At 42.2% G+C, this 288,358-nt stretch overlaps 1 protein-coding gene across 1 annotated transcript; it reads right to left on the minus strand.

Annotated features, from left to right (window-relative positions):
• Positions 1 to 16,752: 16,752 nt before the first annotated feature.
• On the minus strand, positions 16,753 to 185,238 carry LOC136875824 (zinc finger and BTB domain-containing protein 14). The gene is made up of 7 exons (XM_068228178.1): positions 185,016 to 185,238; positions 151,532 to 151,755; positions 125,193 to 125,451; positions 112,946 to 113,056; positions 37,186 to 37,308; positions 24,016 to 24,074; positions 16,753 to 17,183 (listed from the first exon to the last, which is right to left on the minus strand). The coding sequence occupies exons 2-7, from the start codon at positions 151,642 to 151,644 to the stop codon at positions 16,877 to 16,879; spliced, it is 972 nt and encodes a 323-aa protein (XP_068084279.1). The 5' UTR covers positions 151,645 to 151,755; positions 185,016 to 185,238; the 3' UTR covers positions 16,753 to 16,876.
• Positions 185,239 to 288,358: the final 103,120 nt, after the last annotated feature.

A 288,358-nucleotide genomic window follows, 5' to 3' on the forward strand; every position in this document is an offset into this window, starting at 1 on the left:
GCGTAGATTATCCCATTAGAATCATGTAAAGGACTTCTTGGTGTCAAAATTTTCTATAAAATTCGCCGCCTTTAATGAACCTTGAGTCATGAAAATCTGCCTTGTAGTATGCGAGTTATGTTAACTTCTCTCCTGAAAACAATTGAAGACAGGTTTCTGGCAGCGGTGTTTCCGCGGGAAAAGGAGCGAAAAAGTGATATTTGCCAATGGTGGGCACGACCTCCGTGACCTACTTGGTGTGGGAGTGTTTCTTTCTCTGTCGCGCCTGAGTGAGAGCGCTTCTGGCCGGAGGCGAAAATATGTCTCGGTACAGTACTTACGCGCAAAGAGAGTTTGGTGCGTGGGGCTAACAGCTCGCCACTCGCACCCCGTGGAGGGTGAACGTGCGCTGACTTGGGCGCTAATTAACGTATGAGCGGCGGAATGCCACAATATAGTCTTGATGATGTGATGAACGGTCACAATATGATAGTAGGGAGAGGGTAAACCCGGTGCCGGCATATAGCCTACGCCTGTCGAATAGCACCAAGGGGTCTGCTCAAGGCTTAACGTCCCCATCCGACGGACGAATCACCATCAGCAGCGTCATATGCCCTCAGTCCATATGAGCACTCCGGAGAGGTTTTGGCACGCAATCTAGTGATTAGAAATTGTATACCACCACCTCCGCTACCCTGCCGGCCAACATTCTGATGGTGAAAATGTTTTCGACCAACGGGACTCGAACCCGCTAACGTCGGTGTCAGACTGTTTAGACTTCAGCGCCTTAACGATCATGGCCACCAGGCGGGCTAGATATCTTTTCACGCGTAAGGATTAAAATCTGTAACTGAAAAGACACTGTCTTGATTTCATACAGTGTCTAGGCTGCCAGGGAAAACAAGTACATTGACTTGTACTCTTCTCCCATATTAACATGTTCAATAGCCTTTAGTATATCCCCAGAAATCTGATCAATTCCAGCCGCTTTTCTAGTTTTCAACTTTTGTATCTTATTGTAAATGTCATTGTTATCATACGTAAATTTTATTACGTTTTTGGCCTTAGTCTCCTCCTCTATCTCGACATTATCCTTGTAACCAACAATCTTTACATACTGCTGACTGAATACTTCTGCCTTTTGAAGATCCTCACATACACACTCCCCTTGTTCATTAATTATTCCTGGAATGTCCTTCTTGGAACCTGTTTCTGCCTTAAAATACCTATACATACCCTTCCATTTTTCACTAAAATTTTTATGACTGCCAATTATACTTGCCATCATGTTATCCTTAGCTGCCTTCTTTGCTAGATTCAATTTTCTAGTAAGTTCCTTCAATTTCTCCTTACTTCCACAGCCATTTCTAACTCTATTTCTTTCCAGTCTGCACCTCCTTCTTAGTCTCTTTATTTCTCTATTATAATAAGGTGGGTCTTTACCATTCCTTACCACCCTTAAAGGTACAAACCTGTTTTCGCATTCCTCAACAATTTCTTTAAACCCATCCCAGAGTCTGTTTACATTTTTCTTTACCGTTTTCCACCGATCATAGTTACTTTTTAGAAACTGCCTCATACCTGCTTTATCAGCCATATGGTACTGCCTAACAGTCCTACTTTTAAGACCTTCCTTTCTATCACATTTATTTTTAACTACCACAAAAACAGCTTCATGATCACTAATACCATCTATTACTTCAGTTTCCCTATAGAGCTCATCTGGTTTTATCAGCACCACATCCAAAATATTTTTCCCTCTGGTTGGTTCCATCACTTTCTGAATCAGCTCTCCTTCCCATATTAACTTACTTGCCATTTGTTGGTCATGCTTCCTGTCGTTCGCATTTCCTTCCCAATTGACATCTAGCAAATTCAGATCTCCCGTTACAATCACATTTCTTTCCATGTCGTTTCCCACATAGCTGACTATCCTATCAAATAATTCCGAATCCGCATCAGTGCTACCCTTTCCCGATCTGTACACTCCAAATATATCAAGTTGCCTATTATCTTTAGAAATGAGCCTTACACCTAGAATTTCATGTGTCTCATCTTTAACTTTTTCGTAGCTTACAAATTCTTCTTTCACGAGAATGAAAACTCCCCCTCCCACCTTTCCTATCCTATCTCTACGATACACACTCCAGTGCCGTGAGAAAATTTCTGCATCCATTATATCATTTCTCAGCCATGATTCAACTCCTATTACAATATCTGGTAAATATATATCTATTAAATTACTTAATTCTATTCCTTTCTTTACAATACTTCTACAGTTCAACACTAACAATTTTATGTCATCCCTTCTTGATTTCCAGTTCCCTGTTCCCTTATCACCGCTCCCTAGGCCATCCCGTTTCCCTGAATGTACCTCCCTATTACCCTTCCAAACAAATTTCCTAACTTATACGTACCACTGCGGTTTAAATGAAGGCCATCCGAGCGCAGATCCCTATCTCCTACCCACCCATTAGGATCTAGAAATTTCACTCCCAGTTTCCCACATACCCACTCCATAGTCTCATTTAAATCCCCAATCACCCTCCAGTCAGTATCCCTCCTACACAGTATTCCACTAATAACAATCTCCGCTTTCTTAAACTTCACCCGTGCTGCATTTACCAGATCCCACACATCTCCAACTATGTTGGTACTTATATCAGCTTGCCTTACGTTGTTGGTACCAACGTGAAACACTACCACCTTCTCCTTCCCCTCCTCCCTCTCTTCTACTTTCCTCAACATCTGCCTCAACCTAATTCCTGGATAACATTCTACCCTGGTTCCCTTTCCTCCACACACTTTCCCCACATGTCTAACGATGGAATCCCCCATGACCAGAGCCTCAACCCTACCCACCTCATTTGATCCCCTCCCCTCCTGGTCAGCCCTATCTTTCCTGATAGCTGCAGAAGCTACTTCCTCCTCCCTTTTCTCCCTCCCATGACCCTGTTCCACCTGTCTTTTCCTATCCTCTACTCTACATTTCCCTTTCCTACCTTTTCCCTTCCTCCTACTTCCACGCATCTCAGCAACAGTTCCCTGTCCCTCATCTTCCCTCTGTTGTTCTACCTGGAGTGACTCGTACCAATTTCGCACAGACACCTGTCCTGAATTCTGATCCTGAATAGAGCCCTTAGCCTGCAATCTCCTTCCCTTAGAACATTAGACCACCTGTCTTCTACAACTCCTCCCTTTCCTTCCCCTCCCTCTTGTACACCTACTGTAACCTGTACATTGTTTGAGGGAGTCCTATCTTCCTTCCTGTCTTCTGTGAGAATCCTAATTATCTCCCTCAAACTTTCCAACTCCTCCCTCATACCCCTCAATGCCTCACCACATTTGTACAAAATGTATTGGCATTAGTCTTATGTTGTCAATACGAGAATATTGTTTATGAACAAACTTGTTGGTGAATGTGAGGTAGAATTTGAATGGTTCTCATATGTTCCAAATTGGGCTTGTTTGTATATCTGTAATGAAAGATAGAAAATACATGTTTATGGTTTAGATTATAATTCTGTATATCAAAAGAATTGTCACTTACTTTTCTTCCTGCTGTGTAACTGTCTAGTGTTACTGCTAGCCTCTTGAGAACTACTTGTTGTTCTGTTTGCACTCCTTGTATTATATGAGTAGGTGTGGATGAGTTTACGTGAGTGGGAAGGGCTGCAGTAGATCCTTGCATGCCCAAACTATTGACATATGGTGTCTGATGTCGACACAACCATCAACAGTCATTGTTACATTCCCCTGATCATGCAACCTCCCACACAGCTCATGTTACCAGGTGCATCATTTAGAAACTACTGTGGCCAGCTCGATCTCCTGAGCTCTCTCCCCCAAATCCTCCGAACTGGAAGACCTACAGACATACATTCAATGCACAACGGCACATCATGAAAGGGTGCACAAGTATGAAGTAGTACTTGGTGCTCATTTATAACATTATTTGTAGTACCTCCCTGGTTCGCCCAACTTTTTAATCACCCTGTATATATACATTTTTTTTCAAAAAAGGTGATGGTACTCACCTAAACATTTCATAAACTACGATCCTTTCTTCATCTCCAGATGTGTTCGCACTTTGTAAAAGTGGAGTGTTTTCCTTGCAGCTGCCAGAGATCAGCACGTGCCCTGTCCGAGACTTGTGAAAGGGGATCCAATTATTTTTATAAATACAAGTGCAAAGGTTGTTTGTATTTGAATTGTGTCAATATCAGGTTCTTCTGCAAAAACCATCTTTGTATTCACTGGAAGGTAGGAAGCAGTCTAGGTACTTACAAAAACCAAGAATAGCCTCTCGTTAGTTTACTGCAAAGGTGACATGTTTCTGCGTTTTCTGTCCGGTGATGCTAGTCTTAACACAAACAGGAGTCTTCTTTCTAAGGATTACTTAAGGCCCTGATAAAAGTTGCCTGTGTGCCTTGTTTGTTTTATTATGAACATCATGCTGTAATATGGGCCAGAATTAAAAATTCCTTTCTTCCTGCTCCTTATCTTCTTGTCAGCTTTGTATTTAATTCCTACAATTACAAACTTAATCCACTCTGTTCTCATGAAATGAAGATACAGGAATGTGTATATCAGTACAAAGACAGGTTATTATTAGACACTGGATCTTAAAGTTTTTCCCCTTAAGATCCTATGATATTTACGGAAAGTTGCCGGGAAAACTCGAAGAGACCATATTAGAAACACCACAGTAAGAGATGAGCTTCACCAGAAGCCAATAATGGACGTCATTGAGAGGAGAGGATTGGGCTGGATTGGTCACCTAGAAAGAATGGAAGATGAAAGGAAAGCGAAGCAGGTGTGGCGAGCCAGACCAGCAGGAAGAAGAACACGAGAGAGGCCACGGATTGAATGGGAGGAGTACATCTTTGAACTGATCGGGAAGCGAGGAAAGACCCTGGGCGAGGTTCAGAGAATGGCGCACGATAGAAGAAAGTTTAGTAAATGGCTGAAATGTCCCCCAACGCCTAACGGCACAAAGGGGAAGAAGAAGAAGAAGATTGTATGAGGCCTACTGTGACAATTGTCCATATTATGTAGCTACTGTCACATGACACCTGCTTGTGCCTATAAGAAAACATTTTACTTTACATTGTATTTATTTCAGTAAAATAATGATACTTGCTTTACATCCCACTAACTAGTTTTATGGTTTTTGGAGATGCTGAGGTGCCAGAATTTTGTCCCACAGGAGTTAATTTACATGCCAGTAAATCTACCGACACAACAGTGACGTATTTGAGCACCTTTAAATACCACCGGGTTGAGCCAGGATCGAACCTGCCAAGTTGGGGTCAGAAGGCCACCAGCTCAACTGTTTGAGCCATTCAGCCCGGCTAAAAGAACAGTAATATTCAGGGTAGCAAGCAGCTGAGACGGCGGGTGTGCAGTTCCTTCAGTAAAGGAAGTCAGGTACTAGAGTTGTTGTTTTTAGAGAAAAGTGGGCACAGACTGTATTGCATCAGAAGATGACTCGCAGTGCAGAGAAGAAACTACCACTCACTCTCACTGAATCAGTGTCTATGTTTAAAAAAGCAGAGTGTCAGCTTAAAAGTGCTACAGATAAAGTCTTAGAATTTGTTTTAAAGAAACTGCAAATGGTGCTTGACAAAAATCGAGGGTGTTCATCTTTACACAAAAATACTAAGTTGCTGTTATTATTATCATGGCCTATTTCCCCTTCTGATGCACTATTATTGAGCATGCCACACACATTCCTGATCACACAAAAAACTGACTTCAGTTGTCGTTAGAGGATTATGCAAGTTTTTGTTGTATGATCAAATTGCACATTGTCTCACATGTGATCTCCAAGATTAAGTGATGTATAGGATAAACTACATTTGGTCCTCAAATATAGAATCTTGAAATATGTAAAGCTTCCTTTTTCCAGTGTACTGTATACATCAACTGAATGTCACATTACCTTTCTTTGATCTTGTTCTGCATTGCTTCACGTTTGGCACTTACCTTTTTAGTTTGAGTTCATATATTTTCTTTACATCTGTGCTCCTGCCTGGTTATACCACCAATATTCACCAATATTCATCGATCGGTTTCTTCAAGCTTAAATCATTTGAATTATGTTGGATGTCCGTTACATGTGCTGTGATGTTTACTCTGCATCTTGGTAACCACTGTGCCTTTTGCTTGATCTGTGTAATCTCAGTTGTCGTTTACCCCGCCTACGCCGTGCTGTTGTCTCCTCCCACTCCACACTCTTACTTTGCAACACATTGCAGAAGGACTTACATCTAATTTGGCAGCTCGCCATGGCTGAAACTCACAGCTCCACCTTTAACCACACTCTCGCCGAATGGCAAACATCATGTGACCTTCACTCGTCTGCTGTCTTCATAATTCCTGGGCTTGCCACGATATACCAGCAGGTGACTACAATCTTCTACTTTCTCCATTGAGCAGAGATTTTATCATTTATTTTTAACTTATTGCAAGATTTGTGATTAACAAATCATGAAATTTATTTGCCAGATCGCAGCAGTGTTATGCCCTAACTCTGAAGCAGAAAACTGCAATGAACTTTGCTTAGCTAGCAGCGTTCACGTTTCTGTAACTAGCTCTGTGGCTTCTGAAACAGGCCACCCTGAACGCATAAACAAATAAAGAAACAATAAAAATGCAGAGGAAAAGCTGCTATATGCCATGGACTAGAACAGACCGTCAGAATTTTGGCCCGCTTGTCCTTGCCAACATTTACAAAAATCACTGAAATTATTCATCTACTAATGTCATTCCAGTCAAATTCTCCTGAGCAGGTCATCTCCTTACTCCCAAGTCTTCCTAGACAAAGGTTTTCAACACTTATCCAACACAAGTGATAATTCTCATGTTTGGTCCATATTGAGTTTGATGTTTATCAAGAGTATTACAAAAGTGTTTATTCAGTTCCAGTAGTTAACATTTACATAATGTTGTAAAGTCTTATTTAGTACATGTTCTGCCCTCCTTCAGGGCCATCATCAGCCTTTGCTCAAACCTTTTAATCACTGGTCAGGATGCTGAACAAACCTTATATATCAACAAAGATTTAAAATTCTTATTATTTCGTACTTGTATAATTCCTTAGAATTGACACAATAAAAACATCTGAACATGTGGTTGGTTATAACATCATCCGCACCTGTGATCCCAGATCTTTACTCGTATCGGCGTCTGCCTTGCAATGTCTTCAGAAGTAATAGAGGGTTTGTTTCTACAAGTAGAGACACTCAAAACATTTTTTACACATCTAATACACTTAGTTTTTACAAAAACTTTAGTTTATTATCCACCTGATCAATAGGGTACAGTTTAGTTTCAACTGTACATAGTAGTCATCCTCAGGTATTAATCATAAGATTAGCATTACGATATAGTGCCGTCATAAACAAAAGGGGACGACTTAAACCTCCTCAGTTAAGATAACAAATACAAAGACATAAAGTACACATTAAAAGTCCACACATTACACTAGTGTATTTTAACCAGGAGGTTTATGGCCCCGCCATTTTTCGTTTATAACGTCACTACGCCGTAATGCTAATTTTATGATTAATAGTTGAGGATGACTGGTATTGATTATGTCATATCCAACAATATGGGCCTAACCATGAAAAGTATTGCGTGTATATCAAACAAATCTTGATATGCGCACCATCAATGGTTGAAACTGTATTCCACCTTTGTTGCACTGCAAATGTAGCTGCTGTCTCTAAAAGTGAAAAGTGCATTTAACATGTGAATTTTTAATTAAGTAACTGACCCACCATACAGCAAGGCAGTTCCGTGTCTGTTGTACGCGCATGCACAGACACAGACACAGAGAGTGGAAGCGAGTACCGCACTCTGCCCATTTCAAAGTCTTGTAGCGGGCAATGTGTTAAGTGAGGAGGTGCGTACATCGTCTGCTCTGCTCAGGTGGTGATCATGTTTCCCGCATACGTATCAATCAGGAAATGGCACAGAAGCCTTCAGGAATTTGTCTGATAGCTTTCGATTTTGGGCCACAACACCAAGCGCGCTAACGTGGGAGTGCAAGAAAGATTGGGCATCTGTCACACCACTAACGATGCGCATATTCAGAAGTATTTGGTATGTAAAGGAACATTGGAGTTTCTCTACTTGCAGAACCAACCCAGCAATGATTATCTCTCCTATTTCTCAAGATGTTAATTTTTATTTGATCATAAGAAAAAATAAAGATCCAATAATTCTGTACTGTGTGACCCGCTTCTTAATCTTTGCACATCACCTACTCTAATTCCCTCAGTTCTTTCTATAAATGTAGCCACAATTTAACCACAGTCTAACAGCCCACATTTTCATCACTAATCCCCCAAGATTTAGCTTTGGAGAGATCACTAGTCATACAGCTCTTTTTATCTCCTGAAACAAAAATATTACTTGCTGGAATCCTACAAGCTGAGCCTCATTGGTATAACTAACTGTCTTCTATCAAACCTGTTGGTAATGTAATCAGAAAGAACGCCTTCCCAGTGCTTACAAACAGCATATGTCAAGCTTTATGTTAATCGTCCTTCCACTTATACACTGGGGCTGCCATTGAAACTCTCCGTTCATTTCGTATCGCTCCTTCATGTGAACAGTAATGAAATAAGTATTTTAGATACGTCGCTATATTCCAACCTCTAGCCTTTAATATATTCCCAGAAATCAGCAATCCCAGCTGCCATTTTCAAGCTTTCAAATTTTGTATCTCTCTGTAAATGTCTTTATTATCATAGGTACATTTCAGTAATTCACCCCTACCTGGTGTTTACTGAATGTGCCTGCCCTTCCTCGTATGGCTGCCAGTTATGTTTGTCCTCATGTTAGTCTCTCCTTACTTCCACGGCCATTCCAAACATTAATTTCTTTCCAATCTGCACCTACTTCTTAATCTCTTTATTTCCCTGTTATAATATAATGGGTCCCTTCCACTTTTAAAGCTACAGACCTCTTTTCACAATCCTCACTGTTCACGGAGGTAGGTAATCTGAGCGATGTAAGGCAAGTAGTCAGCTGTGTATTGACAAAATGTAGATTATGGGTGCATGGGTGATGAATCATTTTCAAAAAGTGATATGAGTAGACAGTGGTAGTAGTGGACAGTTGAATTACATGGTAAACTTCTCACCGGTTCATTATTTCCTTCGTGCATATTGATTTGAGTTGATAGCAAGAAAACACCAGGCTTCTTACTAACAAGTGACTTTGAACAATGAATGCTCAAGGGATAGGTACTTCTATATTATTGGCATGCTCCTTAATAATATAAACTTTGTTAGTTGCTGCTAAAATTATGTTTAGCAATAGGAAGGTTTCAAATTGCATTTACTTATTATAAACTACACACCTGCTTGATGTTGATTATTAAAGCATAACAATCACTTTTAGAACTCTTCCAAATAACAGGATTACAAATACTGATTTTTGTTCTACACCCTGCAGGCTACTGTTGTGACGTATGGAAGTGCAGCAGAAGTCCTCTCCCTGGGATCAAACCTGTCAACTTGAGCTCAGATGCCTAGGGCTCTGCCCTCCAAGTCTCTCAGCCAACCTTTAAGTTCTTCATATTAGGAGAAATATTAAAAGTTCTAAATAAAAGAAAATATAGAAATTCAAGTAAAGGTGTGGAATAAGCCAACACTCTGTCACAAAAGAAAATGACTTGTAATTTATCAGCAACATCCTGAAGCCACGTATCGAGTGCATTGTCTGAGGCCATGCTGCTGAATGAAGACTGCCGTTCATGAACTTGGCGCAGATCGAGCGGAGCAAAGGAAACTCAGTGTGCTGTGCATGATCAGCTGTTTCTTTCATTGTAAGTTTTCTAGCTCTCATACAGCATGGAACAGAAAAAGTGGTACGTTTGAAGATGAATTCAAGATGGCATTTTTACTGGAGACATGAATGAAGAAACCTGACATGACTGCTTGCTGTGCAGTTCTTCTCTATTATCACTAACTTACCAAGTCGATTAATTTGACTTTATGACCAACAAAAACGCTTCCAACAACACTCTGGATACCATGTCTGATTTAAGTGGACAGGAAAAATTGTCCATCTTTAAGACAGCTAAGAACTGCAAAACCAAACGTCTAACCTGACATACTTGTTTTGTCTATCCAACATCATAATGCATAATGAACAACATATTCAAGTAGAGAATTCAATCGATAATCTTCCCTCCCTCTGTAATTCCCTTGGTAATGTTCTTCAAGACCTGACATTACTATTTCATTGTTCTCCATACGTTTATCTATGGAATTGCAAAGTGGATGTGCAAATTTGTTGTTTGTTCATGTTTCAGTCTTTACAGTTCTACGAATGTTGATTTTCTTAAAATGCTAAAATCAGAGTATAGAATACCGGAAGCATTTTCAACCACTCGATGTGGTCATAACAATCTATTATTAAACACTTTTTACATAGAGTTTGTTGCAAGTTGTTTCAGGGTGCACTCATTTATTGCAAATGCTCTGTCTCACAAGTTATAGTAGAAACATTCACTGGGGAGGAATGTTCAATGACTTCTCTTTCAGTTTCTCACATAATTATGTATTTTGGAAGATACCAGCATCAGATATTCTGCTGTGACAGCCAACATGACTTATAAGACAACACTTTCAAAAAGCTTGCAGTTATAATATTCAGTGTCAGAGTTCATAACATTGTGCATCAATTGCACTTACAGCATGCATGAAGTACAAATTTGTATAGGTTCAGGTGCAATAATTAGCCCTTTCTCCTGAATTTGCAACTAAAAGTATTAGTCTTTCACTATGTCAAAAGGCCAAATGTAATGCTGAGGACACTATAACGTACCTGTTAAGAGGAGCATTTCCACTGCCTCTGGTGAACAAACCTCCGCTCACTCCCGTAAACATACTAGCAAGTAACCAGGACCCTGTCCAAAAGTTCGCAAAACAGGAAGCTGGTTACAGACTGCATTGTCAGAGTTACTTATGTATGGACTTCTACATTCTCATTTTGTAAGTTTGTTAATGTTTGTGACTTTGTGAATTAATAAAACATTAACAAACTTACATAACAAGTCATGAATCTCATTATAAAACCGTATTGGATTTCAGAATAAGAAGTTATTATATTAATAAAAACCACCTTTCCAAAACACAATAGTCCTTTATATTTAGGATAAAACCATTAATAGATATTACAAGTGGGGCATGTTTCGCTCAATCTTAGTGAGCATCATCAGGTAAAGATAACTTAATCCATGGTGGGTCAGGGCCCTGATCCTGGTATGTATAATGAAGAAACCTCTAATATTACATTGATAAATTACGAATTTTAACAATTTAAAAATAACCAATAAGATTATATTATGTCTATTAAAACAAATATTGATCTTTAAAATTGCTTAAAATGTGAGTGGAATGAATGACATGAAAATGTTACTATAATATGTAGTGATTGATTGTTCGTATAAAACAATGACCATAATGGCCATAATGGCATTAGAGTGCTTCTTCACACGAGGGTGAGCTCTTGTTGTTCCATAAAATAAACATGGTGAGGAATGCTAAAGTCACATATATTGGTTAAAAAGCGAATGCACTGATGGATAAAACGTCATCTGGATCGGCGTAAATAACCTTATGGGACTCCGTCGCGTTGTGTTTCAAACATTATTGGGGCTTCAAATGGAGAACTACTGATCTTGTAGGTGAAAAAGCATAAATCGGGTGTATCCTGTAAAAAAGAAGAACAGTATGTGTGTCAGTTGCTGGAATTTAAAGGCTGTACTACTGTAAGGGAATAATATATAGACTCAGATGCACACAGTGCAATTTTTCTTATATAGGACAAACTGGCCGTAGCTTTAGAATAAGGTATTTAGAACATAATAATGCCTTGAAGCACAAAATCCATTCCACCGTGAGTATTCATATGAGGGACACAGGGCATAATTTCAGTACTATCGATCAAGATATAAAAATACTCAAATACGTAAATAAAAGCAGTCTAATGACCGGGTATGAAAATGCTTACTCTTCCTTGGACCACTACTTTCGTAAAAATAGTAATTTAAATGATGTCTGGGACATTAATAGCCCCATAATTGAGTAAATCCCCAATCTAATTGCTAACTTTGGAATCAATGCTAAAAATTTCATGAAGATTTTCCATTATAAACATGCCTTCAATCTTCCTGTAGTAACAACAGCAAGAGTAGCCACCCTACAACGCCTCCTAGCACTGCATCCCCTCCATTGGCCGACAACTCGCGTAATGTCTCGCCTTCCTTCCCCGCCTCTACGATTGCATTCGTACAACACACGTAGCAGAAAGTCAGTGACCATCAAACCTCTGTAAAAAACCAAGGGACTAATCTCCCCTCAATTAACACTCGGGTAAGGGCAAGGAAGTCCCACAAGGTTATTTACGCCGATCCAGTGCAGTTCGTTTTTCAACCAATGTATGTGACTTTAGCATTCCTCACCATCTTTATTTTATGGAACAACAAGAGCTCACCCTTATGTGAATAACTGTTTTCAATCACTATGGTCATTGTTTTATATGAACAATCAATCACTACATATTAAAGTAACATTTTCATGTCATTCATTCCACTCACATTTTAAGCAATTTTAAAGATCAATATTTGTTTTAATAGACATAATATAATCTTATTGGTTATTTTTAAATTGTTAAAATTCGTATTTTATCAATGTAATATTAGAGGTTTCTTCATTATACATACTGGGATCAGGGCCCTGACCCACCATGGATTAAGTTATCTTTACCTGATGATGCTCACTAAGATTGAGCGAAACATGCCCCACTTGTAATTTCTATTAATGGTTTTATCCTAAATATAAAGAACTATTGTGTTTTGAAAAGGTGGTTTTTATTAATATAATAACTTCTTAAACTTACATAATGTAAACCAATTGGTACACAACAGATACACACATTTTAAAAGACATTTGATAGAACATGAGAATGTTCTTCAAAAATGAATCTAGTACTTTTACTTATAATTTTTAATTTATTACATACAGTAGAGTCTCGCTCAACCGACCTTCGCTTATCCGACACTCCGTGTTATTCGACACTGGTAGTCTTAATTTGAACTTTAGGTGGATGCAATTCTGGGACACGGGGTGTGGAGGGTGCGACTGTGGGACTAGCACTGGCAGTCATGCGGTAGGACTGTTCAATGTAGTATTGGTTGGGTGCGGATGTTATAGTTTTCATATCCTCTGTGAGTATGGCGAGTAAACTTAAGAAAGTGATTGTTTTTGTGGAAGACAAGTAGAGTGGGTTAAAGAGACTGGACAAAGGGGAAACTCTCCAAAAAGTGGCTTCAGATTATGCTGTTGGACGTGTTACAGTGGGAGACTGGAAACAACGAGGGAATAAATTGAAAAGTGGTGCTATATCAGAGCAACAAGTGATGCACTGAAAATTAGAAAAAACAATGAAAAATGTGAGTATGAAAAAGTAAGTGAAGCACTATTTCTTTGGTTCACTAGAAACCAGGAAAAGGGCTTGTCAATATCTGGCCTCGTTCTGCAAGAAATGGCAGTGTATATCCAGAAGGAGTTTAATAAAGGGACCCTAATTTTACTGCCAGTGCTGGGTGGCTTGATCGGTGGAAAAAACGGTACGCATTGGGCAGCTTAATATCTGTGGAGAAAAACTGTCAGATAAATCCGATGAGGTTATGAAATTTAAAAGACAATTTCAAGAAATAATTCTTGCTGAAGGATTATCCGGTGATCAGATTTTTAATTGTGATGAGACTGGGCTGAATTTCAAGATGCTGACATCAAAACTCTTGCAGCCCAAGCCAAGACGTCTGCACCTGGCTACAGACATAGTAAGAAAAGAGTACTGCATCTACTGTACAATTGAATTAATAAGTCAATAAATAGAGTCCCGTAAAACATAGTACACAATACAGTACAGCCTTCCTGTTTGTTTTAGTTCATTTTCAAAGTGATTCCGTATTATCCGACATTTTCGGTGATCCGACGTACTCCAGGTCCCGTTTAAGTCGGATAATCGAGACTCTACTGTATATGTTACTCTACTGTTACATTCCATGTTCGGACAGACTAGAAAACAGTTATGTCAAAACTCATGACTTATTCTCACTGTTTTCAGTAAAATGGAACAGAACATAGCACCGAGAATTCAGAGGTCGACAATAATCTGCTGCTGAAGGCACCAGCTAGGTCCCCAGAAGTACACAGCACTGCTGCTGAAGGTATAACACCACCTAGGTCCCCAGAAGTACACAGCATTGCTGTTGAAGATATAACACCACCTAGGTTCTCAGAAGTACACAGCACTGCTGCTGAAGATATAACACCAGCTAGGTCCCCAGAAGTACACAGCACTGCTGCTGAAGATATAACACCACCTAGGTTCTCAGAAGTACACAGCACTGCTGCTGAAGATATAACACCACCTAGGTCCCCAGAAGTACACAGCACTGCTGCTGAAGATATAACACCACCTAGGTTCTCAGAAGTACACAGCACTGCTGCTGAAGATATAACACCACCTAGGTCCCAAGAAGTACACAGCACTGCTGCTGAAGATATAACACCACCTAGGTCCCCAGAAGTACACAGCACTGCTGCTGAAGATATATCACCACCTAGGTTCTCAGAAGTACATAGCACTGCTGCTGAAGATATAACACCACCTAGGTCCCCAGAAGTACACAGCACTGCTGCTGAAGATATAACACCACCTAGGTCCCCAGAAGTACTTAGCACTGCTGCTGAAGGTATAACACCACCTAGGTCCCCAGAAGCAGTCTGTGCAAGTCCATGACAGGCAGAAGGAAATCAAGTATACTAATAGAAATGTTTGGTATCCATCATTCCCTTTCAACCATAATACAGATATAATGGCAAACATACTGCCACCAAGCGGAGCATATATGACCCCAACATGACTGCAACACACATAAGAAACCAATATGCAATTCTATGGATTTCTTACCCAAAGCTATAGGCTCCCTGATATCAATATTAACTCAATTTGCAATTTCTACACAACTGTCAGCACCTACCTGAGTCGAGAAGGATATCAGCAAACTGATGCTTTTGAACCAACAGCATAAGCTGGTAATGACATGGTTCTAAATGTGCTGCGTGTGGCGCACACTGATGGAAAGTCCTCCTACAGGTAGCACAGTTTGTGTCGAGAATGAAGCCAATGTTTGTTCTTCATGTAGTAGTGTCATGTAAAGGTCCTACCATATTCTGAACATAAATGGAGACTGTCGATCAACTGACCAATTGCCTAACAGCGTTTATAGATGACATTTTTAAGAGTTCACATACAAAAAGAAGTCTTTCGCCAGGATGTACAAGAAAATGATTCTTTATGTTTGAGCGGGTAATTGACTCTTTCCCAGCAACTGACGATGTTCTCTGTAAATTCCACCTAAATCAATCTTCATAGGAGAAGCTCAGCGAACAACCTATCGCGGAAAGTTATTGCCTTACTCCCACATGCACGACCATGTGATCTTTCAGATGAGCCGTTAATGTATAGAGTTTATAGCAGAGTTTGCAGAAGTGTTGTTTAATGTTGCAGTGTACAGCAAGATGCCTTGTTGATTGCCAATCTTCAATGATCGTCTGCAAGATGCCTTGTTAATTGCCAATCTTCAATAATCGTCTGCAAGATGCCTTGTTAATTGCCAATCTTCAATAATCGTCTGCAAGATGCCTTGTTAATTGCCAATCTTCAATAATCGTCTGCAAGATGCCTTGTTAATTGCCAATCTTCAATAATCGTCTGCAAGATGCCTTGTTGATTGCCAATCTTCAATGATCGTCTGCAAGATGCCTTGTTAATTGCCAATCTTCAATAATCGTCTGCAAGATGCCTTGTTAATTGCCAATCTTCAATAATCGTCTGCAAGATGCCTTGTTAATTGCCAATCTTCAATAATCGTCTGCAAGATGCCTTGTTAATTGCCAATCTTCAATAATCGTCTGCAAGATGCCTTGTTGATTGCCAATCTTCAATAATCGTCTGCAAGATGCCTTATTGATTGCCAATCTTCAATAATCGCCTGCAAGATGCCTTGTTGATTGCCAATCTTCAATAATCGTCTGCAAGATGCCTTGTTGATAGCCAATCTTCAATAATCGTCTGCAAGATGCCTTGTTAATTGCCAATCTTCAATAATCGTCTGCAAGATGCCTTGTTGATTGCTAATCTTCAATAATCGTCTGCAAGATGCCTTATTGATTGCCAATCTTCAATAATCGCCTGCAAGATGCCTTGTTGATTGCCAATCTTCAATAATCGTCTGCAAGATGCCTTGTTGATAGCCAATCTTCAATAATCGTCTGCAAGATGCCTTGTTAATTGCCAATCTTCAATAATCGTCTGCAAGATGCCTTGTTGATTGCTAATCTTCAATAATCGTCTGCAAGATGCCTTATTGATTGCCAATCTTCAATAATCGCCTGCAAGATGCCTTGTTGATTGCCAATCTTCAATAATCGTCTGCAGGATGCCTTGTTGATTGCCAATCTTCAATAATCGTCTGCAAGATGCCTTGTTAATTGCCAGTCTTCAATAATCGTCTGCAAGATGCCTTGTTAATTGCCAATCTTCAATGATCGTCTGCAAGATGCCTTGTTAATTGCCAATCTTCAATAATCGTCTGCAAGATGCCTTGTTGATTGCCAATCTTCAATAATCGTCTGCAAGATGCCTTGTTAATTGCCAATCTTCAATAATTGTCTGCAAGATGCCTTGTTGATTGCCAATCTTCAATAATCGTGTTTCCAAAACGGGAATATTTGTTGTGCTATTCGCAGTGCTGTTACTTCAAGGGACGATTCAAATTAGTTTTATTATATATCGTGGAAGTTCATTTAGCATGATGTTCTAAATTAAAAGTCTTTCCTAACACTGAGCAACTGTGTTTTTTCGTGTGGCGTTCCAAATACGCTTCTTTTGTGAAGGCCCTCTCACATATTTCACACCTGTATGGTTGATCACGAGAATGCCATAGTGTATGACTTTTGAAATGATTTTTATTGTTAATTGACTTGCCACAAATCTTACATTTCTGAGGTCCCGATCTCGAATGGTTTGATCCGTGTTTCTTTCCACAGATAGAGCAAATGTGTGCATCCCTCATCTTCCTAGCTTCAAGTAGTGTTTCGGAAAGAGATCTGAAATCATTTGTTATAATTTATTTGTCATTGATAAAACACATTATCAACAAAAGAACACACTATATAATTGATCACAATTATTATTTGAATACAAAAGCTAATTGGTGATTATTCTACTAATTTTATATAAAGAATGCATTCAATATCTGTGGAAAACTCACACCTCGAGCATAACATACAGAGCGCCAGCCTACTGAAGAGAGTAGTGGCCAGTAAACTCTCTTCTGCCAAAGTATCCACTCATTGTTTCGTTGCTTTTCTTCGATAATGGGAGAATGTCTAGGCAGTGTAGTTGATACATTGTTGCCTAATTAGACAGTATTATTTGAGACAGTAATGTTGGGAAATCTACTTGAGACAACATTTCGTCGCCATAAGACCTATCTGTGTTGGTGCGACGTAAAGCCCATAGCAAAAAAAAAAAAAGAGACAACATTAATTCATATAAGTCACAAGAAATGGCCACATTGTTGACTGTGGAATTAGATTTAATGTTATGCCCGTAGTTTGAGCGTACCTGTCACACAAAAACATGGATCAAATGAAAACTAATGCAGATAATTTGCTCATTCATGTCATCGAAGGTAGAGACCGATGCATTCTTCATTCCTTGAGCGACTGCTGGCTGTGGTGCAAATCTTTCATTTGAGCTAATTGAAATAACTTCAGAAAGAGCAGATTTGTGCACTCGTGTCTCCACATCCACTAAATTGATATATACAGTATATGGATTATCTTTTTTTTTCTAATTTCCACTCAATGCAGTTCTTTTCTGTCACTGGTCACATGGTGTGGCACTTTCACTCTCACTCTCTTTAATATTCTGCTCACTTTTACTAATAATATAATATAATATAATATAATATAATATAATATAATATAATATAATATAATATAATATAATATAATATAATATAATATAATATAATATAATATAATATATTTATTAACAAATGTTACATATTATATAAAAGTGTTGAATGGTGGAACATCCTTCTATTGATTCCTATTAAATAAGTCAAATGTCAACACGTAAATAAATTACGAAACCACTTGTACGGCATAATGAATACTGAACATCGGTGAAAATAAAGTGTTGTTTAAGAATCGCAGTGTCACGCAGACATCATTGCACATGCCTCTTGTTCCCTACAGTGTGTATTGTTAGAATATATATTGCAAAGGGAATCTAATATACAAAGATAAGAAAGGCACTGCGTCATTACGATCTGAGCTTGTCATTTGAAACACTGTGCACGACCACAGCTCTTCACGATTCGAACAGAAGAACTGCCTTATCAAAACGGGGAAATACTGTCCTATGAACAATACTCAGGCCTGGACTTTCACACAGTTATTTTTACTTTTAGATCTCGTTTTCCAATTTACCTTCACTATTTTGTCTTTTCAGCACATCGTTACATTAATTTGCTGTTTATACATCACATATTGTTCTGCGTTTTCATTAGTAATTTTTATGCATTTACAGCATGAACTCAGCTTATATGAATAATAATCTGGGCTTTCATTAAACAACGATACTCAAACATAAATATGCTCCATACTCGGTTTGAAAATTCTGAAATAAAATTAGCCTTCTACAAGTCTTGTCAGTACATTGCCTGTAATCTATCACGGAAGTAGGCACAAGTTCACATTTCAGGAAGTGCCTGAGTACTAACACACATAAATTAGTTTTATTATTCGTGTATGATTCACTTCACAAGTTAGAAAACCAAGGAAAAAGCCATCTAAAACAGTCCATTGAAAGAAAATTATTTCATAATTCAACAATATTACTTCTATGAATGGTCACATACCTTTCTGAGAAATACGGAAATTCAAAGGGGCAACCGATAAATGATTTGCCCTTCAACAACATTTAGGTCACAACGAACTAGTGGACTGCGCATCATCCTGATGATCATATACCGTGTACTTTACCCCTGCCCACAATTTTCGGCTAGCTCAGTCGAAAAGAATATGGTTTGTTTGAAAGGTTGATTGTGAATACTACTAACTACAAATTATAATTTACCATATGGACACGATCAACACTACATGTTTGTTAATGAGAACTCAAGATAAATAAAGGGATTAAAACAGGTTTACTGACTAGAAACATAAGATTCCAAACTAACAGTGAAATAAATCCCCAGGGAATACACACAAATTTACAACAGATGGTCATGCTGTGACCTCGGGTGATGAATGCAGTAAGCAAGAGCCTAAACATGGAATGTGAATATGAGATTTCTGATTTACAACAGAACATAGCCACATAAGCCAAGCTGAAAATGGCCTTATTAAGCCTTAATATGTATCAACCAATTACACAAAATTGAAAGTAGGTAGATTCGCACACTAGTGGGCAAGTCTACTTATTCCCAATGAATTGGGACACAGGAAGATCACTCTAATATCACTTGTCTGTGGCTCACCTTCGTTTACCACCAAAATGACACTGAAGTTACAGATAGAAACTAATCGCATCTCCAATGGACTTAAGGACCAAAACCTCAGTGGGCTAAATATACCCTTTAATAAACAACACTTCAACATCAAAAAACAACAACAAATCACATATAGACCCGACATGAAATATGTACATCTGACTGGATTAAGATAGTCGCATGGCGGTCAACAAGCCAGCCTTGGAGAGACTCTTGTGTCGACCCTAGTTCCATTCATTACCCCTGGTGTGTACAACTGTCCTCGAGTGGCCTTGCCGTCGCTGCGGATACAAATAATATTGCTCTATGGGTGGCAAGTTTGCACTTTGCAGAAAAAGATTTTGGCCGTTCAGTAATACAATCATTTTGCCAAATGGCCTGGGGTACAAAATCTCACAGTCCATGTGAAACTCATTTGGTCAGCCACACATGACCTTTAAATTATAAGCATTCCCACAATATTCATGGCACATTACAGCCTCATATTTAATAGTCCCTGGTTCGAAATTTGTAGACGGCCTGGGTCTGCCGGTATTATCTTTAGATGACCCCCCTAAATTCAACGTTGAAAGTCCCTACATGAAATTCTCCTTCATCAATACTACTCATGCACATCCTAATCTTTACGTTGGATCTACCTTCTATGTCATAACACCCAGTTTGAAATAGTGGGCCACTCCAACCTCCAACTTACATAAAGAAAGTGACAACATCAAACCCTGTTGATCAGGATGACACAAATGGACCTAGCATTAATTGAAATAAAACAGCACTAAACATGCAGGTGTCCCTTATATCCCATTACAAAAATACACACGTTAAAGCATTCATCGAGTGCCTAACAAGTGAGGCTGGCACCCAGGCTAACTTTGTTATGTTACACTGAGGCTGGCACCCAGGCTAACTTTGTTATGTTACACTGAGGCTGACACGCAGGTTAGATACCTAGAACACGTCAATGCCATTAAGTATAATAGGTTTTCAACAATAGGCCAACACATAATTTCAGTACCATAGAACAAGAACTAGACAAAGGCTCCTTGCTCGATGTCACGGAAAACTATTTTATTCATTTAGACCTATTTTTCAATCCCAATGTAAACCTCAAAGAAATATCAGAAAAACCTAACATTCTTTTCGACTTCCAAATTGAAGTCTTTATAGGCATCAAATCCACGAAGAAGAAATCGATCTTTTACGCTCTGCACAACACTCTCCTATGTCGCACACTACCACCACTCTATCCCCCTGACCCGCCTAAAACTCCGCTTTCCCATCCCTTCCACTCCCCTCCTTTCTCCCTTCCCCTTCGCCACTCTCCTTTTTCTGCCCCGCCCATCTCTCCTCTACCTCACTCATACCCCTTCACGTGCAGTCCACACCTCTTCTCACAACACTCAACAAGTACGCTGAACACATATGGCCGTGAATTTCTTTTACCCTATCTCAAGCAATCCACTTTATTAGCTTTTCTTTCTTTTTAGGCTTCACTACCTACGTTGAGCTGAGACAAATTTAATTTAAAATTCAACCACCCAACTTTAGGCATATCGGCCATGGCCTTGCCAACCAAACACAACACTAGGCCTTGATAAGAGCAGAAGAGCGGACATCCGTTTCATTTTATTATATATACCATGATTTTTACTCTCATTCATCAGACCAATTTTCTTGTATAACGCGTTACATTACTGCACCATATTTTACCCATTGTACATTTGGCTCTAAATGTAAAAGATTGTTAACCATTTGTACTTTGCATTGAATGTACCCTGCCCACTTTGTAACTTCTAGCTGCATCGAAACCGATACCACAAACAATAAATAAGATGTAAACATTTTAAACGACATACTTAGGTTGAACATTTCCTCAATTCTAATTGTGAATCCTTTGTGAACAGCGGACTATAAGAAGGCTCATGGCACTTGTGGCAGTACGGGATTTCCTGGACTAACCACTCTCCATTGTCCCCTGTCTGATCTCCATGGGGTTGACCCCACCCGAATCACTCCTGCACTATCGTTTAATATACGTTAGGCGTGAAATATATATATCACTCGGACTGTGCTGTGATACATTTCAATAGATGCTAAATCATTCTGCTTGCAAGATCTCCATATCAAAACATCTAATTGACAAGGAATAAAAAAGGAATGAGATTTTCTTGCCTTCTATAGTCTCAAAATTAGTCACTCAACGGTTAAAAGCATTGCTGAAAAAATGAGATACTGCATCTGAAGCATACTTATGGATACTAGAGAAGGGTTTTTAAATGCCCTGAGAGCATAAATTATCCTGATACTGCTGATTTAGCAAAAAAGTAGAAGGAATTTTTTGAAGCATTGAATTCAGACTACGTTACACTTCAGGAAGGAATTTAATTTAACTAAAATTTGTTGCGAGTTGGACTTTACTGACTTTGGAAATTCGACTCCTATGGACATGAAGGATCAGCTGCTAAATCATGCTCAAATCTTGATGTTTGTTTATTCAGCCTACATCAAAGTTTGGTAGTGCGAACACTAATAATGAACATTCCAATCCAGAATATGATATAACAAGCTCGTAGAACGCTCTACATCAAACTCAGCAGTTAAGGTTAAAAATAAACCATCAGAATTTTCAGACTCAATGCATAGATTTAAATGCGAAAGGAAAAATGTCCATGGCAACATGCAGGTCTTACGACAATTCCTCTTACTTGTCTGCCTTCCAAAACAATTTAAACTCAGACATGTGAGAGTTTAGCCCTTATTGGGCCATCTTGAGTTTGTATCAACAAACGACAAAGATGACCACTAGAATGGTATAAACACGATACAACAGAGGTGGTGAGTCAAATCAATTTAGCGTGATTATCTAAAAAGTCCTCTAATTATAATATTGATGTTGTTCCAGAATAGCCACCATGCTGGCCCCGCAGTGTAGGCTCCGGGTTCAATTCCCGGCCAGGTCGTGAAGTTTTACCTTGATCTGAGGGCTCGGCCTTTGTGATCACAATTGAGGAGCTATGACCACATGGCACCTCGTAATGAGCAGAAGTCGCCATGAGGATAGTCACCGAGATCCTGAACTGTATGAGCTCCAAAGTGACGGAAGAGTCAGCATGTGCTTCAAAGTCTTCCTACTGACTTCAACTACAAGTACAAGTTTGGAAGTGCATGCTTTCTCGACAATGAATCTTTTGAAGTCAAAACAGAGGAATAAGTTATTCCAGGAAGTCCAAAGTCCTAGTTATGATACAATCAATGAACTGCCTGTAGACAGGATTTCTGCATATACATTGCTTTTTCTTGTCTCACATTTAAATTAATTGACCAAACTTAGCTGCGCCTTGTAACACGTTATCGGGCGAGTTGAGTACGACAATTAAGAACAGTGATAGGACGGTATATTTGCCAGTTAATTTTGGTCACAGATAGCTGCAGCTATAGAAGAGTTGTAGGACATTATCCTTGTCATCCTGACATCACTAGTTCAGGCCGGACAGAAATAGCTGCATTTTAGAAAGCCAAGGAGTGTCCATCCGACTCTTCATCTGCTGCAATATTGGCAGTGGAAGGTTCTCTGGGGATACATTTGGTGTTCACCCTCAAAACTAATTAAAGCTCGGATAAAGAGTTCTCGTGCTGCTATCTGGTAGAGTAGAATGATATCAACTCACAGGAAATGCACACGCCCTAAGTCTCGCCAGCCTGCTTGGAAGACTGCAGTGAAGATAACATCCAGCGAATTCAACCCCACCTCTAAATGGTTAACAGAGTGGTCTTTATCCCCACCTCGGGCAATAGTGGATATTAATAACCCATCCACAAAGCTGGCAGGCTTTGATCTGCCACATTGCACCTGGAGTAGCCTAAACCGCATGAGATGTGGAGTAGGTAGAACAGCGTCTACTTTACACACCTGGGGCTGGTGTTCGACAAACAATGAAACATGTAGTCCACTCCGTGCTTTCACTGGCACCATGGAAGACCTCAACTCAGCAACACCCGAAGCAGTGAACTGGGTGGCGGGTTTGGACATTCCATGGACATCACTCGCCTCAATGTGTATATACGAACTGTCAGAGTTGATAGGTGGATGGTGATGTAAATATATTGTGTTTTCTTCTTGTACTTTCAAACTTTGTAAATTGCTTTCTTTGACTGTATAGATATGTTAATTTGTACTTACTTTGTACTCATCATCCACTTGTTGTGTAAATAGTTTATAGGTTGTCATTATTCATCATACGCCAAATAATAAATAATAAATAATAACAGGAAGACAATACAATATGCCTCAAACAGTAGCTGAGGTTGTATGACTGATAAGCCCAATTCAGCCATCTTACACTCCCTTCAACAGCATTTCAAAACACTTATGTACTTACTCTTGTGGAAATGTTTCCCCAGGTTCATCCTCTTCACTGTGAGGTTCTTCTTTCACATCCTGTAGAAGATGAAGGAAAATGACAATTCATTTCTGATTATGTTCTTGATGTTAAGCAACAGTAAAGAGGAAGGGAAAAGGTAGGAAAGGGAAATGCAGAGTAGAGGATAGGAAAAGACAGGTGGAACAGGGTCATGGGAAGGAGAAAAGAGAGGAGGAAGTAGCTTCTGCAGCTATCAGGAAAGATAGGGCTGACCAGGAGGGGAGAGGATCAAATGAGGTGGGTAGGGTTGAGGCTCTGGTCATAGAGGATTCCATTGTTAGACATGTGGGGAAAGTGTGTGGAGGAAAGGGTACCAGGGCAGAGAGTTATCCAGGAATTAGGTTGAGGCAGATGTTGAGGAAAGTCGAAGAGAGGGAGGAGGGGAAGGAGAAGGTGGTAGTGTTTCACATTGGTACCAACAACGTAAGGCAAGCTGATATAAGTACCAACATAGTTGGAGATGTGTGGGACCTGGTAAATGCAGCACGGGTGAAGTTTAAGAAAGCGGAGATTGTTATTAGTGGAATACTGTGTAGGAGGGATACTGACTGGAGGGTGATTGGGGATTTAAATGAGACTATGGAGTGGGTATATGGGAAACTGGGAGTGAAATTTCTAGATCCTAATGGGTGGGTAAGAGATAGGGATCTGCACTCAGATGGCCTTCATTTAAACCGCAGTGGTACGTGTAAGTTAGGAAATTTGTTTGGAAGGGTAATAGCGAGGTACATTCAAGGAAACGGGACGGCCTAGGGAGTGGTGATAAGGGAACAGGGAACTGGAATTCAAGTAGGGATGACATAAAATTGTTAGTGCTGAACTGTAGAAGTATTGTAAAGAAAGGAATAGAATTAAGTAATTTAATAGATATATATTTACCAGATATTGTAATAGGAGTTGAATCATGGCTGAGAAATGATATAATGGATGCAGAAATTTTCTCACGGCACTGGAGTGTGTTAAAATTATAAAATCCTTTTAATAACAACCACCTACTCAATAGAATATATTACTCATTGAATTATAAAATAATCATGAGGTGTCTTAAATAAAGGAACAGGTTTCGTTCGACATAGCGAACATCATCAGCCTTAATTTACAAAGATTAGGTCAGGGCCCTGAGCTGAATGATAATTGTTAAAAGAGTAACAATGCCATAATAAAAAGTAAAATGATAACATTAGACTTGTAATTGTAACAATATGTACAGATTAACAGCAAGTATTTGTAGAGGAATACTTTGAACGATGGTAGTCTATAAAGTTAAAACAAACATGAGGTTGTTAAAGTAAAAAGATATAGATATAGTGAATCTTAAAATATATGTCAATGCGTGAAGCGTGGCTTAATTATTGACTATGGAGTTCTTAAATTGAGCAAAACAAAAGTTGAAATAGAGTTTATTGAATATTACAAGTCAAACTGAGTCAGTTAAAAGGCGCATGGCGACGAAACTAAGGTTGAAATGACGTGAACTTCAGTAGTTAGGAATTCTGTAGGAGAGCCAACACAATGCCAGAAGGAAATACAAGTTGAACTAGTCCGTATTTACACGCTAGCAGTAAAATTAATCTTATACAACGTAAGACACCAATGTGGACTCGTTAAAAAGTAACTATAAACTTGAAAGTAGGGAGAGTTCCAGCAAACCAGAGGTGGATGGAGCAGATTATGGCACAATTGGAGTTAGAAATCTGAAATGAAAGAAAAGGGAGGAAAAATAAAGTTATGTTATAATGAAAAAAAAGAAGAAGAAGAAGGAGGCTTACCCTTGGGACTAGTGTGAGGTGTTCGCTAACGTTGGCTGTGCGAATCAAACTGGCGAGTAACCTTATTGCTGCTTCTAGTGTTGTATGTATGTATACGTAGAGGTGGGGAGTGAGTCATGTGAGGAGGAGGGGTGACCGATTCCTTAGGCGGGTCGGGTATTCGTGGAGGGGGTGTCGCATGAGAGGGCAGTAGAGTAGTAGTTGTTGTATTATTAACAGTTGTATAATTAAAGATTCTCGTAAAGTTATTATTACAGTATTTATATTGAAAAGAGAGAGTAGTTCTGGAATTTTCTCGATTATTGGACTTTTAATTTCTGAAGTATCATTTAAATTTTGATGTCCGTTAAAATGCTGGTCTAGGAATATGTAAATGTTCTCAAACTCTGTCATAAGTTTACTTTTATTGACGTATTTCAAGATTTGAAGGTCTTTTTCAATTGTAGTAAAACTGTGGCCAGTCTCTTCCATATGGGTGCTCATGGCGGAATACTTTTTATGTTTCGAAGCGTTGTAGTGTTCAAGGTATCTGGTCAAAAAGCTACGTCCAGTCTGTCCGATGTAGGAGAATCCACAATGGGTGCATTTAAGCCTATAGATACCAGAGTTCGAGAATTTATTGTGATTAATGTTAACTATATTTGAATTGAAGAATATATTACGGTTCGTATATCGGGTTCTATAAGCGATATTAATATCGTATTTCTTTAGAGGGTTAGTAACTTGAAATAGGCCTGGATTCGTGTAGGTGAAGGGAGCATATTTCGTTTTTTTAGGCTTGTCCGGAATCAGTTTCGTTGTGGTTTTTAATTTTATCTTGTTAATGATTTTATTAATCATTAAGGGGTTATAGCCGTTAATTCTGGCCAAATCCTTAATATAGTTTAGTTCTTTTTTGCGATTTTCAGTTGTCAGCGGGATTTTTAATGCTCTATAGACAAGACTTAAAAATGTAGCCTGTTTATGAGATTGCGGATGTAAGGAATCGTTTCTTATAGTGATGGGGGCAGAAGAAGGCTTTCTAAATATTTGAAAAATGAACTTATTATTCTCTCTTGAAACGTTTAAATCCAAAAAGTTTAGAGAATCATTGATCTCGTCTTCCTTAGTGAATTTGACATCATTGTCAAGCTCATTAAGGGATGTTAGCATACTATGACTATCGTTTTTCTGTGTATCTATAATGGCAAAAGTGTCATCAACATACCTTAACCATAATTGAAGACCATTAATATTATTGATTATTTTGTTATTTTCCAAATCATCCATAAAGATATTAGCTAGAATGCCCGAGATCGGGTCACCCATTGCTAGGCCCTATGATGATATATTCTATTATTGAAGGTGAAATAGTTTTTATTAAGTACAAATTCTAACAGACTGATGAAATTATCTATTTTGCATTTGCTAAGGTTACTGTGTTTTAAAAGGTTTGATTTAATAATCTTGACAGTTTTGCTTACCGGAATATTGGAATACATATTGGTAATATCATAGGATACCATTATATGATTATGCTCAAGATTGAATTTCGATAATTTTTCACAAAATTTCAACGGAATTTCTTATATAGGCTGTATTATTGAATTTAAAGTGTTTACCGAGAAAATTATGCAAAAATTTTGAAACTTTGTAAGAACTTTGTTTTGCTCAATTTAAGAACTCCATAGTCAATAATTAAGCCACGCTTCATGCATTGACATATATTTTAAGATCCACTATATCTATATCTTTTTACTTTAACAACCTCATGTTTGTTTTAACTTTATAGACTACCATCGTTCAAAGTATTCCTCTACAAATACTTGCTGTTAATCTGTACATATTGTTACAATTTCAAGTCTAATGTTATCATTTTACTTTTTATAATGGCATTGTTACTCTTTTAACAATTGTTATCATTCAGCTCAGGGCCCTGACCTAATCTTTGTAAATTAAGGCTGATGATGTTCGCTATGTCGAACGAAACATGTTCCTTTATTTAAGACACCTCATGATTATTTTATAATTCAATGAGTAATATATTGTATTGAGTAGGTGGTTGTTATTAAAAGGATTTTATAATTTTAATATATTGTCCTCAATACGGTTCTATTATGAGATTAATTACGTGTAACTTAGCTGCCTACCAGGCTACAAAAAGGAATAGATATCTTAATCTCAAAGTCAAGGTCAGCATAATATCTAGAGATATTCAATTTTTAAAAGAATGTATGAAGCATGGACTAATTCCCAAATTTCTAAAACACCTTCAAAGAAAAAACTTTTCGACTTCTGATTTACGTAAAACTCAAAAGAAAGTTAATGAATTTTGGTAAAAAAACGAAATCAAGGTGCATTACAAAAAGAAATCGTTCCTAAACCTACAGCTTTATAAGACGCATCTTGAAATATCCTCTAGTATGTCCCCATTAGAATGGAGTTCATACTCCAGGTTTGTCAATGAAAGGTACATGACATAGGGAAGAAGAAACAAACAACATTAGACAATAAACTGATACAATTGCAAAACACTAAGAATAAACAGAGTAGTGTCAACAGTAAAACTCCCTTCCGCCGACTTAAATCATTTTCCTACAACGGTGAACTATCCCTCCTTGATAAACATTCAAAAACTCCCCGTAGAAGTGCATAAAGACATTAAATATGAAATTAAAAAAAAGCTTCCTTTTCTGGCGAAAGAACTGAAAACTACCTCGAATCCGACCCTTAGCAAACAAATACATGATGTAAGAAATAAAATTAATAATAATAATATCATCGTCACTAAAGCTGATAAAGGTCCCACCATAGTATTACTACATAAAGATGATTACATTAAAAAAACCGAAGATTTCTTCGCTAATAGCAGTTTTACTATTATTAATAAAGATCCCACCCCCAAAATCCAACGAAGTTTGAAGAACCTATTGAAGAATCTGCCGTTCTTATTACAAGAACACGAATATCAGAAACTTGTAATAATGAACCCGAAACTTCCAACTGCAAAAGCTTTGCCAAAAATCCATAAAAAAGACGTACCTATACGCCCTATTATCAACTGCATGAACAGCCCTTCTTACAAAGTTTCTAAATTTTTGCATAATTTTCTCAGTAAACACTTTAAATTCAATAATACAGCCTATATAAGAAATTCCGTTAAATTTTGTGAAAAATTATCGAAATTCAATCTTGAGCATAATCATATAATGGTATCCTATGATATTACCAATATGTATTCCAATATTCCGGTAAGCAAAACTGTCAAGATTATTAAATCAAACCTTTTAAAACACAGTAACCTTAGCAAATGCGAAATAGATAATTTCATCAGTCTGTTAGAATTTGTACTTAATAACAACTATTTCACCTTCAATAATAGAATATATCATCAAAAGGGCCTAGCAATGGGTGACCCGATCTCGGGCATTCTAGCTAATATCTTTATGGATGATTTGGAAAATAACAAAATAATCAGTAATACTAATGGTCTTCAATTATGGTTAAGGTATGTTGATGACACTTTTGCCATTATAGATACACAGAAAAACGATAGTCATAGTGTGCTAACACCCCTTAATGAGCTTGACAATGATGTCAAATTCACTAAGGAAGACGAGATCAATGGTTCTCTAAACTTTTTGGATTTAAACGTTTCAAGAGAGAATAATAAGTTCATTTTTCAAATATTTAGAAAGCCTTCTTGTGCTCCCATCACTATAAGAAACGATTCCTTACATCCGCAATCTCATAAACAGGCTGCATTTTTTAGTCTTGTCTATAGAGCATTAAAAATCCCGCTGACAACTGAAAATCGCAAAAAAGAACTAAACTATATTAAGGATTTGGCCAGAATTAACGGCTATAATGATTAATAAAATCATTAACAAGATAAAATTAAAAACCGCAACGAAACTGATTCCGGACAAGCCTAAAAAAACGAAATATGCTCCCTTCACCTACACGAATCCAGGCCTATTTCAAGTTACTAACCCTCTAAAGAAATACGATATTAATATCGTTTATAGAACCCGATATACGAACCGTAATATATTCTTCAATTCAAATATAGTTAACATTAATCACAATAAATTCTCGAACTCTGGTATCTATAGGCTTAAATGCACCCATTGTGGATTCTCCTACATCGGACAGACTGGACGTAGCTTTTTGACCAGATACCTTGAACACTACAACGCTTCGAAACATAAAAAGTATTCCGCCATGAGCACCCATATGGAAGAGACTGGCCACAGTTTTACTACAATTGAAAAAGACCTTCAAATCTTGAAATACGTCAATAAAAGTAAACTTATGACAGAGTATGAGAACATTTACATATTCCTAGACCAGCATTTTAACGGGCATCAAAATTTAAATGATACTTCAGAAATTAAAAGTCCAATAAGCGAGAAAATTCCAGAACTACTCTCTCTTTTCAATATAAATAATAATAACTTTACGAGAATCTTTAATTATACAACTGTTAATAATACAACAACTACTACTCTACTGCCCTCTCATGCGACACCCCCTCCACGAATACCCGACCCGCCTAAGGAATCGGTCACCCCTCCTCCTCACATGACTCACTCCCCACCTCTACGTATACATACTACATACAACACTAGAAGCAGCAATAAGGTTACTCGCCAGTTTGATTCGCGCAGCCAACGTTAGCGAACACCTCACACTAGTCCCAAGGGTAAGCCTCCTTCTTCTTCTTCTTCTTTTTTTTTCATTATAACATAACTTTATTTTTCCTCCCTTTTCTTTCATTCCAGATTTCTAACTCCAATTGTGCCATAATCTGCTCCATCCACCTCTGGTTTGCTGGAACTCTCCCTACTTTCAAGTTTATAGTTACTTTTTAACGAGTCCACATTGGTGTCCTACGTTGTATAAGATTAGTTTTACTGCTAGCGTGTAAATACGGACTAGTTCAACTTGTATTTCCTTCTGGCATTGTGTTGGCTCTCCTACAGAATTCCTAACTACTGAAGTTCACGTCATTTCAACCTTAGTTTCGTCGCCATGCGCCTTTTAACTGACTCAGTTTGACTTGTAATATTCAATAAACTCTATTTCAACTTTTGTTTTGCTCAATTTAAGAACTCCATAGTCAATAATTAAGCCACGCTTCACGCATTGACATATATTTTAAGATCCACTATATCTATATCTTTTTACTTTAACAACCTCATGTTTGTTTTAACTTTATAGACTACCATCGTTCCAAGTATTCCTCTACAAATACTTGCTGTTAATCTGTACATATTGTTACAATTTCAAGTCTAATGTTATCATTTTACTTTTTATTATGGCATTGTTACTCTTTTAACAATTGTTATCATTCAGCTCAGGGCACTGACATAATCTTTGTAAATTAAGGCTGATGATGTTCGCTATGTCGAACGAAACCTGTTCCTTTATTTAAGACACCTCATGATTATTTTATAATTCAATGAGTAATATATTGTATAGAATAGGTGGTTGTTATTAAAAGGATTTTATAATTTTAATATATTGTCCTCAATACGGTTCTATTATGAGATTAATTACATGTAACTGGAGTGTGTATCGTAGAGATAGGATAGGAAAGGTGGGAGGGGGAGTTTTCATTCTGGTGAAAGAAGAATTTGTAAGCTATGAAAAAGTTAAAGATGAGACACATGAAATTCTAGGTGTAAGGCTCATTTCTAGAGATAATAGGCAACTTGATATATTTGGAGTGTACAGATCGGGAAAGGGTAGCACTGATGCGGATTCGGAATTATTTGATAGGATAGTCAGGTATGTAGGAAACGACATGGAAAGAAATGTGATTGTAGCGGGAGATCTGAATTTGCCAGATGTAAATTGGGAAGGAAATGCGAACGACAGGATGCATGACCAACAAATGGCAAATAAGTTAATATGGGAAGGACAGCTGATTCAGAAAGTGATGGAACCAACCAGAGGGAAAAATATCCTGGATGTGGTGCTGATAAAACCAGATGAGCTCTATAGGGAAACTGAAGTAATAGATGGTATTAGTGATCATGAAGCTGTTTTTGTGGTAGTTAAAAATAAATGCGATAGTAAGGAAGGTCTTAAAAGTAGGACTGTTAGGCAGTACCATATGGCTGATAAAGCAGGTATGAGGCAGTTTCTAAAAAGTAACTATGATCGGTGGAAAACGGCAAATAATAATGTAAACAGACTCTGGGATGGGTTTAAAGAAATTGTTGAGGAATGCGAAAACAGGTTTGTACCTTTAAGGGTGGTAAGGAATGGTAAAGACCCACCTTATTATAATAGAGAAATAAAGAGACTAAGAAGGAGGTGCAGACTGGAAAGAAATAGTGTTAGAAATGGCTGTGGAAGTAAGGAGAAATTGAAGGAACTTACTAGAAAATTGAATCTAGCAAAGAAGGCAGCTAAAGATAACATGATGGCAAGCATAGTTGGTAGTCATACAAATTTTAGTGAAAAATGGAAGGGTATGTATAGGTATTTTATGGCAGAAACAGGTTCCAAGAAGGACATTCCAGGAATAATTAATGAACAAGGGGAGTGTGTATGTGAGGATCTTCAAAAGGCAGAAGTATTCAGTCAGCAGTATGTAAAGATTGTTAGTTACAAGGATAATGTCGAGATAGAGGAAGAGACTAAGGCCAAAGAAGTAATAAAATTTACATATGATAACAATGACATTTACAATAAGATACAAAATTTGAAAACTAGAAAAGCGGCTGGAATTGATCAGATTTCTGGGGATATACTAAAGACAATGGGTTGGAATGTAGTACCATATCTGAAGTACTTATTTGATTATTGTTTGGTCGAAGGAGCTATACCAGATGAATGGAGAGTTGCTATAGTAGCCCCTGTGTATAAAGGAAAGGGTGATAGACATGAAGCTGAAAATTACAGGCCAGTAAGTTTGACATGCATTGTATGTAAGCTTTGGGAAGGCATTCTTTCTGATTATATTAGACATGTTTGTGAAATTAATAACTGGTTTGATAGAAGGCAATTCGGTTTTAGGAAAGGTTATTCCACTGAAGCTCAACTTGTAGGATTCCAGCAAGATATAGCAGATATCTTGGATTCTGGAGGTCAAATGGACTGTATCGCGATTGACATGTCTAAAGCATTTGATAGGGTGGATCATGGGAGACTACTGGCAAAAATGAGTGCAATTGGACTAGACAAAAGAGTGACTGAATGGGTTGCTATATTTCTAGAAAATAGATCTCAGAGAGTTAGAGGAGGTGAAGCTTTGTCTGACCCTGTAATAGTTGAGAGAGGAGTTCCTCAGGGCAGTGTTATCGGACCTTTATGTTTTCTTATATATAAATGATATGAGTAAAGGAGTGGAATCGGAGGTAAGGCTTTTTGCGGATGATGTTATTCTCTATAGAGTGATAAATAAGTTACAAGATTGTGAGCAACTGCAACGTGACCTCAAAAATATTGTGAGATGGACAGCAGGCAATGGTATGTTGATAAACGGGGTTAAAAGTCAGGTTGTGAGTTTCACAAATAGGAAAAGTCCTGTCAGTTTTAATTACTGCGTTGATGGGGTGAAAGTTCCTTTTGGGGATCATTGTAAGTATCTAAGTGTTAATATAAGGAAAGATCTTCACTGGGGTAATCACATAAATGGGATTGTAAATAAAGGGTACCGATCTCTACACATGGTTATGAGGTTGTTTAGGGGTTGTAGTAAGGATGTAAAGGAGAGTGCATATAAGTCTCTGGTAAGAGCCCAACTAGAGTATGGTTCCAGTGTATGGGACCCTCACCAGGATTACCTGATTCAAGAACTGGAAAAAATCCAAAGAAAAGCAGCTCGATTTGTTCTGGGTGATTTCCGACAAAAGAGTAGCGTTACAAAAATGTTGCAATGTTTGGGTTGGGAAGAACTGAGAGAAAGAAGAAGAGCTGCTCGACTAAGTGGTATGTTCCGAGCTGTCAGCGGAGAGATGGCGTGGAATGACATTAGTAAAAGAATAGGTTTGAATGGCGTTTATAAAAGTAGGAAAGATCACGATATGAAGATAAAGTTGGAATTCAAGAGGACAAACTGGGGCAAATATTCATTTATAGGAAGGGGAGTTAGGGATTGGAATAACTTACCAAGGGAGATGTTCAATAAATTTCCAATTTCTTTGAAATCATTTAGGAAAAGGCTAGGAAAGCAACAGATAGGGAATCTGCCACCTGGGCGACTGCCCTAAATGCAGATCAGTATTTATTGACTGATTAATTGATTGCCCTACTTAATTATTGAGAAGATACAATTCCTTGGGATGTGTGTTTTCTTAGATCTCTAGTGAGTCATAATGACTGATCAATTACCTGTACACGTAATGGAACTGGAGCTTGAATAAAGAATTAAGTCAGGATGAAGAACAACAAAAGTCAGAAGTAAGAAGGACAATGTGAAGCTTGAGAAGAGGCAAGCAAATAAACATACCAGCAAAGTAACGACCAAGCCATCCCAGACTCACACATCACAAGGAACTTCCTTTATTTCACATACACTTCCTCACAAATAAACGTTAAGCACCCAGAAGGAGAGGTTCAATGTTATCCCATTTCGATATACTGTACACGCATACCATTGATGTGTGAGGATCTGTAATGTGTAGAATGCCCACCAGAGTGCCTTCAAGATAACGCTGTCCTGTTGCTCTTAAATGTTACCAGTCAACTGCTGTGTGTCAGACAGTTAAGCAAGACGTACACGATGCCTCGCAGACACATTAAGCAGCCCAGCCACCAACTGACAGCAACTGTACGACTACATGAGGCTGGTTGGTCGTATCATGCAATTGCCAGGAAGGTGGGCCATTCAGATGTTTGACTCAATGGGTACATATGGGCACCGAATCATGTTATGCAGGTTCGGGTCGACCAAGAAACACCACCCCGAGAAGGACTGTCCTCTGGTGCGCGAAGCATTGTGAGATCCCGTAACTTCAGCACCCGCCATCTGCAAACATATACTGGACACTCTACAACATCCTGAGTTCCTGCACAGTCACTAGACTTGCATTCGCCAGATTGGGGTCCTACGGCCCCATGCGTCAGTTGCCATTGACACCAGAACACCAACAACTGTGTTTAGAGTGGTGCCTTGCCAGAGGACGACTGGCATCACATTATATTTGTTACAGGTGAACAATGTAGTGGAAGTGGAAATGTTTATTGAAGACTTTATTTGTAAAGTGTGGTAATATGTTTTATTTGTAATGACCTAACCTTTACTGTGTAATATTCTTCTTCTTGCTAGGGGCTTTACGTCGCACCGACACAGATAGGTCTTATGGCGATACCTGTGTAATATTTGTAACATACGGTATGTGTAAATAGTAGATTTCAGTTCTGTACTTAATGGAAGTATCCAGAAAGCTACATGAATTTTTGAACAGGGTGTGTTGCCTTTTGTTGGTTATGTGTTCTAGAAGGCATTCTGGAAATGGAAGATTTGTGAACGTGCGTATTCGAGAAGTTTAGTTAAAGTTCGCGACTCAAAGTAGGAATTGTGATTGGTGAAACTAGGTGGGGATGGGTGGACTCATGCATTCTGATTGGCTACTCCAAAGCCAGCGTTTACCTATATATAGAGAGCGAAGCCTCGTTCGATATAATTCGGTCTGGTTTGTCTGTCTTGGTCTGTCTGAAGTTTTACGCCGTGTGCGACACCTCGCTTCCGGGATGGGCCATCTTCGGGTAAGCAATCTTGAAAAATCCCGTTCCTGCTAAAATTTCCGTAATGTTCGTTTTGCTTTTTCATACACGAGTTTGCCCTAACCTCACCTAGATTCGCCAAATTAATTACTTATGAAGCCTTAGCTTTTCAGCTGGGCTTACCTGTTTGTTTTCGAGGCATTCCCCTTTCCTTGTTTTACTTAAATATTGTAATTGGGGTTTGCCTCTGGTAGTTCAGTGTCACTTGATGTATGCTAGAGTTTAGGAGAGTACGTTCACTTCACTGTAAATTGTACTTGCTTTTAACCTACTAAATTGCATTCTACAACTGGATTTATAACTAGATGTATAGTTGGTTTGAAACTTGTAGTGAAGCCATTATCAAAGATCCTCTAAGATATGTGTATCACGGAGCACATAGTTTGTAAGTTGCAAGTTGGTGGTTTGTTTGGAATGTATTTTTAAATAATATTTTTCAAATTTAAGGATAAAGGCGTTATTTCGGAATCTGCAATCTAAGCCATGTCCATGCCCTCGGTAGGTCCTGCCTGTTTTCATTTTCCTGGTTTATTGTCCACTAGTTGGCCCTACTGATATTTACGTATGTTTTGGTCGGCGGAGATCCGCGTAATTTCAGCTAATGTTTCTCTGAGTGTGTAGTTGCTCTTACTTCCCCCCCTTATTGTGTTTTGTGTAACCACTGTAGTAAAGGTTACAATATTCAGTGATGAGTCCTGCTTCTCTATAAGCTCCGATGATCATCGTGTGAGAGTTTGGCGGCGTCGAGGGCAGACATATTGTGGAAAGACACATAGGTGAAATATCTGGCATCCCTGTGTGGAGGCATAGGATATGCATTCAGGTCACCTCTGATACTGATGGCACAGCGATATGTCACAGACATTCTGTGTCTGCACGTCCTATGCCTTACCGCACAGCACCCTGCGACAGTGTTCCAACAAGATAATGCATATCTACAAACAGCGCGTGTGTCTATGGACTGCCTAGTACATGCTGAGGTCCTCCAGTGGCCAGCAAGATCCCCAGACCTCTCCACCAGTGAACAAGTCCGTCCCAGTACCAACCTGTGGGATCTTGAGGGACAGCTGCAACAAGTATGGATGAGAAGGCTGTTTGACACCATTCCGATAGGCATTGTGATGTGGCGCCAACATTCCATATTGTAATCAGTTCAATCAGTTCCATTCACATTCAAGCACTCCTTCCTTTCTTGTCCGTCAGTGTATATATCAACATATAGACCACTTTTAAGACAGCACATAACACCATATATAAAGAGATAATCTCTATTTGCAGTTAGTTTCACTCAAATCAATTTAAACAATACAATAACAAAATATGATGGATCACTTTCCCTGTAATGTTAATAGATGTTTGAGAAAAGATCATAGAACTGTAAAAACCTCTCCCTCAAATGAAATAACTCACTCAATATACCTGAAGTAATGATTCTTCACCATACACATCTCAATACCAGCTTTTAAAAAAAAAAATTCTATACATCTCCACAAAAGACACATGTAACTAAAATTCATAACAGAAAGCTCCACAAAATTGTGACATGAAGATTAGAAATACTGAAGTAATTACATTTTTATCTTTACTCAGATATGTGTCTACGTTAGCTGTTCTACAAAATAATAAAGTCATTACTTACATTCAGAAAAGTATCTGAAGATAATGGTTCATCCTCTACATTCGGAAGAGGGGTGGCTGTAACTTCTTCCTTAATATTTGTTATTTCCCCATCACCAGCCAAGAACCCTTGTTGAACTGTTTCCTAAGAAAGAAGAACACTTTGATAAACATGACAAATACATACATCATCATTATAGACTGTTATGCCTTTCAGCATTCAGTCTGCAAGCCTCTGTGAATTTACTAACTGCCACCACAATCCTCTGTTCTGTGGCCTCATTTAATTCTACACCTCTTATCTTAAAATTGTTAGAAACTGAGTCAAAACATAGTTTTCTTGTTCTTCCTCTACTTCTCTTACCCTCGCTTTCACATCACACGACCCCACCACCATTATCCCCTCATTCCGAGTGCCATCCTCTTTAAATGCTTTTCAATGCTTCTAATAATCTACCCTCCCCATTATGGCGAACATATTTTCCTCTGGTACTATGTCATATGCCTTCTCTAGACCTACGAAACATAAGCACTACCCTCTTAGCATCTTTCAATCGCCTGGTGCATGCTGAAAATCTGATCCTGACAGGCCGTATGTGGTCCGAAATAACACTGACTTTCATCCAACGTACCCTCAACAATTCCAAAATGCCACCAAACATGTTGCCTGCTATAGGGATCAATGAAGTACCAGGATAGTTGCTGCGGTCTTTCCTGTTCCCTTGCTAGGTGCATTACTGCTTTCATCCAATCAATAGGAAAATTACCAACACTGCATGCTAATCTTATTAAACCATGAAGCCATTTAACCCTGCCTCCCCACTACATTTCATCTATTCCTGCTGTTTATGACAAGGCATAACACTTCTTCAAAACGTAATATCAGCCAAATCATCCTCCTCCTTTCGATGAGCTTGGTTGTTGACGTCACCAAGAAGACACTAGATCCAGCTCCTATCTAAGAAGCATTTATTATTCACACTACGACAAACCATTTACAAATGACCCATCTTAAAGTTGTTCTATGACCGCATAGGATCACTTTCGTCAGTCCATCGTTCAGGTCTCTTTGAAGGGATCGTTCAGGGTTTGCGGTCCTCCCAGTAGTCCTTCACACACTCCGCTCTTCGTGCCCTTTCCTCAGTTTAAAATGTGCATGTTGTGGGTTTGTTTTGCGTAAGAGTAAAGCGGAGGTTTGTATTCTTGAGTTTTGTATTCAATTTTATCTCATTTGTGGTGTATTCTGTAGTAAGGCCCTTTTCCTTCAGATCCTTCTTATTTCTCTGATCCGTTTGCATCCTGTTGCGGTATTTTTTGAGACGAGATTGTGTTGTCCTAGTTGTTTCAGAAGTCTCGAATCCTGCATCCTCATGATATGTCCAAATAATCGCAGTCTCCTCTTAAGCATAGTATCTGTAATGGGTTCTAGCTCTTTGTACACAACTTTGTTAGGTATTTTCTGCCACTGTCCATCTTTCTGGTATTTTTGCTGATGCAGGTTCTTCCAATCCTCCTTTCAATTTTCTGTAGTCTGTTACTCCCTCATTGTTTATTGAGGTGAGAAAGTGTTTCTGCTGCGTATGTAGCGTGTTGTAGCATTTTATTTTTGCATTTATTGATCAACATTTCTTTTTGTAGATGTCCCATGTTCATTTATGTGCTTTAGGTAATATGTTTGTTCTTGTTTGGATTGAGAATTTTTCATTTAGGTTATGTCTTATTACTTCTCCATGATATTTAAATTCAGTTACTATTTTGATTTTATTACCATTTATGGCAACTTCTTTTAGCTGTGTTGTTTTTGGGGCGTAATGTCGGTTTTATAAACTGTTATTTTATTTGCAATGTTATGAAATTCTGGATTTTTGCTTCTTTCAGGTCAACTGCTACTAATGCAACAGCAAATCCCAGGCAGTTTGTTTTTATTTTTTGGGCAGTTTTTATTTTTGGGGGACATTTCCTAAACCATTCCCTCATTACCGTTGTTAGAGCACAATTAAATAACAGTGGTGAGAGCCCATCTCCCTCCCGTAGTCCAGTTTTAAATTCAAATGACTGATATTACACCACTAAACTTCACTTTTGATTTGGTGTTAGTGAGAGTCGTTTTGTCATATTTATTAATTTGGGGTGTAGTCCAAGGTATCTTAAAATTTTAAACAGGTATTTTCTATGGACGCATTCATAAGCTTTCTTTAAATCTACACATGTTATCATCATATCTCTGTTTCCTCTCGTGTTATAGTCCATTATCAACTTAAGACTCATGATCTGATCAGTACAGCTTCTCCAGGGTCTGAAACCTACTTAATATTCTACTAGTTGTAAACTTATCCTATTGAGAATGATTACTAAAAGGATTTTGTATGTTGTGTAGAGGAGCGAGATTCCCCTGTAGTTATTAGGGTCAGTTTTGTCTCATTTTTTGGGCAGTGGGTGAATGAGGGCTGTTGTCCAGTGTTCTGGTAGTTCCTCTTTAATCCAGATGGAGACAAGTTGTTCGTAGAGGGCAACTTTTGCTGATCTCCCTGCATATTTTTAGATTTCTGCAGAGGTGTGATCTTCTCCTCGCACTTATTCAGTGCTTGTAGATTGGTGTTCCATTCTAAAGCAATTTAAAATATAAGAATAACACAAGTGAAGGGAACTACAGACATTCATCACGCAAAATTTAGCATTCATTTCAAAAACAGTACGTCGTCACAGAACAAGTAATGTACATGTTAATGTCAGTGAGGTTCAGGAGATTGAACCCTGTTATCTATTAATGTATTTTTCAGAGATATTAAGTACTGGTTAGGTGGGGGGTCTCAATCTATAATTGTGACAGCGAAAGAGGGGTCGAATTATACTAAGTTTCTGACGTGCTTTATGTGCCTTTTACAGCATAACAAGTTCAAGAGAAGCAGTCGCCACAGCTTCACAATTCTTGCACTCCGTGTTTCAAACCCAATTGTTGTTGTTTTTTTTATCAAAAAGATGTCTCCCCACTGAGATAGCTAAATAACATTCAGGAAACTCAATTGTCAAAAATGACCAATGTTTCTCCCCAGTGCAGCACGGGCTAATCAGTTGGATGGCTAGCGAGACCACTGCAAGCTGTACATGAGATAGTGCCGACGCACTAGGGAAGAGTAGCAAGTGGAAATATCATTCTCCCCAGTCCAGCACGGGCTCATCAGTTGGATGGCTAGCGAGACCACTGCAAGCTGTACATGAGATAGTGCCGACGCACTAGGGAAGAGTAGCAAGTGGAGATACAATTCTCCCCAGTCCAGCACGGGCTCATCAGTTGGATGGCTAGCGACACCACTGCAAGCTGTACAGGAGATAGTGCCGACGCACTAGGGAAGAGTAGAAAGTGGAGATACAATTCTCCCCAGTGCAGCACGGGCTCATCAGTTGGATGGCTAGCGACACCACTGCAAGCTCTACATGAGATAATGCCGACGCACTAGGGAAGAGTAGCAAGTGGAGATACAATTCTCCCCAGTGCACCACGGGCTCATCAGTTGGATGGCTGGCGACACCACTGCAAGCTGTACAGGAGATAGTGCCGACGTACCAGGGAAGAGTAGCAGGTGGAGATACAATTCTCTCCAGTACAACACGGGCTCATCAGTTGGATGGCCAGCGACACCACTGCAAGCTGTACAGGAGATAGTGCCGACGCACCAGGGAAGAGTAGCAAGTGGAGATACAATTCTCCCCAGTCCAGCACGGGCTCATCAGTTGGATGGCTAGCGACACCACTGCAAGCTGTACAGGAGATAGTGCCGACGCACCAGGGAAGAGCAGCAAGTGGAGATACAATTCTCCCCAGTCCAGCACGGGCTCATCAGTTGGATGGCTAGCGACACCACTGCAAGCTGTACATGAGATAGTGCCGACGCACTAGGGAAGAGTAGCAAGTGGAGATACAATTCTCCCCAGTCCAGCACGGGCTCATCAGTTGGATGGCTAGCGACACCACTGCAAGCTGTACAGGAGATAGTGCAGACGCACTAGGGAAGAGTAGCAAGTGGAGATACAATTCTCCCCAGTCCAGCACGGGGTCATCAGTTGGATGGCTAGCGACACCACTGCAAGCTGTACAGGAGATAGTGCCGACGTACCAGGGAAGAGTAGCAAGTGGAGATACAATTCTCCCCAGTCCAGCACGGGCTCATCAGTTGGATGGCTAGCGACACCACTGCAAGCTGTACAGGAGATAGTGCCGACGCACCAGGGAAGAGTAGCAGGTGGAGATACAATTCTCCCCAGTGCAGCACGGGGTCATCAGTTGGATGGCTAGCGACACCACTGCAAGCTGTACAGGAGATACTGCCGACGTACCAGGGAAGAGTAGCAGGTGGAGATACAATTCTCCCCAGTCCAGCACGGGCTCATCAGTTGGATGGCTAGCGACACCACTGCAAGCTGTACATGAGATACTGCCGACGTACCAGGGAAGAGTAGCAAGTGGAGATACAATTCTCCCCAGTGCAGCACGGGCTCATCAGTTGGATGGCTAGCGACACCACTGCAAGCTGTACAGGAGATAGTGCCGACGTACCAGGGAAGAGTAGCAAGTGGAGATACAATTCTCCCCAGTCCAGCACGGGCTCATCAGTTGGATGGCTAGCGACACCACTGCAAGCTGTACAGGAGATAGTGCCGACGTACCAGGGAAGAGTAGCAAGTGGAGATACAATTCTCCCCAGTGCAGCACGGGCTCATCAGTTGGATGGCTAGCGACACCACTGCAAGCTGTACAGGAGATAGTGCTGACGCACTAGGGAAGAGTAGCAAGTGGAGATACAATTCTCCCCAGTGCAGCACGGGGTCATCAGTTGGATGGCTAGCGACACCACTGCAAGCTCTACATGAGATACTGCCGACGCACTAGGGAAGAGTAGCAAGTGGAGATACAATTCTCCCCAGTGCAGCACGGGCTCATCAGTTGGATGGCTAGCGACACCACTGCAAGCTGTACATGAGATAGTGCCGACGCACCAGGGAAGAGTAGCAAGTGGAGATACAATTCTCCCCAGTCCAGCACGGGCTCATCAGTTGGATGGCTAGCGACACCACTGCAAGCTGTACAGGAGATAGTGCCGACGTACCAGGGAAGAGTAGCAAGTGGAGATACAATTCTCCCCAGTCCAGCACGGGCTCATCAGTTGGATGGCTAGCGACACCACTGCAAGCTGTACAGGAGATAGTGCCGACGCACTAGGGAAGAGTAGCAAGTGGAGATACAATTCTCCCCAGTGCAGCACGGGCTAATCAGTTGGATGGCTAGCGACACCACTGCAAGCTGTACAGGAGATAGTGCCGACGTACCAGGGAAGAGTAGCAAGTGGAGATACAATTCTCCCCAGTCCAGCACGGGCTCATCAGTTGGATGGCTAGCGACACCACTGCAAGCTGTACAGGAGATAGTGCCGACGTACCAGGGAAGAGTAGCAAGTGGAGATACAATTCTCCCCAGTCCAGCACGGGCTCATCAGTTGGATGGCTAGCGACACCACTGCAAGCTGTACATGAGATACTGCCGACGCACCAGGGAAGAGTAGCAAGTGGAGATACAATTCTCCCCAGTCCAACACGGGCTCATCAGTTGGATGGCTAGCGACACCACTGCAAGCTGTACATGAGATAGTGCCGACGTACCAGGGAAGAGCAGCAAGTGGAGATACAATTCTCCCCAGTCCAGCACGGGCTCATCAGTTGGATGGCTAGCGACACCACTGCAAGCTGTACAGGAGATAGTGCCGACGCACCAGGGAAGAGTAGCAAGTGGAGATACAATTCTCCCCAGTCCAGCACGGGCTCATCAGTTGGATGGCTAGCGACACCACTGCAAGCTGTACAGGAGATAGTGCCGACGCACCAGGGAAGAGTAGCAAGTGGAGATACAATTCTCCCCAGTCCAGCACGGGCTCATCAGTTGGATGGCTAGCGACACCACTGCAAGCTGTACAGGAGATAGTGCCGACGCACCAGGGAAGAGTAGCAAGTGGAGATACAATTCTCCCCAGTCCAGCACGGGCTCATCAGTTGGATGGCTAGCGACACCACTGCAAGCTGTACAGGAGATAGTGCCGACGTACCAGGGAAGAGTAGCAAGTGGAGATACAATTCTCCCCAGTGCAGCACGGGCTCATCAGTTGGATGGCTAGCGACACCACTGCAAGCTGTACAGGAGATACTGCCGACGCACCAGGGAAGAGTAGCAAGTGGAGATACAATTCTCCCCAGTCCAGCACGGGCCCATCAGTTGGATGGCTAGCGACACCACTGCAAGCTGTACAGGAGATAGTGCCGACGCACCAGGGAAGAGTAGCAAGTGGAGATACAATTCTCCCCAGTCCAGCACGGGCTCATCAGTTGGATGGCTAGCGACACCACTGCAAGCTGTACAGGAGATAGTGCCGACGCACCAGGGAAGAGTAGCAAGTGGAGATACAATTCTCCCCAGTCCAGCACGGGCTCATCAGTTGGATGGCTAGCGACACCACTGCAAGCTGTACAGGAGATAGTGCCGACGTACCAGGGAAGAGTGGCAAGTGGAGATACAATTCTCCCCAGTCCAGCACGGGACATCAGTTGGATGGCTAGCGACACCACTGCATGCTGTACAGGAGATAGTGCCGACGCACCAGGGAAGAGTAGCAAGTGGAGATACAATTCTCCCCAGTCCAGCACGGGCTCATCAGTTGGATGGCTAGCGACACCACTGCAAGCTGTACAGGAGATAGTGCCGACGCACCAGGGAAGAGTAGCAAGTGGAGATACAATTCTCCCCAGTCCAGCACGGGCTCATCAGTTGGATGGCTAGCGACACCACTGCAAGCTGTACAGGAGATAGTGCCGACGCACCAGGGAAGAGTAGCAAGTGGAGATACAATTCTCCCCAGTCCAGCACGGGCTCATCAGTTGGATGGCTAGCGACACCACTGCAAGCTGTACATGAGATAGTGCCGACGTACCAGGGAAGAGTAGCAAGTGGAGATACAATTCTCCCCAGTGCAGCACGGGCTCATCAGTTGGATGGCTAGCGACACCACTGCAAGCTGTACAGGAGATAGTGCCGACGTACCAGGGAAGAGTAGCAGGTGGAGATACAATTCTCCCCAGTCCAGCACGGGCTCATCAGTTGGATGGCTAGCGACACCACTGCAAGCTGTACAGGAGATACTGCCGACGCACCAGGGAAGAGTAGCAAGTGGAGATACAATTCTCCCCAGTGCAGCACGGGCTCATCAGTTGGATGGCTAGCGACACCACTCCAAGCTGCACATGAGATAGTGCCGACGCACCAGGGAAGAGTAGCAAGTGGAGATGCAATTCTCCCCAGTCCAGCACGGGCTCATCAGTTGGATGGCTAACGACACCACTGCAAGCTGTACATGAGATAGTGCCGACGCACTAGGGAAGAGTAGCAAGTGGAGATACAATTCTCCCCAGTCCAGCACGGGCTCATCAGTTGGATGGCTAGCGACACCACTGCAAGCTGTACATGAGATACTGCCGACGTACCAGGGAAGAGTAGCAAGTGGAGATACAATTCTCCCCAGTCCAGCACGGGCTCATCTGTTGGATGGCTAGCGACACCACTGCAAGCTGTACATGAGATACTGCCGACGTACCAGGGAAGAGTAGCAAGTGGAGATACAATTCTCCCCAGTGCAGCACGGGCTCATCAGTTGGATGGCTAGCGACACCACTGCAAGCTGTACAGGAGATAGTGCCGACGTACCAGGGAAGAGTAGCAAGTGGAGATACAATTCTCCCCAGTCCAGCACGGGCTCATCAGTTGGATGGCTAGCGACAACACTGCAAGCTGTACAGGAGATAGTGCCGACGTACCAGGGAAGAGTAGCAAGTGGAGATACAATTCTCCCCAGTGCAGCACGGGCTCATCAGTTGGATGGCTAGCGACACCACTGCAAGCTGTACAGGAGATAGTGCCGACGTACCAGGGAAGAGTAGCAAGTGGAGATACAATTCTCCCCAGTGCAGCACGGGCTCATCAGTTGGATGGCTAGCGACACCACTGCAAGCTGTACAGGAGATAGTGCCGACGCACCAGGGAAGAGTAGCAAGTGGAGATACAATTCTCCCCAGTCCAGCACGGGCTCATCAGTTGGATGGCTAGCGACACCACTGCAAGCTGTACAGGAGATAGTGCCGACGCACCAGGGAAGAGTAGCAGGTGGAGATACAATTCTCCCCAGTCCAGAACGGGCTCATCAGTTGGATGGCTAGCGACACCACTGCAAGCTGTACAGGAGATAGTGCCGACGCACTAGGGAAGAGTAGCAAGTGGAGATACAATTCTCCCCAGTGCAGCACGGGCTCATCAGTTGGATGGCTAGCGACACCACTGCAAGCTGTACATGAGATAGTGCCGACGTACCAGGGAAGAGTAGCAAGTGGAGATACAATTCTCCCCAGTCCAGCACGGGCTCATCAGTTGGATGGCTAGCGACACCACTGCAAGCTGTACAGGAGATAGTGCCGACGCACCAGGGAAGAGTAGCAGGTGGAGATACAATTCTCCCCAGTCCAGCACGGGCTCATCAGTTGGATGGCTAGCGACACCACTGCAAGCTGTACAGGAGATAGTGCCGACGTACCAGGGAAGAGTAGCAAGTGGAGATACAATTCTCCCCAGTCCAGCACGGGCTCATCAGTTGGATGGCTAGCGACACCACTGCAAGCTGTACAGGAGATCGTGCCGACGCACTAGGGAAGAGTAGCAAGTGGAGATACAATTCTCCCCAGTGCAGCACGGGCTAATCAGTTGGATGGCTAGCGACACCACTGCAAGCTGTACAGGAGATAGTGCCGACGTACCAGGGAAGAGTAGCAAGTGGAGATACAATTCTCCCCAGTCCAGCACGGGCTCATCAGTTGGATGGCTAGCGACACCACTGCAAGCTGTACAGGAGATAGTGCCGACGTACCAGGGAAGAGTAGCAAGTGGAGATACAATTCTCCCCAGTCCAGCACGGGCTGATCAGTTGGATGGCTAGCGACACCACTGCAAACTGTACATGAGATACTGCCGACGCACCAGGGAAGAGTAGCAAGTGGAGATACAATTCTCCCCAGTCCAGCACGGGCTCATCAGTTGGATGGCTAGCGACACCACTGCAAGCTGTACATGAGATAGTGCCGACGTACCAGGGAAGAGTAGCAAGTGGAGATACAATTCTCCCCAGTCCAGCACGGGCTCATCAGTTGGATGGCTAGCGACACCACTGCAAGCTGTACAGGAGGTAGTGCCGACGCACCAGGGAAGAGTAGCAAGTGGAGATACAATTCTCCCCAGTCCAGCACGGGCTCATCAGTTGGATGGCTAGCGACACCACTGCAAGCTGTACAGGAGATAGTGCCGACGCACCAGGGAAGAGTAGCAAGTGGAGATACAATTCTCCCCAGTCCAGCACGGGCTCATCAGTTGGATGGCTAGCGACACCACTGCACGCTGTACAGGAGATAGTGCCGACGCACCAGGGAAGAGTAGCAAGTGGAGATACAATTCTCCCCAGTCCAGCACGGGCTCATCAGTTGGATGGCTAGCGACACCACTGCAAGCTGTACAGGAGATAGTGCCGACGTACCAGGGAAGAGTAGCAAGTGGAGATACAATTCTCCCCAGTCCAGCACGGGCCCATCAGTTGGATGGCTAGCGACACCACTGCAAGCTGTACAGGAGATAGTGCCGACGCACCAGGGAAGAGTAGCAAGTGGAGATACAATTCTCCCCAGTCCAGCACGGGCTCATCAGTTGGATGGCTAGCGACACCACTGCAAGCTGTACAGGAGATAGTGCCGACGCACCAGGGAAGAGTAGCAAGTGGAGATACAATTCTCCCCAGTCCAGCACGGGCTCATCAGTTGGATGGCTAGCGACACCACTGCAAGCTGTACAGGAGATAGTGCCGACGTACCAGGGAAGAGTGGCAAGTGGAGATACAATTCTCCCCAGTCCAGCACGGGACATCAGTTGGATGGCTAGCGACACCACTGCAAGCTGTACAGGAGATAGTGCCGACGCACCAGGGAAGAGTAGCAAGTGGAGATACAATTCTCCCCAGTCCAGCACGGGCTCATCAGTTGGATGGCTAGCGACACCACTGCAAGCTGTACAGGAGATAGTGCCGACGCACCAGGGAAGAGTAGCAAGTGGAGATACAATTCTCCCCAGTACAGCACGGGCTCATCAGTTGGATGGCTAGCGACACCACTGCAAGCTGTACAGGAGATAGTGCCGACGCACCAGGGAAGAGTAGCAAGTGGAGATACAATTCTCCCCAGTCCAGCACGGGCTCATCAGTTGGATGGCTAGCGACACCACTGCAAGCTGTACAGGAGATACTGCCGACGCACTAGGGAAGAGTAGCAAGTGGAGATACAATTCTCTCCAGTGCAGCACGGGCTAATCAGTTGGATGGCTAGCGACACCACTGCAAGCTGTACATGAGATAGTGCCGACGTACCAGGGAAGAGTAGCAAGTGGAGATACAATTCTCCCCAGTGCAGCACGGGCTCATCAGTTGGATGGCTAGCGACACCACTGCAAGCTGTACATGAGATACTGCCGACGTACCAGGGAAGAGTAGCAAGTGGAGATACAATTCTCCCCAGTCCAGCACGGGCTCATCAGTTGGATGGCTAGCGACACCACTGCAAGCTGCACATGAGATAGTGCCGACGCACCAGGGAAGAGTAGCAAGTGGAGATGCAATTCTCCCCAGTGCAGCACGGGCTCATCAGTTGGATGGCTAGCGACACCACTGCAAGCTGTACAGGAGATAGTGCCGACGTACCAGGGAAGAGTAGCAAGTGGAGATACAATTCTCCCAAGTCCAGCACGGGCTCATCAGTTGGATGGCTAGCGACACCACTGCAAGCTGCACATGAGATAGTGCCGACGCACCAGGGAAGAGTAGCAAGTGGAGATGCAATTCTCCCCAGTCCAGCACGGGCTCATCAGTTGGATGGCTAGCGACACCACTGCAAGCTGTACATGAGATAGTGCCGACGCACTAGGGAAGAGTAGCAAGTGGAGATACAATTCTCCCCAGTCCAGCACGGGCTCATCAGTTGGATGGCTAGCGAGACCACTGCAAGCTGTACATGAGATAGTGCCGACGTACCAGGGAAGAGTAGCAAGTGGAGATACAATTCTCCCCAGTGCAGCACGGGCTCATCTGTTGGATGGCTAGCGACACCACTGCAAGCTGTACAGGAGATACTGCCGACGCACCAGGGAAGAGTAGCAAGTGGAGATACAATTCTCCCCAGTCCAGCACGGGCTCATCAGTTGGATGGCTAGCGACACCACTGCAAGCTGTACATGAGATACTGCCGACGTACCAGGGAAGAGTAGCAAGTGGAGATACAATTCTCCCCAGTCCAGCACGGGCTCATCTGTTGGAAGGCTAGCGACACCATTGCAAGCTGTACATGAGATACTGCCGACGTACCAGGGAAGAGTAGCAAGTGGAGATACAATTCTCCCCAGTGCAGCACGGGCTCATCAGTTGGATGGCTAGCGACACCACTGCAAGCTGTACAGGAGATAGTGCCGACGTACCAGGGAAGAGTAGCAAGTGGAGATACAATTCTCCCCAGTCCAGCACGGGCTCATCAGTTGGATGGCTAGCGACACCACTGCAAGCTGTACAGGAGATAGTGCCGACGTACCAGGGAAGAGTAGCAAGTGGAGATACAATTCTCCCCAGTGCAGCACGGGCTCATCAGTTGGATGGCTAGCGACACCACTGCAAGCTGTACAGGAGATAGTGCCGACGTACCAGGGAAGAGTAGCAAGTGGAGATACAATTCTCCCCAGTGCAGCACGGGCTCATCAGTTGGATGGCTAGCGACACCACTGCAAGCTGTACAGGAGATAGTGCCGACGCACCAGGGAAGAGTAGCAAGTGGAGATACAATTCTTCCCAGTCCAGCACGGGCTCATCAGTTGGATGGCTAGCGACACCACTGCAAGCTGTACAGGAGATAGTGCCGACGCACCAGGGAAGAGTAGCAGGTGGAGATACAATTCTCCCCAGTCCAGCACGGGCTCATCAGTTGGATGGCTAGCGACACCACTGCAAGCTGTACAGGAGATAGTGCCGACGCACTAGGGAAGAGTAGCAAGTGGAGATACAATTCTCCCCAGTGCAGCACGGGCTCATCAGTTGGATGGCTAGCGACACCACTGCAAGCTGTACAGGAGATAGTGCCGACGTACCAGGGAAGAGTAGCAGGTGGAGATACAATTCTCCCCAGTCCAGCACGGGCTCATCAGTTGGATGGCTAGCGACACCACTGCAAGCTGTACAGGAGATACTGCCGACGCACCAGGGAAGAGTAGCAAGTGGAGATACAATTCTCCCCAGTGCAGCACGGGCTCATCAGTTGGATGGCTAGCGACACCACTGCAAGCTGTACAGGAGATACTGCCGACGCACTAGGGAAGAGTAGCAAGTGGAGATACAATTCTCCCCAGTGCAGCACGGGCTAATCAGTTGGATGGCTAGCGACACCACTGCAAGCTGTACATGAGATAGTGCCGACGTACCAGGGAAGAGTAGCAAGTGGAGATACAATTCTCCCCAGTGCAGCACGGGCTCATCAGTTGGATGGCTAGCGACACCACTGCAAGCTGTACATGAGATACTGCCGACGTACCAGGGAAGAGTAGCAAGTGGAGATACAATTCTCCCCAGTCCAGCACGGGCTCATCAGTTGGATGGCTAGCGACACCACTGCAAGCTGCACATGAGATAGTGCCGACGCACCAGGGAAGAGTAGCAAGTGGAGATGCAATTCTCCCCAGTGCAGCACGGGCTCATCAGTTGGATGGCTAGCGACACCACTGCAAGCTGTACAGGAGATAGTGCCGACGTACCAGGGAAGAGTAGCAAGTGGAGATACAATTCTCCCAAGTCCAGCACGGGCTCATCAGTTGGATGGCTAGCGACACCACTGCAAGCTGCACATGAGATAGTGCCGACGCACCAGGGAAGAGTAGCAAGTGGAGATGCAATTCTCCCCAGTCCAGCACGGGATCATCAGTTGGATGGCTAGCGACACCACTGCAAGCTGTACATGAGATAGTGCCGACGCACTAGGGAAGAGTAGCAAGTGGAGATACAATTCTCCCCAGTCCAGCACGGGCTCATCAGTTGGATGGCTAGCGACACCACTGCAAGCTGTACATGAGATACTGCCGACGTACCAGGGAAGAGTAGCAAGTGGAGATACAATTCTCCCCAGTCCAGCACGGGCTCATCTGTTGGATGGCTAGCGACACCACTGCAAGCTGTACATGAGATACTGCCGACGTACCAGGGAAGAGTAGCAAGTGGAGATACAATTCTCCCCAGTGCAGCACGGGCTCATCAGTTGGATGGCTAGCGACACCACTGCAAGCTGTACAGGAGATAGTGCCGACGTACCAGGGAAGAGTAGCAAGTGGAGATACAATTCTCCCCAGTCCAGCACGGGCTCATCAGTTGGATGGCTAGCGACACCACTGCAAGCTGTACAGGAGATAGTGCCGACGTACCAGGGAAGAGTAGCAAGTGGAGATACAATTCTCCCCAGTGCAGCACGGGCTCATCAGTTGGATGGCTCGCGACACCACTGCAAGCTGTACAGGAGATAGTGCCGACGTACCAGGGAAGAGTAGCAAGTGGAGATACAATTCTCCCCAGTGCAGCACGGGCTCATCAGTTGGATGGCTAGCGACACCACTGCACGCTGTACAGGAGATAGTGCCGACGCACCAGGGAAGAGTAGCAAGTGGAGATACAATTCTCCCCAGTCCAGCACGGGCTCATCAGTTGGATGGCTAGCGACACCACTGCAAGCTGTACAGGAGATAGTGCCGACGCACCAGGGAAGAGTAGCAGGTGGAGATACAATTCTCCCCAGTCTAGCACGGGCTCATCAGTTGGATGGCTAGCGACACCACTGCAAGCTGTACAGGAGATAGTGCCGACGCACTAGGGAAGTGTAGCAAGTGGAGGTACAATTCTCCCCAGTGCAGCACGGGCTCATCAGTTGGATGGCTAGCGACACCACTGCAAGCTGTACATGAGATAGTGCCGACGTACCAGGGAAGAGTAGCAGGTGGAGATACAATTCTCCCCAGTCCAGCACGGGCTCATCAGTTGGATGGCTAGCGACACCACTGCAAGCTGTAAAGGAGATAGTGCCGACGCACCAGGGAAGAGTAGCAGGTGGAGATACAATTCTCCCCAGTCCAGCACGGGCTCATCAGTTGGATGGCTAGCGACACCACTGCAAGCTGTACAGGAGATAGTGCCGACGTACCAGGGAAGAGTAGCAAGTGGAGATACAATTCTCCCCAGTCCAGCACGGGCTCATCAGTTGGATGGCTAGCGACACCACTGCAAGCTGTACAGGAGATAGTGCCGACGCACTAGGGAAGAGTAGCAAGTGGAGATACAATTCTCCCCAGTGCAGCACGGGCTAATCAGTTGGATGGCTAGCGACACCACTGCAAGCTGTACAGAAGATAGTGCCGACGTACCAGGGAAGAGTAGCAAGTGGAGATACAATTCTCCCCAGTCCAGCACGGGCTCATCAGTTGGATGGCTAGCGACACCACTGCAAGCTGTACATGAGATACTGCCGACGCACCAGGGAAGAGTAGCAAGTGGAGATACAATTCTCCCCAGTCCAGCACGGGCTCATCAGTTGGATGGCTAGCGACACCACTGCAAGCTGTACATGAGATAGTGCCGACGTACCAGGGAAGAGTAGCAAGTGGAGATACAATTCTCCCCAGTCCAGCACGGGCTCATCAGTTGGATGGCTAGCGACACCACTGCAAGCTGTACAGGAGATAGTGCCGACGCACCAGGGAAGAGTAGCAAGTGGAGATACAATTCTCCCCAGTCCAGCACGGGCTCATCAGTTGGATGGCTAGCGACACCACTGCAAGCTGTACAGGAGATAGTGCCGACGCACCAGGGAAGAGTAGCAAGTGGAGATACAATTCTCCCCAGTCCAGCACGGGCTCATCAGTTGGATGGCTAGCGACACCACTGCAAGCTGTACAGGAGATAGTGCCGACGCACCAGGGAAGAGTAGCAAGTGGAGATACAATTCTCCCCAGTCCAGCACGGGCTCATCAGTTGGATGGCTAGCGACACCACTGCAAGCTGTACAGGAGATAGTGCCGACGTACCAGGGAAGAGTAGCAAGTGGAGATACAATTCTCCCCAGTCCAGCACGGGCCCATCAGTTGGATGGCTAGCGACACCACTGCAAGCTGTACAGGAGATAGTGCCGACGCACCAGGGAAGAGTAGCAAGTGGAGATACAATTCTCCCCAGTCCAGCACGGGCTCATCAGTTGGATGGCTAGCGACACCACTGCAAGCTGTACAGGAGATAGTGCCGACGCACCAGGGAAGAGTAGCAAGTGGAGATACAATTCTCCCCAGTCCAGCACGGGCTCATCAGTTGGATGGCTAGCGACACCACTGCAAGCTGTACAGGAGATAGTGCCGACGTACCAGGGAAGAGTGGCAAGTGGAGATACAATTCTCCCCAGTCCAGCACGGGACATCAGTTGGATGGCTAGCGACACCACTGCAAGCTGTACAGGAGATAGTGCCGACGCACCAGGGAAGAGTAGCAAGTGGAGATACAATTCTCCCCAGTCCAGCACGGGCTCATCAGTTGGATGGCTAGCGACACCACTGCAAGCTGTACAGGAGATAGTGCCGACGCACCAGGGAAGAGTAGCAAGTGGAGATACAATTCTCCCCAGTCCAGCACGGGCACATCAGTTGGATGGCTAGCGACACCACTGCAAGCTGTACAGGAGATAGTGCCGACGCACCAGGGAAGAGTAGCAAGTGGAGATACAATTCTCCCCAGTCCAGCACGGGCTCATCAGTTGGATGGCTAGCGACACCACGGCAAGCTGTACATGAGATAGTGCCGACGTACCAGGGAAGAGTAGCAAGTGGAGATACAATTCTCCCCAGTGCAGCACGGGCTCATCAGTTGGATGGCTAGCGACACCACTGCAAGCTGTACAGGAGATAGTGCCGACGTACCAGGGAAGAGTAGCAGGTGGAGATACAATTCTCCCCAGTCCAGCACGGGCTCATCAGTTGGATGGCTAGCGACACCACTGCAAGCTGTACAGGAGATACTGCCGACGCACCAGGGAAGAGTAGCAAGTGGAGATACAATTCTCCCCAGTGCAGCACGGGCTCATCAGTTGGATGGCTAGCGACACCACTGCAAGCTGTACAGGAGATACTGCCGACGCACTAGGGAAGAGTAGCAAGTGGAGATACAATTCTCCCCAGTGCAGCACGGGCTAATCAGTTGGATGGCTAGCGACACCACTGCAAGCTGTACATGAGATAGTGCCGACGTACCAGGGAAGAGTAGCAAGTGGAGATACAATTCTCCCCAGTGCAGCACGGGCTCATCAGTTGGATGCTTAGCGACACCACTGCAAGCTGTACATGAGATACTGCCGACGTACCAGGGAAGAGTAGCAAGTGGAGATACAATTCTCCCCAGTCCAGCACGGGCTCATCAGTTGGATGGCTAGCGACACCACTGCAAGCTGCACATGAGATAGTGCCGACGCACCAGGGAAGAGTAGCAAGTGGAGATGCAATTCTCCCCAGTGCAGCACGGGCTCATCAGTTGGATGGCTAGCGACACCACTGCAAGCTGTACAGGAGATAGTGCCGACGCACTAGGGAAGAGTAGCAAGTGGAGATACAATTCTCCCCAGTGCAGCACGGGCTCATCAGTTGGATGGCTAGCGACACCACTGCAAGCTGTACAGGAGATAGTGCCGACGCACTAGGGAAGAGTAGCAAGTGGAGATACAATTCTCCCCAGTGCAGCACGGGCTCATCAGTTGGATGGCTAGCGACACCACTGCAAGCTGTACAGGAGATAGTGCCGACGTACCAGGGAAGAGTAGCAGGTGGAGATACAATTCTCCCCAGTCCAGCACGGGCTCATCAGTTGGATGGCTAGCGACACCACTGCAAGCTGTACAGGAGATACTGCCGACGCACCAGGGAAGAGTAGCAAGTGGAGATACAATTCTCCCCAGTGCAGCACGGGCTCATCAGTTGGATGGCTAGCGACACCACTGCAAGCTGTACAGGAGATACTGCCGACGCACTAGGGAAGAGTAGCAAGTGGAGATACAATTCTCCCCAGTGCAGCACGGGCTAATCAGTTGGATGGCTAGCGACACCACTGCAAGCTGTACATGAGATAGTGCCGACGTACCAGGGAAGAGTAGCAAGTGGAGATACAATTCTCCCCACTGCAGCACGGGCTCATCAGTTGGATGGCTAGCGACACCACTGCAAGCTGTACATGAGATACTGCCGACGTACCAGGGAAGAGTAGCAAGTGGAGATACAATTCTCCCCAGTCCAGCACGGGCTCATCAGTTGGATGGCTAGCGACACCACTGCAAGCTGTACAGGAGATAGTGCCGACGTACCAGGGAAGAGTAGCAAGTGGAGATGCAATTCTCCCCAGTCCAGCACGGGCTCATCAGTTGGATGGCTAGCGACACCACTGCAAGCTGTACAGGAGATAGTGCCGACGCACTAGGGAAGAGTAGCAAGTGGAGATACAATTCTCCCCAGTGCAGCACGGGCTAATCAGTTGGATGGCTAGCGACACCACTGCAAGCTGTACAGGAGATAGTGCCGACGTACCAGGGAAGAGTAGCAAGTGGAGATACAATTCTCCCCAGTCCAGCACGGGCTCATCAGTTGGATGGCTAGCGACACCACTGCAAGCTGTACAGGAGATAGTGCCGACGTACCAGGGAAGAGTAGCAAGTGGAGATACAATTCTCCCCAGTCCAGCACGGGCTCATCAGTTGGATGGCTAGCGACACCACTGCAAGCTGTACATGAGATACTGCCGACGCACCAGGGAAGAGTAGCAAGTGGAGATACAATTCTCCCCAGTCCAGCACGGGCTCATCAGTTGGATGGCTAGCGACACCACTGCAAGCTGTACATGAGATAGTGCCGACGTACCAGGGAAGAGTAGCAAGTGGAGATACAATTCTCCCCAGTCCAGCACGGGCTCATCAGTTGGATGGCTAGCGACACCACTGCAAGCTGTACAGGAGATAGTGCCGACGCACCAGGGAAGAGTAGCAAGTGGAGATACAATTCTCCCCAGTCCAGCACGGGCTCATCAGTTGGATGGCTAGCGACACCACTGCAAGCTGTACAGGAGATAGTGCCGACGCACCAGGGAAGAGTAGCAAGTGGAGATACAATTCTCCCCAGTCCAGCACGGGCTCATCAGTTGGGTGGCTAGCGACACCACTGCAAGCTGTACAGGAGATAGTGCCGACGCACCAGGGAAGAGTAGCAAGTGGAGATACAATTCTCCCCAGTCCAGCACGGGCTCATCAGTTGGATGGCTAGCGACACCACTGCAAGCTGTACAGGAGATAGTGCCGACGTACCAGGGAAGAGTAGCAAGTGGAGATACAATTCTCCCCAGTCCAGCACGGGCCCATCAGTTGGATGGCTAGCGACAGCACTGCAAGCTGTACAGGAGATAGTGCCGACGCACCAGGGAAGAGTAGCAAGTGGAGATACAATTCTCTTCAGTCCAGCACGGGCTCATCAGCTGGATGGCTAGCGACACCACTGCAAGCTGTACAGGAGATAGTGCCGACGCACCAGGGAAGAGTAGCAAGTGGAGATACAATTCTCCCCAGTCCAGCACGGGCTCATCAGTTGGATGGCTAGCGACACCACTGCAAGCTGTACAGGAGATAGTGCCGACGTACCAGGGAAGAGTGGCAAGTGGAGATACAATTCTCCCCAGTCCAGCACGGGACATCAGTTGGATGGCTAGCGACACCACTGCAAGCTGTTCAGGAGATAGTGCCGACGCACCAGGGAAGAGTAGCAAGTGGAGATACAATTCTCCCCAGTCCAGCACGGGCTCATCAGTTGGATGGCTAGCGACACCACTGCAAGCTGTACAGGAGATAGTGCCGACGCACCAGGGAAGAGTAGCAAGTGGAGATACAATTCTCCCCAGTCCAGCACGGGCTCATCAGTTGGATGGCTAGCGACACCACTGCAAGCTGTACAGGAGATAGTGCCGACGCACCAGGGAAGAGTAGCAAGTGGAGATACAATTCTCCCCAGTCCAGCACGGGCTCATCAGTTGGATGGCTAGCGACACCACTGCAAGCTGTACATGAGATAGTGCCGACGTACCAGGGAAGAGTAGCAAGTGGAGATACAATTCTCCCCAGTGCAGCACGGGCTCATCAGTTGGATGGCTAGCGACACCACTGCAAGCTGTACAGGAGATAGTGCCGACGTACCAGGGAAGAGTAGCAGGTGGAGATACAATTCTCCCCAGTCCAGCACGGGCTCATCAGTTGGATGGCTAGCGACACCACTGCAAGCTGTACAGGAGATACTGCCGACGCACCAGGGAAGAGTAGCAAGTGGAGATACAATTCTCCCCAGTGCAGCACGGGCTCATCAGTTGGATGGCTAGCGACACCACTGCAAGCTGTACAGGAGATACTGCCGACGCACTAGGGAAGAGTAGCAAGTGGAGATACAATTCTCCCCAGTGCAGCACGGGCTAATCAGTTGGATGGCTAGCGACACCACTGCAAGCTGTACATGAGATAGTGCCGACGTACCAGGGAAGAGTAGCAAGTGGAGATACAATTCTCCCCAGTGCAGCACGGGCTCATCAGTTGGATGGCTAGCGACACCACTGCAAGCTGTACATGAGATACTGCCGACGTACCAGGGAAGAGTAGCAAGTGGAGATACAATTCTCCCCAGTCCAGCACGGGCTCATCAGTTGGATGGCTAGCGACACCACTGCAAGCTGCACATGAGATAGTGCCGACGTACCAGGGAAGAGTAGCAAGTGGAGATACAATTCTCCCCAGTGCAGCACGGGCTCATCAGTTGGATGGCTAGCGACACCACTGCAAGCTGTACAGGAGATAGTGCCGACGTACCAGGGAAGAGTAGCAAGTGGAGATACAATTCTCCCCAGTCCAGCACGGGCTCATCAGTTGGATGGCTAGCGACACCACTGCAAGCTGTACAGGAGATAGTGCCGACGTACCAGGGAAGAGTAGCAAGTGGAGATACAATTCTCCCCAGTGCAGCACGGGCTCATCAGTTGGATGGCTAGCGACACCACTGCAAGCTGTACAGGAGATAGTGCTGACGCACTAGGGAAGAGTAGCAAGTGGAGATACAATTCTCCCCAGTGCAGCACGGGGTCATCAGTTGGATGGCTAGCGACACCACTGCAAGCTCTACATGAGATACTGCCGACGCACTAGGGAAGAGTAGCAAGTGGAGATACAATTCTCCCCAGTGCAGCACGGGCTCAAAAGTTGGATGGCTAGCGACACCACTGCAAGCTGTACATGAGATAGTGCCGACGCACCAGGGAAGAGTAGCAAGTGGAGATACAATTCTCCCCAGTCCAGCACGGGCTCATCAGTTGGATGGCTAGCGACACCACTGCAAGCTGTACAGGAGATAGTGCCGACGTACCAGGGAAGAGTAGCAAGTGGAGATACAATTCTCCCCAGTCCAGCACGGGACATCAGTTGGATGGCTAACGACACCACTGCAAGCTGTACAGGAGATAGTGCCGACGCACCAGGGAAGATTAGCAAGTGGAGATACAATTCTCCCCAGTCCAGCACGGGCTCATCAGTTGGATGGCTAGCGACACCACTGCAAGCTGTACAGGAGATAGTGCCGACGCACTAGGGAAGAGTAGCAAGTGGAGATACAATTCTCCCCAGTCCAGCACGGAGTCATCAGTTGGATGGCTAGCGACACCACTGCAAGCTGTACAGGAGATAGTGCCGACGTACCAGGGAAGAGTAGCAAGTGGAGATACAATTCTCCCCAGTCCAGCACGGGCTCATCAGTTGGATGGCTAGCGACACCACTGCAAGCTGTACAGGAGATAGTGCCGACGCACTAGGGAAGAGTAGCAAGTGGAGATACAATTCTCCCCAGTGCAGCACGGGCTAATCAGTTGGATGGCTAGCGACACCACTGCAAGCTGTACAGGAGATAGTGCCGACGTACCAGGGAAGAGTAGCAAGTGGAGATACAATTCTCCCCAGTCCAGCACGGGCTCATCAGTTGGATGGCTAGCGACACCACTGCAAGCTGTACAGGAGATAGTGCCGACGTACCAGGGAAGAGTAGCAAGTGGAGATACAATTCTCCCCAGTCCAGCACGGGCTCATCAGTTGGATGGCTAGCGACACCACTGCAAGCTGTACATGAGATACTGCCGACGCACCAGGGAAGAGTAGCAAGTGGAGATACAATTCTCCCCAGTCCAACACGGGCTCATCAGTTGGATGGCTAGCGACACCACTGCAAGCTGTACATGAGATAGTGCCGACGCACTAGGGAAGAGTAGCAAGTGGAGATGCAATTCTCCCCAGTGCAGCACGGGCTCATCAGTTGGATGGCTAGCGACACCACTGCAAGCTGTACAGGAGATAGTGCCGACGTACCAGGGAAGAGTAGCAAGTGGAGATACAATTCTCCCCAGTGCAGCACGGGCTCAACTGTTGGAAGGCTAGCGACACCACTGCAAGCTGTACATGAGATACTGCCGACGTACCAGGGAAGAGCAGCAAGTGGAGATACAATTCTCCCCAGTCCAGCACGGGCTCATCAGTTGGATGGCTAGCGACACCACTGCAAGCTGTACAGGAGATAGTGCCGACGCACCAGGGAAGAGTAGCAAGTGGAGATACAATTCTCCCCAGTCCAGCACGGGCTCATCAGTTGGATGGCTAGCGACACCACTGCAAGCTGTACAGGAGATAGTGCCGACGCACTAGGGAAGAGTAGCAAGTGGAGATACAATTCTCCCCAGTGCAGCACGGGCTCATCAGTTGGATGGCTAGCGACACCACTGCAAGCTGTACAGGAGATAGTGCCGACGTACCAGGGAAGAGTAGCAAGTGGAGATACAATTCTCCCCAGTCCAGCACGGGCTCATCAGTTGGATGGCTAGCGACACCACTGCAAGCTGTACAGGAGATAGTGCCGACGCACCAGGGAAGAGTAGCAAGTGGAGATACAATTCTCCCCAGTCCAGCACGGGCTCATCAGTTGGATGGCTAGCGACACCACTGCAAGCTGTACAGGAGATAGTGCCGACGTACCAGGGAAGAGTAGCAAGTGGAGATACAATTCTCCCCAGTGCAGCACGGGCTCATCAGTTGGATGGCTAGCGACACCACTGCAAGCTGTACAGGAGATACTGCCGACGCACCAGGGAAGAGTAGCAAGTGGAGATACAATTCTCCCCAGTCCAGCACGGGCCCATCAGTTGGATGGCTAGCGACACCACTGCAAGCTGTACAGGAGATAGTGCCGACGCACCAGGGAAGAGTAGCAAGTGGAGATACAATTCTCCCCAGTCCAGCACGGGCTCATCAGTTGGATGGCTAGCGACACCACTGCAAGCTGTACAGGAGATAGTGCCGACGCACCAGGGAAGAGTAGCAAGTGGAGATACAATTCTCCCCAGTCCAGCACGGGCTCATCAGTTGGATGGCTAGCGACACCACTGCAAGCTGTACAGGAGATAGTGCCGACGTACCAGGGAAGAGTGGCAAGTGGAGATACAATTCTCCCCAGTCCAGCACGGGACATCAGTTGGATGGCTAGCGACACCACTGCATGCTGTACAGGAGATAGTGCCGACGCACCAGGGAAGAGTAGCAAGTGGAGATACAATTCTCCCCAGTCCAGCACGGGCTCATCAGTTGGATGGCTAGCGACACCACTGCAAGCTGTACAGGAGATAGTGCCGACGCACCAGGGAAGAGTAGCAAGTGGAGATACAATTCTCCCCAGTCCAGCACGGGCTCATCAGTTGGATGGCTAGCGACACCACTGCAAGCTGTACAGGAGATAGTGCCGACGCACCAGGGAAGAGTAGCAAGTGGAGATACAATTCTCCCCAGTCCAGCACGGGCTCATCAGTTGGATGGCTAGCGACACCACTGCAAGCTGTACATGAGATAGTGCCGACGTACCAGGGAAGAGTAGCAAGTGGAGATACAATTCTCCCCAGTGCAGCACGGGCTCATCAGTTGGATGGCTAGCGACACCACTGCAAGCTGTACAGGAGATAGTGCCGACGTACCAGGGAAGAGTAGCAGGTGGAGATACAATTCTCCCCAGTCCAGCACGGGCTCATCAGTTGGATGGCTAGCGACACCACTGCAAGCTGTACAGGAGATACTGCCGACGCACCAGGGAAGAGTAGCAAGTGGAGATACAATTCTCCCCAGTGCAGCACCCGCTCATCAGTTGGATGGCTAGCGACACCACTCCAAGCTGCACATGAGATAGTGCCGACGCACCAGGGAAGAGTAGCAAGTGGAGATGCAATTCTCCCCAGTCCAGCACGGGCTCATCAGTTGGATGGCTAACGACACCACTGCAAGCTGTACATGAGATAGTGCCGACGCACTAGGGAAGAGTAGCAAGTGGAGATACAATTCTCCCCAGTCCAGCACGGGCTCATCAGTTGGATGGCTAGCGACACCACTGCAAGCTGTACATGAGATACTGCCGACGTACCAGGGAAGAGTAGCAAGTGGAGATACAATTCTCCCCAGTCCAGCACGGGCTCATCTGTTGGATGGCTAGCGACACCACTGCAAGCTGTACATGAGATACTGCCGACGTACCAGGGAAGAGTAGCAAGTGGAGATACAATTCTCCCCAGTGCAGCACGGGCTCATCAGTTGGATGGCTAGCGACACCACTGCAAGCTGTACAGGAGATAGTGCCGACGTACCAGGGAAGAGTAGCAAGTGGAGATACAATTCTCCCCAGTCCAGCACGGGCTCATCAGTTGGATGGCTAGCGACACCACTGCAAGCTGTACAGGAGATAGTGCCGACGTACCAGGGAAGAGTAGCAAGTGGAGATACAATTCTCCCCAGTGCAGCACGGGCTCATCAGTTGGATGGCTAGCGACACCACTGCAAGCTGTACAGGAGATAGTGCCGACGTACCAGGGAAGAGTAGCAAGTGGAGATACAATTCTCCCCAGTGCAGCACGGGCTCATCAGTTGGATGGCTAGCGACACCACTGCAAGCTGTACAGGAGATAGTGCCGACGCACCAGGGAAGAGTAGCAAGTGGAGATACAATTCTCCCCAGTCCAGCACGGGCTCATCAGTTGGATGGCTAGCGACACCACTGCAAGCTGTACAGGAGATAGTGCCGACGCACCAGGGAAGAGTAGCAGGTGGAGATACAATTCTCCCCAGTCCAGAACGGGCTCATCAGTTGGATGGCTAGCGACACCACTGCAAGCTGTACAGGAGATAGTGCCGACGCACTAGGGAAGAGTAGCAAGTGGAGATACAATTCTCCCCAGTGCAGCACGGGCTCATCAGTTGGATGGCTAGCGACACCACTGCAAGCTGTACATGAGATAGTGCCGACGTACCAGGGAAGAGTAGCAAGTGGAGATACAATTCTCCCCAGTCCAGCACGGGCTCATCAGTTGGATGGCTAGCGACACCACTGCAAGCTGTACAGGAGATAGTGCCGACGCACCAGGGAAGAGTAGCAGGTGGAGATACAATTCTCCCCAGTCCAGCACGGGCTCATCAGTTGGATGGCTAGCGACACCACTGCAAGCTGTACAGGAGATAGTGCCGACGTACCAGGGAAGAGTAGCAAGTGGAGATACAATTCTCCCCAGTCCAGCACGGGCTCATCAGTTGGATGGCTAGCGACACCACTGCAAGCTGTACAGGAGATCGTGCCGACGCACTAGGGAAGAGTAGCAAGTGGAGATACAATTCTCCCCAGTGCAGCACGGGCTAATCAGTTGGATGGCTAGCGACACCACTGCAAGCTGTACAGGAGATAGTGCCGACGTACCAGGGAAGAGTAGCAAGTGGAGATACAATTCTCCCCAGTCCAGCACGGGCTCATCAGTTGGATGGCTAGCGACACCACTGCAAGCTGTACAGGAGATAGTGCCGACGTACCAGGGAAGAGTAGCAAGTGGAGATACAATTCTCCCCAGTCCAGCACGGGCTGATCAGTTGGATGGCTAGCGACACCACTGCAAACTGTACATGAGATACTGCCGACGCACCAGGGAAGAGTAGCAAGTGGAGATACAATTCTCCCCAGTCCAGCACGGGCTCATCAGTTGGATGGCTAGCGACACCACTGCAAGCTGTACATGAGATAGTGCCGACGTACCAGGGAAGAGTAGCAAGTGGAGATACAATTCTCCCCAGTCCAGCACGGGCTCATCAGTTGGATGGCTAGCGACACCACTGCAAGCTGTACAGGAGGTAGTGCCGACGCACCAGGGAAGAGTAGCAAGTGGAGATACAATTCTCCCCAGTCCAGCACGGGCTCATCAGTTGGATGGCTAGCGACACCACTGCAAGCTGTACAGGAGATAGTGCCGACGCACCAGGGAAGAGTAGCAAGTGGAGATACAATTCTCCCCAGTCCAGCACGGGCTCATCAGTTGGATGGCTAGCGACACCACTGCACGCTGTACAGGAGATAGTGCCGACGCACCAGGGAAGAGTAGCAAGTGGAGATACAATTCTCCCCAGTCCAGCACGGGCTCATCAGTTGGATGGCTAGCGACACCACTGCAAGCTGTACAGGAGATAGTGCCGACGTACCAGGGAAGAGTAGCAAGTGGAGATACAATTCTCCCCAGTCCAGCACGGGCCCATCAGTTGGATGGCTAGCGACACCACTGCAAGCTGTACAGGAGATAGTGCCGACGCACCAGGGAAGAGTAGCAAGTGGAGATACAATTCTCCCCAGTCCAGCACGGGCTCATCAGTTGGATGGCTAGCGACACCACTGCAAGCTGTACAGGAGATAGTGCCGACGCACCAGGGAAGAGTAGCAAGTGGAGATACAATTCTCCCCAGTCCAGCACGGGCTCATCAGTTGGATGGCTAGCGACACCACTGCAAGCTGTACAGGAGATAGTGCCGACGTACCAGGGAAGAGTGGCAAGTGGAGATACAATTCTCCCCAGTCCAGCACGGGACATCAGTTGGATGGCTAGCGACACCACTGCAAGCTGTACAGGAGATAGTGCCGACGCACCAGGGAAGAGTAGCAAGTGGAGATACAATTCTCCCCAGTCCAGCACGGGCTCATCAGTTGGATGGCTAGCGACACCACTGCAAGCTGTACAGGAGATAGTGCCGACGCACCAGGGAAGAGTAGCAAGTGGAGATACAATTCTCCCCAGTACAGCACGGGCTCATCAGTTGGATGGCTAGCGACACCACTGCAAGCTGTACAGGAGATAGTGCCGACGCACCAGGGAAGAGTAGCAAGTGGAGATACAATTCTCCCCAGTCCAGCACGGGCTCATCAGTTGGATGGCTAGCGACACCACTGCAAGCTGTACAGGAGATACTGCCGACGCACTAGGGAAGAGTAGCAAGTGGAGATACAATTCTCTCCAGTGCAGCACGGGCTAATCAGTTGGATGGCTAGCGACACCACTGCAAGCTGCACATGAGATAGTGCCGACGCACCAGGGAAGAGTAGCAAGTGGAGATGCAATTCTCCCCAGTCCAGCACGGGCTCATCAGTTGGATGGCTAGCGACACCACTGCAAGCTGTACATGAGATAGTGCCGACGCACTAGGGAAGAGTAGCAAGTGGAGATACAATTCTCCCCAGTCCAGCACGGGCTCATCAGTTGGATGGCTAGCGAGACCACTGCAAGCTGTACATGAGATAGTGCCGACGTACCAGGGAAGAGTAGCAAGTGGAGATACAATTCTCCCCAGTGCAGCACGGGCTCATCTGTTGGATGGCTAGCGACACCACTGCAAGCTGTACAGGAGATACTGCCGACGCACCAGGGAAGAGTAGCAAGTGGAGATACAATTCTCCCCAGTCCAGCACGGGCTCATCAGTTGGATGGCTAGCGACACCACTGCAAGCTGTATATGAGATACTGCCGACGTACCAGGGAAGAGTAGCAAGTGGAGATACAATTCTCCCCAGTCCAGCACGGGCTCATCTGTTGGAAGGCTAGCGACACCACTGCAAGCTGTACATGAGATACTGCCGACGTACCAGGGAAGAGTAGCAAGTGGAGATACAATTCTCCCCAGTGCAGCACGGGCTCATCAGTTGGATGGCTAGCGACACCACTGCAAGCTGTACAGGAGATAGTGCCGACGTACCAGGGAAGAGTAGCAAGTGGAGATACAATTCTCCCCAGTCCAGCACGGGCTCATCAGTTGGATGGCTAGCGACACCACTGCAAGCTGTACAGGAGATAGTGCCGACGTACCAGGGAAGAGTAGCAAGTGGAGATACAATTCTCCCCAGTGCAGCACGGGCTCATCAGTTGGATGGCTAGCGACACCACTGCAAGCTGTACAGGAGATAGTGCCGACGTACCAGGGAAGAGTAGCAAGTGGAGATACAATTCTCCCCAGTGCAGCACGGGCTCATCAGTTGGATGGCTAGCGACACCACTGCAAGCTGTACAGGAGATAGTGCCGACGCACCAGGGAAGAGTAGCAAGTGGAGATACAATTCTCCCCAGTCCAGCACGGGCTCATCAGTTGGATGGCTAGCGACACCACTGCAAGCTGTACAGGAGATAGTGCCGACGCACCAGGGAAGAGTAGCAGGTGGAGATACAATTCTCCCCAGTCCAGCACGGGCTCATCAGTTGGATGGCTAGCGACACCACTGCAAGCTGTACAGGAGATAGTGCCGACGTACCAGGGAAGAGTAGCAGGTGGAGATACAATTCTCCCCAGTCCAGCACGGGCTCATCAGTTGGATGGCTAGCGACACCACTGCAAGCTGTACAGGAGATACTGCCGACGCACCAGGGAAGAGTAGCAAGTGGAGATACAATTCTCCCCAGTGCAGCACGGGCTCATCAGTTGGATGGCTAGCGACACCACTGCAAGCTGTACAGGAGATACTGCCGACGCACTAGGGAAGAGTAGCAAGTGGAGATACAATTCTCCCCAGTGCAGCACGGGCTAATCAGTTGGATGGCTAGCGACACCACTGCAAGCTGTACATGAGATAGTGCCGACGTACCAGGGAAGAGTAGCAAGTGGAGATACAATTCTCCCCAGTGCAGCACGGGCTCATCAGTTGGATGGCTAGCGACACCACTGCAAGCTGTACATGAGATACTGCCGACGTACCAGGGAAGAGTAGCAAGTGGAGATACAATTCTCCCCAGTCCAGCACGGGCTCATCAGTTGGATGGCTAGCGACACCACTGCAAGCTGCACATGAGATAGTGCCGACGCACCAGGGAAGAGTAGCAAGTGGAGATGCAATTCTCCCCAGTGCAGCACGGGCTCATCAGTTGGATGGCTAGCGACACCACTGCAAGCTGTACAGGAGATAGTGCCGACGTACCAGGGAAGAGTAGCAAGTGGAGATACAATTCTCCCAAGTCCAGCACGGGCTCATCAGTTGGATGGCTAGCGACACCACTGCAAGCTGCACATGAGATAGTGCCGACGCACCAGGGAAGAGTAGCAAGTGGAGATGCAATTCTCCCCAGTCCAGCACGGGATCATCAGTTGGATGGCTAGCGACACCACTGCAAGCTGTACATGAGATAGTGCCGACGCACTAGGGAAGAGTAGCAAGTGGAGATACAATTCTCCCCAGTCCAGCACGGGCTCATCAGTTGGATGGCTAGCGACACCACTGCAAGCTGTACATGAGATACTGCCGACGTACCAGGGAAGAGTAGCAAGTGGAGATACAATTCTCCCCAGTCCAGCACGGGCTCATCTGTTGGATGGCTAGCGACACCACTGCAAGCTGTACATGAGATACTGCCGACGTACCAGGGAAGAGTAGCAAGTGGAGATACAATTCTCCCCAGTGCAGCACGGGCTCATCAGTTGGATGGCTAGCGACACCACTGCAAGCTGTACAGGAGATAGTGCCGACGTACCAGGGAAGAGTAGCAAGTGGAGATACAATTCTCCCCAGTCCAGCACGGGCTCATCAGTTGGATGGCTAGCGACACCACTGCAAGCTGTACAGGAGATAGTGCCGACGTACCAGGGAAGAGTAGCAAGTGGAGATACAATTCTCCCCAGTGCAGCACGGGCTCATCAGTTGGATGGCTCGCGACACCACTGCAAGCTGTACAGGAGATAGTGCCGACGTACCAGGGAAGAGTAGCAAGTGGAGATACAATTCTCCCCAGTGCAGCACGGGCTCATCAGTTGGATGGCTAGCGACACCACTGCAAGCTGTACAGGAGATAGTGCCGACGCACCAGGGAAGAGTAGCAAGTGGAGATACAATTCTCCCCAGTCCAGCACGGGCTCATCAGTTGGATGGCTAGCGACACCACTGCAAGCTGTACAGGAGATAGTGCCGACGCACCAGGGAAGAGTAGCAGGTGGAGATACAATTCTCCCCAGTCTAGCACGGGCTCATCAGTTGGATGGCTAGCGACACCACTGCAAGCTGTACAGGAGATAGTGCCGACGCACTAGGGAAGTGTAGCAAGTGGAGGTACAATTCTCCCCAGTGCAGCACGGGCTCATCAGTTGGATGGCTAGCGACACCACTGCAAGCTGTACATGAGATAGTGCCGACGTACCAGGGAAGAGTAGCAAGTGGAGATACAATTCTCCCCAGTCCAGCACGGGCTCATCAGTTGGATGGCTAGCGACACCACTGCAAGCTGTAAAGGAGATAGTGCCGACGCACCAGGGAAGAGTAGCAGGTGGAGATACAATTCTCCCCAGTCCAGCACGGGCTCATCAGTTGGATGGCTAGCGACACCACTGCAAGCTGTACAGGAGATAGTGCCGACGTACCAGGGAAGAGTAGCAAGTGGAGATACAATTCTCCCCAGTCCAGCACGGGCTCATCAGTTGGATGGCTAGCGACACCACTGCAAGCTGTACAGGAGATAGTGCCGACGCACTAGGGAAGAGTAGCAAGTGGAGATACAATTCTCCCCAGTGCAGCACGGGCTAATCAGTTGGATGGCTAGCGACACCACTGCAAGCTGTACAGGAGATAGTGCCGACGTACCAGGGAAGAGTAGCAAGTGGAGATACAATTCTCCCCAGTCCAGCACGGGCTCATCAGTTGGATGGCTAGCGACACCACTGCAAGCTGTACAGGAGATAGTGCCGACGTACCAGGGAAGAGTAGCAAGTGGAGATACAATTCTCCCCAGTCCAGCACGGGCTCATCAGTTGGATGGCTAGCGACACCACTGCAAGCTGTACATGAGATACTGCCGACGCACCAGGGAAGAGTAGCAAGTGGAGATACAATTCTCCCCAGTCCAGCACGGGCTCATCAGTTGGATGGCTAGCGACACCACTGCAAGCTGTACATGAGATAGTGCCGACGTACCAGGGAAGAGTAGCAAGTGGAGATACAATTCTCCCCAGTCCAGCACGGGCTCATCAGTTGGATGGCTAGCGACACCACTGCAAGCTGTACAGGAGATAGTGCCGACGCACCAGGGAAGAGTAGCAAGTGGAGATACAATTCTCCCCAGTCCAGCACGGGCTCATCAGTTGGATGGCTAGCGACACCACTGCAAGCTGTACAGGAGATAGTGCCGACGCACCAGGGAAGAGTAGCAAGTGGAGATACAATTCTCCCCAGTCCAGCACGGGCTCATCAGTTGGATGGCTAGCGACACCACTGCAAGCTGTACAGGAGATAGTGCCGACGCACCAGGGAAGAGTAGCAAGTGGAGATACAATTCTCCCCAGTCCAGCACGGGCTCATCAGTTGGATGGCTAGCGACACCACTGCAAGCTGTACAGGAGATAGTGCCGACGTACCAGGGAAGAGTAGCAAGTGGAGATACAATTCTCCCCAGTCCAGCACGGGCCCATCAGTTGGATGGCTAGCGACACCACTGCAAGCTGTACAGGAGATAGTGCCGACGCACCAGGGAAGAGTAGCAAGTGGAGATACAATTCTCCCCAGTCCAGCACGGGCTCATCAGTTGGATGGCTAGCGACACCACTGCAAGCTGTACAGGAGATAGTGCCGACGCACCAGGGAAGAGTAGCAAGTGGAGATACAATTCTCCCCAGTCCAGCACGGGCTCATCAGTTGGATGGCTAGCGACACCACTGCAAGCTGTACAGGAGATAGTGCCGACGTACCAGGGAAGAGTGGCAAGTGGAGATACAATTCTCCCCAGTCCAGCACGGTACATCAGTTGGATGGCTAGCGACACCACTGCAAGCTGTACAGGAGATAGTGCCGACGCACCAGGGAAGAGTAGCAAGTGGAGATACAATTCTCCCCAGTCCAGCACGGGCTCATCAGTTGGATGGCTAGCGACACCACTGCAAGCTGTACAGGAGATAGTGCCGACGCACCAGGGAAGAGTAGCAAGTGGAGATACAATTCTCCCCAGTCCAGCACGGGCTCATCAGTTGGATGGCTAGCGACACCACTGCAAGCTGTACAGGAGATAGTGCCGACGCACCAGGGAAGAGTAGCAAGTGGAGATACAATTCTCCCCAGTCCAGCACGGGCTCATCAGTTGGATGGCTAGCGACACCACGGCAAGCTGTACATGAGATAGTGCCGACGTACCAGGGAAGAGTAGCAAGTGGAGATACAATTCTCCCCAGTGCAGCACGGGCTCATCAGTTGGATGGCTAGCGACACCACTGCAAGCTGTACAGGAGATAGTGCCGACGTACCAGGGAAGAGTAGCAGGTGGAGATACAATTCTCCCCAGTCCAGCACGGGCTCATCAGTTGGATGGCTAGCGACACCACTGCAAGCTGTACAGGAGATACTGCCGACGCACCAGGGAAGAGTAGCAAGTGGAGATACAATTCTCCCCAGTGCAGCACGGGCTCATCAGTTGGATGGCTAGCGACACCACTGCAAGCTGTACAGGAGATACTGCCGACGCACTAGGGAAGAGTAGCAAGTGGAGATACAATTCTCCCCAGTGCAGCACGGGCTAATCAGTTGGATGGCTAGCGACACCACTGCAAGCTGTACATGAGATAGTGCCGACGTACCAGGGAAGAGTAGCAAGTGGAGATACAATTCTCCCCAGTGCAGCACGGGCTCATCAGTTGGATGCTTAGCGACACCACTGCAAGCTGTACATGAGATACTGCCGACGTACCAGGGAAGAGTAGCAAGTGGAGATACAATTCTCCCCAGTCCAGCACGGGCTCATCAGTTGGATGGCTAGCGACACCACTGCAAGCTGCACATGAGATAGTGCCGACGCACCAGGGAAGAGTAGCAAGTGGAGATGCAATTCTCCCCAGTGCAGCACGGGCTCATCAGTTGGATGGCTAGCGACACCACTGCAAGCTGTACAGGAGATAGTGCCGACGCACTAGGGAAGAGTAGCAAGTGGAGATACAATTCTCCCCAGTGCAGCACGGGCTCATCAGTTGGATGGCTAGCGACACCACTGCAAGCTGTACAGGAGATAGTGCCGACGTACCAGGGAAGAGTAGCAGGTGGAGATACAATTCTCCCCAGTCCAGCACGGGCTCATCAGTTGGATGGCTAGCGACACCACTGCAAGCTGTACAGGAGATAGTGCCGACGCACTAGGGAAGAGTAGCAAGTGGAGATACAATTCTCCCCAGTGCAGCACGGGCTCATCAGTTGGATGGCTAGCGACACCACTGCAAGCTGTACAGGAGATAGTGCCGACGTACCAGGGAAGAGTAGCAGGTGGAGATACAATTCTCCCCAGTCCAGCACGGGCTCATCAGTTGGATGGCTAGCGACACCACTGCAAGCTGTACAGGAGATACTGCCGACGCACCAGGGAAGAGTAGCAAGTGGAGATACAATTCTCCCCAGTGCAGCACGGGCTCATCAGTTGGATGGCTAGCGACACCACTGCAAGCTGTACAGGAGATACTGCCGACGCACTAGGGAAGAGTAGCAAGTGGAGATACAATTCTCCCCAGTGAAGCACGGGCTAATCAGTTGGATGGCTAGCGACACCACTGCAAGCTGTACATGAGATAGTGCCGACGTACCAGGGAAGAGTAGCAAGTGGAGATACAATTCTCCCCACTGCAGCACGGGCTCATCAGTTGGATGGCTAGCGACACCACTGCAAGCTGTACATGAGATACTGCCGACGTACCAGGGAAGAGTAGCAAGTGGAGATACAATTCTCCCCAGTCCAGCACGGGCTCATCAGTTGGATGGCTAGCGACACCACTGCAAGCTGTACAGGAGATAGTGCCGACGTACCAGGGAAGAGTAGCAAGTGGAGATGCAATTCTCCCCAGTCCAGCACGGGCTCATCAGTTGGATGGCTAGCGACACCACTGCAAGCTGTACAGGAGATAGTGCCGACGCACTAGGGAAGAGTAGCAAGTGGAGATACAATTCTCCCCAGTGCAGCACGGGCTAATCAGTTGGATGGCTAGCGACACCACTGCAAGCTGTACAGGAGATAGTGCCGACGTACCAGGGAAGAGTAGCAAGTGGAGATACAATTCTCCCCAGTCCAGCACGGGCTCATCAGTTGGATGGCTAGCGACACCACTGCAAGCTGTACAGGAGATAGTGCCGACGTACCAGGGAAGAGTAGCAAGTGGAGATACAATTCTCCCCAGTCCAGCACGGGCTCATCAGTTGGATGGCTAGCGACACCACTGCAAGCTGTACATGAGATACTGCCGACGCACCAGGGAAGAGTAGCAAGTGGAGATACAATTCTCCCCAGTCCAGCACGAGCTCATCAGTTGGATGGCTAGCGACACCACTGCAAGCTGTACATGAGATAGTGCCGACGTACCAGGGAAGAGTAGCAAGTGGAGATACAATTCTCCCCAGTCCAGCACGGGCTCATCAGTTGGATGGCTAGCGACACCACTGCAAGCTGTACAGGAGATAGTGCCGACGCACCAGGGAAGAGTAGCAAGTGGAGATACAATTCTCCCCAGTCCAGCACGGGCTCATCAGTTGGATGGCTAGCGACACCACTGCAAGCTGTACAGGAGATAGTGCCGACGCACCAGGGAAGAGTAGCAAGTGGAGATACAATTCTCCCCAGTGCAGCACGGGCTCATCAGTTGGATGCTTAGCGACACCACTGCAAGCTGTACATGAGATACTGCCGACGTACCAGGGAAGAGTAGCAAGTGGAGATACAATTCTCCCCAGTCCAGCACGGGCTCATCAGTTGGATGGCTAGCGACACCACTGCAAGCTGCACATGAGATAGTGCCGACGCACCAGGGAAGAGTAGCAAGTGGAGATGCAATTCTCCCCAGTGCAGCACGGGCTCATCAGTTGGATGGCTAGCGACACCACTGCAAGCTGTACAGGAGATAGTGCCGACGCACTAGGGAAGAGTAGCAAGTGGAGATACAATTCTCCCCAGTGCAGCACGGGCTCATCAGTTGGATGGCTAGCGACACCACTGCAAGCTGTACAGGAGATAGTGCCGACGTACCAGGGAAGAGTAGCAGGTGGAGATACAATTCTCCCCAGTCCAGCACGGGCTCATCAGTTGGATGGCTAGCGACACCACTGCAAGCTGTACAGGAGATAGTGCCGACGCACTAGGGAAGAGTAGCAAGTGGAGATACAATTCTCCCCAGTGCAGCACGGGCTCATCAGTTGGATGGCTAGCGACACCACTGCAAGCTGTACAGGAGATAGTGCCGACGTACCAGGGAAGAGTAGCAGGTGGAGATACAATTCTCCCCAGTCCAGCACGGGCTCATCAGTTGGATGGCTAGCGACACCACTGCAAGCTGTACAGGAGATACTGCCGACGCACCAGGGAAGAGTAGCAAGTGGAGATACAATTCTCCCCAGTGCAGCACGGGCTCATCAGTTGGATGGCTAGCGACACCACTGCAAGCTGTACAGGAGATACTGCCGACGCACTAGGGAAGAGTAGCAAGTGGAGATACAATTCTCCCCAGTCCAGCACGGGCTCATCAGTTGGATGGCTAGCGACACCACTGCAAGCTGTACAGGAGATAGTGCCGACGTACCAGGGAAGAGTAGCAAGTGGAGATACAATTCTCCCCAGTCCAGCACGGGCTCATCAGTTGGATGGCTAGCGACACCACTGCAAGCTGTACAGGAGATAGTGCCGACGTACCAGGGAAGAGTAGCAAGTGGAGATACAATTCTCCCCAGTGCAGCACGGGCTCATCAGTTGGATGGCTAGCGACACCACTGCAAGCTGTACAGGAGATAGTGCTGACGCACTAGGGAAGAGTAGCAAGTGGAGATACAATTCTCCCCAGTGCAGCACGGGGTCATCAGTTGGATGGCTAGCGACACCACTGCAAGCTCTACATGAGATACTGCCGACGCACTAGGGAAGAGTAGCAAGTGGAGATACAATTCTCCCCAGTGCAGCACGGGCTCATCAGTTGGATGGCTAGCGACACCACTGCAAGCTGTACATGAGATAGTGCCGACGCACCAGGGAAGAGTAGCAAGTGGAGATACAATTCTCCCCAGTCCAGCACGGGCTCATCAGTTGGATGGCTAGCGACACCACTGCAAGCTGTACAGGAGATAGTGCCGACGTACCAGGGAAGAGTAGCAAGTGGAGATACAATTCTCCCCAGTCCAGCACGGGACATCAGTTGGATGGCTAGCGACACCACTGCAAGCTGTACAGGAGATAGTGCCGACGCACCAGGGAAGATTAGCAAGTGGAGATACAATTCTCCCCAGTCCAGCACGGGCTCATCAGTTGGATGGCTAGCGACACCACTGCAAGCTGTACAGGAGATAGTGCCGACGCACTAGGGAAGAGTAGCAAGTGGAGATACAATTCTCCCCAGTCCAGCACGGAGTCATCAGTTGGATGGCTAGCGACACCACTGCAAGCTGTACAGGAGATAGTGCCGACGTACCAGGGAAGAGTAGCAAGTGGAGATACAATTCTCCCCAGTCCAGCACGGGCTCATCAGTTGGATGGCTAGCGACACCACTGCAAGCTGTACAGGAGATAGTGCCGACGCACTAGGGAAGAGTAGCAAGTGGAGATACAATTCTCCCCAGTGCAGCACGGGCTAATCAGTTGGATGGCTAGCGACACCACTGCAAGCTGTACAGGAGATAGTGCCGACGTACCAGGGAAGAGTAGCAAGTGGAGATACAATTCTCCCCAGTCCAGCACGGGCTCATCAGTTGGATGGCTAGCGACACCACTGCAAGCTGTACAGGAGATAGTGCCGACGCACCAGGGAAGAGTAGCAAGTGGAGATACAATTCTCCCCAGTCCAGCACGGGCTCATCAGTTGGATGGCTAGCGACACCACTGCAAGCTGTACAGGAGATAGTGCCGACGCACCAGGGAAGAGTAGCAAGTGGAGATACAATTCTCCCCAGTCCAGCACGGGCTCATCAGTTGGATGGCTAGCGACACCACTGCAAGCTGTACAGGAGATAGTGCCGACGCACCAGGGAAGAGTAGCAAGTGGAGATACAATTCTCCCCAGTCCAGCACGGGCTCATCAGTTGGATGGCTAGCGACACCACTGCAAGCTGTACAGGAGATAGTGCCGACGTACCAGGGAAGAGTAGCAAGTGGAGATACAATTCTCCCCAGTGCAGCACGGGCTCATCAGTTGGATGGCTAGCGACACCACTGCAAGCTGTACAGGAGATACTGCCGACGCACCAGGGAAGAGTAGCAAGTGGAGATACAATTCTCCCCAGTCCAGCACGGGCCCATCAGTTGGATGGCTAGCGACACCACTGCAAGCTGTACAGGAGATAGTGCCGACGCACCAGGGAAGAGTAGCAAGTGGAGATACAATTCTCCCCAGTCCAGCACGGGCTCATCAGTTGGATGGCTAGCGACACCACTGCAAGCTGTACAGGAGATAGTGCCGACGCACCAGGGAAGAGTAGCAAGTGGAGATACAATTCTCCCCAGTCCAGCACGGGCTCATCAGTTGGATGGCTAGCGACACCACTGCAAGCTGTACAGGAGATAGTGCCGACGTACCAGGGAAGAGTGGCAAGTGGAGATACAATTCTCCCCAGTCCAGCACGGGACATCAGTTGGATGGCTAGCGACACCACTGCATGCTGTACAGGAGATAGTGCCGACGCACCAGGGAAGAGTAGCAAGTGGAGATACAATTCTCCCCAGTCCAGCACGGGCTCATCAGTTGGATGGCTAGCGACACCACTGCAAGCTGTACAGGAGATAGTGCCGACGCACCAGGGAAGAGTAGCTAGTGGAGATACAATTCTCCCCAGTCCAGCACGGGCTCATCAGTTGGATGGCTAGCGACACCACTGCAAGCTGTACAGGAGATAGTGCCGACGCACCAGGGAAGAGTAGCAAGTGGAGATACAATTCTCCCCAGTCCAGCACGGGCTCATCAGTTGGATGGCTAGCGACACCACTGCAAGCTGTACATGAGATAGTGCCGACGTACCAGGGAAGAGTAGCAAGTGGAGATACAATTCTCCCCAGTGCAGCACGGGCTCATCAGTTGGATGGCTAGCGACACCACTGCAAGCTGTACAGGAGATAGTGCCGACGTACCAGGGAAGAGTAGCAGGTGGAGATACAATTCTCCCCAGTCCAGCACGGGCTCATCAGTTGGATGGCTAGCGACACCACTGCAAGCTGTACAGGAGATACTGCCGACGCACCAGGGAAGAGTAGCAAGTGGAGATACAATTCTCCCCAGTGCAGCACGGGCTCATCAGTTGGATGGCTAGCGACACCACTCCAAGCTGCACATGAGATAGTGCCGACGCACCAGGGAAGAGTAGCAAGTGGAGATGCAATTCTCCCCAGTCCAGCACGGGCTCATCAGTTGGATGGCTAACGACACCACTGCAAGCTGTACATGAGATAGTGCCGACGCACTAGGGAAGAGTAGCAAGTGGAGATACAATTCTCCCCAGTCCAGCACGGGCTCATCAGTTGGATGGCTAGCGACACCACTGCAAGCTGTACATGAGATACTGCCGACGTACCAGGGAAGAGTAGCAAGTGGAGATACAATTCTCCCCAGTCCAGCACGGGCTCATCTGTTGGATGGCTAGCGACACCACTGCAAGCTGTACATGAGATACTGCCGACGTACCAGGGAAGAGTAGCAAGTGGAGATACAATTCTCCCCAGTGCAGCACGGGCTCATCAGTTGGATGGCTAGCGACACCACTGCAAGCTGTACAGGAGATAGTGCCGACGTACCAGGGAAGAGTAGCAAGTGGAGATACAATTCTCCCCAGTCCAGCACGGGCTCATCAGTTGGATGGCTAGCGACACCACTGCAAGCTGTACAGGAGATAGTGCCGACGTACCAGGGAAGAGTAGCAAGTGGAGATACAATTCTCCCCAGTGCAGCACGGGCTCATCAGTTGGATGGCTAGCGACACCACTGCAAGCTGTACAGGAGATAGTGCCGACGTACCAGGGAAGAGTAGCAAGTGGAGATACAATTCTCCCCAGTGCAGCACGGGCTCATCAGTTGGATGGCTAGCGACACCACTGCAAGCTGTACAGGAGATAGTGCCGACGCACCAGGGAAGAGTAGCAAGTGGAGATACAATTCTCCCCAGTCCAGCACGGGCTCATCAGTTGGATGGCTAGCGACACCACTGCAAGCTGTACAGGAGATAGTGCCGACGCACCAGGGAAGAGTAGCAGGTGGAGATACAATTCTCCCCAGTCCAGAACGGGCTCATCAGTTGGATGGCTAGCGACACCACTGCAAGCTGTACAGGAGATAGTGCCGACGCACTAGGGAAGAGTAGCAAGTGGAGATACAATTCTCCCCAGTGCAGCACGGGCTCATCAGTTGGATGGCTAGCGACACCACTGCAAGCTGTACATGAGATAGTGCCGACGTACCAGGGAAGAGTAGCAAGTGGAGATACAATTCTCCCCAGTCCAGCACGGGCTCATCAGTTGGATGGCTAGCGACACCACTGCAAGCTGTACAGGAGATAGTGCCGACGCACCAGGGAAGAGTAGCAGGTGGAGATACAATTCTCCCCAGTCCAGCACGGGCTCATCAGTTGGATGGCTAGCGACACCACTGCAAGCTGTACAGGAGATAGTGCCGACGTACCAGGGAAGAGTAGCAAGTGGAGATACAATTCTCCCCAGTCCAGCACGGGCTCATCAGTTGGATGGCTAGCGACACCACTGCAAGCTGTACAGGAGATCGTGCCGACGCACTAGGGAAGAGTAGCAAGTGGAGATACAATTCTCCCCAGTGCAGCACGGGCTAATCAGTTGGATGGCTAGCGACACCACTGCAAGCTGTACAGGAGATAGTGCCGACGTACCAGGGAAGAGTAGCAAGTGGAGATACAATTCTCCCCAGTCCAGCACGGGCTCATCAGTTGGATGGCTAGCGACACCACTGCAAGCTGTACAGGAGATAGTGCCGACGTACCAGGGAAGAGTAGCAAGTGGAGATACAATTCTCCCCAGTCCAGCACGGGCTGATCAGTTGGATGGCTAGCGACACCACTGCAAACTGTACATGAGATACTGCCGACGCACCAGGGAAGAGTAGCAAGTGGAGATACAATTCTCCCCAGTCCAGCACGGGCTCATCAGTTGGATGGCTAGCGACACCACTGCAAGCTGTACATGAGATAGTGCCGACGTACCAGGGAAGAGTAGCAAGTGGAGATACAATTCTCCCCAGTCCAGCACGGGCTCATCAGTTGGATGGCTAGCGACACCACTGCAAGCTGTACAGGAGGTAGTGCCGACGCACCAGGGAAGAGTAGCAAGTGGAGATACAATTCTCCCCAGTCCAGCACGGGCTCATCAGTTGGATGGCTAGCGACACCACTGCAAGCTGTACAGGAGATAGTGCCGACGCACCAGGGAAGAGTAGCAAGTGGAGATACAATTCTCCCCAGTCCAGCACGGGCTCATCAGTTGGATGGCTAGCGACACCACTGCACGCTGTACAGGAGATAGTGCCGACGCACCAGGGAAGAGTAGCAAGTGGAGATACAATTCTCCCCAGTCCAGCACGGGCTCATCAGTTGGATGGCTAGCGACACCACTGCAAGCTGTACAGGAGATAGTGCCGACGTACCAGGGCAGAGTAGCAAGTGGAGATACAATTCTCCCCAGTCCAGCACGGGCCCATCAGTTGGATGGCTAGCGACAGCACTGCAAGCTGTACAGGAGATAGTGCCGACGCACCAGGGAAGAGTAGCAAGTGGAGATACAATTCTCTTCAGTCCAGCACGGGCTCATCAGCTGGATGGCTAGCGACACCACTGCAAGCTGTACAGGAGATAGTGCCGACGCACCAGGGAAGAGTAGCAAGTGGAGATACAATTCTCCCCAGTCCAGCACGGGCTCATCAGTTGGATGGCTAGCGACACCACTGCAAGCTGTACAGGAGATAGTGCCGACGTACCAGGGAAGAGTGGCAAGTGGAGATACAATTCTCCCCAGTCCAGCACGGGACATCAGTTGGATGGCTAGCGACACCACTGCAAGCTGTACAGGAGATAGTGCCGACGCACCAGGGAAGAGTAGCAAGTGGAGATACAATTCTCCCCAGTCCAGCACGGGCTCATCAGTTGGATGGCTAGCGACACCACTGCAAGCTGTACAGGAGATAGTGCCGACGCACCAGGGAAGAGTAGCAAGTGGAGATACAATTCTCCCCAGTCCAGCACGGGCTCATCAGTTGGATGGCTAGCGACACCACTGCAAGCTGCACATGAGATAGTGCCGACGCACCAGGGAAGAGTAGCAAGTGGAGATGCAATTCTCCCCAGTGCAGCACGGGCTCATCAGTTGGATGGCTAGCGACACCACTGCAAGCTGTACAGGAGATAGTGCCGACGTACCAGGGAAGAGTAGCAAGTGGAGATACAATTCTCCCAAGTCCAGCACGGGCTCATCAGTTGGATGGCTAGCGACACCACTGCAAGCTGCACATGAGATAGTGCCGACGCACCAGGGAAGAGTAGCAAGTGGAGATGCAATTCTCCCCAGTCCAGCACGGGATCATCAGTTGGATGGCTAGCGACACCACTGCAAGCTGTACATGAGATAGTGCCGACGCACTAGGGAAGAGTAGCAAGTGGAGATACAATTCTCCCCAGTCCAGCACGGGATCATCAGTTGGATGGCTAGCGACACCACTGCAAGCTGTACATGAGATACTGCCGACGTACCAGGGAAGAGTAGCAAGTGGAGATACAATTCTCCCCAGTCCAGCACGGGCTCATCTGTTGGATGGCTAGCGACACCACTGCAAGCTGTACATGAGATACTGCCGACGTACCAGGGAAGAGTAGCAAGTGGAGATACAATTCTCCCCAGTGCAGCACGGGCTCATCAGTTGGATGGCTAGCGACACCACTGCAAGCTGTACAGGAGATAGTGCCGACGTACCAGGGAAGAGTAGCAAGTGGAGATACAATTCTCCCCAGTCCAGCACGGGCTCATCAGTTGGATGGCTAGCGACACCACTGCAAGCTGTACAGGAGATAGTGCCGACGTACCAGGGAAGAGTAGCAAGTGGAGATACAATTCTCCCCAGTGCAGCACGGGCTCATCAGTTGGATGGCTCGCGACACCACTGCAAGCTGTACAGGAGATAGTGCCGACGTACCAGGGAAGAGTAGCAAGTGGAGATACAATTCTCCCCAGTGCAGCACGGGCTCATCAGTTGGATGGCTAGCGACACCACTGCAAGCTGTACAGGAGATAGTGCCGACGCACCAGGGAAGAGTAGCAAGTGGAGATACAATTCTCCCCAGTCCAGCACGGGCTCATCAGTTGGATGGCTAGCGACACCACTGCAAGCTGTACAGGAGATAGTGCCGACGCACCAGGGAAGAGTAGCAGGTGGAGATACAATTCTCCCCAGTCTAGCACGGGCTCATCAGTTGGATGGCTAGCGACACCACTGCAAGCTGTACAGGAGATAGTGCCGACGCACTAGGGAAGTGTAGCAAGTGGAGGTACAATTCTCCCCAGTGCAGCACGGGCTCATCAGTTGGATGGCTAGCGACACCACTGCAAGCTGTACATGAGATAGTGCCGACGTACCAGGGAAGAGTAGCAAGTGGAGATACAATTCTCCCCAGTCCAGCACGGGCTCATCAGTTGGATGGCTAGCGACCCCACTGCAAGCTGTAAAGGAGATAGTGCCGACGCACCAGGGAAGAGTAGCAGGTGGAGATACAATTCTCCCCAGTCCAGCACGGGCTCATCAGTTGGATGGCTAGCGACACCACTGCAAGCTGTACAGGAGATAGTGCCGCCGTACCAGGGAAGAGTAGCAAGTGGAGATACAATTCTCCCCAGTCCAGCACGGGCTCATCAGTTGGATGGCTAGCGACACCACTGCAAGCTGTACAGGAGATAGTGCCGACGCACTAGGGAAGAGTAGCAAGTGGAGATACAATTCTCCCCAGTGCAGCACGGGCTAATCAGTTGGATGGCTAGCGACACCACTGCAAGCTGTACAGGAGATAGTGCCGACGTACCAGGGAAGAGTAGCAAGTGGAGATACAATTCTCCCCAGTCCAGCACGGGCTCATCAGTTGGATGGCTAGCGACACCACTGCAAGCTGTACAGGAGATAGTGCCGACGTACCAGGGAAGAGTAGCAAGTGGAGATACAATTCTCCCCAGTCCAGCACGGGCTCATCAGTTGGATGGCTAGCGACACCACTGCAAGCTGTACATGAGATACTGCCGACGCACCAGGGAAGAGTAGCAAGTGGAGATACAATTCTCCCCAGTCCAGCACGGGCTCATCAGTTGGATGGCTAGCGACACCACTGCAAGCTGTACATGAGATAGTGCCGACGTACCAGGGAAGAGTAGCAAGTGGAGATACAATTCTCCCCAGTCCAGCACGGGCTCATCAGTTGGATGGCTAGCGACACCACTGCAAGCTGTACAGGAGATAGTGCCGACGCACCACGGAAGAGTAGCAAGTGGAGATACAATTCTCCCCAGTCCAGCACGGGCTCATCAGTTGGATGGCTAGCGACACCACTGCAAGCTGTACAGGAGATAGTGCCGACGCACCAGGGAAGAGTAGCAAGTGGAGATACAATTCTCCCCAGTCCAGCACGGGCTCATCAGTTGGATGGCTAGCGACACCACTGCAAGCTGTACAGGAGATAGTGCCGACGCACCAGGGAAGAGTAGCAAGTGGAGATACAATTCTCCCCAGTCCAGCACGGGCTCATCAGTTGGATGGCTAGCGACACCACTGCAAGCTGTACAGGAGATAGTGCCGACGTACCAGGGAAGAGTAGCAAGTGGAGATACAATTCTCCCCAGTCCAGCACGGGCCCATCAGTTGGATGGCTAGCGACACCACTGCAAGCTGTACAGGAGATAGTGCCGACGCACCAGGGAAGAGTAGCAAGTGGAGATACAATTCTCCCCAGTCCAGCACGGGCTCATCAGTTGGATGGCTAGCGACACCACTGCAAGCTGTACACGAGATAGTGCCGACGCACCAGGGAAGAGTAGCAAGTGGAGATACAATTCTCCCCAGTCCAGCACGGGCTCATCAGTTGGATGGCTAGCGACACCACTGCAAGCTGTACAGGAGATAGTGCCGACGTACCAGGGAAGAGTGGCAAGTGGAGATACAATTCTCCCCAGTCCAGCACGGGACATCAGTTGGATGGCTAGCGACACCACTGCAAGCTGTACAGGAGATAGTGCCGACGCACCAGGGAAGAGTAGCAAGTGGAGATACAATTCTCCCCAGTCCAGCACGGGCTCATCAGTTGGATGGCTAGCGACACCACTGCAAGCTGTACAGGAGATAGTGCCGACGCACCAGGGAAGAGTAGCAAGTGGAGATACAATTCTCCCCAGTCCAGCACGGGCTCATCAGTTGGATGGCTAGCGACACCACTGCAAGCTGTACAGGAGATAGTGCCGACGCACCAGGGAAGAGTAGCAAGTGGAGATACAATTCTCCCCAGTCCAGCACGGGCTCATCAGTTGGATGGCTAGCGACACCACGGCAAGCTGTACATGAGATAGTGCCGACGTACCAGGGAAGAGTAGCAAGTGGAGATACAATTCTCCCCAGTGCAGCACGGGCTCATCAGTTGGATGGCTAGCGACACCACTGCAAGCTGTACAGGAGATAGTGCCGACGTACCAGGGAAGAGTAGCAGGTGGAGATACAATTCTCCCCAGTCCAGCACGGGCTCATCAGTTGGATGGCTAGCGACACCACTGCAAGCTGTACAGGAGATACTGCCGACGCACCAGGGAAGAGTAGCAAGTGGAGATACAATTCTCCCCAGTGCAGCACGGGCTCATCAGTTGGATGGCTAGCGACACCACTGCAAGCTGTACAGGAGATACTGCCGACGCACTAGGGAAGAGTAGCAAGTGGAGATACAATTCTCCCCAGTGCAGCACGGGCTAATCAGTTGGATGGCTAGCGACACCACTGCAAGCTGTACATGAGATAGTGCCGACGTACCAGGGAAGAGTAGCAAGTGGAGATACAATTCTCCCCAGTGCAGCACGGGCTCATCAGTTGGATGCTTAGCGACACCACTGCAAGCTGTACATGAGATACTGCCGACGTACCAGGGAAGAGTAGCAAGTGGAGATACAATTCTCCCCAGTCCAGCACGGGCTCATCAGTTGGATGGCTAGCGACACCACTGCAAGCTGCACGTGAGATAGTGCCGACGCACCAGGGAAGAGTAGCAAGTGGAGATGCAATTCTCCCCAGTGCAGCACGGGCTCATCAGTTGGATGGCTAGCGACACCACTGCAAGCTGTACAGGAGATAGTGCCGACGCACTAGGGAAGAGTAGCAAGTGGAGATACAATTCTCCCCAGTGCAGCACGGGCTCATCAGTTGGATGGCTAGCGACACCACTGCAAGCTGTACAGGAGATAGTGCCGACGTACCAGGGAAGAGTAGCAGGTGGAGATACAATTCTCCCCAGTCCAGCACGGGCTCATCAGTTGGATGGCTAGCGACACCACTGCAAGCTGTACAGGAGATAGTGCCGACGCACTAGGGAAGAGTAGCAAGTGGAGATACAATTCTCCCCAGTGCAGCACGGGCTCATCAGTTGGATGGCTAGCGACACCACTGCAAGCTGTACAGGAGATAGTGCCGACGTACCAGGGAAGAGTAGCAGGTGGAGATACAATTCTCCCCAGTCCAGCACGGGCTCATCAGTTGGATGGCTAGCGACACCACTGCAAGCTGTACAGGAGATACTGCCGACGCACCAGGGAAGAGTAGCAAGTGGAGATACAATTCTCCCCAGTGCAGCACGGGCTCATCAGTTGGATGGCTAGCGACACCACTGCAAGCTGTACAGGAGATACTGCCGACGCACTAGGGAAGAGTAGCAAGTGGAGATACAATTCTCCCCAGTGCAGCACGGGCTAATCAGTTGGATGGCTAGCGACACCACTGCAAGCTGTACATGAGAGAGTGCCGACGTACCAGGGAAGAGTAGCAAGTGGAGATACAATTCTCCCCACTGCAGCACGGGCTCATCAGTTGGATGGCTAGCGACACCACTGCAAGCTGTACAGGAGATACTGCCGACGCACCAGGGAAGAGTAGCAAGTGGAGATACAATTCTCCCCAGTGCAGCACGGGCTCATCAGTTGGATGGCTAGCGACACCACTGCAAGCTGTACATGAGATAGTGCCGACGCACCAGGGAAGAGTAGCAAGTGGAGATGCAATTCTCCCCAGTCCAGCACGGGCTCATCAGTTGGATGGCTAGCGACACCACTGCAAGCTGTACAGGAGATAGTGCCGACGCACTAGGGAAGAGTAGCAAGTGGAGATACAATTCTCCCCAGTGCAGCACGGGCTAATCAGTTGGATGGCTAGCGACACCACTGCAAGCTGTACAGGAGATAGTGCCGACGTACCAGGGAAGAGTAGCAAGTGGAGATACAATTCTCCCCAGTCCAGCACGGGCTCATCAGTTGGATGGCTAGCGACACCACTGCAAGCTGTACAGGAGATAGTGCCGACGTACCAGGGAAGAGTAGCAAGTGGAGATACAATTCTCCCCAGTCCAGCACGGGCTCATCAGTTGGATGGCTAGCGACACCACTGCAAGCTGTACATGAGATACTGCCGACGCACCAGGGAAGAGTAGCAAGTGGAGATACAATTCTCCCCAGTCCAGCACGGGCTCATCAGTTGGATGGCTAGCGACACCACTGCAAGCTGTACATGAGATAGTGCCGACGTACCAGGGAAGAGTAGCAAGTGGAGATACAATTCTCCCCAGTCCAGCACGGGCTCATCAGTTGGATGGCTAGCGACACCACTGCAAGCTGTACAGGAGATAGTGCCGACGCACCAGGGAAGAGTAGCAAGTGGAGATACAATTCTCCCCAGTCCAGCACGGGCTCATCAGTTGGATGGCTAGCGACACCACTGCAAGCTGTACAGGAGATAGTGCCGACGCACCAGGGAAGAGTAGCAAGTGGAGATACAATTCTCCCCAGTCCAGCACGGGCTCATCAGTTGGATGGCTAGCGACACCACTGCAAGCTGTACAGGAGATAGTGCCGACGCACCAGGGAAGAGTAGCAAGTGGAGATACAATTCTCCCCAGTCCAGCACGGGCTCATCAGTTGGATGGCTAGCGACACCACTGCAAGCTGTACAGGAGATAGTGCCGACGTACCAGGGAAGAGTAGCAAGTGGAGATACAATTCTCCCCAGTCCAGCACGAGCCCATCAGTTGGATGGCTAGCGACAGCACTGCAAGCTGTACAGGAGATAGTGCCGACGCACCAGGGAAGAGTAGCAAGTGGAGATACAATTCTCTTCAGTCCAGCACGGGCTCATCAGCTGGATGGCTAGCGACACCACTGCAAGCTGTACAGGAGATAGTGCCGACGCACCAGGGAAGAGTAGCAAGTGGAGATACAATTCTCCCCAGTCCAGCACGGGCTCATCAGTTGGATGGCTAGCGACACCACTGCAAGCTGTACAGGAGATAGTGCCGACGTACCAGGGAAGAGTGGCAAGTGGAGATACAATTCTCCCCAGTCCAGCACGGGACATCAGTTGGATGGCTAGCGACACCACTGCAAGCTGTACAGGAGATAGTGCCGACGCACCAGGGAAGAGTAGCAAGTGGAGATACAATTCTCCCCAGTCCAGCACGGGCTCATCAGTTGGATGGCTAGCGACACCACTGCAAGCTGTACAGGAGATAGTGCCGACGCACCAGGGAGGAGTAGCAAGTGGAGATACAATTCTCCCCAGTCCAGCACGGGCTCATCAGTTGGATGGCTAGCGACACCACTGCAAGCTGTACAGGAGATAGTGCCGACGCACCAGGGAAGAGTAGCAAGTGGAGATACAATTCTCCCCAGTCCAGCACGGGCTCATCAGTTGGATGGCTAGCGACACCACTGCAAGCTGTACATGAGATAGTGCCGACGTACCAGGGAAGAGTAGCAAGTGGAGATACAATTCTCCCCAGTGCAGCACGGGCTCATCAGTTGGATGGCTAGCGACACCACTGCAAGCTGTACAGGAGATAGTGCCGACGTACCAGGGAAGAGTAGCAGGTGGAGATACAATTCTCCCCAGTCCAGCACGGGCTCATCAGTTGGATGGCTAGCGACACCACTGCAAGCTGTACAGGAGATACTGCCGACGCACCAGGGAAGAGTAGCAAGTGGAGATACAATTCTCCCCAGTGCAGCACGGGCTCATCAGTTGGATGGCTAGCGACACCACTGCAAGCTGTACAGGAGATACTGCCGACGCACTAGGGAAGAGTAGCAAGTGGAGATACAATTCTCCCCAGTGCAGCACGGGCTAATCAGTTGGATGGCTAGCGACACCACTGCAAGCTGTACATGAGATAGTGCCGACGTACCAGGGAAGAGTAGCAAGTGGAGATACAATTCTCCCCAGTGCAGCACGGGCTCATCAGTTGGATGGCTAGCGACACCACTGCAAGCTGTACATGAGATACTGCCGACGTACCAGGGAAGAGTAGCAAGTGGAGATACAATTCTCCCCAGTCCAGCACGGGCTCATCAGTTGGATGGCTAGCGACACCACTGCAAGCTGCACATGAGATAGTGCCGACGCACCAGGGAAGAGTAGCAAGTGGAGATGCAATTCTCCCCAGTGCAGCACGGGCTCATCAGTTGGATGGCTAGCGACACCACTGCAAGCTGTACAGGAGATAGTGCCGACGTACCAGGGAAGAGTAGCAAGTGGAGGTACAATTCTCCCAAGTCCAGCACGGGCTCATCAGTTGGATGGCTAGCGACACCACTGCAAGCTGCACATGAGATAGTGCCGACGCACCAGGGAAGAGTAGCAAGTGGAGATACAATTCTCCCCAGTGCAGCACGGGCTCATCAGTTGGATGGCTAGCGACACCACTGCAAGCTGTACAGGAGATAGTGCCGACGTACCAGGGAAGAGTAGCAAGTGGAGATACAATTCTCCCCAGTGCAGCACGGGCTCATCAGTTGGATGGCTAGCGACACCACTGCAAGCTGTACAGGAGATAGTGCCGACGCACCAGGGAAGAGTAGCAAGTGGAGATACAATTCTCCCCAGTCCAGCACGGGCTCATCAGTTGGATGGCTAGCGACACCACTGCAAGCTGTACAGGAGATAGTGCCGACGCACCAGGGAAGAGTAGCAGGTGGAGATACAATTCTCCCCAGTCCAGCACGGGCTCATCAGTTGGATGGCTAGCGACACCACTGCAAGCTGTACATGAGATAGTGCCGACGTACCAGGGAAGAGTAGCAAGTGGAGATACAATTCTCCCCAGTCCAGCACGGGCTCATCAGTTGGATGGCTAGCGACACCACTGCAAGCTGTACATGAGATAGTGCCGACGTACCAGGGAAGAGTAGCAAGTGGAGATACAATTCTCCCCAGTGCAGCACGGGCTCATCAGTTGGATGGCTAGCGACACCACTGCAAGCTGTACAGGAGATAGTGCCGACGTACCAGGGAAGAGTAGCAGGTGGAGATACAATTCTCCCCAGTCCAGCACGGGCTCATCAGTTGGATGGCTAGCGACACCACTGCAAGCTGTACAGGAGATAGTGCCGACGCACTAGGGAAGAGTAGCAAGTGGAGATACAATTCTTCCCAGTCCAGCACAGGCTCATCAGTTGGATGGCTAGCGACACCACTGCAAGCTGTACATGAGATAGTGCCGACGTACCAGGGAAGAGTAGCAAGTGGAGATACAATTCTCCCCAGTGCAGCACGGGCTCATCAGTTGGATGGCTAGCGACACCACTGCAAGCTGTACAGGAGATAGTGCCGACGTACCAGGGAAGAGTAGCAGGTGGAGATACAATTCTCCCCAGTCCAGCACGGGCTCATCAGTTGGATGGCTAGCGACACCACTGCAAACTGTACAGGAGATAGTGCCGACGCACTAGGGAAGAGTAGCAAGTGGAGATACAATTCTCCCCAGTCCAGCACGGGCTCATCATTTGGATGGCTAGCGACACCACTGCAAGCTGTACAGGAGATAGTGCCGACGCACCTGGGAAGAGTAGCACGTGGAGATACAATTCTCCCCAGTCCAGCACGGGCTCATCAGTTGGATGGCTAGCGACACCACTGCAAGCTGTACAGGAGATAGTGCCGACGTACCAGGGAAGAGTAGCAAGTGGAGATACAATTCTCCCCAGTCCAGCACGGGCTCATCAGTTGGATGGCTAGCGACACCACTGCAAGCTGTACATGAGATAGTGCCGACGTACCAGGGAAGAGTAGCAGGTGGAGATACAATTCTCCCCAGTCCAGCACGGGCTCATCAGTTGGATGGCTAGCGACACCACTGCAAGCTGTACATGAGATAGTGCCGACGTACCAGGGAAGAGTAGCAAGTGGAGATACAATTCTCCCCAGTCCAGCACGGGCTCATGAGTTGGATGGCTAGCGACACCACTGCAAGCTGTACATGAGATAGTGCCGACGTACCAGGGAAGAGTAGCAAGTGGAGATACAATTCTCCCCAGTGCAGCACGGGCTCATCAGTTGGATGGCTAGCGACACCACTGCAAGCTGTACAGGAGATAGTGCCGACGTACCAGGGAAGAGTAGCAGGTGGAGATACAATTCTCCCCAGTGCAGCACGGGCTCATCAGTTGGATGGCTAGCGACACCACTGCAAGCTGTACAGGAGATAGTGCCGACGTACCAGGGAAGAGTAGCAAGTGGAGATACAATTCTCCCCAGTCCAGCACGGGCTCATCAGTTGGATGGCTAGCGACACCACTGCAAGCTGTACAGGAGATAGTGCCGACGCACCAGGGAAGAGTAGCAGGTGGAGATACAATTCTCCCCAGTCCAGCACGGGCTCATCAGTTGGATGGCTAGCGACACCACTGCAAGCTGTGCATGAGATAGTGCCGACGTACCAGGGAAGAGTAGCAAGTGGAGATACAATTCTCCCCAGTCCAGCACGGGCTCATCAGTTGGATGGCTAGCGACACCACTGCAAGCTGTACATGAGATAGTGCCGACGTACCAGGGAAGAGTAGCAAGTGGAGATACAATTCTCCCCAGTGCAGCACGGGCTCATCAGTTGGATGGCTAGCGACACTACTGCAAGCTGTACAGGAGATAGTGCCGACGTACCAGGGAAGAGTAGCAGGTGGAGATACAATTCTCCCCAGTCCAGCACGGGCTCATCAGTTGGATGGCTAGCGACACCACTGCAAGCTGTACAGGAGATAGTGCCGACGCACTAGGGAAGAGTAGCAAGTGGAGATACAATTCTCCCCAGTCCAGCACGGGCTCATCAGTTGGATGGCTAGCGACACCACTGCAAGCTGTACATGAGATAGTGCCGACGTACCAGGGAAGAGTAGCAAGTGGAGATACAATTCTCCCCAGTGCAGCACGGGCTCATCAGTTGGATGGCTAGCGACACCACTGCAAGCTGTACAGGAGATAGTGCCGACGTACCAGGGAAGAGTAGCAGGTGGAGATACAATTCTCCCCAGTCCAGCACGGGCTCATCAGTTGGATGGCTAGCGACACCACTGCAAGCTGTACAGGAGATAGTGCCGACGCACTAGGGAAGAGTAGCAAGTGGAGATACAATTCTCCCCAGTCCAGCACGGGCTCATCAGTTGGATGGCTAGCGACACCACTGCAAGCTGTACAGGAGATAGTGCCGACGCACCAGGGAAGAGTAGCAAGTGGAGATACAATTCTCCCCAGTCCAGCACGGGCTCATCAGTTGGATGGCTAGCGACACCACTGCAAGCTGTACAGGAGATAGTGCCGACGTACCAGGGAAGAGTAGCAAGTGGAGATACAATTCTCCCCAGTCCAGCACGGGCTCATCAGTTGGATGGCTAGCGACACCACTGCAAGCTGTACATGAGATAGTGCCGACGTACCAGGGAAGAGTAGCAGGTGGAGATACAATTCTCCCCAGTCCAGCACGGGCTCATCAGTTGGATGGCTAGCGACACCACTGCAAGCTGTACATGAGATAGTGCCGACGTACCAGGGAAGAGTAGCAAGTGGAGATACAATTCTCCCCAGTCCAGCACGGGCTCATCAGTTGGATGGCTAGCGACACCACTGCAAGCTGTACATGAGATAGTGCCGACGTACCAGGGAAGAGTAGCAAGTGGAGATACAATTCTCCCCAGTCCAGCACGGGCTCATCAGTTGGATGGCTAGCGACACCACTGCAAGCTGTACATGAGATAGTGCCGACGTACCAGGGAAGAGTAGCAAGTGGAGATACAATTCTCCCCTGTCCAGCACGGGCTCATCAGTTGGATGGCTAGCGACACCACTGCAAGCTGTACAGGAGATAGTGCCGACGTACCAGGGAAGAGTAGCAAGTGGAGATACAATTCTCCCCAGTGCAGCACGGGCTCATCAGTTGGATGGCTAGTGACACCACTGCAAGCTGTACATGAGATAGTGCCGATGTACTGGAGCAAATCATTGGTAATTGTTGATGACCGACTTTTCTGAATATTATTTAATTAGTTTTTTTTGGTTTCTTTTATCTACTTATATTCATTGCCGATTACTACACGAAGGTTTGTCAACAAGTTAGTGAATACAAGGGTGTTATGATGACATTTACAACTAGGTTTCCCAATAAGTGTTAATATACAGTATTTTTCAGGGATTACAATGTCTTGATACAGTGCATTCCCTAGGATGATACCAATCATAGAAATATCTGAAACAGAAAAATTGGACGTTATGAGCATAACGCGAAGACAGATTTGCCACTATTGTATTTCGGATACGCAATTTCACTCCAGAAGGAAACGTAGTTAATATGACTAAATGATTTTACGTGTGCTGGGCTGAGTGGCTCGGGCGGTTGAGGTGCTGGCCTACTCTCCCCAGCTTGGCAGGTTCGATCCTGGCTCAGTCCGGTGGTATTGGAAGGAGATCAAATATGTCAGCCTCATATCGCTACATTTACTAGCACGTAGAAGAACTCCTGCTGGACAAAATTCCAGCACATTGGCATCTCCGAAAAACTGTCAAGTAGTTAGTGGGATGAATATAAAATAACATTATCAATATTGTCATTATTAAGGCTTTACGTGTTGGCAATAAGTATGCAACAAAGCATGGATAAAGGTTCATTTTTCCAAAAACTGGCACATGTAACTGATTATGAATCAAGGCGTAGATTGTTACTGCATCACATTTAAGTCATGATAAAAGTTCATTTACAAGCCAGAACAGTAACAGAGAAACATAGTTCAAAATGCATAGTAATCATCAATGGGAAAAACAAAATCGTTCGGGTTTGAAAAAGGGTCACAAAAGTATGAAGTCACGGCAAAAGCCACTGGCTCCGTTAAACTTGCTACACGTAAAGTAAGTGGAACGGTCTTACCATTGTTTTCCTGGATATGGTCGAGTGACTATGGATAAGCCGAAAGATGTAATCACGTACTGCAACGCCTCTTTCGCTGAGCGATTTTTTCAGAAAATCAGGCTGACACAAATGACAGGGTCCTCTCGCGATATGCAGACGTTGTGACATTACGACTGAAGTGGAATGTAAGCGGGCTGTTACACACGGCAGGTTCCTCTCGCGAGATGCAGACATTGTGACATTACGACTGAAGTGGAATGTAAGCGGGCTGTTACACACGGCAGGTTCCTCTCGCGAGATGCAGACGTGTGACATTACGACTGAAGTGGAATGTAAGCGGGCTGTTACACACGGCAGGTTCCCCTCACGAGATGCAGACGTTGTGACATTACGACTGAAGTGGAATGTAAGCGGGCTGTTACACACGGCAGGTTCCCTCGCGAGATGCAGACGTTGTGACTACATGCCTTACGACTGAAGTGGAATGTAAGCGGGCTGTTACACACGGCAGGTTCCCTCGCGAGATGCAGACGCTGTGACTACATGCCTTACGACTGAAGTGGAATGTAAGCGGGCTGTTACACCCGGCAGGTTCCTCTCGCGAGATGCAGACGTGTGACATTACGACTGAAGTGGAATGTAAGCGGGCTGTTACACACGGCAGGTTCCCCTCGCGAGATGCAGACGTTGTGACTACATGCCTTACGACTGAAGTGGAATGTAAGCGGGCTGTTACACACGGCAGGTTCCTCTCGCGAGATGCAGACGCTGTGACTACATGCCTTACGACTGAAGTGGAATGTAAGCGGGCTGTTACACACGGCAGGTTCCCTCGCGAGATGCAGACGCTGTGACTACATGCCTTACGACTGAAGTGGAATGTAAGCGGGCTGTTACACACGGCAGGTTCCCTCGCGAGATGCAGACGCTGTGACTACATGCCTTACGACTGAAGTGGAATGTAAGCGGGCTGTTACACACGGCAGGTTCCTCTCGCGAGATGCAGACGTTGTGACATTACGACTGAAGTGGAATGTAAGCGGGCTGTTACACACGGCAGGTTCCTCTCGCGAGATGCAGACGCTGTGACATTACGACCGAAGTGGAATGTAAGCGGGCTGTTACACACGGCAGGTTCCCCTCACGAGATGCAGAAGCTGTGACTACATGCTTTACGACTGAAGTGGAATGTAAGCGGGCTGTTACACACGGCAGGTTCCCCTCACGAGATGCAGAAGCTGTGACTACATGCTTTACGACTGAAGTGGAATGTAAGCGGGCTGTTACACACGGCAGGTTCCCTCGCGAGATGCAGACGCTGTGACTACATGCCTTACGACTGAAGTGGAATGTAAGCGGGCTGTTACACACGGCAGGTTCCTCTCGCGATATGCAGACGTTGTGACATTACTAGTGAAGTGGAATGTAAGCGGGCTGTTACACACGGCAGGTTCCCTCGCGAGATGCAGACGCTGTGACTACATGCCTTACGACTGAAGTGGAATGTAAGCGGGCTGTTACACACGGCAGGTTCCTCTCGCGATATGCAGACGTTGTGACATTACTAGTGAAGTGGAATGTAAGCGGGCTGTTACACACGGCAGGTTCCTCTCGCGAGATGCAGACGCTGTGACATTACGACCGAAGTGGAATGTAAGCGGGCTGTTACACACGGCAGGTTCCTCTCGCGAGATGCAGACGCTGTGACATTACGACCGAAGTGGAATGTAAGCGGGCTGTTACACACGGCAGGTTCCTCTCGCGAGATGCAGACGTTGTGACATTACGACCGAAGTGGAATGTAAGCGGGCTGTTACACACGGCAGGTTCCCCTCACGAGATGCAGACGTGTGACATTACGACTGAAGTGGAATGTAAGCGGGCTGTTACACACGGCAGGTTCCCCTCACGAGATGCAGAAGCTGTGACTACATGCCTTACGACTGAAGTGGAATGTAAGCGGGCTGTTACACACGGCAGGTTCCCCTCGCGAGATGCAGACGTTGTGACATTACGACCGAAGTGGAATGTAAGCGGGCTGTTACACACGGCAGGTTCCTCTCGCGAGATGCAGACGTTGTGTCATTACGACTGAAGTGGAATGTAAGCGGGCTGTTACACACGGCAGGTTCCTCTCGCGAGATGCAGACGTTGTGACATTACGACCGAAGTGGAATGTAAGCGGGCTGTTACACACGGCAGGTTCCTCTCGCGAGATGCAGACGTTGTGACATTACGACTGAAGTGGAATGTGAGCGGGCTTCAGTGGTGGAAGCGCATGGAGGAAGTGGTAACCTAGCTGACTAATGGTAAGAGATGTAGAGGCATTGATGAAGGTTAGTACAGTTTATTCATTAACACTATATTAGAAGAGAAATCTGTTCTTCTTCTTAGCTTCCATCAAGTCAATTAACTAATTTAAAAACCCAATGTAATATATGATGTGAAACTGATTGCTTTTCCTGTCATGTTAACAGCATTAATGTTCCCCTCAATTCAGGGAAGTCACTTGAAGTAATGGTTCTTCACATACATGTGATCCTCTCAGTCCAGTGGATTATGATGCTCGGTGGTTTCTGGGCTGCAGGAGGTGTTCTGAGTGCGGTGTTTAAACTTTCTCAGATTCCTGCAAAGCTTTGTTCAAAGCAACAAAACTCCGGTACCATTTTATGGATTTCGGTAATGATTCCACATGTACCTGTCCAAGGCTTCAGTACATAAACAAGTTACCGTGGTTCATGAATATGGTATTAGAATGGAGCACCTGCGATGAGCTTCCACTACTAGAATGATTCACTAGCTGAGTTCGGGTCTGATGGGGAGGTCTCTATAGTGGGGGAATATTACTTATGAGAGGAACACTAGTTCATTACTAATGAGAAGAGAAACAAAATGTTGTATAACAATTTTACTATGCTCGTGAAACACATGGATATGCCATACAACGCACTTTACAAATATTATTTAGATTGATTTTGACATCCTGAATATTCGTTAGTCTCATTCAACCTCAAATTATTTCAAATTCAATAAAGCCTTTCCTCTCGAATTATTTACACTTATCACTTTGCGCGTACATTTAATTAGTATGGGCATACCCTGATATAATTCTGTTTATCTGTTGAGAATTAATATATTCAAATTATATCGAGTTACGATATCGTATATTCTATATTCAATACAATACATATAGTATTGAATAGGTGGAAACCTTTACTGTGTTATTATTCATATCTTATTCTCAGTTCAATACTGCACCCGCTCACTTCCTGAGTCCCAGACTAGCATTTATCTCAGGGGTGATCAGTTCGGAAACGATAAAAAAAATGAAACGATAAAAAAAATTTTAACATAAAGAAAATCAAATTATATATCAGCGCATCAATGAACGGGATGAACGGGGCATGCAAATTAAGGTTACGGGGGACGACTCATTCATGGATACAAATTTTTGACTCCACAATAGGACTGGGAAGTGACAACTTAAATTCCATGGGCATACTGAACTAACTACAATAAAAAGATATGGAAACTCTTTCCTATTGAAATTGCAATGAGGAGCAATTTATTCACATTTTTTTGCAAACTACACATGATGACAATTATTACATTGGGACACTTCCATCCTGAAAAATAAATGACATACTACTTGGATTTACCTCACTACTCTGGTAGTGTAAAACATCTGGTGAATTCGCCCCAATTAGTTACTGGAGATCGAATTCACATCCGTATGATTGGACGTTTCACCGCTGGAGATCTTCTTTCGGAGACGAAGGCACGACAGTAACTTTTTACTGTCGTCTCCTCGTTCCGTTTGGACATGAGACACTTCCGGTATGTACATTCTGGTGACCCGGACACCCACCGTGGAAATGTTATCGTCTCGAAAAAAACGGGAATTTATAGTACGGACAAACTCTAGCCTATTCTTTCCAGATTCACAAACACGCCAGGTAGAGCTCATTAACTCAAAGCCTATTTCAATATTTACACTTGTCAATACGACAAGACGTACGGAAAGGTTCATTACTCTGCTCTGACAATGAAGACATGTGCCGTCCGTGGGTTATTTACGTATCTACCGCTAACAATCTCCCCGTGAAAACCCAACATCTGGTTCTGAGCAGTTCGACACAGGATGACTGTCCCTATCATATCCTCCTATGATTATTAGATAATATCATTACCATTCTTTATCTGATCATTATCATATTCTGTGACTACCATCAATTAATTTATTATTATCATTAATTTCAATTATAATCCTATATTTGATTATTATCATTTGTCATCCGGGATGATTATATGCCAACCCTTGCCGACGTTTCAAACGAAGGGTCGTTCTTCCTCGTAATTTATCCGCACAATTTAATGATCAGCTTCCTAATAATAATAATAATAATAATAATAATAATAATAATAATAATAATAATAATAATAATAATAATAATAATAATAATAATAATAATAATAATAATAATAATAATAATAGTGCCAAAGTAGACTGAAATTGTAAAGGTTTATGCATTTAACCATAAATATCGCTAACGGTAGTGTAAACGTGAAATAATAATAATAATAATAATAATAATAATAATAATAATAATAATTAAATGCATAAACCTTTACAATTTCAGTCTACTTTGCACTAAGCAATTGATTTAAGACAAGATTCACTTGGAGTATGATTATTATTATTATTAAAATGGAAAGATGATATTTTAATTTCCACTCTTTAGAATTTTGTCACATATGTTAAATCCCATTATGGACCACTAAGATCTGCTTTATATCGGTCGGGACAACACGGTATTCGGAACCGTACCTTCAGTTTCGTACTGCCGTTAATTTAATATGGGGACACACGTCCTCCCAAGACACATCTCACAACCTATGGCACATCGCGGCTGGGCAAATACCTCCAATGCCGGCGATTGCTAAACTATTCCTTCCAATTTGAAGTCCATTTCCTTTTATCGGAACTCTTCAAACATTTAATTCATAAATTAATCCTCGGTGCGTGGATTCTGCCACTAATAACACCGGAATATGCATTTTATATCATCTTAGGCCTTGAGATTCATCTATTTCATCATTACAAACAATACGGCTCAATTTATTTCACGCCGGATATTCGTCCCTCATGACTCCCAACTCTAAATATGGGCTCAAACCACTCTGGGCTTTTAACATATCGTGACCCTTCTAATTCACGTGCCTCTATCGCTTTTAAACAAATTTTAATGGTTAAAACAAAGTCCAAACATGAAATCAACAATTTACGTAAAATCAAACTGACTACGCGAATTCATGTCTTTAACGCTACATGTCATCTCCACATTGATTATTATATTTGCACTGGCTAACTCACGAAGCACTGTCATTATTATTATTATAGTTTAACTTGCAAACGCACAAAATATTATTTTTATTATTAATTTACTTTCCTTTGCCAACTCACAAACATTATTATTATTTCTTTCTCGCAAACACACCGAGCATTATTATTATTATTATTATATAGAACTTACGAACGCCCATAGCAGATGGAACATTATTATTATTATTATTATTATTAGTAGAAATCGTGATTATCGTAACCCGTAATCATCCTTGCTATAATACTTCAACTTCTCGCTCTTATCATTTTCATCAAAAAAATAAAAATAAAAAAGTAGCTTCCTTTTCATTCTTCTCCTTCTTCAAATATTCTCATTATTATTATTATTAGTTAAAAATCTTAAATTTTTCATTTCAACTCCTAACATCATTATTATGTCCAAAATATATAAAAAAGTAAATTCTTCTTCTTCTTCTTCTTCTTCTTCTTCTTCTTCTTCAAATATTTTTTTAAAATTTTTATTATTATTTTAATGACCTTCCGTACGTAACACAAATTTTACATCTTCTGGCACTTTCATAATCTGGCTGTTTGGTAGAAAATATTCCTAACTAACATACAAATAATCACCGCAGTGATTGAAATCAAATAAATGGGTTAGCACAAAAAGGAATTTAACACTTGAAATGAACTTAAGTCAAAGTTTTACAAACAGCATGCATTAATTGAAAGAAATATATCCCATATTTACATTATATACAACAAACAAATACTCAAATTAATTAATCTAACCCATTATTACGTTAATATAAATTAGTTCGTCCGTCTAACGAAAAATAAAATCATGGACTCGGGAGACGGACCATGTTAAGTAACCATAATTTATCTACATTGAACCCCGTTTAGTCGCGATAACATCCCCAAATATTAAAATTGTGTACTCATTCCTATGTAGAATTCCATTGTCTCGTAGCGGATGAGATATAGGCCTCATGGCCCCATGGTGATTTACTTGTCCATCATGTCGCACAATATAAATTTAACACAGCAAAACACTTCTGTGCGATTACCCATGATTAACACCTTATTACACTATTTTATACAAGAATACTAATAAAAGAACACTTATAGGTGCGCCTAGACCCCTGACACTCGCACAATATATTCTTCATATAAGCCCGAAACACACGTCGTGACACATTACGACGAAGTGTTGTTCATTTGAACCGGCGCGTATCGCGTCTTCAACCGGCACTTCCTGGTTTATTTCTAAGCTGTCTTGATAATCGCCTAGCTCCTATAGTTCCCTGCTCGGATAGTTATTCACCGTCTATCTTGAGCTATTTACTTCAGGCTCCGCACACTGCCTTCCAAAGGTACTATCGGCATTCAGTTAGTTATTTATTATTTAATCACATGACATTTATTAAATTCAACATACAGTTGTACTGATTATTTACACTCGGTACTATGGATAATCTCACTGTTCGTCTTCATTCTCCTAATAACTCACGCACTTTCAGCTCTAACTGACTTCGAATGTGTCCCGAGGTACTGACTTACAGAGTCTCAACTACTTCATACGACTGACACGACTGGTGACTGATAACAACTGGTGACTGGTAAGAACTGGTTGATGTGAGGTCCCACTACTGGTTATTTATGGACGACATGGTTTCCCGCCGGGGTCATCCGCGGTCATCTCCTAGGGAGGGGGGTTGGTTATCCTAAATTGGCATATGCAGGTGGATTTTGATCCCTTGCTTTATCCTACTTAATAAACTGGCGATACACATTCATGTGTCGTATTCTGAACTCATATCGTTCGGTGATCATGGAAATATCACTTAATTCCTGTCCTCCACCTTTCGCGCGCTAACTCGGTGTCCCTGATGGCGTGCTCATCTTGACCAATGGCGAGATAGCGTGGGTCATTTCCACGAATTTATTACGATTACAATTAACATGGGAATGATATCCCAAAATTCCCCTCTATTCAATTATGTGGTTGGAATAATTTAATTATTGTTATCGGAGAAGCTAACTGGAGTTCACTCAGAGTTTTTCTTATGTTGGTTTATCTGCGGGCCTATGATAAATTTTTCCATTGCTCAACACCGCATCGGTTAGTTTAAAATCTCTTCCTTGCAACCTGACAACACAAAATGCCTTGAGGCAGTGGAAAATAATGGTATGTCATATTCTCGGTATTGGTGCTGCACCTGCTCGCCATTATTCCGAAATACCTACTCTTTCACTTGCTTGTAGTCATTACTTCTGTTGTTGTGAGATCTAGATTTAATCCTCTTAGCTTCTGACCAAGAAACATTCTCCCCATAATGACAAGCTTAACTGTGGCGATGGACAGTCGCGATATGTCTAGCTATGTTGAAATCCTTCCGTCCACACAAAACTGACACTATATTCAATTTAATATTCCTATATATCTGTATTTATCGTATAAAAATCAAATCATGAAACTAGGGCCTATCTCATCCGGGTACAATACGGACCAAAAACATGAAATTCAAACCCCTTGATTATGATATCCTATGAACTGAAGTGAACGTATGTTTCTATGAATACATTTTTGAACCTTTGAAAGTCGTATCACAACACTTCCCTAAATTGATCATAGCTGAATATGCAATGTAATACACACGCTCGTTTCATTAGGATTTTTATCAATACACATAACACGACATTATTTACACAATGTTGCTACCTGTGGACAAAAATAAAGCAACTCAAATACCCTAACATCATAGACAGAGTATCATACCACTTCCTGTAAGAGATGGGCAAGAACAAATACATTTCAAACACACACGATGAGTCATAGATGGCACAAATCATCTGTTGCTGGTAGCAGTGAGTAGAAGCTTTCACTGTCTCCTGGAATGAACTCATATCTTCTGAGATGGGGTATATTTAACCTGGAATTCTCTACACGCTGTAAATAATTAAGGAAGGAACTTGGAGGGACCCTTCCTTTAATGCACATTGGAGTCTATGCGACGTTGGTAATATTTAAATTGATGCACGTAATCGCTGTGCCGAGAGGAATGAACCAGCTACTTGTATTTTGTTCCCTTTCAATGGAGCAAACACTTTACTTCGTCCCTTTTGATGGGTTCGTAAATCACCCAGCTGTGAGTCGCCCACGACCCACTTCCGAATGGAAGATAGGAAACTTCCGAATAGCGGGCCACTGGGTCCTCTCATACAATTGCTTCACGGCAAATAATCTCACTTCTTTCTTTTCTGGCCACAATGGCAGCACTTTAAACATTGGCTCTAAATCCGGCCGTAATCGTCATCTTCGTAGCACGGTATCCACAGATTCATGGGGAAACTTTACATTTCTACTGCACAATATACATTAGGGCTACAGCCTGCCTAGTTACCTCGTCCCTCTTGTTGGTACCTAAATACAATGCTATTTTATGATGAACACCTGCCACACTGGTCCAAATTACATCACACACTCACGGGCTAAATAATTCGATGATATATACCCCAATCAAGGGTTATGAATTTCATGTTGTTGGTCCGTATTGAACTGAGAATAACATATGAATAATAACACAGTAAAGGTTTTCACCTATTCAATACTAATATGTATTTACAATATTTTAAATTACATGGAACTAGTTTCGACCCACCTACGGGTCATCATCAGCCATAAACAACTCTTGTCGAATCCTAAAACATGTTATTTTAACGGTAAGAATCTTATGGATTTATAATTTATAAAGTGAAGTGTGGTAATGAAATGTTAGTATGGTACAGGTGAGTAATTATTCCAATTACACGAGGAACATACATACTAAGAAGTTTGGAACAAAGTATAAATGGGGTGCTTAGTGTTGTAAAAATTATACACTCATGGATATCAGTAGTCCTCGTACTAAAGAATACAATGTAAAATCACACATATAAGAATATAAAAATATAGTATTGAATAGGTGGAAACCTTTACTGCGTTATTATTCATATGATATACCCCGATGTCATGTCTCCATCCGTTGTTTCAGCAGCCTTACTTACTAGTTAGGAGGACTCGCTGTAAAGTGCAAACAAAAAAAATCAATTACTGAGAGATCTTTGCTATAGAGAAGATGATAACTGAAGTAATGTTTACAGAATATTTAAGCCCTCTTTACTCGGCAGCGCTTCACAATTAATCTAAGGTCCTTAGAATTACATCACGCATTACCAAAAACCCTTATAAAAACGGAAGTAAAATCTGGTTATTCCAAACCATGATGAAGGTATTCCATTAAAAAACAAAATAAAATGAACTTATTTTTATCCCTCTGAAATAGCATATAGGCGATCTACTTTACAACTACATGCAAATTTACTCTATATTTACAATAGGGAATGACATTCAAAGCTACAAATACTTGGAAATGTACTCATCCCTCGGGAAAACCACGAACACAGCATTACAGGAGGCACACCCACGTATTTACTCTGCCCTCATGATGCCATCAACAATGTGAAATCCTTTGATGACCAACTGGCAAGTCACGAACATGACAGCTTGATCTTGTGCAAAGTTCCAGACGATCTCTGTTACACGAGGCAAAATTCCGGCAGGCAGCTAGATGTCTCGTTCTCTCTGCTACACGAGGCAAAATTCTGGCAGGCAGTTAGATGTCTCGTTCTCTCTGCTACACGAGGCAAAATTCCGGCAGGCAGCTAGACGTTTCGTTCTCTCTGCTACACGAGGCAAAATTCTGGCAGGCAGCTAGACGTTTCGTTCTCTCTGCTACACGAGGCAAAATTCCGGCAGGCAGTTAGATGTCTCGTTCTCTCTGCTACACGAGGCAAAATTCCGGCAGGCAGGTAGATGTCTCGTTCTCTCTGCTACACGAGGCAAAATTCCGGCAGGCAGCTAGATGTCTCGTTCTCTCTGCTACACGAGGCAAAATTCCGGCAGGCAGCTAGATGTCTCGTTCTCTCTGCTACATGAGGCAAAATTCCAGCAGACAGTTAGATGTCTCGTTCACTCCGATGTTCTTATAGAATCCTTATGTAAATGAGGAAAGTTATCTCATGTGAATGCGTTAGTTTATATTACACGTCAGAGATTAAACATATGGTTGGGTCTGCCCAATGACACAAGCACCCCAAACTAATATACGTTGTGTCCCTGAAGCCCAACATTATTCCCTTCTCATCTACCTATCCTTTTTATTGACAGCTACTCTAAGTCCTGAACCTCCACTGGTTCACTTAGAACGTCACTGGTCAGGCCACTAATGTGTTAGCACTCTTGTATTACACAACAATAATTCAGGCATACTATATTGCACTTGTCATACGTAAGTCAAGCTCTCTACTGCGCTAGGGATCGATCTAACGTGACACTGCCCTTAATCATGCCGACAATGAGCCATTTATTCCCTTTCCTTATATTTCACATTCATATTGTACCGGTAACGGCGGTACAAAACTAAGTCCCCGTAATAGAAATTTTAAAAACTTACGCGTTACGCTCCGGGCCAGCTGCGAAAGACTGACTGGACGGCGAGCAACAGCTGTGTGCGTGTGACGCAGAGAGCGGGTGACGTCACAGCATGCCTCACCACAACACAGAGCCTAGACTGATGTGGAATGTTCTTCGAACTTCTATGGGTAATAACTTTCCCCACAATAATAATTAAACAAATTTAACAATATCATCGTGTAACCCGATCCCTTATCTACGTTCTTGCCGAGATTCACGTAAATCTGACATGAGGCGATGAAGTTATGGAACAAGATGTGAAGACCCAGATAAGATATAAATATAGTACTGCTTCGCTCAGCAGGGCAGCGTGTGGCCAGAGTGTGTATGTGCATGCTAGGAAGTGGAGTTCATACAGTCGGTTCGCGAGGACCGTGATCTAGCGTGAAGCGGCTATCAATCTTCGAGTCCGTGGACTTTAACCTAATCGCGTCGAATATGGACTTGTACAGATTTCTTTATATTGTGAGTGATAAACTTTTACTCCGACGGGACGTGATATAAATTGTGCTTCGTCTGAACAGTATCAACTGACTGTTTATCCTACATGAGTGTCTAAGACTTGCAAATTTTTTCGAGTGCTCGTAATTTGAAGTTTAATGTTATGAACAGGACTTACGACAGTTTGCTCCTTACAGAGTACTAAATACTTCAAGCTTATGAGACTGTGTTTTAATCCAGATTTACTCGATTGCAAGCATGACTACGTCACTAATTTACCATTTCATGAACTTTAGGTCATGAACTGTAAACTGTGCATTTCAATTATACTAAACAGCACGTTTCAATTCTACGAACATTCAGTTGTGCGTTTCGATTTTACGAACAGTCGAACCGAGGACTGTCAATACATGATTAATTTCATCTTGTAATTTCATGTTATTATCAATACGTGAATGAGTTTGAATTCACGAGTGAAACATCTTTATTTTCTAATCCAATTAAATTACGTTGAACAGTGCTTCAAACAAAGAAATAAGTCTTGCGGCATTACTTTACATTGTACCAAGTACCACAAACTTTAAGTGACTCTTAAAATTCGACGATAAGTTTCGAGTGGACTTTTATTTTTATGAGTATTAAACTTACATGCTCATTCGAGTCTAGTGGCCTTCTTTCATTTAACATGGGACAAAATTTAGTGACATTTCACCGTGTGATAAACTCTCAAGGATACATTTTTTTCGTGCTTGAACCTTGTTAAAACCATTGATAAACTTTCCTCTCATCTGTGCAGAAGCAGTCTTTGCATTAACTCGCCCCTAAGCTTAACGATGTTCATTCACGTTCATCATTTACGAGGACTACCTCAACGCCCTTCATCAGCACCGTATGGATCTTCAAGACGTCGGATGGATCTTCTAGAACTTCCATCGGGGGAGGAATGGTGGTTCACTGGTATGGGAAAAGGAGGAGCTGCCGGAATCCAAGGACATTGCCAGCCCTAGGACGAGGAACATTTTCTACTGTATCTGCTGTACAGAGGTGACATGACTTTGAATTTATTAATAAACTCAGAGGAAAATTTTACTGTTACAATATCGAGTACACTCGCTCCACGCACTTAGATAAATACGTGCCTATTTATGTTAATTGAGCCTTATTAGTTTAGGCATATATGAGGCTCGATGCACGACCTCTTCGCCACACGGACAGCGATCATCACGGCTTCGTACCGTTCCTACTGTATTTGTTAGCGGCACACCGTACGCACAAACAGCTTACTCAGATTGTGGTCATTTCCACATATATTCTCAGACTTTAATAAATCACTGCATTACACTGCTCACATTACAGAATGATTTCTTCATAAAAGACTCACACACAAATCACGACGAACTGGTAACGAACTGGTGGTGTTCGTTCCTCAGCCCCTTACTATATGGGCGAGATGCCCTGGTGCTAGCAGTGCGGGTAAAACACAACCCCTTCTCAAAATGTGCTCCGGTAATACGCAACGTAGAGTGACGAACAGGATATGAAATTGTAGCTCCTGTATTCCCATTTTCACTGAGTGAATATTATTAAAATAGCTTCGTAGATTCTCAAGCAATCTTAAAAGCGTCCTTTTGTCTCTGTTGGTGAATGATGACGAGCGCTGGCTGCCGCGGTTGGGACCCAACATCTGGTAACCATTTAGACGGGCCCTTGTTACGGCGTAGCTACCGTTCTTTCAATTGTGTAGAGCACTTCTCGGTCTCGTAATTATGTGTAAAATTCCCTGATTCAAATGAATGTTTGCACGTGACTATCCGTTGAGTATTTCGAGATTTATAATAATAATCATGGAAAAAACACTTGAACTCGATGAGTTGGCAGTGGTGAATGAATGAGGGGAATGGGGTATAATGTTAGTTCTCACGTTGGATATACTCCCTGAGCTCTGCTAGTGACCTAGATTCTCTGTCACGTGATAACGCGTCTCTTTCTGTCTTGCTCGTGGTTGGAGTGAGAAAACTTCGAGTACCAGTGCTCCTGTCATGCCTCGCTGCTAATTACCGACAACAAGAGTTGGGTCGCGCGAGGCGGCATACTGCAAATCGCATCCCGGAGCGGGTGGATAAATCCTAACTTGGACAGTTTTTACCGCAGAATGGCATATTTCATCTCCTGGGTATCATGACGTGAACGGTCACAACGTCCATGTTCAGAAAACTCCATTCTTGTGGAATAGCTGACCCGCTTCACAATCCAGACACGAAAACACTGTCTCCCTCAGTAGGTGAGATGGGGAATATCCGGGCACCTTTCTTTCAAATCACAAGCAGTGTCTGGATGTACCACTTGGCCACGCCCTAGCTGACTGACTCCAAACGATGACGCATTCTTCTCTTTACGATGGAATCATTGTGGCGTTTTTCTTATTACGCAACTTTAAGACGGAAACCTGGTTGGAATGCCGAGCTCCTTCTTTAGTTTCGCGTTCATCACATCTTTCGGGGCATTTTTTCAGTTGAGTCAGTTTTCAATGATTTAAACTTACGATCCAAAGGAGATGAATTATAAAAATTATCCATCCACAACATGTTCTTTGTTCAGAAGTGGCTCCACAAATAATATAATAACAGCACAATCCTGATGATGTATGTGCTGTTTGCCAACTGACCATAAGGTAGCCACACATAATTTGTACTACTTTAGAGGTATATGATGCCTAAAACTTTTCACACGCATCCTCTTGATTTGGGAAACTCGAGAAGTACCTGACGACTTGAAGAATGCTACCATCATGTTCAAGAAAGGCAATCGTAGTGTATGTGGGAACTACCATGGTATATCACTTTTGTCAACTGCAGGTAAATTTCTCGCAAGAATTCCATTGAACCAGCTCCAAGTTACCTCAGAGAGGATTTTGCTTGAGTTACAATGTGGTTTCCGAACCTTCAGAGGCACAACAGACACGATCTTCTGTGATAGACAACAGCAGAGCAGCAGCCTCTGTGTTTAGTTTTCTATGATCTGGAAAAAGCCTTTGATTCTGCACCAAGATCTGCTATGTGGAAAGTATTGAGACATTTTGGATGTCCTGAACGTTGTGTGGAACTGGTTCAAGCTCTTCATGTCCGGACAGGTTCTTCATGCTAACTCGGTATCAGATTCGTTCCCAATCACTCAGGCTGTGTGCTTGCTCCTACACTCCTTGCACTGTACATGGCTGCCATGCTGCATGAATCATCTGCAAACAACTTAGGCATCGAGATTAAATTTAATTTTGATGGAGGCCTTTTCAATCTGGCTAGACTTCACAAAAAAAAGACGTACTCTGGTGGGAGAACGGCAGAACTACAACAGTCAGTCAACTGCACGTGATCGCTTTGGTCTTGCCATTAATGTAAAAAAACCAAGGTACTTGCACAACCTGATCCCAGAAATAACACTTCCTGAGTTCAGTATCTCCATCTTAGACACAACACTGGAGAAGGTTGATCACTTTTCATATCTTGCAACCGTGTACCTGTGAACAAGATGTTGATAAAAGAACTGGAGCTGTTCATGCAGCATTTGGATGGTTCATTCACAGAGCATTCGACCTTGAACTGCATACCAAACTCATGGTGTACAAAGCTGCTGTACGGACGTTCTATCGCTGCGATTCAAAAAACTTGAACGCTTCCACCAACAAAAAATTAAATACATTTCGAACATGAAGTGGGAGGACTACATGACTAACACGGCAGTTCTCGACAAAGCGCGGATAAATAGCATCGAGGCAACAATCATCGCTCATCAACTGATGCCATGTTCACCACATGAGTGATACCAGGCTTCCCTGCCAAATTCTTTATGGTGAACTTTGCTCTGGCAGTACACCTCATGGAGCCCCTCTTAACCGTTGTAAGGACCAGTGAAACACCTCACGAAGACAACTGGTATAGATATAGAGACATGGGAAGAATGTGCTGTGGACCGTTCACTGTAGCGGAACACTACATCAATGGCTGTCAACTTGTTGGAAAGCGAACGCCGCAGATGTGAAGAGGACAAGCGACAAGCAAGAAAACTCAATCAATTAGAAACCTGTCCTACATCCATTCAGTGTGATATGTGTCTTATGCCAGGATTGGTCTGTTTTGTCATCGCAAACACATTATGCAGGAAGTCGCTCAGATCGAGTTACAGCCGACAACGATATTGCCCAAAAGACAAATTACCCTGCCACAGCATTAGTGCAATGCTCTGTTCTGTTAAGTACAAAGCAAGATACCCATACTCTGCTACGGTATTATACTGAAATTTATAATTGAATGCTTAACATTTCATATATAATCCGCCAAAATTTCGCGATCTGATGGAAAGTTCCTCACATTCTTCATTCTTTCTTTCCAGTAATCGACTTCGTACTTCATGGGCTAGCTCGAGTAATTCCGCCCGGTCAGTTGCGTCCCTAAATATTTGCCACCTTCTCCTATAAGAATTTTTAATATGGACAAATCCTTGAGAAGATCCGGCGTGGTGTCATCTAGGGAGCCATGGCAGTACTAAAGCCGCGGCTGGACTGCATTCGTAGTCATTACCCGGTCAGGACCCATTCCCAGCGCGGTCCACACATTTTGACGACGGCCCTGAAAATTATTATTATTATTATTATTATTATTATTATTATTATTATTATTATTATTATTATAATTAGGGTGGGAGATATTTGTTGTATTTATTATTATTATTATTATTGTAATGGGAGCTACACTTCAACCCGGCACATTTCAAAGAAGCACCTTGAGGAACGCTATCTATCAGATGAATCTTGAAACAGCTAATGCATAAAGTTGGGACATTGTTCAGAAGGTGTCACTACTGAATAACTGAGTAATATGTTATTTTAAAGTTTCCTAAACTGACTGGATTTATTTATTTCGTTTTGGTGTACATCAAGAAGTTTGAACTTTTCTCCATAGATGTCTCTACAAAAAACTGAGGTCGTGCACTCTGGTGCAAGGTGGAAGAATGAGAGATTTAAAGAAGTTTTGTGTTTACAGGTTTTCTCAACTAAATTGACTTTCATTTATTTTGGTACTTCAAGGTTTGCAACTCTTCCTTATCATCCTGCCAGCTTTTCAATCAGGTCAGTAACAAATTTTCTGTATCTTTTTCAGCCAATCATAGGCTTCTTGTAGGTTTTTGGTTTTACCAATAAAATGACAGGGTGTGTCTAGATTTAGTTCAGAGTCTTCTTGAACCCTCCTCTCGGGTATATAAGCTGTGGCTTTTTCAACCTACCTTGTCTTATTGATCGTCAAATTTCTGAGTGAGTGTGTGTGTGTGTTAAGACAGAGGCAGGGTGCCTCATTTTTCGGCAGGCAAAAATCTGCCCAGGTATTGGTCACCAGTTTCCTATCTCTGTAGCTATCTCTCCAAACTTACACAATGGAAAAGTTCTAACTATGTAACCATCCATTTCCTAAAAACATAAACTACCTCTTGCTAATGTAAACTTTCATAAAGTCTTAAACTGTACATTCGGGGATAGAGAGTGTGTTACCCTCTCGAGTTCCCCTACAATTTATCTGGAGGTGACTGTAACTCTTTTTCTCATGTAAATTGTCACCTCAGCAGTTTGGGATTAGCCTCTGCATCATCGGGTCACAAGCCTAAGTAGAGTTTTAAAACTTAGTTTTCAAGGAACTCAAGTGCACGCCTCTATACTTTTTGAGTTTGGGCCAGCAATTTAACCTGTTCTTGAAGGCCCTGTAGGATGGGTACTATTGTAACTTGCACGTTGTGTAGGGTTTAGGCTGTAAGACACTGGAGCTCAGCCTCCTTGGTAAAATTTGGACAACATGTAAGCTCTTTTCTGGGATTTGTGTAATACTGATTGGGACCTTTGGGAGGATGTATTTGGAGCAAAGTGCTCTTGTTTTGGGAGATTTCTCTCCTGATCTAACCAAAAGCAACATTTGCCAACTTGTAAACTTGTACATTGGAGCTGGAAGCTCAAAACTTGTAATTTCCAACCCTTGTGTTTCTGTTCTAGTTTGCTATTTTTTACCTGACATTTTGTTCCTTGACATAGTGAAGAATTTTGTTATGTTTGAGATCTGAAAAGAAATATAACTTTTAATTGAAAGTTTTAAATTAATCTTTGATATCGTAGATAGACCCATTCAAGCCCACGCCTTCACCTCTCTGCATTCCACGCACATACCCGGAATAAGTGGCAGCAGAGTGTGGTTTAGATTAAGCCCTTTTTGACGGCTGATCATATGATCCATTTCAAACTCAAAGAATTTTCTCGGTTGCTGGTAATTTTCCAAATTATTAAATTTTTCTCTCAACATGTCTGGTCCTCGCGAAGTCCTCGCTCCCGGGTACTTGCGCAAGGAGGAACTGATTTATGAGCTCCTCATTAGAAAGGTCCAATCTGGAGGCACGGTTGTGTCAGATATTGCCAAACTTAAGGAGTCCTTGGAACTGCCTATATGTATACCAGTTTTGGGGGAAAAAGAAATTGATGATACTCTATCCACTATCACAGACAACACCACCGAGCTAGCATCCATAGTTAGCTTTTTTTAAGTGAGCGATCCATCTGCAAACCAACTTAAGAGAGTACAGGCTAGACTGTTTCATTTCTATAACAGGGCTAGGGACCTATTGTGTCTAAAGTTGAAAGAGGATCATGCTAAGGAGGCTAGCAATTTGGTTGAACATCTCTCCGAGATGTCTAATAAAGTTAGTCACTTGTTGTCTGGGGCCGCTGCTCCCAAAACCGACCAGGTCCCATTGATAAACTTACTTATTGAGGAAGATCCTAGTTAATCTATTGAAAGTAGGAAATCTGTGGCAACTTAACAAACATCTGCTCCATTGGAAACTGAATCTGCTCATCCTAGACAAATTCCACCTTTCTTTTGAATAATGCTGTGTTTGAAACTTCTCAACCTCCCATGCCATCACTTATCATGTCACCTGGTTGCAGTAGTTTGCCTCATCCATTAGCTGGCCATACACAGAAAGATTTTTTCGCAGGCCTCGTCTTTGGGGCCAGATCCGACAGACCGCCTGCCAGGCGTGAACTTCAGAGACCCGGCCTGCTGCTCGCCATCAACTGCGACACCAAGCCTGTCGTGTTGTGCAACATAATCCGTCAATATTCCAGACCCTCCCCTTAATTGGAATGATCCCTTTGTTCTGAGCAGGCCAAGCCTCATCCGCTGGCCTTTCAAACTAGTTTGAAATCCTTGCCGGCCGTACTTACAACTGTGCGATGGACATCGAAGCAAACGGTGTCCAGAGGGAAGAAAATGCTGTTGGAATGTGCAATTCGCTATATGTTAAATCATGCAAACAGAAGAATCGATCAAAGTGGATGAAATCATGGATAGGAGAGCGAGACAGCTTTAGTCACATGAGTCTGATACAACACCTGAGAGAAAATGAACCGGACGGTTACAAGAATTATTTGCGAATGGACCACAGCGATTATGATATGCTGTTAGGTAAGAATTCACCAGGTGAGTTGGCCGTGCGGTCAGCGGCACGTGACTGTGAGCTTGCATCCGGGATATAGTGGGTTCGAATCCCGCTGTCGGCAGCCCTGAAGATGGTTTTCCGTTGTTTCCCATTTTCTCACCAGGAAAATGCTGGGGGTGGAGCTGTACCCTAATTAGGGCCACGGCCGCTTCCTTCTAACTCCTAACCCTTCCCTATCCCATCATCGCTATAAGACCTATCTGTGTCGGTGCGACACAGAGCCACTAGTAAAAAATGACTTGTTTTGCGTAGCTATTACTGGAGAACAGTCTAGTTGAAAGTGTATTTACTGTGGATATTGTAGCTTCTAAGCTGAAGGAGGAGGAAAGGAGGGTACTGAAGAACGATTGATTGCGACACCTCATGTTTTAATTGTCAGAGACACGGCTGCTCTTTGTACATTTCAATAAATTTCCCTAGCAGTGCCTTTGTCCACTCCATGCTCTCCTTACAAGAGGCTCGATCTGTGAGGCGAGGTCTTTCCATTGAGGCGCTGACAACAGGTCTCGCCTGTAGCATCACAAAAGGCCTCATCTGTCACAATTCCTTTCCGTGTATGGCCAGCTATTGGCTATGATGCTTAAGGGCATTTCTAAATTTTCAGTAAACTCAACTAATGAAGTCATTTCCTTCCTAAGGTTCTTAGTAGAATTCCAAGATCATGCGCTATTTCTCGAATACTTCAAATTATGTATCCTTATTCTGTAGGGATCCTATCGGACAAAATAGTCAAAGCCATAGTTGATTGATCATCTATAGAAGACATCCACGCCCACCTCCTGGCAAATTTCATTCCGGCCAGAGCAATGTCATCATTAATACAGAAGTTCTACTTTAGAGTACAGCAATTGGATGAAAATCTGGCAGATGTTATCCAAGATTTTAAGTTTTACACCCGGGATTTCACGCTTCGTTTCTCTGAAGACCAAATAGTGCAAACATTTGTTGAAGGCATCTCTCCGCCCTATAGGTCGTATCTATGTTTTGCATCTCGTCCCCAAACATTTTCTGAATTAGAGGCTATGGCTGTGTCAGCCGAAGGAGTACGGTATGCCGACAACACCTTACGAGTTGCGAAGGAGTCCCCTCCGTCTTCTAACAGTTCTCGGCCTCCACCTTGCCGAACTTTCACCACCCGCAAATGTTATGCTTGTGGGTCAACTGAACATCTTCGCAATAAATGCCCATTGATAAAATCAAGTGGGATGAAGAAAGGAGCAGGTCCATCTCAAGGGTATTGAGATATTTTGAGATATTTGAGATATTTTATTTTCCACCATCAAGTACAGAAAATGTACACTAGGTATTGTCAGTATAAATAAAAATAATCTATATACAATATCTTAGTAATTATGCCTGAGTCATTAGAAAAATTATTTTAGCTACCTATATTAGGTCAGTTTTTGAAATACAACATTCTAGATACTCTTCTACACTATAAAATGCCTTTTTCCTTAAGAATTGTGACAGTACCTTGTTAAATGCACTATTGTCTAATGTTCGAATAGGTAGTGGAAGCTTATTGTACATCCTGAGCTGTTGATAACAGTGGCTGTTTGTGCTTTTACTAAGCCTAGAGTAAGGAGTATCCAGATCATTCTTGTATCTTGTGTCGTGCATGTGAACTGTAGATCTTTCTTTAAATTTGTAAAGATTCTCTTTCACATGCATAATATTTGTAAGAATATATAAACAGGGAACTGTCATAATTTTTAGGCTCACAAAGGAAGTTTTACAGGAGTCTCTAAATTCTAATCCAGCAATTAGACGGACTGCCTTTTTCTGCCATATAAATACATTATTTGATGTGGGACAATTTCCCCATAACATACATTGCTAGGAACTGCACACCATCTTGTTCAACTTCTGGTGCTACATGGAAGACTACTGGCAAAAATGAGTGACTGAATGGGTGGCTATATTTCTAGAAAATAGAACTCACAGCATTAGAGTAGACGAAACTTTATCTGACCCTGTAATAATTAAGAGGGGAATTCCTCAAGGCAATGATATTTGTAAAGAAGTGGAATCAGAGATAAGGCTGCTTGCAGATGATGTTATTTTGTACAGAGTAATAAATAAGTTACAAGATTGTGAGCAACTGTAACGTAACATCGATAATGTTGTGAGATGGTCAGCAGGCAATGGTATGTTGATAGACGGGGTTAAAAGTCAGGTTGTGAGTTTCATAAATAGGAAAAGTCCTCTCAGTTTTAATTACTGCATTGATGGGGTGAAAGTTCCTTTTGGGGATCATTGTAAGTATCTAGGTGTTAATATAAGGAAAGATCTTCATTGGGGTAATCAAATAAATATGATTGTTAATAAAGGGTACAGATCTCTGCACATGGTTATGAGCGTATTTAGGGTTTGTAGTAAGGATGAAAAGGAGAGGGCATATAAGTCTCTGGTAAGACCCCAACTAGAGTATGGTTCCAGTGTATGGGACCCTCGCCAGGTTTACTTGATTCAAGAACTGGAAAGAAACCAAAGAAAAGCAGCTCAATTTGTTCTGGGTGATTTCCAAGAAAAGAGAAGCGTTACAAAAATGTTGCAAAATTTGCATTGGGAAAACTTGGGAGAAAGGAGACAAGCTGCTCGACTAAGTGGTATGTAAATACAAAGTATGTCACTCCTGTTTAACTCCCATTAATTGGATTTTCCAAAAACAAAAAAATATGTGTTTCTTTGTTTTTAAAGGAGATTCTAAAAACCATTTTATACGTCTGTAAAGTTTTTAAGTATAGATATAGTCATTTTAAAAATTCACCCCCCTTTTCACCCCCTTAGCAATGGAATATTAAAAAATTATCCCTTATTGAGCACTTAGATTGTAACATAAATGTGTCCTCAAGATTTAATTTCGTTATGTCCAGCAGTTTTGGCTCAGCGATGTAGATAGTGCAATGTTCCGTACAAAGTCTGCAACTTATTTCTCAGGAGGACATAATTGAATAAATTTTGAAAAGTTTGGAAGGTCCCCGATACTGGCTCATTTTTGTTGAAATGCATAAAATTACTAAGTGATTTAAAACTATCCATTGAAATAACAGAGCCAAACATCAGCGTAGACAGAACAGAGCTTCATACCGTAGGCTTTTGTGTTATATCTCTCAGCATACAAAGAGCAATCACAATGTATATCTCGTCCTGGGGGTGACTAGTTTCCGAACCCGCATTCTGGAATCAAGTGATAATAACTCCCTAAATCGGATTCCATGTTCAGCATGTAAATTTGTTTCGCTAACTTGTCCCCAAGGAACATCTTAAAAACCATCACACCATCACATTTGCTGGTTCATCCTGAGGTCGTGGGTTTCCTATAAACTGTTCTATTTGACCCACATAATTAGATATTTTCCGATCATGCACATTGCCATTCTGAGCACAGTCACTCAACATAACCACCCAACTGTTGTACAACATCCTCTATTTCAACGCTCGATAACCCGCACTTGCCATCTCCACTCGTGACTGACAAAACGCAAGACAGCGAATGATAAGGAAACAGGACGGGAAAAACAGCTTCAAGCGAGCCCCGAGATTCTGTTGACAGTCAGGTTCTTCCCCAAGAGGACAGGAAGGCATAATGGAAGAAGTGTGGATAGCAGACAAAAACAGTGCTTACTCCTGGTGGCGGAGATAAACATTCCTTGAAATATCACACAATTCATTGACAAAACAGTATTGAACTAGGGGTAAAAACTCAAACCATCCGCTTCAAAGAGAAAGGTGTCAAAACACAAAGAGCTTCGATCATCAGTAAAGTACAGACGTATACCAGACGAGCAGGGCTCGTCATCCCACTGCTTGGCACTCCACTTTCTATACATCCCCACAAAAGACATATAGATAAAATATGAGATGAGGTTCTAAACTAAAGTAATTACAAATGCAGATCATTAATCACATTAGAAATCTTTCTGTAATGCCACACATTTCTAGGTATTACCAGATATCAAGTAATTACTTACTCTTGAAGATAGTCGTTCGTCCTGTACGTTTGGAAGAGGGATGGCTGTAACTTCTTCCTTAATATTTGTTTGCTCTTCATCACCAACCAAGAATGCTTGCTGAACTGTTTCCTAAGAAGGAAGGTAATTCATTTAGAAGCACCCTTTTATAAAACTGAAAAATTTACAAAATAAAAATTTAGAAATCCAGCACAAGACTAACAAAACTCATTACTTCCCTTTGATTTAATCAAAAGAAGTTGTTGTATTTCTTGGTAATGCACCCTTGAAAATTGGTTATTGGTTTGTGTGGAAAGAATATTTTATTACTGATGTGGAACAATGCATAAAATTATCATCCAGGGAGGTGATTTCAACTCTGCACTGTCTGCTAGCCAGCAGGGAAACAGGTTTTTCCCGTGCTGTGTGTGCGAGTCTGGGTTTTTTTTGTGCCTTGTTGAAGACATCAGAGGGGTGGCACGTGGACAGGAACCCGACCAGATTAAAAGCGATCAATACTTTGAGATTTTGACGTCATGATATTTAACCAATTGGACCGCAAGGTTAGCCCGATCGCAAAATCTCAGCCAATAAAAATTAAATAACAAACACACCTACGTCTTGAAGAAATAAATACCCATGTACTTGGAGAAATCTTTCTCATTCTCATTCTGCTTATTCTGTTAATTCGCTCAGTTGCTCAGTTGTCTACGGGAATAATTGTTCGAGCACATGTGTTATTGGAAACGGCGTATCCGACTTGGAACATTACCAGCATTCATTTGAGGAAAGACGATAAATTTTCTGCTTCTGAGGAAATTTTGGGACACAGAAATATCGGAAACGCCGCAGTTCAGATTTCCTTAACTGTATAAATCTGAAGAAAATTTTCTAAAGTAGGTAAAAACTGTGCCATCTTGAAGAATCGAGTGTGTGTTATGAACTATTTCTAAGACAGATCTTTTAGTTTCAGCTTTCACCAGAAGACGCAAGATCCTCAGCAATCCTGAAATAGTTCGGAAGAATGGAACTTCAGCATTACGACGGAGCTTGTAATTGTCCTAAGTCCTCGCCTGCTGCCGCCATGTATCATTAAAATGTGAGGCATAATTCAGCCCGGGAGAGAATAACATCGGAGATGGAGTTTGGTTAAATATTCACTAATCATCAACCGAGTCCAGAAGCCAAGTCTACTACAGTTAAGATTTTAAATTATATTTTTCTCTATTTTCTGTTGTAATAATTATGTAGACGTAGTCCTTGCTTGAATATTTGAAATCATTTCTAATAATCTTTGTAGTTAGGATTTTCACTCTTCTTTCACTGGTGTTGGTAGATTTGATGTGTGTGAGAGTGTATTTGGGACCTATATTTGTTCTATTTGTGTGAGTGCTTCGTGACATGTTCTCACTGTCCCATGATAAGTCTAGGAAAGTGTTAAAAATATTTGACCCACGCGATAATAGTTATTAATTTATAAATTAATGATGGAGTAATTTTGAATTATTTGGGACAGAATATCGACGTGTTCTGTGAATTTAGGATTTTTCCTTGATGTTTTGTGGTTTACCATAGATTCGAGATAGAATAGAGTCATCTATGATTTCATTAAACCATAGCCTGCGATGACGCAACCGCGCGCGTATAATAATAATAATAATAATAATAATAATAATAATAATAATAATTGACATTATTACGGTCTAATGGAATGTTTAAAGGTCATGAGTGTAATTATTACTGTGCTTATAAGTGATTAATGTGTGCTATATTGAAGTAGATGTTGGCCTGGAATATTGGTCGTGGCTTGAATGTCCACAAATTTTGCATTTACTGTTATTGGTATTTTTGAGACTTGTAAATGGATCTTAAGATAGGATTTTATTTGTGTGTCCATTACATGAGTCAGTTAAGGAAGAGAGTGTGTCTTTGAACATAATTTCTTCTTATGCAGCACATGTTGATCAATAATTTGAGATAATAAGAGATTAAAAATAACGTAGTCGTGACTCATAGACCGTATGCGCGAATGTTTATTTATCTATGACTGTAGGCAGTTCTATGGAATTTTTAGTGATGATTTCTACTGTAAAATTATCCTGGAACATCGTTGTGGAATCTATTTCATTGGAAAAGTGATAATCCTGTCACAATCACACGTCAGACGATCGTAATGGTAGTCCTTGTCTGATATTGTCATCGGGAGAAACTCTCATATTTCAAATAAAATTTAAAAATAAAAATCAAGAGATAGGATTCGTTAAATCTATTGATAATATTACCGTGGACCAAAGCTTGAATGTGAGATGGATGAATGACTGATTTTGTTTATAATTGTGATTTCCATGGCTATATTTCGTCATGATATGTGTACGCTGAGCGCGTAAAGTTTCGATTTTTTTGTTGTTTTGTGGCGAGCATATTTGGCTCAATTATGAATCTTTAAGTAATTTTATGATGGAATAAGATAGATTAGGATCTTTGCTTCGAGGGAAAATACTTAAGCAAGGATCGCGTCAATGAACTAAGCTCACAAAATGTAAAATGTTTAACGCTACAATGCGAGAATTTTGAGTCTTTATTGTGAGTTGTGCACAACACTAGGTCAATTGACATAAAATAAGAATCAAATGAGTTGGATATTGGATTTCGAAATAATTTTATTATATGATTTGAAGCTTAAATAATTAATTATAATAATATTTAATTAATAGAAATGATTTATTTGATTTTTCGTCTGATGTAAAAAAAAATTTGACTCACGGGTAAATGAAGCGCAGAGTATTGTTAATTTAAATAATAATTTAAAAAAGGGAAAATAATTCAGAATTTTGAGATTTTGAGACAGGATTTTCTCAAATAATAATTCATTTAATTTCCTAAGACGATTTATTAAGACTTAGTTCTGTATCTTTGCAGAATGAAATTTAATGGAGAACTGCGGGTGCATTCCAGCAGGGAAGAGATAAATAATTTATTTCAAGATTTTGAAAATATTTATAGAATCTGGAAAGTGCTGATATTTTATTTAATAAATGTTAAAACCCATTTCTTTTTAGCGTTTTCATTTGTCGTCAGTCCTTAGATTGTCCCTGACCCCTATAATTTAGCGTTGCCTGTAAGCGAACGTTCCGCCTCTGGGAACTTTTGCTTACCGGCTGAGCTGCCCGGCAAAACGGGGGCAGTAAATCGATAGTAAAGTGGAAACATTACGGCAGGATCACGTAACGAGCAAGATGCAGTTGAAACAATGATTTTTGAACTAAGTATGTTTCTATTGCATGGAAACAAAATATTTATTTCTTGACTTGTATGGGTGCAACCAGTGGAGTTTGAGACGCACTATTCATAATATTTCAACATACTGTATGCACCACAGGGGACAGCCACACGATAATACACGACCAACATTGGGGTTTGTAGCACACAAGGATCCTAGAGGACCTGGATAAATGGCTGATGTGAATATTGTCTTCGACCGCAGAAATAAACCAATGAACGGAGAGGATTGTCCCCAGGTGCACACCATTCACTTTACCATTGAAAATGAACACAAACTTGCTTCAGTGATGGAGTAATGTGAAGCAAATGGAGATAATGGTCTCAGGCATGGAGGGTAAGACAGGTAAAGGCTATCACACTTGATTCCTAAACACATCATTCAGTGGTTTCACTGTCAGTCATATTCTGTATTAAATGTTTTATTTTCCAAGCATCATCTGTTATTAATTAAATGTATTCACAAATCTTATGAGGTGTGGTGGTAAATGAGGCCACAGACGTAAATGTGCAGATATATAGTTAACTCACAGAGGTTTACAGACTACAAAAGATACAACTGTCTATAAAGATGATATTTCTATATACAAAATTGTATTTCATTACCAAAGATTTGGCGTTCTGCAAAACCATCCTGCACTGCATTCCAATGCCACTCTTCTGATCCTATTGGGCCATGAAGCAATCAGCTTAACTCAAAGCTGTTTATGCTTCTCTGCTTCCTTTAGCCAATAACTTTCGGGGACCTTATAATAGTTCTTCATGCACTTGCACGTAACTGGCTGGGGAGACGTTATTGACTGCGCTGCCTCTCAACTGGGTACAACACTTCTGCTGCAGTAGAACAACATGTTATACCTCCTGCTTGCGACCCACCAACTTGTGACCTTTGGCTCAGTAACAAGCATAAAAGAGCTGTAAACAACACAGCATGAACTCGGTCATTTGCTCTTCCTCATGCAGCGATGCCAACTTTCAAGAAAGGCAATTCGTAATGCAGCCGTTAGGGCATGTGGGGGGAGAGTGGCAGCTGCAGTAGAATTTCTTTTTCCGAGATCTTACTAACTTACATATCATTGAAAAATCAATGAATAACAGACAATTCAAGCAGATGTAACATATTCAAAGATTGGCATATAAAGTGTATGATTCTTACCTGCTAAAGTAACAGGTGATCTGCAGTACATATCTGAGTGGAAGTTGAAGGATCATATCTTTTATTGAGTACTACTGGTGGGGAGCAGGTGGATAGTCTACTGGTGGGGAGGAGAGAGATGTCAGTAGAGGGGAGACACAGTGCCTACATGGCAGGAATAAGCAGAATAGCTGTAAAAAGATGCATTTTTAATAAAGAAAAGACAAATTTAAATAACGCCCCGATTTGACCGAGCCTTGCACTTGTGAAACTCTACTCTATGTGCAGCTCGGGCTAAAGCTTAGTATCAAGCTGCTGTTGGCTTTATTGCAGCATGGGCTCGACGGGCTTCAATGGGCAGTGCTGTACAATGCTGGAGCAATATGGCGGGAAGGTTGTTTATTCCTCCATGTCTTCAGTAACTTCCAGCTCAAGTGAACAATATCTATGAAATATTAGAAGTTTACTTGTTAACATTTTGTGAATCCTGATCTTCAATTTAAAAGTTGTTTAAATTTGACGAACTCTAACAAGACTCAAAGTTTGAAAATCTCTTGAGTTTTGTGGAGTGTTGTTTTAGAATAAAATAATGTAGTTTCCTTTTACCTTTTGCCAAATACCTTCCAAACATCGCTACATCTAAATATGCCTCAAATATTCAACATGACTCTCTACCTCTGGATTCCTTGTCTTTGCTGACTGGGTGCAAGGAATTTTAGGGTCAAAATGTATAAATTGAAGAAAGTTTAAGCCCATATCATGCACAAAATATGAAATTTTTTAATTTATTAATTAAGTCACATGCTATCCACTTCAATTCTGCCGTAAAGCAATCCGAGTTTGAAAAGTAGTTAGGATCATAGCACAGAAGCTGTATGTTTAAACTATACGGTATCTGTGTTATGTAAACCTATTTCATCTTTCAATCGTAAACATCTCCCCTGCACTTATGAAGCAGTATTTCACATAATTTCAAGTTAAACTAAAAAGTATTAATTCATTTGGTCCACGAGAGTACACCCCTTTTTTTTCTGTTATAAGTTGTAAGAACTTAGTATTGGGAAATTTTAGTACATTTTACATAACCATAAGTATTAGGACTGCTGGGCTGAGTGGCTCAGACGGTTGAGGTGCTTGCCTTCTGACCCCAACATGGCAGGTTCGATCCTGGCTCAGTCCGGTGGTATTTGAAGGTGCTCAAATACGTCAGCCTCGTGTCGGTAGATTTACTGGCACGTGAAAGAACTCCTGCGGGACTAAATTCCAGCACCTCAGCGTCTCCGAAAACCGTCAAAGAGTAGTTAGTGGTGCGTAAAACAAATAACATTATTAGGACTTGAAACGACTGTATCCCAGCCAGGATCCTGAATAGTTTTAGATACTGCATGCCGTTTTGCTACGGTCTCTTTAATGAACTTTAAAACTCTTGTGGCCTGAGAATCATGTTGACTGAACTAAACGGAACTCAAACGCAGAATTTCAATGTGAATATTACGCTACATCATGGAATGTGACTTGATAGAAACTTTTCTTTTTGGAAGTTGCTTTACGTCGCACCAACACAGATAGTTCTTATGGCGACCATGGAACAGGAAAGGGCTAGGAGTGGAAAGCAAGCGGTCATGGCCGTAACTAAGTACAGCCCAGGCATCTGCCTGGTGTGGAAAATGGGAAACCACAGTAAACCATCATCAGGGCTGCCGACAGTGGGGTCTGAACCCACTATCTCCCGAATACTGCCCGCACTGCAGCTATCGAGCTCGGTATGATGTCATTCATTAGTTAATAGTGTTCCACGTTTAATAATGTATCGTGTTTGATGGACTGCAAAGCATAGGTAGGGATACTTTACACTTTAAATGCACATTTTTCCTCAAAGCTATTTTAATTTTTTCCCCTACAACTATGAGATGAACAACGCACTTTGGGATGGTGGTGGTTGTTGTATGTCCGGCGCTCCCTTCTCGCTCCGCCAGCCAGCTGCACGCGCGCCTGTGTATCATTCTGCTAGCTTCGACGCGCAGCCCTCAGTGCGCGTGCCTGACCATCGAGTGTACTATAAATAGGAGCTCCCTGCCTGCTCACTTGCCCACTTGCCCCGGTGTCCAGCTCCAGAATACACCCTACGTCGAGCACGGAGGCTACTCCTCTTGAAAATGTGCTTCGACCAGGTGGACTGAATTTCTGGCAGTACGAGGTCTCACCTCTGGTCACCGCTCCCTTACCTGTTTCCACTGCCTATGTTCCGTAATTCTTTTACAAGCCATTTTCATTCCCTAAGTTATGCAAGCTCCCTTAGTTTCGCTAGGTGGAATTTCTTCAATCAATTGAACTTGCTTTTTAGGAATTCAGGCACTTCAACAAACAAGGACTCTCAAAGACATTCATGTTAGTGTGCCAGATAGTTCTCGACTATCAACGTGTCAATTCACAAAGACTATCTTTTCAAGATAGAAGTGTATATAAAGACTGTAAACCTGTACATATTGTATAAAGACAGACTTTTCTCAAGATTCAATATTCCTTTTGCTTCAAAATAAATTTCAGTTATTTGTGTAAATATCATAAAGTGAAGCAATAAAAGTTGTGTTTTGTAAATTTCAACCTTGGTTACAACACAACTCTATGGCGACGAGGTAAAAAAGCAACTCTACAATTCTTCGGCCCCAATCGCCAACTCTATAGCGACGAGGTACAAAAGTAACACCCTACACGTCATAGGCCCCAATCGCCCACTCTATAGCAACGAGGTAAACACGACACTACAATTCAATAGGCCCAGTTGTCAACTCTACGGCGACGTGCTAAACAACAACGACACTCCAACCAGTTCTGACACACAGCTTACCTTACTCTTTCTTGCACGCATCTCGCAATGGCTACTGCGGAACAACTCGCTACGGTCTTCCAAGCCTTACAGCAGCAACAACAACAGTTTATGCAACAACAACAGGCAGCATTAATTCAGGCTATTCAAGCTATTTCTGTCTCTACACAGCCATCAGCTATTCCTCCGTTCTCTGCTTTTGATCCGGCTAAGGAAGAATGGTCAGTTTATTTAGCCCGTTTACAACAGCATTTCATCTGCCATTCTGTCACAGATGATCAACGCCGCCGCGCACTATTTCTTAGTTCGGTTGGCAATGCTACGTGTGAATTACTACGTAAATTAAGTCCGGAAGAACACTTATCTGAGGTACCCTTCACGCGGCTCTTGGCCCGTCTCACGGAACACTATGCCAAAGCTCCTCACATAGTGGCTGCTCGCTATAAATTTTTTCAGTGCAGAAAGCAACCCCATCAGACACATACTGAATGGATAACTGAATTGCGTGGTCTAGCTAAACCCTGCCAGTTCATCTGCTCCAAGGACGGTTGTGGTTCATCCTACACTGATTCTCTCATTCGGGACATGATAATTTTACATACTCCTGAAGACAAAATACGTTTTGACGCTGTCAAGCAGAGTAACCCTTCTTTAGAAGACGTCCAGCGTATTGCTACGGTTTATGAGCTTACTACCAAGACTGCCGCCGCCATAGCTTCTCCACACGAAGTTGCACAAGTCTCGCCTCAGGCCCGCAAGTCCTCTGCTACAGTGAACCGTACGGATAAGGCGCTCTCCACCAAGCATTCTCGCCAGGTTCCCTCTCGTAATGCTACACGGAAGCCCAATTCTAAAAGCACCTCGAAACTCCTGCCTTCCTGCCGAGGTTGTTTCAAGCATCATGAACGTCGTGACTGTCGTTTTTTCAAAGCTACTTGTGAACGATGTAATAAACTTGGACACATTAAGACTGTCTGTCAAAGTTCGCTCCGCCCTGCTACGACTACTGCAGCACGCCGGAAGCATATACAGCCCCGCCAAGACATGGAAGTTGATCAGATCAATCTTATTCTTCCCACAAAGGATTCTCACAAAATCATCATTCCTCTCTCATTCTCTGATCGATCTGTCGATTTTCAATTAGACACTGGATCACCTGTCTCTATTATTAACCTGACTACCTACCACGACTTAGGTTCACCTTCATGCTCTCCAGCTGACATCCAGCTCGTGACATTTAACAAGAAGAAAATTGACATTAAAGGTCAAATCAAGCTTCAGGCTAGTTATAAAGGAATTCAGAAGGCCATTCCTCTTCTCGTAGTTAACAACTACACTGCATCAAACATTATGGGCATGGATCTATTTAACTTATTTGGTTTCCAGATACATGACAACATTAACGTCGTATCTACATTGCATCCTACTTCTGACGTTACCGCTCTCCTAGCGCAGTTTCCTGAAGTCTTCGACTCTCAGCTCGGAACAGCCAAAGACTATACAGCTCACATACAGCTGAAATCCGGAGCTAAGCCTCGCTTCCTCAAGGCACGTCCAGTACCCCTAGCACTTCAAGACCAGGTCACGAAAGAATTAGAAAGATGGATACAAACTGGCATTGTTGTACCAGTTCCTTCTAGTCAATGGGCTACTCCACTCGTGGTAATCAAGAAACCTGATGGTAATGTTCGACTTTGTGGCGATTTTCGATCTACAGTCAACGCACAACTCGACACAGATATCTTTCCTATTCCACGTCCAGAAGACTTATTCCGTCATCTCGCTGGTGGACAATTCTTCTCTCGAGTTGATCTTAAAGAAGCATATCTCCAGCTACTTTTAGACGAAGAATCTAAGAAATTTCTCACACTCAACACTCCTCTCGGACTGCTCCAGCTCCAGCGGCTCCCATTCGGTGTTTCATCCTCAGCGGCTATTTTTCAGCGCTATTTGGCACAACTCACCGCCTCCATTCCCGGTTGTGCTAACTACCTGGATGATATTATTGTTACTGGAAAAGATCATCAGGAACATCTAACCAATCTACGCCTCCTTCTCCAGAAATTGAAAGACAATGGCTTACGAGCGAATCTCGCTAAATGTACCTTCTTTCAGCCTCAAGTTCACTACCTAGGACATATACTTGATAAGAATGGAATTCGTCCTAGTACACAGAATGTCTCAGCGATAGTCAACATGCCAGCACCTCAGAACCTCAAGCAGCTTCAGTCCTTCATAGGCAAAGCGAACTATTATAATAAGTTCATTCCACGCTTCGCTACAGTGGCAGCTCCATTAAACGCTCTACGTAAAAAAGGTGTTAAGTTTCAGTGGACTCCGCAATGCCAACAGGCATGGAAAACAATCAACAACGCCTTAATTCAAGCTATACAACTCACTCATTTTCAGCCCGACAAGATCATCACGCTAGCTACTGACGCTTCAGACTACGGTGTCGGTGCCGTTCTCTCCCAGAAGGATCGTCATGGACAAGAACGCCCCATCGCCTTCGCTTCGAAAACACTTAATGACCATCAACGTCGATACTCACAGATAGAGAAAGAAGCTTTAGCCATCATCTTTGGTATTCGCCGTTTCAATGAATATCTCTATGGCAACCATTTCCTGATCATTACCGATCATAAGCCTCTCGTACACTTATTCCATCCTGGTAATAAGATCCCAGAGAATTCCCTCAGAAAGCTTCAAAGATGGTCCATGTTCCTTTCTGATTATTCCTATCAGATTGTATATCGAACCACATCCCAGCATTGTAATGCTGATGCCCTCTCCCGCTTACCCGTTGGTCCTGATACTGCCTTCGATTCTCAAGAATCTGAATGTCTTCAGTTGGACATAGAACTTGAAGATACTGTATCCAGTTTTCCTATTGATGCTACCTGCATAGCTAAAGCTACGGATAAAGACAGTACACTTGCTACTGTACGTACTTACATCCGCAACGGTTGGCCTCTTCAGAGCACACTTCCTGCCCACCTGGCACCTTATCATCGTATGCAGCATCGTCTCACGACTCGTGCCGGAGTTGTATTACTAGAAGCAGGCACCATCTTCCGAGTGGTTATCCCACTTAGCCTACAGAAACAAGTTCTCGAATTATTACACCAAAGCCATTGGGGTATCTCCAGAACAAAGCAACTCGCCTGTCAACACTGCTACTGGCCCGGTATTGATGCCGCCATCGAAAAGCTAATACGTCATTGTGAGCAATGTCAAACGAATCAGAACGCCCCGTCTTCTGATCTTGCTTCATGGCCTCCTGCTACTACTCCATGGGAACGAGTTCACATCGATTTCGCAGGTCCTTTCCTCAATTCCATGTGGTTAATAGTCATCGATTCACTGTCAAACTTTCCATATGTCGTGGATATGCATTCGACTACTACAACCGAAGCTACCATTCGTGCTCTACAGAAAATCTTTACTACAGAAGGTTTACCGCAAGTACTCATTTCGGACAACGGACCTCAATTTACGGCTACTGCTTTTCAGAACTTTTGTACACATAATGGCATTCGTCATATCCTAGCACCACCTTTTCACCCTCAATCTAATGGTGAAGCTGAACGCTTCGTACAAACATTTAAAAGAAGTATGAAGAAAGCTGTCTCTTCAGGCTTAACTAAAGACCAAGCCTTGCTCCAACTCTTAAACAACTACAGAACTCTACCCGGCGCTGATAATATCACTCCTGCACAGAAGCTCCATGGACGACCTCACAGAACTTTACTTTCTCTGTTACAGCCTCTTCCGGCCCAGCATAAGACTTCACCAACGAAGTTCTCCCTCAACGACAAGGTCTACACCAGGACATTCAAATCCAACCCACTCTGGATACCTGGAGTCATCTGCAGATCTTTGGGTCATCGTCTATACGAGATCCAGACTACGGAGAAATGTATCTGCCGCCATCAAGATCAGATACGTCTGCGCTACCGCCCCTGTCCAGCTATTGATGCTATTGCTAAACCTGATAAATCTATTGCTGAACGCGCTTTAGATCATTTAATAACAATGGGTTCCTTTCAGGACGAGACAGCGCCACTCCGCCCAGTTCCAGCTCCGGACAATACAACAGAGATATCAGCAGCTCCGCCCCAGCATCGCAGTCGCCGCCAGCGCCGCCGCCGTTTCACGCCGTACCGGCGTATTTAGGAGGGGAGGGTGTTGTATGTCCGGCGCTCCCTTCTCGCTCCGCCAGCCAGCTGCACGCGCGCCTGTGTATCATTCTGCTAGCTTCGACGCGCAGCCCTCAGTGCGCGTGCCTGACCATCGAGTGTACTATAAATAGGAGCTCCCTGCCTGCTCACTTGCCCACTTGCCCCGGTGTCCAGCTCCAGAATACACCCTACGTCGAGCACGGAGGCTACTCCTCTTGAAAATGTGCTTCGACCAGGTGGACTGAATTTCTGGCAGTACGAGGTCTCACCTCTGGTCACCGCTCCCTTACCTGTTTCCACTGCCTATGTTCCGTAATTCTTTTACAAGCCATTTTCATTCCCTAAGTTATGCAAGCTCCCTTAGTTTCGCTAGGTGGAATTTCTTCAATCAATTGAACTTGCTTTTTAGGAATTCAGGCACTTCAACAAACAAGGACTCTCAAAGACATTCATGTTAGTGTGCCAGATAGTTCTCGACTATCAACGTGTCAATTCACAAAGACTATCTTTTCAAGATAGAAGTGTATATAAAGACTGTAAACCTGTACATATTGTATAAAGACAGACTTTTCTCAAGATTCAATATTCCTTTTGCTTCAAAATAAATTTCAGTTATTTGTGTAAATATCATAAAGTGAAGCAATAAAAGTTGTGTTTTGTAAATTTCAACCTTGGTTACAACAGTGGTACTTCCATTTCTATTCATACTTTCACCTTCAAAACCTAAGACGTGCTCCTTTCATATCCTTTATTTCTCAACATGTGTCTACAGAATTTATATTCAAGTTAGGTTGACTCATAATGAACTGCTATAAAATATGTTTAAATAACAATAAAGATATTTACCTGAACATCACTATCAGATATTTGATACGTTTCGTTTTGCCTCTCTGTAGAAACTCTTCTCTCTTGTAATCCTTGTACAAGTGGATTTGGTATGTTGAATAATGTTGGAACAGCATCTGGTTTCAACCGGTTTCTCAAGAAATTTAAAAACATCATCTTCTCGAAATGAACGCTGCATATTGTGCAGTTCTTGTTTAAGTACGTGGCATTCTTTTTCAATAAGTCCTCTCGTCTAGAGTGTAGAGCCCATTCCCTTGCACTGAAAAAACAAGGAATAATCAGACAGAAAGGATTTTTATTGTGAATATCCAATTGTTTATTTATTTATTTAATTATTAGATACAGCCTATGGAGGGCCATTTAATAATAATAATAATAATAATAATAATAATAATAATAATAATAATAATAATAATAATAATAATAATAATAATAATAATAATAATAATAATAGTACCGGGCAGCACACCTCTACGACGCAAGTTCAAATCTTGCACCAATTGATACTTCTCTACTGGAGAAATCCGGAACTTTACCACCGAAATAACTCTACTGGTTATCAGAAGATGTCACTGTGTGTTTTTGATTTGCTTTTGTTTCTCATTGATCAAGAAGTGTGGACTTTCTCTAACAGATGTCTCTAGCAAAACCTATGGTAATACACTCTGGTGCAATGGAATGAACTCTCTTGAAGAAGTTTTGTCTCTACTAAATTTTGTTCTGTGGTTTGTGGGTTGGTAATATTAACCCTTTCTTTCCACCTGTTTTGAATTTAACCAATCAGTAATTTCTGTAATTAATTTTCCTCCAATCATAGCTTTCTTCTTCAAATTTCCATGTGTAATTCATAGTCTACCAATAAAAATTGAGGGGGTGTGTCTACTCATTCTTGAAAGGTCTCGAATTTTCCACGAGGGTATAAAAACTGCTGATTTTCTTGTTTCCAGGCCACTTCAGTAACATCTAGCTTAGTGTGTGAATATGTAGCAGGGGGCGGGAAGCACCTCGTTCTTCAGACAGCAGTTCTTCAACAAGGTAATGGCCTTTTAACATCTGTATTTCTTGCTAGCTCAGCAGTTTAACTCTCGGGGAGGGTTCGAAACCTTTGATATGTAAACTATTAAACATGTAAACCCTTTTCCTGGTAAACTTCAGTTTTCTTTAACTTTAATTCGGGGATAGAGAGTGCTTTACGCTCTCGAGCTCCCCTTCATTTGAAATTGAGTGACTACGTTTTCGTAACCGTTTCTTCTCTTCCTTCTTCTCATACGAGTCACCATAGCCCCCGTGTATCGGCCTAGAGCCTTATCTTTCAGCCAAAACAAAACGGATGGAGGTACGGTTATCTGGCCCTGTAGGTTGGTATTAAATACCCCTGTTTCTTTGTATGCCTTGAGGGCAGATAGAAGAGAAGTTTGTTGTGGCCTTTGATAGGCTTGTCAAATTGAGAGCAGGTTGCGTGGGGAGTAGTGCATTGTTGAAATTGCATTGTTGTCTTTTTGGTATTATTAAGCGGGAGCAAGAGCTCCAGGTAATTAAGAGTTTTCTGCCCTTTGATATTTTGTCATTGTGAGCTGAGAGCTGAAGAATTGATGAATTTGGGCCCGTAGCCCAGAATTTGTAAAGACCACTTAACTGGTGCTTTTCTTGTGAAGCGGCGTTGTACCTGATTTTCTTTGTTATTTCCCCTAGTGGAAACTGGTTAAATTTTCTCTAATTGAGTACCTGAATTAACTTGTTGTTATCTGTTGTATGCTCAAAATTCTATGTTACCATTGTTAAGTTTTGAAAATATAACCTTTATTGAAATTTTAATTCATCTTTCGGACTTGTAGTTAGACCCATTCCAGTCCGCATCTTCTTTCACCTCTGACTTTCACGGATAACTCCATAATAATAATAATCATAATAATAATAATAATAATAATAATAATAATAATAATAATAATAATAATAATAATAATAATAATAATAATAATAATAATAACAATAATAATTTTAAATAAGTATAAAAGATAAGGAAGATATAAACAACAATACTAAGTAACAACAATAAATTAACAATTATTAACAATAACAATTTAACAACAATGACAACGATAACTGGCAAGTGTCGGTTACAGAAATCAGGAAGAAGATAAGTAAAGGGTTGGAGGGACAGAAGAAAATAGAAAGCTGGAGACTACTTCAAAGGAATCTTTTAACTTTTTGTATGAAGGACGCAAAAGGTATTAATATCAACAAATATGTAGGTGGATGATCCGCCTAGTCAATACTAAATATTAATTATTTATATTTATTTACATAAGTCTAGTACATGTTTCGAAAATCTATATACATTCCCTTCATCAGCTGGTCAAATTAAAATTAAAATTCCTGTACACAAAAAGACCTAATAAAATTCATTTATTTATTTTTTTTTTGCTAGGGTTTTACGTCGCACTGACACAGATAGGTCTTATGGCGACGATGGGATAGGAAAGGCCTGGGAGTTGGAAGGAAGCGGCCGTGGCCTTAATTAAGGTACAGCCCCAGCATTTGCCTGGTGTAAAAATGGGAAACCACGGAAAACCATCTTCAGGGCTGCCGATACTGGGATTCGAACCTACTATCTCCCGGATGCAAGCTCACAGCCGCGCGCCTCTACGCGCACGGCCAACTCGCCCGGTGACCTAATAAAAAGGGGGGCCCCCATTAAGAAATCCAAAACTATTGCCAATACAATTTAACATTTTTAAAATCAAAGTGTGGATGCATGGAATTAAATTCCATCTGGTCGAATAGAATAGAGTCTGTATGCCTTAAGATATTGAGCACTATGTTCTTGTTGTGGCGTTAGATCGCTGTGTACTTGATGATCCCGATGATTTCTTGTAAAATTCAATTGGAGTTAAGAAGAAAAGAACCATCCGATATGCAGCCAGGTGATGTGATCTGTACGAGGGAGAAGTAAAATAGAAACTGTAATCGGAAGACTATAACAAACAAAACAAGAATACAACGCATGACCTTATTAAAACTTACCAACATGATGATACAAGAAGTACGTGAGGCTGTCATGTAACTATTAAGGATATATAAAAGCGGCTGAGGTTGTTCAGACTCTATTCTATTCGACTAGATGGAATTTAATTCCATGCATCCATACTTTGATTTTAAAAATGTTAAATTGTATTGGCAATAGTTTTGGATTTCTTAATGCCCCCCCCCCCCTTTTATTAAGTCTTTTTGTGTACAGGCATTTTAATTTTAATTTGACTAGCTGAAGAAGGGAATGTATATAGATTCCCAAAACATGTACTAAACTTATGTAAAGAAATATAAATAATTAATATTTAGTATTGACTAACATATTTGTTGTGATCAAGTCAATACGGATCAAAACCTGCCACTATGGTCAAGATTATTAATAGATATGAATATGTCGACATCAGGTAGTGAGTTACCAAGAGTAAGGTGACGGTGGAAGGCAGAGCGTTGTTGTAAGGTTAGGCACGGACAGGACACATGATGAGTGCGCCAGTTGCGTGTAGGGCGGGGAAGAATGTGTACAAGGTAGACATTTGGTGTAGCCAATGATTATTTTATGCAGAAAACATAGATCGGAGAACTGTAAAAGGCTACTCAGGTCAAGTATTCCCAGATAGTTCAAAATGTCAGATTTAGTTTTGTTCTTAAAAAGAGGATTGTGAGTCTTAACAATGACAGTGGAAAGTTAAAAATACTATTTAGTTGAGATATGTTAGTGATAGCAGATGAGGAACAAATGAGACAAAGTATAATTTTAAGGCTTTAGTATGAGTGAAGCTGTAAAGAATGCCCAGGGTACACATAGCACGGGACTGAACATGAGCAGAGACGAGGTCTCTTACCTGAGATGTTATAGGCAGTGTTCATTCCTTGCTTTAGCAACGAAGAGGAGATTGCATTGCATTTATTAACATTGAGAGAAAGACTTCATTTCTTAAAGCAGTCACCACACAAATTGAGAGCAGATCGGCGGCGTACAAGAGGACGGAACACTGACGGAGAATATAGAGAACAAAGAGTACTGCACACCTGATGAGGGAGCACAACTCTTTGTTTCCTGTCAGAGAGTATCATAGGACATGATAAAACCTTCAATAATCATATTTTGAAGTTTTATGATGTGTCGAAAGTATTATGACAGTATATTAATGTTTCGTAACCCTGGACGTATAACGTCCCTATGCCTATCCTACTTAACTTAGCAACAGACGTACGGATACACGGACTTCCAATATGGGGTCAAGATTCATCACTTCTCTGGTGATGACCCATTCCTTGTAGATTGTTTAAGAAGAGTGATTGTTTTTTGATGGAGAGGAATAAAAAATTAGGACAGTGGTGTATTAAAAAAGAGAGATTGACGAGACTAGTGACGATCAAGTTGTTTAAAAATAAATAAACAATCACATACAGAGAACAATAAATCGGTGAGCGTGACAAGACTTTCGAAAAGATCGATCAAATGACCGTGCTGATTTTATGGAAAGTGCTGGCATTCCAAAGTTTACCACGGCTGGAAACAAGGTAGAGTTACAAGAGAGGCTGCACTAGGATTTGATAGAAAACGAGGAGGATCCAGGCAGTTTCGACTTCGAAGTCATCTCGGAGAAGGAAACCAATGACCGGGTAGGCAGTATGCTTGCACAACTAACTATTTGATCGAGACCTAATTTGAAAAACTTGAATGGAAAAGTGAAGCCCGGTCTCAAGAAATAAAAGGCCGAATCAATTCCTGGGTCAAAGATCTAAAAGAAGATATTTCAAAAATTAATGACAAAAGGAACAGCATAGAATTAGACGTAAATAAAGTAGTAAGTGATATGCACCCCTTGGAAAACAAAGTCAAGGAGAAGAAAGGTGAAGAGGCTAACAATGCAAAAGATCAAGATTCTAATGCAGAAGGTCAACGAAAGAAACCTGTCCTGGCCTAACACAGTGTGACGTACAAAATGCACCTCTATTCATCTAAACACATAAGTGCCATGACACCATTACATAAGCAGACTTTGTTTCGAATGCTTGTGAGTCAACATCAAAAGCAACACATTCTAGAGGAAACTGAAGTGTTCCTGCATACACTGTCTGACAGAATGAAGTAAGCTCAATTACAAGAAGCAACAGGCATAACTTCTGATTATTGTTGTATCCATCTTGCCAGGTGTGTACACAAAGACTCAATACACAACATCATCTGTGTTCCTTGGATCACATAAAATTGAAAGCTCTGTGACGATGAAGAGAGCAGTGGAAAGGCGCTCAACTTTGTCAACTTGATTTAGTTGATGGTGAGGAAGGAGAAAGCCGGGGGAGAAGAAAACCAAATCCAAATCTAAAACATAGGTGTTGTGTCATGGTACGATGAAGAAGAGAGATCACACTTACAGCATTACTGTGAGGCTGAGAGACTTCATCAGAAAAAGTTGCTAAGAGAAAGGCTGAAAAAGAAACACGGGCCAAAAAGGCGTCTGAAAAGAAGGATCAATCAGACAGTAAAAAAAGAAAAAAATGAGAAGGATGGTGAGGAAAGGTCAGAAGATAAAGCAGGTGAATCTCCCACGAAAAAGGGAAAACAAGACTGAAATGGCAGTGACTTTTCTCAAGGAGAAGGTATTATCCCGACCATTACAGGAGGGCAGGGGGACCGGAGAGTGGGCACCCTCTGGGGCGCCCGGAGAAGTGTGGACTCCGGAGAAGATCAACATGCACCGATGCCTGCCTTGGAGGACATAGAACAGAAGGGAAGGTCTAAGATGGTTTTAGGGGGGATAATTGTTGTAGGGCAGATGTTCAATTATGATAAATCCTTTAATAATCATATTTTGAAGTTGTAACGGTTCAAATCCCATTACAAGATGATATCTGTACTTTTATTATTTTAAATTACTTTATCTATGTTATTATTATTATTATTATTATTATTATTATTATTATTATTATTATTATTATTTCTGTATTATTATTATCTGTGAGATTACTATTATTGTAATATAATTATTATTCAATTCGATCCTGCAATGCTTGTCGCTTGCATGATTGTAGTTAAATGTATGCATATATACGTGTGTGTAGAATAACACTCAAGACATGTACAGTAAAGAGTTGCTGGATATCAGATGTGGATATGACATTGCTACATTGTGCAATACTGCTGGAGTAAATGCAGAGTCATGGCTGTGTCATCGTGAGCATTTAGGGATGAGCTCAGTTTCTTTGAGTATCCCTGGCCGCTCCGGCCTATTAACACTTGAGGCAAGGTGGGAGTAGATCATAGCTATTTCTGGAGATTACGTAGGTGTGTCAACCCAACATCTATAAAAGGTGGCTGCATCATTATTCTACTGGAAGGAGAAGGCCATTAAGTGAACGAGATGGAGTGGCCTCGGTCAGTCAATGGGAGTCATCAGTTAAACGGAAGGTGAAGAGAGAAGAAGTGGATGGTGAACAGTGATGGAGTCATAGAAGGATACACTTGCAATGATGTCAGACCATACAGACTTACAAAGAAGTCATATGATATGGAGAAGAAGCAGTCACTAGGCGTGACACATCTACAGTAAAGACCAGATCTAAGGAATACGTCGTAATTACACTCAAAGTGTTGAAGGTACAGTCAAGTGAACCTGTGAGGGATACATTTCGTATAAATTGTTAAATGTCTGGTCAAGAAGAATTCAAATTCATGCCTAGTTTCTTTCAGATGCAATGTTGCAATAATCCCTCCATTCATTTATTATCCCTCTGTTCATTTATTTTTTGCAAATAAGTTATTTTATTTTTAATTTCATTTTTTTCCCCGTAAAGAATGGCTAAGGAGCGTGAGTGTACTTACTGTGGGTGTGGTGAGGCATTGAGGGGTATGAGGGAGGAGTTGGAAAGTTTGAGGGAGATAATTAGGATTCTCACAGAAGACAGAGGCGAAGGTAGGACTCCCTCAAACAATGTACAGGTTACAGTAGGTGTACAAGAGGGAGGAGGAGGAAAGGGGGAGTTGTAGAAGACAGGTGGTCTAATGTTCTAAGGGGAAGGAGATTGCAGGCTAAGGGCTCTAATCAGGATCAGAATTCAGGACAGGTGTCTGTGCGAAATCGGTACGAGTCACTCCAGTTAGAACAACAGAGGGAAGATGAGGGACAGGGAACTGTTGCTGAGATGTGTGGAAGTAGGAGGAAGGGAAAAGGTAGGAAAGGGAAATGTAGAGTAGAGGATAGGAAAAGACAGGTGGAACGGGGTCATGGGAAGGAGAAAAGGGAGGAGGAAGTAGCTTCTGCAGCAGTGAGAGAAGATAGGGCTGACCAGGAGGGGAGGGGATCAGATGAGGTGGGGAGGGTTGAGGCTCTGGTCATGGGGGATTCCATCGTTAGACATGTGGGGAAAGTGTGTGGAGGAAAGGGAACCAGGGCAGAGTGTTATCCAGGAATTAGGTTGAGGCAGATGTTGAGGAAAGTAGAAGAGAAGGAGAAGGTGGTAGTGTTTCACGTTGGTACCAACAACGTAAGGCAAGCTGATATAAGTACCAACATAGTTGGAGATGTGTGGGATCTGGTAAATGCAGCACGGGTGAAGTTTAAGAAAGCGGAGATTGTTATTAGTGGAATACTGTGTAGGAGGGATACTGACTGGAGGGTGATTGGGGATTTAAATGAGACTATGGAGTGGGTATGTCGGAAACTGGGAGTGAAATTTCTAGATCCTAATGGGTGGGTAGGAGATAGGAATCTGCGCTCAGATGGCCTTCATTTAAACCGCAGTGGTAAGTATAAGTCAGGAAATTTGTTTGGAAGGGTAATAGGGAGGTACATTCAGGGAAACGGGATGGCCTACGCAGCAGTAATAAGGGAACAGGGAACTGGAAATCAAGTAGGGATGACATAAAATTGTTAGTGTTGAACTGTAGATGTATTGTAAGGAAAGGAATAGAATTAATTTAATAGATACATATCTACCAGATATTGTAATAGGAGTTGAATCATGGCTAAGAAATGATATAATGGATGAAGAAATTTTCTCACGGCACTGGAGTGTGTATCGTAGAGATAGGATAGGAAGGGTGAGAGGGGCAGTGTTCATTCTGGTGAAAGAAGAATTTGTAAGCTACGAAAAAGTTAAAGATGAGACACATGAAATTATAGGTGTAAGGCTCATTTCTAAAGATAATAGGCAACTTGATATATTTGGAGTGTACAGATCGGGAAAGGGTAGCACTGACGTGGATTCGGAATTATTTGATAGGATAGTCAGCTATGTGGGAAACGACATGGAAAGAAATGTGATTGTAGCGGGAGATCTGAATTTGCCAGATGTCAATAGGGAAGGAAATGCGAACGACAGGAAGCATGACCAACAAATGGCAAATAAGTTAATATGGGAAGGACAGCTGATTCAGAAAGTAATGGAACCAACCAGAGGGAAAAATATCCTGGATATCATGCTGATAAAACCAGATGATCTCTATAGGGAAACTGAAGTAATAGATGGTATTAGTGATCATGAAGCTGTTTTTGTGGCAGTTAAAAATAAATGTGATAGAAAGGAAGGTCTTAAATGTAGGACTGTTAGGCAGTATCATATGGCTGATAAAGCAGACATGAGGAAGTTTCTAAAAAGTAAATATGATCGGTGGAAAACAGTAAATAAAAATGTAAACAGGCTCTGGGATGGGTTTAAAGAAATTGTTGAGGAATGCGAAAACAGGTTTGTACCTTTAAGAGTGGTAAGGAATGGTAAAGACCCACCTTATTATAATAGAGAAATAGAGAGACTAAAAAGGAGGTGCAGACTGGAAAGAAATAGAGTTAGAAATGGCTGCGGAAGTAAGGAGAAATTGAAGGAACTTACTAGAAAATTGAATCTAGCAAAGAAGGCAGCTAAGGATAACATGATGGCAAGCATAATTGGCAGTCATACGAATTTTAGTGAAAAATAGAAGGGTATGTATAGGTATTTTAAGGCAGAAACAGGTTCCAAGAAGGACATTCCAGGAATAATTAATGAACAAGGGGAGTGTGTATGTGAGGATCTTCAAAAGGCAGAAGTATTCAGTCAGCAGTATGTAAAGATTGTTGGTTACAAGGATAATATCAAGATAGAGGAGGAGACTAAGGCCAAAGAAGTAATAAAATTTACATATGATAACAATGACATTTAAAATAAGATACAAAAGTTGAAAACTAGAAAAGCGACTGGAATTGATCAGATTTCTGGGGATATACTAAAGACAATGGGTTGCGATATAGTACCATATTCGAAATACTTATTTGATTATTGTTTGGTCGGAGGAGCTATACTAGATGAATGGAGAGTTGCTATTGTAGCCCCTGTGTACAAAAGGAAAGGGTGATAGACATAAAGCTGAAAATTACAGGCCAGTAAGTTTGACATGCATTGTATGTAAGCTTTGGGAAGCCATTCTTTCTGATTATATTAGACATGTTTGTGAAATTAATAACTGGTTCGATAGAAGGCAATTCGGTTTTAGGAAAGATTATTCCACTGAAGCTCAACTTGTACGATTCCAGCAAGATATAGCAGATATCTTGGATTCTGGAGGTCAAATGGACTGTATCGCGATTGACCTGACTAAAGCATTTGATAGGGTGGATCATGGGAGACTACTGGCAAAAATGAGTGCAATTAGACTAGACAAAAGAGTGACTGAATGGGTTGCTATATTTCTAGAAAATAGATCTCAGAGAATTAGAGTAGGTGAAGCTTTATCTGACCCTGTAATAATTAAGAGGGGAATTCCTCAAGGCAGTATTATCGGACCTTTATGTTTTGTTATATATATAAATGATATGAGTAAAGGAGTGGAATCAGAGATAAGGCTTTTTGTGGATGATGTTATTCTCTATAGAGTGATAAATAAGTTACAAGATTGTGAGCAACTGCAACGTGACCTCGATAATGTTGTGAGATGGACAGCAGGCAATGGTATGTTGATAAATGGGGTTAAAAGTCAGGTTGTGAGTTTCACAAATGGGAAAAGTCCTCTCAGTTTTAATTACTGCACTGATGGGGTGAAAGTTCCTTTTGGGGATCATTGTAAGTATCTAGGTGTTAATATAAGGAAAGATCTTCACTGGGATAATCACATAAATGGGATTGTAAATAAAGGGTACAGATCTCTACAGATGGTTATGAGGGTTTTTAGGGGTTGTACTAAGGATGTAAAGGAGAGGGCATATAAGTCTCTTGTCGTGACAGACAGGATTTGAGCTTATAGGTGAGCTCTTAGGAAAAGTCAGGTTGGCTGGAAGGTTGTTTGGATCGTTCCCGAGCGGTTGGAACGTATAGGTTGGGAAGTTTCAACTAAGGTGCAGATCAGGAGGAAGTCGACGAAATGGATTCCCACGAAGTTAATATATTCTGATACTGAAAGTTGACTACAATATGTACACTATGTACAATTAAAATAAAGACTTAATGTTGGCAAGTCTTGAGCAAGAAGTCTGTCTACTAGCCGTCCGTTGAAGTATATAATACTTATTATTATTGTACCGGGCGGTACACCTCCACACCGCTAATTTAAAAAGTTGCGCCTGTTGAAACTCCTCTGCTGGAGGAAGTCTGAACTTTATTGACGGTATTAATTTTCTACTTTCTCAGAAGATGTCTCTACCTGGAAATTTTGGAGTTTTTGAACTGTGTCATTTTCGACGTATTTTTGTTTTGCTTGTAGTAAGAAGTGTGAACTTTCTCTTCTAGAGGACACTACTGAAGATCAACAATAGTGCACCCTAGTGCGGAGTGAGAGAACTGTTTTTTTTGGAGAAATTTTTATTTCAAAAGTTTGTTTTTTGTTAAATTTCTTTCTGTTATTGTTTAAGTTGGCTGTATACCCCTCTCTTTCCCCTTGTTTTGTATGTATCCAATCCCGAATTTCTTCAATTTATTTCTGACCAATCCGAGGTATCTTCCCCCAACTTGAATATGTTGCTGTATCCTACCCAATAAAGTGATTGTGGGCGGGTGTTCTCATTCCCCTAACGCCTAGAACCTTCCGCGAGAGTATATAAACTGCTGATTTTTGGGTCTCTGGGCCACTTCTGTTCCATCTTTCAGTGTGTAAAGTACATAGCAGGGGGCGGGAAGCGCCTCTTTCTTCTCCAGCTGTTCAACACCAGGTAATGGCCTCTTAATAACTTCTTTTCTTGCTAGGTTGGCAGTTTAACTCTCGGAGCGGGTTCGAAGCGTTTCCACCATGTAACCTTTTCCTAAAATGTAACCAATCTTTTCATCTATTCTCTTTTAAAGCTGCATATTGGGATAGAGAGTGCTAACCCTCTCGAGCTCCCACTCACATTGTTTTGAGGTGAACTTATTTTCTCAACCTATTCTTCGTTAACGTAAAACAAATTGCTCTTTTCTAAAGTCACCTCTGTAGTATGGGATTAGCCCTTGCATTAGTGGCCTAGAGCCAGATTAGGTTTTAAAAACAAGTGTATTAGGAGTGCAGATTGCCTCCTCTCAAATTGTTATTTTAGAGGTCATGTAATTGCCCCTTTTCATTTAATAGACCTCAGTAGGTTGGGTATTTTACCCCTGTGTCTATGTCCAGTGAGGACAACTCGAAGATGGAGTTTGGTGTGGCCTTTGAGAGGCTTAAAGTTGAGAGCGTGTGGCTCTTTTGAAAATTGAGTGTTGTATGCCTCGTGGAGGCTTTTCAGTGTAATTTGGAGCAAGGACTCCTAGGCATGAATGGGGTTTTCTGCCCCTCTGTTGAAACTTGTGTTTGGGGTAAAATTGAGCTGATTGCCCAAGCATTGTGAAGTCAGGGCGCGAAGCCCAAATCCTGTAAGTATTGTAACTACCCTTTGGACTTGCTACTTTGTACCTGCCATGCTTGTTATTTCTTTGTGTTTGAAAAGAAAATATAACCTTGTTAAATTTTACATTAACTTTGATTCCATAGTTTGAGACCCGTTCACGCCCGCACCTTCTTTCACCTCTACCTACCACTAAAATACGGTAACAATTATTATTACTGATTGCGTAACCGTCCTACCGACCGGCAGGGATTCTACTGGCAACTGGTCCGCGAAGTGAATGGTAGAAGCCCTGAATAATGACTTCCTTGCCCTTATATAGCCTCCGGGGCCACACCCCATGTTCTCGAAGCTTGTGGTAACCGGCGTACGTGACCGCCTAACTTTCCGTAATTTTGGCCAATCAGAGGCCTGTATCCAAGAGACCTTCTAGTACTTTCTTACTGCGTCTATAGAGTTGAACCATGCCCTGGTCAACATGACTCACGTCCTATGACAAACTTCTCTGTTACTCAAGATTTCCTCACATGCAAGAAACATGATTTCCACTCTTAACTGACTATTCAATTCCATGAATATAATTATTTTACATCTTTTAATTATTATCAGGTACGCCTATTAGGTATGCCTATACCTGACTCCTAGCCTCTATTACAGGCTGATCCCAATACGTCAGGTACAGCTATTCCTCCTACATTCCCTGGGTTCGATCCTCGGAGGGAATAGCAGTCCTGGGTTCAAGTCCCTGGGAGGACACGACACCTCCCTCCCCTAGGGAGAAATCAATGCAAACATCTCTTGCATTCATTTCGCTACTCTCAAACTGTAATCTTTACAGATTATGATACTTATGAATTACAATCTTTTGGAGCTTACACTCCTACTAGTGGGACTACACTTTGCCAATGTCTCTTCTGGTAACACCCTTGACTCCGGTGTTTCTATTAATTCTAACTCTGATTGCAAAACAGGCTCACTGGGGGCCCTTCCAGTAGCCCTGTGTTGCTTAAATTGGACGGTAATGTCTTCATTCGATACCCTTGCCTTACTGTTGGCAGTAATCACATTTTGATAGATACAGAGATTGGGGCAACGTTCCTTGTAGTCCTCAATGCACTTGGGTTTATACTTACAGCTTTTACAACAGCCACAACAACAACACAATATTATTATCATTAGGGTTAAAATACTCCAAGTTACAATTTGGTACACACTTACATATCTTAATGCTATATTATGCTTGAGTTCAGTTTCTTGCTGTTGCACTAAGCGTTCGACTTCACTAACTTCCTGGCTTGTCCATTTCAGGTCGTTTACATGATTCAACAAGTTACCTACAGTCGGTTTGTTTAATTCAGGAATTTCACTGAGTTTTATATTACTATAACTTGATTCACAACAATCGTATTCAAGTGCAATTTCAGGTATAATGTCCTTTTTAATGGTGGAGTTTATACTCCCTGAACTTTGTATCTTACTATCTACAGAATATACAGTACACAATTCTATGAAACTTATTATACCTAGGCCATGTAATTTTACATCACTAGTTGATTCCTTACAAATGCATGTCACTTGGGTTTCATTAGGGGATATGTAAATGTATTTATTATCATTCACAGGGATCCAAGTGAGCTCGAAAATTGGCAATACCCTCTTTTCACAGTCTTCTGGGAGGTGATTCACACCTGTTAACAAACTGATTATACAAGGTCTCTTGGTAATTACATTTCTTAGAGGAAAATTATATTTACACAACCTTTGATTGTCCTCTATTAATTTGCACTCTTGCACTTGTTCCTTACCTAGTTGTGCGTATGTTTGCTTCTCTTTGTCTAAGATTACATACTCTTTTTCTTCCTGTAAGTATACAAAATGGTTGGGGTTGTTCTTTATATTTGCAGGGAAGGGAACACATTTATACAGGGAATATTTAATTCCGTTTGTCAATGGAAGCTTTAAAATATATACCAAGGAGTCTTTTGTTAGGTACACGCTCACTGTTGAAATTTGATATGTGAGATACCCATAACTTTCTCTTATCTCTATTGGCAGGTCATAACCTTTGGGAAATTCCCCTTGTACCTTCTTGTAAGCCTTTAAGATATCATCAGGACTAAGAATGCGTACTTGTACTAGTCCTAACCAAGCATTTATAATACTATCTAAAATTATCTGATAGTGTTCATGCAGCTGAAGTAACACATCTTGCAATTCAATCAGGTGTTTATTTAACATTATCTGTAATTCTGAATGTCGGAAGGCTTCTGAAATTTGTAACGTTTCATTCTGCACATATGTCCTTAGCTGTTCAAAAGTTTTGCTTAATTTTAATTCGTTAGCTGTGACATCATATAGCGTGCTGTTAACCGACTGAAGAGTAGATCTCACTACGACTAATTGTTCCTTGGTTGATTTTATAAGGGATAATTGTTCCTGTTCTAGCTCATTAATTTTACCTTGGTAAAACCTCGCGTCCTCGTCATCAAGGGTTCCAATGTTTTAGCTATGGTTCCTACTACGTTAATTAATCCCCTTTTACTTTGTTTACTGTCTAACGTCCTTCCCCTTGAAATTTTCCTTATTATATCCTTTAATCCCTGTATGCGTGCTAACTGGAGTTCTACTAGCCTTATGTCGTGCTGACATGATAAGTGCATTTCTCTTCCAATATCAATACAAAGAGTCTGGGTCCTTTGTAAATTCTTATGGGCTAAATTGTACATCTCGGACAACTTATTTAACTAAACGTACGTAACTAGTGTCCATTCGGTGTTGTACAGCCTTACTTCTCCCTTATCTTCAAAGTACACTCCGGGTGTGTTGTCGTAGGGAGTTATCTGTAGATCTAACGGCTCGCTGGCGGCTACCAGCGTTACCAGCACCAGCAAGGTCGCTGTCCTGGGCATTGTGCCTGCAAATGAATATGGTCTTTCTTATCCTCTGACAAAGTAACTTCGCGTTGTTTTACGCCTAATCTCGTCTTACATTTAAGTTAGATAATCAAAACACTAAAGTGTTGACACAACAGGTTATTAATATTCATTCCCGAATGACATTCGAGTAACTCTACGGGGATTATTGTTTATACTGACCGCACGCTGGCTAGCGGAGCCATGGGTCTCGGGTTTGGTTCTATCCTATGAGTATGGTATTCAACTCATTTTTCCTTATTAATCTCACGGCAATCTTCGGTATCATGAGTCCTGAGTCGTAAGAACCTTTTCCAATGTGCTATTGGATGCAGATTATAGTTCTTCTTACCTGGCTTATCCATAAGCACTCAGGTAACTACCCGCCTTACGGGGTCTTCTCAAGGGGTGACTCCTGGCCAAAGGGTGGCTCACCTTCTGCCTTCAACATCCGCTGATAGGAGACATAGCGTTGCCGGCCTAAGGTAACGGCTATGTAATTTGAAGGTCAGAATTTTACCTTGAGGGTAACGTCTTATGGGACATACATTCCCCAGTTATTCGCTGTGCGCAGAGTGGCACAGAGTAACCATGCATGGAGCTTGATCTAAGGGTGTAGATTTCGTACCCAGAAATGATTAGATACTTCCAATGTTATGCTGAGTGGCACATGATGCCTTGGTCTGGATTCATTACAATTCATGTCCATAGTATGACTTTCCTTCCTAACAACAACAAAACCTGGTTGTGGTTCACAACCTCTCTCTTTAGGTGGATTCTGTGTAGTGCAGACATCGCACCTCCTTGGGTAGTCACCGGCTCAGTGGTGACATACCCCAGGTGGAATTCGTCCCAAGGGATTCACACCTCCCATAGGGCGCCCGCACTTGTGCTAAAGACTGCATGCAAGGCCGCTCCCTATGAGGATCCATTTGTCGCCTCCTACGACAAGCTGGATCGGCTGTGGTGCTATTCTGGTATACAGAACTACTTATGTTGATCCCCGACACCACACAGGGTTTTTCCGTGTGCCTTACTACAGGACTCATTCTATTCTTTCCTTCGTGAGAGAATCACTGTGTATGTGACCATATTGTTTAATTCTTAACACCGATTTGTGACTCTGTGACTGTACCTATTCACAATTTCCTACCTTACATATTAGTGATTTTTGTGCAGCCTTTTCTCTATCATGCCCGTTCAATAAAATACTATGTTGCATATTAGCAATGTTCCTATTAACTCTGAACTAATTTGTAAGCCTTCTGCTTTCACTACATGAGTGAGTCTTGTGCTCAGCTCGAGACCTCATGGGTCAAGTTTGGCGAGGGTTGACATCTAGACTCACAGCCTCGCCACTGTGGTCCTTCTGACGGGTACTGACGATCATGCACTGTTTGACGTCCCGTACCAATAATCCTTGGCTCTGAAATTTCTAGGTTAAATTTCTAACATCGGTATCCCTAATTTGGCACGTGACTTGACAGGGTATTTCATACTAACCTTATCAGCAGTCATCAAAAGTTCACAATGCCGTTGAGGTAAAGGGAGTGTGTTTACCGCGGCCGAAATCAGAACCAAATACAACTATTTATGCCCGTTTCTAATCAATATACAGCTTCAATCTGTTTTTGTGGACAGTGGTCCGTTTTCCTCGCTTATTCAGTTCAAGTGTGCAGTTCACACCATTTACCCTTATGACCTTATAGGGGCCTTGATATGGTGGCGATAATTTTGACTTGCTACGCCCTCGTCTTAGAGCATCATTACGGAGCAATACTAGGTCTCCTTCCCTAAAGGAAACTTCGTTCTGTGATTCATCGTACCTACACTTCTCTTGCTCTTTACTCTTAATTAGAGTTTTCCTGGCTATTTCGTGACTCTCCTGGAGTCGTTGTGTTAATTCTTCTACCACATTCTGATATTCATTGTAAGTTGGCTCAGGTTTTCTCTGTAGTACGCCTGGAATATTGGCCTTTCTTCCGAATATCAATTCAAATGGTGTATAACCAGTGCTAGTATGTTTGGTAGTATTATACACAAACATAGCCATTGGGAGATACTTATCCCAGTCATTCTGAGAGCTACACACATAATGTCTCAGAAATTCCCCTAGCACTCTATGTGACCTTTCTAGGCTTCCGTTTGATTGTGGGTGAAAAGCGGCTGTGTGAACCTTCTTAATTCGTAAGGTTCGACACAGTTTCTTAAACATGTCCGCCATGTCTTAACATGATCTGTTAAGATCGTTCCTGATTACACTATTTATTAGTGTTCTGGCTACTGTTTCTGTGGTCTGATCTGGCATTGCACTCACGACCCGGTACTTCGATAACTGGTCCTGACAGGTGAGTATAAATCGATTTCCAGCCTCTGTTAGGTCTAGAGGGCCTACGATATCTAATGAGACCTTATCAAACACTGTCGCTGGAGTGTCCGTTATTACCATTGGGGCTTTCACTTCTGGCCCGGTAATCTTATTCTTTTGGCAAGAAGGACATGAACGAATATAGTTTTCTATGTCCTTGTGCATCCCATCCCACTGGATGTGGTCTTTCACCCTAGCATACGTTCTGGCAATGCCTTGGTGACCTCCGACCAGCGAAGCATGCGCTTCTTCAATTATGTTCCGTTTTTCCTGCTCTGTTAGCTCAGCCTTCGATTTGCTTGTAGCAGGCGTTCCTACCTCATTCTCAGGCTCTGTCACCTCTACCGAAGCGTCCTCGGATTCAGAGCTGAGTCTGTCTGTCTGCTCACCTTCCCCGTTCGACCTAGTGTTAGGAGTCGACGTCCTTTCATTACTTCATTCCCCATTGCCTGCCATGTCTGGCTCTTGGCCTTCAGAGCTAACTATTCTCACTTCCTGTTCAGAGGTAGCAGGAATTCTACTCAGAGCATCCGCGTTGCAATTACGCTTGCCCTCTTTGTACACGATATCAAAATCGTATTCGGCTAACTTAAGCCTAAATTTCAGTAGCCTAGAAGATGGGTCTCGTACACTGAAAACCCACTTTAATGGTTTATGGTCGGTCACAACGGTGAAATGACGTCCAAACAAATAAGGACGAAAATATTTCACACCGAATACAATGGCCAACGCTTCTCTTTCTGTGGTACTGTAGTTTCTTTCTGCTTTATTCATTGTCCTACTGGCATAAGCCACCGGTAAATCCTTGCCTAGCGGACCCTGAGACAGTATAGCACTTAGTGCTTCCCCACTTGCGTCTGTGGTTAAAATGAATGGCTTTTCAAAGTCAGGGTACTGTAAAACTGGTTTTTCAATGAGTTTCTGCTTCAGTACCTGGAACGCATGTTCCTGCTGTTCTGTCCACACATACGGTACGTCCTTTTTTAGGAGTTCGTACAGTGGCTTCGCTATCTTATAATTAGGTATGAACCTACGGTAATAACCTGACAACCCTAAGAACCCCTTCAATTGTTTCGTGGTAGTGGGTTGTGGAAAATCCCTCATTGCTTGGGTTTTCCTCTCATCGGGTTGGACTCCGTCCTTCGTAATGACGTGACCTAGGAAGGTGACTTCGGTTTGTAAGAACTCGCACTTGTCCGGTTATAATTTTAAGTTGGCTTCTCTTAGCAATACATCTCGTAGCTTCTGGTTATGGTCATCTATTGAGCGCCCATAGACGATGACGTCATCTAAATAACACAGGCATTTTATGCCTTTTAGGCCTGTTAATACGGTTTTCATTAACCGCGTGAACGTCGCGGGACTGTCCTTGAGCCCCATGGGCATTCTTACGTACTCGTAATGCCTCCCTAGTGCAGAGAATGCGGTCTTTTCTCTGCCTTCTAGCTTCAACATGACCTGGTGATAGCCATGCGCTAGATCCATGGTGGAAAAGTATCGGGCTTTTCCTAGGGCATCTAATATTTCCGTAATTAACGGAAGCGGGTACGCTGTACCGATTGTAATCTGGTTGAGCTCACGAAAATCAACTACAAGACAATATTTTTGCTTCCCAGAGGCGTCCATTTTCTTTGGGATCAAAAGAATGGGCGAGGACCATGGAGAAGTAGAAGGAGCTATAATTTGATCATTTAGCATTTTGTCGTTTTGTCTACCTATCTCCTCTTTCTGGGCTTCGGGCAATCTATATTGCCGTAAATATATGGGAGGTTGATCCGCGGGTGTCGGAATGGCATGTTGCAGCACATCTGTGTGCGTCAACTTATCACCTTCCAAGTAAAACACATCTTGGTAGGCGGTACAGATCGCACATATTTCTTCGCAATCTTTAGGCGCTAAGTGGTCTAAACGCAACTGCTCTCGCAATCTTTGAGCCCTGGACTTGGTGACGGGAGACCTGATCTCCACTTGTTCACCACTGACATTATTATTATTATTACTACTGCCATTCCTTGAGTGCTCTTGCGTTCCGCTGCTTGTTCTAGATAAGGCGGCTCGCTCGACCTTATTTACTACAGTGGGTGATTCAGCTGTCTCTTTCCCTACAGCATGAAGTTCTACCACTGGACTTAATAATCTCCAAGTCTTATCAGTAGTGTTCAACATACTGACAATAGCCGTGTAATCTTCCGACTTGGTCAAGCACTCTGCTAAGTAAACGCCCGGAGGCCTTCAGCATTATTCTTATCTACTTCGATAGCCACTATCTTTTCGGTTCGGGGTTCCAAAGTGACCCATACGGCTTCTCGTGCACCAAAGGGATATTTCTTTCCTGCTATTAGCGCATACCCATCCTGGTAATTTAATATGCTATTATGCAGGATATCCTTCCCAATCATCCCATCTTGCTTCAGATTGAATCATTGCCTATCAGGTGGAATTCTAGGATTTTTTCTCCTATCGGGATTTGAACTTCCCCATTCGTGAATACTACGTCTCCACTGATGCCTTTCAGTTGGAGGATCTCCTTTCGATTCACGAAAACGTCCTTAGGTGCGCACTTTTCCTTAATGAGAGATACATCACTACCTGTATCTATTAAAAATCTAGTAGGAATCTTCTGACCGGCTAAATCTATTAAGATTGAGCCTTCTGTCTTAGATAATTCTGTTGCGGCGGGACTTGATACTTTCGGGGTTTTCACAGCAGTCCCTTGCTCGTGACCCCTTGTTAGTTTAACATGTCCCGGGTATTGAACCAACAGTCTTTGATATCGTGAGACCATCGCTTACATATTTTACACCGTGTTTTATTAGGACTGTTCAGCTTGTCTTGGCTGTTTTGTGTCACACCAGCCTGGACTAACTTCCGACCCTTTCCTTGAGGACTGACTTGTGCCTCTTGGCTTTGCTTGCCCCTTCCTTGAGGGCTGACTTGAGCCTTTCGGCTTTGCTTGGTGGTACATTGCCACCGTATATGGCCTTGCCTCCCACAGGCATAACACCGCTTACGTGTGCGTCTACGGTCCTTATTTTGTCGTGGGCACTTGGGCCTCTTATGGCCCACTTCATTGCATTCGTAGCATCATATGACGGGCTCAGATGGCCCCTTACGATTTTCTGCTCCCTGCGCATGCTGGGATTGTACCTTGATTGGTACTTTCGTGGACCTGACTATCCTTACTACCCCGGTAGTAGGTTTCTCTTAGTCTCTTAATTTCCTTCTACATTCTCGCTCCTTATGGCCTAACTTTTTGCAGTATGTGCACTGAGGAGCCGGTGTGTCAGACTTGGTTCTTGGCCGTTCGCACTCTTTTGCGATATGGCCTTCTTGCTTACAGTTTAAGCAAGTCACCAGTACATTTCGGAATTTGCCTTGCCTATTTCCCGTTGTCTGACGTCGCCCTAAATTGCCCTTAGAGCTGCCCTTTGTAGGCACTACCTGCCAACTTTCCTTACGAGGGGTTCTAACCAGTTGTGGCTTGTACAGGGCTTCACGCTCTTCCTGAGAGAGCAGTAATGCCTCTTCCTGCCTGGCTGTACTTACAGCCTCTTCGAATGTTCTAGGATCTCGGTCCTGCACCTTGTGCTGAATCCTCCTATTTCGGAGCCCTTGAGTGAACCCGGCAATGGCTATTTTAACTATAATTCGGCGCTGATATTCGCGGCCTTCTACCGGTTCTTCCTCTAAAATCGCATTCCTGAACATAACTACTATTTCTTCAACCTCGTGAGCCCATTCCGCCACGGAATCCCTAGTCCCTTGCTTGGACTGCAATAGTTTGCATAAACAAATAGACAAAAGCTGCAACAATAGTGAAGACATACTAACTTACTTAAACAGCCTTGATAATTGCATCAAGTTTACTAAAGAAGATGAGGACAATAATTTCATCAATTTTTTAGACATTACAATCACCAGGACCTTAAACAATTTTGATTTCCAGATTCACAGAAAATCTTCATTCACTCCCACAACCATAAAACAAAATTCTCTTCACCCACAATTGCACAAACAAGCCTCATTTTACAGTTTAGTGTACAGAGCGTTAAAAATTCCCATGTCAACCGTCAATTTAAAAAAAGAAATAAGTACCATAAAAGAAATAGCTGTTTTCAATGGATACAATCCCTCAATCATACAGAAAATAATCAATAAAGTGAAATTGAAATTGGCCACAAACCTCTCCCCAATAAAAATTAATAAGCCTAAATATGCATCATTCACCTACATTAACCCCATTATACATCAAATCGCTACCTCTTTAAAAAAACATGATATTAGGGTAGCCTATAAGACCCATAATTCTAATCAAAAGCTTTTTTTCAACCACAATAAGATAAACTCGGACAACAATAAATTTTCGGGCTCTGCCATTTATAGACTGAAATGTGCTGAATGTAACAGTTCATATATCGGTCAAACTGGTAGAAGCTTTGCAATTAGATATGCAGAACATTTCAATGCCCAAAAGCACAATAAACACTCAGCCATGAGCATCCATATGAAAGACACTGGACATAGCTTTACCACAATCGAACAGGATCTCCAAATTTTAAAAAGACTAGATAAAGGCAGGCTCATGACCGAGTTCGAAAATTTATACATTTTTTTGGACCAAAAATATAATAAGAATAAAAATTTAAATGATCCAATAGACAACCGAAGCCCTCTTTACGAACAATTAATATTTTCGCTCAATAGTTTAAATCTGAAAGACAAAAGACTTGTTAACGTCCTCAAAATAAGCTCTCCAAGCACCCCCACTAAGTCGCTCAACTCATCACGCCCCTATTCTCCCTCCAATACACACAACTCCTCCCCAAGCGCCAATCACATACCCACAGCCCCGCCTTCTCAAATCCACTCCCCTCCTCTAAGACGTCACACGTACAACACGAGGAGTAGGACATTAGCGACAGCCAGTGCTCCACAAACCTCCTAACAATTAGGTAACAGCTCAACAGCTTTCAAGGTAAATTTTTAACTTTCACATTTTTCATTTCTCAATGATTCCCCCTTTTCTTCTCTTTTTCCGTCATTTCACTTAACTAATTAAGACAAATCCTCCATTTTCAGATTTCCCTCACATGTAGGACAGCTCAAACACCGATTGCACTGCACAACATTTTCGACCATTGCCCATTCAACCAACAACTGACTTTCCCACACTTCAACAACAAAATATATGCAAACCTTTAGTCAACTAGGAAGAACCTAATCATGGAAATTCTAAGTTCCCATGGAGGGAATTAGATTCTTTTCCACCAATAGAGCATATCAAAAATCAGATCAAAAATTAGATGGATGGCTTTTCCGGCGTTTGCTCTATTAACCAGCGTTTCGTCTTAAGTCTGACACTAGACTCTTCAGAGTGGGATGTGTCAGACCCTACCCACTGACGCTGGGGTGTATGCAGGTGAACTTATCAGAAGCTTATTTATGAAGCACAGTCTGATAACTGCATACGGGAGATAAAACTCCACAATGGAATTAATGCCCGCCTAGCAATTCCAAATGGAAATTCTAAGTTCCCATGGAGGGAATTAGATTCTTTTCCACCAATAGAGCATATCAAAAATCAGATCAAAAATTAGATGGATGGCTTTTCCGGCGTTTGCTCTATTAACCAGCGTTTCGTCTTAAGTCTGACACTAGACTCTTCAGAGTGGGATGTGTCAGACCCTACCCACTGACGCTGGGGTGTATGCAGGTGAACTTATCAGAAGCTTATTTATGAAGCACAGTCTGATAACTGCATACGGGAGATAAAACTCCACAATGGAATTAATGCCCGCCTAGCAATTCCAAATGGAAATTCTAAGTTCCCATGGAGGGAATTAGATTCTTTTCCACCAATAGAGCATATCAAAAATCAGATCAAAAATTAGATGGATGGCTTTTCCGGCGTTTGCTCTATTAACCAGCGTTTCGTCTTAAGTCTGACACTAGACTCTTCAGAGTGGGATGTGTCAGACCCTACCCACTGACGCTGGGGTGTATGCAGGTGAACTTATCAGAAGCTTATTTATGAAGCACAGTCTGATAACTGCATACGGGAGATAAAACTCCACAATGGAATTAATGCCCGCCTAGCAATTCCAAATGGGAATTCTAAGTTCCCATGGAGGGAATTAGATTCTTTTCCACCAATAGAGCATATCAAAAATCAGATCAAAAATTAGATGGATGGCTTTTCCGGCGTTTGCTCTATTAACCAGCGTTTCGTCTTAAGTCTGACACTAGACTCTTCAGAGTGGGATGTGTCAGACCCTACCCACTGACGCTGGGGTGTATGCAGGTGAACTTATCAGAAGCTTATTTATGAAGCACAGTCTGATAACTGCATACGGGAGATAAAACTCCACAATGGAATTAATGCCCGCCTAGCAATTCCAAATGGAAATTCTAAGTTCCCATGGAGGGAATTAGATTCTTTTCCACCAATAGAGCATATCAAAAATCAGATCAAAAATTAGATGGATGGCTTTTCCGGCGTTTGCTCTATTAACCAGCGTTTCGTCTTAAGTCTGACACTAGACTCTTCAGAGTGGGATGTGTCAGACCCTACCCACTGACGCTGGGGTGTATGCAGGTGAACTTATCAGAAGCTTATTTATGAAGCACAGTCTGATAACTGCATACGGGAGATAAAACTCCACAATGGAATTAATGCCCGCCTAGCAATTCCAAATGGAAATTCTAAGTTCCCATGGAGGGAATTAGATTCTTTTCCACCAATAGAGCATATCAAAAATCAGATCAAAAATTAGATGGATGGCTTTTCCGGCGTTTGCTCTATTAACCAGCGTTTCGTCTTAAGTCTGACACTAGACTCTTCAGAGTGGGATGTGTCAGACCCTACCCACTGTCACTGCGTCTACAAAAATGCACCGACCAAAACTGTGATTATGTTCAAGCGGTAAACCACGGTAGAAATAAACAGGTCTATATGCTCGTATTTGTGACGGTCAGCACTGTGGTAGTTCTGTGATCGGTGCGGGAGGGGTAAAAGTGGAGTGAAAGTACTCATTGAATTCTTAAGACCTTAATTCAGTTTGGACATCATCACTATCTAGTTTAAAATTCTGTGGTATCCGAGGTGACTTTCTATGTGATGAAATGAGGGTCCAAAATTTTTTGGCTGTTCTTAAGGTTTCCAGTTATAGAAGTGATGAGCCAGTTGTAGTAATCCTTTAAGTGCTGAGTTACCAGTTGAGTGCTTGGTACCTCAGCGCTGAGATTTTTCATTCGTATGTAAAAATATTGTAGAAGCCTCAATTTTTAACTTATCAGTGGGGTGATTAGCTTACAGTGTTTATAAATGTTGGTTGTTCATAAACTAAATGCAAATGGAAAATCCCACACTTATGTTCAATATTATTTTGAGAGAAAACAAAATTACACTACGTGCCCACACGTGCATTATCTTTATACAAAGTAAAGAGCCCAAATAATACATGTAACTTTTTAGAAGTATATAAGTTGATATTTTAAAATACTTCCCCAACCTGGAATGTGGTGATAGTTAAATGTTTTCTAGTGGTGGTTTGTGATGCCGATTTGTTCAACTCTCTGCACCAACTCCACTGCCACAAAAGTTCCTAAAAAATCAATGATTTTTGGGTTGTGATCAAACACTACTTGGCCCTCAGGGCCTGCCACAGTTACCTGAAACTCTGGTGAAGAAAAGTAATCCATCTTCCGCAAAATTAGCGATAAAATAGCTTTTGTACTCACCGTGTTTTACTTCTTTCATTTAGAAGGAGGCTCTGTTTCTCTCTCACATACAATATTTTCGGCACTCTCCCTATCTCTCTCACTTTCAAAATCGCTTAACAATTCCTTAAAATGATTATCTCCATCATCACTTTCCGCTGTGGTTAATAACTGAAAGATTCTGTGATCCGAAATAAAATCACTGCAAGAGCAACTAAACTGTTGTTCCGCCATATTTGTTTACATCACAGATGAACTCCATAGACGTGAACAAAAAGCTCTGTAAGTTATTACCCGAAGCTAAAATCTCTGATCAGTTAGTTCTACATAATGCCCAACAGATGGCAGAACATGTCAGAGATCAAATTCGCACTCAAAAGTGAACCGGGAAACTAAAAAAAATTAAAATTCTCATGCATCGTCTATAGACGGGCGTAGCACTGGTGGACCGGCCGCGTCAGCCCGTCTATAGGCGGGCATAGCACTCATCGGGTTAAGATGTGATTTTCAAATTTTACTGAGGTGTTCAAAAGTGTGAAGTGGGGATACAATTCCAGAGTGACCACAGACGGGTTTTGTTCTTTATTAGCAATTTAGTTTCGGCACTCAGCCAGGGGGGATATTAGTGTGTTCTGGGTTTGGAGAGAGGTACATGCTGTTTAATAGTGGTAAATATTAAATCCTCCAACAGGGAAACTGCACTGTTGACGTCACGCTCAGCTGATAACCAGCACGAAGGGAGGGACGACAAGTCCTGATTCACAACTAACCAATGCTTGCCTCACAGTGGGTAAGGAGCAGTCATGGTCAGCACTAAGAATGTTTCTGCCCACAGGTACACTAACCCTAGGTGCTGCTACATTTCTGGTGGGTTTTAAGCAGAACTGATGTAGATGAAGACCGTTTATGAAATTTGACAAAATAAATTGGTCCACAGGGTCAGTTACTATTCCAGTGGTTCTAGATTGTCAGCATATGTGTGAACTGAAATCACCTATTAGCACAATATTGTTGGATTTGTTCAGATCCAAAACTGTTGAATTAAAGCAATCTTCTAACACTGTGATATCACAGGATGGTTTTCACTTCTGAAGATAGTAATTTCGACCTAGGTTTTCTCACATCCATTTTCTAGGTCGGGTCTGTGACGGGCTTTAAGTTTATTACCTCTGTTTGTACGGAACACTGAAAAGTTAGACGAATATGGAAGTTCACTGTCTGTGACAAAATCAGGTAACCAAGTTTCAGTGTAGCATAAGATATCAAACTCGCTAAATTCACATTCACTGAGTACACAGTCAGTTAATTTGTTTTTCAGACTCTGGGTATTCTGATAATAAAAGTTAAGCGGTCCTGGATTTAAATGAGCGTTGCCAGAAAGAAGAAGTAAGAAAAAGGACACAGCACATGAGGAAGCATGGCAACCTTTCATCCTTTCACTGAAAGAGACTGGCGCAGACGACACTTCACTTGCTTCACGGATGGCTGTAGGTACGACACACTAAGAAGAGAAAGGTACAAAAACACAACTGTTGTTTTACTTACCGTTGCTCGTCTTTTGGAAAGCTGAAGAAACTTATGTCTTTATTTGTGTTGGAATTATTTCTGCAATTAGGTGCTGAACACCATCGACCACCCTTTCTCTTACAAATGCTCATCGTGAAGCGCTTGATGGTGTAACGTGCAGTGGACCAGGAGCGAGTCCTTCGACAAGCAACGAACTCAGGCCACCTAGCAGTGCAGATGGTTAGCTGATCTGATCTGGAACCCTACAAAATAAACTAGGAATTAACATTTCATAGTCTTTTATAAAAGGCTGTAAAAAGGCAGAGAAAGCTGTACAATGGCATTTCCCAAACTTGAAGTGGCCCAATCAGAATATAAAAGCAAGATATTAAAAATACATCCTAAAGATCTTGGAAATTGGAGAGAGATATCTTTTAGCCATTGAATAACTTTTCTTGAATCTTACAAAACTAGTTGTTAAACTACCCACCACAGACACAGTGTTGAAGCACAACAAAAACCAAGAGAGGCTATGAAGATTATCTAGTGAAAAAGCCTCAATTTTGAGCTATGAGTCAACTATATGAGATACACTATTCCCGGATTTCATGATAAAATATGTTTATCTATGGGTCACCATATCGGCATGTGACATCTGTGGAGAGACTTGTTCCTACTACCACTGATGCAAAAACAGATCACAGCATTCACGGGGCCTGTCCGATGCAACGCCCATGGTTTACTTTATTTAGCACCCTCCAAACACAAACTTTAACTGTATCTCAAAGCGTTTCACCATAGAAGTAATGATTACATTTACCACAACTGTAATTCACTTCTTAATTTTAGCTGCACTCCTTCCTCTGTTATTTCACTGCGTGCTTTTGAAGTACATTGTGCACTGTGATAGCTCAGTCGAGTGCCAGGCAAGGTGGATGAGGTGAATACGTTGACATTTCAAACGACTGCATTGTGGAACATTCTCACATCTATACAAAGCATCTGCCATTCTCGGCCGTGCAACAGGTGGAGCTACACTATGTTCAGTCGATTTGAAACATTGTATCATAAGTTAATTGTGCATTTGAGAAGCTTCACGACAATAATTGATAAAGATTTTTGATCGTGACTGTATCGGGAGTTATACCCCAACGCCGCGCATTTAAATCTAGCGCCTAAAAGAACTCCTCTACTGGAAAAACCGTGACGTTGAAACTAGACTAACTTATAAATTTACTCAGAAGATGTCACCACTAAAATATGATGTAATTTTGTTATTGTGAAGTTTCCTGAACTGACTGTATTTCTACTTGTTTTGTTTTCCATTCATCAAGAAGTTTGGACATTCTTCCACAGATGTCACTACAAAAAAACTATGATCATGCACCCTGGTGCGAAGTGAAAGAACTTTTGATGTAAAGAAGTTTTGTATTCATAAGTTATTTTCACTAATTGATGTTCATTTATTTTTGGGTTGGCAATATTTATCTTTTCTCTCTACCAGTTTTGAATCTAGCCAATCCCTAATTTCTGTAATTAATTTTCTGCCGATCACAGTCTTCTTCTTCAATCCTGAGTGTTACTTTAGAAATCTACCAATAAATTTCTGTGGATGTGTTTTGATTATTCATGAATGATCTCAAACTTTCCCCGATGGTTTATAAACTGCGGATTTTCATGTTTCTTGGCCAACTGATCGTCATCTTACTGAGTGTGTATGTCAAGCAGGAGGCCTCTTCATCAGCAGCTAGAACTTCTGCAAGGTAATGTCCACATAACATCTTTATTTCTTGCTAACTCCGCAGTTTAACCCGAGGGAAAGGTCTGAATGATTAATTATGTAACCTTCTTTTCTAAAAAAGTAACTTTCTGCCGGCTTATGTAATTAATTCATAAAATCTTTAACTGTAAATCAGGGATAGAGTGTGATAGATCCTCTCGAGCTCCCCTTCATCTTGGTCTGAGGTGCCACGGTTTTGTTTCTGCAATGTGTTAAAGTTATTTTCATGCGTGCGACCTCAGCAGTTTGGGAATAGCCCCTGTTTCAAATTTGTAAGTTGTGCCTTGAATAGGCTAAAAGAAACTGAGAGCCTGTTAGCTCTTTTTGAAAGTAAGATTTCTGAATGCCTCTGGGAGGCTTGATACGGTAATTGACAGAGCAAGGGCTCCATGTATTACGGGAGTTCTGCCCTTGCATACAATTTGTGCTCTATTGTAAATTTGAGCTAGGAGCTCAGGAAAAGTTAAGTGAGGGCTTGAAGTCCACGATCTGTTTATACCACCAATTTTGTCATTCCTAGAATTGTTTAATTTTGGCTAATTATGCCTGTTATATTGTTATTTGTTAAATTTTGAAATTCTAAAGAGATATAACCTTTTGTTAAAGTTTTAAATTAACTTTGATATTGTAGTTAGACCCATTCACTCCAGCACCTTCTTTCCCCTCTTTCTGCTCCCGGGTACCCCCGTAACAGTGACAATCACAACAATCCACCAACATGAATATTCTGCACAGTTTCAAATTCAGTCCATTTGTCCAAATGTATTCAACACATGGTCAATCAATCAATCAATCAATCAATCAATCAATCAATCAATCAATCAATCAATCAATCAATCAATCAATCAATCAATCAATCAGTCAGTCAGTCAGTCAGTCAGTCAGTCAGTCAGTCAATCAATCAATCAATCAATCACTACTGATCTGCATTTAGGGCAGTCGCCCAGGTGGCAGATTCCTTATCTGTTGTTTCCCTAGCCTTTTATTAAATGTTCACAAAGAAATTGAAAAAATTTATTGAACATCTCCCTCGGTAAGTTATTCCAATCCCTAACTCCCCTTCCTATAAACACATATTTGCCCTAATTTGTCCTCTTGAATTCCAGCTTTATCTTCATATTGTGATCTTTCCTACTTTCAAAGGCACCACTCAAACATATTCGACTACGGTTCTGATTACATAAAATCAGCTTCATGGTCCGTATCACACTTCAATAGATTCACAATTAATTTATTTATTTTCCACCTAGTCGATACAATGATTGCTTAAGGCAATTTTTAATGGTCAAAAGTGGTACACGTTTCATATATTATCAACATCTTCAGCCACATAACACTGTTTAGATGAAAAATATATAAATTGACAAGGTAATGCTTTAGAGGAAGTGTCCTTAAAATTAATATAAGATTGACAACATTAAAACAAACAAGTAACTCAATAGAAAATATATAAATTATTTCTACAATTGAAAGCAGTCGTGAAGGAAACACTTGTACAATATTCCATAGAGAATATGTCCTAATGAATATTCTTTTCTTAATAATTCATGAAAAAAGGTCAATTTATAAATTAAAAAATATACAATTTATAAGTAATTATCAAAATGAAGAAATCCAGATATCACAGTGTGGCTCTTTGCAGATGAAAATGTAACTAATTCCTAGCTTTCCTTTGGAACAGTAACTCCTGTCATTCTTTCACAGTTTTACGTCGGATGTAATATTAATGATGCGTTCTTCCTTGCTCTTGCACCTGAGGAGGCGGAGGAGCGGGGGATATAGGTGTGTCAAGAACTTCCTTGCTGTCACCTATAGCTTCAACTGAGGAGGAATAAGTTGTAGGAGAAATTCCAATTCTTTTTTCGTGATCTTTCTCAAGCATTTTCAAATATACTAGAATTTGATAATATAATGGATTCTTATATTCTACAGCCTCATTAAGGTTATCATTTTTCTTTACAAGTTGGTCTAGATGAATGTATAGATCTTCATGTGTTCATTAAGCTGCCCTTTTTTAACTTTTTTATGATTGATAAAGACCCGACATCATGTATTCAGAGGGATCTTAAAAAACTATTAAAAAGCACGTCTTTCTTGTTTAATGTACATGATGTGCAAACATTAATAAATATGAACCCTAGAGTCCTGACTGCGAGAGCACTACTAAGGTTAAGTTATGAGTTGGTTCCCACCTTCCAATACTTATCAATTTCTCTATAATAGGTTTATTAATTACATAACATAAACCATATAATCTCTAGTACATGTTTCGTTCCGATTATGGAACATCTTCAGCTAAAATTTGACAAAATGGCAAGACAATTAAAATACATTGATGTTATGATGATACAAAAGCTAAAAGATATGATAAAATGGCATGAAGATTAAAACATATAATTATGATGATGAAATAAAGTTCATTCCTGTTGGTTAAAAAAATTCAAGTCAGTGTTCAAATGACGAATTAAAAACGGCGATAAAGTTCTTCCTCATTATATGTTTTAATCTTCGTGCCATTTCAACATATCTTTTAGCTTTTGTATCATCATAACATCAATGTATTTTAATTGTCTTGCCATTTTGTCAAATTTTAGCAGAAGATGTTCCATAATCGGAACGAAACATGTACTAGAGATTATATGGTTTATGTTATGTAATTAATAAACTTATTATGTAGAAATTGATAAGTATTGGAAGGTGGGAACCTACTCATAACTTAACCTTAGTTGTGCTGAGCCAATACGGAATAAATATGAGATTTATAAGCTGCGAGAGCACTGCCAAAATTACATAAACAGGGAGAACCGATTAGACCTATCATAAATTTCAAAAGTAGCCCCATTTATAAAACTTCTAGATTTATACATAATTTCTTATCAAGTAAATACGTGTTTCATTGTAAAACACCTACCAAAACTCAGTGGATTTTTGCAATCTAGTTAAAGATTTTAAACTTGGATCATCTCACACGACATGTTCGTTTGACATAACCAACATGTATACAAGCATTCCAATAGAAGACACTATCAGAATCGTTAAGAAGAATTTAATGAAGAACAAATTAGTAAGCATACCAGAAATTGAAGACTTTAAAAATGTTTTAAAATTCGTGTTAAATCAAAATGATTTTACGTTTAATAATAAAATTTACCGACAAAAAGGACTCTCAATGGGATGCCCAGCATCAGGAATATTGGCTAATATATACTTAGACTATTTGGAACACACGAAAATTATTAATCAAATAGAGGGTTTGGATTTTTGGACACGATACGTGGACGATGTTTACGCTTTAACAGATAACAGACTCGCTGATAGCAATAAAGTTTTAAATATATTGAATAATTCGGATTCCAATATAAAATTCACTTTAGAAGAAGAAGTCGAAAGATCACTGAATTTTCTGGACATAGTCACAACAAGAGAAGAAAAAAGGATTTTCTTTCAAAATACACAGAAAATTCACTTTCACACTGACCACTATCAAGAACAACTTGTTACACCCTGAGGCACAGAAAAGATCAGCATGTTATAGTTACGTTAACAGAGCATTTAGTATTCCTTTATCTAAATCTGAAAGGAATAAAGAACTGTTGTTTATCTGACAACAAGCCCTCTTGAATGGTTTCAACAATAACATGATTGATAAAATTATTAATAAATTTTCGGAGAAGCAACAATCTAAATTAACAGTCGAACCTAGTAAAACTGAAAAATACATCAAGTTCACAATCCAAACATACACGTAATAACAAATTTATTTAAGAGAAAAAATTTCAAAATTGCATATTCCACCAATAACAACATGAAACATAGTATTTTCAACCATGATACAATAAATCTCTCGGAAAAAGATAAATTTTTTGATTCGGGAATATATAAACTCTCATGCTTTGAATGCAAGAATACATACATAGGACAATCTGGCCGCAATTTTAAAGTTAGATATTTGGAACATGTGAATGCTGAAAAACATAGAAGATTCTCAGCAATGGGATCACACATGACTGCCACAGGTCATAAATTTACCAACATAGAACAAGACCTGACCATCATAAAAAAGTTAAAAAAGGGCAGCTTAATGAACACATATGAAGATCTATACATTCATCTAGACCAACTTGTAAAGAAAAATGATAACCTTAATGAGGCTGTAGAATATAAAAATCCATTATATTATCAAATTCTAGTATATTTGAAAATGCTTGAGAAAGATCACGAAAAAAGATTTGGAATTTCTCCTACAACTTATTCCTCCTCAGTTGAAGCTATAGGTGACAGCAAGGAAGTTCTTGACACACCTATATCCCCCGTTCCTCCGCCTCCTCAGGTGCAAGAGCAAGGAAGAACGCATCATCAATATTACATCCGACGTAAAACTGTGAAAGAATGACAGGAGTTACTGTTCCAAAGGAAAGCTAGGAATTAGTTACATTTTCATCTGCAAAGAGCCGCACTGTGATATCTGGATTTCTTCATTTTGATAATTACTTATAAATTGTATATTTTTTAATTTATAAATTGACCTTTCTTCATGAATTATTAAGAAAAGAATATTCATTAGGACATATTCTCTATGGAATATTGTACAAGTGTTTCCTTCACGACTGCTTTCAATTGTAGAAATAATGTATATATTTTCTACTGAGTTATTTGTTTGTTTTAATGTTGTCAATCTTATGTTAATTTTAAGGACACTTCCTCTAAAGCATTACTTTGTCAATTTATATATTTTTCATCTAAACAGTGTTATGTGGCTGAAGATGTTGATAATATACGAAACATGTACCACTTTTGACCATTAAAAATTGCCTTAAGCAATCATTGTATCGACTAGGTGGAAAATAAATAAATAACTTAATTGTGAATCTACGGTTCTGATATCATTCCACGCCATCTCTCCGCTGACAGCTCAGAAGATACCACTTATTACACATGATAAAATCAAATTTTGGGTCCACATCAAAAGTAATATAACACTAGTATGTTTTTACTGTTCACCCACCTGTTCAATACAATACAATCTTAAAAATTAGGACTTTGTCCTTATCAAAATTGTTAACATAAAATTAATACAACGGATGGTACATGTTTCGCCTATCTATAGTAGGCATCATCAGCCGTATTTTTACCTTAGGAATAGATCTATACCTGATTGGAAATGAGTTTAAAATCTAATTATGTATTGTAAAATAGATTAGAGATCGTACTGTTACTTAATAATATTTACGTTAATATTTGAGTCTATGACACAGGTGGTTGCTGTAGTGGTTTAGTCCTTAAGAAATGTTATGTCTTTTGAGATTTTACCAAACTAAGGTTCAAATATAGTAAGCAAACCTTTCCTTGAGCCTTGAGCTTCATAGTGCTGAATGGGAATTAGGGCTCAAGAAAAGGCTCGCGTACTATACTTATTCATTTTAACGTTCGCCTGATTGGATTTGTTATTACACGTGATAAAATCAGTTGTTTAACGATCTCTAATCCATTTTATAAGATGCGGACCGCATCAGGGATTCAGTTAGGTACCTCAGTGCTAGATCAATGTTGCCGCTGTCTATTGTGTTCAGTATTTCTTCCACGTTTATGTTCTGTACTAGAAGATTGGGAACTATTTTTCTTGGCATCCATTGCCGCTCATTTTGTGTGGTTCTCTCCATCGATGTTATCTTAAATTCTGCTCTTACTGGGAGATGTTTCCTAATAGGTGTGCCTGCTTACTCTGTGGTGGTATTTATGGTTTTGAGCTTTAGGTCGTTTCCACGGTAGAATACAAGGTCTATAGTGCTCGAGACGTTGTGGGAGATGTGCTTTGTTGCTGAGGATGCAGCTTTCCTCTTCCACTAGTTCGAATACTGCCTCTGATCTCTTGTTCGGTCTGTCTATTCGGCAGTGTAGATCTCGTGCCAGCAGGTCAGTTTGGTTACAAATCCGCTGAGCACTGGGGTCTTATATAGATTACGGTGTCTCTATGTGATTTGCTTGCCCTAATGCTGGATTGTAGTAGCACAAGTCTCCACCTTATTGTCTTCCTTTTGGCCCGGCTTTGGCCACGGCATGTGCGACGTGGAAACCGTGTATGTTCCAAGGTTCTTGTAAAAGAAAATGTCACTGCTGGATATTATATCATCTGGTAAAATATTTAGAAGAGATTTTAGTTCCATAATGTGATTTTGACATCACTCTTCTTCTTTGATTGTAGTCAATTGCGAAATTGATACGACTGGAAGATTACTACCTCAGGCCATAATTCCTCGCTCTCAACTTCGTGTTTGATGCATTCATCAACTGCAGGTTTGAAGCATTTGTTTCTTCCTCTGGTATTTAATTCCAGACATTCTTTTACTTCCAGGATACCTTTTCATTTTAGGTGTTCCATGATGTCTTTGGGTGTGGTCTTGTCATCCAGGCGACCCAGAAAAAGCCAGTACTGATTCACTGCAGGCTTTGGTCCACTTGTCTTTTCTCCTCTTCCTATTTTACAGAGGGGGGTGGGTGTTCTGTTGGCAACTTGTAAGTTTTTGGGTTGTCGGTCTCTTTGTCTTCTCATATCTTGTCGGTTTTCTGCTTTCGTGTGGTTTCTAGTTATGGGGTTGTTGCCAGTTCTATTTGTCTCCGCGTTTCCTTCTAGAGACTGTCGTTCTCTGCGCCTTCTCCCCTGTTTTATGATAAAGCCCTCGTTGTCCTGGTCTCCACCAATGCTGCTCACTTCGGGTTGCATGGTAACTTCTAACTCTATTGTCGTGGGCCGTTGGAGTGGTTCTGTATCCTGCTGCACTGCATTTTTAATTTCACCTTTGATCAGCTTTCTGATTTTGTTTGAGAGGTTTTTCTATCATAATTTGTAGCTGGTGATTTACTTTTTCCGTGATTTTTTTTTCCAATTTTGTGTTTGGTCTGTCTTAGATATTCAGATGTCATGTGCCTCTAGGCTCTGTCTGTCAATAGGGTCTTTTGACTGTTATGGTTCATCCAGTTGGCCGGCAGATGTCACTGGTCGCTGGTTATTGCCAATATTTACACATATTTCAGGTAGTCGGTCTGTAGGTGTCGTCCTGCTCTGGTTTCTGTCCGCATCTTTGTGTTTTGAATCAACAGACAGCGCTACCAGTCCAATGTGCTGGCCGTCTTCTTGGTATGTATATTCTATTTGTCTTATTCCTGCTGCTTGGACAACAGATGTCAATAATCGCATGTGCTTCAGCTGGTAGATGTCACTAGGCACAGTCTACTGCCCGCCTCCTCATGCATCAGGTGGCGCTAGTGGATGGTTGCTGTCGTCATCTTCATGTGCTTCGACCAGTTGGTCAACAGATGTCACTCTGCGCACGCTGCTTCCCGTCTCATTATCCCTTGTGCCAGCAGATGGCGCCACTTGTACCATGAGGCAGCTGTCTCTTCCTTGGAGCGCATGATCTGTTTTCCTTTCCCTAACCTCATTTTGTGCTCATCACCATTTCTGATCTTATCATGTGAAGACCTTTTCATTTCTTTAAAACAGTTTCTGATACCCTTCTCAGGTAACCTCCTGTTTCTGCCAGTGTTCTTAGAGCACATTCTAACGTGTCCGCCATATTGAGACAACCTGACTTTTAACCGCGTTTATCATCATACCACTGCCTACTGTCCATCTCACACATTATTAGGGTCATTTTGCAGTTGCTCACAATCTTGTAACTTATTTATTACTGTGTAGAGAATAACATCATCTGCAAACAGGCTTATATCTGATTCCACTTCTTTACACATATCACTGATATATATAAAAAAAACATAAAGGTCCAATGATACTGCCTTGAGGAATTCTTCTCTTAATTATTACAGGTTCAGATAAAGCTTCACCTTCTCTAATTCTCTGAGTTCTATTTGCTGAGCCACCCATTCAGTCACTCTTTTCTCTAGAACAGTTGCACTCCCATGATCTACTCTGTCAAATGCCTTAGATAAGTCAATTGCAATGCAGTCCATTTGACCTCCTGAATCCAGGATATCTGCTATATCTTGCTGGAATCCTACAAGTTGGGCTTCAGTGGAATAACCTTCCCTAAACCCAAACTGCCTTCTGTCAAACCAGTTATTAATTTTGCAAACATGTCTAATATAATCAGAAAGAATGCCTTCCCAAAGCTTACATACAATGCTTGTCAAACTTACTGGCCTGTAATTTTCAGCTTTATGCCTATCACCCTTTCCTTTATACACAGGGGCTACTATAGCAACTCTCTAGCTCCTCCGACCAAACAATAATCAAATAAGTACTTCAGATATGGTACTATATCACAACTAAGGGTCATTAACTAAATGTCATTATTATCATAGGTAAATTTTAATACTTCTTTAGTATTAATCACCTCCTCTCTCTGGACATTATCCTTGTAAACTACAATCTTTATATACTGTTCACTTCCCTGAATACTTCTGCCTTTTAAGATCCTTGCATACACACTCTCCTTGTTCATTAATGATTCCTGGAATGTCCTTCTTGGAACCTGTTTCTGCCTTAACATACTGTACCGGGAACACCGCTACGAGAGAAGTTCGAAGTATGTTTGTTGAACTTCGCGCGAGATGGAAGGTAGGCAGCCCGCCGAACGCAGTGACGTACCCAGCGAGTGACGTGGCCGCCGTAAGCCAGCTATCCGCTACCATATATGGTAATGATCCAGCTCGTCCTCAAAAGTACATTTTGAGCTAATTTATCGCTATTTTGACATTGCCAACTTAAAAGCCTTTACAATGGACATCATCTCTTCAGATTTCAAGAAAATCCACCGAGTATTATAGAAGATATAAGGGTAGATAGTACCCGAGTTCTAGACACTTCCATGCGAACGTGTATAAAAGGAGGCCCACCCGACCTACGAAGGCAGTGTCTGTCACTCCGCCGTCTCTGTGACACGGGTGACAAGAGAAGTGTTGTGCGTGTCGAACTTCTAGTCGACAGTCTGCGAAATCCAAGTTCGGTATTTTCTCTAAGTGTTGTATCAAGACTTTGTCACATTCTTGAAGTGCCTGAATGGGACTTTACTTCTGAGAGCATCGTATTGGAACTTTGTCATATTGCCACATTGGGACTTTGTTTTTTTTTCATGTGTCGTGATTAGACTTTGATATTTTCTTAAAGTGCCATATAAGAACTTTGTTTTTTTTCCTGAAGCGTCTCATTGGAACTTAGTTATTTTCGCCAAGTGTCGCGATAAGACTTTATTATTTTCTTAAGGTGACGTACTGGAACATTGTCATCGGAACTTTATTTTCTTCGAGTGTCGTATTGGGACTTTAACATTTCGACACGTTGGAACTTTATTTTCTTCGAGTGTCGTGTTGGGACTTTAACATTTTGGCACATTGGAACTTTGTTATTTCTATACATTGGAACTTTGTTTTTTTTTGAAGTGCCACATAAGGACTTACTTATTCGACGACGATTGAATTTTCACGTGTGTTGTGTATCGCATTGAACTTACGTTTCAAACTTATTCGAACTTATATTTTTGAATCAATTTCTGGAACATTGAACTTGGGGGACATTCAACATTACGTTTAATTGCGAAATATGCAATGCTTTCCAAGTGCTGCACAGGGACTTATGTTTTGATTCTTAAAGACTGTGACAATTCGGAATACGCATATCGCATTTCCCGAAAGCCTAGAACTTTCCAGTATTTTGAGTGATCCATAATTTATGAAGTCAGACTTTTTCTTTCGAATATCATTTTCTTTAATGGCTATTCACTTCGCTTATTAATGCGACAGGACAGTTTCTGAGTGCTACTTATTCAGTTCGTTGCCAACATGTTTTAATCTTCAGAACTATGCATTTAGGACTGCAGTGACAGTAATCCTCTAGAACATTCTGACTTACAGTGGGCTTGCATTATAAACTTGCATTTCTACCAGTACTTGTTCTCCGAGTGATTATTCCAGAACGTTTTGATTTAATATCTAGAGTGCAGTAACCATAATTAAAGGGTCATATCTGTTCAGACAGTGCCCTGAATGTGTGGAGTGCCGTGCAGGAAATTCAGGTGTGAATTACGTCTCGAATCGAACCCAGGAACGTGTGCCAATCTTCGAGACATTCCAGAACGTCGAAACTTCCAGAACGTCGAGACATTTCCAGAACCTCCAGACATTCCAGAACTCCTCATCCGAGCAGGTGTGGTCCCTGCCCAGTCGATGTCCAGCACCATCCCAGGACTTGGAGGTACCAACCAGCCACGACACTTCCACGCTGCTGTACGAAGGTGATATGAACTTGCTTTTGATGATCAATAAACTCAATTTATCAAAATAATCTCTCAAATTGATAACTATACCTCTCTCTGTACCAGCTCCAATGATAAAGCCACTCCCTTGATTAAGAATCATGCTCGTTCATTTAATATCAAGCGCCTTAAAGATATGAACACATTTTTACGGGTACAATACCTATACATACCCTTCCATTTTTCACTAAAATTTGTATGACCACCAATTATGCTTGCCTTCATGTTATCGTTAGCTGACCTCTTTGCTAGATTCAATTTCCTAGTAAATTCCTTCAATTTCTCCTTATTTCCAGAGCCCTTTCCAACTCTATTTCTACATTTCCATTACTTCAGTGTATTACCACTTTCAATCGCAGTTACAGCTGTGATTCGATGAAGCATGCTTAGGATCCAGTCTCGAATGTTCTCTTGTGGTATGAGCTCCCATTCTGCCTGGAGCGCAGACCAAACCTGAGGCAGTATGTCAGGCAAGCAACTCCTAGCATGTCTCCTAGGGTTTAGGTCGGGACTACGACTTCATGCAGGCACTCACATACACAAACGGCAATGTGTGGGCGAGCATTCTCGTGCAGCAGGAAAAAGTTCTCGCCGGTGACAGGTGTAAAGGTCATCCTCGATGTTTTCGTGGACTGTCAGACTTCCATTCTCTACAAACACACGCTCGATGCACGTAATGTCAGCCAAGACCATCACAGATCCTCCATACTCTCTCCCTGACCTCCTCTGCTCCACTGTCAATGGGGAAACCGGGAGGCGCAGTTCTGTGGCGGGTCACTTGCGCTTTAAATCCTCTTCACACAACATCCTTTAGCTGACGTTCGTGCCCCGCACTTCCTGCAAACTATTTTGTCCTCCACAGCTGTCGTGTGTCAATTGCGAAGAATTTGCATTGCGAGAAGAGGATCACAGCACTCAGCAGTGTTTTTCCTACGACCAGAATCAGGCCTCCTGGTGTAGATATTGTCATCTCTGTACCCTTTGACAGTGTGTACACGTAAGAACAAGATGTGCCTACACCATCTGTTGTACAACATATATTATGCCCACCCTTCACTAACGCTGCATTATCAGGTGAAAGAGCCATTATGACCTGACTTAGAAGCAAGACTAATGCCCGGATCCACCAACCTTCGTCAAGTGAGATGACGATCGTCAAATATTTTATGATCCATCAAATCCACTTTTTACGTTTCTTCAACATCCATTTTCACTGATAATCATCAAATCATTCCTCAACTTTGAAGATTGGTTTTTCATTTGTCAACTCCCTTGATGATCCTCATGGCTACCATGCTGAAAAACATACTGCTTTCCCACTCTTAAGGGAAAATATAGTGGAGATCAGTTAACGCTTGTAGTACAAAACAGGAGACAATTGGACCTGAACAAGTAATTATGGAATGAACTGACCATTTCCACACGATGGATGATTCAAAATTGATTATGAGGTACAGACTTCCTAAACAAGGAAGAAAAGTGACACCAAAATTGCAGAAATTAATAAAACAAAAGGCTGAAAAGACTGGAAAAGGTCGCCCTTTGAAGCCAGCTATAAAACTTTTTCAGACCTTCGCAAACAGTTTCTAAAACGGGATTACCTGGACTACAAGTGATTCTCGTCTCTGATAAACAGCAGGAAAAATACAAAGCATGTGCCAGACACAGTGACTTGGGGTGATAATTTAGCCAGTGGTAGTAATAGACCGGAAAATTTCAACGATTACTTTGCGTCTAATTTTGTTGCACCTGTTCAGTTCCCAGATTTTCCGTCTATTGATTCTGTTCCTTCTCATAGTCTCTGTAATCTTTCCACCTCTGAGTCAGAAGTCTATTCTTTACTTTCCTCCCTGCCAGAAAATAAACCTACTCGTCCCGAAGGTCTCAGTCCTGTCTTTCTTAAGAATACTGCTACGAATCTTGTCCATCCTATTGCTGTTATATTAAACCGTTGCTTCTTAGCCGGCTACATTCCTCATGATTGAACAATTGTTAACATCACTTTGTTTTTAAAAGTGACAAGAGGTCTGATCTCAGAAATTATCACCTGATTTCTATATTACCAACCCTATCTTCTTTCTTTCACCTTTCCTTATATATCTCCCAGCAGCATGGCTTTCTTCCTGGTAGCTTCTTTCTCCCTAACAAATCTGGCTGTTCTTCTCCATCGTGTAACATCTGCTCTTAATGCCGGTCCTCAGCTGGACGTGTGCTTCATTGATATCGTAAACCACGCACTTCTTTCCTATAAACTCTCAGAATGTTTTAATGTCCATGGTCACTTCCTAACTCTCCTGTAGAGCATCCTCAAAACCAGAACTCAGTATGTGGTTCTTGATGGGTTCAGTTCGACTCTTGTTAACGTACATTCTGCATCCCACAGGGCAGTGTACTAGGTCCCCTTCTCTTTGTCCTATTTATTGAGGATCTCATTTATACCATATCCTCCGTTTCTTGTGAAATTCGATTTGCAGATGACTGTAAAATATTCAAATTGATTCATTATCAGACGTAAACTCCTTCCAGAGCGGGCTTAACTCTCTCTCTCTCTGAACGGTGCTCCACATGGCATCTTAAGCCTAATCCTACCAAGTGTTCCTCTATTTCGATCACACTTCATAAATCCCCTATTCTCAGTAAATACTCCCTCCTCGGTAACCCATTCCCAACTCTAACAGAACAAAATGACTTAGGAGTGTTTGTTTGACAGTAAATTGTTATTTGTCCCCCATGTACAAAAGATAACCTCATGAGCAATGTCACTTCTTGGTTTGTTGTATAGTTTTCCTGATATCGCCGACATCCACGCCCTCGGAGCGTACTATGTATCTCGCATCCTACAGATTATTGAATTCGCGTCTCCTATTTGGTTTACCTTTTCACCGACTAATCTGAATCAATCAATCAACCAATCAGTACTGATCAGCATTTAGAGCAGTCACCCAGGTGGCAGATTCCGTGTTTGTTGTTTTCCTAGCCTTTTCCTAAATGACTTCAAAGAAATTGGAAATTTATTGAACATCTCCCTTGGCAAGTTATTCCAATCCCTAACTCCCCTTCCTATAAACAAATATTTGCCCCAATATGTCCTCTTGAATTGCAACTTTATCTTCATATTGAGATCTTTCCTACTTTTAAAGAAACCACTCAAACTTATTCGTCTACTGATGTCCTCCCATCCCTGACATACCACTTAGTCGAGCAGCTCATCTCCTTTCTCCCAAGTCTTCTCAGCCCAAACTTTGCAACATTTTTGTAACGCTACTCTTTGTCAGAAATCGCCCAGAACAAATCGAGTAGCTTTTCTTTGGATTTTTTTTTACTCCCTGAATCAAGTATTCCTGGTAAGGGTCCCATACACTGGAACCATACTCTAGTTGGGGTCTCACCAGACAAATATGCTCTCTCCTTTACATCCTTACTACAACCTAGTTAGTGGGACGTAAAGCAAATAACATTATTATTATTATTATCATTATTATTATTATTATTATTATTATTATTATTATTAACTTACTACAACCCCTAAATACCCCCATAACCATGTGCAGAGATCTGTACCCTTTATTTACAATCAAATTTATGTGATTACCCCAATGAAGATCTTCCCTGATATTAATACCTAGATACTTACAATGATCTCCAAACGGGACTTTCACCTCATCAACGCAGTAATTATAACTGAGAGGACTTTTCCTATTTGTGAAACTCACAACCTGACTTTCATCACTGTTTATCATCATACCATTGCCCACCGTCCATCTCACAACACTGTTGAGGTCACCCTGCAGCCGCTCACAATCTTGTAACTTATTCATTACTCTGTAAAGAATAACATCATCCGCAAAAAGCCTTATCTCTGATTCCACTTCTTTACACATAACATAAAGGTCCGTTAATACTGCCTTGAGGAATTCTCCTCTTAATTATTACAGGGTCAGATAAAGCTTCACCTACTCTAATTCTCTGAGTTCTATTTTCTAGAAACAGAGCCACCCATTCAGTCACTCTTTTTTTCTAGTCTAATAGCACTCGTTTTTGCCAGTAGTCTCCCATGATCCACCCTATCAAATGCCTTAGACAGGTCAATCACGATACAGTTCAATTGTTCTCCTGAATCCAGGATATCTGCTATATCTTGCTGGAATCCTACAAGTTGAGCTTCTGTGGAATAACCTATCCTAAACACAAACTGCCTTCTATCAGACCAGTTATTCATTTTGCAAACATGTCTAATATAACCAGAAAGAATGCTTTCCCAAAGCTTACATACAATGCATGTCTAACTGACTGGCCTGTAATTTTCAGCTTTATGTCTATCACCCTTTCCTTTATACACAGGGGCTACTATAGTAACTCTCCATTCATTTGGTAAAGTTCCTTCATGTAAACTATAATCAAATAAGTACTTCTGAAGTACTAAAGTTTGTAAGACCACCAATTATGGTTGCCATCATGTAACCCTTAGCTGACTTCTTTGCTAGATTCAATTTCCTTTTAAGTTCCTTCAATTTCTCCTTACTTCCACAGCCATTTCTAACTCTATTTTTTTTTGCAACCTGCACCTTCTCCTTAGTCTCTTTACTTCTCTGTTGTAACTTAAGACATCACTATGTTTGTTTTCCTAGCAGAGATCAAGCACCAGCTGTTACCCACGGCTTTGCTCGCATGGATTTCCTAATTTGATAAAAATTACTTGTTCCTCGGTTCTGCACTCAGACATTATCTGTAAATCCATAAAGTATAAAACCTCACCAGAAAATTTAATTTCATTTACCCCAGAACCTCTTTGTAAAGCACGTTTTTTGGGGCTAAGATAACCAGGATACTGGCAACACGGAACATGGAACTCTATGTGTGAGAAACAGTCCTCTTTCATGTCAAAGGAGATTTTCACGTCTGTAACATGTTACGTTTATGAGATGTACTGTAGATATACTCATTATAAAACCTGCCCCACTCCTTGGCTGAGTGGTCAGCGATGAGGTTTTCGGTTCACAGGGTTCCAACTTTGAATACGGGCTAGGTCGAGCTTTTTAATCTTCTGGCTCAGGGACAGGTTGTTTGTGTTTATCCCAACATTCTCCTCCTCATATTCACTCAACACACCACACTACCAACCACAACAGGAACACGCAATTGTAATTACATTCCTACACATATGGTTGCCATCAGCAAGGGCATCCAGCCGTAAAACAGGATCAAATCCACATGTGCGACACAGTTCATACCCGCAACCCCACAGGTGTGGGTAAAGCGGTAGAAGATTCTCATTTTAAAAATTCATCTGCTTTTTTCTTTTTTTTATCCCCTTAAGTGGATTTTCGAAAAAAAGTGTGTTCATTTTTAAAGGAGATTCCAAGTACCAGTTATAACGTCTGTATCTGAGATATGGATATCCTCATATAAATAATTCAACTCCTTCCTCACATCTCCCCCCCCCCCCCCACCAACCAAAGTCAATTTTCTGAAAAACGAACATTTGTATTCTTATTTTTAAAGGGGATTCCAAATAGCAGCTTTCATGTCTGTAACATGTAAGGTTTGTGTGATATATTGTAGATAATTTCGCTGCTGTAGAATCCTGGAGCTGACGTTGCCATGGTTACGGCAGTTCATTACTGTATCCGATTCTTAGAGCAGGGGTGGTGTGGTGCCATTATCTCCATAATGGTTGGTTTTAGGGCCTTAAAACACGGTTTTCAGGGCCATAGCGCTTACCGAGTTTTGTTCTTTGTGTCAAGGGGATTAAATTGAGCTTTGTCTCATTTTTATACGACAAATTCATGCGCCCCCCCCACCTCAAATTGTTTTGAAAATAAAATACAACCCATGTTACTCACTGTCAATGTAGCTTTCTATAGGTGAAGTAATTTTTAAAATCGGTTCAGTAGTTTTTCAGTCTAATCGTTACAAACAAATATACAAATATTTCATCTTTATAATATATATTTTACAGGTTGTCCAACTGTAGCAATACAGACTCCTGGTGTTTCCATTAATGTTCAGATGCGAGTCAAATGTAGTAGCATGATAGCTTCATCTTTGATAGGTCAGAAATCAGAATGATGTTTGAAACAGGGCACTTATTGGGTAATAATGGTTACCAACTGTTGAGAAAGTTGCCATAACGGAAGCAGTCGAAAATACGAAATTTGTGGTGTATAGGAGGATCATTTTGCAGTGTAATAGTTTTATGAGGCTCTACATGCAGATTTTCTGCTCCAATGAGCGAATATATGTGAAGCCTGAATCATGTATTATTTCATTTCACTTACAGCTGATTTGATCTGCTGTCAATGGTGGCGGACTCCATATCAGCCGTTTACCTGGGCTTTGATCATCATCATCTTCATTCCAAGTACTGGGCCATGTGTCCCCTTACAGTCTTGCATTTTTCTTTTTGCAAGACTTGAAAGCAATCAAATGTCCTTACGACGGATTGCTAGCCTGAAGGAGGTAAGACCATTGGTTGGGCTGCCACCTCTCAGCTAATGGGCTAGCTGAAATGACAGCATTTCCTCCGTAATTGATGTAACGGTTATACTGCCGTGACTTAATCGACAGAGTCTCGTCTATGGGAACAGATTTGTTCGTCCCAGTAAGGTGAGGTTGGCATTTGGACAGGAGAGGTTATGCCATCATCATCATCATCATCATCATCATCATCAACATCATCGTCACCAACCTTCCAAGTAATGGGCCATGTGGCCCATTACAGTCTTGCATTTTAATTCCATCGCTTCATTGGACGTCCTCTTGGTTGATAACGTAGGATCTCCTTTGATAGTCTTCCACATTCCATCCTTAGAACGTGACGTTTGCAGTTTTCTTGGTAGTCATAGATGTAATTGATTACTGGTTTTACATTCAGTCCCTTAACCCGCGAGTGGTCGCTAGCCGAAATGTAACGTGAGTGGTCGCGCGAAATATGACTTAATTCACAATTTTGTGGGGCGTAAGGCTGAAATTTACAACTGAAATGAAACGCAAGTTCTACCTTATATATTTTAGATAAACATGAAATGATTAGCTGTGTGTGTGAGAGAGAGAGGGCATATGGCTTTTAGCACCGGGAGTGTTCGAGGACAAGTTTGACATGCCAGATACAGATCTTTTGATTTGAAGCCCGTAGGTGACCTGTGTGTCACGGTGAGGATGAAATGATGATGAAGACGACACATACACCCAGCCTCCGTGTCAGCGAAATTAACCAATTAAGGTTAAAATTCCCGACCCCACCGGGAATCTAATCCGGGACTTCTGTGACCAAAGTCCAGTACGCTAACCATTTAGCCATGGAGCCGGACATGATTAACAGTTTATTAAAGACACAAATTACTACTTAAAATAACATATGCAATGTACATCAAAATAACTTCCGTCCTGAAGATGTAAAATATAAAATCTCACACGTCCATTATATCTCGTAACATTTACGTACAAAGCAAGGTTTCTGAACACAATAACATTTTCAGAAACAAGAAGTGCTCATAATTAACGCGTACAACAGGAGTAAGTTTCCCGCTCCACTTCAACATAACACCAACGTCATTGGTCGCGCGATGAGAGAAACTCTCACGCAGCGCGCACGGACACACAGGAACCTTTGTTCTGACTAGGGGAGGGGGTGCTTACCCTTAAAATTTGAATCGCTCTACTCACAAAAGTTATAAACTCAGCTAGACGAGGGAACAGCCACCTCCCTTTCATCACTGTGAAGTAATATCACAATAAAAAATAATGTGAGAGAAAATCTCATATAGCGACCACTCGCGGGTTAAGCACATCTTCACTTCTTGTATAGCCTGCTGTTCTGTGCATGACCATAAATTATTCTAATTCCTATTCACATAAATAAATATTAGCGATGACTTGTCCTCCCCAATTCCAAATTTAACTTCACATTATGATCCTTCCTACTTTTGAAAACTGCATTCAAGCTTATTTGTCTACCATCGTTCCATGTCACTCTACAATGACAGCTCAGAAATTATGAAGTCACTGGTAAAACGCAAGAAATTGCATGACCTTAAGCTTGAGCTTTGACGTGCTATTACGATAGCATCTTCCTGAGACAGGAAAATATATTTCAGGAAAACTATGGTACTATCCAACTTCAAGACGCTGATGAAAGTTCTCCTGTACTGGGACAGGTCCTCCGAACTTTATCTTGACAGTGCGACAATCTTGAAGGTGCATGCATGCAAACCAAGAATAAATCTGCATGCAGTAATAAAAACCATACGTGCACTTAATAAACTTAAGGACAAGAGTCAAGAAGTGATCGCATGAAGAGGGAAGGTGAAGCAGGCAAGCAAGCTTGTCATTTGTTGGTATTGTGATCACAGAACACGATGGCAAATACTTCTGAACACACAAGCTCTGATCTGCATTCTGCTCGTTGCAGCCATGCTGTTGAGATGGCATTATTAACCATTTATAGAAGTCCTAGAATCTATAATGAATATTGATTCTAATAGGGATGGTTATAGCCGTACTGACAAAGATAAATTATTGGAAAAAGCTTTTTCGATGCCGTGGCAGGAGTTAACTCATAAAACTAATATTGATGACATGGTCACCTCTTTCAATAACATGATACTACATATTTTGACAAACATGCACGTGTCTGTAAAAGACTCTCCCCATGGCTAAATGATGATATTAGAGCAATGATGGCTAAACGGGATGCAGCTCATAGGAAACATGACTATGTAATAAAACGACTCAAACAATAAGAAATGCTCGACTACTGTACGCCCATGACCTTATAAAACCTAACCTAAGATCTGCTACTTTATGGAAGTCGATCCGCCAATTTGGACTAAATAAACCGGACAAGGTAGACAATTTGGAGATTTCTCTTGATGAATTGAATGATCACTTTAGATCCCCCCATGTACAGTTAAACAAAGAAGCAAAAGAAAAGCAAAAGCAAATCTTTTGAGTGCAAATTACAACACAACACCCGTAGGCAGAGACAGATCCACAGGGGTATTATAATGCTAAAGTACTGACATTCATATACAACTTCTCCCTTCAATACAGTGTATTTCCAACTGTATGGAAAATGGCCCTGGTACATTCCTTAGCAAAGACTAAATCTCCTGGACTATACAGTGACTAGCAATAGTAGCCAACGGACTCGAACACATTCACTTACTTCTGTTTCAACTAAATTGATCCACTAATCAAAATGACTTAACACTGGTCCTCGCTTGCTGTCAGTGACGTTACGGGGCGAGCTGCGGGTTATGTAATGACCTCGTATATGGACAAGAAAGAAATTTCACCTATCAATACTATTTATTGTAAAGTAGACTTACATCAGTACTGGTTTCGACTGTATACAGTCATCATCAGCTGACAGATCACAATATTACATCCATTAGGCATTGGTACATGTTACAAAGATATCGTCATCCATTAGCGCATCCAGATGTCTAATGGGGTTGTGAGTTAGATGTTATGGTCATTTCATTTGTGATTACGTCACGTTAAAATTGTTTCCGAGATTAAAATATGGTAGTAAAAAACTTAACTAAACTTAAATTGTACGTGCACATTAAACACATTAAGAGCACAGAAAACATGTATATAAAAAACACTTGGTGGATTTAAAAGTTCATGTCTTCCATGCTCTTTCATCAGGCTTCCTCAATGGGGCCTTGTTGTGTCGATTGATTTTGAGCTCGTAAACAGTTCCTGAAGATGTTCTATTTGACTAAGAAATGTATTCAAATATGCTTGTAACAAAAACACAAGTCACTGAGTGGTCAAATATTGTGGGTAGAGATTATATGTAGCTCAGCTGTGATCGTGTTTTAAAAAATTTGAAGCGGATGATAAAGTCTTGATTTGTAGATTTGGTTGAATATAGGTTTTTGGTGGTGACCTCTTCCTTGTCTATACCTGTTTACCAGAGCTATAGTTATCTGTGAAAGATAAACTGGTATGAGTAAAGTGTAAGTTTGAAGGAATGCCTGAAGTTGTGTGCGAAAGTAAATTGGTACTTACTGCTATTGTTGTTGTGGTTGTGTGACGTTCTGTTTGGGAGCTCGTTGCGCACTGCTGTGTGTACGCCTAGGACTTATGTTCACTGTAGTGCGGGTTATAGATGGAGGGGTAGGGGTGGAGGCGGGCTTGTAATTCGTCGGTCTTCTGGGGCGTGCTCTATTCTGTTTATTTACTATTTTGAGGTAATCAATTCTTAGGGCGGGAATAGCTTTACTGAAGATGATATTGGTTTTCCCCTTGATGTCATTAATATTGTAATTAGGATTAGCGTATTGGTCTAGGGAAATGTAGAAATCTTCAGTTATGGGTTTTTAATGTGTTTAATGTGCATGTACAATTTATTTTAAGTTTAGTTAAATTTTTTACTACTGTATTTTAAACTCAGAAACAATTTTAATATGACATAATCACAAATGAAATGACGATAACATCTAACTCACAACCCCATTAGATACCTGGCTGCGCTAATGGATGACGACATCTTTGTAACATGTACCAGTGCCTAATGGATGTAATATTGTGATCTGTCAGCTGATGATGACTGTATACAGTCGAAACCAGTACTGATGTAGGTCTAGTTTACAATAAATAGTATTGATAGGTGGAATTTCTTTCCTGTGCATAAACGCATAATGAATCAATATGGAAATAAAACATATAAATAACGATATGTAATAACCTTGGAAGCCATTTTAACTAAGTAAAATAAAATTCTTCAGTCATCTGAGTTGTCATCTTTTTTGTAAAATTGTCTCTAAAGTTGGTTCCTTGGTTGTTTATTTTAAAGGAATTGGACAGTTAAAATGGCTAGCATTGTGACGGGATTAAGAGGAGGAAATTCCGATTTATGTGAGAGGTCTCAGAAATACAGCAGACTTAAGGAAAGGAGATATTTTCAATAAGAGTGCAGAAAATATTTCAAGTTTAACATAGTGACTAACTTAATAAGAGTTATTTATTTATTTTACAAATTGAAAATTATTCTATCTTAAGTGTTTTACTAAATAACAAAGAAAAGGTAAATTTAGACACAAAGAAACATTTTATTTCTTTTTTAGACATCCTGCAAGTTCCATGAGCAGAGCAGATTGAAAATTTTAGCATATAGTGACTAATTTAATAGATTTTATTCTTTTATGATTTTAAAATTTCTATTTTAAAGTCTGTAATAAATGACATACTAAGTAAGTAAAGTTGAAACACAAAGAAATATTTTAACAATTTCAAGATTTATATATATTTGTTGTGTTGATATTTGTACCAAGTCTAAAGATGTTTTCTCACCGCTGAAGAAGACAGCTCTTGAAACAGGAACAGTAAAGTATTGACAAGGTGGGATAAGTCAATATGCACCAGATTAACCAACATGGTGAAAATAATCAATCCATCAACAATGTGCCATCAAACAAGGTACATTTCCTTCGTGGCAATATGTGAAAACATGTGTGCCACAAGGATCACCCCAACCTCCCTTGCTATTTTCTGTCTATATCAATGACCTAGTTAAACAGCAGACACACTGTAAACGTCACATTTATGCTGATGACATACAACTGTACGTTCAAGCAAAACCAATAGACGTTTCGACAGCAATCGAGCAAATTAACATGGATCTATTTTTTTTTTTTTTTTTTTTTTGTTAGTTGCTTTACGTCGCGCCGACACAGATAGGTCTTATGGCGACGATGGGACAGGGAAGGGCTATGAGTGGGAAGGAAGCGGCCGTGGCCTTAATTAAGGTACAGCCCCAGCATTTGCCTGGTGTGAAAATGGGAAACCACGGAAAACCATTTTCAGGGCTGCCGACAGTGGGATTCGAACCTACTATCTCCCGAATACTGGATACTGGCCGCACTTAAGCGACTGCAGCTATCGAGCTCGGTAAACATGGATCTAGAGGCCATAAGCAAATAAATGATCTTCCCAGCATGAACTTATTTTGAACCCTAAAAAATCCCAAACCATAACAATTTTCAAATAATATTAGGGTCGTGATCATGAAGAATACATGGTTGATTTGTGAAGGTTAATATAAATCTTAATGAGCATTTAAACTGTGATATTTTTTCAACATTACTTAATTTTATTTCTGCTAATGTGTTCTTATTTATCTCACATGTGGGTCATCTTATTATGTGTTTTGTTAACCTGTTATGGTCGATTCATATTTCATTTCTGCATTGTCTTTTATTTTATTCCTGGGCTTGTTTCTTCATTAGTACTCTCATACCCTATTTTCTCTTTTCTCTGGATTGGTCTACCATTATTATATGTATATTTCTGGACATCCTTTTGGTTCACTGCTGTATAACCTTCCATATCACAAATCTTCTAGGACATGACTCAGACATTTCAAGTGTCAAAAATAGGCATTACCTTGAAAATTGAAATCTATAAATTAATTTCTTTGGTTTGTCTTTGACTTTTCTTATATTTAGTTAATTGTTTGCTTAATTTTTGTTTTTTCTTCTGCCCTGAATTTGAGAGTGGCTTGTTTTTAGAGTGCCTTGCTATTTGACTGATTGCTGCTCTGCAATTAATTATATTTTCCTGACTGAAAGAGGTGTTAATGTGGAATTATTCGTGAGTTAAGTTCATATTAATGATGAATGTGTTAAGGATTGGTTTTTAATCTGATAATTATTTTATCATGATACTTTACGTGAAAGTTATGTTTCAACTTAGTCATTCAATGTCACATTGTAAAAGTATTTCATCTTATTCAATTTAACTGTTTATCACTTATTTGGGTCACCTAGTAATTTAATAATTTCAGTAATTAATAATTTAAATTTTGTCACTGTAAGACCTATCTGTGTCAGTGCAACGTAAAGCAATGTAAAAAACAAAAATATATATTTCTCCATCATTAAATTGACATTTTGAATGTTAATAAGTCCATTTCTATTTCATGAATGGTTTTATTTATTTGATAGTGTGTTTCAACTTTCAGTAACGTGACTATAGTATACCCACCCCTCTTCGTTTATTTACTAATGAGCACTAGCACTTCCATATTTGTTTCTTGTGGATTGCTCATCAAAGTAAGTTTCTTCCCTTTAAGTGGCATTAATTAAATTCTGAGGAGTACTTTCTTCCTGTTTTCTTTTTAACTGTTATTGTACTGGTTACCCCTTTTAATTTTGAGTACTCTTAACTTTACTGATCCAATGAGACAGCCAAGGACCCACCTGCCATCCCCCAGAACTATTTTCTTCTATAATCTAATTTAATTTGGCACATACCTGCCAAATCCACACCGATGGTTTTGTCAGTAGCCAGACCTAAGCAATTGACACCAAAGGTTTTGTGATTAACCAGACCTAACCAATCGAGTCTAATGGTTTTTTCATTAGCCAGACATAACCAATCCAGACCAATGGTTTTGTCACTAGCCAGACCTAAACAAAGCGAAGTAGGCGAAGCTTTATCAGAACCTGTAGTAATTCAGATGGAAATTCCTCAAGGCAGTATTATTGGGCCTTAAATAATATGAGTAAAGAACTGAAATCAGAGATAAGGCTCTTTGCGGATGATGTTATTCTGTACAGAGTAACAAATAAGTTACAAGATTGTGAGTAACTGCAAAATGACTTCGATAATGTTATGAGATGGACAGTACACAACAGTATCATGACAAACTGGGTTAAAAGTTAGGTTTTGAGTTTCACAAACAGGAAAAGTCTTCACAGTTTTTATTACTGAATTGATGGAGTGAAAGTTCCTTATGGGAATCATTGTAAGTACCTAGGGGTTAACATAAGGAAAGGTCTTCATTGGGGTAACCACATAAATGGGATTGTAAAAAAGCGTACAGATCTCTGACTATGAAGGTGATTAGGGGTTGTAGTAAGGATGTAAAGGAGAGGGCATATAAGTCTCTGGTAAGACCCCAACTAGAGTGTGATTCCAGTGTTTGGGACCCTCACCATGATTACTTGTTTCAAGAACTGGAACAAAATCCAATGTAGAGCAGCTCAACTTGTTCGGAGTAATTTCCAACAAGAGTAGCATTACAAAAATGTTACAAAGTTTGGCCTAAGAAGACTTGGGAGAAAGGAGACGAGCTACTCGACTAAATCTATTACAGAACTATTTAAAATAATTTTACCTGAGTCTGCCTTGTCAATACACCTTGTAATGAAAGAAAACTATTTATTTTACCATACACGTTTCGGGAAGTCATGCATTCTCTTCATCAGTGACATCAGTTCAAAGAATAAAATATTATAATATTTGTTTTGTTTTTACAATTTAAAGAAGACTTGTGTCCTAATTCACCGTATCAGTGAATAAAGAAAACGAATGAAATGTTATGAAAATGATCAATACATAAAATTTTGTTGAAGTGAGTGAGAATACTTATAAAAATTTAAGATCTTCAAGTTTTTCTTCTTTCTGTTCCTTAAATGATCATACGCTAGTCTATACAGTGGGTTATCTTCTGTAATTCTCTCATTTAAACTTGATTCAAAATTATTCTTTTGTGCAAGATAAATTTCTAAACTTTCCAAAACAGTTATTAATTTTCCCTTTTTGACCGAATGTATTAATTCCTTGTCATTAGAAATGTCTAAATTTATGATTCATTACAACCATAATATGTTCTCCCATTGCCAAATATCTTTTATGTTTGACTGCATTAACAAGTTCTTCGTTCCATGTAGCCCAACTTCTTCCAGACTGTCCACATGTCTGGCATGTCAATTTGTAAATTCCTGATTTATTACATATATATTTATTCTTTATCTTATCTGAATTGAAAATTATCTTATTAGTAATATTATCCGTTTTGTATGCGACATTGATGTCCTTTTAGCCAGTTGATAAGAGTGCATATTTCAAAACGTTAAAACTGCAGATTCCTCTCGCTCTTTAATTAAAGTTGCTTTTGGTTCATTTTTCATTTTATTTATCAATTTTCTGGAATATCCACTGCTACGAGAAATTTGGCGAATTATATTCATCTCTCTATTATAATTCTTCTTAGACATAGGCATTTTCAGAGCTCTATTAATTAAACTGTAAAATGTTGGCTTTTTATGTAGACTTGGATGATTGGAGTGGTTTCTGATAACAGTATCTGTTCGAGTAGCCATTCTGAAAATTGTAATATCCGAATTCTTTGCAATTATTTAAGAAAAGTCTAGGTAAGCAACATCTGCGACTGCCCTAAATGTGGAATGATTGATTGGCCATCATTTTAATGGATTTAAATCATTATTATGATTTTTCTTATTTTCAATGAGCTTCTATTATTTGATTAGCTTATGACGTTTACAGCAGAATCAGCCAACCTTCGACAAAATACAGTGAGAGGTGTGTGTCAACAGAAACACATTACAATGTGTTCAATATTACCTAAGTTCTGCAGCTCTTATAGTGGTGTGTGGCAACTGAAGCGCGTTACACTGTGTTCAATATTACCTAAGTTCTGCATCTCTTATAGCGGTGTGTGGCAACTGAAGCACGTTACACTGTGTTCAATATTACCTAAGTTCTGCAGCTCTTATAGTGGTGTGTGGCAACTGAAGCACGTTACACTGTATTCAATATTACCTATGTTCTGCAGCTCTTATAGTGGTGTGTGGCAACTTCGGCATGTCATACTGTGTTCATTATTACCTAAGTTCTGCAGCTCTCATAGCGATGTGTGGCAAATGAAGCACGTTACACTGTGTTCAATATTACCTAAGTTCTGCAGCTCTTATAGTGGTGTGTGGCAACTTAGGCATGTTATACTGTGTTCAATATTACCTAAGTTCGGCAGCTCTTATAGTGGTGTGTGGCAACTGAAGCACGCTACACTGTGTTTAATAGTAGCTAAGTTCTGCAGCTCTTATAGTGGTGTGTGGCAACTTAGGCACGTTATACTGTGTTCAATATTAGCAAAGCTCTGCAGCTCTTAAAGTGGTGTGTGGCAACTGAAGCACGTTACACTGTGTTCAATATTACCTAAGTTCTGCAGCTCTTATAGTGGTGTGTGGCAACTGAAGCATGTTACACTGTGTTCAATATTAGCAAAGCTCTGCAGCTCTTAAAGTGGTGTGTGGCAACTTACGCACGTTACACTGCGTTCAATATTCCCTATGTTCTGCAGCTCTTATAGTGATGTGTGGCAACTGAAGCACGTTACACTGTGTTGAATATTACCTAAGTTCTGCAGCTCTTATAGTGGTGTGTGGCAACTGAAGCATGTTACACTGTGTTCAATATTACCTAAGTTCAGCAGCTCTTATAGTGGTGTGTGGCAACTTAGGCATGTTACACTGTGTTCAATATTACCTAAGTTCTGCAGCTCTTATAGTGGTGTGTGGCAACTGAAGCACGTTACACTGTGTTCAATAGTAGCTAAGTTCTGCATCTCTTATAGTGGTGTGTGGCAACTCAGGCATGTTACATTGTGTTCATTATTACCTAAGTTCTGCAGCTCTTAAAGTGGTGTGTGGCAACTGAAGCACGTTACACGTGTTCAATATTACCTAAGTTCTGCAGCTCATATAGTGGTGTGTGGCAACTGAAGCACGCTACACTGTGTTTAATAGTAGCTAAGTTCTGCAGCTCTTATAGTGGTGTGTGGCAACTGAAGCACATTACACTGTATTCAATATTACCTAAGTTCTGCAGCTCTTATAGTGGTGTGTGGCAACTGAAGCATGTTACACTGTGTTCAATATTACCTAAGTTCTGCAGCTCTTATAGTGGTGTGTGGCAACTTAGGCATGTTACACTGTGTTCAATATTACCTATGTTCTGCAGCTCTTATAGTGGTGTGTGGCAACTGAAGCACGTTACACTGTGTTCAATATTACCTATGTTCTGCAGCTCTTAAAGTGGTGTGTGGCAACTGAAGCACGTTACACGTGTTCAATATTACCTAAGTTCTGCAGCTCTTATAGTGGTGTGTGGCAACTGAAGCACGTTACACTGTATTCAATATTACCTAAGTTCAGCAGCTCTTATAGTGGTGTGTGGCTACTGAAGCACGTTACACTGTGTTCAATATTAGCTAAGTTCTGCAGCTCTTAAAGTGGTGTGTGGCAACTTAGGCATGTTACACTGTGTTCAATAGTAGCTAAGTTCTGCAACTCTTATAGTGGTGTGTGGCAACTCAGGCATGTTATACTGTGTTCAATATTAGCTAAGCTCTGCAGCTCTTATAGTGGTGTGTGGCAACTTAGGCATGTTATACTGTGTTCAATATTAGCTAAGAACTGCAGCTCTTATAGTGGTGTGTGGCAACTCAGGCATGTTACACTGTGTTCAATATTACCTAAGTTCGGCAGCTCTTATAGTGGTGTGTGGCAACTGAAGCACATTACACTGTATTCAATATTACCTATGTTCTGCAGCTCTTATAGTGGTGTGTGGCAACTTAGGCATGTCATACTGTGTTCATTATTACCTAAGTTCTGCAGCTCTCAGAGTGATGTGTGGCAACTGAAGCACGTTACACTTTGTTCAATATTACCTAACTTCTGCAGCTCTTATAGTGGTGTGTGGCAACTTAAGGCATGTTACACTGTGTTCAATATTACCTAAGTTCTGCAGCTCTTATAGTGGTGTGTGGCAACTGAAGCACGTTACACTGTATTCAATATTACCTATGTTCTGCAGCTCTTATAGTGGTGTGTGGCAACTTAGGCATGTCATACTGTGTTCATTATTACCTAAGTTCTGCAGCTCTCATAGTGTAGTGTGGCAACTGAAGCACGTTACACTTTGTTCAATATTACCTAAGTTCTGCAGCTCTTATAGTGGTGTGTGGCAACTGAAGCACGTTACACTGTGTTCAATATTACCTAAGTTCTGCAGCTCTTATAGTGGTGTGTGGCAACTTAGGCATGTTATACAGTGTTCAATATTAGCTAAGTTCTGCAGCTCTTATAGGGGTGTGTGGCAACTGAAGCATGTTACACTGTGTTCAATATTACCTAAGTTCTGCAGCTCTTATAGTGGTGTGTGTGGCAACTTAGGCATGTTACACTGTGTTCAATATTACCTAAGTTCTGCAGCTCTTATAGTGGTGTGTGGCAACTTAGGCATGTTATACAGTGTTCAATATTCGCTAAGTTCTGCAGCTCTTATAGTGGTGTGAGGCAACTGAAGCATGTTACACTGTGTTCAATATTAGCTAAGTTCTGCAGCTCTTATAGTGGTGTGTGGCAACTTAGGCATGTTATACTGTGTTCAATATTAGCTAAGTTCTGCAGCTCTTATAGTGGTGTGTGGCAACTGAAGCACGTTACACTGTGTTCAATATTAGCTAAGTTCTGCAGCTCTTATAGTGGTGTGTGGCAACTGAAGCACGTTATACCGTGTTCAATATTAGCTAAGTTCTGCAGCTCTTATAGTGGTGTGTGTGGCAACTGAAGCATGTTACAGTGTGTTCAATATTACGTAAGTTCTGCAGCTCTTATAGTGGTGTGTGGCAACTGAAGCACGTTACAGTGTGTTCAATATTAGCTAAGTTCTGCAGCTCTTATAGTGGTGTGTGGCAACTTAGGCATGTTACATTGTGTTCAATATTACCTAATTTCTGCAGCTCTTATAGTGGTGTGTGGCAAGTGAAGCACATTACACTGTATTCAATATTACCTATGTTCTGCAGCTCATATAGTGGTGTGTGGCAACTTAGGCATGTTACACTGTGTTCAATAGTAGCTAAGTTCTGCAGCTCTTATAGGGGTGTGTGGCAACTCAGGCATGTTATACTGTGTTCAATATTAGCTAAGCTCTGCAGCTCTTAAAGTGGTGTGTGGCAACTTAGGCATGTTACACTGTGTTCAATATTAGCTAAGTTCTGCATCTCTTATAGTGGTGTGTGGCAACTTAGGCATGTTACATTGTGTTCATTATTACCTAAGTTCTGCAGCTCTTAAAGTGGTGTGTGGCAACTGAAGCACGTTACACGTGTTCAATATTACCTAAGTTCTGCAGCTCATATAGTGGTGTGTGGCAACTGAAGCACGCTACACTGTGTTCAATAGTAGCTAAGTTCTGCAGCTCTTATAGTGGTGTGTGGCAACTGAAGCACGTTACACTGCGTTCAACATTCCCTATGTTCTGCAGCTCTTATAGTGATGTGTGGCAACTGAAGCACGTTACACTGTGTTCAATATTACCTAAGTTCTGCAGCTCTTATAGTGGTGTGTGGCAACTTAGGCATGTTATACTGTGTTCAATATTACCTAAGTTCTGCAGCTCTTATAGTGGTGTGTGGCAACTTAGGCATGTTACACTGTGTTCAATAGTAGCTAAGTTCTGCAGCTCTTATAGTGGTGTGTGGCAACTCAGGCATGTTACACTGTGTTCAATAGTAGCTAACCTCTGCAGCTCTTATAGTGGTGTGTGGCAAGTGAAGCACGTTACACTGTATTCAATATTACATAAGTTCTGCAGCTCATATAGTGGTGTGTGGCAACTTAGGCATGTTATACTGTGGTCAATATTACCTAAGTTTTGCAGCTCTTATAGTGGTGTGTGGCAACTTAGGCATGTTACACTGTGTTCATTATTACCTAAGTTCTGCAGCTCTTATAGTGGTGTGTGGCAACTGAAGCACGTTACACTGTGTTCAATATTACGTAAGTTCTGCAGCTCTTATAGTGGTGTGTGGCAACTTAGGCATGTTATACTGTGTTCATTATTACCTAAGTTCTGCAGCTCTTATCGTGGTGTGTGGCAACTGAAGCACGTTACACTGTGTTCAATATTAGCTAAGTTCTGCAGCTCTTATAGTGGTGTGTGGCAAGTGAAGCACATTACACTGTATTCAATATTACCGATGTTCTGCAGCTCATATAGTGGTGTGTGGCAACTCAGGCATGTTACACTGTGTTCAATAGTAGCTAAGTTCTGCAGCTCTTATAGTGGTGTGTGGCAACTCAGGCATGTTATACTGTGTTCAATATTAGGTAAGTTCTGCAGCTCTTATAGTGGTGTGTGGCAACTTAGGCATGTTATACTGTGTTCAATAGTAGCTAAGTTCTGCAGCTCTTATAGTGGTGTGTGGCAAGTGAAGCTCATTACACTGTATTCAATATTACCTATGTTCTGCAGCTCATATAGTGGTGTGTGGCAACTCAGGCATGTTACACTGTGTTCAATAGTAGCTAAGTTCGGCAGCTCTTATAGTGGTGTGTGGCAACTCAGGCATGTTATACTGTGTTCAATATTAGGTAAGTTCTGCAGCTCTTATAGTGGTGTGTGGCAACTTAGGCATGTTATACTGTGTTCAATATTACCTATGTTCTGCAGCTCTTATAGTGGTGTGTGGCAACTCAGGCATGTTATACTGTGTTCAATATTAGGTAAGTTCTGCAGCTCTTATAGTGGTGTGTGGCAACTCAGGCATGTTATACTGTGTTCAATATTAGGTAAGTTCTGCAGCTCTTATAGTGGTGTGTGGCAACTCAGGCATGTTATACTGTGTTCAATATTAGGTAAGTTCTGCAGCTGTTATAGTGGTGTGGGGGAACTTAGGCATTTTATACTGTGTTCAATATAACGTAAGTTCTGCAGCTCTTATAGTGGTGTGTGGCAACTGAAGCACGTTACACTGTGTTCAATATTACCTACGTTCTGCAGCTCTTATTGTGTCGTGTGGCAACTGTAGCATGTTACACTGTGTTCAATATTCGCTAAGTTCTGCAGCTCTTATAGTGGTGTGTGGCAACTTAGGCATGTTATACTGTATTCAATATTACCTAAGTTCTGCAGCTCTTATAGTGGTGTGTGGCAACTGAAGCACGTTACACTGTGTTCAATATTAGCTAAGTTCTGCAGCTCTTATAGTGGTGTGTGGCAACTTAGGCATGTTACACTGTGTTCATTATTACCTAAGTTCTGCAGCTCTTATAGTGGTGTGTGGCGACTGAAGCACGTTACAGTGTGTTCAATATTACCTAAGTTCTGCAGCTCTTATAGTGGTGTGTGGCAACTTAGGCATGTTATACTGTATTCAATATTACCTAAGTTCTGCAGCTCTTATAGCGGTGTGAGGCAACTGAAGCACGTTACAGTGTGTTCAATATTACCTTCTGCAGCTCTTATAGTGGTGTGTGGCAACTTAGGCATGTTACACTGTGTTCAATATTAGCTAAGTTCTGCAGCTCTTATAGTGGTGTGTGGCAACTGAAGCACGTTACACTGTGTTCAATATTAGCTAAGTTCTGCAGCTCTTATTGTGGTGTGTGGCAACTTAGGCATGTTACACTGTGTTCAATATTACCTAAGTTCTGCAGCTCTTATAGTGGTGTGTGGCGATTGAAGCACGTTACACTGTGTTCAATATTACCTACGTTCTGCAGCTCTTCAGTACGAAAGTAGAACACTGAATTTACTAACATTTCGATAGTGCACCGTTTCTGTAGACCAAAGAAACTAATTAATTCCATGACGGCTAGTTCGAAACAGAAATAGTTTTTATATGTCGTGTAGTAGCGTTGCTTACCTCATATCCTCTTTGGTTGCTTACATTATTATACAAGGCTGAGCAATGAGAAGTGGGGTCACCAAATATAGTTTCCCGTTCTCCGGCTAGGATGGCATTTCTAACACACAAGTTTTTGTTGTTGTTGTTGTTGTTGTTGTTGTCGGAGAGGTTATGGGCTCTATTATTTCACCGAGCCACTACACTTATTATCGTGATATTACACTTATAATGCGAAATCACACGCAATTATTCACACTACGAAGGTCTCAAGAACAGTTGAGCATCGGGTCTATGTACACACCTTAAGTAACGCGAAACATAACAAAGGAAGTGCGTAGAAGCAAAAAACAGTGGAAGCAGGAGTATGTAACGGTGCGAACAATAAACAGACAGTAATTTACACATGAAGATGAGAGTCATCCAAATATTGATTGATAGCATGTATTAGAGCAGGTGACATTGGTGGGGAGAGCTTTCTGAAGACTGAGAAGACGAGAAATAAAAGCCGGACGAAAAGAATCATACACAGGGCATTGGAATAATAAATGATTTACATCAGCACTCAGAGTACCACATATACAGGAGGAGTGGGGGGAGAGGTTAAAACGATGTTTATACAGAGGAGTACGAGCATGGTTAAAGCGAAGACGAAAAATGTTGGTAATGTGACGGCGAGAATAGTTACCCTTCAAATACCAAGGATAGGGAGGAATACAAGGCTGAATATTGTAATAATAGCGACCTTTATAAGAAGCTGATCTAGTCCAATCTTCTTGCCACTGACCATAAGCATAATGTTTAAGAACTGGATAAAAATCGGGTAGAGGAACTGCAAGGTTAAGTAGGGATTTGCCATCACGAACAGCTCGCTTCGCGAATAAATCCGCCTGTTCATTCCCATAGATACCTATATGACTAGGGACCCAGACAAAAGTGAGAACCACCCCAGATTGATGCAAAGTATAAATGAGACTTTTAACATGATACAAATACCAGTTAAAAGAAAGATGAGATGACTTGAGCGACTGAACGGCACTGAGGGAATCCGTATAAATAGCTGCGTTAGGTATAGAATGATGCTTAATGTACATAAGAGCTTGACGAATAGCAAAAATTTCTGCAGTGTAGATAGAAAAGTCACTGGGTAAACGATAGAGTTCAGCAACATTGGTATTGACAATATAGAACGCTGCTCCAACGCCAGAAGAGTTTTTTGAGCCGTCTGTACGGTATATATCTGGACGCCAGAATCACTTAGAGCAAAACGTAGCTTCTTAAAAGGTGGGCCAGTCAACGAAGAACCAGGAATAGAAGAAGAAAAAGAAGATGTAGGGGAGATAATGATAGAAGGGACAAAAAATAAACAATCAAAATTTACTGAATAAACGGGGGAAGAAGCAGTGCGTAAGATAGTGTTTTTATAGGAAAGAAGAAATTGATATGCATACAACAAAGCAGGCATCTTACGACGGCGGGCCTGTGAAAGAAGAGAATATTCATCTAATAACTGCAATTTAGGAAGCAATGGGTTTTGAGCCAGAGCAAATCTTTTAAGTAAATATTTAGATGTTATCATTTTACGGCGAATGGGAAGAGGGAACTCACCGGTCTTGACAAGGAGAGCATTAGTAAGGGTAGACAACAATGCTCCAACACAAGTTCTCAGAGCTTTAAATTGTAAAGTATTTAAGTGGTTAAGAACAGAATCCGACGCAGTATCTATAACATGCGCACAGTAGTCGAGTCTAGAGCGAATAGTAGCGGAATATAACAACTGAGCTGTGCCAGGGTCAGCACCCCATGATCGTCTAGTTACCACTTGGAGAATTTTAATATACATATCAGAAGAATTACGTAACTGAGTAATATGATGTTTCCAAGATAACGAGCGATCTAGCATAACACCAAGGTATTTATGGGAGGAACAAAAAGGAATGACATGAGAATCGAAAACAAGTGGCTCAGAGTTAAACCTACGCTTAGAGGTAAAAAACATTGCACAGCATTTGGAGGTAGAAAGATGAAGGCCATGGAAAGTAAGCCATGTAATGACTTGTTCCATTAGCTGATATATATGGTGACGACACACATCGACATTACTATGAGAGTAATAAAGAACTATATCATCAGCATAAAAAAGAATGCGAGCTTTTTGGGTAACCAATTCTTCAAGATTACTCATATACAGGGCGAAAAGCAGACCACTTAAAATGTCTCCCTGAGGAACACCGACAGATGACAGACGACAAGGAAGAGAAGAATAAGCGGATTTAAATGAAAGTTTCCGATACGTAAACAAATTACGCAAGATGTGGAGAAAATGAGCAGGAAAACCTTTCTGTGCAAGATTAGTCTAGAGAAGATGCAGTGGTATGGAGTCAAAAGCTCCTCGTATGTCCAAAAAAATAGCAATAAGACAATCCTTACGAATTTGCGCTAATAAAATATCGATAAGTAAAATGTTAATAGCATCTTGAGCACAACGACCTTTAAAGTAGGCGAATTGATATTTGGGAACCAAATTATAATATTCAAGAGACCACAGGAGTCGTTGAAGGAGAATTTTTAAAAAAGTCTTGCGGATACACGAACCAAGGACAATCCCTCGAAAGCCATTAGCGTCAGTTTGAAGTTGACCAGGTTTGGGGATAGGTACTAAAAAAAAATCATTCCAAGAGGTAGGAACAGAAGTAGTGAGAAGTATATTATTATAGAGAGCTAATAAAGCTTGTTTAGCACGGAGAGGGAGAATCCGGAGCATATCGTATGATATATAATCAGGGCCCGGAGACGAACTCTTTGCATTACACAAGGTGGCCTCAAGTTCAGAAAGGTGTATAGGTTGGAGTAATACAGAAAAGCGGGAAGAGCATGGAGACAGGCACGACATAATCAGGAGTGAGGGAGTTGAGAAAGATAGATAAAATCTGTGGAGGCGTGACAGAGGGTGGAATGTATTGAGAAGCTCGGGTAAGGGAACGAATTGCACTCCATAAGTGAGAAGACGAAGTATGAGCGTTTAGGGAGGAAATAAAGGATCGCCATGCAGCACGGCGTTTAGAAAGAAAAAATCGTCTAGTATAAGCAATATGTTGTTTAAGACGGAAATAATGGTGAGGGGCTAATGTTTTCCGATATATCCGGAATAAACGGCGTCGTTTAAGAACCAGATTATGGCACTCTGAGTCCCACCATCGTAAAAAGGAAGAGGGGCGAGCAGAGTGGGAAGAAATAGGTTTATAGGGATGATAAATATCGAGATAATCTTGTATAAATTGAAAGAGAGTAGAAAAGGGCAAAATATTATCCGAAATAAGCTCAATACGATGGGTAACATAAGTAATAAAAGATACTCTATCAAAGTGACGGAGGGAGCGAACATTACTGGTATATGTAGGGGCGGAAGAAGAACTAGAAAACCTACCAAGACCATACGTAAGAATAATAGGGAAATGGTCGCTAGAATGTGTATCAGTAAGACGGTGCCAAGTTACAATCGAAGCCATTGCAGGACGACATAATGATAAATCCACAGCACTGGGAGGAGAGCCGGGGGAGTGAGGCGCGTGGGAGAACCATCGTTTAAAATGACAAAGTCATGCGATTGGGAAGCAGTGAGGAAATAAGAACCCAGGGAAGTATCACTACTGCTTCCCCACATAGAATGATGAAGATTAAAGTCCCCTAAGAGGAGAAGCTCGTTATGAGAAGAAAATTGCTGCAAGAATCGACACCATTGAATGTGAGAAATAGAAAGATCTGGAGGGCAATAAAGGTTAATAATGGAAAGGCGATTATATGAGATACCAAGAACAAATGTATGGGGTAGACAATACGAGATATCAAGACGTTGATAGGATAAACTATGGTGAATAAATAAAGCAACACCACCGTAACCAACACCATCACAGCGTTCAACATTAAAGCCATTTAAATAAAACTCAGAGGATGGGGAAAACCAAGTCTCCTGTAATGCTATAATGAATGGGGAAATTTCATTTATCAAAAATTGTAACTCATACCGTTTAGAAGTAATACTCCTAGCATTCCACTGCAGGATACGTAGCATCTAAAGAGAACATAGTGTGCACACAGTCACGAAGCTTATAAAGTGTATGTGCAACATGTGGCTGGTCCCCTAATAATTGAATAAGTTGCAGAAATAGTTGATGAATACCACTTTGGAGATACGCCTTTTGGCGTAGCACAGGGGAACTAGATGATTGAGAAGAAGCTGAAGGTAAACACTGAGAATTACGGGACGTAGACGGAATTGGGGACGGGGAGGATGACGATGAAGTGGATGGAAAGACCGAGGTATGTAAAGACACTGGAGGGGGTCGGATGAGATTAAGATACCCAGACTTATCGAAACCAGGTTTTGGAATGGGACGGGGCTCGTTCATAACCACCTGAATAAATTTACGTTTCCTCGGGGTTTCCACAGGTGAAGTGGAACTAGTAGAAGGAAGAGGTGGAAAAAGATGGGTATTATTGGACGTGTCAAATTGGGTCGAGGGTATTCTAGCAGACCCCTCGGAAAAGGATAGATTTTCTGTACACATAAGCTTTTTAAGGGCAGTTTGCTGTTGATGAGTAGGGCAGTTTGATGAGCCAGTATAATGTGCCTGATGACAGTGAACACAGCGGCGAATATTTTCCTGACACTCTGATGTAAGGTGATGTAACGCACAATGCCCACATCGGGGTGACTTAGCTTGACAGTTTTTAATCGTGTGTCCATATCGCTGACATTTTGAACAGATAATCGGGGAAAATATGAAAGGGGAAACCTCTAAATGCACTTGAAACAAAGAGACATATTGAGGAAGAGTTTGAGAGCGAAAAACAATCTTAACTGTTCCAGTTGGAACGTAGGTCACTCCACTGGGCTCCACAACCTTACGGTTAAGCCGCTTGACCGATTTGACCCGAACATCAGATTTAAGGTATTTAAGAATGTCAGAATCAGACACATTCTTTTCCACACCGCGTATAAGTCCAACACGAAAGATATTGGAACTGGGAATATATGCTTTCAATGAGTGAGTTGCAAGTATTGAATGACGTACTTGTCACCGCAGGCAAACACCAGACTGCAACCAAAGAACGATCCGCACCGTACGAGACACACGAACGGACTGCGAAACATCTCACTGACTAAAGCAAGGTCTAAGTTTTCAATATGTTCATAATGGACCTTGTGTCAATGCCCAAATGATACTACGGTGAAGCCATTGCTCATGTTGTCCGTCAATATGATGTAAGTGTCTTGTTGGAAACTTGTTTATATCAGTATTTTGAGGTTATGAACCGTCACTCCTGTGTACGCTGAGCCAACATAAGGACCACGATAGCACCTCGTAATGACCGTTGTTATCTTGTTAAAATTGTAATACGAGATAATGATTGCATTTCGGTAGGAAAGTTGTATCACGAGCGTTTGTCGTGTATATTACTTGAAAAGTACTTGGCAATTACCATATTTGTATGTTGGCAATCCTTTTATTACGCTAGCCTTTATCGTCGTTTCACCGTTCGCATTTTAATGCAAATTTGCATCTATTAAACAATAAATGCAACATTGATTATTTAAAATGTTAGTGGAATTCATATAAAACCCCAAAACCACCACACTTACCTAAATCACGACATAACATAACCTCATTCTTTAGCTCGTTCGTTGAACCCTTCTCACTACGTTTATGTATGGGAATGGAAAACAAGAGAAGGAAAGGAAGTAAAACACAGCATAATGCACACAGTTTATATTTTGAGTTTATTTATTCCAAACAACAGGTAAGAAGCACAAACACACACACAAGTTTACTCACAACAGCTAGGTAGTTCAACGTGAGGTTAGTTCATGATCATAATACTATTTCTTCACACTAAAAACGCGTACCCGGTATAATTCTAATTCACTCCATACTGTCAAAAAACAAGTAAAACTTGAAAAAACTAAACCTGGAATGAAATAAATTCATCTTGCACAAGCAGGATACTCACATCGCATAAAATCACAAAAATAAGTCAAAATATATATAACAGCACCAACTGCAAATGTTTGCACTCTACGAACAAACTACAAGGCGCAACAAACGGGATCAATGAAATGATACTTCAAAACTGAAAATATACACTACCTAACCTGTATCAATAAGCACACTCCAGGTGACACAAGACACAAGGTGATTAGAAGACTAATCGACATATTCATACATCAATCATACGATTACAATAGTAATCCTCGAGGTATTATTTTTCTTCTCTTCAAGGTTTTAAAAGCTTTATAACATAGTGCTAATTATAATTTTACATTCTGCAGCCCAGCACTCATTATGTTCAGCAGCGCACGGAACAACTGTCGTTTGTGTACATGCCCTAGGCCCCTAGTTCTGTGTGGAAACATAGTTTGCTAGGAGTTCACAATTTCCCTTATTACTTGTTTCCAAAGACCTGTCTGTACTTTTGAAACAGAGACTAGGTGCCTGGTAATTGGACAATTCTTGTCTGAATGTTCTGTATAAGTTCCGTGTATTGTTTTTCTTGAAATCTTCTTCGATATCTGCCAGTCTGTTTTGATCATATTTCCGTTTTTCAGATCTGATGATTTTTGAGGTTTGTTTCTGTGTTTTGAATAATTCATCACGATTTTGATCAGTTTTATAGGAACTCCAGTTTAGCCAGGACCTAATTCTGACTTCTATGGCCTTGTCACAGGTGTCATTCCACCATCTGTGTTTGCGTTTCCTTGGGGGGTTGCTGATGTTTTGTGAAGCTTTCAAGAGTGTGTCCTTGAATTCTAGCCAGTTTGAAGGAGCATCGTTGGAGATATCGCAAGGAAATTGTCTGAGTTCTGTCTCAGAAATTCAGGGTCGATTCTTGGGTTTTTGATTGTTTTGATTTTCTTCCTGTTGGGTTGAAACTTTACTTTAACAAGAGATAGGTGGTGGTCGGAGTCAATAATTTCCTTTTTGACTTTAATGTTCATAATTTCTTTTTGTTTTTTCTTGAAAACAGCCACATGGTCTAGTTGAAATTGTCCTAAATGCATGTTCGGGGATCTCCATGTCATTTTCTTTTGAGGAAGTGCCAGGAAATGGGTTGACATCAATTTTAGATCGAAATTCTCGCAGAAGCCAATAGGGATGTATCACGCAAAACTTGTCCGCTAGGTAGCGCAATGGTAGTACCCGGTATGCGCTTTCCGCTGCTCGATTGTTTTACATGAGACTTATATGGAGTATTCCTACATTTGCGATCATCGAAACGAAACTTTTGCTTTAAATGCATTAAAATGGAGTTACCATATTCTGCTAATGTTTTCAACGAGACGGGAAATGGTATAGGTGCAATGACGATTGCGGATTTGGAAGCAGAATTGAAGAAAAGGGGCATAAAAATATCCGAAAAAATGTAAGAGTTGATTGAAAGGCACCAGTAAGGAATAAATGCAGCAACTCCTTCTTTTAGCGTTTTTGTTAAGATTGAATTCTTAAAGTACAAATAGCATTTTGAAAACATTCCTAATGCGGTATTTTTCCTTTTCTTTGCAGGTTATAGGCGTACATAAGGCACGACATTGGTGTGACAGCAGTGCCTGGGGCTACATCCAGTACGACTGAACTTCATTTCCGTGTAGCGCACGAGTTTCAGGATCTTGTTTCGGACCATAAGACAAATACCGGTATACAAATTTCAAATTTGGAAGTGATGTTCAGGAAGTCTGAAATTGATGGCTCTAGTGTCAAATTATAGGTCACTGTGTGATTCAGGGTACCGTACCGCACACGGTGTTATGGCTATTTTTATACTTCTATATCTTCTTGCTCTCTGAGTTATTTCCAAGGTACCGGTACCATACCATGACAATATCGAAGGTACAGCGTTCTCGTTAAGTCTTCATCTTTCGCCTAAAATTATTGAAATAGGTCATATTAACTTTTCAGAATGTGCTACCTTATTATAAAATTATTTCTTAATTAGTACTAATTTGCTTACTTACCAGTTTCAGTAACTGTAAAATGTCTCGAGCAGACTTTGATATTAGGAGTCATATTTTTATTTCATAGGTCCTGCCTACGAATCGCATGCAACCACTTTTTACGGAAAGCATATTGCTTAGGAAATTGATGGTATGAACATGGTCGACCTTGATTTTGGGACATTGGGACACAGCAATAGTCAGGCATCACAATTTTCTTGTCATCTTTGTTGTCGTAACGATATATTAAATCTTTTACTTCAGCATTTAACTAGGCAACTTCTATTAAAAACACATACAAACAAATGACGATCGACAAGCGCATACCGCGTACTACACGTGAGACATCTATCGGTAGTGTTTCAGTACATCCCTATTAAACGTTCCCCATCAGTTCCCTCTTAGCAGTGCTCGTGTGCAGTTGAGTTGACAGTTGCTGTGAGGAGGTAGCGTGGACGGTATAGAGTAGTGCTTTTGCGAGTGTAATACGTAAGTTATGGGGGAGCAAAGTGGTGGTGAGGAGTCTCCTGATCCTTCAACCCTCAAAGTTGCTCGGGAAGAGACAGTTCAAATGGAACAGGATGAGGATGATAGTCTAAGTGAGAATAGTAGTACAGTGAGTACACCTAATACACCCAATGAGGTAGTGAATAAAGAGACTGCTACTTCGAATTCGAAGACTGAGTCGCAGGAACTTTATCCTAGTACTCATTATGGACCTTTCATTATTTTTGTGGAGTCCACAGCATCAGGCAATGTCGGTAACATGCATCCTATGACCCTAGGTAGGACTTTCTATGAGAACAATATTCCAGGCATAAAATCAGTGGCCCGCAAGGGACGCAATAGGGTACAAATAGAATTTGTCTATGCTGTACAGGCAAATTCATTTTTGAAACACCCTATATTAGTTGAGCTGCAGTTACGGGCATACATACCTAGCTCTAATGTATTGCGGGTAGGAGTCATCAGGGGAGTAGAGAAGACCTTGACTGAGGATGCCATATTAAAGCACTTGAAGTCTCCTGCTACAATAAAATCTGTAAAACGTTTGAACCGTCGAGTTGTTAACGAAGAAGGCACACAGTATGTACCTACTGGATCTATCAAAGTGGTTTTTCGTGCACAGAAACTTCCACAGTACGTGTCTTTATATCAAGTGCATTTAGAGGTGGAGCCATATGTTTTTGCTCCCATCATCTGCAAAAAATGCCAGCGGTACGGGCACGTTGATAAGCGTTGCAGAGCAACAAGTCCCAGGTGTGGGAAATGTGCATTGCACCATACTACGGCGAACTGTACTGAAACTTTCTTTCAATGTGTGCATTGTCGCGGTTCCCATTCAACTGGCAATGTGGATTGTCCAACGCACCAACAGCAGGTCCACATTAAAAAGATAATGAGCCACCAGAATTTATCTTTCAAGGACGCTGTTCAAAAAGTCCAACCTAGGGAATATAATCTAGTGGACACTTCTCAAAATTTTCCCCCTTTAAATGGGGAGGGGCAGACTCCTACACAGTCGAATCCCCGTAAGAGGAAATTCACTCAAGTAATTTTAAAATCCCCGAGACCAGCACCAGCCCCAGGATATGATAAGGAAGGTTACCAAAATTTGGTTCGCGAGCTTCCCCGCATGGAGATGGCGGCTTCAAGACTTACACCTGTTTACGGTGGCGCAAACCGTCGGATGGAGGCACCTTTTGACGAACCTGTTGCCACGAGTAGCGCATCCATGGCGCAGCCACTTTCGTCATTTCATAGGCAAAGAGAACATCTTCAAAGTGGTCTTTATCAATCTATTCAGCAATTAGTACAATTATTGGGTGATCACCCCGCGTTAGCGCATAATGTATTCCAGTTAAGGGACAGGATTTGTAATTTTATTCAATTCTATGATCAGAATCACTCAATGGAATGCTAGAAGTCTCATGAACAAGCGTCATGAGCTATATAAATTAATACAGGAAACAGTACCTCACTTCGTAGCTATACAAGAAACTTGGTTTCATCTAGAGACTCGCATCAAGTATCCAAATTACACAGTTTTACGTAATGATGGACCCGGTTACGGGGGGGTTGCCTTTTTGGTCCACTCATCCGTGACATATAGCATCCATTTGAACATTCAGGCCATACCCCATACATATGTTATAGGATTATATTATATGCATTTTTTACTTGTGAATATCTACTGTCCTCCTGAATTTTCCATTACTGAGAGACAATGGAACCAATTCTTTCAACAATTTACTACCGAACCATATGTTTTTATCTTTGGGGACTTTAATCTTCATCACACCCTGTGGGGAGGACATTTGGATACCCTTCAAGGTACACAGTTCCTTAATGAAGTAAATAACCATGCTTTCGCTATTTTGAATGATGGCTCTCCTACGCGTTTGACTGCGCCTTCTGCCCCTCCTAGCGCAGTAGATTTAACATTGTGTAAGCGAAATATGGTGTCTATCGCTACATGGCATACTTTGAGTGATACTTATTCCAGTGATCATTTCCCTATTGTTATTACTTATGGAGTAGGCAGACCTTTTTCTCCACCCCCCCACACTGTTTCACATAACATGATTCGATCTTTAAGGAGTTTTAAACCACAAATATATACCGCCTACATTGAGGACGCGTTACAAAAAATACCGGTAAATACTTTTTCATATCAAACTTTAATGCAGATTTTAACAGCTTATATTAACCTTCATCACCCCATCAGCGCTTCACCTCCTTTATCTTCTAGAAAACCTGTGCATGTTAAGTGGTGGGATGAAGAATGCCATTTGATGATTCAAACTCGTAAAGTACTGTTTCGACAATATAGGCAGCACGCAACACCTGAGCATTACTTCCGGCTCAAACGACACATGGCACAAACCCGCCGACTTTTCCATCAAAAACGGCGTGACGCTTGGAGGGAGTTTATATCGTCCTTCACGCGACAGGTTCCGATTGCAGACTTGTGGAATGCCATCAGGGCAATCACAAGAGTGACGCAGCACTCCCCTGCCAAGACCATCCCAGGTCAAGTATTATCAGATTTTCTTGTTAGAGAAGCGCCAGATTTTGTAGTGCCACAGTATGTTCCTTACCAAGATCCACTAGACACACGTTTTTCCGTATTGCTACAACCCTGCGACTATCAGGAATTAGAAGCAGTACTCCGCTCCTGCTCAAATTCTTCCCCAGGTCCAGATAATGTTTCCTATCAAATGCTCCAATTACTACCTATTCGCGCAAAGAAGGTATTACTAAATAGGTATAATGATATTTTTCGCAATCACAGTACACCTGTTAGTTGGAATGAATTTTTCCTAATCCCCATTCTTAAAAACAAGCAGTTACCCACAGAGGTCAGTAATTATCGCGGTATAGTCCTCGGTTCGTGCATCCGTAAAGTGTTTCTAAAGATCTTACTTCGAAGAATCCTATGGGTATTAGAATACTATAACTTGACGCCTCGATATCAATATGCCTTTTTTAAGGGACGCAGTACATCTGATGCATTTAATAGTTTTGTTATCGATTTACTTTTAGCTCGTCATAGAAAACATAGTACCATAGCGGTTTTTCTTGATATTCAACGGGCTTATGATTCCGTACCTTTGCACATCTTATGGGAAAAACTTGCAACTCTTAAGATTCCTGAGGGATTTATTAGCATTCTCCGACAACTTCTGACTTATCGAACACTACGATTTAAATCGACGCCTTGTACACTCCAGCCCCGGCAGGTAAGTAATGGGTTGCCTCAGGGCGATATTCTGAGTGGTATTCTTTTCGCTCTTTTTATGAAAGATTTTGAAACGGTCATTTTACGTCATGCTCGCATACAGGCGTATGCTGATGATTTTTTGATTTATTGTACACACGAAGATTTACAGCTCTGTAGACAACATATTAGTCTCGCGCTTTATGAAGCTAGAACATGGTTAGAGGCCCATGGGTTAAATCTTTCCATAGCGAAATGTCGAGCAATGATATTTACACATCGCAGAACCTATGACCGATCGCCACTTGCCTTTGATCAGTATGAAATACCAGTGGTTAGCCACCATAAATATCTTGGGTTATTTATCGATCAAAAACTTACATGGAAACATCATTTTTTATATTTGCGTTCGAAGAGTGAACGGTATATTCAGGTTATACAGGCCGTAACCCGTAGGCAATGGGGGGCAGATCCCGTTGTGGTGCTATCTCTGTACAAAACCACTATTCGGACGATATTGGATTACGGATCACATATTTTCGACGTAGCATCTTCTACTAACTTACATATTCTTAACACTTGTCAATATCAAGCAATACGATCCTGTATTGGAGCTTTAAAATCCACACCTACCAATGCCCTCCTCGTTGAAGCCTGCGAAGCTCCCTTACAAGTACGTAGGAAAATACTTGCAACGAAATATTTACTTAAAAAGTTTTCATTCACAAGTCATCCTCTAATTCCGAAGTTACAGTTACTCTCGGAGTATTATTCAGTTAGGCGCCAGGGTTTAAGCAGATTGCCTGCATTGTTTCATGCATTTAATACATTAAAGTCGAAGCAGTGTACCTTAATACACAGTGCTACTTTACTACCCTATACTTTACCCTATCCGGTTTCTCATTTTAAGCCTCAAATCATTTGGCCTATGCGTAATGGCTCTACTACATTTCCTTGTCTGCAGGGGATCGAGATATGTCCAGTTAAACGAGTGAAATTTTCTCATATTCCACGAAGCATAAACATTTTTACAGATGGGGCAAAGAACATTAATGGAGTCGGTTCCGCTTATTATATACCTTCTCTAAATTTTAGTGAACAATATGGTTTGCCTAGTGACTGTTCGATTTTTACGGCGGAGCTATTTGCCATACAGCAAGCCTTACTTTTTGTTCAGAGAAGGGGATATACGCGAGCTACAATCTATACGGATTCGCTGAGTGCATTACAATCTTTGGTTTCTGATGAGTTATCCTATAATTGGTATATTTACAATGTCAAGAGTATCCTTTATATGCTTGACAATGTCGGTATTTCCATAACTTTAGTATGGGTACCAGGTCACGTGGGTATCGCCGGTAATGAAAAAGCAGACTGTTTTGCAAAACAAGCTTCTCGTCTTCCTGTTCTGAATACTAACAATATGGTTCCAGCTTCTGATTATGTAGTTATTTTTCGACAGGAGGGACGTTCAGACTGGCAGAATTTCTTCCGACAAACTGCACAAGTCAAAGGTAAATTTTATTATCATTTACAACCAAGCCTTTTAGTTAAACCTTGGTTTATACGAGGATCTTATACTAGACGACATATTATTAACATCATTCGGTTACGGTTTAATCATGCCCTCACACCACAATATCGATCACGGTTCCATTTAACGCAAGATACCAACTGTTTGTGTGGTACAGATATCCGTAATGGCGATTCTAATCACATCCTCTTTGAATGTTCTTTGTATGCTAACCAACGTAAAAAACTTATGGCTAACCTCCAGCGACTTAAGCAGGTTTTTCCTACCAGTGTTTCTTGTTTGCTCTGTAATCCTACAGAAGAGATTATTAGAGTGCTAAATTTGTTTCTAGATGAAGCCAAGATCGTGTTATAATTTTGTCTATAATATCCAGTGAGAATTACTAATGCTTTCTCAGGTTCCATTTGAGTGATTCCTCATATCATTAGTGTATTACTTGTGAGTGCTATTTTGGATTCTTCGTGTGGGTGACGTTTTAAACGCAGTGTGATTGCAAGATTGGAAGTTTCCCGTATGACAACAGTCTATACTAGCAAAATGGGGTAGTTATGTGATATAGTGAAGTTTCGTGTTTTGTGTTTTTCTACTTGCAAGTTCAGGCATCAATTATTGAATTGAAGTGTTTTCATTTAGACTAGTGTGTTTACATGCGTAAGCGAGTATTGACTGGGTGAAATGTCGTAGACACAGCCCAATAAGCATCAGCAAGCAAGCAAGCAAGCAAGCAACGTTCCCCATTTTTAATGGTTGTTTAGGGTAAAGTCCCACAGTGGTCCAAAATTTCTTCTCTTTGCCAATTTGTGCATTGAAGTCCCCCAGCGGAATTTTGACATGTTGTTTTGGAATTTTGCCTGTAGTTTCTTCTAGTAATTCCCAGAAATCATCTACCTTTTGTGGGTCTTTTTGATTGTAATTGTTTGTAGGTGCATGTGCATTGATTAGTGTATAAGCTTTGTTTCCTGATTTGATTGTCATTAGCGAACTTCTTTCAGAAGATATAAAGTACCTATAGTACCGAATTTGTGATATTTTTTCCAATGCAAAACCACTGTCAAATTGTAATATTTTGTTAGACAGGAGGGTAGCTAGCTTACCTTTTTAAATTCTATAGTTTCCTGATTCAAAATTATTTTCGTCACTGTTCCTAGTTTCTTGGAGTGCCAGAATTTGGATGTTGAGTTGGTCTAATGTGTCTGTTAAGTGCTTCAACTTTCCAATTTAGCGAAGCGTGTTGATGTTTAAAGTGCCAATAAAATGTTTTTCCCTTGTGCGAAGAATCCGATGATCGAGAAAACCTAGTATGAATACTAGGGCCTGGGGTAGTAGTATCATTAACTAGCGTTGCCATCATGCTATTAAGTTGAAGATAATTGGGAGATTGATCTTTGTCAATCTCATAGTTACAACTAAGGTATTGAGTCTCAGAGGTTGCCTCAAGATGTTTTCTGGCCGTGCCTGTTTATGGTCCGCGAGAGGTATTTTTATTACTGTTATTATTATTATTATTATTGATGTGTATTTTCCTTCCTAATTTTCTTCGTTGTTTGAATTTGCCTTCTAACTGTGTTGCTATTGCGTTTGCTGGCTGACGATTTGTATGCGATCGTTATTTGCATTGTTCGGGACTTTAATTAAATGACACCTCATGAATGCATCTTAGCGTTATCCAAAGCTCCCTCCATTCTGAATTATTTAAGCTGTTGGCGAACTGTTTATCAAAAGCAAATGGGTCAGATGACCTTCGATGTTAGGCCCCTTAAAACAACAAGCATCATCATCAACTAAAGCAAATGTAATTTCGTACTATTACCCATGGGAGTAATTATAATTATTATGATTTTTAATAACCTTAACAATCGCCAAAGAGGGTCAGTTTCATTATGTTGGTTCAATATTCGTGGATAAAAGTAGCTGCGAAAAAGAAATCAAACGTCGCATCATACTTGGACGCAGAGCTATGGCAAAATTAAAGATCTGGCAAAATAAAGCAATATCTATGAATACGAGGAAAATATTAATCCATTCGCTTGTGTTCTTGATCTTCCTGTATGGATGCAAAACTTGGAACATATAAGCTAAAGACAAGAACCGAATAAACGGCCTTGAAATGTGGTGTTGGAGAAGGATGTTGCGCACACCGTGGACAGCCAGGCGAACAAATGATTCTGTCATCCGGGAAATTGGAATACAAGAAAGTTTATACCAAGCAGTGGACCAGAGAATCCTGCAATTCTTTGGTCACATTATGAGAAGAGAGGATGAAAACCTGGAAAAAATAATGGTCCAAGGAAAAGTTTCTGGAACAAGCACGGGCTGATCAAGTAAGAGAGACCATGGAGAGTTACTGTCCGGAAAACGCAAGTACGTACAGAATGGTATCAGCTTATAAAAAAAAACAACTCCTCAGTCATGAGTGGAATGACTCGACAGAGAGAGAATAACGTCGAGTCTGGGGAAAATTGAAATTTGCTGCTCGACATTTAACTTAATATTTGCCATTCTCTTAACTCTTTGTTGTCACATATTACCCATTGTTTGGAGTCCTTGCATTTTTTTATTATTACGCAATGTGTCACCTCGTCTTATCTAATCTGATGGACAAGTTTTAATTTTGGTGGCTTTAGATGATTTTGATTGGTTGAAGGCTTGGCGTCGGTAACGACTTGCTCCTGTTGTGCGCTTCCGTGTTCTTTTGTTAAGTGTGGAACGTTTATATTATTTTACCCTGAATATACTTGATTTAATTGGAATAACTTTCTGCCATATTTTTATTGTAATTTAATCTTGTTTCCTTTATTTGTGTAATATTAATATTAATTCGGGGTTGGAGCCACAATCTTCCTAGTGTGTGTGACTTGTAATTATTTGTGTAGGTAGTGTAGCAGTGTTAGTAGTTGCGGGCCCGTATACGAATTATCTAGTGTGTATCTTTCAAGTACTTATATTGGTTGTAACATATTTCTGTTTAATATTTTAATCTTTCTATAACTTAAGTAAAATTTATTTACAAGATTATCTAATGATATGAGTTTTAACCTTCCATGTTGATATCGGCTTCATTTATGCCACCTTAAAATTCATTATGAAATGTTGTTCCACTATTTAATTTTCTTTGCATTTTAGTTTTTTAAAAGGAAAAAAATATATTTAAGCGTACATATATGATAAGAATTTTAATATTTAATTAATTAAGTAAAATTCTTTAGTTTTATTTCACCCTTTCTTCTTATTTAGTAAGTAGTAATATTGACCTGGCAACCATTCAAGCGCTAATTTTAAGATCCAGTCCTTTATCCTTGATGCTTCAGCCCTTCACGCATAGTATTTTGTGCTACTGTCCTCATGGTAAGTAATTGTTTTGTTTTCATTGTAAATTTATGTATTTGCATTGTTATGTCTGTGTTCATCTTAATGAGGTTGCAATAATATTCAGTGCCAGAGTTCACAAGTGCCTAAAACATAATATTTTGCATCCATAGGTTTTATAGGATCATGTGCAATAATTAACACTTTGTCCTGAATTTTGCACATGGTAACAATATTATCACAAGACTTGTTAGTCTTTCAGTATGTCTAAACGCCATATGTAACACTTAGGACATTCAAACGCATCTGTTAAGGGGAGTACTCCCATTGTCTCTGCTAAACAGAGTTTACCTTCCATCGACCCCTCAGTCTCATGTACACATAAGCAAACGACACTCCAAAAGGTGGGGCTATAGTACAGAATACATTCCCAGAGTTACTTATGTACGGAAAAGGAACTTCTACAATTATAATTTGTCTAATTTCCTTTATGTCAGCAATGCACAATCACTGGCAAGTTTTACTAATGCAAACATTTCTATATTCATGATTTGTCTCACTTGATTAATAATTGCACAGTCACAAAAATTAACAATCTTACATAATATAAACCGGTTAGTACAGAACAGATACACATGATGTTGTTCCTGTGTATTGTATCATGTCAATTTACTTATAATTCTTCCTTTGTTACATGTGTTATAGTCTACGAAGTGTTACATGCCATGTTTGAGCAGACCAGAAAACAGTTATGAAGACACTGAAAAAAAATATCTTATTCTTTACAAAAATCAGGAATATGGAAGAGCACGTATCATCGAGAGCTGAGAGATGGAAAACTCTACTGAAGATACTCCTCAGTGTAAAGGAGCTCACACACATCCATGACAGGCTGCTTTGGAGCTACAACAATGTTTGGTATTGTCAATGGCACTTCAACTACACTGATAGAACGTTATTTGGCGTATGGCAAACATTATGCCACCAAGCCGATAATACAGCACACTGATTATGTCCTTTAAGAAGCCTGTTGGAATGACGAATTGAATGCTGTAGCACACATGTTGTATTACTAAACAGCGATGATTACTCTGGTAGTGGACTGTAGTTTGGTTAAGCAGTGATAAGACCATAGGGCCAAGTCATTCACCAATATTACACATAATGAAACTTTTATTACAATTGTACATGATTAACAAAATGCATAGAAACTATTTACACGTTAAACAATAAACTGAAATGCCTGGATGGCTATTGATTAAGTTGCAGGCCATGTGACCGTGAATGCATGTCTCGCCGACATGTTGTCGTTTTTTAAAATGTCTTCTCTCGTTGCCGGAAACCAGGTGCATTCTGGTCACTCAATAGAGACACGGCCAAGAGCGCGCTCTGTATAAATTTTCTAAGAGGATGAAACATTCTCCCCTCTGTTGATTGTATTCAATCAAGACAAAATACATTTCAATGAAAATAACATAAAACAAAAATGTCATCAGAATACAAATACATAGTAATAAATGTTGCAATTAAATGAACTTCAATCACTAATTAACATATATAAAATGAAACAGAGCTGTACACTGGTGTGCAGGTTGATGGATTGTTTTGTTCACAGCTGCACAATGAAAGTTTTTGAATTGTTCATCTTCTTAAATGACTGTACAACATAAATACAAATACAATTTTATACAATCAATTCACTGACACTAAGGAATCATATTGTTATTTTAAAAAAATTACTCGATGGGGAGGGGGGACAACTTCACTATTGGTCTCTTGAATTTTCCATAAACAGTTTTTATGGTGACTGCTCGCACAAGTCCATCGAGACCTGGGTGAAGTTCCTCAACCACACCTAGTCTCCACTGAAGTGGGGGTAAATTGTCCTCTTTGATAACCACCACTGCTCCAAGTTGTATACTGGGTTGCTGGGAGGCCCACTTTGGCCTGTTTTGAAGTTGAGTTAAGTATTCCTTATGCCATCTGGTCCAAAAGTGTTGCACCATTTGCTGCAACCGTTTCCATGCTGAAAGTTTATTACTGGGTACAAGTGTCAGATTGGATTCAGGAATAGAATTCAAACTGTTTCCGGTAAGAAAATGACCTGGAGTTAAGGGTTGAGGGTCAGTCGGATCTGAGGATAGGACTGTAAGTGGACGAGAATTTAAACATGCTTCAATTTGTGTAAGCACAGTACTAAGCTCTTCAAATGTTAACGATGAGTTTCCAACAACTCGATGCAAATGATATTTAACTGACTTGATGCCAGCTTCCCATAATCCTCCAAAATGAGGTGAACGAGGTGGAATGTAATGCCAGTTGATACCTTTGTTTGCCAGATTGCTTACTACTTCCTCTTGATGCTGCTGTGATGCCATGAATTGGTGAAGATCTTTTAATTCTCTATCGGCTCCAATAAATGTAGTAGCGTTGTCACTGTAGATATCTCCGGGCTTTCCTCTTCTGGCTATGAAACGGCGAAGTGCGGCTTAGAAGGCATCTGCGGTAAGACTGCTGACTACTTCCAAATGTACAGCCTTTTTCGTGAAGTAAACAAATAGTGCGATATATGCCTTAATACGTACATTGCTCCTCTTGTTAATTGGGCGAAGTAGAATAGGACCTCCATAATCAATGCCACAAACACTGAATGGACGTGCTGGTTGAACTCTATGCGCAGGATAGTCAGCCATGAGTTGATGACTAGTTACGCCTTTCAATTTGTAACATGTTACGCATTTGTGCACTTGCTATCTGGCTACATTTCTGCCATTCATAATCCAATAACGTTGACGGAGGGTTGCTAACAACAATTCTGGTCCTGCATGAGCTTGTTGTAAGTGTTCATGTTTGACAATTAGAGTCGTCAGGTGATGTTTTGGTGGTAATAAAATTTGGTGTTTTGTTGAGAATGGGAGTGACGCGTTCTTCAATCTACCACCAACTCTAAGTATATTATCATGTAGAAATGGACAGAGATTTTTCAGCTGACCTTTCTTTGATACATTGCCTTCCTTTTGCAATTCCTTGATTTCTTCACTGAATGACTCCGCCTGCGCTATGTGAATGCATGACATTAATGATGACTGAAGTTCTTGAACTGATAACGGTCCCAATCGTTTCTTGTTTGGCTGTTTGGAGTTGTGAATGAATCTGCTGCAATATGCCAGAACTCTTTGTAGTTTTGTCAGCGAAGAAAATCTTTCGATGATGTCATTGCCATTAGTGACAAGTAATGTTGCCACTGTTCGCTGTTCCAATGTGGTGTGACAACTTTCATCGATGACGAGGGGCTGCGGCAGGTTGAGCTGAGGTGCTGACAACCACGATGGACCTGACCACCACAATGTGGACTGTTTTAACTCTTGAGGTTCATCTCCTCGAGAAATTAAATCTGCAGGGTTTTGATGAGATGAAACATGATGCCAATCTTTGACATTAGTTAACTGCTGAATTTCTGCCACCCTGTTGGCTAAAAATGTTTTCCAACGCGATGAAGGAGAAGCCAACAATGATAAAACAATGGTAGAATCTGTCCACAAATGAGTTTCGTTAACTTCAAGATTTAAAATTGGAATGGATTTTTGAAGTAATTGAGCCAGCAATGCGGCTGCAAGCAATTCAAGACGAGGGAGTGTAACTCGTCTGACTGGAGCCACTCTGGATTTTGAGCACAACAACTTGACACTTATTTCCCCCTGCTGATTTACAGATCGAAGGTAGATGCAAGCTCTGTATGCTGTTTGAGAGGCGTCTGAAAAACCATGCACTTGAATGTTACAGCACACACCTGCTCCTAAGACATGTCTATCTACCTGAATTTTTTCAATGTGCATCAAATGGTTCTGAAGCACCTTCCATTCTGCGGCTAAGCCTTCAGGTAATGGTTGATCCCAATCAAGTTTGTGTAACCACAATTTCTGGAGAAACATTTTGTAGGTTATTACTAATGGGCTGATGAGTCCTAATGGACCAAAAATTGAAGCTACTGTTGACGTAGTGGTGCGTTTAGTAATGTTACTGTTCCCTGGAATGTGTTTGATTCTGTTTGCTACTAAGAATTTGTCTGATGTAGGATGCCATGATAATCCTAAAGCTTGTATGGTGTCATCATTAGCAAACTGGAAAGGTAAGTTAATTTCTCAGTCTTCAGGTGGAACAGCGGCAAGTATAGCTTCATGATTTGAGCACCATTTCCTGATGGGAAAACCACCTTTATTGAGTAAGGCAATGAGTTCACTTTGCAACTGTAATGCTTCAGCGATGTTGGACGCACCACACAGGGCATCGTCAACATAACAATCCCTTTGTAAAACCGTTGATGCCAGTGGAAATGAAGTTGCTTCATCTTCTGCCAATTGTTTGAGGCACTGTGTTGCCAAATATGGAGCTGAAGCTATGCCATACGTGACAGTCCATAATTCGTAAGCCTTGATAGCTGTTCGTGGCGATTCCCTCCAAATAATTCTTTGCAACCGCGTGTCATTTTCATGAACCCGAACTTGTCTGTACATTTTCGTGATGTCTCCCGTAAATGCAATGTTGTGTGTCCTGAATTCAATACAATGGAATAAAGGTCTTGTTGTATAGTAGGCCCTACTAACAATGTATCATTAAGCGACACTCCAGTAGTGGTTTTGGCTGATGCGTCAAAAACTACTCTGACTGATGTAGTTGTGCTTTGTTTAAATACTTCATGGTGTGGCAAGTAATAATGTTCAGAATCATTTGTTACATGTAGGCCTACCTCCCTCATGTGAGATAACTGCTCATACTCGGACATGAAGTTCGCATACTGTCATGCAATACTGGATTTTTCTTGAATTTTGCTTCCAGTTGTTGAAATCGTTGTGTTGCCATATCACGAGAATTGCCGAAGGGTGATAGAGTTTCTTTACGAGGTAACGTGACAATGAATCTTCCTTCAGGAGTGCGTGTACTGTTCTCCTTGAAGTGCTGTAAACACTGTTGTTCATCCTGAGTTTTAGGTTTGGTGTGCAATTCTTCTACTTCCCAAAATTTACGAAGTTGCGTGTCGAGTTGATCTTCCTTTTTGACAAAGAGAGAAGTGACAGTGTTGAATGCAGGATGGCTGTTTGACTGAGGACATTTACCAGAAATTATCCAACCCAGATGAGTGTCCTGCAATACCGGGTAATCACCTGGACGTTTTTTCCCATCTGTCTTTAAAATGTTAAAAAACATCTCTGCACCAATGATTAAATCTACCTTGCCTGGACTGTAGAATTTAGGATCTGCTAGTGTGATGTCATTAGGTAGGTTCCACGATTTGTAATCTAACTCCATGGAAGGCATTTCTCCTGTGATGGCAGGAAGCACTAAACAATTTATGTTAGTGTTAAAATCTGATGCTGTGGACTGGAGGTGAATATCCACACTGTGTTTCAGAGTTGATGAAGAATTGTTAATGCCTACAATAGAAGTGGTGTCTTCTTTACATTTTAAATTTAGTCTGCTGACAGTGTCTTTAGTGATGAGATGAGTTTGACTGCCGCTGTCCAAGAGTCCTCGAACCTTATGAAATTTACCACTATGATCCTTGATTTTGACAATAACTGTGGATAACAACACATATGGTTTGTTTCGAGTACATGAATGTTCATTCTTGGTGGTTGTGTGAACGCTGGCAAATACCGCCTTGTTGTTAGAAGTAGTTTCGTTAGTTGTACTAGACTTGTGATTTTCAAGATGTAGTAATGTGTTGTGGGCCTTGTTGCATTTGCGACAGTAACTGGATGTACACTCTGACGTTTTATGTGAACCTTTAAGACAATTTAAACAGAGTTTGTTGTCACAAGCATATTGAATGCGATTTGACACTGTTAACTTGAGAATTGCTTCACATGCAAAAAGTCCAGGTGCATGACCTTGTTTACAATAAGAGCATTGATTGTTAATGCATGCGACATGTGTATAGGACGATGGTTTTTTCTTGTGTGAGCTTTCTTTATTACCGCGCACCTTGACTTGGCTGACAGATGTTTGCATGTTTTCAAGGACTTGGCAGCGATGTTCAATGTAAGATGTTAATTGTTTGAGGGAGGAATTTTTGTTGGTGTTTGCTTCTAGTTCCCAGCCCCTCCTGGTTTCAAAATCAAGATAATCAACAATATGTTGTGACAGTATTACTTCTTCGAGAGGAGTATCTAATTTCAATGCCTTAAGTGCTTGTAAGTTGCTTGAGAATGTGCCGATGAACTGCCTGAGGTCTTCAGCGGCTTCATTCTCCACTGTTGCAATGTTTAAGATTTCTCTAACATGCTTTGCTGCTAATAGTCTCTTGTTTTGAAACCGATCACATAATAGGTTCCAAGCTACCGCATAGTTCGTTTCAGTAGTTGAAGGTTCTGAATTAATGCTTTAGCTGAACCCTGAACTGCTCCTAAAAAGTAGTGAAATTTCTGAATGGTTGCTAGACTGGAATTTTCATGCACCAATAGTTTGAAATTATCTTCAAACGACATCCAATCTTCACAGTTACCACTAAACATGGGTAGTTTAATCGCGGGTAATTTGATGTTGATATTTTCGTGCGACGAATTAGAAGTGTTACTTGTGATACTACCGGCATTTTCGTGTTGGTCTGGCGACAATAATACCTGCATTTTTGCCTTCAAACTGTACACAATGTCATCTACTTCATCTCTATCTACACCATGATCTCGTTTACAATCCTCCACCTCAAGCTGCGATTGAACTAGATCGTATTTGCTTTCTAAATCAATAATGGCATCATATCTAACCCTAATGTCTGCTAGGTTTTGAGTAGTGTCGTACTTTTCGACGAAAGTTTTGATTTTTGTGATTCTACCTTTCAGATAACCCCGTTGCTTGATCAGCTTTGCGATTTCGTTCTCATCCATCGTAAAGCACTGGCTCACACAAATGTAAATAATCCAAGGAAAAGGTAATTAAAAGGAATCTGACCTTGTAAACTGAAGAGTCCCACGTTGCATTGTATGATGTTTCCAATCCTGCGGATATTTCACATGCGTTTCACTTTTACCGTGTAATATCGGGCCCGGAAATTGACCAAAAAATGTTGGAATGACGAACTGAATGCTGTAGCACACATGTTGTATTACTGAACAGCGATGATTACTCTGGTAGTGGACTGTAGTTTGGTTAAGCACGTGATAAGACCATAGGGCCAAGTCATTCACCAATATTACACGTAATGAAACTTTTATTACAATTGTACATGATTAACAAAATGCATAGAAACTATTTACACGTTAAACAATAAACTGAAATGCCTGGATGGCTATTGATTAAGTTGGAGGCCATGTGGCCGTGAATGCATGTCTCGCCGACATGTTGTCGTTTTTTTTTTTGTCTTCTCTCGTTGCCGGAAACCAGATGCATTCTGGTCACTCAATAGAGACACGGCCAAGAGCGCGCTCTGTATAAATTTTCTAAGAGGATGAAACAACGCCAATGTATTCTTATGGGTTTATCACACGAGGGTGTTGGCTCTCTAATCTCAACGTTGACTCGATCTGCAATTTTAACACAATTGTCATCATCTAGCGCCCAATGAAGTGGACAAAGAAACAGCAAAAATATGCTCTTGAACCATTAGGAAATATAAAAAAGTCGTTTCGAAGAGAAACATGGACACTGTAAAATACGACTGAAGAACAAGGGACATGAGCCTAAACGTGTGTTAATAAATGTTGTTCAAGCTGCGCACGCCGATAGAAAGCCGTCCCACAGGTAGCACAGGTGAAAGATTTCACTCCAGAATGAAGCAACTGGTGCTCCTTTAAATAGTAGGGTCGTGTAAACGTCTTCCCGCATTCTACACAGGAATACGGACGCTCCTTAGAGTGCGTAAGTAGATGAAACATCAGGGAGCCTTTCTGCTTGAATTTCCTTGGACACTCCGAACAGGAATATGGACTTTGTCCTGAATGAACAAGCAAATGGTTCCGTAAATTTGATCGGTGAATAAACGCCTTCCCACACTCGGTACAGGAGTGACGACGTTCTCTGTAATGTCCACGTAAATGTACCTTCAATGGATAAGGTTTAGCGAATGACCTGTCGCAAAGTGTACATCGATAATCCCTTCCACCCAAATGTAATGCCATATGATCTTTCAAATGAGCCGCCAATTTATAGGACTTATCACAGAGTTTACACGAGTATGGTCTTATGTTGGAGTGCACAGCATGATGCCTTGTCAACTGCCATTCTTCAATAAAGGTCTTTCCACAATATGAGCATTCATGGCGTTGTTTACAGTCGTGTTTCTTCAGGTGGCGATTCAAGTTCCGCTTATATTTGAAGGTCTTACTACAAGTAGTGCAGGTGTGTGCATGTTCATTAGAATGACATTTCATATGATGATCTAAACTAGATATATACCTAAAAGTCTTATCACACAATGAGCAATTCACTTCAGGAACATTGCTATGACTATTTTCGTGACGTTTCCAATTAGCTATATTTGTGAAGGCCCTCTCACATATATTACACTTATGGCATTGAAAAGGAGAATGCCATAGTGTATGACTTTTGAGATGATTTTTATTGTTATATGTCTTAGCACAAAAGTTACATTTCTCAGGTCCTGATCCTGAATGTTGTGATCGATGATTCTGCAATTTAATAAGAGTACTAAATTCCTTCCCACTTATAGAACAAATGTGTGCATCATACTTCTGGCTGTCGGGTAAACCGTCATCCAGGTTGGTAAAACTACAGAAGGGCTGGAATCTGCAAACAATTTTTGTATCTTATGATTGATAATACACATTATGAACAAAAGACCACACTATATACAAGAACACAATTATTTGAATTCAAATGCTACTTGTCGGTGATGTTACTACCAACGGTATGTAAATAATGCTTTTGTGGGCAATTAACACCTCAAGCAGAAGATATACCATAACAAATGCAAACTATTCTGTTTCTAGCCTTCAGCCTACTGAAGAACGTTATGGCCCTGCCAAATATTGACCAGTCTCCTAAGACAGTGGCTTAGTGTTATTGCCATCAGCAAGCAGTTACTATTCTCCAAAGTTTTAATAATTATCACTTCTTATATAGTTGCTATTCTTCAATAATGTGAAAATTCTTATGCAGTGTATTTGTTAACTTGTTGCCAAATTACACAATATCTAGTGTATGATATATAGTGTTAAAACAGCAGATACTGTAACATGCCCATATTTTTATATATTTGATATTACTGATATACTTCAGACAACATTATGAAAGACGTGCATTTTCAAAATGGGGAAATACTGTCCTATAAATGCTAGAAAATTTATTTTATGCACCGTATTCAGGCTCTGGATTTTCATGGCATGTGTTCTTAACCTGGTGAGTTTTAGAAATTGATACCATTAATCCTGATCATCTTTACTATTAGATCTTGTATTCATATTTTCCCTCACTATTTTGTCATTTTCAGCAAATCACTATATTACTTCTTGTTTATAAATCTTACGTTGTTCTGTGTTTTATTCAGTAATTTTGATGCATTTACATCGGGAAGTCAGCATATCTGAGCTTTCTTCAAACGAGAATACTAAAACAAAAATATTCCATATTCAGTTTAAAAAATGTAAAATAAAATTAGTCTTCTGCAACTCTTGTCAGTACATTGCCTGTATTCTATCACTGAAGTAGGCACAAGTTCACATTTCAAGAAATGCCTGAGTACTAACACATAAATGTGCTTATTAGTTTTATTTTTCGTGTATAATTCAATTCTCATGTTCTGAAGCCAATGAGAAATACATCTAAACCAGTCCGTTGAAGCACTGATCTACGGAAGGTCAGATACCTTTCTGAGAAATATGCAACTTCAAAGGGGCAGCAAATTAACGATGTACCATTCAACAACATTTAGGTCACGACAAACTAGCGGTATCCTGAACATGAGTGGAGTGCATATTATCCTATTGACCATACATAGAAGTTTGTAAGAAGTGCATTTCAAAAGACTACTTAAATATCCTCTCAGCTATTTCTATACTTATTATTATTATTCGATGACACACATATTTTCTCCATTTCAAGTTAAAAGTATTGTGAACTATGCAATTGTTTATTAGTTTTGGTAAATATATTTTCGGATCATTTGTTAATCATCTGAAGTAATTTTTGAGGATATTTTTGCATACATAATTCTATGTTCGCTGGTGTACATGTTGGGAGTAAGACTGTATTAAATTGCATAGCTCTTAACATTACCACAGGAAAATGATGGGAAGTCACCATAATTATGCCTTTTCTGATGTGAAGCTGTTAGGGAACTTTCAGAGTAATTGCAGTCCCATGTGCCCACTGCCAGTCACAAATGACTTGGGCAGTTTTCATAATAATGGCAGACACTCACTCTCCACTTGCCTTTGTCTTTATGGATCCCAGAATGAAGTCGACATAGGTCATTACAATGATTTCAGTAGGACATTGGAGATTAAAAGCAATGCTATCCTCTGCTCATTTTCTCACATTTGATGAACAGTACTCTACTGCCCCTCTAACAGTGGAATGACCACGCAGCAGACAGCCGTCAACACTCCTCTGCCATTATTCCGAGTGCACACACTTTAATTAGTCCCTCATACGAACAGCTGAAGTACTATGATGAACCAGTGTTATGTACCAGTTGTATCAGAAAATGTATGAACCACAGGAATGGCATAGTGAAGAAGAGAGTTGTTTCACTTCCCAGCTACTTCCCGCCAATATTCAGGGAGGCTGTTATACTCAGTACGCAGCAGTAATCTCATTTATCGGAGATGAGTGGCAGCAGAAGACACAAAGCAAATCGCAACAAACAATGGTCAATGCAATGTTACTGTTCATAATTTTATGAGCATTGTATATTTTAGGCCTCCACATTTACTTTTCTTCTGACTCTGTGATGTTAGGGCATCTCCTCTCGTCTTATTATTCAAGCATCTTCACCATTTTCCTTGTTGACATGGACCGATGACTATGTGTTTCCACATGACAAAATCCATCGCCTGTTAACACGATTGAAAAATATTTCCATGTCAGCAATGCTTGGCAATACAAGCCTAAATTCCCTTATGATAGTCAACCTTCTGTGAGTGGGGGCAGTAGAATAACACTCACGGTATACCCTGCCTGATGTAAGAGGGGCTCTGAACTTGGCAGGGTGGGTTGGTTACTATGGGACCATTAGCTGAGTCTTGGCATTGCTTCCACTTATTTGGGTCAGGCTCCTCTCCTCTTCAAACAAAAATCACCATAACCAATATTATTACATATATAATCAGATATTGTATTCTCTATAACTTTTATGTAGTACTATTTAATAGGAAAAATAACTTATGTATTTAAAAATTACCTTTTAGGCATCTTCCCCTAAACTACCACTTCAACAGGCATGATTGTAGCACCTTACTCCCAGACTTAACATACCGCGATTCTGTTCACCCAATCTCTCGTGGTTTGGCGTAGATATGGACTTAGCAACAAAACTGAAGTTCACAAATTTAATTCTATATATCTTTAACACTCCAAGTGCCAACCTCTCGCCACAAGATGATTCGCATGCGAGCTCAAGTGTTCCAGTCTCGCAGAGAGACGATTTGTCAAATCGATATAACAACTCATACAATCAGTATAAAAATCGATTTGACGGATATTCTCGCTGCGAAATTGTTACAAGTGAAATATGTAATGTGAGTGGAATGTATTTTTTTTTGAAGTCTTTGTTTGTAAAATACGATAGGATGTTTTATTTTTATTGACCGAACCTGTACTGTATAATGTTGTAACATAGACATTTGTAAATAGTAGAATTCTGTCTATAGTTCCTGGAAAGATCTAGAAAGTTACATAACATTTGTACAGGGTGTGTTACTTTGTTGATATGTGTTCTAGAAAGTGTGTTCTGTCTATTCTGGAAAAATATGACCTTCGCGATCATGCGTATTCTAGAATGTTAGTCAAAGTTCTCGATCGAAAGTAAGGTTGTGATTGGTGAGTCTAGGTGGCGATAGGGAACAAGTGCACGCTGATTGGTTGCCTCCAAGGCCAGTAATTCCTATATATAGTGAGCGAGGCAGTGTTCGAATCAATTCTGTATCCTGAATTCTATCGGCTTTGTTCCATCTGTCTGCGAGCAGCCTATCTGGATGACGTCCCTCCGGTTTTCGGGATGGCACACTGCTCGGGTAAGCACTCTTGAATTCCGTTCCTGCTAAAAATTCCGTAATGTTCCGATTTGGTTTTCATACAGGAGTCTGCCCTAACCTCGCCTAGATTCACCAAATTAGTTACTTATGACGCCTTAGTGTTTCTGCTGGACACACCTGTTCGTTTCCGAGGCATTCCGGTTTGTTTCACTAAAATATGTTTATTGTAGTTTAATAGTATTTCCCTTGGGGTTTGCCTCTGATAGTTTTGTATCATTTTAGGTACGGTACGCTAGATTTTGGATAACCTGTAAATTGCGTTGTACTACTGCACTGGTAACTAGATGTACAGCTGATTTGTAATTTGAATTTACACTGCTACGAACAACCTATGTATATCACTGAACTTATAGCTCATAACTTGGAATGTATTTGTAGAATTACCTTGTAAATAATATTTTTTTAAACTAGGATCACGGTGATTCATTTCGGAATCCGCTATCTAAGCCATGTCCATGCCTTTGGTAGGTTCCCAGCCCTTCCATCTTCCCGTTTTGTCGTTCACTAGTTGGCCCTACTGATAGTTACGTACTTGTTTTGTTGGAGATCCGCCTAATGCTAGCTACTGTTTTTCCGAGTATGTAGTGTTTTCTTGTATTGTGTATTGTACTCTTACCTTCCCCTTTTAACTGTGTTTGTGCCTTGTTTGGTGTTACCACTGTTGTAGAGGTAACAGAAATGAAATTCTCTATCTGGTAGGCAGTGCAAGTTGGTCTTTGGTTGGGACAGGACAGCAGTAAATGGCGATCTTGTCAGCTGTGAACTGGTCTTTGTTTACATCTATTCAAACTGTGCGTCGAGCGTTTGAAGATTATAGTTTGTGATAATTGTGTGCCTGACTACTCTATTGTATTTGGTTCATTTTAGTTTAGTGGTTATTATAATATAAACATGAGTGGTTCAACTGCAATTACAGAAGCACAGGAGGGGTTTGGGAGTGATGAAAGTGAAGATGACATTGGTAAAGTAGAAGATTTTCCTGGTGATTTATCATTAGACTACTTATCTTCTGGAAGTGGGGATGAATATGACCCTAATTTAGATACCCATCACTATAGTGGTGCGTCAAGTTGTGATGTAGACCCTTCCCGGCACATCTATAACTAGTGACGCACTACAACAAACTCTCTCCGAGTCTTTTTACCTGTGACTTTCTAATTATTCATTGAAGTTTCTATTATTATATAGCATTGCGCTCGAAATTAAATTTAGCTCATTTTGTATATCTTGGAATATAATTTCAGATAATGTAGTGTTTGTTATCAACCTCAAAAATTGGAATATCTTTTGATTAGTTTTTTGAATATGAGTAATTATCCATTACACTTTTACTGGATACTTGTAAATAAAATATCCCACAATTATCTTATTCTCTAATTCTTCCTGAATAAATTGATATATAATATGCCATACGTAGTTACAAATTTGTATTTATTATAATTTTTTAAATGTATCTGCATGCTGCCTTGAGAATGCTCAGCACTTAAGAGTGAGCCGATCAGCACTCAGAAGGTTAATTACGTAATATTTATCGATAGGAATATTAACAACACGAATGCTTCCACTAAACTACCATCTCACTCGGCATGAATAAAATGACTTATAGCCTAGTGGTAATGCATCATTCCCTGACATTTGTCCCAGTTGGAATGTGTTTTTAGCCTCTTTCCACTACATTTTAGGTCCAGCTATCTTGCCTTTGAAATCTGTGTCCATCAGGAATTTAATTCCAACTTGCTTCTAATATTATTTCCTGTGCGGCATATGTCGCTAAGTTTAATTGCATCCTGTCCATCTGCGGAGTTATATTCCATCGTTTATATACAATTTATTTCACTACTGTCTCCTGTTATTTTCCGGTCTAGGCCCACCCGCTCTCCAACTAACTTCTGCTTCACATTGCTTTGCTGGCGTGCTCGTAGTCTATTGGCAGCTGCCATGGAGTCCGTAGGGGTCGAGGATAGCTTGTAATGCCCTCAAGCTTTTTATTTCTTCTCTATTATTTACCTGGAGTGGACGTCCACAGATTATTTTATAGTTTGTAAGTAAATGAGATCACTCCTGACGCCATCTGGAGCTGGAAACCTTCAACTGTCGTCTAGATATCAATTTTGACTGATCTTCGTTTTTTAAATTTAAAATTCTACAACATGAAAATGTTATCGCCTTACTGACTGAACTGTACAGGAGGAATAAATCTATCAAAAACTGTCTATGTTTTTATCTTTTCTGCGAGAGATTCTTCGTACTAAATGTTATTTCTGTTTGGGATCAAGAAAAAGTTAAGTACCGGTATTGTGAAAATTATTTTAATGACGTGTTTTTGATCAGTGATGACATAAATGTGAAGTCATCCATTAAAAAGACCGACACGGCGAGATTTCTTTCTCCCGTAGCGCTTATTCTTGTTGTCGTCTCCATGGGAATGTTTGTTGGCATTAATGATACTTTAATTAAATTGTGCCAGGCTGAGTGGCTCAGACGGTTGAGGCGCTGGCCTGCTGACTCCAACTTGGCAGGTTCGACCCTGGCTCAATCCAGTGATATTTGAAGGTGCTCAAATACGTCAGCCTCGTGTCGGTAGATTTACTGGCACGTAAAAGAACTCCTGCGGGACTAAATTCTGGCACCTCGGCATCTCAGAAAACCGTAAAAGAGTAGTTAGTGGGACGTAAAACAAATAACATTATTATTATTATCAATTAAATTGTGGTGCGCGTGCCCTTAAGTTTGGAGCCGTTTAAATCTTACTTCTTCATGTTTATTAATTGATTTGAACTGAGAGTGGTCCTTGTGATTTGACCTGTTTGCTCTTCTTCTTGATGTTTAATAATTAATTTCTGTGGGCTTGCCCCCCAATCCTTTGAGCTGCCTTGTTCTTTCTTCGTTGAAGCGTGTGGAATTTTTGGGGTCGTTTGGCGACCTATTTTATGTCTACCTATCATTGTGAGCTATTTCTGCCTTTGCACATGCGTTCTGTTTGTGTTAATTTATTTTCTTGATGTGCCTATTGAAATCCGGTTCTTGGAAGGATCTCGTAGTTTCACTTTACTAAGTTCTACGATACATGAAAGCAAAATAATTCCTGTGGTAAGTGGATTTAACTATTAGTTCACAAGTATCTGAAAGAATAAGGTACTTGTCTTTTCTTGAGGAACCAGTAATTTGGTTTTGTTTCTAATCTATCAACTGATTAATTTCTATCTGTTATTGTTTTAATTTAGAGGATTTTCCTCACTTCTAGGTAAACTATTTCTGATCTCAATTCAGTCTTAATCTAATTAATTCATTTATTATTTTTCGTAGTTAACTTGATTTTACCTTAAAAGGGTGCACCATAGATTTTAAGGGGTATTGTCTCAATCAAATGTAACTTTCCTTCAAGATAGTCATTAAATTATTTTGATTTTACTAGGAAATTACATGGGTTTTTTCAAGATTTCTGTTTATTTCCTACCGTGCAAAAAACTTTTCGTTCAGTCCGAGTTGCCTCTGGTTTATGTCTAGTCGCTTCACAAGTTTAGTGAGTATTTGCTATTAATTTTTAAATGATTTTCTAAGGGTATTTGCTATCTTTGTTTATGTGTTACTTATACCAGAAATCGTCGGTACGGTTGGTAAACTTTACACACTGATTTTTATTAAATTCTCTTCAGCCGTTTCCTCGCGATGCCCGTTTATACCGGTACATAGACAGAAATTATGGAAAATTAAAAAGTGCATTTCTTTGTTACTGTGGACATGACCAATACAGAAATACCATTTTTTTTAAATTCTGTGCAATGTACAGGCCTCCACGGTATGCACTAGCCAAGAATCTTGGGAGGTGTGCAGCGGTTTTGCCTCTTACATTAGTTACCACTGTGCAATATATATGTACAATGGTTAACCGTACCCCGTTTTCGTACTCCTGTGTACCGCTGTCTACTTCACGGGGGCGGGAGGGAGGTACAGACTCTTCCTTCATAAAACTACATGTTTGATATCAAAGGCATGCATTTAATGAGAGAAAGGAACTACCTCCCCTAGAGCTTCCTTTTATGCAGTGGTGCCTCAGCACGTAGGAAAGGTGTGGCAATCCAACTGACGAGCCCACGGCCACAACGAGGTGAAATTATTGAGAAAGTCAAAAGAGAATTAATAATTTAAAGGACGTCAGGGAAGGGGAAGGCCGGTGTCATGGCTAGCACATACGAGAACGCTACAGGAAGGAGAAGCGTTACCCAAGCTACAGGCTGCAAGGTCGGACATCGGTGGACATCGGTCTAGCGGAGTCACGTGCAGGATCCACCTATCGCTGATTTGTCTGGCTGGTTGCATTCATGTTCCTTGATACGGCTACTGATGTTCACCTTACCGCAAGTACAGGGGATTTTGTATACCCCAGCATGTAAAAGTGGGGACAATTTGACTTTGGTTTTACCCAGACCATAAGCAATTTTAGTGGCGGTGCCAAACACGGTTTTTATACTGTGCTTGCGGAGGACCTGTGGTGTTGTGAAAGTAAGGCAAGTAGGCAGTTCCCTTCACTTCTTCCTTTCTCACAGAAGGAGCACACTCTATCGTCGGGTCGTGATGTCATGTTCCAAGATGCTCGAGCTCTTACCCACACTAGACACTACAGGTCCAGGATTATACGGGAAGCTGTGGAAATATGTAGAAATACTAACAATTTCAACCATTATGTATTTAAGTAGGCAGTTCCCTTCACTTCTTCCTTTCTCACAGAAGGAGCACACTCTATCGTCGGGTCGTGATGTCATGTTCCAAGATGCTCGAGCTCTTACCCACACTAGACACTACAGGTCCAGGATTATACGGGAAGCTGTGGAAATATGTAGAAATACTAACAATTTCAACCATTATGTATTTAAGTAGGCAGTTCCCTTCACTTCTTCCTTTCTCACAGAAGGAGCACACTCTATCGTCGGGTCGTGATGTCATGTTCCAAGATGCTCGAGCTCTTACCCACACTAGACACTACAGGTCCAGGATTATACGGGAAGCTGTGGAAATATGTAGAAATACTAACAATTTCAACCATTATGTATTTAAGTAGGTAGTTCCCTTCCCTGTCCCTTCACTACTGTTATTTCATCTTGGTGTTTTCAAAATTCGTACATTCCTCATCGGCAGATGTTTCATTCCAGGCTTGTGTCAATGTCATATGTTATGTACACATGTTATGTGACCCTCTTAGACTGATTGTGATGGTTCCGTCAGCTTTCGCTTTGAACGCTAGCACTGTACCATATCCGGCGAGTCATCTGGTGACAAATGAACATACCGTTTCCACTTCTATTATAACACCTAAATTCAAAAGCTCATTGTTTAAGAAGCGTTTCTTGTGGACAGTCGACATTTTCTTCGGATGACGCAGAGCACAGTTCTCTGCGAAATGTAAATAATTTCACCTTATTTCCTTGACGCAGCGTAAGCCCAAAAGCCTATATCATGTCTATATTTAACAAGATATTGGAAAGAGCGGGAGGGGGGAGTTATTTGCCGTATATATAAGAAACAGATGAAAGATCAAATCCAGGTAACTATAGAGGGATAACGCTACTTAAAATTTGTACAGGGACATAGGCAAGAAGACTAATGAATTCGGCAGAGTCATCCTCAGTCCTGCCGGATTTGGGAAGGGTACGAGTACTGAGTCGCTAGTTGACTGTTGAAGGGAGCAGGCGATGAGTATTTCCGTATCAGCCTGGCAGAGTGCGTGCTTGACACTCATTACAACATTACTTGTTATAGGAGGCTTGGAGTTAAACCCGGGCCCTGTTCAATCAGCTTCAAAATAGGTGTATGGGGTGTGAAGTGCGATGGGTGTGGAATGTGGTTTGCTACAGGCACTGGATAGCGATAAGGAAACGGGAATGTGACAAAGTGAGAATTGATAAACTACAACAGGAATTAAATGAAGCACATCTCATGAGTGCAGAGCTACAAAAGAAGTTACAGGAGAAATGTAGGCACCCATTCATCTGTGGAGAATATGAAACCTGTAAATTGTGTGGTGATAGGCGATTCTATCGTGCGACATGTAGGACACGAAAGTGATGTGCATGCCGGGAATACAAGCAGAACAGGAAAACAGAGGAGAAATGCGGCGAGAATGAGGAAGTAGTAATTCTCCACATAGGAACTAATGGCTTAAAAAGGCAACAAACTGAATTATAATGGGGGACATTTATGATCTAGTGAACTCGACTAAGAAAACGTTCCCAAAGGCAAATGTTGTAATTAGTGGTATACTAACGAGACCAGATGCATCATGGAAGAAGATCGGCTGATTGAAGGAAAGAGCTTCAGTAGGTTGCCAAAAGTTCCCGATCACTACCTGTAGATGGCAACAGTTGGATCGACGACAGGGACATCAGCAGAGATGGACTTCATCTGAACCAGCGGTGAGTGGCGAGACTTGGTAAACTGTTTTTGAAGGTTACCTGAGTCCTTTTCCACACAAATAGATAACAGCGCAGAACGGCCAGCCGAATGACGATCCACGACGGGAGCTGCGACGACATCAGGGTCACCAACAGGACATTGTAAGAGGCAGTGATACCAGATTGTTGCAGGTAAACGGTGGAAGCATTGGTAATAAAAATCACAAAATTAAAAAAGTTGATCCGAGTGACCCTGATATAATTGCAGGAACGGAAAGTTGGTTATTGGATAATATATATAACTCAGAAATATTCCGGTCAAAATTCCTAATGTAGAGACGGGATAGAGGGTGTAAAGAAGGGGGAATTTTCATTTGTGTTGTGATAGTACATATATCACACCCTCGCACTGTATGTAGAAGTTAGAGATATTATTGTCAGTATTTGATTTTTTATTATTATTATTATTAGTAGTAGTAGTAGTAGTAGTGGTGGTAGTATTAGAATCTCATTTGTATATTTTGTCATTTATATTTGTAAGCTGGGAGATATAAGTATGAGTAATTTGTTTCGCACGAGTGGGAAAACATTGCTATATTGGACTCTGGTAATTTGGATGACTCATGTGGGCATCCCAGTGTCTGATGAGATGTGTTTGTTGATGTTATTGTACTAGGAAAGTTCTATGAGTCATGTGATATACCCCAGCGTTTGTTTATTTCTTGGCACCAAGTATGGGTTCAGGGCATGGTCTTGACGAGAGCATGACTCACGATTGGCTGGCAAGGACCAATCCAGACGTATTATCTGAGAGGAAGGGGAAGGCTGATGTCTATAAAGGTTGATCAAACGGCGGGAACCAGACAATCGGTACGGACAAGAAGGAGTACTGACACACTGTACGAGCAGGAAGTAGTGCTGATATACGGTAGTGACACGGTTACAATGTACTGGACTGGACTTCAAATGTTCGTGGAACGTAGTCTTGTTATGTTCGTGGAAAGTGGTTGATCAACAAATTGTGGAAGGCGTACGCATTAAGTGTTGTAGTACTTGTGGCGGCCTGGCATTATATGTTGGTGAAAGCTATCTCAGACTTTCCATAATTTATGTTCGGGATCAATAAGCGTGTGTTGCACAAATGTATATATCTTTACAACAAGTGTTAAAGTCTGTGAACACAGTATTACGAGGTACAGTATCTGTGTGATGTTAGAAGTGCTGATTATGAGAATTGGCAAGTAGTATTGATACAGAGACAGTGAAGGGTATTTATCTACATATATGTACTTTGTTCATCGGACTATCTACAAATGGTAGCTTAGTTCTCGCTTTCGTTTTCCCATGGTATTCATTATTGTTGTTGTTGTAAATATGGAGTCTTCCAGCAATGTTTTGTGTGTGTATTATATGTATAATTTTGTGTGTTGATGAGATGCTCATGCATGGATTTTGTTAAGAATATAGTTAGCTATTTTAAAATCAGTGGAGTTATTGATGAACCTAGGTGCAGTTCCTACCTATTTAGTCGTTTTCAGGAGGTTAGGTAAGGCCTGCAGCAGATGTACCAGTACGCAGCATTATGTACACGCCCTGGGATTAAAGTTTATCATGCTCTGTCAAAATTCGAGGGATCCATTCTGGTGAACTCTGGCGCCCATATACTGACACTTCAATTAACTATTTTATTAATTTAATTATTTCAAGTATTTTATGAAGTTTTTGAGCAATGTTATTTATTTGCAAAAAATTATTACAAATTATTTATTTACATATTTTTATTTATATATTATTCATGATTTTATTTATCAGTATTCATCAAAAAGTTACAATTGGTTTCCCAACGTGTGGCTGAATGATTGGTACATCTGTTAGGCTTATAAGCGTAGGTGCACTTGTCAGGTGTGGATGGAATTCTACAAACTATGTCAGTGAAGTGTTTTATACGTTTCATGTGTATTTTGGAGTATGAAGAAATGTTGTAGTGAGTCCAGTATTATAAAATAGAGGAGTAGAGAAGTTTTTAAAGTTGTTGGTACTATGAATCAGGATAAGAGAAGTCAAAAGAATTCCACCACATTGAGTTTATCTAATTTAAGTGAGAATAGCGAAATGGCTGATAATAGAAAAGATCAACTGGCAATGATAGGTGAGGAACCGAGTAACCCGTCTCAAACTCAGAATGTAGGGGATCAAGGGGCGACCTTAGCTCTTAGTATGCTTCAATCACTATTTAATCAGTTCAGTAAGGAGTTGAAGGGTGAATTTAACAGTAAGAGTGATGTATTGTCTAGTAAAATCGATAATATGTTTGATGGATTGTCCAGTAAGATTGATGAGAGGGGTAAAGTGTTAAGGGAGGCATTTGATAAAGTAGGGAGTGAAATAATTTATCAGAGAGATTTTGAGAATAGGGGGCGTGATGAAAGTAAGAAAGATGTGTTGGATGTCTTACTTTGTGCTAGTGGTGATGGTAATAGCGGTGTTGCGATCGATAATCCTGTGGAAGTTTCTGAAGTTGACGAAGGTTGTTTTGTGAGTGAAGAGTGTTTACGGAGTATACATCATGATGATGTTTTTGTTAATTTAAGTGTACGTGAGGAGAGTAAAGTTAGGTCCATTATGTGTGAAAATGGTGACTTTGAGATTAATGAAACTTCTGGTAAGAGAGTCGAGAGTAGCAGTGTTGTTGGCATGAAAGTGGTGCAAGTAGGAGCTGATATGGAAGGTGGTGAAGATGGATTAATTGTTGGGTCATTAAATAGTAATGACAGCAATTTCAAAGTGTATTATGGTAAGAATTTCAGTAATAGAGTGAGCGTGTGTGAGAATGGAAGTGTGCCTGAGATGAAAGAAAGTATATCCAAGCGACTGTGTAATGTTTTATTGAATTCTGAGAGATGTGTGAATGATGTGAACAACGTGCTGAGTGATATCGATGTGGAAAGTGTGAAAAAGTATGTGATCTGTTCTCTTGCATTAATTATGGTTTTGTGGAAGAGACAACGTTGTGAGATTCCCGCGAATTTCAGAAATAGGGATTTCTTTGTTCTGAATGAAAGCTTGTATGATTCTTGTGTGACTGGATGGTATGAATGTTTGTGCATGAGATAGATTGTATTCTAGACGTAGTTCGTTTGTATTACGGTACGCATTCCTCGTCTATCGATGCTGATATTAAGTTTATGTATAGTTTTTTATTGTATCAGGGTCCGTATATTGTGGACAGTAGAATAGGCAAGTGTGCTTACAGGCTCCTAACCGCTGACGACAAGGTCCTTGGGACATTTAATATTTATAGCCTTCGCAGATATAAGAGATAGGATCTGCACCTTGGATGTATATATTATCAATTTTATTTTGTGTGCTCATTAGTAAGAAGGTATTGTATTCATGGGTATATGAAACAATTGGAGTTGTGTGTATATAGCCATATTATTATTAGTATTATTATTGTTTGGACAAATTGTATTTCGCGTGTGCAAATACAATGCAGTAGATGCAATGTATATCTCTTTATCACTGTTAGTCTATGTGTTCAGTTATGTCATTCTAAGGTTATTTATGAAGTTCTGTTTTGTGGTGAATCATAATATGTGATATCATCGAATCACCAAGGGGGCGTTATGTGATAGTACATATATCATACCCTCGCACTGTATGTACAAGTTAGAGATATTATTGTCAGTATTTGATTTTTTATTATTATTATTAGTAGTAGTAGTGGTAGTAGTATTAGTATTTCATTTGTATATTTTGTCATTTATATCTGTAAGCTGGGAGATATAAGTATGAGTAATTTGTTTTGCACAAGTGGGAAAACATTGCTATATTGGACTCTGGTAATTTGGATGACTCATGTGGGCATCCCAGTGCCTGATGAGATGTGTTTGTTGATGTTATTGTACTAGGAAAGTTCTATGAGTCATGTGATATACCCCAGCGTTTGTTTATTTATTTTTTTTTTTTGCTATTTGCTTTACGTCGCACCGACACAGGTATGTCTTATGGCGACGATCGTTTGTTTATTTCTTGGCACCAAGTATGGGTTCAGGGCATGGTCTTGACGAGAGCATCACTCACGATTGGCTGGCAAGGACCAATCCAGACGTATTATCTGAGGGGAAGGGGAAGGCTGATATCTATAAAGGTTGATCAAACGGCGGGAACCAGACAATCGGTACGGACAAGAAGGAGTACTGACACACTGTACGAGCAGGAAGTAGTGCTGATATACAGTAGTGACACGGTTACAATGTACTGGACTGGACTTCAAACGTTCGTGGAACGTAGTCTTGTTATGTTCGTGGAAAGTGGTTGATCAACAAATTGTGGAAGGCGTACGCATTAAGTGTTGTAGTACTTGTGGCGGCCTGGCATTATATGTTGGTGAAAGCTATCTCAGACTTTCCATAATTTATGTTCAGGATCGATAAGCTTGTGTTACTTAAATGTATATATCTTTACAACAAGTGTTAAAGTCTGTGAACACAGTATTACGAGGTACAGTATCTGTGTGATGTTAGAAGTGCTGATTATGAGAATTGGCAAGTAGTATTGATACAGAGACAGTGAAGGGTATTTATCTACATATATGTACTTTGTTCATCGGACTATCTACAAATGGTAGCTTAGTTCTCGCTTTCGTTTTCCCACGGTAATCATTTTGTTGTTGTTGTAAATATGGAGTCTTCCAGCAATGTTTTGTGTGTGTATTATATGTATAATTTTGTGCGTTGATGAGGTGCTCATGCACGGATTTTGTTAAGAATATAGTTAGCTATTTTAGAATCAGTGGAGTTATTGATGAACCTAGGTGCAGTTCCTACCTATTTAGTCATTTTCAGGAGGTTAGGTAAGGCCTGCAGCAGATGTACCAGTACGCAGCATTATGTACACGCCGTGGGACATAAAGTTTATCATGCTCTATCAAAATTCGAGGGATCCATTCTGGTGAACTCTGGCGCCCATACTACGGACACTTCGATTAACTATTTTATTAATTTAATTATGTCAAGTATTTTATGAAGTTCTTGAGTAATGTTATTTATTTACATATTTTGATTTATATATTATTCATGATTCTATTTATCAGTATTCCTCAAAAATGTTAGGTCAGAGCTAAGCAGTACGTTAAAATGTGTTCTCGGTGACTGGAGGTAAATAATGCAACCAATACACAAAATATAGTCATTATTGGAGCTTATCGCCCGCCGAAATCAGGCATGAATACTATCACTCATCTTTCAGAATTAACATGTGCAAATATAAGCTACGGAAAAAGAGCTATAATTGCAGGGGATCTAAACTGGGCTGGGTCAACTACTGGGGGCAGTCGTCACAAAGAACTCTCAGATGTCAGAGCGCACGACACAGTGACCACAGGTAAGTGCTGTGGCATGTGGCGCTATCTGAGGTTGTGCTATACTAATTGGTTAAAGGAAGGCAAGGGAATGGACGACATTTGGGAGAACTTCAAAACTGTTTTAAATACAGATCCGCTGTATTACACCGCAACTAGTAGGAAGCTTTTGCTGACAGAAAAGAAAATGGCTGAAGAGAAATATCTTGACAATATCCTACATGAAAATCGGAATTCCTGGATCCCTTTAAAAAAATACATAGAAGGGAGAGAACAAGTCAGTTCATTCTCTTCCTATAGGAGGGGACAACAGATATGGATAAAGCGGAAGTATTAAATAAGCACTACGGAAAGGATTTTAATCTGGCTGCACAGTTATTCAGGGACAATTTTCCAAAAACTAATAAAGATTTCCAAATTAAAGCTTCATTATTGCGTAAAGGTGTTTCTAAACTCAGAAGAAGTAAATCTTGTGGGCCAGATTCCATTTCTGGAGAGGCACTTGAACTCGGGGGTGAAGCGATCCTACAATATTTAATAAAAATCTTGAATATATCACTGTTTCTACACACACGGTCATAAACTTTCTCAAAGTCCACGAAGTCCATCACAAGATCCTTAACCCATTCATAATGATGCTCCTGTAGCTGTCTTACTGCGAATGTACGGTCTACCGTGGACCTTCCTGATCGGAAACCATACTGCTCTTCTCTTAAATTTTCTTCCACTCTCTTTCTGATTCTATTCTCCAGAAACTTCTCAAACACCTCCGCACAGTGGCATATCAATGTGACTCCTCTATAGTTCTTAAACTCTTTTCTATTACCCTTCTTGAAAATGGGTGTGATTACCCCCTTCTTCCAATCTTCAGGGGTCTTCCTTTCCTTCCATACTACTTTCAAGATACGATAAAGCCACTGTTTCCCTTCCTCTCCTGCTGCTCAAAACTGACTTCATCTAACCCCGGGGCTTTCCCTCCTTTCATCTCGTCACTTCTGCCCATGTTAAGTCTTTTTTCTTCTTCCATATTTCTTACTTCCTCTCTGCTTCCACTTTCTTCCTCAGTGCATTCTTCTGGGTTTAGTAAATCTTCAAAATACTCCTTCCACATTCCTTTGAGTTTCTCCATTTCCTGCACTTCATTTACATTTTTGTCTATCGTTATAACATCTTCTCTCTTGCCTTTCCTCTTACTCTTGACCATTCCACACAGTACTTTTTTATTTCTGTTACAGAGTTATCCGTGGTAGTTACAGGTGAAAGAAGGTGCTGGGATGAATAGGTCTCAATCTACGAAATTAAAGTTAATTTAAAATTTAACAAGATTATATTTTCTTTTCAAGATCAAGAAATAACAAATATAACAGGTACTTAGTAGCCTAGCAACAAATCGAGAATGTACAATTACAATGTTACAGGATTTGGACTCCGAGAGCCAGACACACAATTCTTGAGCTATAAGCCCAACTTGACCCATATACAAGATTCAACAAAGGGGCAGAAGACCCCAATCATGCCCAGGAGCTCTTGCTCCCAATTACACAGTAAAGCCTCCTCGAGGTACGCAGAAACAAATTTTTTGGGAAGAGCAACCCGCTCTCAAAGTTCCAGCCTATCAAAGGCCACACCAAACTCCACATTCAAGCTGTCCTCCAAGTACAATAACACAGGGGTAAAAATACCCAACCTACTGAGGCCTATTCAGTGAAGAAACCGGACAATGACATGGCCCCAAAATACCAATTTGAGTGGAGGCGTACTTGCACTCCTAATACACTTTATTAAAAACTATTTGGCTCTAGGCCGCTTATGCAAGGGCTAATCCCATTCTACGGTGGTGACACGATAGAAAACTTTATGACAGTACGAGTAGAAGGGAAACTGTTATGAAAACGTAGTCACCTCAAAACAAAATGAATGGGATCTCGAGAGGGTTAGGCACTCTCTATCCCAATTTGTAGTTTAAAGAGACAGAATTTATACCAAGAGTCTTTTACATTTTAGAGGAAAGTTACATGGTAAAAGGTATCGAACCTGCCCCGAGAGTTAAACTGCTGAGCTAGCAAGAAAATAAGTTATTAAAAGGCCACTACCTTATTGAAGAACTGCTGCCCAACGAAAGAGGCGCTTCCCGCCCCCTGCTACATAATTTGCACTATGATAGATGTTACTGAAGTGGCGAGGAGACCAGAAAATCAGCAGTTTATATACCCTCGCAGAAGATTCGAGACGTTTCAGGAATGATTAAAACCCGCCCACAAATTTTTTTTCGGCTAACAACGAAAACCACTACACCAGATGAGGAAGAAACACATTATTGGTGGAAAATTAATTACAGAAATTCGGGATTGGTTAAATTCAAAGCAAGCAGAAAGAGAAGGGTTATACTGCCAACCCAAACAAATGACTGAAAGAAATTTAACAAAGAACAAACTTATGAACACAAAATTTCTCCAAAAAAACAGTTCTTTCACTTCGCACTAGGGTGCACAATTGTAGTCCTTCAGTAGTGCCATCTAGAAGAGAATGTTCATACTTCTTACTACAGGGAAAACAAAAATAAATCGAAAAAGACACAGTTCAGAACTCTTCAAAATTTATAGTAATGACATCTTCTGAGAAATCTTAGCATTAATGTGGAAGTTAAAGTTCAAGCTTCCTCCAGTAGAGGAGTTTCAACTGGCGCAATGTTTGAATTAGCGGCGTGGAGGTGTACCGCCCGGTACAATTTCCTTTGCTATACTCTTCCATCATGTTTGTCCACTTTTCCATCCATTGTTTCTTCTCTGTTACAACTTTTTTAGCTTCTTCTTTTTCGTCTTATATTCTTGTCTTGTGTCCATTGTCCTCTGTTGAAACCACACTCTGAAAGCTTTATTCTTCTCCCAAAGTGCCACTTTGACTCTGTCGTTGCAGCATGGGGTCTCCTTGCATCTTTTCCTGGCACTAGTTCTCCCACAAACTTCCTCTGCAGTTTTACTAGTGTCCTCTTGAACCTCTTCCATTCCACCTCTCCTGTTTTTGTATCATCTGTTGGTACATTCAATCTTATTTTTTCCTCGTATTCTTCCTTGGTTTCCTTTTCCTTCAGTTTCCATATTTTGATGCATCTTTCTTGCTTCTCTGTTCTCTTCTTTTCCATTATTGTTCTCAGTTTCATTACCAGTAGTCTATGGTCACTATCTAGGGCCTCTGATGGTATTACCCTTACATCTATAACATTCCCCTTCATTTCCCAGTTGTAGATCATGTAATCTACAATGGATTTCCTAGACCAGTCACTGTTATACCACGTTATCGTATGGCTTTCTCTCTTTTTGAAACATGAGTTCCCGACCATCATCCGGTTTCTTATGCACAAATCCAATAGTCTTTCTCCTTTCTTATTCCTATTTCCCCATCCTTCCGCTCCAAGCACGTTCTTATAACCCTTCCTTTCCATGCCTAAATGGGCATTCAAGTCCCCCATTACCACGTTATTTTGTCCATTCAATTATCTCTCCAATTCTTTCTCAAATCCATCTTTATCTTTTTGAGTGCTTGTGGAGCATGCACATGTAAAATTTCCCAAGTTTTCCTTTGACTGTTATTTTGACTTTTATCACCTTTCACTTATCCCTTTTACTTCCTCTTTCAATCCATTCCGCTTTCTCTCATCATTTGCTATCCAGTACAACCACAAACCATTCCGCACCTCTCTCCTACCCTCACCCCTCAACTTAGTCTCTGCCAGCCCTAGTATTTCCAATTTTCTTCTTTCCATCATGTTTACAAGCTTTTCTACTTTTCCGATGAATGTTTGTATATTTGTAATCCTGTTCCTCGCCAGGGTCATGGTGTGTTACATCTGTTTGGCTTATCATTCCTTGTTTCCTTGAAGGAGGGTTAATATCCACCACCGGCTTGCTAAGCCTGTCGTGACTTCACCAGAGCCCCGTTTGCCTCCATCTTTTTCAAGATTCCTGTAGGGCCTTCACAGCTACCATAGCGGTCTCGGGGCCCACACAGTCCCCAGCACATTGCCCATCTCCCACGACGTGGACTAGTGGGAGATTAAAACAACGAAGTGCTCTGTCACCTTTGCTCTTTATAGTAACAATGGACGATACAATGACAAAAGTGGCAAGGAAAATTGGAGAAGGAAAAAATGAAAGTGATTATGTTGGCAGATGACCTGTTAGTCGAGGGAGAAAAGGAAGAGGATATCCAGGAACAGTTAGATACTTGGGTAGATGAGGTGGAACAATATGGAATGAAAGAGCGAGATAGTGATCACAACTAGAAAGATAATAATAATAATAATGCTATTTGTTTTACGTCCCACTAACTACTCTTTTACGGTTTTCGGAGACGCCGAGGTGCCGGAATTTAGTCCCGCAGGAGTTCTTTTACGTGCCAGTAAATCTACCGACACGAGGCTGACGTATTTGAGCACCTTCAAATACCACCGGTCTGAGCCAGGATCGAACCTGCCAAGTTGGGATCAGAAGGCCAGCGCCTTAACCGTCTGAGCCACTCAGCCCGGCGCCACACAACTAGAAAGAAGGAGAGACCGATGAGAGGGATAATGCTTGGAGGGGAACAGCTTAGGAAGGTAGAGAGTTTCAAGTACTTAGGAAGTATCACAGAGGAAAGTGGAATAAATGATAAGGAAATAATTGAGCGTGGATGACAAGCAGGAGCAGAAGCCTGGTTTGGAGCAAGGGTGATATACAGGATGTACTATACACGTATTCTGACGTATGCAACTGGGACTTGGGAAATGAGGATAAAGGCAAGTGAAATGAAATTTCTGAGGAGCAGAGTAGGAGTGACAAGATAAGATGAGGAAAATCTCCGCATTTCATGCAATAAGCACATGCTCGCATACTAAAAGACTTTAAAGAAACAAGAAAGGTGAGAGGGATATACATATAGATGTAAAGGACATGAGTAAAATTGATATGGACATTACTTTTACACCATTTGTAAAGTAATAGACATAGAATGGAAGATGCAGGTAAAACAGAAAAACTTAATAACATCATAAGAGGAATGTGGGAAGAGAAATTAAACGAGGACGAAATAAGAGGAAATGAGGAAGGAGGAGATACATAATTGTGCGCATATGTAAAGATATTAAATGTAGCAATAGATACATTGCTGTATCGTAGGGTTGCTATTCATTTTTTCTCACGTTAACTATAGGCACTCAGGCATTTGGCAGGTCTTAGACTATGTAACAAGCTTTACGTTTAAGACAAAATAAATAAATAATCTGAAAAGATAAAAAACAAAATACAATCTAAAAATAGATGAAACAGCAAATAACTGTAAAAGTTTAATGTTGTATCTCCATACACCAAAATAAGTGATTACTCATTCCCCAGACTCCGAGACTGGGCGAGAGGTGTATTCTATTCATATTGAGCCTGGTTTACTTTGAAATAGGTGGATCTACAGAGCAGTGCTAGGACGTTGCCCACACAATCCCAATATCGCCAGTTAATAACCGACAGAGCTGCGTTTTAGATGGCCAGGGGAGAATCCAGTAATTAAAGCTTGGATAAAGAGATTGGGTGCTGCTATTAGGTGGGGTAAAATGATATCAACTCACAGGAAGCCAAAACAAAATGCCTCAAACAGTAGGTGAGGTTTCTACCGACTATCAGCAGTGGAAGTTAAACATAGACAAGAAATATAAGGAGCAACACCTACCAAAACACATTAAACCACAAAACACTTATCGTTACTTTAATTAAGACCATTAGTTACCCAGAGACCATGGACCAAGATAACCCCTGGTATGGCAATAAGTATTTTTAACACTAAAAAAAACATTCATTGAGAAAAAAGAGACATAATTAGTAGAAAAGTAAAAGAAATAAATGCCCTTGAGATTAAACTGAAAACCAATAAGATAGTTGTATTAAAGTGTTCGCCCGAACAAAAAGGGAGAAAAAAGAGTTATTCTCTTCCATAGTTTCACCCAATTTAATTTTCCTTCATTATTATTATATTTGAACAGTATCAACAACTATCACAGAGATTCCACCAGAACTCAGTTCACTTGCGCAGTAATAAATCATACAACCTATCAGAGGGGAACCACAACAAAATACAAGTTAATACGTCATCTAGATGCAGGGACCACCCAACACATATTATTAAAATCCAACGCAAAGACCGTGAACCACCCCATAAGAATAATAATCATCACCAACACAACCGGTCGCTATGGTAACGTAAACACACCAAGTATCCACAGCAACCACCAGTACCAAAACAAGAACAACAATGGTACATACGCGGCAAGAAAAGAACCCCAAAAAAGTATATATAGAAATACGAACACTACAAGATTAAATAAATTGAGGGGAAGAGAAAATTAGTACCTAATGCGACAGAAAAACATTTACACTGTAACTCAGGTGAAAGCTCTTGTGGTCTACAATTTAGTTACCTTTCAATTACGCATACGACAATCATTAGATAAATACAAACCAATTTGCCTTTTCGAAATAAGGAGAAAAGTAAAATAACAATAACTCATTATACTTAATGTACTACCCTCACTTTTCAAGAAAGAGTTAGACAATATTATCAAGGTACAAGGAAGAAACCTGATTTAATGAATACCCTAGCCAATATTAAAAGAATGTGAAGATGGATGTTTTTAGAAGTTCACACACACAAAATTTTCAGATCCAAAGTTTTGTACATGATCTTTGGTGAAATCAGGAGGCCAAAAGAAACAGAATTGTGAAGAGACTTAAGATGTTGGTTCAAGCTGTAGAAACACGTTACTATAGTCTGCTCATGTAGAAGCACTAGTACTTACATACCCAGGAAAAATAAATAAGAGGACGTTCGTGTTCAATAAAGAAATAAGATTTCCGAGGGCTAAGCCCTCACACCAATTTCAACTATCCAGGCTCCATATCGTGGATGGGAACCTTATCCCAGTGCGGAGCAAACACACGTCCTTTCTTCATCTTACTCAAGCAGCAACTTATAGTGTCGTTTGATTACAACCCACATGGCCCTCCAACAAGGAAGGAGAGAGTGAGAGACTCGCTCTCAAGGTAACGCCACAACTTACGGCAGAAAATCGTACCAGACCAAGTTCAAGAATAATAGAAGAAAACATTCAAGCAATATAAGCACATAGGCTCCATGACGAAGATGGTATCAAATAAACAAGATGAGCAACGTCATGCAGAAGATAATAGGAGAATACAAGGCGGAAATAATTTACGAATGATACCAATTTCTATAGCACGATTGCCATTTCGAAATATGGTTGGGGAGAGCTAAAAACACGTCACCAACATGACAGGTTGTACGACTGATACACCTGATTCAGCCATCTTTCACCCCCTTCAAGAGCACTTCAAAACACTTATGTAACTTACTCTTTTGAAACTGTTCCCCCAGGCTCATTCTCTTCACCGTGAGGTTCCTCTTTCACATCCTGTAAAAGATGAAGAAAAATAACAGTTAATTTCTGATTATGTTCTTGTTATTAAGCAACAGTAAAGACTTTTATCTCCCTTCTTTGAGAAGTTACAATTCCTTTGGAAGAGTGCTTTCTTATCTCTCTTATGGCAAAGGACCTGTGTTTTTCATCTTATTTTTTGGTGGAAATTAGGTTATTATTGAAGAATTTGCACTTTTTATATAATTTTATCATATTTTGGAATTTTAATGGTAACATATATTTTTCATTCAATTGTCACTGAAGAAGACATAATATGAAAGAAATATGCATAGTATTGTTTTTTCTAACTGTCAGAGGAGAACATTGGCACGTTCCTGCTGCAACGCTAGCACATGGACTGGAGTGCTCAGCACACTTTACTGCTGCAACGCTAGCACATGGACTGGAGTGCTCTGCCACTAAACTCAGCACACTTTACTGCTGCAACGCTAGCACATGGACTGGAGTGCTCTGCCACCAAACTCAGCACACTTTCCTGCTGCAACGCTAGCACATGGACGAGTGCTCTGCCACTAAACTGGGCACACATTACTGCTAGCACATGGACTGGAGTGCTCTGCACACGTTACTGCTGCAACGCCAGAACATGGACTGGAGTGCTCTGCCACTAAACTGGGCACACATTACTGCTAGCACATGGACTGGAGTGCTCTGCCACTAAACTCAGCACACTTTACTGCTGCAACGCTAGCACATGGACTGGAGTGCTCTGCACAACTTACTGCTGCAACGCTAGCACATGGACTGGAGTGCTCAGCACACTTTACTGCTGCAACGCTAGCACATGGACTGGAGTGCTCTGCCACTAAACTCAGCACACTTTACTGCTGCAACGCTAGCACATGGACTGGAGTGCTCTGCACAACTTACTTCTCCATCACACAACATAACTTTATTGGTTTGCTCTTGAAGATTCTCTGTATCCTTTTGTGATCACTGAATCTCATTTTGAAAGAATAGAACAGGCTTCACTCTTCTCACTAGTGCTGAACTGACGTTCCTGATATCTTCAGACATCAGTAAATGCCACTGCTGCAGTGTTTTCTACAGCTGATCTAAACATCTGCACTTCTTCAACTTCTCTTCTATTTTAATATAAAAATTCCCTTCTATTGCTACTTTGAAATTTTACAATATTTTTCTGAGTTTTCCGTAAAGTGTACGACTTGTTGCAAAGGAGGATCCTTCTGTTTCAGTGATGTATTCCACTAAATCATTGGCATGTTCCTTTGATGAATGTTGCCTCTGCTGAAATTATACTTACTTCATCATTCGTCTGCGATTTCATGAAGTTGACACCAGCATTACTTACAGCGGAGAAGAAAGGCTTTGGTACGGTGTTGGTGGCGAAAGAGACAGCCCAGTGCTTGGGTTAATTGAGTAAAAGGTAACTGTTTCCAAGCTGGAAGAAGATATCAGCCATAGCATCTGTACTTGGAGAGGCAGGTACCGCAGCGTCTATTCCCTATGTTAAGGGCAGCTGATGAATGGCCTAAAATGACAATGAGGAAGGCAATGGGAAACCACCAGGTTCACCGCAATGAAGATGTGCAATTGGAATGTAAGAAGTATGGATGAAGGAGGTAAGATCCATAATGCCATCTGAGGAATGGAAAGGCTCCAAATAAACAGGATCAAGTAGTTGCAGGATCAAAGATCATTTTGTCTATTACTCAGTAAACAATGAACCATATAGTTTAAATTTAGGTGGCATCATTCTGGATAAGCAAGAAAATAATGTAGTCAAAACCCTTATCGGACACAGTTTTATTGATCAAGTTTAACTCAAAACCTTTTGATATAAATATCATACAAGAATATGCTACCACGTATGATGGGGCAGATGCTGATACTGTATAGGCTTTTGGGCTTATGCCGTATCAAGAAAATAAGGTGAAATTCTTTATGTTTCACAGATAACTGGGCTCTGTGTCATCAGAAGAAATCTCGACTGTCCACGAGAAAGGCTTCTTAAACAATGACTCTTTAAATTTAGACGTTATAATAGAAGTGGAAACGGTGCGTTCGTTCACCGCCAGATGGTTCCCACGAACGCTAGCGTTCAAAGCGGAAGCTGACCGAACCATCGGAATCAGTCTAAGAGGTTCACATAACATGTGTACTATCTGCGCACTTTTTAGTGATAGATTTACACCCTAGTGCTGAAGTGGTCGACTTCGGTTATCTTCGAGATTCGTATTGGCAACCTTTGAAACACAAACTAAGAATCGCTTATCATCGCTGTGCGACATCTGGCATACACTTTAAGTACTCGTACTGTTGTTGTTTACACAGCAAAGCCAAACTATAGAATTCATGCTAGGAACACGTTTCGCAACGGGAAATGTTATATAGTATTATATATTGTGTGTGTGACACAGTTGTTTGCTTAAAATAATAAAGGTTTATAAAATTCGTATCGATCGATCATATTATCGATTCAGTTCAGATTTCATTTCCATTCAGTTGGCGGTATTAATGGAACCCTTCTTACTTCTCCAACGAGTACAAAAACCTATCACTAAAAAGTGCGCATACTATACATAACACATGACATTGACACAAGTTCGGAATGAAACATCTGGTGATGAGGAATGTATGAATTTGGAAAACACCGAAATGAAATAACAATAGTGAAGGGACAGGAAAGGGAACTACCTTTGTAAATCCTTAGTGGCTGACAACCAGGTATTACTTAATTGATAGCCGGTATCCCTGTTGAAATAGTTACGATTTCTATGTATTTCCACAGCTTCCCATATAATCCTGGACCTATAGTGGCTAGTGTGGGTAAGAGCTCAAGCATCTTGGAAAATGACAACATAACCCGACGATAGAGCGTGCTCAGATTGCCGATTTGTCTTGACCTGGCATAAGCCCAAAAGCCTATCAGTATCATGTCTATAAGTTAAGGCCATGAAAGCATCAATGGCAACATTAAAAACCTTTTATGGAGACCTTGATAAAGCCCTACAAATAACTAAAAATTCTGAAATAACCATACTAATGGGAGATTTAATGCAAAAAATGGGTAAAGGTTTGTGTGAGGACATAATTGGCAATTATGGCTTGAGTGAGAGAAATTATGGCAGGGACAGGTTGTTCAATTTTGTCAACAGGAGAGCTTTGTTGTGGCAGTTACCAGCTGAAACTGAGCCAAGGATTGTGAGGAATCAGACTGATTATATTTTGATTAAGAAGATATTCAGAAACTGCATTAAGTCAGTGAGGACGAATCCTGGTCCTAATGTTTAATCAGATCATAATCCATTTTAAAAAACTTGATACTGCTAAACTCCAAGTTGCAAACATTAAGAGAACAGCTATACAACCAGACTTTTAAATTATCTGGAGTTGATTCAAAACAATTGTACTGGATACAGGAAATCATCATCTAATGCAAGACAAATGCGTTAGAAATAGCAAATGGATGACTGATGAAATCTTTGATTTGCTGGACCAATGCAGGATGGTAAAGAACAAGACCTGAGATGATCAGAAAAGCAAACCTGAATGGCTGGGTATTCAGTGTACGGACATAGATGATGACACTTTTAAGATGCACAAAAAGGTTAAAAAACGCTGCAAGGAGGACATGGGAAGGTCATCATCAAACATGAAGAAAAACTGATCTGACCCATCTTTCCAATGATAACAGGGGACCATGTCCTTCTGTTTCTCATATGGATGAAGGATCATTAATAACTCGCCACAAAGTAGAATATGAACTCAAGAACTGCAAAAACAGAAACGTTTCCGTGGTTTCCCATTTTCACACCAGGCAAATGCTGGGGCTGTAACCTTAATTAAGGCCACGGCCGCTTCCTTCCAACTCCTAGGCCTTTCCTATCCCATCGTCATCATACGACCTATCTGTGTCGGTGCAACGTAAAGCCCCTAGCAAAAAACAAAGCAAAACAGAAAAGACCTGGACTGGATGGTATAAGTGTAGAAGTATTAAAAATTCTTCAAGAAGGCCAATAACTAGATCTCCTGATAGAGCTATTCAGTCTGGTATACACCTATGGATCAATCTCTTCTCACTGGTTGACATGAACTTTCACCTCTATTTCAAAGAAAAAATGGCTAAATCTCATGGAGATTACAGAATCATAAGCCTAATGAGCCATGATCTCAAAATCTTCCTAAAAGTAATACATGAAAGAATATACAACAAATGTGAATCCTACATAGGTAGCACCCAGTTCAGTTTCCATAATGGATTTGGCACCAGAGAGGATCTGCTGGGGATGCACAGATATGTCTGTGAATGTATGTGCTAGTTTTATTGATTACGAAAATGCTTTCGACCACGTGCTGCATATCCTGCGTAATATTGGTATGGATAGTAGAGATATCCGCATTATTGCCAACCTGTATTGGAATCAGGCTGCATCAGTCAATGTTGACAGCACAAACACCTGTGCTGTTGAAATAAAGTAAGGAGTGAGGCAAGGCTGTGTTCTATCTCCTCTCCTGTGCAATATTTACTCCCAAAGGTTATTTTCTGAAGCATTAGAAGGCAAATACAAAAGGTATCGTTGTTAATGGGAGCACAATAATTAATCTGCGATATGCAGATGATACTTCTGCTTGTAACAAGTGCTCAAGATCTGCAGACACATGTGGTTGAACACAGTGCTGCAGCAGATCTAAGTTTAAACACGAAATAGACCAAAGTAATGGTCATAAGCAAACATGTCATTCAAACTGTTAACTTGACAGTAGCCACATAACTGGAGCAAGTATCTCGGGAGCGTACTTGATCACAGCTGGAACAATGCTGTTGAGCAAACTTCTCTGTAACAGGGACTTAAACATGAATCTATGCCTCCGTTCACTTCGGTGCTATGTATTTTGGACCCAAACGGAGAACAGCAGATGTATGCTACGGGTTGATAGAATACGAACTCCAACGCGTGAACAAAGAGCTAGAGATCATATCTTACAGCCGACATCCAATGAGGATATGGCACAATGATGCTCCTTAATGTACAAAACAGCCCAATATTCCATCTTCCTAGCACTGCTACTGGAAACAGTTTAGGATTCTCAGACAGATATTTTTCTTTGAGAAATCAAACAATTAGGTGTTGAGAAACAGACCTCTGCTACCACTGCTTTAAGTTTCGTCACTTCTTTTGAGAATATGGATTATTCCACTGAAGCTCAACTTGTAGGATTCCAGCAAGATATAACAGATATCTTGGATTCTGGAGGTCAAATGGACTATATTGCGATTGACCTGCCTAAAGCATTTGATGGGGTGGATCATGGGAGACTACTGGCTAAAATGAGTGCAATTGGACTAGACAAAAGAATGACTGAAAGGGTGGCTATATTTCTAGAAAATAGATCTCAGAGGATTAGAGTAGGTGGAGCCTTATCTGACCCTGTAATAATTAAGAGGGGAATTCCTCAAGGCGGTATTATTGGACCTTTATGTTTTCTTATATATATAAATGATATGAGTAAAGGAGTGGAAACAGAGGTAAGGCTTTTTGTGGATGATGTCATTCTGTACAGAGTAATAAATAAGTTACAAGGTTGTGAGCAACTGCAACATGACCTCGAAAATGTTGTGAGATGGACGGTGGGCAATGGTATGATGATAAACGGGGTTAAAAGTCAGGTTGTGAGTTTCACAAATAGGAAAAGTCCTCTCAGTTTTAATTACTGCGTTGATGGGGTGAAAGTTCCTTTCAGGGATCATTGTAAGTACTTAGGTGTTAATATAAGGAAAGATCTTCATTGGGGTAATTACATAAATGGAATTGTAAATAAAGCCTACAGATCTCTGCAGATGGTTATGAGGGCGTTTAGGGGTTCTAGTAAAGACGTAAAGGAGAGGGCATATAAGTCTCTGCTAAGATACCAACTATAGTATAGTTCCAGTGTATAGGACCCTCACCAGGATTACTTGATTCAGGAACTGAAAAAATCCAAAGAAAAGCAGCTCAATTTGTTCTGGGTGATTTCCGACAAAAGAGTAGTGTTAAAAAAAGGTTGCAAAATTTGGGCTGGGAAGAACTGAGAGAAAGAAGACGAGCTGCTCGATTAAGTGGTGTGTTACAAGTGATGATATTCTTTTCGTCCGTATTGAAAGTGTCATAAAATGTACACTGACTGACAGAGCAAATGCAACATCAAGAAGGAGTGGTTCGAAAGGGATGAAAGTTGGGGAAAAAACAGAGACGGCACGGACGAATAATTGATGTTTATTTCAAACCGATATGCAGGTTACACAATGCGCACGGCATCGACTCAGTAGGATGTAGGACCACCGCGAGCGGCGATGCACGCAGAAACACGTCGAGGTACAGAGTCAATAAGAGTGCGGATGGTGTCCTGAGGGATGGTTCTCCATTCTCTGTCAACCATTTGCCACAGTTGGTCGTCCGTACGAGGCTGGGGCAGAGTTTGCAAACGGCGTCCAATGAGATCCCACACGTGTTCGATTGGTGAGAGATCCGGAGAGTACGCTGGCCACGGAAGCATCTGTACACCTCGTAGAGCCTGTTGGGAGATGCGAGCAGTGTGTTGGCGGGCATTATCCTGCTGAAACAGAGCATCGGGCAGCCCCTGAAGGTACGAGAGTGCCACCGGCCGCAGCACATGCTGCACGTAGCGGTGGGCATTTAACGTGCCTTGAATACGCACTAGAAGTGACGTGGAATCATACGCAATAGCGCCCCAAACCATGATGCCGCGTTGTCTAGCGGTAGGGCGCTCCACAGTTACTGCCGGATTTGACCTTTCTCCACGCCGACGCCACACTCGTCTGCGGTGACTATCACTGACAGAACAGAAGCGTGACTCATCGGAGAACACGACGTTCCGCCATTCCCTCATCCAAGTCGCTCTAGCCCGGCACCATGCCAGGCGTGCACGTCTATGCTGTGGAGTCAATGGTAGTCTTCTGAGCGGGCGCCGGGAGTGCAGGCCTCCTTCAACCAATCGACGGGAAATTGTTCTGGTCGATATTGGAACAGCCAGGGTGTCTTGCACATGCTGAAGAATGGCGGTTGACGTGGCGTGCGGGGCTGCCACCGCTTGGCGGCGGATGCGCCGATCCTCGCGTGCTGACGTCACTCGGGCTGCGCCTGGACCCCTCGCACGTGCCACATGTCCCTGCGCCAACCATCTTCGCCACAGGCGCTGCACCGTGGACACATCCCTATGGGTATCGGCTGCGATTTGACGAAGCGACCAACCTGCCCTTCTCAGCCCGATCACCATACCCCTCGTAAAGTCGTCTGTCTGCTGGAAATGCCTCCGTTGACGGCGGCCTGGCATTCTTAGCTATACACGTGTCCTGTGGCACACGACAACACGTTCTACAATGACTGTCGGCTGAGAAATCACGGTACGAAGTGGGCCATTCGCCAACGCCGTGTCCCATTTATCGTTCGCTACGTGCGCAGCACAGCGGCGCATTTCACATCATGAGCATACCTCAGTGACGTCAGTCTACCCTGCAATTGGCATAAAGTTCTGACCACTCCTTCTTGGTGTTGCATTTGCTCTGTCAGTCAGTGTATATAGGAAAATATTTAATATTTATTTCTACCTATTCAATACGATACAAGATGTTGGCATTTAAGTTAAAACATTAAAAAAAAAGAGACATGTTTCACCTCTTACTGTGAGGCATCTTCAGTCACTATCAAAACCTTTTTATTTTTGTCAGGCAACAAGTTGAAATTATCCTAAAATGAGCGCAATTGGACTAGACAAAAGAATGACTGAAAGGGTGGCTATATTTCAGATCACAGAGGATTAGAGTAGGCAGAGGGGAATTCCTGAGGGCAGTATTATTGGATTATCAAACACATTTTAGGATAATATCAACTTGTTGCCTGACAAAAATAATAAGGTTTTGATAGTGACTGAAGATGCCTCACAGTAAGAGGTGAAACATGTCTCACATTTATTAAAAAAAAAAAGGTTTTATATTAAATGCCAACATCTTGTATTGTATTAAATAAGTGGAAATAAATATTAAATATTTTCTTATATACATATTAAGTGGTATGTTCCGAGCTGTCGGCAGAGAGATGACATGGAATGACATTAGTACACGAGTAAGTTTGAATGGCGTCTTTAAAAGTAGGAAATATCACGGAGTGACAAACTGGGGCAAATATTCATTTATAGGAAGGGGAGTTAGGTATTGGAATAACTTACCAAGGGAGATGTTCAATAAATTTCCAATTTCTTTGAAATCATTTAGGAAAAGGCTAGGAAAACAACAAACACGGAATCTGTCACCTGGGCGACTGCCCTAAATGCTGATCAGTACTGATTGATTGATTGATTGATTGATTGATTGATTGATTGATTGATTGATTGATTGATTGATTGATTGATTGATTGATTGACTGCACCAAATTCAGCCGGTGTGTGAACTGCATCCTCTCCGACAGCACTTTGGTATGTATCTAGCACTTATGAGTCCCAAGGTATTGTCACAGTTAACAGAATTAGGTATTGCCCTGCTCTGCTTCCAGAATATGTACTGTTCATAAAAAAAACATACAACTCCTGCTCTATTTTGGGTTCAAGAGGATAAATTAACAAGACAAACACAAATCAACAAAACCGATCTGTTGTTTCGTCACATAAAAACATAACCCTCTGGTCACAGACTGCTTCTTTCACTTGTTGATCTCTCAGCAGTGGAACATACTTCTCTCTAAGTTACAGCACCTGTTTTATAAAGTTCAGTTTCTGAAGTGACAAATAATAATAATATAATTTTGGCAATAATCTACTGAACATAACTTCAGTGAATTCTTTAAAGCAGGGTGCTCCAATTTCTCTAACAGTATATTTGCTTGGCAGAACTATCCCTTGCAATGATTCTTTTGTTTGCACTCTGTTGCCTCTTACGACAAGAGGACGTACGGGTGTTCTTTATTTAAAGATAGAAATTTCAAATGTAACAATTGCAGCTCCTCGTACATTGGAGAGACTGGACGCAACTTATCAACACCATTAAATATAACAGATTCTCTGCAATAGGACAACATATACATGACTCTAAACATAATTTCACCAATATTGAAAAAGACATTAAAATACTTAAAATTATTAACAAAGGCCCCTTTTTAAACACTACTGCAAATTGTTTTATTAACCTCGACCAATATTTCAATCCTAATTTCAATTTAATGACATTTCTGAAAAACCCAATATTCTATTTAACTTCCTAATTCTTCTTCTCAAAAATGATAAATTTCTAAACCCAAATTGAATTTTCCAAGCCTTACACAGTTCCTACCCACATTTTCTACCTCCAATAACCCATCCAACTAATCCACCCTAAACTATTCCTCCTTTATTTCCCTATCTTTTTTCAACTTCCAACTTCTTTGCTCTCGAAATAAATCCGAATTGAAATGTATACTATAATACCAGCTACAGGTCAGATCATTTCAACATTCAAATTTAAATTTTTACATTATGTTACCTCAAATACAACCTGAATTCTTGTCTTCAAGAAATAACATGCTATGCATTTTTCATTTGTTTCCAATGTTGCACTTTTTAACACTTTTCCCCTGACAATTGTTTCTTTATGTCAACTGTTCTGAATCTCTAAAGAATCCATCATACAAAATCCTATGAACATTAATATATACATCAATTATATCAAATTTTATTATATATTTACACACCTAGAAGCATTTGCAGACTTGACCATTGAACTATTCACCAAGTTTCATTAGCATTTAGAAGCACAGTGCCCGACATTATGCATGTTCAAGAACTTCTATCTTACTTCATTTAAGTTGTATTATAACTTCAGGTCTAGCGCAGGCTTGTTCACTGAACTATTCACCAATTCTCATAAACATTTTGCAGCACATTAAATAAGTTTTGCTGCTCTTCAAGAACTTGCACCGTGCTTCATTTACATGACTGATCTCCAACTTCCTCTGGATGTTCGGATCTTACACCACGCAGTGCTAATCCCTATAGCTCTTTTTCCTATGCACTGTTTTATATTCTTATTTAATCGGCTGATGATGACCCAGAATAGTGGTCGAAACCGGTACCGCTTTTGATCAAATACGAATGTAACATTACAATTCTCATTTTCCTTGTATTGAATACATTCAACCACTTTATTTCTTGTCTTCACATGTGCTTGGTAGAGGAGATATTGTACAGTCACAGTATTCTGGTTTATGAATCCGATGGCCTTTCCTTGCACTTGGGTGCTGTACTAGTACAGACCAGCTCCTCAAGCAGAGTGGTGATGGTCCATTCTGGCGGTGGAGAAACATTTACAGAAGGAAAAAACCAACAATGATTATGCATACAAAATTGATAAAGTTGACATATTCACGTTATTCTCCCATTTTGTTTTATTTCATGAAATAAATCTGTCTAATTTTCAATTTGTTAACAACCTTATAACTGTTTTCCAAGCACTTAAGGGATATTTTCAAAAAGTCGGTGTTATCACAAATGCGAAAAACGCACGAGTCATAACGATCGATCAATTGTGTCTTTATACTACATTACCTTGGGCAACCTGCACGCATAATGGTGCAGGGGATCCTTATTCTATAACGAATTTGAATAAAGAAGAGAAAGAATTAAGGAGTTAGGATGAAGACCAACAAAAGTCAGAAGTAAGGAGGTTAAAGTGAACTAAAGGAAGATGGAGAACAGGCAAGCAAAGTAACGAGCAAGCTGTCTCAGACTCAGCAATCTCCAACACAGCACAAGTAAGGAGGTTAAAGTGAACTAAAGGTAGATGGAGAACAGGCAACGAGCAAGCTGTCTCAGACTCAGCAATCTCCAACACAGGAGAAGGAACTTCCTGCATATACACATCAACATAGATAGTACTTTTAAGAAAGCACATAACACCATATCAAAAGAAAAATCCTCATTTGCTAATAACTAATTTAAACAACACGATGGCAAATCAATTGCTTTTCTTGTAAAGTTAACCCATTGCCGTGCAAATATTTTCCTTGAGAAATGCACCTTGGAATGCGATTATTTTCTCTTCATTTTATGTTATGGTTTCAAAAGCATCAAACATTTGTTGCACCTCCTTGATGTGGCTGTAGCGGTCCCAGTGCATTCGTTGAGATGAAGAGTCCCTCCCCGGGAACTGACTCACATTATCACCCAGACGCTTCCTCACTACAGTATTTAGCTCCCGAACAATTGCACACGCATTGCCCTTTGGAAAATTATTGGCAAACTCCAATTTTTAATTGTTGGATGCGGTGAGGTTATGTACGAAGTTATCTTCATCCTCACTATCACTTTCACAGTGGAGTCACAGTATCACTGCTACAACTACTATCACATAATTCTGAGATATCTTCTCAGCACTATCAAGCGGGTATCTCCTCCTTCTCCTCCTCGCAATGTTTACATGACATCTTGCTCCATGGTAGAATTCATTTCATAATAATAATAATGTTATTTGCTTTTCGTACCACTAACTACTTGTTGCGGTTTTCAGAGACACCAAGGTGCCAGAATTTAGTCCCGCAGGAGTTCTTTTGTTAAATCTACCGACACGAGGCTGACGTATTTGAGCACCTTCAAACACCACCGGACTGAGCCAGGATCGAACCTGCCAAGTTGGGGCCAGAAGGCCAGCGCCTCAACGTCTGCGCCACTCTGGCAGCATTCATTTCATGAACAAGATAACCAACTTTAGAAGCAAAATAAACATTGACAAAATAGCCTTCGGATAATAACACACTAGAACTATCGTACAGTAATTCTAAAGTACAACATCACATCGAAAGAAATCGAATATTTCTGATTTGAGTACACGGGGACAGTTGTACCCGTCAATGATTGTTAATGAAGGTGGAACTCTTGACGGCTATACCCGTCATTGCAGTGGAATGGGTTAAGGTAAGATCATAGAACTGTAAGAAACTATCCCTCAAATGAAATAAGTCACTCAAGATACTTGAAGTAATGATCCTTCACACATCTCACTACTATTCTTCTATACATCTCCACAGAAGACATATTTAACTAAAAATAAATAACAGGAACTGTGACATGAAGATCAGAAATACCGAAGTAATTACAAATGTGGACTACAAGTTATGTAAAACAAGCACGTTACTTACAGACAATGGTTCATCCTCTACATTCGGAAGAGGGAAGGCTGTAACTTCTTCCTTAATATTCGTGATTTCTTCATCACCAACCAAGAATGCTCGTTGAACCTTTCCCTAAGAAGGAACATACTTCATTTAGAAGAACACTTTGATACATACACCATCATTAGAGGCTGTTCAGTCTGCAAGCCTCTGTACCACAATTAGTCCTGCAGCCTCATTTAGTTCTACACCTGTTAAAACTGAGTCAAAACATAGTTTTATTGGTCTCCCTCTACTTCTTTTACCCTCCCTAACAGAGACCGTTATTCTTCTACGTAACCTATCCTCCTCCATTCACCACACATGATTCCACAACCGAAGCCTGTTATTGCGTAGAGCTTCATCATCGAGTTAATTCATAACTTAGCCATTATCTCCTCATTCTGAGTAGCCTCCTGTCATTGTTCCCACCACCGAGCTTGATAGCTGCAGTCGCTTAAGTGTGGCCAGTATCCAGTATTTGGGAGATAGTGGGTTCGAACCCCACTGTCGGCAGCCCTGAAGATGGTTTTCCGTGGTTTCCCATTTTCACACCAGGCAAATGCTGGGGCTGTACCTTAATTAAGGCCACGGCCACTTCCATCCCACTCCTAGCCCTTTCCTGTCCCATTGTTGCCATAAGACCTATCTGTGTCAGTGTGACGTAAAAGAACTTGTAAAACAATTGTTCCCACATGTTTGTAGCAGCAATTATCCTCGCTACTTTCATGTCTGAGTACACCCAGCTTTCAATCCCATAAAGCAAAGTAACGATAGTTTATTTGGTGAGCTGACTACTTGGCGACTGCGAGCTCACTGCATTAGTTTTACTACACTCACTATATTACCGTCCCAGGAGAACACACTGACATCATCTACCTGGTCCAGCTTTCTATTCCCAATGTGACAATCAATTCTCATGGATTTCTTACCCACTGACATCAATTCAGTCTTAGTATTTTTAATACCATACTCATTGCACCCATTTTCCAGATTCAAGATTCTAAATTGCAGATTTTCGGCACAATCTGCGAGTAAGACCAAGTCGTCAGCATAGGCCAGACATTTCCATCAAACTGAATCCCTCCCTGCCTTTCAGCAGATGAGCCATGTAAACTATGAACAAAAGTGAAAAAGACTACAACCTTGTCTAACCCCTGTAAGTACCCTGAACCAAGAACTCACTCTACCATCAATTCTCACTGCAGAAGAATCATCGACGTAAATGCCTTTGATTGCTTTTAATAATTTACCCTTACCGCACAATCCCCCATTCGGTACTCCGTCGTATGCTTTCTCTAGATCTACGAAACATTGTAGCACCTTTCACTTACCTGGAGCCTGTATGTGGTCTGAACTGCACCTTAGTAGTCTTATTCCTCTACCAAGTCATTTCATCCTCGCCTACCATCATACTTCACCATTTCATCTGTTCCTGTTGCTTTATGACAATGGAGTTTATTTACCATCCTTTACACTTCCTCAAGCATAATTTCACCAACATAATTTTCCTCCTTTCCGTGAGCTCGGTTGTTCACGACATCACCGGGAAGATTTCCTTTTGTGTTGAGAAGATTTTCAAAATATTCCCTCCAGTGATTCCCTGGGATCTATTATGAGTTCACCTGAATTACCCATAATACTGTTCATTTCCTTTTTCCCTCCCTTCCTAAGATTCTTTCTTACTGTCCAGAAAGGTTTCCCTGCTGTTTGACCTAGCCGTTCCAGGTTATTACCAAAATCATCCCGTGACTTATTTTTAGATTCAACAACGATTTGTTTCACTCTGGTTCTTTCAGCTACGTACAATTAAGTCCCTGTCTGCATCACCCTTCACTTGGAGCCATTTCTGATAAGCCTTCTTTTTACTTTTACAAGCTGATCTCACTTTATCAATCCATCAAGATGTTAGCCTATTCCCATCTTAATAAGCCGTTGTTTCTAAACATTCCTTTGCTATTTCTACCACAGCATCCCTGTATGCCACCCATTCTTCTTCTATATCTTGAACCTGCTTACTGTCCATTGTTTGGAACTTCTCACTAATCATATCCGTGTACTTCTAATTTCCACGTCCTGGAGATTTTCTACTGAAAAGAAAGATTTCACTTCCTCTATCTTAGGCCTAGAGATACTTAGTTAACTACATATCAGATAGCAGTGTATATCATAAAAAAATCCCAGGAAAACCTCCATGTTATTAACATATTTCCTGAATTCAATATGAGACAAGATATAATCTATTATGGATCTGGCGCCCCTAGCCTCCCATGTGTAGTGGTGAATAGCCTTATGCTTGAAGAATGTATTTGTAACTGCTAAACCCATACTAGCACAGAAGTCCAGCAAACGCTCCCCATTCCCATTAGCTTCCATATCTTCCCCACATTTACCAATCACCCTTTCATATCCTTCAGTTCTATTTCAAACTCTCGCACTGAAATCGCCCATTAGCACTATTCTATCCTTGCTGTTGACCCTGACCACGATGTCACTCAATGCTTCATAAAACTTGTCAACTTCATCCTCATCTGCACCCTCACATGGTGAATACACGGATACAATTCTTGTCCTAATTCCTCCCACTGACAAATCTACCCACATCATTTGCTCATTTACGTGCCTAACAGAAACTATGTTGCGTGCAATGGTATTCCTGATAAAGAGCCCTATCGCATACTCTGCCCTTCCCTTTCTAACACCCGTCAAGTACGCTTAATAATATCCTATCTCTTCCTCGTTATCTCCCCTTACCCGAATATCACTTACTCCTAGCACATCCAGATGCATCCTCTTTGCTGACTCAGCCAGTTCTGCTTTCTTTCTTCCATAAGCCCCATTAATATTGATAGCTCCCCAACAATTCTATTTCGTTCGTCAAGTTGTTTCTATGGAGTCCCTTGCCTGTGAAATGGGAGTGGGACTCCATTACTCCCATAGGCCCGAGGCTTGCTTAAAAGGTTCTGAGCTCGGTCAATTCATGAAGCCGGATGCTACCCTACTTGCACATAGTCCAAGTGAGGATTTCTCCTCTAACTGGGTAGGGACCAGCAGTGGGTTATAGTCCTAGCCGCCTGAGCACAGGGAGGGCCATGACTCAGAATATGTCCGAGATGCCCACTCCCATTCCGTAGCAACTCGTATCCCGACTCTCAGGACCACTTACTGGGTCACTCAGTCATTGCCCATGGTTCAAAAACAAGGACGTGACTACAGTAACCCACGCCACGAATTACAAAATAAAAATGTAGAAATGCTTGTTCCAGTGGAAGCCTAATGAAATTCATTACTTCTCTTTGATTCATTTTTATAAACACTGTATTTCTTGGTAAATTGATATGTAAGGTGGAAAATTGATGGCTTTTCTCTTAACAAATGAGGAACTATATTCAGCTGAAACAATGATTTTTGAAATAACTAAGTTTTTAAAGAAGAATGGTGGGAGCTGACTGTCCATTCAGAGGAGCAATGTTCATAACATTGTGTGCACCATTCGGGACTCAGCACATCATACCAGATGAAGACGTGCAGTGTTGTGGTTTGTAGCACACAGGATACAACACCACAAAAATACTGGGGGCCCGGTTAAAGGCTAGCGGGAATATTGGCCTTAATGCATCACCACAGGCAAAACCAGGAAAAACCTAACAAATGGAATAGCCTCAAGCAAAGATTGACATCGCTGCATGAACTCTCAGAAACAGACATTGTGACTATTCACTTTACTACTGAACTGGTTTCAGTGATGGAGTAACGTGAAGCGAATGGAGGGTAAGAGAGGTTATTACAGTTGATTCTTTTAAGAACCAATGACATTATTCTGCTGTTACTTCAACAGCTCCACTGTGAGACATATTATGTTGTCTTTTCCAAGCCTCTTCTGTCATTTGTTTTCATGGACTGGCGGTGCTAAATGAGGCTATGGACATAGTTGTGAATTTATTTACAGAGGTGTGCAGACTGAATGCTGAAAGAAACAACTGTCCATAATGTATGATGCTAGAAGAAAGTTCTCTTGTTTCTACAATCCTGAAGGACAATGAATATTATGTGAGGAGGAGTAACATATATGGAGGTAAGTAAAGGTGGATAGATATTCAGTTCAATGCGGTCCATACATTTGACTCTGAATATGACAGCAAAGAAAGATTTAAGTCAGGTGGAAGAAAATACTTAAATAAAATATGTTATATGGGAATTACTTCATGTTGTAATAAACTGAAGAGAGAACTGGGGGTTGGTGAGGTTCAAAGGAAATCTTGAGAAGAAGGTGAAGTGAAAAAGAGAAGAAACGAAAGGAAACGAAATGGAAGGAGAGAAAAGGGGGAGAGGGGGGAAAAGGTTATTAATGAAGGGCTAAGGGATGTGGGAATATGGAAGATTTTTAAGAAAAGTACTGTAAATAAAATGAAAAATTGGACCTTTAATATTTGATTTTAATTGTCCTAAAAGCTGAATGAGCAGATCACAAAGAATGTTCAGTTTTTTCAGATTATGTCATTAACATTGAAGTTTGGATTGAAATATTGGTCTAGATTATAAAGCAGTTCTCTGATATGTTAAGGAGGGGTCCTTTATTCACAATTTTGAGAATTTATATATCATGTTTAATGTCTGTAAATTTATGATTATATCGTTCATGTGTTGACCAACTGCTGAAAATTTATTGTATTTCAGGGCATGGACATGTTCCAAATATCGTGTTTTAAAGCTTCTTCCTGTTTGCCCAACATAAGAAAAATAGCAGCTGTTGCATTTTACCCTGTGTACACTGGATTTTGAAAAGCAATCAGTTCTATTAGCAGATGAAGAGTTGTGTAAGACTGTAGCGTTATTATTGTTGGTTCTGAAGAAAATTTTAACATCATGTTTTTTTAGAAATGTTAGTGACCTTGTAAATATCTTTATGGAACATAAAGGTAGAAAATAAAGAAACTTTTGGTTTTTCTTTTTTCAGAGTGGTTATAGGACAATGTTTGTATTTATTGATAATACCTTCAATGAAAAAACTATCGTATCCATTGAATTTAGCAATCATACTGGTATTGTTCAATTCTTTTTCAAGATCACTTTCGGTCATTGGGGCAGTAAAGGCTTGATGAACCATACAATTATAAGCTGCTCTTTTACGGATTTGCGGATGAGAGGAATCTTCACGAATAGTGGAAGCTGTTTGGGTAGGCTTTCTGAAAATATTGAATTTTAGGGAATTAGGTTGCCCAATGATGGTCCAGCCTAAAAAATTTATTCTTTGTTCATATTAAGATTCAAGTGTAAATTTTATGTGCAGGTCAATATTGTTAAGGTTGACAAGGGTGGAAGCAGCATCCGTTGTGCTCTCATCTAGGATTACTAAAGTATCATCCACATATCTAGCCCAAAAAAGAATATTATTGAAGTTATTATTATCAATTTTAGTATGTTCTAAAAAATCCAAATAGATTTCAGCTAAGATATTTGAAGCCTGCGATCCCATGGCCAAACCCTCCTGCTGATAGATAATACAGTCGAAAGTAAAATAGTTATTATTTAAAACTAATTTCAGGATAGACATAAAATCTTGTATTTCCAAAGCACTTAGGTGGCTGTATTTACTTAAATTGTTTTCAATGATAGGGTATAATTTAGAGGTTTGAATACTACGATACATATTAACAACGTCAAACGAGTGAAGGGAATGATTAGGTTGGATATGAAACTTATTTAGATTCTCAATCAACTCTAGAGTATTTTTTATAGATTTTTAGATAAAAAGTGATAATATCTTTTTAGAAACTTTTGAATGAATTGAGAAGTTTCATATTGAGGACTTGGTCTATAATTGATGATCAGGCAGATGGGGACGCTGGTTTTTTGTATCTTAGGGAGGGCTTTAGCGGTCAGAAGGCTTGGATTCATGCTAATAAATTTAGTTTTTTCTTGTTCAGTTAAAAGGAATAAAGTATTTTTAAGGAGATTAGTATACGCTGGCTCCTGTAAGATGGTGTTATCCAACTGAAGAACAACTGAGCCGAAGTCACATCATTCAATTGGATAACACCTTCTTACAGGAGCCAGCGTATACTAATCTCTTTATCCAGCAACTCAAGGATTCCTATCTTTAACGTCTTTTTAATGTGCACTGGACTTTTTATGAATCTCTGTCATGGAGTTTTTTAACATAGTGCTGCACGTCTCTATAATTCTTTTCTCAATATCTCACATGGAATGTACATTTATGAGACCTTATGTGTCTTTACATTGTTCAATTTCTTTGGTATTTATGTTTTTATTTTGCTTTAGGCTGATGATGACCTACTATTAGGTCGAAACTAGTCCCCAATCATTTATGTAATTTAAACCCTGTACATTTTTCATTAAAAAGGTGGACCTTAATAATATATTAGTTTAATTCTGCTGTAATCACAGCTCAATACAGATCTATCATAATGTATACAGAGCACACCTGCTACAATGTGACCATACAAATGCGTTAATACGAGACGATCAATTTTGGTCGCACCCACTCTTGCACTTCCTGGTCCGAATGAACCCGATGTCCAAGACTGTCTTTCTTACAGTCTCCAAAAATTTGAAAATCACAAGGTGAAAAACGGAGGTTGTACGGAGGATGCTGAAGTAGATTGGAAGTACGGGAGTAAGCGGTATTGTGCAACAGGATGCTGAAGCAGATTGGAAGTACGCGGTATTGTGCAACAGGATGCTGAAGCAGATTGGAAGTACGCGGGTAAGCGGTATTGTGCAACAGGGCGCTGAAGCAGATTGGAAGTACGCGGGTAAGCGGTATTGTGCAACAGGATGCTGAAGCAGATTGGAAGTACGCGGGTAAGTGGTATTGTGCAACAGGATGCTGAAGCAGATTGGAAGTACGCGGTATTGTGCAACAGGATGAGCCTGTCCGACAGCATTGACCGTATGGCGCAAAGTGTGCACTGATTGTGGTTCTGTGCTTGACGAAGTCGATATACAAAGGGCCCCTGCAGTCAAAGGAGGAGGTCATCATGACTTTACCAAAACTTGTGTGAACAGTTTTGTATTTCTTTGGTGGGGGGAGAATAGCGATGTTTCCATTGCTGGCTTTGCCGTTTGCTCTCGGGCTCAAAATGGTGGCACCACATTTCGTCCCCCGTTGACAATACAGGACAGAAACGCATACTCTTCCTCGTGGTACTGCTGCAGATAACTCAGACATGACACCATTCTGTCAATCTTTTATCCCTCCGTTAGTTGATGCAGAATCCACTGTGCACAAATTTTGCGGAAATGCAAGGGATATTTGATAATGGCATGCATGGAGCCATGGCTAATGCCGACCTGAACACAAATTTCTTCCTCCGCGATTCAGTGGTTTGCCTTGATAAGGCCATCAATCTGTCCTACCACATCAGGAGTAACGTCTGGATGGTCCTGTCTGTGCCGCACACTGCCTCGCAATGTTCTCAATGAAGATGAGGTAAATATAACCAAAATGTGATCTAATTTAATGAAAATGATTACAGGCACTCAACGGCCACATTTCAAAAGCAAATGACAAAATGTCAGACTTGTAATACATAAGTTTCATGTCCGTTTTGATGGTTTATATACAAAACTATACAGACATGTTTTAGAAATCACATACCAATAAAGTACTGATTCTCTTTCTTTATAATTAATTGTGTATAAAATTTCAGACGTCAATTCCACCTTAACAGAACAAAGGTACTCAGGTTTACAAAGCAGAAGAGTGCCTACAATCGAACGTCACAGCAGATATCGGACATCAGATCAAAACTGGGGCAGGTTGAGTAGATCCACAGTAGGGTAAGCCAGCTGGAAGGGGACATCTTGTACCTCAAGGAGGAGGCAGAAATGCAGGTTTCTGACATCAAACAACAGGCTGAGGGGAGAATTTGCACTGTTGAGGGAAATTTTGGAAGCCATATTTCTCCCACTGAAGGAACATTAGAAGACCGCACTTTGACCATCAAGGGAGATGTGCAGAATGTGAGAGAGAGCATCAAACAGGACTTATCATCACACCTTCAACCCCCTCAGTACAGGTCACCTAGACCAGAAAGTGATTACAGAGAGTCTTCCAGAATTCCATGGGTGATTGGAAAAGGACACGACTAGCTTTATCAAGGGTTCCGTCAGTCTACTAGGTAGGACTAATCTACCAGCGGACATCTTCGCCCTTGCCACACAGCAGTGCCGCTACTTGATGTAATAAATTGATGGGGTTAAACTTAAACTGGTTTAATTCTGAAGAGCTCTGTGAAAAGGAAGTGACTGTACCAGTTCTTCAAGTGGCTACATCCTGAAGGAAGCGACTGTACCAGTTCTTCAAGTGGCTACATCCTGAAGGAAGCGACTGTACCAGTTCTTCAAGTGGCTACATCCTGAAGGAAGCGACTGTACCAGTTCTTCAAGTGGCTACATCCTGAAGGAAGCGACTGTACCAGTTCTTCAAGTGGCTACATCCTGAAGGAAGTGACTGTACCAGTTCTTCAAGTGGCTACATCCTGAAGGAAGCGACTGTACCAGTTCTTCAAGTGGCTACATCCTGAAGGAAGTGAGAACGAGATCTCACCAGACACGACGTTAAGATCAGACCCCTAGCGAAGGTATCACAACCGAGATCTTTTGATGCATACATACATACATACATTATCATCATAGACTGTTATGCCTTTCAGCGTTCAGTCTGCAAGCCTCTGTGAATTTACTAAACGTCGCCACAATCCTCTATTTGCAACTAGTGTTGTGGCCTCATTTAGTTCTATACCTCTTATCTTTAAATCGTTAGAAACCGAGTCTAACCATCGTCGTCTTGGTCTCCCTCTACTTCTCTTACCCTCCATAGCAGAGTCAATTATTCTCCTAGGTAACCTATCCTCCTCCATTCGCCTCACATGACCCCACCACCGAAGCCGGTTTATGCGTACAGCTTCATCCATCGAGTTCATTCCTAAATTAGCCTTTATTTCCTCATTCCGAGTACCCTCCTGCCATTGTTCCCACCTGTTTGTACCAGCAATCATTCTCGCTACTTTCATGTCTGTTACTTCTAACTTATGAATAAGATATCCTGAGTCCACCCAGCTTTCGCTCCTGTAAAGCAAAGTTGGTTTGAAAACAGACCGATGTAAAGATAGTTTCGTCTGGGAGCTGACTTCCGTCTTACAGAATACTGGTGATCGCAACTGCGAGCTCACTGCATTAGCTTTACTACACCTTGATTCAATCTCACTTACTATATTACCATCCTGGGAGAACACACAACCTAAATACTTGAAATTATCGACCTGTTCTACCTATGTATCACCAATCTGACATTCAATTCTGTTGAATTTCTTATCTACTGACATCAATTTCGTCTTCGAGAGGCTAATTTTCATATCATACTCATTGCACCTATTTTCAAGTTCCACGATATTAGACTGCGGGCTTTCGGCACAATCTGCCATTAAGACCAAGTCGTCAGCATAGGCCAGACTGCTTACTACATTTCCACCTAACTGAATCCCTCCCTGCCATTTTATACCTTTCAGCAGATGATCCATGTAAACTACAAACAGCAAAGGTGAAAGATTACAGCCTTGTCTAACCCCTGTAAGTACCCTGAACCAAGAACTCATTCTGCCATCAATTTTCACTGAAGCCCAATTGTCAACATAAATGCCTTTGATTGCTTTTAATAATCTGCCTTTAATTCCATAGTCCCCCAGTATGGCGAACATCTTTTCCCTCGGTACCCTGTCATATGCTTTCTCTAGATCTACAAAACATAAACACAACTGCCTATTCCTCTCGTAGCATTTTTCAATTACCTGGCGCATACTGAAAATCTGATCCTGACAGCCTCTCTGTGGTCTGAAACTACACTGGGTTTCATCCAACTTCCTTTCAACGACTGATCGCACCCTCCCTTCCAAGATGCCAGTGAATACTTTGCCTGGTATACTAATCAGTGAGATACCTCGATAGTTGTTGCAATCCTTCCTGTTCCCTTGCTTATAGATAGGGGCAATTACTGCTTTTGCCCAATCTGAAGGTACTTTACCAACACTCCACGCTAATTTTACTACTCTATGAAGGCATTTCATCCCTGCCTTCCCACTATACTTCACCATTTCAGGTCTAATTTCATCTATTCCTGCTGCCTTATGACAATGGAGTTTATTTACCATCCTTTCCACTTCCTCAAGCATAATTTCACCAACATCATTTTCCTCCTCCCCATGAGCTTCGCTGTTCACAACACCACCAGGATGATTTCCTTTTACATTGAGATGATGTTCAAAATATTCCCTCCGCCTCTCCAGTGATTACCTGGAATCTATTATGAGTTCACCTGAATTACTCAAAACACTGTTCATTTCCTTTTTCCCTCCCTTCCTAAGATTCTTTATTACTGTCCAGAAAGGTTTCCCTGCTGCTTGACCTAGCCTTTCCAGGTTATTACCAAAATCTTCCCATGACTTCTTTTTGGATTCAACAATTATTTGTTTCGCTCTGTTTCTTTCATCTACATACAACTCCCTATCTGCCTCGGCCCTTGTTTGTAGCCATTTCTTATAAGCCTTCTTTTTACGTTTGCAAGCTGCTCTCACTTCATCATTCCACCAAGATGTTCGCCTTTTCCCATCTTTACACACAGTTGTTCCTAGGCATTCCCTTGCTGTTTCTACTACAGCATTCCTATATGCCGCCCATTCACTTTCTATATCCTGAACCTGCTTAATGTCTACTGTTCGAAACTTCTCACTAATCATACCCATGTACTTCCGTCTAATTTCCTCGTCCTGGAGATTTTCTACCCTTATTCGTTTGCAGACATTTCACTTTCTCTACCTTAGGCCTAGAGATACTTAGTTCACTACAGATCAGATAGTGGTCTGTATCATCGAAAAATCCGCAGAAAACTCGTACATTCCTAACAGATTTCCTGAATTCGAAGTCTGTTAAGATATAGTCTATTATGGATCTGGTACCCCTAGCCTCCCATGTGTAGCGGTGAATAGCCTTATGCTTGAAGAATGTATTCGTAACAGCTAAACCCATACTAGCAGAGAAGTCTAGCAAGCGCTTCCCATTCCCATCAGCTTCCATATCTTCCCCACATTTACCAATCACCCTTTCGTATCCTTCAGTTCTATTCCCAACTCTCGCATTGAAATCACCCATTAGAACTATTCTATCCTTGCTGTTGACCCTGACCACGATGTCACTCAATGCTTCATAAAACTTGTCAACTTCATCCTCGTCTGCACCCTCACATGGTGAATACACGGACACAATTCTTGTCCTAATTCCTCCAACTGACAAATCTACCCACATCATTTGCTCATTTACGTGTCTAACAGAAACTATGTTCCGTGCAATGGTATTCCTGATAAAGAGCCCTACCCCAGACTCTGCCCTTCCCTTTCTAACACCCGTCAAGTACACTTTATAATCTCCTATCTCTTCCTCGTTATCTCCCCTTACCCGAATATCACTTACTCCTAGCACATCCAGATGCATCCTCTTTGCTGACTCAGCCAGTTCTACTTTCTTTCTTCCATAAGCCCCATTAATATTGATAGCTTCCCATCGAATTCCATTTCGTTTGCCAAGTTGTTTCCAAGGAGTCCCTCGCCTGTCAAATGGGAGTGGGACTCCGTTACTCCCATAGGTCCGAGGCTTGCTTAAAATGTTCTGAGTTCGGTCGATTCATGAAGCAGGATGCTGCCCTACTTGCACATAGTCCAAGTGAGGATCTCTCCTCTAACGGGTTATGGACCACCGGTGGATTGTATAGTCCTAGCCGCCTGAGCACAAGGAGGGCCATGACTCAGAATATGTCCGAGATGCCCACTCCCATTCCATCGCAACTGGTATCCCGACTCTCAGGACCACTTACTAGGCCATTCAGCCGTTGCCTATGGTTAACGAACTAGGACGTGACTACAGTAACCCACAAACATGATCTGCGTAAAATCATCGCCGAGTTAGAATAACACAAGAGTAAAGCTATGGAAGAGACCAAAATGGTTACAAAATGCTACCAGTGTGGAAGAACAGGACACCTGAAAATAAATGGCCAACTTTGGCATCAGAAAACTAGATCCGGCCCATTCTGGATTGAGGGGGCATGAGACCAGAAACAGACCCAACACACAAGCAGCTCTGGTCAAGTAGGAGAGGGATTATGAGCAGAACAGGCCAACATAAACCAGCTATCATCTTGAGGATTGGCAACGATAATTCGATAATTGTTCAGCTGTACTCAACAGCCAAGAAAGCCACTCCTTTGTTAATGGGACTGTTGTCAGATTACTACCGCCTATGCAGTCTCACATCTCAGAAGGGTAGTGGAAGTAGCGAACGGGGTAACCTATTCCATCCATGGGCAGACTAACCAAACCACTAAATGCATGGATTTGCCTATTGTAATTGACGTTGCAGTGATTCACCACCTAATACCTGACATTTTATTAGGTCAGGACTTTCTGGTAAAACACAAGATGATCCTAGACTATGCAGCTCATTACGTCCTTTTCGGAAAAGACAGATGTCTGAGGGTCATCTGGCACGATGGAAATCTCTGGACTCGCAATGACGTGGAAGTTGACGTAGACCTGAGAGATATCCAGTTAATGCACCTGACTTTCCAGAAGTCATCACCAATAAACTAGGACGAACTACCATAGTAATGCAGCACTTCCTCACATATCCTGTCAACTGTGATGAGCACAGAAGGGTAAGGTCTCATCGAAACCTCTACATCCTATCATCCTGCCGAAGAAGAAGAACTGTGCATGGACTTCTGCAAGTTGAATGTGAAGACCGTAAGTGACGGCTACCCCATGCCTGACCTGAAGGACTCACTGAAACATATAAGTGGATCTAGGACTTTCAGCACACTGGATCTCAAATCCGGATACTGGCAAGTGGAGGTCGAGGAAAGTTCTAGGCCACAGAACGCTGAGAGGATTGTACCAGTTTACAGTAATGCTTTTCGGACTGAAGAAGGCTGATGCAACTGATGGATAAGGTATTGTCAGGATGAATTAGAGATTTCTGCCGAGTGTAACTCGACGACATCTTAATCCACAGCAAGAATTTTCAAGAACACCTTGTGCATCTGTAGAAAGTGCTGGAATGCCTGAAGATTCATGGACTTTGCCCAGTCCCACGTAGAATATCCTGGCCATGTCCTAACATCTAAAGGCTTAGAAAGGCAAACCAGAGAAGAATAGAGCTACTGACGAATATGAACGGCCGCAGACCAAGTGACATGTATGTCATTTCCTTGGCTTGTGTGGACGGTACAGCGGCTTCATGCTATACTTTGAAGAGGAGGCAATACCACTCACCAATCTACTCCATAACAACTGCCCGTACCGATGGACCAGCAAGGAAGAGGCAGCATTCCAGGGCATTAAGAATGCGATATGCAACACTCCCGGTCTAACCCATCCCGATCCTCAACAGAAGATGTGACTGCAGACAGACGCCAGCGACTCCATCTTAGGAGAAGTGACGGCGGAAGGGACATCATCGAGTACGCCAGCAGAAGGCTATCTCCCAACAAACAACGCTACTGCACTGCCAAGAAGGAAGCCTTAGCCGTGGTGTGGACCATGGGCAAATACAGAGGCTACCTGCAGGGAAGGACGTTCCAGCTCTAGACCGATAACGTCACTCTCAAATGGTCGAACTCAGTCTCGGGCTCAAAATGTAAACTGATGTGATGGGCTCTGTTAATAGCAGAATTTGATTTCAATGTGTGCGTCACATCCCAGGACTGATGAACATAGGAGCAGACAGTTTATCTAGGTACCCAGCGATAGAACCTGAAATTAGGAGCACCATTGCCAAGAGGGAGTTTCCACAAAAAACACCAGAGTGAACCCAATGGACCTGTTATTATGACCATCTACAAGGAACTTGATCTGGGAGTAAACAAGCAACGGCAAGAACAAGACAAGCCCCGTAGGACCATGATGCAGTGTATTAGGAGACAGCACACCGATAGTCGACTCATCCCCAGGAAATTCAACATTTGCTACAAGAACTTCTGGGTTGATGGAGGTCTCATAATGTACAGATTGCACCTATCTGACGTGCCTGCAGTAGTGGTGATCCTTAGCCAGCACACGACGGACACCCTCGAGAAGCTCCACGACAGCACTGTGGCCGGGCGTCCAGGAGGCGAAGAGACATATCAGTCTATCCTACGAAGATTCTTCTGGGTCAACATGCGGAAAAACATCCTGGACTATGTGAAGGGGTGCTACATCAGTGCCTGCACCAAGGTGAGAAACAGGAAGGCAGATTCCAGTCAACGAGGAAGACGGCCACAATGCCTTGATGAGTCCTTACCCTAGAACACCACTGGATACAAGAGGTCTCCAGGTAATCACAAGATGGATTGAAGCCTTTCCGATATCAGAAGCCACGATGGGATACTGAGCCTTTATTGAAATGTTCAATTAATTAATGTCATTTATTTGAATGTACAGAGAATATTTCATTTTTATTAAGTCTTGGTAACTGGCAGGAAACGTCTACATTCATCAGTACATGTTGCAATTTCTACAAGAAGCTTGGAGCCCAGGTCTACTTGCTCACCAGCTATGTTTGGCCTGGACCAATGGAAAACATTTTGGCGAGAGAAGCTTGCATCAGGTATGCGATGTGTTGAACCAATGATATGATAGCATCACACTCATTTTGGGTAGGCATAGTTCTATGTAAGTGATGGCCCCAATCGAGCATACAGCAGCACCTGAGAGGACGAACTGATAAAAGAGACTGGCCCATAGGCTAGCTACCCCTTTATCTGGCAAGATTCTGCGCAGGTAACATTATTTACACGAGTGCGGGTCAGGACTCACGTGTGGGAACTTGTAACTTTGCTAACGACGCTTAGACTTCATTTAAATGATTCAAGATTTTAAAGTACGGGAGAATGGCATTCATCTTTTGAGCGCGAGTGCTTTGATTTGTGACAAGCGTGGTCCTGTTTCTTTTCATGCGAGTGAATGTTAGATGATGTCATCTATACTTGTATCAGATTTTGGCAGCTTTAGGACATGTGATTATGAGTAAGAAGACGCGTTCCTCATTTGAAAGGCCTGCATTTTCATGATTGTGTGTCTCGCCTCGGGTAGACTTGGGAGCAGCGTGTTGAGCCCTTATTGAAGTGCTCATTTAATTAATCAGTCATCTACTCGAACGTATAAAGGAGATTTTATTTTATTAACTACTAGTAACTGGCAGGGAATTCTAAATTCAGCAGCCCATGTCTTAATTTCTGCAAGGAGCTTGGAGCTCGGGTTTATTTGCTAAGTTCAGAAGGAGGAATTTCGACCTGACGTACACAAAGCAGAACAAGGAAACAATAGAACTCCAACAGCCAGATCAACAGACAACATTTCGGAGGCCCGGCGAGAGGCTACAGGAGCTGGAAATATATGTTTGAAGTAAGCATCGTGTGCTGGACCAATGATATGATAGCGCGACAGTCAATTTGGCTAGGCATTGGTCTATGTAAGTGATGGTCCCGACTGAGCATACAGCAGCGTCTTAGAGGATGAACTGATAAAAGCAATGAGCTACCCTATTATTCAGTGAGATTGTGTGCATGTAACATCGAGAGAATTATTATTTATGCAAGTGCGGGTTAGAACTTATGTTTCTTGATCATGTGGAGAAATGAAGTTTATTTTAAGATGCTCAGTCTGCATTTCAAAATGACAAACTTTTGTGAATGGCTTTTATTTTTTGATTTCCAGAGGGAGAGAACAGTTTCATTTAATCATTTCTAATGCATAGTAGCCTGCCTGCGTAACCTTTACAACTTCCAGTCTTGCATATACATGGGAAACATCTGACCTAGTTACGGTGAGTTGGTCCGCTAGGCTGTGCATAGTACTGTGCTAACAGGCAGGATAACCTTCTACAGCGTCAATGAGGGGATGTTTTAGACGACATCCAGAAGCAGACGCAGCGACGGAAAATAAGACATCACTTTTCTACGCCAGAATGAAGACCAAAGAGAATTTCTGAAGGCATCATTGTCGATATGGCTGGCTAAAACACGATGGGGGAAGGCAGGCGGCTAAATGAGTTGCCAAAATAGATGAGTATAAAATTTTCAATGTAAATTCTGTGTAAGTGCACATGGTTTAATGTAAAAAGGGGATAGGTTAGTTTTGATATTTAATTTCAGTAAATTTTGCTTTTCTTTGGAAGGACAATGTCCTATTTAAAGTAAATGTTAGGAATTGTTAATGTAAATATAATTGTAACGTAAATGTGGACCGTTTGCATCAGGTGACAGCTTGCTTTCTTTCCATTTTCTGCAGATTTTTAGCTGAGGGGTTAGCATCATATCTTTTACGAGTCATTTTCTTATTTTAGCCTCATTTAATTTGATTTGCTCTGCTTTGAAGTTTGAGATGCAGTGTACATCCCGGATTAAATGTAAATAAGCATTTAAATTAAAGTCAGGAAGGAGTAGATTGTTAATGGGAGGTCAAAGTATACGGAAAAATCCCGTCACATTTTCTGGGATTTCTTGCATGAGTATGTGTGAGATGGTGGAATTTGGATCCACAAATTCTGATAGCGTCATCTTCATGACTATTTGAATATCAAGATGAGTGTAAATTAGTGTTTGACTTATGAGTTCCTCGAACCCAGTTTCATATTACAAGTTCCGAATAATTCGAATCAATTTTCTGTAAATTAATTTTTATCGTCATTAATGCGAGTTTCTCAAGTTGTAAGAAGGAGATATTTCAGTGACTTTCCGTTCTTCGGACATGATCGATTGTCTACGTGGCAATTTCCTACTTTCAGATTACAGAGTTCGCCACTGCATTATTCATGTTTAACTTTACGAGCGTGAGTACTTTGATTTGATACGTGACCAGCACGGTCTTGTTTCTTTTCATGTGAGCAAATGTTATTCAGCTTTGGCAACTTTGGACAAGTGATATGGTTTAGTGTGGGAGGACGGATTCCCATTTGAAAGGCCTGCATCTTCGTGTTTTTATGACTTGCTTCGGGTAGACGGCTGAGCAGCATTATTGCTGCATTAACTGAATCTCCGCTTTGAGTCATTCCGACATGTGCTGGCGAGGGTGATATGTGCGCGGCCTATACTTCGTCATGATCGTATTGGTTTTTGTCCATGTCACTACATCGTATATCGCAAGGTTTAGTTTGGATTTTCTTTATGCTATAACCGCGCTGATGAACATTATTTTGTATCCTGATTTATTTCAGGAACCTACGTTCAATAGGAAGTGTTGCTTAAAGTGTAAATTTATCTCCTTATATTTTCCATTGAGTATTTGAGTGAGTGATAGTTGTGTAATTGCTATTCTTGGTGGGCCGTCGAAAATATGACATCATGTTTTTGTTTCTTTGATTGTGCATATTTGCCATTTTGTGTGTGTTTTGTTGTGCTCATGAGGTGCGTAGGATGTTTTACCACTCAGCGTGTTATATATTGTACAGTTGTCTCCCCTTTGGGCATTAAATCACATCTTTCCTTAATGTTAGGTACCCCACTGCAATGTTGAGTACAGGAAAGGAGAACAGCCTCATCTACAGTTGAAAGTGTTAACAAAAACAAAGCCAGGAGCGTGGTGCGCGCACATTAGCCAAAGTGTAAAATTAATAAAGTTCAAGAATTTGCTTAGTAATGCTAAGTATGAGTGTCGGCATACACTTGAAATTTTGTATGATATTAGATTCTCATGATGGACTTTATCAAACTGAGAGAATTTCTGAGTCTTGTAAATTTTTGGATCACTTTCATGCTTTAGTTGACCTTACCGTGTCCATACAAGTTATATGTTCCCCATCAAAATCCAGGGTGTATTTATCATAGTTCAAAGTGAACACGCCTGGGAGCGGCTGACTAGTCTGGGGCAAATTACCTTGATGGTAGAAACGGGGACAATGCATCAACAGTCTTCTTCAGGATGAGGTATTCTGCCGCTACCGTTATCCACGGTGCATTCTGTCAGACAACAGGAGACAGTTCACGTCAAGGAACTGGGAGCAAATGATGACTGAATGGGGTGTGGAACACTGGACCACCCCTTTCTACAATCCAACAGAATGATGGAACCAGGAGGTAAAAGGGATGCTACGAGTCCACCTGGTAGAAAGAAAACACCAACTCAGATACCGCAGTCACTCTTTGCCCTCTGATGACACCGGCTATTCTCCAGCGGAGCTGTTCCTTGGTTGACAGCTATACGGCACCTGGGATTGGGAAATTCATCCACCACTCACTTCTGGTGTAGATGATGAGAGTGGCAGCAGCAGCAAGAGCAAGCTTCGGCCGAGAAGGCTGAGGCTCAAAATGTCGAAGAGACCCAGATCTTCCTACAAGGCCAACAAGCACTGCAAATGTAACCACCCAGTCTATATAGGGGGTCCGCTGTCTGTAATTTCGTTTGTTTTGGCAATTTTTCAGATATTTATCCGTTTTGGGTCAACTAAAGACAGAATCGGTGGTTTTTACTTTTCTTGTCTGTTTGTTTGTCTGTCTGTCTGTTTGTCTGTTCCACCATCACATCGAAATGGCTGGGTAGATCTCAACCAAACTTCATATTTAGAGTATACGCATCCCGCGGAAGGTTTCGATATGCATATCATTTTAAAATCTTTCAATAGACGGGGGGTTTATGGGAAAACCAGAACGGTTTTTCTCCATTTTCTCTTATACTATTGATTTTCTGTAAACTCCGTGGACCATTCGTGAAACGTCTCTTCATTGTAAACAACTTTCGTTATGTTCATAATTTACCTTACTCTTCACAGGACGGAGAAATTTACTATTTTATGCGGGTATCATGCTCTGCATTGAGTGACCGACAGACCGAGATGAACCTACAGGTTACCATGGCAATGTCTCTGACTGCTTGCCAGCAGGGAAGTGACGTATTGCCATTTTCCTCATCATGCTTTTAAATTCGTGGTTGTTTCTTGGGTAGAAGGCAAGAGAGGCGTCAATCAGCCTATCTGCGAGATTTTGGGGGAATATTGTTTGAGGTTATAACCGCCCTCGAATAGCTTAAGTAATAACACCATAAGTCATCTTCTTATCTGTTTATTAAGAATCACTGCGCCTAAATTTCTCCTCTGTTACCACTTTATTATATCCATAACTCACGCCAGCATAATTTATTGAGGGGCATTTGATTTTCCAATACATTCACTTGGGATTTACATATTTGTCATTATACAGTTCCTCAGTTATAATCCATTTTCTATTAATTTCAACTTTCTTAACTGTATTAGTTTTTCCTTAATTATTCCGTATGTACGCAAGTGCTAGAAGCTACTGGATATATTTCCACCAAACTTCATATTTAGAATCCACCTGTCCTTCGGTAGGTCTTAGGGCAAATATTGTTTCTAAATCCCTGAACTAACTGGGGGTTTATACGAAACCGTGATTTTGCACTCCCACAAAATATACACAACCAAACTTAATGGAAATCTACCTGCCTTAAGAGAAATTAATTTCTAAACCTTTTTTCACATGTGTATCATTTCCATACGAGGATTCATAAGGGAGATATCATTAACGGACCGTTTTTTGGTACAAGTCCCATCGGACTTAACTCAAGAGCGGGTGCGTGTAACGCGTATTTCTTACAACTTGAAAACTACTGAAGATATTCGGACCAAACTTTATATTTAGCATCCACCAGTCCAACGGTAGGTTTTAAAGGTCTACAACATTCATGTTTCCGGAATGGACTGGTGGTTTATGGGGAACTGAAATGGTGATTCTTCCAAAATATATACAGTACAAGACCAACCTGACTGGAAATCGACCAAACATGATGGAATTCCATCTCTAAAACTTTTTTTTCATGTGCATTTTTTCGTCAGGAGGATTAATAATGGAGATATTATGAAAGATCAGTTTTGCAGGTTAAGGCCAGCGGACATAGCCCAAAAGGTGTTGTACGCGAAGCAGATTCCTTTTCTATCTATATAAATAAAATCGTAACGACTGTGTGCCTGTACATTGACTATTTTGGCGAAATTTTCGCACAGCTACCCGTTTAAGGGGTAATAATTGCCAATTGCATATTTTTTTGGTTTAGTTTCCTGAAAGTCCTAATTTTTACCTCCTCACCAGAAATCTAGATTACGGCATAATCTGCCAGATGAAAAAGAAAATGGAAATTTGACAAAATTATACGTTTTAGCCTGTAACGGACGGAAAACTACCAAGATCTTTAAATTTTTCCCCTTTTATCCCCGAAGAATATCGAAATATGGAGGCAATTTTAATGATGGTGCAGACCTTCGGGAATTCCTATCACATAATGGATTGCACAATCTCCATTCAATTTGGAATGATCTATAACCTTGGTCTTATGACCTTTCTGTCGTATCTGTATCCTTTTTACGTTTGATTTTCCTCTGTTAATCAATGTTAAGTAAATTTGGACTTTTCACATGCGTAATTCATATTTTCAATCACTTATAGGGAATATAGAATCATCAAACTCTTCGCAAAAATTGGCCCACCCAGTAGCCATATGTGAGCCAAATGCTATGTATGTAGCTGTCACATAATTATCCGAAAAGTAATCTTACACAAACTTTACCCTATTCCACATTTCTAACTCAATCTGACTCAAGCATAGATGAGATATCATAGGACCAGCCATTTAGGCCACTAAATCCGGCATCTTATGGTACAAGCCTTTGTCGATGTGACGTACGTTTAGCAGCAGATAATCTGTAAATGAAGATCTGCAATATTGTAAACATGCATGTTCTTTCGTATGTCGATCTATATATATTCACTGATGTCAATTTGTAGCGATCGAGACTGTAATCAGTACTCCCCACACCGACTTTGACTGGCAGTAGGAATGGGGTCCTTCTCCAACTCCTGTGTAACGGGCATTAGTAAGGAAGGCCTACCATTGTAATGAATTGTTCACTTCTCGATTTGACTTGCAGAAGGCAAGGGAGCATGCAGTTTTGTTTAAAGCTCCCCTACCCAATTGTGTTTGGCAGTAGGCAATGGTGCTCGCAATTATAAACAAATGTCCTCATCTAAAATGTGACTGGCATTAGGCATAGTGGCCTGCTATTTTGATGGAAACTCACCATCTTGGTGTGACTGGCAGTAAGCTAGCTGGCAGTAGGATAAAGGGCCTGGCATTATAATGATAACTGCACAACTCAATTTTGACTGACAGTAGGGTAGCTGCCTGCCATTATAATAAAAACTCCTCAACTGTTATCTGTGTGGAAGTAGGAAAGGGGGCTGCCATTGTAACGAAAACTCCTCAAATCGATTGTGACCGCGCAGTAGGCAATGGAGCCTGCAATGATAATGTAAACTTCCCAACTCGATCGTGAATGGCAGTAGGCATGTGAGCCTGCCGTTATCACCACAAATCCGTAACAAAGACTTTACATTGGAAACAGTGTATGGGGATCTCCCCATTTTGTTTCTTGGATAACGCTAAGAGATATGCGATTTTAAAACAATCTAATTTACTGCATGTACAGTATTCACTTCGATATTTGAATACAATTTAGAATACCGTAGCGAAGCACGGGTACATTTGCTAGTCAGTAATAAGATTGGAGGTCTCCCACCTAAGTGGGTTGGTCTCGTCCGGGTCGATAAGCAGCTGGGCCAACCCTCCTGTCAAGGTTCGCACATCAGAATTGTGGCGAGTAACCCAACCGTTGCGCATACAGAGTAAGCCACTGATGACACGGCACAATCTGGGCGTGAGGAGGAGAATGCATCAACTACCACCGAGCAGGAGGCGGCAGCGTGGCAACCCCGACTCCCGACACAGCACGATCCGGTCAAGAGGAGGAGACCACATCCAACACCGTCGAGGAAGAGAGAAGATATAATCTGTGACGAAGGCAAAGCTAACGAGTGTCGTAGACAGTTGAAATCATTTCTAGTTAGAGGGGATATAAGGATGCAAGTGTAATGAACTAGTATAACTTGAAAACAATTCTCTAAACCCATAGGTAAATGGTGAAATACCAAGGTCGATTAGTACGTGTATGACTTGTGAGGTATGGCTATGAAGTTGTTTATGTCTATTAGTAATATTATTGTTAAAATCATTATTTATGTAGTTATGTACAGACTTTATTTGGTATAAATCGTCATCATATTTGTACCGGGAGGTACACCTCAACCCTGCACATTTAAAAGAAGCACCTTAAGGAACACGATCTATCGAACAAACCTTGAAACAGATAATGCATAAAGTTGGGACATTGATCAGAAGATGTCACTACTGAATAACTGAGTAATTTGTTACGTTAAAGATTCCTAAACTGACTGGATTTATTTGTTTTGTTTTGGTGTACATCAAGAAGTTTGAACTTTTCTCTATAGATGTCTCTACAAAAAACTGAGGTCATGCACTCTGGTGCAAAGTGGAATAATTAGTGATTGGAAGAAGTTTTGTGTTTATAGGTTTTCTAAACAGATTTGACTTTCATTTATTATGATACTTCAAGGTTTGCAACTCTTTCTTCTTATCCCGCCAGCTTTGGAGTCTGGCCAATAACAAATTTTCTGTAATTATTTTTCAGCCAATCACAGGCTTATTGTAGGTTTTTGGTTTAACCAATAAAAATGAGAGGGTGTGTTCGGATTTAGTCCAGAGCCTTCTTGAAACCTCCTCTTGGGTATATAAGCTGTGGCTTTTCCAAGTTACCTTGTCTTATTGATCGTCAAATTACTGAGTGTGTGTGTTAAGACAGGAGGCTTGGATGATGATGATGATGCTTGTTGTTTTAAGGGGCCTAACAACGAAGGTCATCGGCCCCAACAGGAGGCTTAGCGCCTCATTCTTCTTCGGTAGGGAGAACATCAGCCCTGTTAATGGCCACTAGTTTTCTATCTCTGTAGCTATCTCCGCAAACTTACCCGAGGGGAAGGTTCTAATCTTTAACTATGTAATTATCTGTTTTCTAAAATGTAAACTTCTTCTTCAAATGTAAAATTTCATAAAGTCTTAAATTGTAAATCGGGGATAGAGTGTGTTACCTTCTCGAGTTCCCCTTCAATTTATCTGGAGGTGACTACAATTTTGTTTTCCTCATAAATTAACTTGTCCTTCAAGGCACCTGAGTAGTTTGGGATTAGCCTCTGCAACCCCAAGCAGGGTTTTGAAACTTAGTTTGCAAGGAGCGCAAGTGTGCGCTTCCATACATTTTTGAGTTGGGGCCAGTAATTTAACCTGTTACTCGTAGTACGGGTACTAGGTTCCCCTGTATTAACTACCCTAGATCGTAAATTGTAGGTTGTGCCTAGAGAGACCAGAGTAAAGTTTTTTGTAAAGTTGCCTTGAGTAAGCCATAAGAGTTTGGGAGCGCAGCCACCTTGGTTGAAATTGTAGAGCAAGTAAACTCTTTTTTGAGATTTGTGTAATTTTGAGTGGTGCCAAGTGCTGGTCGAAATGGTGTCTCTCCGTATCTAACATTTGTGACATGGTAAACCTCAAAACTTCTTGTATGAAAATTGTTATTGTACCTAATAACTTGTTCGTTCACCTAGTGAAGAATTTTGTTAAGTTTCAAATACAACCTTTATTTTAACACGTTCCGTGCGGTTCGGGTCACCATGTGCCCCGAAACATGTTACTCTTATCCGTCGGTGCGAACTTCCCAGAATTGCGAAGTAAGTAACTACGTCCTAGTTACGATTTTCCGTTAACTAATGGCAACATAGTGTTCCAATTGAAGCAAAGGATCGAGGCATACTGCTAGTTTTGATCGGCCCACCGGTGACCCGAAGGAAGTTTTTTTCATCTTCCATTCATATCGCTTCGGGTCACCCTGAGTCCCGATTGTTGTCTGACCTATATTTTTACGCGGGAATCGCTTAGCGCGGTTACGGTGAATGAAGCCTAGAATGTTGATGCCCGCAGATCGTAGATTGTTGTTTAAGGAGTACCACCCTTCTGATATCTGCTTTCTGCATTGCTCTTAGGAAAGCCAATAGAGGTTATTGGAGTTATAGTTATTGACATATTTACTATATTCTGTATATAATATTTACAAGCAATTTCACGTACTTTTTTAGGTGTGGAGCTTTCACATTCTGACATCCCGGTGGCACGGAAAAGAAAAAGGGTTTAGGACAGCACTGGGGTGGGCCTATATCATGTTCCGTGCGGTTCGGGTCACCATGTGCCCCGAAACATGTTACTCTTATCCGTCGGTTCGAACTTCCCAGAATTGCGAAGTAAGTAACTACGTCCTAGTTACGATTTTCCGTTAACTAATGGCAACATAGTGTTCCAATTGAAGTAAAGGATCGAGGCATACTGCTAGTTTTGATCGGCCCACCGGTGACCCAATTATTTCCGGGGTCATTTCTGTTTCACGCAATTGTTGAATCGGAACACTGTCGCTCAGGTAAATACGCTGGAATGTCTGCTCAACAATAACGCACACAACAAGTGCACTTGCATTGTTTAGGATTACATACTAGGGAGTAAACAATGTCAAATTCGTCAGGTCACCGGTGACCCGAACCGATAATAACTAAAGGCAGCATCGGGTCACCGGTGGGCCGATACGACGTAACATTAAGTCATCGAAATTCACTGCCGCTGGGAACGTGTTAAAGTTTTATATTAAAGACCTACTCACTCCAGCACATTCCTTCACCTCTGCATTCCACAGATAACAGTATTATTTGTGTGTTGTGTGATCCGTCTTATGTAACACAACATGTGAGGTTATGTCACGATACATCTGCTGTATGTATATTAATAAGAGTTTCTTTAATGTAAGAACACATAATTAATAGGATACAATTTAAATATGAGTAATGTTGCACAACAAAGGGTAATAGTGCATCTTGTCACTAGACCTGTCTATTCATTTTAAATATATTATTGGAGACTTGTTTAAGGTTATAAACCTCATAGTTGGTTCTGTATTGAGTTAAGATTACACGTAAAGTAAACACAAAACTTATTATTTCCACCTTCTCAATACATATCAATTATGCAATGTTTACAATAACATTACAATACTGTAAGGACCATCATCAGCCGAGCCAAGACATGTGTAAATTATATTGCTAAAACAGATTGATGTCGTAAGATGAAATATGAAATGATGACCTAAAAAAGGGGTGAAAATGATGTACATATAAAAAGAAAAACAGTTGTGTGTGAGAAAATTATTTAAATAGTGACAATAAAATCTTCAAAAACATAGTAATGTCAACTATTGTCTCGAAATAGAATAAAACAGCTCTAGTTGACGGAGCTGCACATTTAAAATGGTTAAGTCAGATGTAAAAAAAGTTCAGGGTTTCTGTTAGGTTCTAGAAGATGTGGATCAATATTAGCGCACAGGGAATTTTTATTCAAAAAGTGCACATAGAAGGTTAGAAGATGTCAGAGCTATAGGACGTGTCTTGCTGTGGTGCAAAGAAGCAATCCCAATTCAAAATGAACCTGAGGAAAAGAGAGTTTGAGTTAACGTGAGAAAAAGTACAATGAGGAAACGAGGCTGGCGGAAAAAGAACAAACATTGAGAACTCGCCTTGCGCAATGTGAAACGAGCTTACAGGTTCGAGTGCGACTACCAGAGTAAGAACAGCTTGAAGCAGAAGGGAAGCGACATGGGCAGAGGGGAGGGGCATGAACTGCCTTTTATTACATGGTGTGCCGGAACAGCCGTCCGAGGACGTTTACATAAAAATGCTAGAGACACTAAAAAATAAACTCTCAATTGAACTTTCAATTCTGGATGTGGATCGCTGCCACAGGCTGGGCCGCCGTAATCGAACGTCTGCTGAGGTGGTATCACATGGAAATCGACCGATCATTTTCAAGTTCCTTCGATACCATGATCGTGATCGAGTGTGGCGCGCGAAGCGAGCTTTGAAGGGCAGTGGACTCATGCTAACTGAGTCTCTCACAAGTGTGAGAAAAAACATCCTTAATAAGGCAAGAGATTTATGGGGAATGCAGAAATGCTGGACTCAAGATGGGCGCATTTGTGTTTTACGGGAAGATGGAAGTAAAATTCAGATATGCACGATGGCTCAATTTAAAAATGTTGCAGGGAGTAGGTTGAACATATGAACTTAGTGAAAGAAATTATGTGTATACTAATTAGTTTTTATTTGTGTGTGTTGTGTGTGTGTGTGTGTGTAAGTGTGCTTGTGAAAGTCAGTGGATCTACTCACCAAGCTGCTCGGGTAAGCTCATTTTACTTCTTGTTTAATTGTATGTCCTACTGCTTAGTTTCAAATGTTCGTTGACCAGTACAACGGTAATACCATTGACCTGCATTCCTCTCCTCAGCCCTCACCCACCCCTTCTCTTTTGTCCCTACCACCTTCAACAGGACTTGTGTTGCAAGAGCAGCTCAGTAGCCACCCGCGATCGTTACATTGTTGCCACCTAAATGGCCAGTCATTATCAGCTCATATGGAGGAGGTACAGGGTATTTGTGAAGTGAACAATGTACTTATTATTGGAATCAGTGAAAGCTGGATGCGTACAGACATGCCGTCATCGGCAGCTAACCTTGACAGATACTCAATATTACGCCATGACCGCACTGACAAAATAGGTGGAGGGCTTCTACTTTATTACAGAAATGACCTGAAATGTAAGATAATTTCCACTTCTGACCCAAGACTTACACTACGACCAGAATTTATGTTTGTAGAATTAGACTGCCATAAAAAGATATTAATAGGGATTGTATACAAGCCACCTAAAATAAGACAGACTGATGATTTCGAAGAGGCATTAGCAAATCTTATCTCGGCATATGATGACATTATAATCATGGGTGATTTTAACACTGACCTTTTAAAGCAGACTAGTGAAGCGAATAACCTACTAAATTTATTTCTCGCCACAAACATGACTGTTCTACCCCTCAACGCTACTAATCACGTTCATTACTCTGACCGCACAAGTCATACCTTAATTGACCTTCTTGTGACAAATCAACCTCAGAAAGTAATTAAACACGGACAGATCCCTGCTCCTGGCATCTCTTCACATGACCTATTGTACATGTGTTACTCTACGCGAATACCTAAGTACAAACCACGCTACATTACAATACGAGACTTACGACATATGGACCGGAATAAACTGCGCCACGATGCATATAACTTGCCTTGGGACAGTATACGTAATTTTCAGAACATAAACTCTAAAGTAAACAAATTTAATTCAATGGTACTGGAAATATTTGATAAGCACGCACCAAAGAAACAGGTAAGAATCACTCGCCATTCATCCGGGTGGCTAACGGCCGAGATAAGATCTGCTATGGCTAGTCGTGACAAACTGTACAGACAATACAAACTGACGCATGACACAGATGATTTTGAGCGGTACAGGATTCTGAGAAACAGAACAAAGCAACTAATTAGGAACTCTAAATATAAATACTTTCAGGAACTGATGAACACTAACAGCCCGAGACAAAAATGGAGTAAATTACGTACGTTAGGTATAGGTAAAACCGTAGAACAACATGTACCAAGCATATCACTAGAGGCTTTAAATGATTATTTCGCACGGCCAAGAATAGCCTCTACCTCCTTCCCTAAAAGTTCACTACCCTTGTTTCAACAGCATTCTGTGCATGAGCAATTCTCTTTTAGAAATATCACTTCGAATGAAGTTAAAGGTGTGATATACTCTATTACATCTAATGCCACAGGTAATGAAGACATTCCTATATCGCTGATTAAAGATATCTTGGGAGCTGTTCTGCCAATACTAACACAATACTGCCTGACAAACGGAGTGTTCCCAGATGTTTGGAAAGATGCACTAATTAGACCCATCCCGAAGAGCTCCAAGTTAGATTCTCCTTCAGATTATCGTCCAGTATCCATCCTACCACCCCTATCCAAGGTACTTGAACACCTAGTTCACACACAAGTTACTGAATACCTTACCAAGCATTCCCTCCTCAATCCCTTCCAATCCGGCTTCAGGAAAGGATATAGCACTGCGACAGCTTTACTACGAGTGACAGATGATATTAGACGTGCAATGGACCAACGGGAAGTGACTGTACTGACATTATTAGACCTCAGTAGTGCCTTTGACACTGTCAACCCTCAGTTACTACTGCACAAACTTCGAGAACTAAATTTTAATAGTGTGTCGCTTCGGTTCTTTTCCTCTTACCTTGAAAATCGCCGGCAACGTGTGATAGTGGGAAATATGACTTCAGGGTGGCAAAGTAAGACCCTCGGTGTCCCTCAGGGGTCGGTCCTGGGACCACTGTTATTTATCATCCAAATTAATGATATATCGAAAGCTCTTAAATTCTGCAAAATGCAAGTGTACGCAGATGATGTACAAATTTACTGTCATTCAAAACCGAGTGATATAGATACTGCAATTACTAAAATAAATTCCGACCTAAAACATCTTAGTGACTATGCAAATGAAAACAGTTTACTAATAAACCCGAATAAAACTCAAGTTATTATTATTGGTACCAGTAAAAACCTATATTCCCTTAAGCAACGGGACATCTCTCCAATAATTTTAAACAATGAAATCATACCCTATTCTACTTCAGTGACTAACTTAGGAATTATTATGACTGAGACCCTAAATTGGACTCAACAGGTGATAAGCACATGTAATAAAGTACACAAATGCTTATATCCTCTGAAGCGATTCTGCAATGCATTCTCGGTTCGACTTAAAGTACAACTAATTCACTCTCTTATACTACCTATACTCGACTATTGTGACACTGTGTTGACTGAAATTACCTGCGACAGTAACAAGAAACTCGACCGGAGCCTCAACAGCTGCGTAAGATATATATTTAATCTGCGATATGATGCTCACATATCACCATATTATAAGGAATTGTCGTGGCTTCGAGTGCACCAGCGCCGTGAATTTCACATGTTATCACTTCTGCACAAAATACTTTCCACTAATACTCCCAACTATCTTTCTTCGCCTTTTTCTTACCTCTCTTCATATCATGACCACAATACGAGATCTGGCTCCTCTCTTACCATACCTGTAAACCGTACTGCTGCTTACAACCGCTCCTTTATTATCTCTGCGTCCAGGGCATGGAATTTGCTACCTGCGAACATTAGGGACAATCCCTCTCATCGAAAGTTTAAAGTGGCGTGCCGCGAGTATTTGTTGAGTAGATCCTGCTGACTTGCTGGATAATTGTTGAGTGAATGAAAGAATGAATGGGATGAATGAACGGATTATTGCAGTGGATTTTACTTTGTGTATTTTAAAATTAAGGATTCTTTTGTTGTCATTTTTAATATTATTACTATTGTTTTTGCTATTAATATTATTTGTTTTATTTGTATTTGTAAGTACTGTATAAGTTATGTACATGTATACTCGTCTAGTGGTTAAGTGTAAGAGAGGGCCTTGAGCCCTAACTTCGCCACCAATAAAGGCATTATCTATCTATCTATCTATCTAGAGAGACTTGAGTGGGAAGAGGTGGGGAAATGGGAGGTGACTTAAGGCGAGGTAAGCGGGAAGGAAAATGGCCGTGTTTGTGTTGGCGGGAGACCCTTAATTGACTTGAAGAAAGAATTTTGGTCTACTGACTTGCTTTTTCTGAAATAAGTGATGAAAAGGTCAAACCAAATATTAGGTTTCTCGGTTATTTCATTGACATTGTAATTATAGTTGAAGTATTGGTCCAAATGGATGTAAAAATTCTCATTATTTGAAGAAGAGGGCCTTTATTAGCTATTTCGAGGATATCCATGTCTGATTCGATGTTCGTAAATTTATGATTATAGTCGACCATATGTTGGCCGATAGCGGAAAATTTGTTATATTTGACTGCATTGAAGTTTTCCGATATCTTATATTAAAGCTTCTACCGGTCTGTCCTATATAAGAAATATTAGAACAGGAGTTACATTTAAGCCTGTATACGCCTGATTTTGTGTACTTATTAACCTTATTAATGTGTGACGTATTATGTAGAATGTGTGTATTGTTGTTGTTGGTTTTAAAAGCTATTTTAACGCCTTTTTTCTTTAAGATATTAGTAACCTTGTGAATTCCGTTCGTGTAGGTGAAAGCAGAAAAAGACTCGTGTTTACGTAGCTCTTTTTTAAGTGTGGTTTTGGGACGGAATTTATGTTTATTGATAATACCTTCAATGAAGTGGCTGCTGAAGCCATTGAATCTTGCTATGCTGCGGATAGTATTCAGTTCAATGTGAAGGTCTTTTTTAGTCATGGGCACATTGAATGCTCTGTAAACAAGGCTGTTATATGTTGCTTTCATGTGATGGTGAGGGTGATATGAATCTTGTCAAATTGTAACAGCTGATTGGGTGGGTTTTCTATAAATTTTATAGGTTAAAGATTCTGGGTGTCTAATAATGGTAAGGTCTAGAAAATTGATCTTTTGATCTGTTTCTGACTCCAAGGTAAATTTAATATGAGAGTCAATGTTGTTTAGTGCTAGAAGAGTGGTGTGGGCTTCATCTATGTTCTCATTTATAATTACCAAGACATCATCGACATACCTGGCCCAAAAAAGGACATTATCAAAATTGTTGTTGATTTTAGTGTTTTCAAGAAAGTCCAGGTAAATTTCTGTGAGAATACCTGAGGCCGGTGAACCCATTGCCAGATTGTTCTATTGGTAGATGGTGCTATTAAACGTGAAAAAGTTATTGTTTACTACCAATTTGAGCAACTTAGTAAAATCTTGAATTTCTAATTTACTCAAACGACTATTTTTATTTAGGTTATCTTCAATGATGGGAATTAATTTGGAAATTTGAATGCTGGGGTACATATTTACAATATCAAAGGAGTGAAGTGAGTAGTCAGGTTGCATGCTGAAGTTGTTTAGTTTGTCTATTAATTCATGCGTGTTTTTTATGGACTTCTTAGATAAAAATTGGTAGTTTTTCTTAGGAACTTTTGGATGAATTGCGAAGTTTTGTACAAAGGGCTTGGTCTAAAGTTAATGATTGGTCGAATGGGAACACCGGCCTTATGTATCTTAGGAAGAACTCTGGCCGTAGGGAGCCCAGAGTTCATATTTATGAGTTGACTTTTTCATTTTCGGTAAAAGAAGTACTTTTTAAAGTTTGTCTTTGGGTGGAGAAAGAATCATCTTTAAAGAAATCTGATGTATTCATTCTTATCGATAATCACTGTCGTGTTGCCTTTATCAGCTTTTGTCACAATTAAGTCCTTGTCTTTTATTTTCTTATTTAGGGCATGCAGAAGTTTCTGATCGGCTTGTACTTTCCTGTTACTGGTGTTGGCAGCTGAATTATGAAGGAGGATGTTGTTGAGCTTCTTTTTAATCTCATATCTTAATCCATCTTGTACGTCTGATGGCATTTTTGAGAATGCTAGTTCTGATTCTGTTATCATTGTAAAAGTTGAACTAATTGCAATTGAATTGGGCCAATTGTGCTTGGGTCCCTTGGCTAGAATTACTTCTTCGTTATTACTTAGGGGTGTTTTAGCTAAATTAATTACAGATAGATGGAAATGATTACAATCGTCTTCTGGTCTACTAAAAAATCTGGTTTGAACGCCGTGTGATTTTGATCTCTTAAGTTTTTCCAACTTATTCTCCAAATTAAGTTGTTTCCTGGCTAAATCTTTACATAGCAACAAGTTGGTAGAAGAGTGTTCAATGCGCGTTAGAAAGAAGTTTTGTTGCTGCAAGGTGAGACTCGTATAGTTTGTGATTAAGGAATGATTTTTCCTGTACAAAAATTTGATTTCATCTTTCAACCAAATTTTATTAGTCCTAGTTTGAGTTTTGGTAGTTTGAGACGTAATACGGTGTTTCTTTTTATTGTTTCTTAGAAAATTTGGCGTTAAATCAAATCGAATACACTGCTTAAGGAAATTAATATCTTTACATATCTTGGCTATATTTAGTTTAATGCCTAGGTATTGAAAGGCTTCTTGTTTTGCTTGGTTAGCGTCATCATTTAAGGTTATAAACTTCATAGTTGGTTCCGTATTGAGTTAAGATTACACGTAAAGTAAATACAAAACTTTGTTTACATCCGACTTGACTATTTTAAATGTGCAACTCTGTCAACTAGAGCTGTTTTATTCTATTTCGAGACATTACTATGTTCTTAAAGATGTTATTGTCACTATTTAAATAATTTTGTCACATACAACTGTTTTTCTTTTTATATGTACATCATTTTCACCTCATTTTTAGGCCATCATTTCATATTTCATCTCACGGCATCAATCTGTTTTAGCAATGTAATTTACACTTGTCTTGGCTCGGCTGATGATGGTCCTTACAGTATTGTAATGTTATTGTAAACATTGCATGACTGATATGTATTGGAAGGTGGAAATAATAAGTTTTCTATTTACTTTACGTGTATTGGAGACTTGAGAAAATTTTAGAGAACATGTTATGTCATACTTGTCTACAAGCCTATACACGGTCGAGGCCTATTCGCTTAGTAAAACCCTCTATTCACTGTTCTACATAACTGTAACATTCGTAAGAGAAATTTCTTGAAATTCCAAGCACTCTCTAGCAAGAGCTCACTGACGTTACAGATTACTAGTTCTATGAAGCATTGAATAATTAGAATACTTACAGCTGGGAAATCTTCCTCAGTAACTGAAAAACTTTCTTCCTTTAGTTTCGGCACAGTAATGGACGTATTTTCTTCCTTAATATTTATTACTTCGACACCAACAAAGGAAGCTTGCTGAACTGTTCCCTAGAAAGCAGAGAATGTCATTATGAAGAATCAGGTATAGAAAACTAAAATGCGTTTTTAAGTCCCACTAAATAGTTATGGTGTCACAATTTGGTCTGTAGGAGTTTACATCTACCAACATGAGGATGACTTATTTGAGCATCTTAAAATATCAGCAGACTGAGTCAGAATCAAACCAGCCAGGTCAACCGTCTGATCCACTCACCCCGGCTGAAAATGCCATGGGACCCTAATTTTATTGCTTCTTCAGTAAGAGTTACCTTTTTCTTATTCAATGAATCAGTTTTTTATTACTCTTGTTTTATCTGTTCATAAGTGGAATTCTTCCGCATACATTGCTTATTATGCACAAATGCCTAAGTAAAATTTCCGTAAGATCCCAAAGTATTTAAAGCTTTGTAACTCGCTACATAAACATGTTTTATCTACGTACTAAATTTTGGTAAATCTCAGTGGGGGTCAGGTACGTAACTCAAGCATGTTCTCGTCATTTTGTTTCCTGGAAGGAAGGTTGTTTCATTGTGGCTGTTTTCAATGTTGCAAGCATTGCTAGATTTAATATATGTATCTCTGGTCTACCTATTTGTGTTCTTTTCCAAGGAAGGGTAAGTACAGGGCTGAAACAGGTTAACTGCAGTTAAGACTTGTGTATTATTCTCTGTTTGCAGTAATTAACAGCAATTTTCATCCTATTAGTGTGCTGTAGGAATTTAAAAAAATCATACAATTAAGTAGTAGTGTAATGAAGTAGTTGTTGTTGTTCGAGTCATCAGTCCATAGACTGGTTTGATGCAGCCCTCCATGCCATCCTATTATGTGCTAACCTTTTCATTTCTACGTAACTATTGCATCCTACATCTGCTCTGATCTGCTTGCGATATTCATACCTTGGTCTACCCCTACCGTTCTTACCACCTACACTTCCTTCAAAAACCAACTGAACAAGTGCTGGGTGTCTTAAGATGTGTCCTATCATTCTATCTCCTCTTCTTGACAAATTTAGCCAAATCGATCTCCTCTTACCTATTCGATTCAGTATCTCTTCATTCGTGATTCGATCTATCCATCTCACCTTCAGCATTCTTCTGTAACACCACATTTCAAAAGCTTCTACTTTCTTTCTTTCTGAGCTAGTTATCGTCCATGTTTCACTTTCATACAATGCCACGCTCCACACGAAAGTCTTCAAAAACATCTTTCTAATTCCGATATCAATGTTTGAAGTGAGCAAATTTCTTTTCTTAAGAAAGCTCTTCCTTGCTTGTGCTAGTCTGCATTTTATGTCCTCCTTACTTCTGCCATCGTTAGTTATTTTACTACCCAAGTAACAATATTCTTCTACTTCCTTTAAGACTTCATTTCCAAATCTAATATTTACTGCATCACCTGCCTTCGTTCGACTGCACTTCATTACTTTTGTTTTGGACTTATTTATTTTCATCTTGTACTCCTTACCCAAGACTTCGTCCATACCATTCAGCAGTTTTTCGAGATCTTCTGCAGTCTCAGATAAAATAACAATATCATCGGCAAATCTCAAGGTTTTGATTTCCCCTTCTTGGATTGTGATTCCTTTTCCAAATTCCTCTTTGATTTCCTTTAAGCCTGTTCTATGTAAACATTGAAAAGGAGGGGGGGACAAACTGCAGCCTTGCCTCACTCCTTTCTGGATTGCTGCTTCTTTTTCAAAGCCCTCGATTCTTATCACTGCAGACTGATTTTTATACAGATTGTAGATAATTCTTCGTTCTCGGTATCTGATCCCTATCATCTTCAGAATCGTAAATAGCTTGGTCCAATCAACATTATCGAATGCCTTTTCTAGATCCACGAATGCCATGTACGTGGGCTTGTCCTTCTTGATTCGATCCTCTAATATCAGACGTAAAGTCAGGATTGCTTCACGTGTTCCTACATTTCTTCTGTAGCCAAACTGATCTTCTCCCAACTCAACTTCAACTTGTTTTTCCATTCTTCTGTAAATAATACGTGTTAAAATTTTGCAGGCATGAGATACTAAAGTAATGGTGCGGTAGTTTTCACACCTGTCAGCACCGGCTTTCTTGGGAATGGGTATAACAACATTCTGCCGAAAATCGGATGGGACTTCTCCTGTCTCATACATCTTACTCACTAAATGAAATAACATTGCCATGCTGATTTCTCCTAATGCAGTCAGTAATTCAGGGGGAATGTCATCAATTCCAGGTGCCTTGTTCCTATTTAGGTCGTTCACAGCTCTGTCAAAATCTGACCTCAAAATTGGATCTCCCATTTCATCACCATCAACAGCCTCTTCTTGTTCCAGAACCAAATTATCTACATCTGTACCTTGATACGTTATGTTCTTGCCATCTTTCTGTGTTTTCTTCTTTCCCTAGAAGGGGCTTTCCAACTGAGCTCTTAATATTCATACACCTAGATTTCCTTTCTCCAAAGGTTTCCTTGATTTTCCTGTATGCAGCATCTATCTTTCCCAGGACCATACATTCTTCGACATCCTTGCACTTCTCCTTCAGCCATTCTTCCTTAGCTGCCTTGCACTTTCTATCCACTTGATTCTTAAATCACCTGTATTCTTTCCTGCCCTCTTCATTTCTAGCATTCTTGTATTTTCGTCATTCATCAATCAGGTCTAGTATCTCTTGAGTTATCCACTGATTCTTAGTTGATCTTTTCTTCCTTCCTAACATTTCTTCAGCAGTCCTACTGCATTTTTCATGACTCTCCACTCTTTCTCTATAGTGTTTCCTTCAGCCTTTTCATTTAGACCTTGTGCAACATGTTCCTTGAAATAATCCCTCACAATCTTTTCTTTCAATTTGTCTAGATCCCATCTTTTTGCATTCTTTCCTTTCTTCAATTTCTTCAACTTGAGATGGCATTTCATGACCAACAAGTTGTGGTCAGAGTCCACGTCTGCTCCTGGGAAAGTTTTGCAATCCAACACCTGATTTCTGAATCTCTGCCTAATCATAATGAAGTCTATTTGATACCTTCCAGTGTCTCCAGGTCTCGTCCACGTATACAGCCGTTGTTTGTGGTGTTTGAACGAAGTATTGGCAAGGACTAAATTATGATCAGTGCAGAATTCAACCAGCCAACTTCCTCTTTCGTTCCTTTGTCCCAATCCAAATTCTCCTACTGTATTACCTTCTCTTCCTTGGCCTACCACTGCATTCCAGTCTCCCATCACAATTATATTCTCATCACCTTTTACATATTGTATTTAATCTTCTATCTCTTCATATATTCTTTTGATTTCCTCTTCATCCGCTGAATTAGTACGCATATAGACCTGCACTATTGTGGTAGGCATTGGTTTGGTGTCTATCTTGACGACAATAATTGTTTCACTATGCTGGTCGTAGTAGCTTACCCGCTGCCCTATTTTCTTATTCATTATTAAACCAAGTCCTGCATTTCCCCTGTTTGATTTTATGTTGATAATTCGGTAGTCGCCTGACCAAAAATCCTGTTCTTCCTGCCAACGTAGTTCACTTATACTAACTACATTTAACTTTAGTCTATCAATCTCCCTTTTAGGATTCTCTAACCTACCACAACGATTCAAACTTCTAACATTCCACGCTCCGACGCGCAGAATGTCAGTATCCACCTTCCTGATGATCGCCCCCTCTCGTGTAGTCCCCACCCGGAGATCCGAACGGGGGACTAGTTTACCTCCAGAATATTTTACCCGAGAGGAAGCCATCATCAGTACATCATTCATACAGAGAGAGCTGCATGTCCTCGGGAGTTAGTTACGGCTGTAGTTTCCCGTTGCTTTCAGCCGTGTAGCAGTATCAACATAGCTAAGCCATGTTGAGTATTATTACAAGGCCGTATCAGTCAATCATCCAGACTGCCGCCACTTGCAACTTCCGAAAGGCTGCTACCCCCCTTTTGATGAACCATTCCTTAGTCTGGTCTCTCAACAGATACCCATCCGATATGGTCGCACCTGCGGCTCGGCTATCTGCTTCGTTGGGACATGCAAGACTCCCCACCGCAGCAAGGTCACATGGTTCACAAGGGAGGAGTGTAGTAGTAGCCTATATTAATTAACTTATTGTCATGTGATCTTTGTAAACTGACCTAGACAATATTTCTTTCCTTTCATTTTTATTTTGCACAGAATAAGTTATCTTATTTTTCCTTTGTTTTCATTATTTAGTAAAGAATGGCTAAGGAGTGTGAGCGTAGGAACTGTGGGTGTGGCCAGGCATTGAGGAGTATGAGGGAGGAGTTGGAGAGCTTGAGGGAGATAATTAGGATTCTCTCAGGGGACAGGAAGGAAAGTAGGCTTCCATCAAACAATGTACAGGATACAGTATGTGTAATACAGGGATGGGAAGGAAAGGCGGAATTGTAGAAGATAGGCGATCTAATGTTTTAAAGGGAAGGAGATTGCAGGCTAAGGGCTCCATTCAGGATCAGAATTCAGGACAGGTGTCGGTGAGAAAATGGTACGAGTCACTGCAGGTAGAACAACCGAGGGAAGATGAGGAACAGGGAACTGTTGCCAAGAAATGTGGAAGTAGGAGAAAGGGTACAGGTAGGAAAGGGATATGTGGAGTAGTGGATAGGAAAATACAGGTGGAACAGGGTCATGGGATGGAGAAAAGGGAGGAGGAAGTAGCTTCTGCAGCTGTCAGGAAAGATAGGACTGACCAGGAGGGGAGGGGATCAAATGAAGTGGGGAGGGTTGAGGCTCTGGTCATGGGGGATTCCATCGTTAGACATGTCGGGAAAGTGTGTGGAGGAGAGGGTACCAGGGTAGAGTGTTATCGAGGAATTAGGTTAAGGCAGATGATGAGGAAAGTAGAAGGGAAGGAGGAGGGAAAGGAGAAGGTGGTAGTGTTTCACGTTGGTACTGACAACGTAAGGCAAGCTGATATAAGTACCAACATACTTGGGGATGTGTGGGACCTGGTTAATGCAGCACGGATGAAGCTTAAGGAAGCAGAGATTGTTATCAGTGGAATACTGTGTGGAAGGGATACTGACTGGAAGGTGATTTATGTGATTTTTGTGTGTGGATTTAAGGTGATTGTGGATTTAAATGAGACTATGGAGTGGGTATGTAGGAAACTGGGAGTGAGATTTCTAGATCGCTTGACCGTCCAAAGTTTTGATGCCTCGCTACCAGGGTGGGCCATTTAGGGGTAAGCACTCTTGATATTGATTCCACCTTAAATTTCCTGTAATGTTCGCTTGCTTTTTCATGTAGGAGTCTGCCCTAACCTCACCCATACTCGCCACTCAATTACTTCTGATGCCTTAGCTTTTCAGCTGGGCTTGCCTGTTTGTTTTCGAGGCATTCCCATGTAAATTGTAGTTTCATATATTTGACTCTAGTAGTTCCGTGTCACTTGATGTACGCCAGAGTTTTGAAAGGTACGCTTAACTTCACTGTAAATTGTAACTGTATATTACGTTTATTCCTACCTTCTAAACTGTATTGTACAAACTGTTTGGTAACTGACAGACAGACCGCTCACAGACCACACACAGGCCACGAAAATGCTGCCTCACTCTCTTAAAAGGGGAACTCTGGCCTTGGAGTGGCCAATCAGAATGCAGGGGCCCGCGTATTGCCACCCAGATTCACCAATCACAACTCTTACTTCAGTCGCTATGTTAAAATACTTTCTCGAATACATACAGATCTGGTACCCATAGCCTCCCATGTGTAGCGGTAAATAGCCTTATGCTTGAAGAATGTATTCGTAACAGCTAAACCCATACTAGCACAGAAGTCCAGCAAAAGATTCCCATTCCCCTTAGCTTCCGTATCTTCCCCATTTACCAATCACCCTTTCATATCCTTCAGTTCTATTTCAAACTCTCGCACTGAAATCGCCCATTAGCACTATTCTATCCTTGCTGTTGACCCTGACCACGATGTCACTCAATGCTTCATAAAACTTATCAATTTCATCCTTTTCTGCACCCTCACATGTTGAATACACTGATACAGTTCTCATCCTAATTCCTCCAACTGCCAAATCTTCCCACTTCATTCGCTCATTTACGTGCCTAACAGAAACTATGTTGCGTGCAATGGTATTCCTGAGAAAGAGCCCTACCCCAGACTTTGCCCTTCCCTTTCTAACACCCGTCAAGTACACTTTATAATCTCCTATCTCTTCCTCATTATCTCCCCTTACCCGAATATCACTTACTCCTAGCACATCCAGATGCATCCTCTTTGCTGATTCACCAGTTCTACCTTCTTTCTTCCATAAGCCCCATTAATATTGATAGCTCCCCATTGAACTCCATTTCGTTTGCCAAGTTGTTCCCAAGGAGTCCCTCGCCTGTCAAATGGGAGTGGGACTCCGTTACTCCCATACGTCCGAGGTTTGCTTAAAATGTTCTGAGCTCGGTAAATTCATGAAGCAGGATGCTACCCTTCTTGCACATAATCCAAGTGAGGATCTCTCCTCTAACGGGTCAGGGACTACGTTGGATTGAACAGCCCTAGCACTAGGAAAGCCATGACTCAGAATATGTCAAAGATGCCCACTCCCATTCCGTAACAACTCGTATCCCGACTCTCAGGACCACTAACTAGGCCACTCAGTCATTGCCCGTGGTTCACGAATTAGGACGTGACTACAGTAACCCACACCATGAACTAATTAAAAATGTATTTAATGCGGTTCATATATTTAAATCTTTAATGCTCTTGTAAGTCAGAAGCTTGTCAACATGTGAAGCATCACTATATTTAATTCAAAATAATCCCAGCACCAACTCAGTTTCAATCAAAAATATATGTAGGGCTTACTGGATAAAATATTGAGTATGTGGAAATGTATAATATATTATTTTTAAGAATTGAGTTAGATATCAATATGGAACTCAATTACAGTTGCAATTACAGTAAAGCAGTATGTAAGCTCCTGTGTACACTGAATGCCGTGGAAGTGAGTCGACAAGTCCCTGGTAGTCCTCTGGACGCAGCTGACACCAAATCGTTTGCGGAGCCGCCGCCAATGCTGGTCTGTTCGTGGGTGCAGGATCCATGGCAAGGAGCCTGCGTTCCAGGACACCCCAGATATGCTCGATAGAGTTCATAACGGGGCTCCTGGGTGGCCATGGCAGTCGTTGGACCTCCGCTGCATGTTCCTGGAACCATTCCCGGGCGACATGGGAGCGATGTGGTGGCACGTTAATCATCTTGAAACACTGCAGAACCGTCTGGGTGCTGGAAGGCCAAAAATGGGTGGAGATGGTCTCCGAGCAGCTCAACATACCGTGTACCATTCAAAGTCTCTTCCAGAACGACTAGCGTCCCATTCCATACCAGAAAAATGCACCCCAGACCATAACAGAGACACCAGCGTCCTGGACCACACCTTCGAGGCAGTCAGGATCCATCGCTTCATGTGGTCTGCGCCATACACGGTACCTCCCATCGGCATGGTGCAGTTGAAATCGTGATTCGTCCGACCATATCATGTTACGCCATTGTTCCAGTGTCCATCCCTGGTTACTGGCGTCAAATGCGCGTCGTTGTGCCAGATGACGTTGGGTTAACAGTGGCATCCATGTGCGGCGCCGGCTCGCATACACCATAGAACCCATTATCCTACGAATTGTCCACTGGGAGACGTGTCTAGCATGGCCTGTGTTGAATTGAGCCGTGATTTGTTGCACAGTTGCCCGTCTGTCACTATTGACAATCCGTGTCAGATGTCGCCGGTCATGGTCATCAAGGGTGGCTGGACGGCCGGTCGTTCATCCGTTGTGGATGGTGACACCCGCATTCAACCATTCACGATACACGCTGGATACGGTTGATCATGTGAGGCCGAATTTCCGCACCACTTCCCATCCGTCGGGCACCGACCACCATACCCCGTTCGAACGGTGTCAGCTCACGGCGACATGCCATGTTACACCTGTCACATGCACAGCCACTGCTCACAAAGTCTCCTATATAACTGCCGCTGGCACAGGGGGCGTGTGGTGCGCAGACAACACACCTGCGCATCAGTGCTCCACTATCCCATGACATTTGTTCAGTCAGTGTATTTTGTAGGGCAAGAAATATCATCTTCCTACTAACTGACTATGCATTCCCGGCAAATTGCAAGGACTTTACGTCAACAGATGTTTATTTGCAAGTTATTTCAATGGAACAAGTGTACAGAGGTCCACTGCCTCGCGATAATGAACAGCTGAAGACCAACACACAATCTGTTCCATTCCTAGAGACGTGATAGCAGGAATGTTGGCAGCACAGATATCAATACACTGCACCAATACAGGGAGGTCTTATGGCGACAATGGAATGTGAAAGGGCGAAAAGCAGGACGGAAGTGGCTATGGCCTTAGCCCTACCATTTACCTGGTGTGAACGACAGAAAATAATGTTCAGGGCTGCCAGCAGTGGAGTATCTCCCGAAAATAAGCTGACGTTAACCTCACAGCCACTCGCTACATCGTATTCCATACACAAGGGGAACAGTAACAAGTTACTTCACTTGTCATTCGTTAGTGTTTGGTTCATCACACTCCAACATCATTCTGAATTTTGCTGATGGTAAGTAAAATTTTTCCAAACACAGAATTCAAAACAAGATGAAAATATTCCTTCAGAAAAATGTTGTTTTCAATTCCCATACATCGTTCAATGAACACGTAAGACAAACGACAAAGATGAGCCGTTATCGATGCCAGCTTTCCTGGGTTTGAACTGTCAACCATCCTCAAAATGGTTTTCTGTGTTTCCCATTTTCAACTTCAGGTAAATGCTGGAAGCATTCTTCAAGGTCACAGTCAACTTGTTCCCATTCCTAATCCACACAATTACACCAACAGCCAAACACAACGTTACATGTAGCTCAGCCCCATTGACTCTACCACGAAAAGTAGCTACAGAACTTGTCAGCTGAATATTTCCTTGGACACTCCTAGTACAAAAAAGTGATACATGCACAAAAAATCTGGCAGAGTTTTAAACTTATCATAGAGAGACCTAAATCTGGTAGCTCAGCAGGTAAATACAAAACAAGTTATCTAAATTCTTACAAAAGAAGGAAACAATGATCAATGATTCCTAACTTGTAACCTGTTAACACGCAAGGGGTCAAGTCATGGTCTTTTAGAGTGGGCGAATATATTTTTTATTCTTTCAAAATAGTTTCACGGTGCAAAGACACATCCCTTCCTGTACCGTTCAATACACTCGTCCACAACACATGCTTACGTCTGCTGTTCCCTACTTTCATCACCAGTCAGTCAGTAGAAAGTTTTTTCTCTAAACATGGTCGTTTCCACTGTGTGCGACTCCTGACCTTGCATTATTACAGTCTTTTACACCGTGCATGAATTCTGGCGTTGCCTTATTACACAGTCCTTTACACTGTGCATGAATTCTGGCATTGCCTTATTACACAGTCCTTTACACCGTGCACGAATTCTGGCGTTGCCTTATTACACAGTCCTTTACACTGTGCATGAATTCTGGCGTTGCCTTATTACACAGTCCTTTACACTGTGCATGAATCCTGGCATTGCCTTATTACACAGTCCTTTACACTGTGCATGAATCCTGGCATTGCCTTATTACACAGTCCTTTACACTGTGCATGAATTCTGGCGTTGCCTTATTACACAGTCCTTTACACCGTGCACGAATTCTGGCGTTGCCTTATTACACAGTCCTTTACACTGTGCATGAATCCTGGCGTTGCCTTATTAGATGGTCCCTCACGCCGTGCGTGAATCCTGACCAAATCCTGACTTTGCCTTATTACACAGTCCTTTACACGTGCACGAATTCTGGCGTTGCCTTATTACACAGTCCTTTACACCGTGCACGAATTCTGGCATTGCCTTATTACACAGTCCTTTACACCGTGCACGAATTCTGGCGTTGCCTTATTACACAGTCCTTTACACCGTGCACGAATTCTGGCATTGCCTTATTACACAGTCCTTTACACTGTGCATGAATCCTGGCGTTGCCTTATTACACAGTCCTTTACACTGTGCATGAATTCTGGCGTTGCCTTATTACACAGTCCTTTACACCGTGCACGAATTCTGGCATTGCCTTATTACACAGTCCTTTACACCGTGCACGAATTCTGGCATTGCCTTATTACATAGTCCTTTACACTGTGCATGAATTCTGGCATTGCCTTATTACACAGTCCTTTACACCGTGCACGAATTCTGGCGTTGCCTTATTACACAGTCCTTTACACCGTGCACGAATTCTGGCGTTGCCTTATTACATAGTCCTTTACACTGTGCATGAATTCTGGCATTGCCTTATTACACAGTCCTTTACACTGTGCATGAATCCTGGCGTTGCCTTATTACACAGTCCTTTACACTGTGCATGAATTCTGGCGTTGCCTTATTACACAGTCCTTTACACCGTGCACGAATTCTGGCGTTGCCTTATTACACAGTCCTTTACACTGTGCATGAATCCTGGCGTTGCCTTATTAG

Source organism: Anabrus simplex, chromosome 6 (assembly GCF_040414725.1).
Source record: "Anabrus simplex isolate iqAnaSimp1 chromosome 6, ASM4041472v1, whole genome shotgun sequence".
Taxonomy (NCBI): domain Eukaryota; kingdom Metazoa; phylum Arthropoda; class Insecta; order Orthoptera; family Tettigoniidae; genus Anabrus; species Anabrus simplex.

Coding starts and splice junctions, on each gene's coding strand:
- LOC136875824 (XM_068228178.1), bottom strand. CDS start 151,644: ATGAGCATTTGTAAGAGAAAGGGTGGTCGATGGTGTTCAGCACCTAAT. Junction 37,309..112,945: donor ACGAACGACTATCTTCAAGA/GTAAGTAATTAC, acceptor CTTCTTTCTTAG/GAAACAGTTCAACAAGGGTT. Junction 24,075..37,185: donor CTTCAGATACTTTTCTGAAT/GTAAGTAATGAC, acceptor CATCTTCTACAG/GATGTGAAAGAAGAACCTCA.